The following is a 286195-nucleotide window of genomic DNA, read 5'->3' as shown; positions in this document are numbered from 1 at the left end:
GCCCATGCCATCTGCTGCAGGGCTCCCTGTTCTTCTATTCTATTCACAAAAGAAATGTTTGGGAATCTAATATCTATATTTTTATTAACACACTAAAGCAGAAGATAAAAATAACCAAATAAAGACAAATGTTTTTGTGAAACATCTTATGTGCCTTAGACTTTTACACAGTACTGTATATGCTTTTACTTTATACTGTAATGCTGCCCCATTACATTTGGTCGTACATTTGGACGGTCGTACATTTGGCCAGTTCATGAATAATATATTTGAAAGAATTAAAAGAACAGTTTCATGCCTATCCTATCCCATGTCTATGTTTCAACTTGTCGAGGTTGATAAGGGTTTTAGAAAGTGATCAGTAATAAGTAATGCAATTACTTCTCAGACAGAGTAATTATTACAGTAATCTAATTACACAGTATAAGATGTAATTAGTAGTTAGTAATTAATTACTTTTTTAGAGTGACTTACCCAACACTGCAAATCACACATGCATATATACACAAACAAATACAGTCGAGCTTGACATTAATGGTTTTATTCTGTATACTCACTGTCATCCCCACCTTTGTCTAACTTTTTCATTTCTCCACGTCTGTTTTTAAGTAAACTCACACCAGGTGACCCAACACGATGTGGTCTCATGTACCGACAAGAACAACATTTACAATCAATCTGTGTTCTATCTGTTTTCCTTTATAAAAGGTATATGAGTTAAAAATGAAATTAAGTTGTCAGTTACTTTTTTCACTGAATGTTTTATTAGGTTCTTCTAACTCAATTCACTGCTGTAGCTATGTCACCCTGCAGCTCTAGACTGGTTGCCCACTGAAGCTAATCAGGGTTAAACCTGGTCAGTGCCTGGATGGGAGACCTCCTGGGGAACACTAACATGCTTCTGGAAGTGCTAGGGAGGCCAGCATGGGGTGCTCACCTGTGGTCTGTGTGGGTCCCTAATGCATCAGTATAGTGATAGGGACACTAAACTGTAATAAGCCAGGTGAACAAGTCCAAGGATAGTGAAACTGTTGGGAGTGAAAAAAAATAAAAAGCTATATATATATTTTTGCAAAAAAACACTTAATAGACACGTTTTATTGTTTTATTTTATCATTATAAAGTTAAAAGGCATATCACATAGTCGCAGCAATCCATTATACTGTATATCTTAATGTCTAAGGTAGACTTAGGAGCCACTCAGCACCTGATATTGCATTCAATCTATGCTATTTGTTTAAATAGTTTGTCTCTATAATCATGAAGACTGATGTCTTTGGCCACTGCACCTCAACACTTTTTTCAGTGTCTTGCGCAATGAGCACTGCATTTTTTTAGACAATGCATTTATACAGCTGGAAAAATGTTTACTATTATATATGTGATGGAAGCATCAAACCTTTTTTTTTTCTTTTTTGTAATCACAATAAATGACATTGTTCAATTGACAGCCCTAGTTATTATATTACAGACTATTAAGCCTATGGACATTTTTTATCAGTCAAATATTATTAGAAACTGGACAAAAGATTCTGTTCATCAGACTGATGTTTTATTACATATCATAAAGATACCACATTATTTCACATTAGCTAATAGTTCTGGGATTATATTTGTCATCTTTAATGTCTAGTCTGTAGCACTTTAAAGGCAAGAAAAATCTTTGATGTTACATGATTTCTGGTGCACATCTGCCGTAATGGCACACCGTAGCACAAAAGCTAATATGAGTGCTCTCAGGCATATTAAATCAGATTAGGCAGGATATCACCTGAAACAATGTGTCTAGTCAAGGGCCACACTGGCCCATCTGAGCCATTCAACTGCTGCCATTTATTTAATGGAATGGAATACAATTCGGATTCAGGAATTTAGAATTATTAATTGTATTATACTGTAGGACCATCAGTGATACCAATGGGAAAATCAGAAGGGTTCTGTTAGTAATATTTGCCTGACTGTGTGCTTCATATTTACAGATGAGGCTCACATCTGGATGAATCACAAAATTTCTAAGGACATGCCTGGAATTCCAGACAGGAACCTTTTTTTTCTCATTTAACCACATGTGGTTTTCATGTCATCATCGGTCCGTGACCTTCAGTCCTCACTGGATCGCTTGGCAGTCGAGTGTGAAGCGGCTGGGATGAGGAATAGCACCTCTAAATCTGAGGCCATGGTTCTCAGCAGGAAACCAATGGAGTGCGTACTCCGGGTAGGGAAGGAGGTATTGCCCCAAGTGAAGGAGTTCAATGTAGGGTTATTATATATATAATTTAGAGATGTGGACGCAGTCAGTTAAAATGGGTATTTTGCACACATTTTACCACCACTATATGTAGGGAAATTTGCACGCATGCTAAATTTAGGAGGAAATTTACGGTCTCGAAATATGTGAGCTATGAACTAAATTAAACTGTCCTTATTAGGTAAGGAAATGTATAACGGAATTAGTCACATTTGACAACCATTATAAATTAGATAAATAGATAAATCTTAATAGATTCTCCATCATTGAAAACGTAATACAACTTCTAATTCTATCAGCTCACAATTTCCACTGTAAGGAATTAGCTTTAATAAGTGAATTATGATTAATAGTGATATTATTCTCATGGCTTATAGAAAATAATATCACAAGTATTTAGGTACAGCTTAGAAGCTAAATCTTTCAGAAACAGGGATGAGATTATTTATCACAATATATCACAGTCAAATCGTCTTTGAATACAGACAAACTTTATTGCTATTCTACACATAAATCTAATCTAACACATATATGCATTTATACATGAGAAAGGTTGGTGAGTAGTGACAGAATGTGAAATATCTGATCAGTACAGTGAAGATGAACTCTATGGAGTCTATAGATAAAGCCATAATTTATCCTTCTTTGAGTATACATCGATTTGCAATAGGATAGCCCAAATTATTTGATTGATACACCAGCCCTTTGAGCACTTGCGTTCATTGTGGTGTTTCCTTGGTTCTTGGCTCTTGGTCGAAAGTTTGTTCTATTGATGTTTTGACCTCTGTATGGTCGAAGTTTATTGTCTGTATGAATTTGGTTGATTGTGAAGCGAGGCCTTCTCACTCCTTCTCGGGACGTCGAGTCCCGAGTTCCCTTGGATCTCTCAAGGGAGGACCTGGCCGTCAGCGGAGCGACCAGACGAAGCACGTGCAGGCCGAAGAGCCTCAAGAGGATGAAGAGAGCAATCAGCTAAAGAGCAAGAGGATGAAGAGTCAAGAGAGCAACTTCTTCCTGTTTGGAACTATTTGAACTGAGATTGGCCGCATCCCCCAAAGGTGTCCTGCGCCAATCAGAAGTGACTTTTCAGAGTCACATGGTCTTTTCCGACAGTTTGTTTCAGACTCTTAAACATTTCCTGCTTAAATATAGTGCATATTTAATCATGAAATTTATATCATGCAAATGGTACAAGAGACATGAAATTCACTGTCATCTGCTTTCTTTTTGTAACCAAACAAATGTTTGGATACCAAATATGACATTTTTTATGGATATTATACATGTAGGTAACAAAACATGAAAATCTCTGGTTACAAAATCATATTGGTTTTACATATCATTGCATTTTATCAAGTTAAAATTCTTAGTAGAATTAGATAAATCATACAGAATTAAAGATTATATTTTTCAATTATAGGTGATTGCACATCGCTACACACATTTTAAAGAGTTCCATCAGTCTGTAATCATTAATTTGTCACTTATACAAGTTAGAAGGTTGATTCAGCAAAGTACTGTGACTTTGTGTAAAATATTCCTGAATTAAGAGGAAAATGTTTTAGAGTTGTGCAAATCTGATGGTAGCCTTGAACAGAAAAAAAGTCTGCTTTAACTGGGTGGGTGTTCTTGTGAAGGCTTGTGATTTACGATGTTGACACATTTCAAACTGAAAGGCTGGGTTTTTTTCACAGATTCAAATCATGTTGGTGGAATTCTTCAGCATATATAATCCAACATATCGCCCTTTCGATTGAGGATGTTTGAAGTAGAAGCAAACCTCTGCAATCGCCGGAAAACAAGCAGAAGAAGACATACACAAACAACACCTCCATCAAAGCTAAAGCACTGGTGCAGAATAACTAGTTATTCAGTAAGTGCTCTAGCATTGAAGATACTTGGGATGTTTCGGTACTCGTGGACTCTTCTATGATTGTTCGTGTTTTAGAGTCATCCTTAATTATCTTAAGTGGTTCAGAAACCTGTAAAGGGTAAATGAGATTTTTATTGGGGTGAATCATTGTGAAAACGAGCGATCATTTGTAAAATGAAATTGATTAGAGTCAGTTCCTTTAGGTGAATTCCTTCCACCTTGTTTCTGTCGCGATTCAGAACCAAAGGTGAAAGAGTACCCATTTAAAACCAGGAGGATTGAGTGTCATTTAACACTCTTCACTCGGGAAGTACCGAAGGCTAAGTCATAACATGAAGGCTTGCGTTCTTTTGGACATGTATCTGCATGGTTCAACTGTGTAGTCTAACACATTAAGTTCCTTCAGTTTAATTGAGAAGGTTTCTTTTTACCACAATATCACAAATAAATGTCTTATCCGCACAAGGCTTTGTGAATGCTATATGAATTCATAATGGCTCGTGAACGAAATGCATAAGGAATCAATCCTGATATAATGCCCTTGACTTTCTTGCTAGCTACATGGAATTAGCTTTAGCATTTTGCCTATTTGAGTGTGTTGGTTATGTAACTTACATGTTACAATAAGAAATGTTGAGTGGTTAGGGTGACCTTATATGTACAATTAATAGGTAGGGTTTCTGAGTACCTTAAAGTAATGTTGGGTGCCTTGTCTATGAGAAAAACAGTTGGTTATTTCCCTATAGTGTTTGGATGCGTTAAGGGACTGTTGTAAACTGTGTCAGACTATGTCAACATGTGTCAGACTGTTTCAAACTCCTGAAACTTTCTGGTCTTGGAGCTTGTTTCTGTCAACTTGGTTTCGGTGGACCCATTTGGAGATTGCCACTTTGTGTCTTGGCTAATCTGGAGCCTATGTGACTGTGGGTGCTGATGAAGCCACAGCTAATTGGAAGTCTTTTGCACAGTTCTTGATGTATGTATATAACTCAGCATGAGTTTCTGTCATGTTGAATTAGGATGTGGTTGAATCTAATGGCTGAGTTTTCAGTACATAAGCCGGTGCCATGTCAGTCACTGCTGTGCCTGGCGCCTGTATTCCTGTGTTGAGTGTGACAGGAGTATGAAATGTCTTTATGGTCGGCTTTGTGTGTATTATGCTTGAAGTATGCTGTGAATAGCTTCAGCAGTTCTGGTGAGTTTTCTGCAGGTGGCTCATCTGGTTTGTGAGTAGGCTTTGTTCTGTGTTCATGTGCAGGCTCAGTTCTGTGTCTGTCTGCAGGGTGTTGCAATGGCTTTCGTTATCGGTTGCCTTTACATGTCCATCTGGGTTCCCATTTCGTCCTTTCTCTTGGACTGATTGAGGGACGTGGTCTGTTCCACGGTTTCTCCCAGTGGTTGAACGTGTATGTGGGTCTGGCACTGATGTGGGGGTCAAGCTCTTGAACGCCATGTGTTTTACTTCACTCTATGCTGAAGAAACTGGCTTTGCGATGATGCCACATATTTTCTGATGCCAGCCCTTGGTCTTGAGAGGTAAGGCTTGAGACTGACGATGCCTTTCTTGAGGCCATTCTTTGCTTAACTTTGTGTAAACTTAGCCTTGTGTGCTAAGTGTGTGCCACGATCGCTAAGGCACACAGTTGTTGAGCTGTCATCGTGCGAGGACAACCAGGAGGATTGCGAGCACTGGGGGCGATTCGGAGACAACAATGGGACCACCTCTGCCGGGTAAATCCCCATGAACCTCCCATTCCCCGGCATGCTCATTTGCTCCAGTTAGGCACTCAGATGAGTGCACCAGCTCGTCCCAGGGCGAGTTCGACCTCTTGTTCGGCGCCCGCGAAGGTGATGAGCTCTCGAGCGCAGCGTCGGAGAGCGGGCTTGTCCAAGTTTCCTGGGCTGCGCAGCCACGCCCCGCCCCGGTGCCTTTCTTCCTGGAGATGCATGAGATGACGACAAGATCATGGGATCACTAACCTCGATGGCGGAGCGGCCAGGGGTTACGCAGCGATGCCCCCAGTGGATAAGGCACTATGAACCTATGCCTGCAGAGCGCCACCACCTGGAGTTGGGGCCTGAAGCTCCCGTCCAGGGCCTGTAGGCTTATGTCATCTCTGACGACCAAGGCCTACAGTGTCACTGGGCAAGCCGCTTGCGCCCTGCATGCCATGGCTCTCCTGCAGGTACACCAAGCCAAGGCACTGAAAGAGCTGCACGAGTGTAGTTCCACCCCAGGATTGATGCTGAAGCTGCACTCGGCAACCGACCACACCCTCCGGGCGACGAATGTCACGGCGCGGTCTCTCGGAGAATGCACCCATTTTGTAGAATGAGCTTTAAATAACCTATTTCTAGGCTTAAAATAAAGGGATTTCATCCCTCCATACTAAATGACTGAATCAGATATTGCTGAGTCAAAACACCCAGTTGTCCCGTTAACACCCACTCAGCCACCAGCGTTCTCCTCAGGGGTGTTTGCTAGCCTTGTGTTTATTTGTGGATGCACGTGTATGTGCATCTGTTTGTGTGTGTGTGTGCATCTGTTTATGTGTGTGTGTCCATGTATGAACACATACGATAACAACTGGCTAAAGTTGAGTCTGAGTGCCATAACATGATTTATTTGATAAGTGACATTCATAATGGAAAAAAAAGTTTGCATAAATATTTTCTCATGGTGTTTTTACATTTTGTTAGGGTACATTTTGTTTCCTGGGTAATACTCCAGACTGTCTTGCTGATTAATAGCATCATTTGGCATTCTACAGCGATTAAGTAAATTAAAATGAGATTTTCAAGTCAGCCATTATAGGTCCCACATCTACTTAATCAAGGTTTTCCAGTCTTTGTCTTGAATAAGTTGCTGTGTTGAATTTTGTTCTGTTTACTTGCTTCATTTATAGCAACATAGACACTTAAAAATCAGATCACAAAGCTGCATGCATGACTTTAGCATGCATTGTTTTTTTACTTTCCACAGTAAGTAAAAGTACCTCACAGTCTTTTTTGTTCACTGATTAGAAATGAATTACTTCCGCCAAATTCACTAACACTGCCTCATCAGTTGCCTGTATCACAAAACTCCCTTCAAATGACTTTTTTATATTAAGTGCACTTTTAGTTTGTCACCCTCAGAAAGTTTTAGTCTATTAGAAGATCTTAGCTGCAGGTTAAAAGATCAGAGGCTCAATACCAGACAACGTTTGATGTGCCCAGCACGAATTTGGCATGAGCTACGGAATGACTGGCACTTTTCAGTGTTCTTAAAATATTTATTTAAAACAGCTCTCTTTTGCTTTTGTTCTTGACATAAAAATAAAATAAAAAATCTTTAAGTAAGAAGCTAAAACTTTTGAGCTCAGCCAGTTCAGTCTTTAGAAATAGTGCAGTTTGAAATCTCTGTTGGATTCTCAAGTCCAGAAGGAAGTGATGAATGGCTTTTGATCATTTCCACCACCATCCTGACATGGGGATTGTTTAAACAGAGCATACTGCAGTACCAGTTTCTGGCTTGCCCTACTTTTTACCCTGATCAATCTATAGAAGCAAAGCTACTTAATGGAATATTTTACCCAAAAATGAAAATTCTTAATAATTTACTTAACCTCAGCTCATATATATATATATATATATATATATACACACACACACAGACTGATGGCCAAAAGTTTCGGAAGGAAATTGGTACATTAATTCACCAAAATGACATTCAACTGATTACAGTATTACTATTAAGTATAGTCGGGACATTACTGATATAAAAAGGAGTGGTGGTGGCTTAGTGGGCTAAAGCACATAACTGTTAATCAGAAGGTCACTGGTTCAATCCCCACAGCCACCACCATTTTGTCCTTGAGCAAGGCACTTAACTTCAGGTTGCTCCGGGGGGATTGTCCCTGTAATAAATGCACTGTTAATCACTTTGGATAAAAGCGTCTGCTAAATGCATAAATGTAAATGTAAAAAACAGCAACACCACTATTTGAACAAAAAAGTCATTTTTGATCAAATCTAGTGTAGCGTCTGGAGGAATCAGTGAAGGATAATCATTAACTCAGCCGGTCCCGAACAATAAAGAACCCACTGTTAAAACTCCCCTAATTACTGCAATAGCGCCGACTAGCCTCCACAGCACAATGCGCTATTGACAAAGAGACAAGGAACTATTGACAGGAAATCCTCGTGACTGCTAAGCCCCCCCTTTCCCATATGACTCGCCTCACACCGCATGCTTTACCATGTGAGATCTTGAACGTAAAAATGTGTGTGTGTGTGTTTTTCAGTTTTAAACTTAGAAATGTATGTCTAATGAAATATGTTTTAATCCCTGTGTGTTTATTTGTCTGATGATAGATCAAAACTAGTTGAAATTAGTTTAGTAGTGTAGTAAAACCTGTTATAGTTAATAAGGTGATCTTATATTTAATAGCCTAACAGTGTATATCCACGTCTAAGTGTACCAAGTACATCTTTCTTGGTATCAAATTAAACCTTACGATTTGTCCTAGCCGAAAATAAATATAAGATCACCTTAGAGTGGTATTTCTGCTATGTTTACCATCTTTTGAGTCATTCAGCCCAAAATCTCTTACCGTCATAAACCCGGTCATAAACATGCAAATGAGCCTTGACGGAACAAAGCAATCATTCTCCTGCCCAAAGAAAGGAGAATTTTACGACCTCCAAAGGAATGTTAGAGAGGGCTGACGCTCACTCAGTCCTTACTGAGAAGGAGAAATGAATCCTTTTTAATCCCATATATCCTATATATATATCCCTGTGATAAATGTTTTAACATGTATCTAATGTTCCATCTCAGGATTTTCCTAAATGTTGTTTGATCTATGTTTTCTTGCAAACTCTAATGGGTTAATGTTTCAGACTTTGCATACTATGGTTAACCGAAATCATATGTGTGTCATATTTGGTCTCTATAACTTGGTATTTTGAAGATTGAAATGATTGTGTACGTGATATATCGATAAAAAAACATCATATTAGTATTACAAGAATATTTCCTAGTTCTAAGAGGAACACTCTTAGAACAAAGGGCAATAAACCAAATTCCCGCCTGGAACTTCCACTCTTCTTATTGGTCGAGCCAATGAGAGGGGGGACCCGTTTTCGAAGGGTATAACTTGCATCAACACTGGCCTTTCGATCTCTTCATTTTCAACTCTCTTACTTCAACCCTCTTCTGCTGAACACTTCAACTCTTATCTTCTCGTCTTCTTGGCTGCTCCCAACTTCCCCACTTCACTTCTGGACCTCCCTTGGACTTCTCCCGGATCTCTTCAAGCCATCTTACATCTCTCACTTCTTCTCCCAATCCTCTGCAACATCCGGAACCCTCGTCAACTATTCAGCAGTCACCCTCAAAGACGCTTCGAACTTCTCGGAACAACCCTTCAACTCTCTCTTCAATCTTGCTCAGCTGCACACAAAAGTCCCTTGCGCAAGTATTATTTCATCTGAAATCCAAACGCGTTAAAGTGTGTAATTCCATTTGCTGGCTCTTAAGGGTTAACTGTTGTAATAAGTTGCTATCCTTAATAATCTCTTTATTTTCCTTATTGCTTCTACTCTGTTTATTTTATGTTTATTTTATGTTACATGTTAAGTGTCTGTTTGTCAAGTGTAGTGATATATCCTAGTTCCTTGTATTAAACCCAATTATATGCTTGATTGTCTGTGCTTGTTGATCATAAAACAAAGCCTCTTTAATGTGCGATTTTAAGCTACGAGCTGATATTATCAAAGTAAGTTAACGTGCTTTGATGAGTAGGCTTATAACTAAGAATAAACCTTCAAGGGAATTGATCAGGAATATTTAGCAAAGCTGTTCGCTGGACGAACTGACTGGTTGCGGTAGCCTACGGGTCAATTCCATTGAGGTGTTATTAAAATTAATATAGCCTGTCTGCATATGATGTATATTCCTAATTAATCATAATTCGTGGTGTTTAATTATCTATATATATTTGAAGGCCGACTCTTGGACTCTTGGACTCTTCACATCGTATGATTGATCATTGATTACTATCAGTAATATCGGTCATACATTCCCCAAACCTGACCTGCATACCCTACACTAGACAGGCCCCATTTCCAGCAGCCATCACTCCAACACCTTATCCTTGAGTAATCATGCTAAATTGCTAATTTGGTACTAGAAATTCACTTGTCATTATATCAAACACATTTGAAAGCTATTTGGTTCATTAAATTCATCTTAACATTGTCTTTGTATATGCACTGTTGTTGATACAGTATGCAATAGACTGGCATTTCTTAAGGTCAATATTAGGACAATGCTTGAAATTGACAAAAAATATATATATATATTTTATACAGAGGTGTACACTACAGTCTTCAAAGACAAAGGACAAATGTGGAAGGCCAGATGTACAACTAAACAAGAGGATAATTACATCAGAGTCTCAAGTTTGAGAAATATATGCCTCACATGGTCACCCAGCTGACAAAAAACAAACAAAAAAACTAAACAAAAAATGTAATATAATAAACATACATAATTACACTAAACTACACTCTCCACATCCCCTTCCCGAGAGTCCCCCCAAAAAACTAAATAAATGGCTCATTTCATAACAAATATTTCCCTAATACCCAGCCTTCTACTTACTACTTCCTCAAAAGCAGCCACCCTTCCCATTTTCACACACCATTCTGAAAATGAGGATGCTCCATCCAACTTCCTTCCCCTTAAAATGATTTGCCTGCCGATCACGAGACTGGACAGAACACGAATTTTAATGTGATTATCCCCCAAATTTATGACCGCCCCATCACCCAAAATACAGAGTCTGGGACAATGTACAATTTGAATGCTCAAAACGTAACACATACAACTCTGAACTTTCAACAAAAATTCTTGAATCTTAGCACACCCCCAAAAAACATGGATTGTGTCTCCATCTTCTGATATTGGCATCGCCAGCAGGTGGGTGTGTCTTTAAGACCAAGCCTATTTAATCTAGAGGGTGTCCAATAAAATCTATGTAATATCTTGTATTGCATAAGGCAAACTCTTGCATCTCTAGATGAAGACTTACATTTTTTTAGAATCCTAGCCCTCACATCCTCCTCCAATACCAAGTTTAAATCTTCTCACATAATCTCTTAATAGAAGTTAAGGACTGTCCCTCAGACTCTGAATTAACAGGGAGTAATATACTGATGCCTCATGACTATTTAAAATGTAAATAAATGTCTGAAATAAACACTCTGGACACTTTTGTCCATACCACGTGCAAATGCGAGATATCATGGTGTGACTTAACTACTCTAGTTACTTTAATAGAAAGGCTTTGTAATGGCAAAATATGGGCAAGAACATCCTGCTCCATAAAAAACAGGAAGGAGCTCTCTCAGGTGGAAGCATCAAATGTCTGATACCGAATGCATAATAATAAAACGAAATCTTGGGTAGGGCTTTACCACCTTTGTCAATCAGTCTATGTAACACATTAGAATGTAATCTGGGACGTTTACCATTCCAAATGAAGGACTTCGCTATACTATCAAATTGCTGGAAATAAGAGAGAGGGACATCTACAGGGAGAGATTGTAACAAGTATTTACAAACCCCTATATTTCCAAAATCTTAAAAAGATAATCCCATTCTTCCATATCAAATGCCTTTTCGGCATCAAGTGAGATGGCAGCAACCGGAGTCTGATCATTCGCCACTGACCACGTGATATTGACGAAACATCTAATATTATCAGAAGAGCTACGATCCTGAATAAACCCCACCTGATCTATATGTAAACAAGATGTCATAACTTTACTTTATTGGTTCGCCAGAATTTTTGACAATATTTTAATGTCTAGCTGATCAGGAATATTTGACTGTAACTCTTACACTCGCTTGGACCTTTGTCTTTTTTAAGAATCAGACTGATCCGGGCTTGTGTCATGGTTGGCGGAAGCGTTCCATTCTTTAATGATTCCGTATAAACTTGTAACAAAAGTGGAGCCAGTTCTGTAGTATAAGATCTAAAAAACTTGGCGGCAAAGCCACCTGGCCCCCGGCGCCTAGCCTGTAGGCAAGGCCTTAATTACCTCACTAAGCTCCTCCAAGTTTATCTCAGAATCAAGAGAACTGTTTTGCTCCATCATCAGTTTAGGAAGTTCTAATGGTTCCACAAAGTTTATAATATCTTCATCAGTAGACGAAGATGTGGAACTATAGAGATCAAGATAGAATTCTTTAAAAGCATTATTAATATCAACGGCCGTGCTAAATAGCTTACACCAGCAGATTTCATGGAGGGAATGGTTGAAATGACTCTATAAGACTCTAAGACTTTATATATCTAGCCAAAAGCTTCCCTGCTTTGTCCCCCGCCTTGTTTGTATGACTGTTTTGCCCTGAATAGCCAAAACTCCACCTTCCGTGACAAAATAGTATTATATCTGTATTTCAAACGGGTCAATTCTCTGAGGACATCAGACATTCGGCATTTCTGCTCTGACTTGGCACTTTTAATATTCCCTTCCAACTCCTGTTCTCTTGCTTTAGATTTGTTGATGAATGAGGCATACTGTATGATCTGACCCCTAAGTACTGCCTTTAGTGCCTCCAAAGCCATGCCCACAGAGGAGACTGAGGACCAGTTGGTCTCCATATAAACATTGATTTCCACATTTAACATTTGTTGGAAATCAGGATTTTGCAAAATGGATACATTAAAGCACCAACTATATGATTTATTTTTCTCTGTATGTGGCAACACCTCTAAACTCATCAGGGTGTGATCTAAGACTAAGATGTTTCAAATTGAGCAATCCACAACAGACGAAATGAGGGACTTATATATATATAAATTTATTCAGGAATAAATCTTAAGAACGGATGAAATAAATGTATAGTCCCTACCAGTGGCTTGCAACATCCCTTCAAGATCTATAAAAAAGTCCTGATCATCTGCACAAGGCATGTAAAAATAAGCAAAAATCAAACTTTGTCCCTGAATTTCTGCTAAAAAATAATAATGGCTCTTCCTAATTTATCTTTTTGAGACATTTGAATTTTAGATGTTTAGATGTTCAGAATTACATAACAGAAAATAATCTATAAAACAAACTTCAGCCAATAGGCAAAATAAACAGTAATAACATGTAGATTCATTCACAAAACTATATCGAAGGTGTGTTCCTCCACAAAACAAACTCCAGCTGCTAGTGGAACCAGTACAAAATAAATTATATTCAGTTTCCTCGGACGGTCAAACGAATCTTCAGTCAGCCGGCTGTTCATGAGCACAGCAGTCAAGCTCACTTGGGGGCCACATATGAAACACCAAATGGCTCACTCACCCCATTGTCTCTATGAAAGGCCATGCTTGCTGTGGGCATGTAAATATTTTGCGGCCATCCTTAGTATCTATTCTCAGTTTGGCTGGAATGTTGCTTTTGCACATCAGTACAAAAGCAACATTCCTTTGATGTAAGAGTGTCTTGCATTCCTTGAATCGATACCGTTTCTCTCTTGTCAAATTCACAAAGTCTGTGAACAAGAAAATGCTGTGGTTTTTCCAAGAAAGCCTTTAATCCTCACCTCACATAACACAAGATCTTTATCAGATGATCCCAGAAATGTAGCCAGAATTGAGAGTATCTCTCCACGGATCTGCGAGCCGGAACCCTGTGAGCTTGCTCAATTTCCAACTTATGGCCCGTTATATCGAGGAAAAGAGCTCGTCTAGGAATTTCAGCATATCTCAGCCTTCCTGCTGCTCAGGAATTCCAACAATTCTGACATTATTTCGCTGATTACGATTCTCCAAATCCTCCAGTTTTTCCCAAACACGTTCCAAGACTCTCTAGCAGATTAGCAGCTAATTCCCTCTCCGATGACTCCAGATAATCAATATGTCTCTCCATCGCCATAATCGATCGACATATAACAGCAGGATCCTCCAGGTCCACTACGACTTTCGCCAGCATTACAGGTATGCTTGCCAGTTTCCGCTGAATTTCTCCCACCGCACCATCCAAACTGAGTCCCTGGTCTGTGGGCCTATCTGAGGTATCAGCTTGAGCACGTAAGTGTCTTTTAATATCTCCAGAGCCCAAGGATTTTGAATTCTTTGACTAGTTGACAGATATGTAGCAGGGTGTATCGAATCTCACCAGTTTCTTATACTAAAATAATTAAAAACGAGCAAAGTGCGCTGAGCTCGTTGTTCACACATCTGACCCCCGCATGGTGCCATGTGACACCCCAGCTGACAGCTTTATTAAATTCTACCTGCTCAACACCAGTTTCATGTACAACAGTAAAGTCAGACTCAGGGGTGCAGGCCTTATGGGAAGAATTGCAGAGAAACGGCACTTTTGAAACAGAAAAAACTAAAAGAAAAGGTTAGATTGGGCAAAGAAACAGACATTGGACAACAGATAATTCGAAAAGAGTGTTATGGATATTAACCCCATTGATCTTTTGTGGAATCAGCTAGACTGTAAGGTGCATGAAAAGTGCCCGACAAGCCAGCCACATCTAGTGCTACAGGAAGTGTGGGGAGAAATGTCACCTGAATATCTGGACAAACTGATAGCTAGAATGCCAAGAATCTGCAAAATTGTCATTGCAACACTTTGAAGTAGCTTAAGAAGTATTGAACATTTTACTTAATGTTTGCAAATTGTAATAGTAATTTTTCATGAATGTCTTGACTAAACATCGTGATCAGTTGAATGCCACTTTGGTGAAAAATGTAAAAATTTCTTTCCATAAGAGCAAAATATATACATTATTCCAAACTTTTGGCCACCAGTGTACATACAGGTATATCCAGTATACACAAATATTTGTACAGTATACATATGTACGTTTTGCAGCTTGATAATCCCAGTCCCAATTAATTTTCATTTTATGGAAAAGAGCAGCATAAATATATTTCAGTGTTTCTCATTTTGTGTCACGAAAAGCAGTTTTCGCTTTTTTTAGTAATACAGGTTTTGATTGACTTGAGTGTGGATAAATCTTAAAGAAATATTCCGAGTTCAATACAAGTTAAGGTCAAATGACAGAATTTAATGTTGATTATGACAATAAATTATTTTGACTCATCCTGCCAATTGTTTAAAAAAATAATAATTAATTAGTTATAGCAAGGCACTTACAAAGGAAGTGAATGAGGCCAATTATTTGAGGGTTTAAAGGCAGAAATTGTAACGTTTAGGCAGGCAGGACATAGGAGCAGATGAAGACGATGAAGTGAACCCAAGTGCAGTTTATTTACAATAGTGAAATCCAACAACCATAAATCCAAATGTGAAACATAAACAAAACATAAATATGGACTTGACATGGACTGTGGAGCAGAGGCGGACCTGGCCGTGGAGCAGTGGCTTGCTTATGACATAGCATGGAGCAGTCTGGGGCTTGGCTATGACATGACATGCAGCAGACTGAGGTTCGGCTGTGATATGACATGGAGAAGTCTAGGGCTTGGCTGTGGCATGGCATGGAGCAGTCTGGGGCTTAGATGTGGCATAGGGCAGACTGAGGTTTGGTTGTGACATGGCATGGAGCAGTCTGAGGCGTGGCTGTGACATGAAATGGAGCAGACTGAAATTCGGCTGTTACATAGCATTGAGAAGTATGGGGCTTGGCTGTGACATGGCATGGAGCAGACTGAGGTTCGGCTGTGACATGGCATGGATCTGTCTGGGGCTTGGCTGTGACATGGCATGGGGCAGGCTGAGGCGTGGCTGTGACATGGCATGAAGCAGGCAGTGGCGTGACATGGCCTGGAGCAGGCTGAGGCGTCACATGACATGTAGCAGGCCGAAGGCGTGGCTGTAACATGGCATGGAGCAGGCCGAGGCGTGGCTGTGACTTGGACTGGAGCAGACTCTGGCGTGGCTGTGACATGGCCTGGAGCAGCCCGAGGCATGGCTGTGACATGGCCTGGAGTGGACTCTTTCGTGGTTGTGACATGGCCTGGAGCATAGACAGAGACTCTGGAATGACCTCTGTGGTCGGGAACATTGGCAGAGACTTGGAAACGACCTCCGGGGTCGTGAACATGGGCAGAGACTTGGAAACAACCTCCGTGGTCATGTACGTGGGCAGAGACTCGGGAACTACTTCTGTGGTTGTGAATGTGAACAGAGTCTTGGGAGCGACCTCTGTGGTCGTGGGCATGGAAAGAGTCTTGGTAATGACCTCTGTGGTCATGAACACAGGCTGAGACTCAGAGACGAAATCCCTTCTCCTCCTTATCCTCCGTGAGGCCGAAGTTGGCAGTGCAGGCTCTGGGACAGACGAGGCTGGCAACGTTGGCTCATTGGCTGTGGCAGACATGGGCGTTGGCTTGTTAGCCATGGCAGGCATGGGCTTATTGGCAATGATGTGGCTCTGGCTTGGCGGCCATGACGTGAAACTCTGGCTTAGCGACCATGACGTGAATCTCTGGCTAGGCGGCCATGACATGAAACTCTAGATCGGTGGCGGCCATGATGGCCAGATCGCAGAAATCGTATTCCTCCAGGGGACGATACACCTGCTGTAGGCTGAGGAGCTGAACTTCTGGGTTCATTGTTGTCGGTTGAGTATTCTGTAACATTTAGGAGCAGACGAAGACGATGATGAAGTGAAGTGCAGTTTATTTACAATAGAGTAATCCAACAACCATAAATCCAAACATAAAACATAAACTAAACATGGACATGGACATGGACTTGACTCTGTAGATTAACCTGGACTTGACTATGACTACACATGATGCTACACCAACGATACTCGACAAAGGACAATGGCAAACATGAGGGCTTAAATACATGACATGGTGAAACATAAACCAAACAGAACTCTAAACAAGATAATTAAACATTAAACCAATGAAAACAAGACACATGAACATGGAGGGAAAACAGGACATCACATGACTATGAAACAGGAACTAAACTTTTCAAAATAAAAGACATGGAATCAAGACATGAACAAAAACACATCTAAACATGACAGAAATTTGAAGCTTATAATTTTATAAAAGCACTTACATTAAAACTTCTGTTAGACTTGTGTAATATTTGAGCTGTAAAGTTGTTTAAATCATAATTTATTGGGATTACAGAGTTTACATCATTACTTTGTCATGGCAACGAAGTTGTACAATTGGATATAACTTTAAACTTTAAGAGTAAAATCAATGTAATTTATGTCTTGTGGCTAACCTTTGAAGCAGTAAGTATTTTAACGTTTGCGAATTGGTCCCATTCAAATCCATTGTAAGTTCTTCACTGTAACCCAGAAACTGTTTTTGTTTTTTTTTTGTTTTTTTAAGAAAAGGAGTGACAAGTTGAAAATTATTTTTGTGGTAATAACCATTATACCACAAATGCTGTCAATTGAGCTTTATTTTAATTAAACCTGGTATATTCCTTTCCAGAATTGTTATTTTGGGTAAACTGGTTGTTTAATTTCAGAAGAAACAAAAGAAGTGGCCCCACCCACTTCGGTGTCTTACAAAGAATACTCTACATAAATTAACTTAGCATCGTTTCGGTGTCAGAACTTTGCCAAGATTCAGAATGACTGATGACAAAATTAGCACTCCTATGTTGAATATTATCACAAAATACACTTAAACATCTGTGAACTGATGGTATAAACTCAAGTAGCGGCCTTTCTAAAGGCAGGTGAGCATTACGACCAAGCTTGCAACCGCTGTACCCAGGACCTTGACTGAGGCAAGTCATACTTTACATGTATTGCTTTAAGGTTGCTGTACTATTGCTTGTGTCCAAACTGACAGAGTGCATCTGCATTCATTTCAGTGGCAATGCGAGAGAATTCCCTAACACCGTTGAACTCCTGTGAGCAAACAAGACCTTTTTCACATTTCACACAAACTACATTTATTTCCCAAACCCATTTACATGTTTTTCAATTACGTTTCAATAAAACCAGAATTTTCTAATAAACACCATGCACCGCTGCTCAATACATTCAGTCCAGTTGGTGTTCTCTCGGAACAACCCTCCATTATTCTTGAGCTAATCCCCAGCCCATCGACCGACCTGTTGTTGCTGCTTTTTTATTTCTTGGAAGAAACTGAGGTTTGTGACTCTCCCTTGTGGGTGACTGTAGTTTTTGCCATCACCTAATTGAATGCATCGACCTCCGCATCAAGAAAGATGAGCGGAAATTGAATTATGATTTGTTGTCCCTGAAATGGCCCTCATGATTTCTTTCCATAGGGATCAAGGGCTCCTGGAGGGTTATTGCACTGGGGGTTGTTGAGGGGGTGGGGGTTGGTTGATGTTGGGGAGATTTTGAATAATGACAATCAAACCTTCATTTGTCTTTCATCATGCTCCATTGATGGAGATATGCTCATGAAGAGAAAAAAATTGCCCTTTAGAACACATTTCTTGCAAATGTTTTGAAAATATAGAAGGGGTTTTAAAGGTTTTAAGAAAGGTTATGTTTACCCCTGCTTTTCCTGGACTAATACACTGGCTATCCATCTCGCCCATTTCCAACCATGGATCCATCTCAATGAGGGCTACTGTAATGAGTTTGCTTGTCTCGCCTTGCTGCAGTGATTTAGTTATGAAGGAGCAAGTTAACTCTATTATGGTCTGTACTGTCTGTGTTTTTTATAAAGCCAAACTTAGAGGAAATAGCTTATGAGAACACCGGGTCCTCAAAACCTGATTGTAAATTAGTTAATCTGGGTTCCGATGTTGGTTCAATCATTCTCACCCTTTGTTCACTTCATCTTTCTTTCACTCTTCACTATTCAGGGTGATCTCTTTAGTATTTCTAAGTATATGTATGAAACATTCATGTTTGGACAGATGCTGAAAGTATATCAAGTATGCAATATCAAAGCATTGACTGCATCTTAAACAGAAATGATTTTAAAACATTTACAACAATTATAAATCTTTATGAATCCTCTGACAACTGATCGGAACAGACATTTCCAGAAACTCTAACCCAAACCTAAACTTAACAGTTTAACACATTTTAGATGCTATCTGTAGGTTACTTAAGTGTCAGTGTCTGCGTAAGTGTATGAAAATGTAAGTGTGCTGGAACCACACATTACGTACTGTTTATCTACCTACAAATACTAATGAGTTCACATTTCTTTATTGTGTCCACCCTTTTTTCTCTCTCCTCCTTTCTTTTATAAAGTGAGGGATCTTGGAGGTTAAACAAGGGTGGTTGTTAGTGCATGTCTAGAAAGCTATTGTCTTGAAAATAGCTCTGTTATTTTGCGTGTACCTTTGGGGTTTAAAAAATGAATAACAGAGGATGGAGGCTTATTATTAGGCTTATTATTTGGAGGATTTGTTATTCATAAAATGCTGTTTTAAGTAGCCCATTTAAAAGCAAGAGTCTCTAGACCTGCAGTCCCTGTTGAATTATCTGCATTATTAAGCTGCAATACTTGACAAGCCCTTATGGTTTTAAATCAATCTGAAGAGCCGGTATGCTGCATACACGTCCTGACTTTACTCACAGCTCTTGTAGCTCAGAAAAGAGAGAGATCAAAAAGACATAAAATGCGAACACTTAGATAAGTGGAACAAAGTGCGATTCAGAAGCCTGAGTAATAAAAGCAGAATTATTCTCTCACCATTTATTTTGGTATTGATTCATGTCTTTGTGCCATTTCTGTCAGTCACTATGCAACGCTCCATATCAAATCAAATTTATGATTGGTCAATTCAGCTGAGAAAACAGGCCTTTGAAACAATGTGTTTCTACTCAAAAGAACAAATGTTGAAATAGTGTTACTCCAACCTGTTCACAAAAGCAAAGCTGTTTTTTTTTTGGCCCAATGACATACGTTCAAAGCTCTCTCTTTGTACTTTGCTAGGACTACTTACTTTTCTCAATGCACAACTCAGGAATGAAAAGAAATCAGATTAAAGTTTATGAAAACTGATGCAGCTATAAACACCAATCACCGGCCTCTTCTTGTCAATTCCAATTTATTGATATTGTAACAACAATTCTTGAGTATATGTTAAGAGAAATGCTTAAAAATTACAATTTGAGCAAATCATCAAAGCTAAGGTGAATTGGACCACTTTTTGCCATTCACCCCAATTTACCTGAATTCACCCAACATAAAGGTGAATAGTGTTCACTTATTAGCTATAGATCTGTCAAGATTCTCACATTCAAAAAAGGTCCAGAACTTAAAACTTGCCACTTTGCTTTTATATATAGCCCATGGGTGGGGTCAATGTGCATCTATCGTGTGTCTATTTGATATATTGAATCCACTGATACAGAAGCATACCAACAATTAAAAAAAAGGCTAAATGTATTGCCGGTGAAGGGTACAGTACTGTATTTCACACACTTTAATGCAGTGATAGTTCCAAGCAAACAACCCAAAAGCTTATATTTGGTATTTTATTTTTATATTCCAAAGACTTTTATTTATTATTATTTGCAATAATATGCATCAATGAATTGTACCTAATAATAACAATAATGTGTATTAAAGAATGTTCCTGGTTCAATACAAGTTAAGCTTTATCTATAAATTAAGAATTTGTGGCATAATGTTGAGTACCACAAAATATTATTTTGATTTGTCCCTCCGTTTCTTTAAAAAAGCAAAATTCTTGGCTAACCATGGAAGTGAATGGGGGCCAAAATTTGAACATTAAAATAGGAATAAAAACATTTTTCCGAAAGTATAGCCACAAAACATAAACAACATTTGTGTTAACATGATGTTAGTGTTATAAAATCACTTACTGATCTTTTCTGTGAAAAGTTATAGCCAATTTTACAACTTCGTTACCATGACTATGTTATGTCAACAAATCCTAAACCCTAAAATGACTGTCAAAATTACTATATAAACAACTTTACAGCTGAAATAATACATGAGTTTTAAAAGAATTAATGAAAGTGCTTTTATAAAATTATAAACTTCACATTACTGTGTTAAACCCTCCAAAAATAGGTCACATTTGTTATCATTGTCCCTATTATCTTCCATTGTATGTGCCTCACTGTAACCTTGATTATTGCTTTTTTAAAAGAAAAGGAGGGATGAGTCAAAATACATTTTTGTGTCAATCAGAGGGATGAGTCCAAATAAATGTTTGTGTCAATCAACATCATGCCACAAATGCTTAAGTAAGCAAATAGAGTCCAATTTGATCTAATTTAGACTTTAAACACATGTTCACTGCAGACCAGATCAAACATGCCTTAAAGGGATAGTTCACCAAAATGAAAATTCTCTCATCATTTACTCACCCTCATGCCATGCCAGATGTATGACTTTTTTTTCTTCTCCCGAACACAAATTATGATTTTTTTTTTAAAGAATATTTCAGCTCTGTAGGTCCATACATTGCAAGTGAATGGGTGCCAAAATCGTGATGCTCCAAAAAGGACAAAGGCATCATAAAAGTAATCCATATGAATCAAGTGTTTTAATCTATATTTTCAGAAGTGATATGATAGGTGTGGGTGAGAAACAGATAAATATTTAAGTCCTTTTTTTTTTGCTTGAAATTCTTCTCCATGCCCAGTAGGTGGCAATATGCATGACGAATGTGAATCACAGACACAAGAAGAATGTGAAAGTGATCTGTTTCTCACCTACACCTCTCATATCTCTTCAGAAGATATGGATTAATCAAAAAGTTTTACTGATTACTTTTATGCTGACTTGTGTGATTTTTGGAGCTTACTAATGTTGGCACCCATTCACTTGCATTGTATAGACCAAAAGAGCTGAAATATTCTTCTAAAACCCTTCATTTGAGTTCAACAGATGAAAGAAAGTCATACACATCTGGGATGTTATAATGGTGAATAAATGATGAGAGAATTTTCATTTTTGGGTGAACTATCCCTTTAATTTAGCAGTTCACAAATATGCCTAGTTCACATATAGCCTATGATGATGATGATGCTACCTCTCCCTTCTCTTTGATGTTACCCTTAGCAGAGGGTCTCTTTAGCAGAGAAATGGAAGAGGGAGAGAAAAATATATGGCAGAATTAAATATTCATCCATGAATCTCTGCTTTCTTTGTTCACTATGAATCTGTGCGCATACTTATTTGTACTTTTATTTAGCGTTTGGTGCAAACTATTATACATTTTTTTTTGTCATACTGATATTATCATACTGATTAAGTGCATGTGTGCCTCTGCACGTGTGTTTGTGTGTGTGTGTGTGTGTGTGTTTGTAGAGAACAGTCATCTATCTGATTCAAGGGTTTGGATCAACATCAACCATATAGTGAGGTTAATGATGAATGTTCAACAACCAGCAAAGATACGCACATCACACACTCACTGTTTTGAAAATGCAACATATTTTCGTGTAGTTCTCCAGATATTTTTATTAAATATTTAGCGGTTGCTGTTGATGTGGTTCAAATGTTTTTAGAATTAGGGTAATGATTAATGAATTCATCCTTTATATATCTTCAGCTGGAGATGCATATCACCAGACAGACCCATATCAGACAGAAACATATAACACATTTTATATTTCAGCCATAAACTGATGGAATGATGCCACAGGTGCAATGTTATATGTCAGAGATGGTAATGATGTCTCTTGTCTCCATCCCTACTGTGCATTAGAGAATATATGTGAAAGCATTTACTATTATCAGATAATGATGGTATAATTATAATGATAATTATGATTAATGTTCAAGACCATCATTTTATCCAATCTCTGCCTCTTTCTAAAATGTAGTGAGGTTTCTCTTATTAAATCTGTCATTCTTGGACAGATGTGCTTCAGGGATCGGGTCCACATTAAAGACTGCATAGTGTCAGGATTTTACACCATTGATCTATGCTTTAACATACATGCCTGCATGTATATGTCGGAGCTCTGACAGCCTTTATACAGGCTCAAATTCACTCTACTTTCAGAACTTAAATTTTCTTGAGATGCTTTCTTGTGAAATGCACAGCCAGTCAGATTGACAGATCCAAGGAGTGTCTCAGAAAAAAGGAGGGGAAAAATGGTTTGCTTTCAACCTTCTACTCAATGCTAAAGTCCACTAAGAACAGGCCTACATTCCTCAGGTGATTTATACGCCCAAGAAAATGAGCAGGAATTTTTTATTTTATCCCAGTCTGTTCGGTTAAGCTGGTCAACCACTTGAACTTGCTTGGAGCAGTTTAAATCTAGTTTTAGATAAAATCCCCAGTAGGTATGTTCTGTAGCTGTTCTTATAAGTATGATGTTTCAAACCATTATTTAACCTTGTTGAAGGAATAGTTCACCCAAAATTATAAATCTGTCTTGTGACTGCCCATGCATGCCTGTGTCATATTCCAAGTCTTCTAAAGACTTTGTTTAGTTTTTACTCACTGCACCGTTTGCAAATATGTTTTAATGTAAGAGCAACCCAAGTTCAAATTTGCCTTTTGTTTCTCCACTCTTAATATCTCCATTAATACTACTTATAATAATGAATACAAATGAATATGTTATATAAAGAGTTTGATTTCCTTGCAGTCTCGAGGGTTGGCTGGTTCAGAGAAGCATTTGACTCAGGTGGGACGGGCTCTGTCAGTGTCACACATTCCCTTCCTGGTCCAAGGTGCCGGTGGTGATGGCTTGATCTTGCAGCTTGGCATTGGTTGTTTCTAGATTGTATAGAAACTATTTTTGATTAGGGGTATAGGTTTAGGCGTTAAGCGGTTAAATTATCTGTGGTTTTACTAGTAATACTGAAGTAACCATTGAAAATTGTGTGATTACTTTGAGTATAATGAAAATTTCATGGATATACTACATTTACTGTATCGAAACCATGGTTAATTTTCATAGGTTAGGTTTCGGGGTGGGTATGTGTAGGGTTTCTGTGAGACTGTGGGCTGCAGTGATGGCCCTATACTGAATGTTATTATTTAAATTGGGGTACTGTGGTGTGAACACCATCATTTGCACCAAGATTGGTTTGCAAACATTATCCGACATTGTTTGCACCAGGGTGTAAATAACATCTAACAACAAACAAAAGAGGAGTCAGTTTGCAAACTGTTAAGGCTGCTCTTTTAAACATAACAAATTAAATTAAAGCTCTAAAAAGGGAAGAAATCTCCATATAGCAGTCAAAACTACTAGATAGATTATTTTGTGAAGCTCGAATATTCTACAACTTAGCCCATTTTGTGTTTGGTGGAGGACAGAAAACAATATGGGTTTTGAATGACATAATTTTATTTAATTTTAATATATTCAGCAGATGCTTTCCTCCAAAGCTATGTACAATTTATTCAAGGAAAATATTTTACCAGTATTGGTGTTCCCTGCGAATCTAACCCAAAACCTTGGTGTTGCCATTGTCATGCTCTACCTGATGAACCCAGATTTGGGTAAAGTCCCACAAGAACAGGTCTTTAGAAAATGATATCTATATACTGGTGATTTAGAACACATAAACTAATATGATGTTTGCCTTCAAAGCAATTGCCTTCAAAGCAATCGCCCCAAAATACCACCAACACATAAAGTTCAACACACGAGGGGACCGGGTTTTGGATCATTGTTACTCTCCCTTCCGGGAAGGCTACAAATCCCTCCCCCGGCCCCCATTTGGCAAATCGGACCATTCTTCCGTTCTGCTTCTGCCCGCTTACAGGCAGAAACTGAAACAGGAAGCACCCACCCTCAGAACGATCCAGTGCTGGTCGGACCAATCAGACTCTGCGCTACAAGACTGTTTTGATCACGCGGACTGGGAGATGTTCGGTCCGCCTCTGATGACGACATCGAGGTTTACGCTGACAGCGTAGCGTGTTTCATCAGGAAGTGCGTAGAGGACGTTGTTCGACCAAAACTATACTAATATACCCCAACCAGAAACCATGGGTTAACGGCGATGTTCGGCGGCACTCACTGCGCGGACCTCCGCTTTAATTCTCCTAACACGGAGGAGCGTAAACAAGCCAGTTATGCCCTCCGTAACACTATCAGTGCAGCTAAGCGCCAGTACAGGCACAAGCTTGAAGGCCAGTTCAACACCACTGACTCTAGAAGTATGTGGCAGGGAATTAACACAATCACGGACTACAAGCGGAATAAAGTCTCCGCCATGAACACCGCTGCATCTCTCCCGGACGAACTTAATACATTTTATGCTCGCTTTGAGGACAGTAACACCGCCCTCGCGGAGAGAGCACTCGCTGCTGACGCTACAGAGGTTGATTCACTCTCCGTCTCTGTTGTGGATGTAACCCGATCATTCCGACGGGTGAACATCCGTAAAGCCGCGGGTCCAGACGGCATTCGGGCGCGTCATCAGAGCGTCGCGCGAATCAACTGGCTGGTGTTTTTACGGACATTTTCAATCTGTCCCTCTCCCTGTCTGTAGTCCCCACATGCTTCAAAACATCAACCATTGTGCCTGTACCGAAGCAAGCTATAATCACATGCTTAAATGACTGGCGTCCTGTTGCTCTGACCCCCATCATCAGCAAATGCTTCGAGAGGTTAATCAGAGATCACATCTGCTCTGTTCTGCCCCCTCTTTGGACCCATTGCAGTTTGCCTACCGCAACAACCGCTCCACTGATGATGCCATTGCATCTACAATACACACTGCTCTCTCCCACCTGGAAAAAGGAACACATATGTGAGAATGCTGTTTGTAGACTACAGCTCAGCATTCAACACCATAGTGCCCTCCAAGCTTGATGAGAAACTCCGGGCTCTGGGCTTAAACAGCTCGCTGTGCAGCTGGATCCTGGATTTCCTGTCAGGCAGACGTCAGGTGGTTAGAATGGGCAGCAACACCTCCTCATCACTGACCCTCAACACTGGAGCCCGCAGGGCTGTGTTCTCAGCCCACTCCTGTATTCCCTGTACACACATGACTGTGTGGCAACACATAGCTCCAATGCCATCATTAAGTTTGCTGACGATACGACGGTGGTAGGTCTGATCACTGACAATGATGAAAGAGCCTACAGAGAGGAGGTGCACACTCTGACACGCTGGTGTCAGGAGCACAACCTCTCCCTCAATGTCAGTAAAACCAAGGAGCTTGTTGTGGACTTCAGGAAGAAAGACGGAGAACACAGCCCCATCACCATCAATGGAGCACCGGTGGAGAGAGTCAGCAGCTTCAAGTTCCTCGGTGTCCACATTACTGAGGAACTCACATGGTCCGTCCACACTGAGGCCGTTGTGAAGAAGGCTCACCAGCGCCTCTTCTTCCTGAGACGGCTGAGGAAGTTTGGAATGAACCACCACATCCTCACACGGTTCTACACCAGCACTGTAGAGAGCATCCTGACTGGCTGCATCACCGCCTGGTACGGCAATAGCACCGCGTACAACTGCAAAGCCCTGCAAAGGGTGGTGCTGAACTGCCAGGAACATCATCGGAGGTGAGCTTCCTCCCTCCAGGACATATACACCAGGCGGTGTGTGAAAAAAGCTCGGAGGATCATCAGAGACTCCAGTCACCCAAGTCATGGGCTGTTCTCACTGCTACCATCAGGCAGGCGGTATCGCAGCATCAGGACCCGCACCAGCCGACTACATGATAGCTTTTTCCCCAAGCAATCAGACTGTTGAACTCTTGATCTATCAGGATCAATAATTAGCACTGCACTTTATTAATCTATAATCTCACACTGGACTGTCAACATATTCTCCTCAATACAACTGCTATATATATATATATATACACATATATATTTCATATACTCCCACTTATTGTATTGTATTGTATATTCTGTTCTATATTCTGCATTGTATATAATTATTGTGTTGTGTAAGTATGTGTACATCTGATTTGTAAATTGTTTTGTGTAAGTATGTGTACATTTGATATGTAAATTGTTTTGTGTAAGTATGTTGTTTATTGTAATTGGTATATGTCTCGTCACTGTCATGACTGCTATGTTGCTCGGAACTGCACACAAGAATTTCACCTACTGTTGCACTTGTGTACATGGTAGTGTGACAATAAAGTGATTTGATTTGATTTGATTTGATTTGATGTTCTAAAGAACCAATAACATCAATAACATTTTAACAGAGTAAAACGAGACCTATATCGACATATAGCAAGGAAGAAACCACTGCTCCTAAACTGCCATTAAAAAAGCCAGATTACAGTTTGCAAGTGCACATAGTGACAAAGATCTTATTTTTTGGAGAAATGTCATCTGGTCTGATAAAATAATACTTGAACTTTTTTGGCCACAATGACCATCATTATGTTTGAAGGATAAAGGGTAAGGCTTGCAAGCCGAAGAACTACATCCCAACCATGAAGCATGGGGGTGGCAGCATCAGGTTGTGAGGGTGCTTTATTGCAGGAGGGACTGGTGCACTTCACAAAATAGATGGAATCATGAGAAAGGAAAATTATGTGGATATATTGAAGAAGCATCTCAAGACATCATCTTGTCGCAAATGGGTCTTCCAAATGGACAATGACCCCAAGCATACCTCCAAAGTTGTGGCAAAATGGCTTAAGGACAACAAAGTCAAGGTATTGGAGTGACCGTCACAAAGCCCTGACCTCAATCCGATAGAACGCCTCGGGTTACTTAACTTTAACCCCTGTGCCACTCCGGGCTCTTATGCGCTTGAGTCAACATCACAAGCTCATGTCTGAGACCTCTTGCCAAAGGAGAATCTGCCATGCCAGTCTGTTCAGCTGGCGTGAACGTAGACCTCCTTGATGGTTTATGTAAGAGACTACCGCTGTGCTGTCCACCCGCACCGAGACATGGCAGCCTCTGGAGGAAGTACTTCAGGGCCAGAAATAAAGCCATCAACTCGAGACAGTTCATGTGACAATCGAGCTGATGACTCTCCCATTCCCCTTGAGCTGGAAAACCACTTAAGACCACTACCCAGCCCGTCAGGGAGGCGTCTGTCGTTAGCAACCTGCGGGGTCTGAACCACATAGAAAGGGTACGTAGGACGCGGCGTGTCAACTTTATCAGCCTTGGGGATTGGCCCTTGTATGAAATCCCCTGGCTTTGAGCCACAACTGAAATGGTCTCATGTGCAAAAAGGCCCAAAGAGATCACCAAGGACGCAGTTGCCATGAGACCTAGTAGTCGTTGATACTGACGAACAGTGCAACCTTGGCCTAGCCTGAATTTGCTCAGGATGTTCTGAATGGACTCGATTCGAGCGGGAGACAATTGTGCCCACATTGTGATCGAATTCCATACGATCCCCAGATAGGTAGTTTTCTTAGTGGGAGAGAGGATGCTTTTCTTGGCGTTGAGCCTCAACCCCAGCGAAACCAGATGAGCTAAGATGATATCCCTGTGCTGTAATGCCAGTTCTTGTGATTGTGCTAGTATCAACCAGTCGTCTATGTAATTCAGAATGTGGATGCCCCGGAGTCGCAAAGGATCCAGTGCTGCATCCATGCATTCCGTGAATGTGCGTGGTGATAAGGCTAGACAGAATGGAAGAACCTGACATTGGAAAGCTTTGCCCCTGAAAGCGAACCTCAGGAACGAACCTCACTGTGTTGTGGCAGACTTTCTATATGGAAGTACGTGTCCATGAGATCGATCGTGACCAACCAATCGCAATGTTGGGTTTGAGATATGACCGTCTAGACGGTTAGCATCTTGAACATGAACGCCCTCGGAACGATTCAAGCCTCGAAGGTCTAACATCGAACACAACCCCCCATCCTACTTGGGAACCAGGAAGTATCTGCTGTAGTAACCTGACTCTCTCTCTGGAAGGGGAACATGTTCTATGGCCCCTTTGAACAAGAGATTTTGCAGTTCTTTCCACAGTAAACATGCTTGCTCCGGTTTCACGGTTGTGGGAATTTCATTGACATGTTGCACACATATTCACAGCTGGTCACACCTAAAGCTGTTCCCAAAGTGCTAAAATCAGCGCGGCATCAAAGTGTAGCTTTTTGATAGGGAACATTTATGGGCAGAACTGAAAAAGCATGTACGAGCAAGGAGGCCTTCAAACCTGACAGTTCTGTATGGAGGAATGGGCCAAAATCCCAGCAATTTATTGTGAGAAGCTTGTGGAAGATTACGCAAGATGTTTGAAAACTAAAACTGAAAAACTAAATAATTATCTCTACTATTATTCTGACATTTAACAATCTTAAAATAAAGTAGTGATACCAATTGACCTAAGACAGGGAATGTTTTCTATATTTAAATGTCAGGAATTGTGAAAAACTGAGTTTAAAGGTGTATGTAGATGTCTGACTTGAACTGTATACAGGATGTGCTTTTTTTGAGCATTGGAGAGGCAAGGCAAGACAAGACAAGTATATTTATATAGCACTTTTCATACACAATGGTACTTGCTTTACATATGAATGCTAAAGAAAATACAAGATAAAATTAATTTTAAAATGAATTAAGAACAAGAAATTTGATTAAAATTTAATAAAACAAATAAGTTAAAAATATTCAAATAAATAAAAAGAAAAATAGTACAGAAATAAAATGATGCAGTGCAATCAGTAAGTGCAGCCAGTAAGTGCAGCACAGTTCTCAGTCAGTAACTGCAAAGTTAAACAGATGTATTTTTAGTCTGGATAATGTGGGACTCCAGACGTCATAGATGTCCACTCAGATTCATACAGTAGTTGCCTATATTCACATAGAATCCCCTCCCTTCTAGATAAAACCTGAATCAGCTAAGGACCATTCCAGAGAGCCCTACCCAGTTTTCCAATCTATCTAAGGGAATGTTGTGGTCAACAGTGTCAAAAGCAGCACTGAGATAATACCAGCACTGATATATTGTCTGAATCAGTAGAGATGAGATTATATGGGCTGAGCATGTTTCACTGCTTCAGCTGATGTTGGATAGTAGTATTGAGGCTTGTATACACCTGTTAAACTGCAAGCCATTTGATAAACAAATAATGGAGAATTGCTTTCACAAAAGAACCATGTTGTAACCTTGTGACACTGTCATTCACAATCATAAAACCACTGCACATATTTAAATCATTATTTTCAAATGAAACATTATTTCATGTCAATGTCATTTTGAAAACCAATGACAAGATGCAATTTACAGTTATCCATTGGGAACTTGCTATAGTGGCAGGAGAATAAGATTGAGTCAATCTTAACTCCACCCCTACTTTCACCTTTAAAGCCAGGAATTGTTGAAAATCAATATGGCGAATGTAAGACTGTGAAAGACAAGTAGACCCCAACATAAACAGTTTTTTGTTGTTTTTCGGATTAAGTTCTCTGTCGTCGAAAAAAGCGAAAGATGCTTCTCTAATCTGTTGATGCAATGGTGTTACTGTAGTGTAAATTGACATTTCCGAGCATAAAGGACTGGAGTTGTAAACCTGGGGATTTATGGACAAATCCAGTTTTCACTTTGGAGTATTACTCTGTGGAGTTACCTGTATCCAACTTGAAAAGTCAAAAAGAAGCTGAGTCTGGAACTAGCATCAATGGTGTCATGAGTAAATCACCAACTAAAGCTGACTAATCTGCTCTGACTGCTTCTTGACTAAATTATTGAACTTTGTTATTCTGTGGTGGACCCTCTGTGTTAGATGTTTTTTGGATTGTAATGTTTATTGAATATTTTGAACTTTTATGCTTGTGGGACAATTCATGCTTTGTGTGTTGAACTGATGACAATATAATTGAGTAGAAAGAATGCAAATATTAGGTGTTTTGACATTTATTTCTTGTTTATTGTGGAGAGTGATACATTTTGTTAAAGGCTATGGGTTTATGTGAGAATTATTTACATAAAAATGTCATGTACTTCCTATGTGCATTATAAACTTCTCCTATGTAACTGAAATAATTGACAGAAAGAACCTGACAGTCAAACAGTCGACAGCTGGTCACGCAATTTGAGCATTGTAGCTTGTTGTTCCATCAAATTTGGAAACATTAGACTTCCTGGATCAGAATCAGCTGCAGGGTTGCTGCACACTTTGAAAAATCAAATTTAAGACTTTTTAAGTCCTGAACAAAGAAAAATTATTACCATTTTTGCACAATAGTACAAACAGCCATTAACACAGATTTAACGTAACAATTGTATTCAGGAAAACATCTCAGCATTATATTTCTCGTAGCTCAGAAGCCTTTCTCTCAATTTCCTTATCCAAGTCATCTAGCTCCTCTCTCTTCTCCTTGTAGTGTCTTCTCAGTGTGTTAGACTTTGTAATCAGTTCTGCCATCTTTGTCCCTGTCGTGCTCTCAGCTTTTTCTGCATTTTTCAAGGGTCTCACATACACTGTGGATGGTTTTTCTTTTCTTCTGTAGAACATCAAATTCATCTTCAGCCATTTTTCTTTTGGTGATCTGCTCATCCTTTGTCTTTTTCCTTTTTTCCTCAACTAGGTGCATTCTGTACCTGGTTCATGCAGTTGCACAGTAGTTTAGTAACTCTTTTGTAAGAGGTACCTTGGTCACTGCACCATACATTCTCACATGGTAACAGATAAGTCTTTGGGCAACTACTGTGTCTTCATCGATGTTACATGTTTCCACCTCTTTGTTGACTGAGGACACACGTTCAACTGTTGCTTGGCTATGGGAATATCAGCAGCTTTTTCACAAAACCCCACAGCTCAGATGTTGGTCATGTGCTGATGCAAAAACATGTCGACTCTAGAGTTTGGTTCTGTGGGACTAAAGTCCTTGAAGCTTGCTGCTGTGACCTAATTGTAGAAGAATGTCTCAAACTGCTGTGCAGTCACATCACCTGTATTTAATAAAGGAAAGTCAATATTGGCAGTAGCTTACACACTGGACCTTTTTGTAATGCAAAATACTAACTGTTTGAAAGAGCTAAATTCTTTTGGAAACAGTATGCAGACTGTATTGAAAAGTACTTCAAAAGGCATAATGAGTAGGAATTTCCAAAAATACTATGTACTTATACAAAAACAGCCTCTCTCAATCATGACCAACTAGAGGTGTGTGGTGGTGTCTGTATCTCCAGAAACCCTGCCCCCTGCCTTTATTTCCTTATTTTGCTGAGTTTTAGATGTTTTCTGAATGTTTTTTTATACAATGTGTATGTCACCCCCAGCCAATAACAGCACATAGGGTGTGAGAACGGGACCCTAAAAATGTAGCGACCAGATGCACGATTGTAAGCAGCGTAATCACTCCAGTTTTGAGTGTTGTCAAATTCTGCTAATTTTGCCTTAAACTCAAATGAGGTATAATAAATGACCTGCATTTGGCTAATACAATAGAGCTTATGAGAAATAAATATACCTGTAATTTTTTATTCCTAATTATTCTTTACCAGCTGTTAGACTTAACTGCTAATCCTGTACAATCTTCTGAATGAGGCCCTTTATTCTCTTCAAGCACTCACTGGCTTAGAGTACATTCTATTTGGGTCCAGATGCGTCATGTTTCAGACCAAGTGGTACTTCAGTGGACATTTATCTAGAATCTCCTTACAGATGTTTGCAAGAGCAATCCCTCAGTCTTTCATGAACTGCAGTTAACTAAGCTCGCCTACTCTGCTTTGATCCCTGATCTTCCCTGGCAAAAGTAGAAACAAGTATATGAACAAGCTGAATCCTACTGAATAAATTCATAAAGAACCATTTATAATTAATTAGAAAAGTGAGTGGCACACCTTCAAGTCAGCTGTGGCTCCCATTCCAATACCCACCTCCTTTGGACTGACCCATAGGCTCTGATCTGTCACATCAAGCCTGACAAGCTTTGACACAGAAACAAGAAGGATGTCCTGCTGGAAGAAGCATCAGAGAAGGCTCTGAGAAAGATTTCCATTGAGTGAGTAATATTGTAATTACAATACAGAATTTATGACCTAGTGTCAGCAGAGTCCAGTGTATGTGGATACATTCATTAAGCAATATTTAAGCAATATAGCAGATATGACAAACAATAGATGAATATATAAATATATGTTTTGAAACACACAAGATACATTGCAAGTGTACATAACATGATTATGAATGAAAAAAAGGGTGCAAGAAAATATATATATATATATATATATATATTTTGTACATGAATATTTACCCAGGACAAGGTCTTCCAAGACTTTGCTCAGGAAGGGGATCATGGGAACATCAGTTTGGTACTTAGTGAGAAATGGCTGAAAGTTTATTGAGATGGACATGAAGAAGTGCAGCTTTGGTACAGTTAGGGTGTCCTTTCGGGCCTCTGCTACAGTGTCATATGAGGATGATCCTGGTTTGGGGAGCTTTTTCAGTTTCACCTGGTTCACATAGGTAACAATGGATTTCCAAATTTCAATTGCACTTTCCACTGCTGGCAAATTTTTCAGCCAGCGATACCCACAAAAATGCAGGGGAAATTTTGTGGACTTTGTCACTAAACTGAAAAAGGAAGTGCAGGGCCTTCAGAAGCTTCTCTACTTGCCACATTCCAAAACCACCCTTGATAGAGTTGTACATGATATCAAGACCACAGCTTCCCACAATCTGAATCTGATGTAAATGTTCACTGTATTCTTGCTGTAGGAGCTGCACAAACTTACAATTAACACTTGGCCATCCATTGACACAAAAAGCATTTTGCAGGAGCAAGAGATAGAACTCTTTTGTACAGTCCTACAGAGAAGATAAAACAGGAAACACATCATCAACAACAACAAAACATGCTAGTGGCAGATCATATAGCATATGTGTGTGCCATATATTGAGTAATCATTATGTGTACTTTAAAGCAAAAAATGTATTTAGATAAGAATTGCTGGTGTAATTGTACGATCACTTAAGATTCTGTAGTTTGGTTTTAGTTAAACCACATTGATATACAATCTCCATCTCTCTAAAACAGTTTAAACAAAACTGTACAATATAACATTCATGAGAGCAGGGATTTTTGCAGGACTGGTACTATACTTTTTTATTTAGTGTAGCTCAAACAGGCAACTGCATTTTTTCACAAGAGTAGCTTGACTGTAGTTTAACTGCTTTAAAATACCAAGAAAAGTAGATTGTAACATGAAAAGCTGAAGTTTAAAAGATGCTTCCCTATCACTGGTTTTGACCTTCAGTATGATAGACACATTACACTAAATATATATATATATATATATATATATATATATATATATATATATTATCAAGGATAGGAGGAAGAGATGGTGAAAGATGACGATAAAGAGTGAGAACAAGTTGAACATACACAGTAAGCCAGTAAATGACAGACCTTGTTTGAGGAACGGACAGAGAAAATGAGTGCATTTCCATCCCGTTGAGTTCAAACATAAACGTGGCATCCTACAGTCCATTACAACACAAAGACATGCGGACACAAGCACATACACACACGAGCATAGACCGCAGGACGCCTGCAGAGCCAAAGAGCGGGATTTAGACTGATTACAGGTCTATTAAAACAAAAGGAAATGACTGAAATTACTGCCGGTCTCCTGCTGAGATTTAGACATGCTGGTAGTCTTTGCTTTGTGTTTTTCTTGTACATTCCCCTGTCAAATCCAGAGTGAATTGTTGTTTGTCCTTCATACCCAACATCCTTCCTTTTTACCTCTGCTTTCACTGTGTATAGCCATTTGGTTCAGAATGGCCTTAAACTTGCATTACCTTCAGTCTAATTTATGCTATTTGCCTCTTGTCGTGATAGCACTCTGGAAACTGCAGCTCATTACATGGTCTCATAGTGTGCTGGCACTAGAGTTTCTAAACCTTATATTCAGCATCTTCTCATTCTAAACTTTTATAGGAGTTAAGCAGACAAAAAAATGTCCAAACAGTTTCACTGGAACTTGGCAAATGAGATCTAGTTTGAAACTATGTGCTATCACATACATATTAAATACTCTAGTCATGGGTGCCATCACATGCCACAAATTAGTATTTCCAAATTTGTACACTTTTTTTATTAATTTAATTCATTTTTTTGCAAGCAACACACAATCATATATTAATATAGATAATTGAATGGTTCAAGATTTATCTTGATATACACCTTTTTTTAATGGAAATTGAATATTTAATAATAATAGGTTTCAAAACAGTGTTACTATGAACGCAAATTTTAATACAGTGAAAAAGACACTCTATTTGCATAACATAAATATATATAAAGAAATTAGGGCTGTTGAACGATTACAATTATTTACCTAATTAATTACATGGTGTCCCGATTAATTAATCAAGATTAATCGCATATACACATATTTGCTGAAAGCCCCTCATATAACAATAATTCAATATATAATGATGAAATAATTATACATAGTTATTCAGATAATCATAAGAATAATATAAAAAATATTCAGATAATCATCATTCAGATAATATAAAAAATATTCAGATAATCAAAATGCATTACATTCTTGTAGCAGAACAGTAAATCATTGATAAGACAATACAAAAAGCAGATTTAGAATATAATGTTTTGTTTACTAACATATTATTGAACATAAGCCAAACATTGGCATACAGTTCACCGCAATCCATTTCACAAGTTAATTTGTCAATCAGCTCGATATTTATTATGAGGGCTTGTTTAAGGTCGCATCAGTGTATACCTACATCAGCCATGCTTATGTAGCGTCTTGGGTGCGTTGCATCATAAACATACAATTTTTAGGTCACTGTGTCAAGTTAAATATAGTTTAATACTTAGAACACATCTTGAGATCCCTTAGTTCGAATTTGCGCTGTATCAAGTGTTTTGAACGCAAGAACGTAATGTGTTTTCTTCACTGTATAAACTGTGCGTTGCCACACAGCTGAAATTTAAATTACTGCCGTCTGGAGTAAACAGGTGGTACTGCAAGCTTGCATTTTGGAGGAACCTTCCTTATTACGGTCTGGGGGCATGCGATTAATTGCGTAATTGATTTAATTAAACAGCCCTAAAATAAATACAAATTTCCAACATTCTTTTGAATGTCCATGTATTAAAATAAAATATTTTATGCCATGAGTGTCCCTTCATTTACTATTACTTGGCCTATCATTTTGAATAGCTATGGAAAAATGAAGCAATGTGATGGCCATGGAAAATGAAGCAAAAAGTAGTCCGTTAATTACCTGATGAACTTTCAACTTTTGCTGACATTTTATGCTTCGCAGAGAGAATGTTTGCTACTAATTTACTTGCACCTTTAATTCCAACTGACACATATGTCATAAATTCTACTTCCCACGGATCTTTTTGTGCAAATCTTCTGTAAATTTGCACTTTCGTTTGGGCATTGTTTCCACTCAGCTATCATTTGCTGCTACTGTCAAGCAACTGTTTGATGCTGTTCGCAGAGAGATTGACAGGCAGGAATTTAGCTAATAGTTGCTGCAAGCCTCTTATAAATCGACCAATTGGTGTGTGAGAAGGCGGGATTTACAAAGACGAGTTAAAGCAATGCAAATATGTATGCTCACACACAATGAAGTATTAGACCAGATGCGCATCATAATACAACTGAAGCCGAATCCCGGTCATTTTCGCAAATTTAGAAATCCTATCCGGACGCTTTTTTAAAGTCAGAAAAAGAGGACATGTCCGGGAAAAAGAGGACGTATGGTCACTCTAATTTTAAGCAACTTTAAGTGTCTTAACTCTCCACACACTGTATGCTGAGAAAAGTGCACATTTAATTGAAAAATAATGCACAACCAACTAACGATGGCTACAGATGCACATTGCCTAACAAACGGCGGCACTTTGCATCACTGCAATAGCAAGGATACATGAAAATTTCTTGTGGTTGACACATTTCTGACCGTATATTGAAGAAATCGGTATATAGTCCACCTCAAGTCGATTAAAATTGTTTCTTGACATTATCTTTTAGCCTCCCACATCCCTTGACGTTTCTTTGAGCTACACATGCGTGCTTCATAGTAGCTTTGGAAATGGCTCACACAAACCTAGCTAGATAGCATCATCCACTCCTGCATATAAAAAAGCTAAAAAGTTCATCAACAGCCAACATTTGCCAAGCTAGCAAGCAAATTCAACATACAAGCAAGTTACATAATGCTAAATAGGACAATCCATGTTTAGTTTTATTACTCCTGATACATTTTTGCTGGTTATCAAGTTAAATGTGAGTATGCTGTGTCGGCTCCTACACTCAGCCATGCTATACACATGTACAGTTAAATAATAGTCTTTTAGAATAATGAAACGTTACAAAAAAATCAAATGGTAAAAGTCTAAATCTATAACACACTATTACAAATAAACAATATGTATTACAAATAGCTATTTTATCCTCTCAAATTCGTTGCTCGTGCTTCTCATCTTCTCCGGTTGGGAAAAATGGCCGCTCTGAAGCAGCACATTGAGTTAAGCAGCAGGGTGTAATTATTATTGTTATTTGTATGATACATGGGCAGCGATAATAGTACTGCTTACTGTGTATGTGTTGTCTGTAATGTGGCAGTGTTTTGTGGTGTTTTTCTCTCTCTCCCTCTCTTTCTCTTTCCTTCTCACTTGCTCTCCTCATTGCAAAAGTTAATGGACACCAGCTAACAATGGTTAACTTTGATTGCTGCTTTGCTCTGGTTGGTTGCTGGATGGAGAGCTTGAGGATAAACCTGGAGAGTTGACTCACTTTGAGGAGGCCTTTTATCTCCAGACTGTGAGATGGTTTTCTCCTGCCCCAGACAATAAGCAATTGTGCTATTTTTTTTTTTGTTGTATAATACAAAGTGTTTCTTCAACTTATTTTAGTTTTTACCAGTTGTTATCATACAACCTGTTGCTTATTGAAGTAACGTTGGTAAGTGTCAATGCTTTGTTTCTCATTTTAAGGTATTGCTACTCATAGAGAATCCTTAGTTCATTGTTTATAATTATTTTGATCTTTCTGGAAGCAGTAGGGAGAATTTTTTTTTTTTTTTTTTTTAGATTGACCATGTTTTCTCCTGTGTTTGGCTTGATGGGAGTAATTTTTGTGATCGTGCTGGAACAGGAGAGGATCACTCTTTAGCTGCCTGTTAAATGTATGTTTGTACTTTTTTTTTTTTTTTTTTCTATTCTTAATTCCTTGTTACCCCCTTCCCAACTCTAGATGACCAATCATAACAATTTCAATCACAATGTAAAAGGTAAAGTCAGGACTGGATCACATATTTGGATTCTATTTTTAACTACCAGAGCTAAAAATGCAGGTTAATGAAGCCAAAATAACAGAGAAAATTAGTATTGCCATGGCAATACTGCTGGTGGCCGCCGTGACTCTAATCCCTCAAACAGTGTTAGAAAAACTGCCAGAGTCTGTCATATTTGGAGTTGGCACAAGAAAGGGTGAAAAATTGGGAGACGTCCAATCTGAAACTCTACCCATTTCCTAACGGTTTTGGTTTGTGATTTTTATCTCATAATGAGTGATTTGTTAATCATCAGGGGGTTAGAAGGCATTACCACAGCTCATTAGGCTATGAACGATTGTGAAAGGCAAAGATGTGTGTAGTGTACACAGTAAAAATAGAGCTGACTGTGAAAAGAAAAATGTGTTTTAACGTTTAGGAGACCATTGCAGCTCTGGCCTAGCAGTTGAAGCTTGTGCTCTGACACACTGAGCTGTAGTACTCATGTGGGTGATGCAAGTTTAAATCCAACTCTTGATGTTCTATCACCATTGTATTTATAAAGTATAATAGTAGGGTTCCAGAGGTAAAAATAAAAATTAAACTCATTTATTTTCTCCATGGAAAAATACATTTTCAAACATAATGAAAAACCAATCAAGACCAAGAACATGTGAAAAATTCTGTTGAGCATTGGGTAGGTTGGAATGTTTTTTTTTTTTTTAAAAATTGTGTTTAATAGCAGAATTCCAATTGACAATTCCAAGATCGACCAATCAGAGAAGTCGCCGTTTTCACTGAAGCAGCTTTCATAAGCTCAGAAGCACATATGAAGCTTTACAAATGACTTCATCGAGTCAGTTGCCCTATATTCCCAGATAATTTTTATATCTCCATATTTTAACATTTACTTATGTATTGTTTTTATACTTCCAATCAATTAGTGAGACAATAGTTTATATTTGTAACGTAAGTAGAAAGCAGACGAGGAGTGCGGATCTAAATGCGGGTTTTATTAATCAAAGTGAAAACAAACAAAACTGGAACAAAGGAAACGTCCATGATGGGAAAATGAAACCAAAACATGAAAACCTCAAGGGAACACGAACAGGGTGAACAGGGCAAAACATCAACATCCACAAACAACGATCGACAGAGACTGAACAAACAACCGGGGTTTAAATACAGAGGGGTAATGACAACTAAACGACAATCAGGTGAGGACAATGACAAAGTGCTGGCAGTGATGAGGGCCGAATTGTGGAATTGTGGTTCAGGACAGGTGACAAGAGAAACACGGGGCAGACAACCAGGAATCGTAACAATATTGAACTGTAATTTTCTTTAATGTAATTGCACCATTACCATTGTTTGTAGTTAATGACAGTCTTTCACTTTAGTCTTTTTTTCTGATATTCAAATAATTGTATTGCTTTGAATACATTTTTTAAATGCTGTGATTCATCTTGGAGAAGGATAGTTTGGTTCATGGCTTGGAACTCTTCAGTTAGTTTATTTTTTTTAAATGTCTTTGAAGAAAATGAATGAGGAAAATACTTCTGGAACCGAGGCTGCTGAAAACGTATTAAAGATTATGATTCTGTGCCTCTAGCTTCTACTACCAGAGGACGCAGAGGACCTTAGCTTGATTTATCCTAACATTTGAGTAAAAATTGTCATAAATGGGGTGAGGACAAAGCAATATTGCATCTAATCTGAACGGTTCAGGTACTAATGCTGTTTTAACCAATCTGCAACTTATTTCAGGTTATTATAAAAGTGGCAGACCATTCCTTTGGAGTCTAGTGCATTTCCTTAAGGGTTCTGGCACACTGGAGAGGCGAATTGACCCGCGGCTTATCGAAATGTGATGATGCTCCGTACATTCACTTCATGATTCAAAACTGTGGTCAATTGGCCTCTTATCTTCTGCCACCTGTCTTCTGGAAGTGTGAAATTATCACTCTTTAGACAGATCCTCTCTGGGCGTTTCAGATTTTGCTGGCTGTCTCAGATCAGATTTCCGTCTCTTTTGCCTGTCGGCAAGTTGCATTTTGTTGATTTCTTAGGCCTGCTTACCTTTTTAGCTTTGGTTAAGAGGCTAATGCTTCTATCTTCTAGCTGACCATGAAGAATTCCTCAAAGGCCTAGAGGAAAACAGCTCAGAGCATTTTATCTTTCTATTTATGATTCTGTGAATACACCTCTTGCGAACAAGATGTATGGCTAGACGGCTACACCGTTGAACTAATGCCTGAGAATTATTTTGGTGTGGCTTTTCTGCAAGCAAAGCAATAGTTCATTCATTAACGGGCAAACATTTGGAATAAGCAGAATTCTATCTCCCATCCCCTTCGTCTCTGTGTTTGAAAGTCTTACTGAGTGTGAGATGGATTATGGTGTAGAGCTTCACCTCAAATTAACCTGTATCCTGCACCCTCTACATTCTGGATAAATGGTATTTGAAAGCACAGTTGACGCCACAATGTGCATTCAGCCCTTGAGATTAATGAATTAGCATTGGATGAGAAGTTTGGGCGGTGTAAATGTAATCAGCATCTGTTTTCATTTAACGAAAACAGAAATCACTGACCCAGTCATGTGCTTAAATGCAAATGAACATCCAAATGCACATTTAGACTTTGAAAATGGAATGTTTCTGATTAGCTAATGAGCTAATTATAGATTTAATTTGGTACTTCCAATTTGCATTCACTTGTACTGTATTTGTGTGCAAGACCCAAGGAGTTCTAATATAACTAGAGAGAGCTATCTGTTAGGATTCCCATTCAGCTTAATAACAATTTCTCGGCTAGTGCATGCATTCCAATATTCATCTGTTTCATGTCATATTGTGACCAAAACCCCATATACCTTCAATGTGCTGTGCTGTTGGATGCAGCAAAACATTTGTTTCTATTTGATAATCATGACAAAAGTGATACTTTCTTACTTGAAGTCATTTAAGTATGTCGAAGTATGTCTTACAATGACACTTAGTGGCCTAGAAACATTATCATTCAAACACCGTAGTTTTCAGTTACCAATGCCATTGTAGAAATGTACTATGCACATTTAAGCCAGGATTAATTTAATCCATAAGATTAAGTGAGTAGAATTCAGCTGGTCATGTGATCCTAACATGGCTGCCCCCATGAGAGCATCCACGGCCCATGTAGAATAAAATAGCTTTTATAAGGATGACTGAACTCTTCATCACACAAGAGACGTCATGGCTGTTTACATTCCGTATGTTTCAAAATTACTATTTGTTTCTTTTAGATGTAAAACTTTTGAAATGATGATTAAAAAAAATAAAAAATACTGAGTGCCCCTTTAACCAGATTTATTTTTTCTTTCAATAGTTACATCTTTCAAGTGAAATATTTTATTAGCAGGTTAACTACACTTCTTGGCTTTTTCTTTTTATTCAGAAAATATTTACCCTAAAGTATTGAAATATTACCTCATATCAATCTTTTCTTTTTTATCAATTAAACTTGTTACATTTATAACACCCAGGCTACAATTGGAATAGAGGTACTGACTTTAGCAATAAATGACAAAGGACAATTGTGTCAATATACAGTATGTATTGTATTTTAACAACACATCTGATGTTTATGAAGTATAGGCTTAATATAAGAAAACAGACTAAAATGAAAACATTCATATGTACACCAAGTCGATGTGGAAAATACTGTATTTTTAAATGATCATTTCATACTTTAATCCACAAAATTGTGCTTACTTGAAATTTATTTATTTGTATTGAGTGCCTTTTATTTGAGCAGTCTAGCATATTCAGTATACTGTAGATGCCCATGTCTCATATTATTGTGTAGTCAAAAATAACACGAGTAAATAAAAAAAAAACCAGTGCCAGTGTATAAAAAGCATTCATGATAAATAAACCCATCTCTTGACCTTGCTCTTTCAGTCTATGCAGGCAGAGAGTGGGGTGTGTCAAATTGCTATAGATTGTGGACAGTTGGGTAGATGGGTTTATTAGTATCCAACCCATCCATGAGAGTGAGAAAGCTGCCCATATCCAGTGCTTTTCTCTGTGCTATTACACAGATTTCTATCAGACGGCAGAAAGTCTTTAAGGAATATTCCACTCTGCTATGTAGCAAAGCATTTTTCTTCCTAAGTTCCTGACTCTCTCTGTCTCTGTAACTTTCTCTTTTCCCTGTCTCCCTGCTCAGGTGGACACAGTAGTCTTATGTCTGTTATCAGTGCTGACAGAGAGCGAGTGTGAGTAACAGCAGCCTTCCATCTTTTATATATCTCTCCTTCACACCAGTTTAGTCAAGAGACCTTGAAAAAGCTCTTACACACACACACACACACACACACACACACACGCACACACACATATACTGCAAGTAGACACATATAGACAGCACACAGCAGGTCTTTACAGTGAATCTTCGTATCTTTAGTGCTCGTTATTCTTTACAGTGCTCTTGAAGTTCACTTGAGAGCAGGGCTGGACTGGTTATCTGGCATACCAGGCATTTTCCCGGTGGGCCGATGCACTTTTGGGCTGATCAGGGGCGGAATGGCCATCGGGAGAACCGAGCGGGCCGGTGGTTTGGCCGCGTAACGTGTCGAATGGCAACAATGAGCCGCTGCGTAATGCAGAACGGACCACAAAATGGCGCCGCGATATGCAGAAAAGGACAGCAAACACCATCCAAACCGCCCACCCCTGCTCAACAGTTGGCCCAGTTGCCATGTAAAATCCCAGGCCGATTTCTCTTCCCAGTCCAGCCCTGCTTGAGAGCCTACAGTAAAAGCTTGCACCCAGAAAACAAATGTAACCACAGTCTTTTCTTTAATCTGGTGTAGTATTATATATGCAGAAGAATTTTAATGACATGATTTGAATCTAGGAAAAACTTTCACCGTCATAAATTAAACGGCCCAGTCATCAACACTGCTCAGAAAGGCCCCTCAGCATGACCTTCTGAATTTCCACACAGAGTTAAAGCAGACATCTCTTTGAAAGGTTTCCAAAAGACCATCAGATTGCACGACTCGAATACAAACACATTTCATTTTAATCCAGGAACATTCAACACAAAATCACAGTACTTTACCGATTTAACCTTCTAAAATGTACAGAATGCATTTAAATCAACCACCTAGCCTTGCAAGGTAATTCTGACAATTGCTTTGAACTGTGGTAACTTGTATAACTGACAAATTAATGATTATGAAAAAATAAGTGATTGCACTTAAATAAAATGGCACTTATATGAAAACTAATTCAACATTTACAGTAATCGCCTCATGGACACAGCAACTGAGATGAAGCAGTGGGTGGCATTATTGCACTTCTACTGTGACTGGAAAACACCTGTACAAATGAGAAGCGGCAAGATCGCAAGCAAAGCCTGCCACCCACCATGTCCCATGTAAAACCGCCTGTACAATGAAAGTAAAAAGTGACTGAGGCTAACAATCTGCTAACATATTTCACAGGAGACAAAGTAATATGGGTTTTAAACAAAAGTAAATGGGAGGGTGAGTAAATGTGGTCAGAGTTCCTTTAAATATGTAGCCAACAACACTTACTGTTAGTTGAAATTAAATTGAGTAACCAAAATAAACATACATGGAAGAGAAAAGAACATTGTGTTTAGAACCTTTGTGAAAGACAGCCATCCTGTAAAACATCAGTGTTACATATTTTGCTACAAGTAACACACATTAATTTTACAGAGTTACAAATGACAGTTATATGTTGTACTTTTCTATATATTTACTGACAAATACAATATCATTACCATAACTTCTTCACATACAGTACATACTAGTGGTGGGTTTAATCTGATTACTTGGTAATTGAATAATAATTGGCTTAAAGTAATTAGAATAAAAAATTAGTGCAACACATAACATTTGAAACTATATCAAGTCAAAATGTATTTATTGAGCACATTTAAAAACAACAGGAGTTTAGCCAAAATGCTGTAGAGTATGAAACATATTACCGTTGAGAATTAAAAAAGGAAAATGTAAACAAAATGACAATACATTATTAAATAGATTCATACAATCCAAAAATACATGATCAGTTGACTTTGAAACTCAAATCCTAACAAATAAAAATAGGCCTTTAGGCTAGTTTTAAAAACGACTATCGACGGCAAGGCCCTGATGTGCAAAGGTAGATTGTTCCATAGCTTAGGGGCAGCTACAGAAAAGGCCTGATCACCCTTAGACTTTGATTTTGCACAAGGGACAGATAAAAGTAGTTAATTACTTGATCTAAGCTTCCTGGGGGCATATATAATCAGGTGCCAGTCTGTGCAAGGCCGTGTATGCAAAAAGCAGAATCTTAAAATCAACTCTTAATTGAATGTGAAGCCAATGAAATGAGCCAAGTACTAGAGAAATATGATCCCTTTTCTAAATTCCAGTTAACAATCTGGCTGCTGCATTTTGGACAATCTGCAAACACGATGGAGTAGACTGAGACAGGCTGACATACGGAGTTTCAACAGTCCAGATGGAATGAGATGAGTGCATGGATCACAATTTCAAGAGCCTTAAGAGCAAGAAAATGTTTCAGCTTTGCTACAGATCTGAGGTGGAAAAAACTGTTCTTAACGACAATATGTATTTGCTTATCAAACTGCAGCAGGGGATTGAAAATGACAAAAAGATTTTTTGCATGATTTTTCAAGTTGTCTCCTAAGGAGATTAACTTATTTCTGAAGGTGCTGGTGGAAGCATGAGAGCCTAGAGATAAGCCAAGATAACCAAGTTTTATTTTCTTTAACTGTAGGAAGTTAGATATCCAACTCTTGATTTCAGCTAGGCATGGTAAGAGATTGTCTATTGAGCGAGTGTCATCTGACCTGATGGGGAGGTAAAGTTGAGAGACATCAGCATAACAGTTTTTCAAAATTTTATATTTTTTAAAAATGGAATTAAGACGAAGGATATAGAAAGAAAACAACAGAGGCCCTAGAATGGATCCCTGAGGAATACCACACATTTTGGGTGCAGATGAAAATGGAGATAACCCAATCTTCACCAAAGAAAAGTCCTGCAAACCACTGTAAAGCCAGGCCCTGAATGCCAACCATAAGCTCAAGGCATTTTAAAAGAATATTATGATCAATAATCTCAAACGCTGCACTTAAATCCAACAATACAAAGATAACACATGACCCAGATTAAATGGAGAATAAAATGTCATTGGTGACTTCCAGCAACTTTCAGCAATGTTGAATCTGTACTGTGCATTGTTCTAAAACCTGACTGGAATTGTATAAAAAAATTGTAGTTGAGCTAGGAAAAAAAAACAAAAACATTTTTCTCCAAAACCTTAGACATAAAAGGCAATTTGGAGATGTGTCTGAAATTATTATACAGATCAGGGTCGAGATGAGATTTTTTTTCATAAAGGCTGAACTATGGCTCCTTTAAAACTAACCAGAACTATTCAATTTGCAAGAGAGCTATTTATTACATATCATATTACAGTTATGTACTATCAATTAAGTGATTCACTTTTATGTGCTTGGGTTACACATTTCTGACATAATATATGTTGCACTCCTTTAAAACGAATTGCAAGTCTCAATGGGCCATTTTTTTTAAAAAATGTATTTGATTCATTCAATTTAAAAAAGCTATTGTTTTTGACAAAACGAAGTCTCCGCTTTCAAATGATATAAAAGGTATCATGAAATAAAATATAAAAACAAGGTTTTAGGACAGCCACACTTTAAATAATTATATATTGCGACGAGGATAGAGGATAGGGTTTGGATAGAAACATAAAATGATGGAACAGGTCACATTATTTCTGTTGAATACATTTAAAATATAAATTATGTTAATATGTGCCCCTGATTGCATTTCTGTGCAGCTGAAGGCTGTGCACCCCTAAATTAGTCATTTTCAGGCAGAAACGTGATTTTCAGGATGAGTGTTCGATGTGCGTGCGACAACAAACAGGGAGAAACATTATTTTGAATTTATTAAGTGGAAAAACTTCAACCTTGCTATGACAGATGTCTACAGACTGTGAAAAGTGTTTTGAAATTAAAGTAATTACTACTGTGATTATTTATTAATGAAGGAATCGGTACAGTAAACTGATTAGAATTTTAATTTATGGTGAATCATTTTTTAGAGTAACTTAGCCAACACTGAGCCCTACAGTACTAACACCAACCCTAACTAACACAATAATTGAATGCGTTACATTGACAGCAATTTATTTCCCATGCAGATAAACAGGTATATTACCATAAGCACTTTATGTGATGATAGCAAATTATATAAAAGTACTTATTTTGCACACACCTAAAAGGGTGCATTCTAAAAAATAAATATATGAATGTATCACTGCACACCTATATGGAAATGATTCATCAACAGTAGAATACCTAAAAGTTCATGCATATTAAATGAAATGCTTTAGAGACTTTCCTATAATTATGTCCCACTCAGAAATAAATATTAATTCCATGGACGTATCCCCTTGTAGCCTGTTCTTTGTCATATTAATTGACTTAGCGGTGGTGCACATTGCCAAGCAACACAACTTCTGATCAGGCAAGAGGAGAATAAATACAAACAGAACTGTGATGAATAATTGAAATTGCAATATAGTCTTTAATTAACATTCTTTACTTCTGTGCCAAGATGTATTGTGGCCAATTTATCTGAAAATCTGATAAACATATCCATCAAATAAAGAGAGTGGTTGCATTTTAATATGGGCATCTGTGGTTCAACGAGCCTTTCTTGGGTTTAATTAGACTTTATTCATGCGTGGGTACTAATCAACTCGCTGTTGGAGTCTTCCCTTCTATCTCCATGGAGCTAGAGAGCATTCACACCCCAGAGCCCTTAAAACACAGCCACAGCAAGGCATGTAAAAAAAAAAAAACATCCTGCAAATTTTCCGTTCACAATCCTTCCACCCTGAAGAGTTTCTTGGAACCCATTCAGTTAAAAACTCATGGTAATTGTGTGTCTTGGCTGGTTCTTTGGTGGTTGTCGGAGATATACTGTAAATATGGTTGTGCTTTACAATTAGTACGGATGCTAAATTGAAGGATGTGTGCAATTCTCTTCGTTATCTCTTCTTAGCACTTGTACTGTACTTGTACTTAGCACATGCTGCATTGCTATACATTTGAATAAAAAATGTTCACTCAGACTCTTATGCATTTTAATTAAGGGATTCTTGTTGAGTTCCTCATAGTTGGCGAGATTAATTGGTCAAGTAGGTTTAGTTAACATTAACTTATTGCTCTGTTTCAAGCTGCCTACTGAAGGGAACTTCATCGGTCCGGTTGCAAAAAGACTGTACTAAAAAGGTATTGATAAAAATAGCAGGGTTGTTAAAAAAATTTTTTGCTTAGTAAAGTGTCTCATTATTAGTGAGTTTAGTCACTTGTTGATCGCTACTTGTGTGGAGTTGCTGCCTTTGAAAAATTTTCCAAATCAGTAAGTTATGAGTTTCCATGGCATTTAGGATGTTGCCTATATAGGCAGTAAGGTAGCTCACTAGGTTTTGGAACAGAGCTTATGAAATATAGGCTGTGGCTCAGGTGGTAGAGCGGGTTGGCTGCTAATCGCAGGGTTGGTGGTTCGATTCCCGGCCCACATGACTCCACATGCCAAAGTGTCCTTGTCATTGAACCCCAAGTTGCTCCCAATGGCAGGCTAGCACCTTGCATGGCTGCTCTGCCGCCATTGGTGTATGAGTGTGTGTGACAGGCAGGCGGTATCGCAACATCCGTACCCGCACCAGCCGACTACATGACAGCTTCTTCCCCCAAGCAATCAGACTTTTGAACACTTGATCTCTCACAATCAATATACATCAGCACTGCACTTTATTAATCTTATTATCTCACACTGGACTGTCATAATTATTTTCACCACAATACAACTACTGTATATATATTTTTGATATACTTTTTATTTTTATTGTATGTGTAATCTATATTGTGTGTATTGTTTACTGTACATTGTATATTATTATTGTGTTGTGTAATTATGTGTACATTTGATATGTAAATTGTGTTGTATAAATATGTTGTTTACTGTAATTGGTATATGTCTTGACTGCTATGTTGCTCGGAACTGCACACAAGTCTTTCACCCACTGTTGAACTTGTGTATATGGTCGTGTGACAATAAAGTGATATGATTGGTGATTGGGACACAGTGTAAAGCGCTTTGTAGAAAAAGCGCTATATAAGTGCAGACCATTTACCATAAACTACAAGGGAAGTTGAATACTGAAATGCAGTCCTGTTAAACAAGAAGTGAAGTTGTTCATTTCTTTCAAGAAAGGACATCCATTACAAGCCAGAACTCTGGATAAACAACGATTAAGCACATAATTGACATTTTCACTTCTCTTCGCTCAATATCTCAGTATGCAAATCTATGCATAATCAAATTTTTGACAATATGTCTCTTCTAATCCTAAGCAATTTTTAATTTATTGTTTCTGTAAGGACTCTCGTAAATCAGCAAGCTTATTTCAGTGTTGGCCAGCAATAGAGAATGAGGTCTTGGCTCTTTTCCACACACTGTGGGCTAATGGAGCACATACCGTGTATACTACTGTCTTTCTTTCTCTCTATCTTTGTCTCTGTCTAGAGATGTACTGTAGGTGTTATCACTTAGTGCATGAGTGCATGTCTGTCTTTTTCTCCTTCACCTCGCCTCACCTAGTATGTCTGTAATGTGATTGAGTTTATTATAGTTGCATGGCTGATGGGGCTGAGGTAACCTTATGAGTGCTGCTAATTGTCAGTTGAGCTTTACCCCTCACTGGTTTCATTTGCATCACTATGAAAGTGCTTAGTCTTGTCTCCACTTCATTTGTCCTCAGGCTAGAAAGAATGATGTTATGCTAAGCAGTCACCATGATCACATGGCAAATTTGCAGGTTAGTTTAGAATGGTTTGCCACCGATATTCAGAAACAATGTGCCAAATTCAAGTGAATGTTCACTGTGCCTTTGACGTCACATCCAGATATTACATATTTGCAAAGAAGTTAAAGACCCAGTCTGGTCTCATAAAGTCATGCTTGATCAAGTTTTAAATAAAAAAAGACACCTCCCAACCCTAAACCAAACCTAACCAATAGTGTCATAAAAAGCAAAAAATAAAAACTGAAGCAAGCATGTTATTTTGTGGTGCTTCTTCTGCTAATGTGTTGACTCGTGTTTCATAATCCAAAACTTTGCATTAAATGTATAATGATTTGCAAGTATGTAAATCCAATTTGGCTGCTATTCAAGTTTTTCAGAAAATCGTTCAATCTGTGCCTTTCACGTAACATAGATTCAAGATTTAAGCTAATGTGCCAGTATAGATTTAACTTATTGCTAGTGTAGCATTGAGTGCTGAACAAGAAAGGGTAGCCAGTTGCCAGAGAATCAAACAAACAGCAAACACTTCACTATTAATTATGATTAATTATAGTTGGGGTGAGAACATCTTAGTTTGTTGTTAAGACTGCAACAACTTATCTCACATTTCTATCTATTTGCATATGACAAATGTGTTTCACACATTTTAATGACTGGGTGTCCTTTTATCAGTGAGATATTTGTACGTGTATTTCTGTATTTTTGTCTTGATTGTATAATAAAACAGTGACAACAGGTTATCCAGTTTGTATATGGTGGGATGACATTATGCGAGCTCTCTTGCTTGACATGCAAGATATAAAATCGTTAGGGATTGGTACAACGTGTAAATGATGACAGAACTTAATTTCATGCTATCGTAGGAATCTATTTTTGTTATATACCAGCTCTGACAGGTTTTTCTGCAGACAGTTCTGATTTATGGATCTGTATAGTTTAGTGTGCTTTGGATTTTTCTTTGAGTAGCTATTCTGTGGCACACACACACACAAACATCTTTCAATCTCCACAGAATCTGAGAGTGCCTGTCTCATCTCTTTAAATCACCAGGACTACCCTCATGAGTACCCCCCCACGCACACACACACACACACACACACATACATACACAGGCATATAAAGCAAGAAAAGGACATAATCCTTTTGATTATATTTGAAAACTTACACTGATCAGCCACAACATTATAACCACCTGCCTAAAGTTGTGTAGTTCCCCCTCGTGCCACCAAAACAGTGCCAACCTGGGGGTGGTTTGAGTATAACTGCTGATCTCCTGGGATTTTCACACACAACAATCTCTAGAATTGACCAGGAATTGGGCCAAAAACAAAAAACATCCAGAGAGCGGCAGTTCTGTGGATGGAAATACCTTGTTGATGAGAGAGGTCAACAGAGATTGGCCAGACTGGTTCGAACTGACAAAGTCTACTGTAACTCACTTTACCTCGCTGGACAATTGCGTTGAGAAGAATATTATCTCAGAATGCTATTCTGACATGTGGGTGTTTTGGTGGCATGAAGGGGACCTACACAATATTAGGCAGGTGGTTTTAATGTTGTGGCTGACCGGTGTACTAAACAACCTGAGCTCGCCAAATGCCTCAAGCTGATGAGACCTTCATCAAGAATTTCAAGAATTTGTTTGTTGTTTATTTTTTTCGCCTCATCACCACTTGTCTTGTCTCAAGCAGACATGGGTGTTTGAATTTCTTTTTTTTTTTCTGAAGAAAAGAGTCAAGAACCATGAGGTGAGATAATATGAATTACAAGTTTGATTAAAACGAAGAGAAGAGAAGAGAAGAGAAGAGAAGAGAAGAGAAGAGAAGAGAAGAGAAGAGAATGGTTTTCTCTCAGTTGAACCAGAAAGAGGTGCTGTATCTTCGATGCCCTCTTATGGTTGTGACCAATAGTGCATTTAGTTGTCAGATGCCCTGTTCCCTTTACACTAACACTAAATGGCCAAATGTATGTGGACATCTCTGTCTAAATAACAGATTTAGCTACTTCAGCAACACACATTACTACCATGTGTGTAAAATCGTGCATACAGCCATGCAAGCTCCTAAACAGACATTTTAAACAGAATGTGGTATCTTTTCTCTTCCAGTATGACTGTAGAGTGTCGTGTAATACACATGCAACTAGTCCTGGTGTCAACATTAGACTGACTTTATTTACTTGTACCCGGTTCTTCCAACAGAGGTCACCACAGTCACATTAACATCAACACTGGTATTAAAGTGACCACGTACAACTCTACATCCCCTTTCTTCTAGAGAATGTAAATAAAATTAACACAGCCACACAACAAATAACCGAAACAAAACACATACTAAAATAGGCCACCTACAAAACAGAAGGTGACACAAACATAGAAAGTATAGTGAAGTATGGGCCAACTAGGTAGGTTCAATTAACGAAGGACCACTAGATATAATTTCCACCTTTTGATCTCAGCTTAATTTTTTTAGCCAAGTACTGACATAGTCCTGATAACGCTGACTGGGTTGGCTGACTCTGCCTGCTCGAGTCACCACCAACTGTCTCTCAGATGAGTCAGCAGTACTGACCACTGGTGTGATATTAGGAGGTGTAGGTGGCAGGTTAGCATTTTGGGCAGTTTCTCTATCGGATACTACTGGTGAGGTGGACCTCAGTGGCACGTCCTCCTCAGAGCTTGTCGTTGGGTTTTCATCAACCCGGAGGAGATGTCGCCTGTTCCTGATATATTCCTTTCCTTGTGATGCTATCACGTAGCAGTTAGGCTGCTGAGCTGGGCCTACCACTCTTGCCACCTGATCAAAACCACATTTAGTTTGTACTCTGACTGTCTGACCTGGTCTTAGTGTGGATAGGCGGTGAGCACCACGGTCATGATACACTTTCCCCCTCATTCTGTGTTTGAAAATTGCTGGAGCCACATTGACTTGGATGGCAGGCCGGAGCATGTCTGAGGTTGCTGGCAGGAAGGTCCTGGTTTGCCTGGACATAAGGCGCTGAGCAGAGGAAGGGAACCCATCACGGGGAATATTGCGAGTGTGAAGAATGGCTGCATGGATGTCTGTGCCATCACGGTGGCACTTCTCCAGCAGGTGCTTGGCAGATCTTACTGCACGCTCAGCAAGACCGTTAGATTGTAGGTAATACGGACTGCTGCAGATATGTTTAAAGTCCCATGCCTGTGAAAAGTCTGCAAAGTCCCTTCCAGTGAACTGGGTCCCATTATCAGTCATGAGGGTGTGGGGCACACCATGTGTTGCAAAGTGTCGCTTCAGCTTTGCAATGACCGTGTTGCTGGTCATGTTAGGGAGGTAATCCAGCTCAAACCACCCTGAGTAGGAGTCCACCAAGACTAGATGCATTTTGGCACGCCACTCAAATATATCAGCTGCAGTAAATGACCACGGTAGTTTAGGGATGTCATGGAGTTGCATTGGTTCCTTTGTGTGGTGCGCTGTCAAGGCGTTGCACGCAGCACAACGAGACACCTCTCTTTCTATATCAGTGTACATTGAGGTCCAGTACATAGTCTCTCGAGCTCTGGCGCTTGGTGGCTTCAATCCCGGATGGCCCTGGTGTAGCTGACCAGCATAAAACGTTTGTAGTGCCACAGGTATTATGAACCTTTGCCCACACAGGATTAGTCCATCCTCTAACGTCAACTCTTCCTTCATGGAGAAGAACGGACGCAACTGTTGTGGCAGTTCCTTGGAGGTGCTGGGCCAGCCATGCACGATGACTTCAGATAGCTGCTGGCAGGTGGCGTCACTCTTTACTGCATTTCGTAACTCATCGGTACGACGTGAGGAGAGCACCTGAACAGTCATCACTTCTAGTAAGTCATCAGTAAGTGGGGGCTCAGACTCAGGTAAGTGTGCACGTGACAACGCATCTGCAACAAACAGTTCCTTGCCACGCTTATACATTACATCCAAATCGTAACGCTGCAACTTTAGCATCATACCCTGCAGACGTGGTGATGCAGTGTGCAGTGGTTTCCTCAGGATAGTGATAAGGGGCTGATGATCCGTTTCAGCAGTGACAGGGCGCCCATAGATGAAATCATGAAATTTTTTAGCTGCAAAGACCAGTGCTAACATTTCTTTTTCAATCTGAGCATATCTGGACTCAGTTGGTGTGAGAGCACATGATGTGAATGCCACTGGCCTCCCGTCTTGGAGGCACACCGCCCCAAGACCGTGTTGGGAAGCATCTGCTGATATAACTACTGGCTTTGATGTGTCAAAAAACTGCAGCACAGGAGGATTAGTCAGTGCCTGCTTCAGTTTGCCAAAAGCCGCATCATGGGTGTCAAGCCAGTGCCATTCTACGTCGTGGTGTATCAGCTGTCTCAGGGGGCCAGTTATGTCACTGTACTGGGAAATTAATTTGGATAGATAGTTTGTCATGCCCAGGAACTGCTGTAGGGCCTGTTTGTCCTGTGGCCTCTCCATCTCGCAAACGGCCTTGATCTTCTCCGGATCTGGCTTAACACCATCAGCGGTTAACAGGTGTCCTACATAATGTACACAGTTGACTCTGAATTTACACTTGTCAGGATTGAGCTTTAGGTCGATGGCACAGATCCTGTTCAAAACCTGTGTTAGGCGTTCATCATGTTCTAGTGATGTACGTCCCCAGATGAGGATGTCATCGACCACGATCTCGCAAGTTTGTCCTGCAAATAACTGTTCCATCACATTTTGGAAGTCCTCGCTGCCTGTGCATATACCGTATGGCATTCTCAGGAATCTATATCGGCCATAAGGTGACATGAATGTTGTGAGCTTGGAGGATGCACGGTCAAGGGGTATTTGCCAAAACCCACACTTGGCATCTAAGATGCTAAATACTTTTGCACCGGGCATGCAATTATTTGGTCAATGGATTTGAGCGGGTGACGGGGTCTGAGGAGGGCCCGGTTTAGGTGCACTGGGTCAATGCAGAGTCGCACTGTTCCATCTTTTTTTTTCGCTGCAACCATGGCAGACACCCATGCTGTTGCGTCATTTTCTGGTGTAATTACACCAAGGGCAGTCATCCGGTCCAGCTCCGCTTTGACCTTATCTTTCATGGCAATGGGGATCCTGCGGGGAGCACATATTGTGGGGACAACAGTGTCATCTAGTCTCATATGATATATCACAGGCAATTTACCTATGACATTAGTGTCAAAAAGGTCTTTGTACTCCAGTATCTCTGGAGCTTCGTGTTGCAACATGTGGATGTCAGGTCCAAGACGAATGAGACCAATAGCAATACTGTCTTGTAGTCCCAATATGGGTTTTACATCTCTATTGACCACATGAAACTTGAACTGTCCCTGTATACAATGCAGTGTTACAGTGCCATCAGTTTTAATTGACTCACCTCCATAAGCCACTAGATTGACCTTTTCATTTGGATCCACATGCGCTGTGTGGTCAACTGCATGCAGCAGTTTTCTAGGCAGTACATTACATTTGGCACCAGTGTCCACTTTTACCTTCAGTTGTCCATTTCCGTTCTTCAATGCGAGCGTAGCGAAGATTTCCCCCTTCTGTGCGGGTGTGAGTATAGTATCACAGTAGAAAGTATTAACAAATTGATTGTCTAGTTCAGTGGTCAATTTGTTTACTCTACCCCTTTCTCCTCTTCTGTATGGAGTGGGGGCTTTGGGGTGAACTGTGGCCTGCACCGGTGCGGAGCGACAACACCTGGCAAAGTGATTAAGTTTTCCACAATTATTGCATGTTTTATTGAGAGCAAAGCATTTGCTGCGGTCAGGTGAGTGCTGGCCATTACAATTGCCACAGCGAGCCTTCTGAATTGAGCACACATCAGCTTCCTTATGAAGTTCCTTAGAGCTTTTCTCTGACTGTTCATGGAGCATGCTGATGCTAACTGCCAGTTCGAGTGTAAGATTCTTTTCAAGTAATAGTTGTTTGCGGAGTGTATCGCTCTGTATTCCACAGACAATATGATCCCTAATCAGTTCGTCACAAAGCGCGCCAAAATCACATTTCTTAGCCAGTATTTTTAAAGTGGAGACATATGCCTGAATAGACTCATCATTTGCCTGACAAGTGGTGTTAAAAACATGTCTGTCCATAATGACGTTTTTCGCTGGCAGACATAATTTAGCAAACTTTACCAGTAGAGTCTCTGGTTCTTCGTGATTTTCTAACTCTCCATAAACAAAGGATTCCGACTTTACAACAGCCTCCGGGCCGGCTAGATTCAGTAGCGTGTAGGCTTGAACTTTCTTGGATTTATCCGATAGTCCTGCGTTGCAGTAGATTATCCATTCTTTCTCAAATTTCCGCCAGTTGTCGTCAAAAACTAGTGGGTCGATGCGAGTCCTTGAGCCATTATCAAACACTTCTGACACCATGTAGAGTGTCGTGTAATACACATGCAACTAGTCCTGGTGTCAACATTAGACTGACTTTATTTACTTGTACCCGGTTCTTCCAACAGAGGTCACCACAGTCACATTAACGTCAACACTGGTATTAAAGTGACCACGTACAACTCTACAATGACAATGTACCTGTTCAAAAAGAGAGGTCAAGATAGAAATGTTTACTGGAACTTGACAGGCCAGCACAACCCCACTGAACACCTTTTAGGTGAGTTGGAACACTATTTGAGAGCAAGGGATGTGCACGGTTACCGTTTTTAATATTCAGATAACCGTGAGGGTTCACGAACAGTTTGGTTCGGTTATTCGGTTAGTTTTTGGGAGTCAATGTCGTGACTCATCAAACATTACTCAAAATAGCAGGGAATAAATTCCACAGAGGGCTATGAGCCTGACTAGCAAAATGCATAGATCTTCAAATGATAAAATAATTAAACGGTCACTGATTGCAACATATTTTTTTACCAATGGAAAACGTCCTGGTTACTTCCGTAACCTCCATTCCCTGATGGAGGGAACGAGAAGTTGTGTTGATGAAATGACACTAGGGGTCACTCTTGGGAGCCCGAGACACTTCTAATCTTTGATAAATGGCCAATGGGAATTGACGAGTGGTATTTGAATGCCGCTCCCCGAACATACGGGTATAAAGGAGCTGGCGTGCATACTGCTCATTCAAGTTTTGTGCTGAGGAGCTGAGAGTAAGGTCCAGCATCGTGGGTATTTCAGCATCATGGCAGGAGGGACACAACGTCTCGTTCCCTCTGTGGCGATCAAAACGAGGACAGACAATACGCGGACTACGCCACCCTGGGAATTTCACCCAGGGAATGATTTTACTACTTAATTGCAATGGTATTGATACAATTAAGGACACACAGGTACATGTACAATTCAGCCAAAGACGACATTCAATTTTGAAGAAACACCTTTTATTTCAATCATTTAAAACCATTTAAAACACAATCATCTCTCGGGGAAGAGAGCACAAAAAGGAAATAATCAAAAAAAGAAAAATATATATATAATTTATAATTGCTGAGGCTTACCGATGGAGGAGAAAAGGAGTCAAAGGCAGTAGAAAAATCCCAAGGAAAGTTCCCCTAGTAAACACACAACCACACCACAGTGAACACAAAGGAAAACAAGAAAGGCGACACAGCACACCAGAAGGGGACGCTACCACCCAGACACCAGCACCACCATTGGCTCTCAGCCACTGTAACGAAAACACACACTCAATTAACAAAGATTCACAAAAAAAAGGAATAAGGGAAATCAATATATAATCTTCAAATGAAAAGAACTAACAAACTTATCACGAGATAAACACAATATAAACTGCCAGAACCAGCAATGGTTATAAAGAGGCAGTATAAAAAAGGAAATATAGATATATATAAATTCAATAATCAGCAACAAAAGAAATCAAACAAGGGAAAAATACAACTTTAATCTAATTTGAAATCAAAATAAAAAGAAAAAAAACAAACTTCTTAAATCAGCAAAATTATAATATAAAGCCCCAACCCCTTCAGCTATCTTCAAACATCATAAAAACACTGATCCACATGAAACAAATGGCACATATTTTTAGCCAGGCAGCATTAATTGCCCAGTGGTTATAATGGCAAGACCAGCGCACAGCAATCTGCTCCAGTTGCTGGTACAATGTTCAATGCATGCCCATGAAGCAAACAGCGGTGCAGGCGTAAAGCAAATAGCAGCACAGGCATAAAGCAAACAGCAGCAGTGCGGGCAACATAGCGATGCAGGCATACAGCAGTGCAGGCAAAACAGCAGTTAGCGAATCAATACTGTGTGGCTGGCGCCGATCTAAACCGGCCTCATTTCTGTTATTTACACAAAAAATATTTACCATTAACCCCAATTAATAAAAGAAAAATAAATGAGTCACTCGCCATTTGGCATACATACCGATCAAGCAGCATTCATTTATACCCAAGGGAAACAGCTTGACGCGGGCCAACGGCACCGAAAATGCAGCAAATCAGTTCGTTGAATGTGCTGAACAGCAAGATTGGCCCTTCAACCGGAGATCTGAGCGTTCAACACATAGTAACCATAACAGCAGATAATAACTGACATTCGCGTAGAGACAGCGAAGCCGCTACCCTACCTGTTAGCGCAGCAGAACACACGGAGAGAGCGACCCGGAAGCACAACACCTCTTCAGTCTCCAACGAGCAAGAGAGGGCGTTAGAAGGACTAATCGCTATATTTATAGGACGGAGCCTCGCACGGGCATTGGTCAAATGTACGCCAGCTCATTATACTTTAATTCATACTGCTACACCTCCATCAGGGAACGGAGGTTACGGAAGTAACCAGGATGTTCCCTATCTGTCACTCACTCGACATTGTGTCGATGAAGTAACACTAGGGGTCCCCTACAAAAACCTCTTAGGAAAACCTCTTAGGAAAAGAGGAGAGGACGCAAGGAAAGGAAATGAGGAAGCACAATTTAAAAAATGAGAAGCACCCATAGTGTGATTAGTCTGGATTTGGAAGTTAAAGTGCATATGCTTGTGATGTGTAGGTGTGCACACACTTTTCGCCCTGTATTACTGTATATCTAAGGCCCCATTTACCATCAGCCACTTATGCCATAATGCATCTCATACAACATGCTGATGTAGTTTGAACAATCCGATTGCAATCCAGAGTGCTCCAATGCATCTTGGCTGCATTTATGCTTGGCATTACCCCTATTTGCATAGATGCATATATCCCTAGATGTATAAGCTAGATGATTGTAAATGGGGTGCAAGACTTGCAGTTTCTCTCCCATATGGGTAAGATTATTAAAGCTGGCACTAGATAAACGTCAATGGGCAAAACCTATTTAGAACAGATGATGCAGAGCAGAACTGGCATACAGGAAATTAGCACAGGAAACAGTCCATTTGTTACTTCTGTCTACAATGGCATAGATTATACAGTCTCAAAAGTCAAGGCTGCCTAAGATTAGGATCACTTTATTTAGACTGCTAAAACACCTGACCGCATCTTTGCTCTGCACTGCCATTACTGGTCTTTTCAACATATACAGGGCAGTCATGCTTTTGAAACAAAAATGTGGTCATCTATTTTCCTTAACTATGCTCATCTATTTCCTTAACGAGAGTCAAAACTATTTGATGACTCTGAACTTTTGCTGTCTGATTTCTTGTTATGTAAAAGAATGAATGTAGCATAGGGATCAAGGGAAAACAATTTAAATCCCATCTGTTCTTCTTCATTAAATCATAATTTTCCATGATTCAGGGAAGATTGTTATGAATGCTTGGATTTAATTGCAGTGTTTATGTGAATAATGGCTCATGCAATGTATTGTTTTATGCCATAGTTGCTAAAGTTTAAGGCTGGTAAGGAATAGGTTGCTAATTAAAACCCTGTGAGGAGTGAGCAATAAACTTGGGCTTTTCCCTGTAATTAGTAAGCTAAATTAATAAAACTTATTGGAAGACCACCTTTGTCAACAAGCTTTTTCAACATAGTTTTGCTGGTCAACAGCATGGTCATTCTAATCCAACACAAACTCGTATATGCCAACATGTGCCAACATGGAAATCCATGTTGGTCTTTACAGAGAACAGAAATTGACAGTGTTTCATTGATCTGCATGGGTTCATTCAGTCAGCTCTCTTTCCCCCACCCCCTGCATACCTTACTAACAGTTTCAAACCTTTTATGAATCACCGATTAGCTCAAATTCCAGGGGAGGGATGGAAAGAGTGATTTAAAACCTTCTGGCATCTCTTCCACTGTCCTTGCTGACACCACATGCTTACCACATGGTGAAACGAGAGTGTGCCTGCCTCCTACCACATTGTGTGTGATTGCCTCTGGCCTCCTTCAGTTACACAGTTTAAGACTGGGCACCCTCTCTTTCAGCCCAGTTTGGCTTGGCCCCTCTAGATGGATTGTCAGTTTAAGGTTGTTCTTGTGGTGTATAATGCCACCTTCATGCCTTTTGTACTTTGGACAATTTATGGATCTCTTCCCAGGTTTATTTGATTGTTTTTACATATCCATGGTAAATTGGAGTAACTAAGGCCTCAATTCTGAGTGGAGGGGACTTTTTGCTCCTGTAACCCCACATAAATGGGGGCTGAAAGAATTGTTCAAACAGCTCAGAGATTCATGATTTGTCATTCTCTAATACTCTTTGCTGTAACGGAATTTCTTGCTGCACCAGCCTCTCCTTTTACGAACCATGCACCCATTGTAACCCTCACAGCCATTTCCATGGGCGGCTAAATAAATAAGGGCCTTTGTTCTCCCCTGGAGAGCCAATAACAATCCCAAAGCTGCCCATTCTACCCACAACATCTTAATTAGCAGAGCTGGGTTGGTGCTGATCTGACGGTCCCAGTTGACTGTATGGTGTTGGATTATACATGCAGAAGAATTGAAACAACATGATTTGAATCTAGGATTTACCCAATCTTTATCCTGGTATTCCACAACGTCATAAATGGAAAGACTTTGGTGCCAGTAAGTCTCACATCTGGCCAATAAAACTAACAAAGAGACTTGTCTAGATCACATATGACTTAAAAACTTCTCTGCAAAGAGGACCCAAGTTCAAAGGTCAAAGCAATAAAAGACAGAAAACACACTCTTGGAGTTCCAGAGAGACTCGGGACACACAAGATTCTGTCCTCTGATATAAACCAGTTTGCTACACTTAGACTCATCAGATCACATGACATTGTGACCATTGCTCAGCAAACAGAATCTTAAAAAGAACATTCCTTAATCCAGAAACATCTCACACATAGTCACAGTTCTTTGCTGAATCAATCCTATAAAAGATACAAGACTGCATGGACCCACATACAATACCTAGTATTACTAGGTAATTCTGACAATTGCTTTGAACCGTGGTAACTTGTATAACTGACAAATTAATGATTATAGCCTGATGCCTCTTTAAAATGTGTGTAAAGTTTTATCCATGTTGTATAATCAAGGAATTAACCAGTATGATTTGTAATCAGGGATTTTCATGTTTTGTTACCTACACGTATAATATCCATGAAAGAATGTCATGTTTAGTATGTAAACGTTCGCTGGCATATGCAGAGAAAGCTGATGACAACGAATATCATGTCTCTTGTACCATTTGCAAGATATAAAGTTAATGATTAAACATGCACTATTTTGAGTGGGAATTTTGAATTCTGAATCTGAAACAAAGGACCATAAAATCAACTGTTGGAAAAGACAGCCCAGTTGACCATGAGACTCTGAAAAGTCACTTCTGATTGGCGCAGGGCACCTTTAAGGATGCAGCCAATTTCAGTTCAAATGTTTCCAAACAGGAAGATCTCTCTTCTCTTGTTGTCTTCCCTCTCTGCTAGTCTCTCCTGCTCTTCTGACTGCCCAGACTTTGCTCTGACTCTTCCCTCATGGTCTTCTCTGGATCTTGTTAGAAACAGATCCATGCAATGGAAGATCCAAGGAAGCTCGGGACTCAAAGTCCCGAGGAAGCTTGTCACTCTCTACTGTTCACACACCAATGAGAAGGCCTTGCTTCAAAGCCAACCTCATCAGTCATACAGACAATAACTATCCAATCTTACAGAGGTCCAAAACATCGACGGAACGATCTTTCAACCAAGAGCCAAGAACCAAACAACACAAAGAACGCAAGGAAAAACCACGACATGCAAGTACATCTCCAATATTGTGCTCAGAGTGCTGGTGTATTTGTTAAATGCTTTGGGTAATCCGATATAGCAAATCGATATAGACTCAAATAAGGTTAAATGGTTCTTAGGGCATTGTCAACAGACTCCATAAAGTTCATTTTCACTGTATTGATAATTTATTTCACATTCTGTCACTCTTCTCATCAACCTGTCTTATGTATATATGTTTTAGATTAGATTTATGTCTAGAATAGCAATAATGTTTGTCTGTATTCATAGATGAATGACTGTGGTATATTTTGATAAATAATCTCATCCCTGTTTCTAAAAGATTTAGCTTCAAAGCTGTACCTAAATACACGTGATATTATTTTCAATAAACCATGAGAATAATATATTCAAGATAATTCCTTGCAGTAGAAATTTTGAGCGGATACAATGAGACATTGTATTACGATTTTAATGGTGGATAATTTATTCAGACACATAATCTAGATTTTTGTCATTTATCTAATTGATAATGATTGTCGAACTCGACTAATTCCATTATACATTTCAATAAATAATAATTTACAATAAGGACAGTTCAATTTAGTTTATAGCTCACATATTTCAAGACCCTAAATTCACTTACATATATTGAAGATGGGCACGTTAATGGTTCCTGTTTAAATTCATCAGTACCAAATATCTTACATATAATGGTGTGAGAATGAGGCACTTTAACGGTTCACTTCTAAATGTCGCATACCAAATATCCTACAATGGTCATACGTGGCAACCCTGTTGGGACATGCAGGCCAGAGCTTTGATGTTTGGAAACTTTCACCTACAGTAACAGCAACAAGTCTGAAGCAGACTTAACCAGGCCTAGACCACTTTTTATTAGGTTCACTTTATCAGACCATTACAGCCCTGATTGACTCTGTTATCTGTTTTAACTGTTATCCCAAATAACAGGTATTAATTTGCTTGTGCAATCAATGACATTGCGTGTACGTGTGTGGCAGGGCGGAGGGCGGGGCCGGGTCATGATCCTACACACCCGGTCCCGTATTAGGCTAATCAAGCCTCCGTAAGGGATAAAGGTCGACTGCAGGGGATTCTGCGGGACAGAGAGATAGTTTACGGACATGTCCGTCATGTGTGTGTTTGTTTAAGTTTATTATTAAAATATTATTTATGTTATCAAGCCGGTTCTTGCCTCCTCCTTTCCATTGACTACTTTACACTGGTGCCGAAATCCGGGAAGGAGGAGGGATACGCTGTAGTAGAGTTCTCGCCACTACCGTCCACCCCAACGGAGCAGCCGTGGCCATCTGCCGGGGGATGAGGAGCCCAGCCGCCTGGAAGAGGACGATGGCCGCTGATCGCGAGGGGAGAAGGGGCTCCTAACCGACCGCCTGGAGTGGTCAGGGCCACTGCCAGGGGCGCAGGAGTCGCCTACTGGCCGCTGAAACGCAGCGGGGTTTGATACCGCCAACCGCGAGCGGGAGGGGCTCGCTGCCGACCGCCTGGAGCGGGAGAACCGCTGCCAGGGGTGGGGGAGACCCCCTTCTGTTCCCCGAGAACACGGCGGGGCGTTCCGTCCACCAGGGGCTGGAGGTCTGCCTCTGATCCACCCGGAGAGGCGCGGCTGTCGTCCGATAGAGGGTGGAAGAGTGGCGAGGAACAAGCTACGGCGAATCGGAGAACTGGCAAGTAAGAGTTTTTTTTTTTTCATAACTCTCTCCTCTCTCTCTCTCACTGCCGCTCCGCGTTGGCCTTTTCCCTCTCTTTTAAATTTTACAGTGTTTTTTGGGGGGGTACTACACTTTTACAGGAAGTACCCCCCCAGTTTAATTATTTCTGTTTCCCTCCCCTTGTCCCCTCCCTCGTCCAGGTAGATGAGGATGACCTGCCGGCAGATGGGGCTTAGGGCACGCCCTCCCCCAGGGAAAGAGGGGGGGGGGGGTGTACGTCATGCTGGGGGCTCCCCAGCCTGAGAGAACAAGGGAGAAATGTGGCAGAGCGGAGGGCGGGGCCGGGTCGTGATCCTACACACCCGGTCCCGTATTAGGCTAATCAAGCCTCCGTGAAGGATAAAGGTCGACTGCAGGGGATCGTGCGGGAGAGAGAGATAGTTTACAGACATGTCTGTCGTGTGTGTTTGTTTAAGTTTATTATTAAAATATTATTTATATTATCAAGCCGGTTCTCGCCTCCTCCTTTCCATTGACTACTTTACAGCGTGTTATGTGTGTTTTGTGGGGGATTTACTAAGAAACATCGAACAAAAAACTACACGTGAAAATATGTTGGACACATCCTCCAAAAGGCTTTCGCACACACAGTATGATTTTCACTAAATACAATTTTATTTTATGGCATTTATTGAGGTAATGGAAGCTGCACAGGAGAGAACCAGCACTCACTGCTAGATTCATAGGATAAAGATGACACCTGTTCTAAACATGGGCCGCTATCACATTCTTTGGCCAGCCAATCAGAAGACTTTGATGTGCTTTCTGCCTGTCAATCACTTTGCATGTTCCCATATTGTTGTAGCTGGAGCTGATCATTCAGGTTTAACGCCATTTTCAGAATCATAACAGCTGTCAGTTAAGGGAGTTATTTTGCTGCTGATGTGTTTGACAACCTTAAGAAGATGCACTGCTGCCTTCTTCTCAGTGACATCTAAAGGGTACCTTTTGGAGGGCGGAGTTTTGGAAAGAGGGGACATGTTTAGTTCCAGAATGCAATAATGAAAATACGGGTTGAGAATGACATGAGTGTAAGTAAATAAAGACAGAGGTTTCATTTTTAGGTGAACTAATCTTTTAATAATATATCCCGATACTCTTCACGGTACATGAAATACATTGTATATATTAAATTAAATAGACTCGATTTGACTGAAAATAGAACTGATGCACTCTGAATCTACACAATAGATTATGAAGTAATTCAATTTTGGTTGTGAAGTAATTCAAGGTTGGGTGACCTAATTACATTTTCATGTCATTTTGCCACACACTTTCTGAATTGTCACATAGACAAAGCTGTTTCTATGCAATATATTTAATTGCTGGCATAAGGACAACTGGTTCATGGGGAAAGGGCACCAGTGGGCCACAACTAAAAACCAAGTTTTAAGAGTAATAGAATTAGTTATCCACTCCATACAGTAGTGATATCTGGCTTTACCATAGCTGTGTATATATCATATATATGTAATGTTTTCTATACATAATGGATTAATCTTGGTTTAAGCTGGCCAGGGTCAATGCTGATGCTCAGACTGATTACTTGGAGTTTCTTTCTTCTTTCAGCTCCATATCTTCTTGATTCATTGAATAGTAAACTGTGTGCGTGTGTGTGTGTGTGGTGTGTGTGGATGTGTGTGCGTGTGTGTTGGGGGGTTTGGGTTGAATTTGGTTGATGTGTGTGCTCCCCAGCCAGAAGACAGAATAGTACTAATCCTTTTATGAAATGCTCAGATGGAAAGAGATGACTTTTGCTCCCTCTGGGCTAATCTCCATCACCATGGCCAAATCATTAAACATCAGAGTGTGAAACAGGCAAGGATGGAGAGAGAAACAAACATCTGAAGGTCAAATGTGTTCATGCAAAGAATTGTATATGCATGCTTAAACCTAACACTTGCAGACATACAAAATGTAAAGCAGCAAAAAGGCATCAGCATTGGTCCTTTGTGTAAGAAATCATCGCTGCATCTGAATATCCACACTTCCCTATTATATACAGGACTATGCCAAAAGCAGTTTACCAATTGAGTAGTAAGTCTGAATTCTCAGTATTAATAAAACGAGATATACCCAAATGACCTACTTTATCTGTCAAGATTTTGAAGTGCAGATCAACTGGACTCTTTTTGATCCCATAATTCCTCAGGAGCTGAGGCGACGTCACATTTAAATGCTGGAGTTAAAAGAATGGCAGTGAATTGTGAGTCAGATGGGTATTTTCAACTGTAAGTGACAAATATATACCAAGAAAGTTGTTAATTGTGCTTCAAATGGTTGCTTGTTTAATAAAACCAAAGTAGATCAATTTCGCAGTTGTTGTTCTTATATCCACGGCTGGATTAGTAATCTGGCATACCAGGCATTTTCCCGGTGGGCCGACGCACTTTGGGGCCAAACAGGGGCGGACTGGCCTACGGGAGAACCGAGCGAGCCAGTGGGTCGTCTGCAAAACGGGCCGAATGGGCCGTGATAAGCTGAAATGAGCCACCGTGTTATGCATAACGGACCACAAAACGGCACCTCGATATGCAGAAAAGGACAGCGAACACCCCTCCGCTCAACTTTTGGGCCAGTTGCTATGTAAAATCCCGGGCTGATTCTCTTCCTAGTCCAGCCCTGCTTACAACATATATTTGGGTAACAGTTCAAAACCCACATCCCGTATGAAGTATGCCCGAAATCTATTCATACTACTCGCATGCATTCCTAAAGAACGTACTGTTTTATCCAACTTATAAGTGTGTCTTTCATCAAATACATTACATGCTGTGACAGTACTGAATTTTGGGATGCAGGGTATGACTATTTGAGCCACATTTCAATTAATAGATGAGGAATTACAAATGTAATATCTGTTTTCGAAATGATTCCAGAAAACTCACACAATTGGTCGAGCCAGTCTTGCTGCGTCGAGCCGGACAGGGCACTCAAATAAACAGAGAAATATTTGAATAGTGCCACAGAACCATTGTGTTACACTTCAAAGGTGAAATCAACCTACAAATGGCTTACCTACAGTTGACTGCATGTTAAGCTGGAATACAAGAGATCATTTTAATATCAAAAAGCTATAAAGAACATTGCAACTATTGTTGTTATCACATCATATATTTACACATTAAAATATGTTAATTTGCGCACGAGTAGCTCCTGTGTTTGTATTTTCATGTATTTGTTTTTTCAGTAAACATACTGATTGAGCATTTAAAATTTAAGCCTTGAAACTTCACAAATATGCAGTTAAATGGTCATTAAATATATACACTATACAAATATACTTTTCTCTTTTTTTTTCACGAATATTTAGTTGTGACATATTTCTTAATTAGCGGCAACCATTTAATGAAAATACACAGTTCTGTGATTAATGGGACGATCACAGGACACCGAATTCACAGTCTGATATCATAAATCCTCAGGAGCAAAACGAGACTTTATTCACCACATCTAGTAGGAGAGCACATTTAGATATTATCTTCACAAGAAAAGGGAGGGTGGAAAAATTCTAATCCACCGCTAATTTAATTCTGTCTAGCAGTAGCTCAATGCAGGGAAACACATTTCATTTAAGAAAATAAGCAAACATAACAGGATTCTCAGAGATGAAAAACAGATGCAATTAGTTAAAAGAATGTTTTGCTAATTTAATATTCCTCACAAATTAAAATAGCAAGAGGGGGAGGTAAAGTCTATGTACACATGATGCCTGTACAGCTGAGCTTAGTGTAGTGGAACATATGCTGTTAATCTTGCACACACTCTCTCTCTCTCTCTCTCTCTCTCTCTCTTTGTTTCACATGCAAAATTGCCCTGGTAAAAATACAATAACACCACTACAAAGGAAAATATATATTTAATAGAGCCTGACCAATCAATTTGCTTATTTATACTTACATGCAAAGGCCATGTGTGGGTTTACTGAATTACACTTTGGTAAATAGTTAAATTACTATTTAAAAACTGAAAATTGAAGGTAATACAATTAAAAGGGTTAGTATGAAATCATTATAATAAGAAGTGTGTGTTTTTGTGTTAGTGTGTGTTTAATGCACAGGCAGCTTGGAGAGTAATCAGTTAATGAATGGAATACCTTAACACTCCTGAATATCAAAAATCGAATTTAGAAACAAAGTAATCACCTGCCCACTCAGTCCTCCCAATGGCCAGTCCACCCCTGATCGGCCCTAAAGTGCGTCGGCCCACCGGGAAAATGCCCGGTATGCCAGATTACCAGTCCAGCCCTGGTCACAGTCACACTGTTTCCTCTCTGTTGGTCCTGGGCCAAGTGCAGGGCCCCAGAGACAGGCCTTCTCATCGGAGTAAGTGCTGTGGGGCAAAGCACTCTGTGTGTGTGTGTGTGTGTGTGTGTGTGTGTGTGTGTGTGTGTGTGTGTGTGTGTGCGTGCGTGAGTGTGTGTGTGCGTGTGTGTGTGCGTGCATGCACAGAATTAACCAGACAGGACACGCAGGTGTTACAGCTCTAAAGCCATTGGCTGTGTCTGAGAGAAACTGCTCACCTGAAGCACTGTGACCTAATGTGGGTTTGTCATCTGCACTTTTTAGAGCCTGCACATCTTAATGCTGGCATTTGTGTGTTTTCCCTAATTGTGTGTGTTGTGTTTCTGTGTGAAGAGTTTCCTTTCCTTATTTATTTTTGGTATGTAATCAAAGTTTGCAGTCTTCTCTGTTGTATGTCATTGTCCATGTGTGTGTGGGGGAGTTTAAAATCACTCTGTTAACCACTATATACACGTATGTGTAAGTGTGTTGCGCATGTGTTACTTCCCTTTTTGCTGGTGTTTTCCAAACCTCAGGGTAGAGTGGTAAAATAGATTAGCAAACATTGATTATAAGATCCATTGAAATGGTATTGCAAACTCCGTTTTCTTTCCTGTTGAATTACCTGTGATTTTCTGTTGTAACAGGAAGTTGGGGTAGGACATAGTGGACAAAAATGTATTGGACAAAAATGTGCATATGCCCCCCACGATCTAGATGAGTCATGTATATTTGTTGTCCATTTTCCCTGAAGAGAATATATAACACTAAAATACTGTATACAGTAGATGGCCTAAAAGCTAACAGAATTAGACTAAAAGCCAATTTTCCTAGTTTGATTTCACTTTTCTTCAACAGTCACATTTCTTAAACAGCGAGTGTGTGTGCATGTATGTCCTTTCAAATCCTTTCCAATTCTCATCTGAGTGAATCAGTGCTCTATCCTAATGCATATTTGCATCAAGTCTCTCCAGGGACAGGACTCAATCGAATCCCTGGCTCAGCTGCCCTCGTTGGGCTTCATCTCTCAAGCAGGTGTCCTGTCATGATGGAGCCGGTTCTCATCAGCCTCTCTCACACTGAAGGATTCTGAGAAACCTGCCTGACCTCAGGGGAAGACTCAAAGCTCTGTCTGGAAGAGACTTTTCTCTGTGTAGACAAAGTTTTGTAGAAACTTTGCAATTCTGTGCAATCCCACGTCAAAGGTAAGGTCCTTCTGTTTTCACTATTTGGAACTGTGAAGAACTGTCCATCATATGTATAGGAACACTATACTTCTGTTACAATGTACAGTAACATGCACTTTAGGAATTTAATAAGAGCATGCACATTTTTGTTGGACATATTGTATAAGGAGGATTAGGATTGCCAGTTTAGAAAAAGGAAGAAAAATCAATTTGCTAAATTACTGTATAATTATTATTTTTATTTTTTTCAAATAGCAAAAGTGATGAAAACAAATATAGTAGATATTTTAAATTAATTTATATCTAACTATATTCAATATTTCAATATGTAAAACAGTTATACACTATGTATTTACAAAATGAATTTATCGAAAAAAGTAATGCATTGATTCTCTCATTCACAGTCTCACTATGGCGATGTCATGTCTTACTGCTTTTCAATGTCTCACGCAATAAACACTGTTTTTCATGATGCTGTTTTTTCAGCATCAGTTAAATATAGTTTAAACTGATAATAATTTAAAAAGCACATCTCGAGACCCTGCATTCTGCTGTGCTCAAATCAGCTGTCTTCGAGAATCTGTCTGTTAATTGCCTAGACAGTTACACATTACCTGTACAGTTGGAGTTCTGCTGACTGCCACCAGCTGACTGCGAGTCGCAAAAACATGACTCCATTTGTAGAAAAAGATCTTATTAAACAATTTACACATGGTCAGGGGGCTTGAGTAATTGTGTGTGTGGGGTGGTTCACACCATATTAACATGCCCTTAATTTTCAAGTGTTTAAATGAGCATATAGACTTCACTACATTAAACTATTTTGCTGTTATGTCACAATATATTGCAATCATTTTGCTTTCTCTAGTTAATAAACACCTCAATGCAACAAATTTGTCTTTCATATAATTTTGTTTTATTTATTCACCTATCATGATTGTCATCTAAAATCTAACAGAATTAGATGTAATAATAATTGTTTTTGTTCATTCATGTAGCACTGCTGTCTTATAAGGAGGCATCCATTTGCTGCCTATTTTAACAGCGAAGTAGGGAGCAATATTATGCCTAAAAATGTTGTCTAAGCGGGCAGCTCTCTAGTTTTTGCAGCAAATCTTATGTCTCTTTCCTGTAGACCTGTACTTCATGTGTGGGTTGGAATGCTATGTTTTTTCCTGTAAAAGAAAGGACCATTTGTTTCTACTTCTCTTACAAAAAACACACCATTGAGAAGGAGACCTCAATGAATATACATTTTTAGACCAGATTATGAAATTCCCCTAGTTAGGATCTACTTCTCACATTGTGAGCTCTATTTTAAGACTACAAGCGCAGTGCTTTGCATAATGTCATATGAGCAAAGTCAGTGGGCATAGCCAAGGAGGTGAAAAGGATGCACTAAGTCTAGGCGTAAATGGGTTGGCAAAATTGCACGCACAGCGCAAGCTATTAATGTTGACAGCCCGTTCATGAGACCTTGGTAGCTAGTGTAAATGGGTAGTATGATAGGTGCTGATTTATGTTCTATCAGAAAGACTAGTAGACTTTAATAGATTGAAATGATCTTTATTTGATTAAATAATTATGTAAATAAATGTATTTCATGCAAAGAGATTAGGCCTTTAGAGCTAGTTTAGATTGGCTAAGAAGCTAAGTGGGTTAATGGCATGATGATGTACCACTACGATTTTACACGCTAGAACTACGTGTGCATTTAGATTTCTTGCTTCTGGGTGTCCTATTCAGTGAAGAGGGTCTAGGATCCAATGCCTACTGACTAGTGAAGTATAATCTGGCATAGTTTAAACATTTTACTACTGGTTGTAAAATCTCCTTTGTTGTAAGAGATAGTGTGTAGGCCTCTGAACTTCCGTATACTGCTTTCTCTTTACATGCACACCTTTAACCCCCGTTCTCATGCACACTCCTCACATGCACTGCCCTGAGTCTTACTGTAAGCCACTTGATGCTGCTGCGGCAACCGTATCTAGGGACAGCACTGTTGCTTGGACCTGTTCTGAGGCAATCATGTCAAAGCTGACAGTTTCCAGGAATACACTCACACACATATACACACACGCTTACATATGCTCTGGCTGTCCAGTAGCCCATCTGGCCTGAAGTATGACAATACCCTAGGATGAATACAGCTCGGTCTGTGACTCATGCTTAGCCTCGGGAAAACAAGTATTTTCAACCATGAAATAGACATTGCAAATCTCCATTATGATGAGGGACAGTTCAATCTCTCTCTCTTGTTTTATGAATAAGATGGAACATGCATAAGCTGTAGCACACACAAAGCTCTATATTTATTGTCAAACACATTCTTTGTGGATAGTATGACCTTTATAAAAATAAACATGATTCAAGGCTACTGAGAGCTTCTTTATCAGCCGTCAATGCCAGGAAGGCTACACTCAGTCAAAGCTTCAAATCCATATGTTATTATTCGCTTCAGTCTCTTGCTCTCACATGCAAACTTTATAATGCAGCCTTGTCACTGGTTTCATGCTTCCATATTCACCACATCTCATTTGGGCTGTGGTCAGATGGCTTTAATTTAGCTGACTGCACCTCAAACGGCCAGAACACTGATGCAATAATGTGGCAACAATAGAAAGCTGTTCATACCGTGGAGAGATGTGCTGAACACGGTTTTGGCTTCCCATTATTCTAAGTTTGATTTGTTTTGGTAGGTTTGTATCCACAGTGTTTTGAAAGTGTTGAGGGTGGAACATGTTTGGCTGTGTGCAGATAAATGCCCTGAATTTTGGATTTTCTAAAAGATAAGGTTGTTTGTTTTATATGCTGCCTTTATGAACAAGAAAATTGATATCTGTTGTATTCAGATATGGCTTGAACTGAAATATGATATATGTTCTATAGAGATCTTGCAAAACATAATATAAATACAAAATGAAAATATACAAAAAAAAAATCAGTTGAATGCTAACTGTATTCACTGAATTATGTACAAAGTAACAACAAACCTTGTGTGATATTTCCTGCTTTAGAGGTATATTAGTGTATATTTCAGTATCTGTTAAACTGTTGAACTGCTTGTCATTTGAAAACGTATAAACTGTTAGAAAGGCTAATTTTGTTTCTTTCTTCATACACTCTTAAACCAAACACACACACACACACACACACACACACACACACATATACACATGCTGAGGCAACAGCACTGTAACAATATTGCCAGTGCTAACCTGAGCTAACCCTTGAAAGGATGCACTGAAATCAAAGAAACCATACTGCCACCTGCTGGATGATTCAGGAGAAGGCAGACCCATTATTAAAGGGATAGTCTGCCACATTCTCTCATGATTTACTCACCCTCCTGGCATCCCAGATGTGTATGACTTTCTTTCTTCTGCAGAACACAAATGAAGATTTATTAAAGAATATCTCAGCTCTGTCGGTCCTTGCACTGTAAGTGAATGGTGACAACATTTTGAAGCTACAAAATCCACATAAAGGGTGCAGGGAAAATAATGGTAAGTCCATGGGGACATTCTAAAACGCTTAACGTGAAAAACGCTTAACGTGGCTTACTGCACTAATACAGTGGTATTGAAAGACCAAACTCAGTACACATCATATTAATAAACCATACTATGTATAAAAAAATAAGATGAGTCCAAAATATGAACGCAACGCGTTTAATTACACGTTAAGCATTTTCTTCCCATAGAAAACCGTTATAAGAAAACGCTTAACGTTAAAAACGCTTAACGTGGCTTACTGTAGGCTACTAATATACTATAAAATATATATTATATTATTCCACATATATATATATATATATATATATATATATATATATATATATATATATATATATATATATATATAAATATTATATTTATAAATATTATATAAACATATAATCATATTTATTAATATGATGTGTACTGAGTTTGGTCTTTTAATATCACTCTCTTAGTACAGTAAGCCACGTTAGGCCTAAGCGTTTTCTTATAACGGTTTTCTATGGGAAGAAAATGCTTAACGTGTAATTAAACGCGTTGCGTTCATATTTTGGACTCATCTTATTTTTTTTATACATAGTATGGTTTATTAATATGATGTGTACTGAGTTTGGTCTTTCAATATCACTGTAGTAGTACAGTAAGCCACGTTAAGCGTTTTTCACGTTAAGCGTTTTAGAATGTCCCAGTCCATGAGATCAGACATAATTTGATAGGTGTGGGTGAGATACAAATCTATATTTAAGTAATTTTTTATCATACATTCTCCTCCCTGCCCAGTAGGGGGCGAGATGCATGAAGAAGGTAAATGTGAAAGTGAAAATGGAGATTGACTGAGCAGGGAGGATAATTTATAGTAAAAAAGGGACTTAAATATTGATCTGTTTCTCACCCACATCTATCATATTGCTTTTGAAGACATGGATGTAACCACGAGTCCTCTACAGCAGGCAGGGTTGGGGAATAATGAAAATACTTGTAACAGGATTATGTATTTAAAAAACTAAATATAAGTAACTGTATTCAACTATAGTTACAATTTAAATAATTGTTATTTAGAATAAAGTTACATTCAAAAAGGATTACTGAAGAGATTGCTTTGCATTTTATAGTCATTTGTTTCATGTAATATTTATAAAAATGTAAACATTTAAATGATGCTTTCCAAAGTGCATTATAACAGCAGTGAAACACTTTCATATGATGTGTTTCATTCATACGAGCAGACAGAGAAGTAAGTTTGAAGTAAGTTTGGAGCACAAGAAATAGAAATAAAACTTGTTTAAATTGTCAGATTTACACTAAGCTAAAATGCTATTTCTAGCCATTTTACCTGCACATGTTACCAGGCATGATCATATTTGTTTATGAAGAAACTTCACGTTGGATCATAATTTCTTTTTTTCTAGTAAGCTCTTTGATATTAGGGCAAAAATCATATTCTTGATAATAATTTTTGTATTGTTTCCATCTAAAAATATACAAAAATCCTTAAAACAAGATCGATTTGATTTATCTTGTTTTAGAAGCAACACTGCATAAGATATTTAGGTTTTTCAGATCATTTATTTTTAACATGTGTATTTTGTCTTACTGTACTGGCAGAGTTTTTATATTCAAAACAAGTGAACAAATCTACCAGTGCTGAAGAAGTAAGCCAAAGTATTTAGATATTTTACTGACCTTGAGTAATCTAATGGAATGCGTTACAAAGGACATTTTACAGCATATATTCTGTAATCTGTAGTGGAATACATTTCAAAAGTAACCCTGCCAACCCTGAGAGCGGGGGGTTTTCAAAATGTGGGGCGCACCTCCCCAGAGGGACGCTAGAGCATGTCAGGGGAGGCACAGAGATTGGTAATCATTTCTATTCAATAATTAATATGAATGTATTTATATATGTATTGAGTTTAACAATTATATTATATTTAATAAGGATACAATGGAGGCCCACTGTCTTTAACTTTGAAAACCCCTGGTCTAGAGTACTTTTATGTTGCCCTTTATATAGATTTTGGAGCTTAACAATTTTGGCACCTATTCACTTGCATTGTATGGATGAGGGTGAGTAAATGAAAAGATAATTTTCATTTTTGCATGAACTATTCCTTTAATATCTACTAGCCACTGTAAATGACAAAATGTGAAGCATAGCATTTTGATTAAAAGGAGATTCATACATGCTGGAGGTAACAACAAGACATACTTATGTTGTTTCTGTAGTATGTTTAAAACCCTACAGTGGGTACGGAAAGTATTCAGATCCCCTTAAATTTTTCACTCTTTGTTATATTGCAGCCATTTGCTAAAATCATTTAAGTTCATTTTTTTTCCTCATTATTGTACACACAGGACCCCATATTGACAGAAAAACACAGAATTGTTGACATTTTTGCACATTTATTAAAAAAGAAAAACTGAAATATCACATGGTCCTAAGTATTCAGACCCTTTGTTCAGTATTTAGTAGAAGCACCCTTTTGATCTAATACAGCCATGAGTCTTTTTGGGAAAGATGCAACAAGTTTTTCACATCTGGATTTGGGTATCCTCTGCCATTCCTCCTTGCAGATCCTCTCCAGTTCTGTCAGGTTGGATGGTAAACGTTGGTGGACAGCCATATTCAGGTCTCTCCAGAGATGCTCAATTGGGTTTAAGTCAGGGCTCTGGCTGGGCCATTCAAGAACAGTCACGGAGTTGTTGTGAAGCCACTCCTTCAGTTATTTTAGCGGTGTGCTTAGGGTCATTGTCTTGTTGGAAGGTGAACCTTCGGCCCAGTCTGAGGTCCAGAGCACTCTGGAGAAGGTTTTCGTCCAGGATATCCCTGTACTTGGCCGCATTCATCTTTCCCTCTATTGCAACCAGTCGTCCTGTCCCTGCAGCTGAAAAACACCCCCACAGCATGATGCTGCCACCACCATGCTTCACTGTTGAGACTGTATTGGACAGGTGATGAGCAGTGCCTGGTTCTCCCCACACATACCGCTTAGAATTAAGGCCAAAAAGTTCTATCTTGGTCTCATCAGACCAGAGAATCTTATTTATCACCATCTTGGAGTCCTTCAGGTGTTTTTTAGCAAACTGCATGCAGGCTTTCATGTGTCTTGCACTGAGGAGAGGCTTCCATCGGGCCACTCTGCCATAAAGCCCCGACTGGTGGATGGCTGCAGTGATGGTTGACTTACTACAACTTTCTCCCATCTCCCGACTGCATCTCTGGAGCTCAGCCACAGTGATCTTTGGGTTCTTCTTTATCTCTCTCACCAAGGCTCTTCTCCCCCGATAGCTCAGTTTGGCCGGACGGTCAGCTCTAGGAAGGGTTCTGGTCGTCCCAAACGTCTTCCATTTAAGGATTATGGAGGCCACTGTGCTCTTATGAACCTTAAGGGCAGCAGAAATTTTTTTGTAACCTTGGCCAGATCTGTGCCTTGCCACAATTCTGTCTCTGAGCTCTTCAGGCAGTTCCTTTGACCTCATGATTCTCATTTGCTCTGACATGCACTGTGAGCTGTAAGGTCTTATATAGACAGGTGTGTGGCTTTCCTAATCAAGTCCAATCAGTATAATCAAACACAGCTGGACTCAATTGAAGGTGTAGAACCATCTCAAGGATGATCAGAAGAAATGGACGGCACCTGAGTTAAATATATGAGTGTCACAGCAAAGGGTCTGAATACTTAGGACCATGTGATATTTCAGTTTTTCTTTTTTAATAAATGTGCAAAAATGTCAACAATTCTGTGTTTTTCTATCAATATGGGGTGCTGTGTGTACAATAATGAGGAAAAAAAATTAACTTAAATGATTTTAGCAAATAGCTGCAATATAACAAAGAGTGAAAAATTTAAGGGGGTCTGAATACTTTCCGTACCCACTGTATATCCTGTATGCATCAGCAATGTGAGCACAAATCAATCAAACCATGTTTTGTGGTTTTTGCAATGCAAGGCCTGCTTACAATTGAATGTAATGAGTTCAACCAGTCTAAAAAACAAACATGTTGCATTTTAATGAGGCACACTTGGCAAACACACGTCCTACTGACCAACATAGTGTAAACAGACAGAAATAATCACTAACAACTTATTTTTGTTTTTATTATTTATTTATCACTCATTTTGTGTTGCAGCTTTTATATAGTATTTTTCTTATGGTCCTATTTTATTTTGTGGAGTCAGCTGATAGACAGCAGCAAGTCAAGTCAACTCAATTTTATTTGTATAGCGCCTTTCACAACACACGTTGTTTCAAAGCAGCTTTACAGAAGATGAGGCAAAAGGTTCAGACAATGGCATATGAAGTATCCCATGTCTTATGGTTGGAGTTGGCATCAGTTCATCCTCTGACCAACATTATGCCCCAGTTCTGCAAAACACTCCACTCCTGCTAGTCATGATTTGCAGCAATCTGATTGGATGATTCTGCTAATCAGCTGCTATCAGGGAGCTTACTGCCCAGGGGAGGAATATAAACAACCAAAAGTGCCTTGGATCTTTATGTTGGAAGGCGTGAGTGTCTGAAAATTGTGTATGAAACATATGAGATGGATACAGAGAGTGAATGATATTAACACAGAATGAATAGAGCGACAGAAAAAGAGATGAATAGCTCTTTGGACAGACAGGTTCTTGGAAGAGGATGAATGCAAACACAACAGTGTTACTCATAGAATAGACTTCAGGTTGTAGCTGGAGCTAATTGGTGTCCTTTGAGTGCAACCTCTGAACGGTGGGCATCGGACATCACAGTCGGTGATGAACACCATATTACAGGCCAGAGTGCCATCCACGAGATGCCTCTATGCACTGGAATGGCACGTGTTCACTAATTGGTGCTCTTCACGCGGTGAGGACCCAGTAAATTGCTCTATAGCTGAGATCCTCACATCTGGAAAATCTAGAAAAGGCTATGTGCCTAAGGTTTTAACAATGCCCTTCAGGGCTCAGGTGGTTCGTTTACATGCCTTATTTTCTTTACCATTTAATTCAGATGATGAACAATCCAAGCATTTATTATGTCCTGTGCGAGAATTGCACACGTATGTAGAGCGTACCCTTCAGTTTAGGGTGTCGGATCAGCTCTTTATTTGATATGGAGGTCGCACAAAAGGCATGTCCATCTCCAAACAAAGGCTTTCTCACTGAATTGTTGATACGATCGCCCTCGCTTACAAATCACAGGGTGTGAATCGCCCTATTGGCGTAAAAGCGCATTCAACTAGAGGGATTGCCTCTTCATGTGTATGGACAAATTGTGTGTCCTTACAAGATACATGTCTGGCAGTAGGCTGGTTTTAGCAAAGACGTTCTGTGGTTTTACAACCTAGATGTGGCATCTATTCATTCACGAGTCATTTTTGGTATAAAGCACTCATCCAGTGACGTTCAGAAGTAAGCCCAAACCTTTTTGGAAAGGTTACCTGATAAATATTAATATGGTCACCTCTAGGTGGACTGTAGAAGTGACCCCCCCCCTTCAGAAACGTCTGAAGAAATAGTGTTTGCGCACCCCTTTATATAGGCCAACCGCATGCCTAAAGGGGCTTAAACACCATTGCCAATCACAGGATTGGTGTTATTGTACAAGAGTTTCAACTCATCGGGGAAGGAATCCCCTAGTGATTTGTAATGTTATGTTCCCTTCATCTCAGGGAACCAAGGTAACATGTGTAGACACCGGAGACATTTTTACTTCTACAGCCTGCTGTATACTTTAGAATCAAGCCGTTCTATCTAAAAAATCTTTTGGCACTATTGGCATGTATTTTTGCCAACAACCGATAACTTTCGGTACTGAAATATTAGTAAAACCTCTAAAACATTAAATCTAAAATATTGTTTTAACTTTAATTCCATATATCATAATATAATCTAAATAATATCAAAATACACATAATATTGAAATATGCAATTATTATCAAACTGGAAATGTTTTTAAATGAGAGAACAGAATGTCAACATATCATTTAAAACATGTACAAGGATAGTCACGTTGTAACTTAAAATATTATTCTATTAAAGTTTCCTTTTGATTTATTTATTTTGAGGATGCAATAGTGGAGTGGCGTCCATGGCCAAAAGGAAATAAAAAGATTTAATGAATTAGTTTAAGTTTATTTATTTATAGATTGATAGTTCACCATGAAGCAATCTTTGACATTTCAAGCAACTTCCGGGTGGGACAATGATGTAAAAATTATTTTGTTTTGTTTTTTTACCTATGATATTAATTTGGCCTTATTTTCAAGGATAAAAATCTTTTGGGGGGGAAGTTGCATTCAAAATGCACTTGGAAAGTTGATACTTGCCCCCCTCAGTTTAAATGAGCAGCCATACAAGGAACTATAGATGAGCAAATAAAGTGAGTGAGTGAGTGAGTGAGATAGATAGAGAGAGATAGTGATCAGTCCTAACTAATCCAGACTTGTTTAAAAAACAAAGCTTTCAGAGGTGTTACAGTGGTTAATGAGCAGGAGGAGAGCTGCCTCTAATGTCTAAACACTGACATTTTTACTGACATTTTACTTCCGCTCTCTCACTCCATCGCTCACACACAATACTCTTTCTCACAAACACTCATGCAGTAATGATGATAAATGGTAGACAACATTTACCTGACATCTAGGGACTCTTCCACCAACTAAAGGTTCACACCTCAGCAAATTGTGAGTTGTGTGACTGGTTCTTGTATGTGCAAAATGGCTTGGGTTGTTGCTGGGATGTTGGTGTTCTGAATTTTATCTTATTATGTGGTTGATAGGGCATTCTAGGTGGTTGCTAGGATGTTTTTATAGTGTTCTGGACATTTGCTTATGGGCCCAAGTCATAAGAGCTCACCCACAATTCTCGATGATATTCTGGTCTCCAAATAGCTCGGTCTATCCTTAAATGAAAGTTTTTTTAGGCTTAATTTTTGTCCTAAAAAATATTTTTTATATATATATATATATATGTTTGATTGTTTAGATAAGTAACATTACTCTTCTCCTCAGAAAGCTACCCAATTTCAGGTATCATGTCCATAGCACATACAGTATGGGGCCACTATAAAATGAAATCACAAATAAATAAGTCTGTGGTTTCCCAAGAGAGCAATCGAGAGAAACAGAAACTGGCTAATGATTAATGAGGCATACACAATATGTTCCCTCTCAATAACTTTGTCAGACTCCAATAACCTCCCATTAAACAAAACAAACGTTTAATCATTTAAAATTAGATTTTATTTAATACATTCTATTTTGTAAAAGCTTTAATTGTATAAATGAATCAATGTGTATTTCAAATGGAAACAAATAGTAAAATACTCTAATGCAGATTAATAAATCAACCAAAAATCCAGTTCAGTGCACATTTTTAAAAGCAAATTGAAGTATAATCACCCAAATCGCTGGAGTTAAAAAAAGAGAAAAAAACACATTATTTATATATATATATATATATATATATATATATATATATATATATATATATATATATATATATATAATTGAGCTGAATAATGAGAAACATTCAAGGGGATGAACAAGTTTAACTCAGTTTAAATTTCCATTAAAAAATTACAACCAAAGTTGGTAATGGTTCAGAAAAATAAAAGATCACACAAGGGAGGCTGTTACGAAGGCAGACAAAGGAAGACGAGGGTTGAGGATCTAAATGTGGTTTTATTGAAATAATAGGACAAACAAGACTGGAACAAATGAAACATCCACGATGGGAAAACAAAACATACACATGAAAAAACATCCAAGGAGTACACAGGCTGGAGAAAACATCCACGGAGGGCAAATATAACATTCAAATATCTACATTCAAACATCTACTTTCAATGACCGACAATGACTGGGGAACAAACAGGGTTTAAATACACAAGCACAATGATGACTAAATGACATGCAGGTGAGAACAATGAAGTGCATGGGCAGTGATGAGGGCAGGGAATTATGGGAAGTGTAGTTTATGACAGTTGACAAGTGAAACACGGGGCAGACAACAGGGGATCGTGACATAACCCCCCTCAAAGGAGCGGCTTCCAGAGGCCTGGGAGCCGGACACAGGGTAGGGTCTGGGTCTGGAGACCTGGGAGTTGGCCACAGGACAAGTTCAGGAGGCCTGGGAGTCGGCCACAGGACAAGTTCAGGAGGCCTGGGAGTCGGCCACAGGACAAGTTCAGGAGGCCTGGGAGTCGGCCACAGGACAGGTTCAGGAGATCTGGGAATTCAAGGTGCGTCCAGCGGCGAGTCTCCGGTGGCAACCGCTCCTTGAGCAAACTGTTCAGATTTGCCCGCAAGAATAACACCAGGGAGTATTCCGGGAAGTCCGCTACCTTCGCCAGCTCCAGGAAGTCGTGAATGTGATCCTCAACTGGGCGGTCCTTTTGCATGAGGCAGAGCAGTTTATAATTTGCCTGTTGCACCGCTAGCTCCATTATTGGTCGGTCATTCTGTTACGAAGGCAGACGAAGGAAAATGAGGGGTGAGGATCTACATGCGGTTTTATTGAAATAATAGGACAAACAAGACTGGAACAAATGAAACATCCACGATGGGAAAATAAAACAAACACATGAAAAAACATCCAAGGAGTACACAGGCTGGAGAAAACATCCACGGAGGGCAAAGATAACATTCAAATATCTACATTCAAACATCTACTTTCAACGACCGACAATGACTGGGGAACAAACAGGGTTTAAATACACAAGCACAATGATGACTAAATGACATGCAGGTGAGAACAATGAAGTGCATGGGCAGTGATGAGGGCAGGGAATTATGGGAAGTGTAGTTTATGACAGTTGACAAGTGAAACACGGGGCAGACAACAGGGGATTGTGACAGAGGCAGTGTAGGCTCTCACACAAACAAAGCAGAAGAACGTAAAACTGTGGAATAAATTCAAGCATCCGAAGGTCAAGCATAGTCGCCATTACATTAGATGTCACCATACATATACCTGACAATTGTGCCATCCATTTACACAGTGATCAGTAGCATAGGCAGAGAATAAGGCAATAATGCTTAAGCAAGAGCTTTATCAAAAACCCATGTACTGTATGTGTTTATGCATACATAACCAGAGACCATGAGAACAGGAAATGGTGGTTCTATCAGGAAGACTTGCAGACTTGAGTGAGATTTAAGATGACATTGATTTGATGAATATAAAACAGAAAAGTAATGTCTCTCTTTGGTATAGGCCCCGTCTGGCGGTCCGAAGAAGTTGTACTCGGAACTGTCATATCCTGCCGGAGATAGGAGGCAGGGGCGAGGAGCCTACCCCCGTGCAGGACGGGACTCAACTGGTGGTGGTGGGGTGGTGAAGGTTGCCTTGTTAGCACACTGAAACAGCAATGTGATAGATTGTGAGCAGACTTATAAAGCAACAGCTTTATGTGATTGGCTGGGAATTACCCAGCTAATGGTGTGATGATGTACAGCTGCTATTCTTCCCGCTAGAACTACGCTGTGTTTACATTTATTGCATTTAGTTCTGGGCCTGATATCCAGTGTAAGGGGTTCACATTGCCAAAGAGTACATTAGTGAGCTCTGGGGTTGGCTTCTTTCCATTTGCACTCTGCTGTATATACTGTATAATGAAGGATTTCCATCTTAATTAAATACTAAGTTTAACATACAAAACACACACTTTAACAAATGTCTGTAGTCAGTTTAAGATCACTATACGTATACTGTATACAAGGTCTCCTGCTGGCTAACACAAAGATATACACACACAAATAATAAGATGGTGACAAAAAGGTTCTTGTGTGTGAAAACGATATACTTACACTTACGTATTCAGGACCTGCCGTTGCTTCACCCAAACCTCCTTTACAAATTAGTAAACGTCACTTTAGTAGTTACTTATAATGACAGCTTGGGCAGTTTTTAACAGGTATTGGAGTAAAAAGAATGTGCGTGTCCATGAGAAAGAAAGTGATTAAATACATATTTTATACTATATTGTGATATCGTGATGCTACACACCCGGCCCCTCATCAGGCTAATCAAGACTCAGAGAGGGATAAAGTCCGACTGGAGACTGCAGTGGGACAGAAATTGAGATTTTCAGGCAGCTATCAGACACCTTTGGGTGTTTGTCTTTTTGGTTTCAGTTCTTCATTAAAATATTATTTATAATGTCAAGCCGGTTCTCGCCTCCTCCTTTCCCTTAATCCCTTTACACTGGTGCCGAAATCTGGGAAGGAGGGATGTGCTGTAATAGAGTCCTTGCCACTACCATCCACCCCAACAGAGCTGCTGCGGCCATCCGCCGGAGGACGGAGGAGCCCGGCCACCTGAGAGCGGATGAACGCTAAAGGGACACTAAGCCGCCGAACACTAAGGGAGAAGGGGCTCCTAACCGACCACCTGGAGCGGTCAGGGCCGCTGCCAGGGGTGGAGGAGACCCCTAATAGCTCCTGAAACGTGCCGGGATATAAGACCACGACCGCGGGCAGAGAGGGCAGAGAGGCCGGCGCTCCTGGCTGAACTTCTGGAGCAGGAGAACCGCTACCAGGTGCGGGGGAGACCCCTTCTGTTTCCCGAGAACGCGGTGGGGAGTTCCATCTGCCAGGGGCAGGAAGACTGCCTCCGATCTGTCCAGGGAGGAGCTGCTGTCATTCGTTCGAGGTTGGAGGAGTGGCCAAGGACAAAGTTGTGTCATTGGGCAAGTTAGGCACACCCCTCCCCAGGGAAAGGGGGGATGTACGTCATGCCGGGGGCTCCCCGGCCTGAGAGAATGAGGGAGGAATGTGACACGTCGGAGGGCGAGGCTGGGTCGTGATGCACGACCCGATACACACCCAGCCCCTAATCAGGCTAATCAAGCCTCAGAGAGGGATAAAGGCTGACTGAAGACTGCAGTGGGACAGAGAGAAAGATTTATGGGCAGCTGTCCAACACCTTTGGGTGTTTGACTTTTTGGTTGTCATTAAAATATTATTTATATTGTCAAGCCGGTTCTCGCCTCCTCCTTTCCCTTAATCCCTTCACAAATATTTTTTATGAGTTCCAAATACAACCATCAGTGTAAACATAAAATTGGCCACAAATAAAGTTGACCAAATAGAGAGACATATCTTAAGAATTTGGAAATATTTTGATATTTAAAACATTATATAGTTGTCATTCATAAGTTTAAAGGAAATCATATACCTTTGTTTTATTATTTGATTTAAATATTTGAAGTTAAAGGGTTAGTTCACCCAAAAATGAAAATTATCCCTTAATTTACTCACTCTCAAGCCATCCTAGGTGTATTTGACTTTCTTCTTTTAGCCAAACACAATCGTGTTATATAAATATCCTGGCTCTTCCAAGCTTTATAATGGGAGTGAATGGTATCTTCAATTTCAGTAAAAAAAGGTAATCCATACGGCTCCAGGGGGCTAATAAAGGTCTTCTAAAGCAAAGCAATGCCTATGAAGAGCATATTAGAGTAACTAAATGTCTTAATGTCCTATAGAGGCTAGCCAGTGAGTTAAGTTTATAAAGTTAAAATGTATTTAGAACTTTTATAACGAAAAGCAAGCTTCTGCTTTCGTCACTTCTCACCGTAGCTTACGCTATTTCATTAAATACTTTTAATAATTTGTGCATGTGATGTGTGTTTGGTTATTTAAAAAAAGTGTGTTCTTTCTTTTTTTGTACTTTTGAAGTAGTTATACCAGTTCTGATGAACTACAGTTGATAGTTTTGCATTTATAAGCATTACGTTTTTAAATAAATATAACTGTTTATTTGCACAATTTATAGGTGTGCTTGAAGGGGGGGGGCATTTTGAAAATCTGCTTAGGGCCCCAAAATGCAAGGGCCAGCCCTGGTAGTTACCCTTTCTCACTTTCCATGCAAATGAACCGATTGCCTTCAAATTTGCATCAGATATGGAGTCAACGACTTATTAACTGTCTTTTTCAAGTGAGCTAAATTTTCCAACAGCCCAACGTGGGTGCCATCATCACACTTTCCACTTGAACTGGTCTTCCACCAAAAATAAACTATACAACAGAGGAATGTGGGTGCACTTCCTCTGGACTCTCTGAGCAATGCTTGTGGAGCACAGGGCAAACCAAATGGGACTTCTAGCTACTTCATGAAAGGATCATTCTTTATCCTGAGTCATGTAACTCATGACGATGTTATGTGATAGCGGAACTCTCATGGTCCCAAATGGTCATGTTTCCATTCTAGTGCCTGTATTTGGGTGTGTTTGAGCTTATAATGGTAAAGACGAAAAGCATCTGTGCTCCACACACACGTTTGTTATATCATGGTGAATCATTTAAATTGACTTCTATTGTTTTTATACCGAGCAAATGTAAAATTTGTAAAATAATTTAAATCATTTATCCCCTAAACCTACCCCTAAACCTAACCATCACAGAAATATTTTTATTCTTCTTATTATTTGTTTGATTATTAAGACATTGTTTAGTGGACAGTTGGGTAATGTAGGTAATCCTGACACACACACACACACACACACACACACACACACACACACACACACACACAGTTTACTTAGCTGTCTAAATGGGTGACATGCCGTAGAGTTCTATTGTTTCTATATACAGTGGAAACAAACCAGAAGACTTACTGAGATGTACTTCTGTGTGAGCACCCCCTTCTGGCCTCCATAATACCTCCGTGAAGTTGCCACCCCATATAATGAAATCATTACCAAATTTATACCATTCATTTGTGCTGCAAAGATTAAAGTTTATGCTGGTTCTGTGTTTTAGATTTTTTTGGCTGTGTGATGTCACTTTACACTCCATGTGGTCCAAATCGATTCCAAACCGGTGCCATTCATTTGTGCTCGATTTTTGCTGATTTGTGCCATTAAAATTATGTTGTATCTATTTCCCTCCATTTGAAATTACAGCTTGTATTTGGAGCAGTGACATCACAAAGTGACAAAAAGTGACAAAAGGATATTTCATCAGACTTAAAATCGCTATTCGACAAACTTTTTTTACAAACTAAAAATAAGTACATACAAAAGTACAGACAAAATCCATAGAGTTTAAAATGTTCAGTTAAAACTGTCCAATCAAACATGTCATGAGTTCATGTAATGTTTGGACTCTGGTCAGAGATGGAGGAATAGCAGAGGTTAAGAGTCATTACAAAAGGGAGAGTACAGTTTTCCCACAAAAAACTCCTCCATGCAACCTCCCACGAAGATGCACATGCATAAATGACTTTATCTGAATGTATGATGAAAATCAACTGGCTTAACTATCATGGAGTGGAGGATGGTTTTGTTATAAAGAACCATGTGACACGTAAGAGAGTGTGCTTGTACTGTATTGTGTAGGCATTTGTCAGTTTTGTCCGTTATGTCAGTTTCCAGACATTTGCATGCAGACCATATGAAGACCATATCTATAATGTCCTCATAAATCTATTCACATTTCTCTGAAACAGAGATGTGATGGACAGAGAGAAAAGAGAGAAATGGAGGGAAGTGTCCAAATAATAATTTTATTAGTATTATTACTACTGCTACCATTATTATTTATATATATATATATATATATATATATATATATATATATATATATATATATATAATAATAATTATTATTATTATTATTATTATTATTATTATTATTATTATCATCCTATAATATCTGAAGAGTTTTTTATTGGTTCCTTCCTGTTGTTTAGTCTGTATGGATTTTAGGTCCTAGGAAGTTATAATTATTGTTTTATACATAACATATGTGGAGCGGAGCATCATAAATCCCGATTGTGGATCGGGCGCGTGATATTCCGACCCGGCCCCGCCCCCCTCCGCTCCACAACATATTAATAATAATAATAATTATTATTATTGTTATTATTATTATTTGCCTATAACATCTTTAGAATGTTGCAGTGGTTCCTTTCTGTTCTTTAATCTGTAAGGAGTCTAGGTCCTAGGAAGATGGATGAAGTAAATAAAAAAATAAAAATAAATAGCTTAATAAATAATATTGATTGTTTTATTTATAAAATAAATCATTACATAAGAAGAAGAAAAATTATTGTTATTTATTTATTTATATATTTTTTGTAACATCTCCAGATTTTTTCACTTGTTTCCTTCCTGTTGTTTCATTTGTATGGTTTCTAGTTCCTAGGGAGATGGACAAAAAGTAATAATTAATTATTATTGTTGTTATGTATGTTAAAATTTTGTAATTGGTTACTTTGCATTGTTTAATCTGTAAATATTCTTGATCCTTTCCCTTTAAACAATGAAAAGCAAGAGTGTGAGAGATGGTGACTGTCAAGAAACATGTCTATTTTAGGCAATGAATGGGCTACTCACACACAAAAATACACTATACTGTACCTTGTTTTCCTTTATGCTGCCCAAGAACAAGCAAGCTACTGTCAAAGAGTTTTGACATGGCACTTTGCCAAGATGTGTAGAAATATGTCCCTCAAGTAATACTGTAATTAATTAATACTCTATTAACAAGATTTTTGAAGTTCTCTCTTGAATAATAATAATAAAAAATAATAAAATAATTGTTAAAAAGTGTTTGTCTAAGGACGCTTGAGCTGCAAAACAAATGCCTCAGAAATGTGTGCCAAAGCATTACTACAATCCAACTTGGACCTTAGACCTAAACCTTTACACCCTGTCTGCTTCTAATCAAAACCAACTGGAGAGCACTTTTCCCAGCTAACACACACTGATACACACACACAAAACACACATGCAGAGCCGTGGAAAAAGTGTGTGTGTGTGTGTGTGTGTGTGTGTGTGTGTGTGTGTGTGTGTGTGTGTGTGTGTGTGTGTGTGTGTGTGTGTGTGTGTGTGAATGTCAGCGAGAGGAAAAGGAATGTGGTATGCCGGTTTAATAGGAAGAATTAACCATTATGAATCAGTAGGAAAAGAGAAAGCAAAAAGAAAACCAGAAGGAAAAAACAAGAAAAGTATTTGACTGTCAGCTTAAAGAATTATTGCACATTAAAAATTCTATGAAGAGCCTGGTTTCTAAAGAGAGACTTAAGAGATGAAGAAAGAGAGAGCAAAAGACAAAAAATGACTCAAGACATTTTAAAAATGAATTATAATCCCTCTCGGCATGAGCACTCTGCGTCAGTGAAAGACATCAATTGCCATCAACATGACAACAGGCGGCACGCTCTCCACGTTTGAAGCTCCGCACTTCTTTCTGTTTCCTTCACCTCCTCCTTGTTTCTACTAAGAGGAAAAAGCTCCAGCAGGAACCGACCAGGATCAGTGATTGCCCCAGTCGTTTGCCGTAGAGAGATTGGTAGAACACAATGGCTTCCTCCTCTATAACCCTGGAGTTCTTGCATCAGCTTGGTCCAGCTGCTTCAGTGCAGAAAAAGAAAATTAGTTGCAGAACCAGTTATGGATGGTAAATCTGCTGAAGTACTGCCGTTCTAACAGTTGAACACTTGATCTATCAACAGAATCATGCTGAAGTGCCAATTTTGATGGTTCAAGCATGGATTCATGCTTATTTCTCACTTTTGAGAATTATATAGTACACCGCTTTCTTAGATCTTCTTGCCTATCCACATTTCCCTTCTTTTGGATGCCAAAACTTTATTTACAGGACTTTGATTGCATGTGACCAAAAGAAAAGATTTTGATCCCTGGAGACACATGACCTCAGTGTCCAGGCTGACTGGAGAACAGAGCCAGCTGTGTCAGAGGGTGAGCTCACCGCATGGCAGGGAGAGTAGGTAACTGGCTGCTCCATCCCCACAGACCGTCAGTGCAAACACAAAGTGACAATCAAAAGGCTGAGAGGAGAGGAGATGAAGAGGTAGAAGACAAGAAGAGGAGAACCATCCAGGTACTAAAGCTCAGACTTAACATCTTATGCTTTTGATTTTTTGTGCATGATATACTGTCATGTTAGCCTTGTGTTTACAAATTAAGACATTTAGTTACTCTAATATGCTCTTTATATTCATTTTAGCTCCTAAACCAACTCAAACATTACCAAACATGCACAAAGTAAATTCAGGATGTCAATGACGTGAGCAACTAATGACAATCTTTCTTTAAGGCAAGATAAGTGTCTTTATCGAAAACATATAATCAGTGAAAAGAAAAAGTAAACTGAGCTCTCTAGTCTCTCTCTCTCTCTCTCTCTGGACCCCAGGACCAGATGTCCCACAAAGGGAGTAACTTCTGGACAGATGTGTGAGGAATGTCGTGGTAAAGGACCTTCACTAAAAGCTATCCAATAACCGAAAACTTCACTTAGATGTCATGAAGATCTGTCAGACCTAAGGGACTATAAGAGCTCCTGCCATTTTACCATGCTGTGAGGTTTCCCAATGGTCTTTTATTACTGCACTTCTTTCCATTTTGGAACTTTCCTTCTCATCAATTTTAAAGGGAAGTCAGCCCTTGGTGGCTATTCACTGAAAAATGTCTTAAGGAAAAAAGTAGAGAAGTCTTACTGTACTTATGAGTGGGTGGATGGTCTGGTGAAATGCTTGGATGACTCAGTGGTTGGCGCAAGGTTAAATGTGATTTGTCTTCTTTTTTTCTTTTTTTGGCAGAATTGAGTCTTACAGCTGTGTTTGAAAGCACTGCATTTGGAATCTGCTTTTGCAATTCTGTCTTATTTTTCTTGATGTTGCAGGAATTGTAAATCTTAAAGAATTACAATTTTGTCATAATATACTCCCCTTCGTGTCATTCCAAACCTTTATGACCTTCTGTCTAGTGCAGAACACAAAATGAGACGGTCCGTCTTTTCAATTCAAATGCAGTTGATAGTCCCTCTCTTCTAGCTTTTTTTTTTTGTTAAAATCTTGACGTCTGTTGCGCATTCAAGAGTGCTATGGGAGAATCTCATTCATAGTGGTTTGCATGTTCATGCAAGAACATGTTTTTAGTAAATAGTAGTTTTGAGATTTAAACTTTAGCGAATAAATCTTCAGCGTTCAAATTGTTTTATATCCAAATGTATTTAGTATACTTGAATTTATCTTGCCAATAAAGTTTGATATTAATTTAATCTGCTCAATCTATCCACCGGAAAATGCCAGAAGAGTTTGTCCAACTTTTGATTATAGCATGTCTACTGATTTTCTGGCACGTGTACATATATTTGTGTAAACAAATGTATGTGTGCCTGTAAAAAAGTCTTATTTACTCTATCAGCAAAAACTTCAGATGTAAATATTTAAATAAATAAAATGTATGATGACTAACCAATTTCTTGGAAGTTCTTTGAGACAAAGTATAAAGTAAATATATGCATGATTCTATTTGTACCATATTTGTAATGTACAATGATTATTCATGATTAATCACAGAAAATTGTGTGATTAATTAGTTAAAAATGTTTAATCAATACACAGCTCTAGTATGTATTATCTTCAGGAGGCTAGTGGCATCATAAGTTGTCAAATGTGCATCATAGACACTGTGTATAACACTGCCCAGACTCTTTGGACTAAACAAGTCTAAGAGCACTTGAGGCTCAATGTCAGATTCATTCATAAGCCTTTTGAGGTTTATTTTCTCTGCTTGTCATTTAACAGAAGTGAGTGATATTAAATTAAGACATTCTGTCTCTCTTTCTTTGTCTTTGTCTTTCTCTTTCTCTCGCTGCAGAAGGACCTGTGTCTGGTTTTGTGCTTTTCGTGGACTGTTGTAATAAGACTGTATGGGCTAGCAGAGGGATCTGGCCATGCTTGTTTCCACAGGGAAGAAAAGCTGGGAGGACCAAGTGACCCCAAGCTCAGGACTTCAGTACAGTTATGATGACCTAGACTTGGTCTGCTGCCATGCTGTTAATGGGGACAAAGAGGCATCTTTTGGGCGGCATGGTAGGGTCAGGTGTGCCTCATTGCCCGAGTGTGGTCATCACCAGCCTTGGATGCTAACCTGCTCAAAGAATGATGTGGGAGAGGGCACAAAATGGATAAAGACAATGGTACAGGATTTTAAGGATGGAGCTCCCCGTAGCAATGAAGGCGAAAGGGATCGACTATTGACACCTGAGAGAAAGACTGTAGATGGAATAAATGAGGCAGCAAGGCACAAGATTGGCCAAGACAACAAGCTAGCTTCAGATAGTGTGGCAGATCAAGATGAATTACAACAGTCCGCTTTGGGAAATTTGCAAACTCACAATGAAGATCATAATAATAAGGAACTCAACAAGGATGAAGTGTCTGCTCCCCCAAAACTGTCACTTTGTGTGCTTCCTAACACAGTGTTGGCTAAAATAGAGGAAACGGGTGATTTATCAAATGTGTTGAAGACTAAGGACACTATATTTTTAACTAACTCTATAAAAGACTCTTCTGAACTAACTTTCAAAAGTGGAACTTTTATAGAATTACTTGAAAACAACAAAACAGAGGGAAGTCAGAACTTGTTATGTGAACACATGAGTGTCATAAGCCCGATCACAGACATAAATACTCCACCTCCCACCTCTGATTCACAACAGAAAACTGCTGACACACACAATATTGTGCAAGGGCAATGTTGTGAAACTTCTGAACAGGATACTTTAATAGTTGTCAAAGTTGAATGCTCATACACAGATGAAACAATGGTCCATAACTGTGCAACTGAGGGTTTAACATCAACTCTTCATATAACTGATGCTAATGACATCCCACAGGGTCCACAAAACAATGGAAACCAAGAGGCTGATGGCCTTTTTGAGAGTTATCATCCTGAGATGTTCAAAATTGGAAGCCTTTGTCAACCCACTGGTGAAACTTCTCTAGTGGAATCACATGGACAATTTGACACCATAGAAAAGTGGCAAAACTGCTTCTCAAAACTTCAAACCATACACGAGGGACCCTCACATGATTTGGGAGAGGATGCTTCTGCTCAGATCACAGCAGATATGCCAGAATGTCCAACATCTAGAGAGTTAAGAAACTCTTGTGATAGTGAGAATTTGACAACCCAGTCTGAAACCTCATATACTGAGGTTCACGGCTCAAGAAGAAAGGAACATAGGTCCAAACCTGTAGAACATCTGTTAATCAATGAAACACCTTTAACAGATAATGGAGTCAGGGCAGAGCCAGGCCCAACTAGAGGAGGATCTCAACCTGAGGGACTCTATGAGGAACATAAAACAAATCAAACTACAAATACATCCAAAGACCATGAAATGTTCCCAAAATCTGAAGGCTCCCTCGTCAAACTTCGTAGAAGGAAGGTAAGATATTCTTTAATTTTTATTTTTTTGGTCAGTAAACATCAATGTGTATTGTTTTGATTGTTCCATAATAGTCAACATCTTAAAAAACTGTTGGGTCCACAGTTTTACTTATACTCAAAGAAAAGAAAATTAAACAAAGAAGAAAAATGTGGTTAATATAAACTGTAAATGAAGAAATTCCCATGAGAATGTTTCTGGTATTCAGTGTGTCTTGTCTATGAAGGTCATCAGTCAGTAAGGGAAATTCTTGGGGAATTTCCAGATAAATTGTCCATAACAAAGTAATTAAGAATACACATAATTTGAAATGTATAAATATAGCTATACAATATACAATAGAATACACATGGCAAGCTACTGTACATACACACACACACACACACACAGTATGTTGATGTTAAACACTATATTATCTACAGTACGTTCATAAGTAATTTAATTTGGGGGAATGTTTTATAACTTTTTAGTATTGAGACCTTAGAGAGGAGACAGTTCTGGGGGTGAGGCAGAAGGGGAATGAAATCAAAAGAACACAGACTGGATTTAAAGTTGTCAGACCTGCATCTCCCACATGAGCATCACAGTTTAACAATGTCAGGAGAATATGCACAAACCATGAGGCCACAGCTCCAGCATGTATGATTGATTATTAGTGCTTGCTTAGGCTAGAATCACTATAAGTATTGCTCACACTGAGAATAAGGGATTTTTCAAAACACCTCACCCTAGTATAAACCTTTGGAACATAACTTGTCCCACACTGTGTTTTAGAAAGCTATGTACATGAATGACACTTAAAACTGTGATGCTTGTAAAGGTATTAAGATGCATTTTGGATGCTTTGTTTGAAATGGGATGATGCTAAATAAGGTGTTAACTGGGTCCAGAAGATTTTAGGATTTGACCCCATCAACATCTTTGACTGTTTTACTCTTTAATACAGTGAAATAGTGATTGATGTATGTCATTGTGAAATCAGAGACCCTCCCCGAAAAATTTGAATACTAGTATGACCAGGTGTAAAGGGTGTTGTGTTTCGTCTGTCTACTTGTAATCGTATTATCCAAAATGCATCTCATTTCCAGGTGTAAGCAGGGCCTAATGTTTATGTTTTTAGCCAGGAGGATGATAAAACCTGTCAAAATCTGTCAAACAATATACTGGAAGTCAGTTATTTTTAATGGCTGCATGGGGTTCCGACCATCTGTGTATGCAAAATTTTTAGATCCAATTTGAGTTTCGGAGACATTTAAATATATTTAACTTGTGTGACTAGATACTGTGTGATAATCTAACCGAATGTAATGTACGTTTTATTCATTCAAAACTGTAAGTGTGAAGTGAGAAAAATTCAAGGTTTTTTTTCCTAAAAAGTATTCTAAACACTTGAGCAGATTGGACGGTTATGAAAGTTGAAGTCTGGTACAGTTTGATAGCAGCCCTGAGATAAAAACTCACAAAACCAACAAAATTACTGACTTATTTCAAAGCTTCATTTTATTGTATTTTTATTTATTTTATTTTTTGTCCTATGTGTCACAATCGTGCCTTTTCCTATGCAAAGAATACAGTCCTTTGTAAAGAACGTTTTTGTGAAAATGGACAGTATGCGAGTGTTGGAGAGTGAAAAGGCAGCATTTGACCTACATTGAATGAGGGACCCAGGCCATATTTAGGGACTATAATATCACTGTTACATGGGGGTTCAAATGTATAAATCTACATTCTCATTATTAAGCTAATGCTTACTGCTCATCTAATATAGCACAACTTCTCATGAGACTGAATAGAAAGTGGTAAAATAACAAATTCCAGCATGTTTATTCTGCAGACACTTACCTTTCTTTCTACTCCATGTTTTTGCTTGCTTGTATATATAGTTCTTATTAAAGACATTTATAAAGTCCTAAGCTTTTCAAACACCACATCCTAAATTATTCTGCCTGCTTTCTGCCACATGCTTTTGAAAATAATGACATCACAGCGGCTTACATCTCTGGCCATGGACATCTTTGGAATGTCCAACAGTCCAAGAATCTACCATCACACAAGACCTAAAAGGGCATAAATAGAGTGTAAGAATGTGTGCCCATTTCTGTGAGCATACTGTTATGTTTCATGATGTGTGAGAGGTGTGTGCACAACCTGTTGTGGGTGTTCTTATATGTATTTGTACTGTATTTGTACTGTATATTTTCATCTTTATGTGGTTGTGTGCATGTGTTAATATAGGTGATTGACAGCGGCTCACCTTTCCAACCTCAGTCCCTCAGTCCCTTAGGTAAAGTCTCTCATATCTTTCTGGGTTTATTCATCCTTGCCCTATTCCACAACACCCTGGAGGCATCATCCAAAACACAGTCATTATTTATACAGCAGGATCCATTAGACAGAGCCCATGCACAACACTCCATGCAGTGTAATTGTCACTTATTTGTGAGGCTGAAATCCAGGGCTGGTGGCTGGAGTTCTTGTGGGGATTTGTGTTTGTTACGGAGCGCTGGAGTGAATGCAAACCATTTAAGGGCCTGAACAACTCTATTCTACTGCTAATGGAAACATGACCTATTAGTAGTTCAAGGATAGAGTGAACAATGGGAGTCCTTGAGTGTGGGAATACTGTATAAAGGCCCTTTCCCACCTACAGTTCTGATACTTTTCCTTTAGTACATTTCTAGATGAGAGCTCTTAAGAGGAACGGGACACCCGTGGAGACTTTTCCCCTCTTGCATTTGCACTCACCAAAGTAACCCCAGTAGTGACATAATCTAGTATCACCAATTTTTCTTTCGCCGTTGTTTGCACAAGCTATTCAATAGCAACATCAATAATACCGACAAGGAGGCACTGATTGGAGCTACACTTTTGTTAGGGCTGTTTTCTATGAAATTTGGCTGCATCGAAAATGTAAGCAGTAATCAGTTAATGGTTTAATCAATGGCATTTTTGAATGAATGGAACTCTTAGGAAAACTGGTCTCTGAACAATTTAAAACACACCTTTATCCTACCGCTTTATACAGCCTGCAAATGCAGAATTTTCCAGTTTTCGGTTGCAGACTGTGTCTTCAGGTTACAGTTTAAACGGGGCACGTTAGCCATGTGTGCAATGTCCCTGAATCCAGAGTGAGAGATGAGACGATGCGGTGAAGGCACTCTTTAACAACAGAGAACACCCCAAACTCAGCGGACAACATGTTGAAAATGCAATATATATCTATTTATCAACACAATCTTTTACAATAAAGGCTTTTATGACCCAACATAAATTTTAATTACTGCACTGAAATACTCACTCATATACTTAAAAAAGACGTCTTGATGCAAGTTATGCTATTTTATTTCTGTTAAAGGAATTAGTGCAATCCTCTGTGTAGCAGGCTAGCAGCTAGTTTGTTTACAAATGGCGACTGTCGACTCCTCGAGTTTCTCAATGCTTTGTGTGTCATATGTTTTTGACCAATCACAGGCTACAGCACCTCCCATTTCCTAAGTACCTACCCTGGAGTAGGAGCTAAAAATGTCCCTAAAACAGCTTCGAGGAACTATACTTCCTCAGGTGTGAAAACAATGATAAGTACTAGTCCTAGTGCCTAAAACTGGCTTTAGTACCTGCAGTGGGGAAGGGCCTTATGTTTGACATAGAGGTATAATGAGGACAAAAAGCATTCCACTTGTTCCAACAATCTCCTCTATAAATGAAAAACGTTTTAAAGTAAAGATATAAAAGGCTTGTATTCACTATTGAAAAGACCAGCATCGCTGGTTACCAGTATATGTTGTGTTTTGGCTGCTGATCTACAACATGAGATGCTGGTGTGCTGGTGTTCCCACCATACTTCTTAACTAGCCTAACCAGCAAGACTTCCTTGGTCAACCAGCTTTACCAGAAAGATCATGCTGGACAAAGAGCTTCACCGGCATGGGCGACACCAGATAATTTTGTTTGCCGGTGCTATGGTGATGCCCATGGTGATGTTTAATTCTAATTAAACTAGGCACGAACAAGCAATTTTAATATCTGTTCGCATGCAGTGACTAAAAATTGCTACGCCATTACCTGTCTGTCACTCAGTGTAAAAGTCAATGCAATTCCAGAGGAAGAGGTCTCACATAAATTAAAGAAAGTATTGTATTGTTGTTGTCTAGTGGGGTCCAGGGCATGCTTCTCCAGATAAAATTATTATTTTGTATTTTTTTGTTGCAAAAACTGAACTAAAGCATTCAATTCTGGTTACTTTGAGAGTAGCATTTTTATTTATTCTTGAGTACCACTGTGTAGCACACATGTATGGGCTAAATATTTCTAAAATACTAAAAAGACGGCATAGCTGAAGTTTCACAAAATTGTCTTTCAAAAGAGTAGCCTGCTTTGGCAGTAGAAGACTGAATTGATTGAATCAGCAGACAGAAATACGCTAGCCTACACAATGCATGATTGCTGAAAAATGGTCAGGGAAAATGTTTCTCATCATTACGAATAGGCTAACATAAATTTGTTAGGGATGTTAAGGGGGTGCTATGGACTTTCTTAGTGTGGCTGAAGCACCTGCAAGCCCCTCCTTAGTAACACACGTTCAGCAGCCAAGTTTTGCGGCTGTATAACAGTATAGAAGCTCCAGCCAGACCAGCATTAACCAGCTTGGAACAGCATGTTAGTTATTGCAGGTCTAAGCTGTTTTGTTTTTTTAATAGATAGGGAGAGCAAAAATAATCACATGTTTGCTCTCTCGAAAATGGAAAAACACAGTAATGTTGATGATATACAGTAATGAGAAAGATGGTAATTGAGGTAAATCCCTTTTCATGTATGGTATTGCACACACTTATTGCAAGTGCTGGATTGAGTGTGGTGATTTGAGATTTTTGGAACATTTGAAGTGGCACAATCCAGAGTAAATCACTCCCCCATATTGAGCAAATGTCTGAGATCACAATCACTCCCTATGTCTATCTATGTTGTCTGTGTTTATGTGTGTGTAGGGCCAAACTACATAACGGAAATTTGTGCAATCTGCAAATTATTTTCCTGCAAAAAATTGCTTCTAGAAAATAAGAAAAATGTAAATTTAGTGAGGTTTAGAACTCCCCCCTCAATAAAAATCCCTCACTTCACCTTTAACCCTCTGGGGTCTGAGGGTATTTTGGGCTCTGGAGAAGTTTTGACATGCCTTGACATTTGTGCTTTTTTCCATTGCTTAAAAACATATTAATGGCTAAAGTCTGATAACACTGTATTCAGCAAAAACTGGGCTACAATAATATGTGAGCAACATGTGTGTAGAGGTTTGTATTTTTGAGAAAATAACGTTTATGCATGGTTTTTTGGTCTTTAGTTTTTTGAAAATAGGTCATTGAAATAAGGTCATATAACAGATAATAAGCATTTGTCCACAAGACTTTTGAGAACTGGATCTTGTAGCCTAGAGTTTTTGCTACAAAATGATGTGAAAACCATCCTGATCACTCATTCATACAAAACAATATAGTAATTGAACTTTTGTAAGACAATTTTTGTGTTGAAAGGTAATATGCGATAAGGTGTGAATGATCATGAATATTCATTGTAATTCACAAATGAGAGACAAAGACCCTCCCCTGGGCCTGTCAATGAGGGACAGAGAATGAATGTGAGGAGACTTAATGATCAAAATCAAGTTTTAAGTTAAAAAAGTAATCTGACTATATATTTTCTTTACATAAAGACTTTACTTAATTTTAGACCTACACTACCGTTAAAAGAAGTCTCTTCTGCTCACAAAAACTGGATTTATTTGATCCAAAATACAGAAAAAACATTGATATTCTGAACTCTTTTTACAATTTAAAAGAACAGTTTTCTATTTGAATATATTGTAAAATGCAATTTGTGATGAAAGCTGAATTTTCAGCATCATTACTGCAGTCTTCAGTGTCACATGATCCTTCAGACATCATTATAAGATGGTGATTTTCTAATATGGGCATATTTAAAGTGCATTTTACTCATTTACACCTATTATTGCACCTATTATTGCATGTAATATGCTTGCAAGCACAAGCATATTACATATCATATTTATATTATACAGCATACAATTTAAATACCTGCTTTAGCAGAAACAGCATTTAAATGTAACTAAAACTTGCTTATTAGGACATATTTCAAATGTTAATACTCTGAATCCTGGCTGGCAAGTCTGGAAACAGTCCCACTAGTAAAATATGTACATGTTTATATAAAATAGCATGTCAACTAATTAAAACTCAATGACTTACTCCTCTGAAATTGTATCCCATTAGCGTATGAATGGTGCGCTCTGCTGGTGGGTGGGATCACATTACAGATAATTAGATCGCAAAGTAAAAACTGTACATCGCTTTGTTTCAAACAGATTGCATTGCAGGAGAATATTTGTTTTAAATTTTAATTGTTTTATTTAAAAGTAGACATTTTAAGCTTTCTTTAGACATATGTGTGGCAGGGCAGAGGGCGGGACTGGGTAGGATCATGACCCGGCCCCGCCCTCCGCCCTGCCACATTATGTTTGTGTGATAAGTATTCGTGGAGTTTCAGTTCAATTTTGTGTTTTCCATGATGTGTTTCAGAAATATGCTCGTGAACACAGAGACTGCTGAAAGCTCACCCTTTTTATTTTCTTTATTTTACAAAAGCACAAGATTTTGTTGTTATTGTGAGTGTACACAAATAAAAGTAGACCCTTTATAGTCTCTAATGATGTCTTACACTTATCTGTATACCCAAAAATGACAGAGTATTTTAAGTTGTTTCTGTTGTAATGACTAAAATATCCAGCAGGACGCGCCGGCGCGTCCATCGACCCCAGTTTTTCCATGTTTAGATTCCAAAATCCAGGTGTGCAAAGCTTGTCGGGTCATACCCAAAAAGACATGAGGCTGTATTCGCTCCCAAAGGTGCTTCAACTATGTACTGTGTTAAGGGTCTGTATACTTATGTCAATATGATATATCTGATTTATCTTTTTAATACATTTGCAAAGTTATAAAAAAATTTTTTACTTTATACTGTGTTTATAGATTGATTTTCACTCACCCTTAGAAACAGAAGGATAATTAGACTGAGTCAGGGTACAGGAATGATGATAAAGATATTAATGGTGATAATCATTCTCATAATTGACTCCCTGATGAATACAGCTGTTTTTGCATTGGGCTGTTCAAATTTTCCAGAGCAGCCCTGCTGGCAAGACCAGTATAGATATGCATGGATTTCCAGACTTGTTTATGCTGATAAGTTCTGGTCTGGAGTTGTTGTTGCTGGTGGACCAGCATAGCCATGCTGTTCACCAGCTAGTAAATCTTGTTAACCTAAGAAGTCTTGCTGGTAAAGTTAACCTGGTAGGGACGCAATTTAAGAATTCATGGAAAAACAATAGAAGAAAAAAAAGTGTTGAGTGAAGCTTGCTCGTTGAATGCTAATATTTTGGGATGTTAGCAGGACATGTCTAAGTTCCTAAGGTGTTCTGAGTGTTTTTAGTGCCTTCAGATACAGTTACTTGGGTTTTCTGGGTGGTTGCTAGGAAATAGCTTACTTACAAGTCAAAAGAGCCCTCCCCCTAACCTCATTGATATTTTCAACCATAGATTCTTGGGTTCCAAGAATTATTCATTTTAAGGTAATTTTCCAACATGTTGCTTCCAAAAGTTCATGTACCCTGCAATCGAAACACATTCTGCTAAATTACTGACAGGTGGCATCCCACATTAAAAATGTTTGCATCTATACAAATACCTATCCCTCTAGCCCAATTGATAGCATGCAGCACAAGCAACCTCCGAAACACAGATTATTGACCTGTGGGAACCAGGAAGTATTTATGTTCACATAAACAATGGTGTGTGTAATTAAGAGGTTGCATTTTCGCTGTTTTACTCCACTGATGGTTAGGTTTATGATATACTGTATATACTTTAGGTTAAAGTATATAAAACACCATATACATATGAAATCAATTAAAACTTGCCATGCTTTTGGCACCAATATTTGGACATTTCACCTCAAAACTGAAGCTCACATGTGCCAATTCAAGTATCAACTGTTCCAGCTTCAACCGCGGGGGTTGCAGCAAGTTTGTCAAACTCAAGATTTTCCGTAAGGACAAAATGCATTTCAGCATGTTCCTTTCTCTCAAGCTTAGTAATCTACAGGTATGTTAGTAATCTTAGTAACCTCATCTATGTTTTAAACACTTTGAAAGAGTTGAAACTGCCTACTAAAGGCCCTTGTGTACTTTAAGTATCTTATGTTCACTTTAGTTGCAGTGCCTTTTATTTTCAGTTGCTAGAACTCTCATTAAAGGATTGAATTGGGGATTCAAATCTGGGTCAAGAGATTAGAACTCTATTCCATTATGAAAAGCTTTATATCAGAGCCAACCACCAAAACAAGATTAGAAATGTGTACCGGCAACTATCAAAACAGGACATGAGGCTTGATTCAGAAGCAGCATGTGTAACGAAAGAACTTAAAGTGCAATTTATTCTTCAAACTGTATTTGACCTTAGTGTGTATCGGTGGGTGTGTGTGTGTGTGTGTGTGTGTGTGTGTGTGTGTGTGTGTGTGTGTGTGTGTGTGTGTGTGAGAGAGCGTGTATTTATCACTTTGTGGGGACCAAATGTCCCCATAAGGATAGTAAAACCCAAAATTTTTGACCTTGTGGGGACATTTTGTCGGTCACCATGAGGAAAACAGCTTATAAATCATACTAAATTATGTTTTTTGAAAATGTAAAAATGCAGAAAGTTTTCTGTGAGGGTTAGGTTTAGGGGAAGGGTTAGGTTTAGGTTTAGGGGATAGAATAAAAAGTTTGTACAGTATAAAAACCATTATGTCTATGGAAAGTCCCCATAAAACATGGAAACACAAGTGTGTGTGTGTGTGTGTGTGTGTGTGTGTGTAGCGTGTATTTATTACTTTATGGGGACCAAATGTCCCCATAAGGATAGTAAAACCTGAAAATTGTGACCTTGTGGGGACATTTTGTCGGTCCCCATGAGGAAAACAGCTTATAAATCATACTAAATGATGTTTTTTGAAAATGTAAAAATGCAGAACGTTTTCTGTGAGGGTTAGGTTTAGGGATAGGGTTAGGTTTAGGGGATAGAATATATAGTTTGTACAGTATAAAAACCATTATGTCTATGGAAAGTCCCCATAAAACACGGAAACCAAACATGTGTGTGTGTGTGTGTGCAGCAGTGTCTTGTGATGCTCTTCACTTACTGCTTTAGTATATGGAAGACTGAACACATGTCACCACCACATGACCACAACAGTGTGTTTCATGTTTAGACTGTAAAGACAATTTTTTTGGACGTGATACCATGTTAATATCATGGTATTCTTCAAAGTTGTAATACCATATAAATACCATATACATGCACCAATTAAGTCACTTGAGTCAGACTTTAGAATTTATGAATTATATTGCATTAGATATCAAAATTAAATCAAGTAGCATCTGCAGACAAATTTCCTCAGAGCTATACTGTAGATCTATTATCTTGAAACCTAACAAACCCCTTTTTGCTTGATAAGTATGTTTGAGCTATATTTCTTTCAAATAAATGTTCCTTGATTTGCTTATTTGTTATATGATGCAAATACACTCATTTATTTTAAAGTGTAGCTTAAGTGCCCAAATACGTTTTGGGACCAATTTATATGGTAATAATGTATTATCCTCATATATCATCATATATCACAAAAATACCATGGTATTACAATCTGGTACATTTGCTGTACCATGCTTCCGCCAGACGGGAAGGTGAACATGTTTACGTTAAAATGGTACTGTTGCAGTTTTAAACACAACCTTAAATTATAAAAGTTTTAGATGTACATGCTAGATTTTGTAGAATTTAAACTAAGACTTGCTTATCACATAACCCCCTCTGGTAGTTGCTGTGTCCACAGAGCTGAAGTAAGGCAAAGCAGAATAAAGGATTTCTCTGTGTGCCTCGCAACAGTCTAGCATTGACTGACCATATTAAAAAATATCCAACACAATAATTGGGAAGGAAATGCTGAGGCTCTTTCTCATAATGCACTCAATGCACTCAGTCTCTGACCCACTTCAACATGGACATCTGCTCCAGTCACATGATGCAGTAATGTCATGTCCATGACCTGGGTCAAATACCTAGCAAAATATGTCAGATACTGAAGTAAATTAGTTTAAAAAAGGAATGTTTTAAACCGATGCCTTTGCCTGAAAATACCTTATGAGGTTATGTTAATTTTTTCAAACACAATAATGTAGAATTTTCTTATACTGCATTCAATCTGTTTTGGTTCTGGGATATTATGATCTAAAGTTTTTTTTAATCAAATAGATAATAGAAAGATATACTGTATAGTGCATACATTAGTGGGTGTGTTTCTGTGACATTTTTCAATGGTTGATCATATGAAATTGTTACACTACAAGCTGACTGTGCCAAAGTACTTATGCATTTTTGAAAGAACACGAGTCATACTAAATTAGGCATCTTTTAAAGTGTGAACTTATATATTGTAAGCAGATAATTTGAGTATTTTCTTTCATTTGCTGTAACAAAATATTTAACTTGCTTACTTTGGTCATGAAAGATGTTCAGTATTCACACAGTGACATTACATTTATTCATTCGGCAGATGCTTTTATACAAATCAGCTTCAAATGAGGAATTTAACAATGTAAGCAATTCACCTTTAGGGGTAATACAAAGTGACAGAATTGTTCAGAAAAGTACAGGCTAGAACAGAGATGATGTTAAGAAAGTGTAGCAAAAGTAAGAGAAGAGTGCAGTTTTTTAATGTAATTTAAGAGTTAAGGGCGGTCACACTAGGCTTTGAGTATGCTAAATTATATCGGACAGCACAACGAACAAGAACATGATGTCACACGCAAGGACTTCTGGTTTTAATAAAGACAAATAACACACAACTAGCAAATAATATTATATTCAAAATGTTGAAATGTACTGACCATGCCAGCTTCTATTGCTCACACCACGTCATCTCAGCATCCAGATTCAGAGTAAACATTTGTATGCAAGTGGCAAGTGAAATTTCTTTGCATGAGCTTATGTTCTCCCGTGTTCTGGTGCGTTTTAAAAGGAGTGAATGTAGCGTGAAGTGTATTATGACAGGGAATAAGTGAATTAACATTTGACTGGCTCAAGGTTAGTTACGTTGATATCATTATCTACTAGTTAATATGCCAGCTATCATTTGCACAAATTGACCCTGAACTAATTTTTACCCCAACTATCAAATTTGATCAAATTGTTGTTGTTGTTCATCTGGATCACTCGCTTCGGTTGTTTTTACATTGCTTCTCATGGAGATCACAACCAGAATAAAGTCCAGCACAATAAGAATCATCATGGCAGCACCTAGTTGTTGGTCAGGAAAACTGTTGATATGCAAGTATCACTGCCTTGAACTTGATGAAGTGAAGTGAGAGGTGTAATTCATGTTCTACTGGGCTCGTTGAAAACTAAATGTGACACATTCTGGACCATTTGCAGAGGTTTTATTGCACATGCTAGAAGAGCATTGCAGTAGTCCATTCAAGAGATGACGAGAGTCTGGACAAAGAGTTGATGCACAGGTTTTGTGATCATTCTGCAGATGTACAATACAAATCTGCAAATTCAGAACAGTGTTAAGAAGGCTTGAAACTGTCACATAGCATCTAGACATTTCTTACCATGTGTCTGGACAAATTTCTGGCTCTCCTTCTAATCATGTCTAGCTACTGCAGGAAAATAGACTGTAGTTGGCTACTGTCAGCTTATGTTTTATTTTAGCAGATGATTGGCTAACCAGTGATGTGTCACTCTGCTGAAAACGCTTCAGATGCATGTCGAAGCCTTCAGGGAAGATCAGCAGGATCACTCAGGACGGATTTGAGTTGGTTATAAGTGCATTCCCTAGAGATATGTGGGAAAGAGGAAGAGTGGAGGATTCTAGGAGATCTCACAGTGTGGGAATTCTGTCATCTCAAAACAGGAAGAGGGCTGTAGGAATGTGACCCGTAGAAGACACAAAAAGACATTTTAAAATGAGACATTTAAAAAAAATATTTGCACAGACATCCCTTGTGTCAGAGATAGAACTATACTGAACACAAGAGAGTAAACAGAGGTCTATGTGTGTACTGTATATGGTGTGTTTATGAGTGTTTCTGATTAAGTGTGTCATGGAAAAGCTTAGGCATTTATGCAACTGGCTCTCTCTCTCTCTCTCTCTCTCTCTCTCTCTACACACACACACACACACACACACACACACACACACAATTCTGGCTCACCTCAGCAAATCCAAAAGCAAAGCATTGACTCTGACAGGCTAATTCAATGCTAATTGGAAAATAAATTGGGAGGCAGTCACAAGACATTAGGAATAATAGAGATACAACAAGCTGTGTGTTTGTGTACACACCCAAACTCTGAATCATTACTTTTTTCCTTTTTCATTTTACTCTGCTCAATGTCATTTAAGGCCTTGTTAAGCAAACATAAGCATCTTTTTTCATATCTCCACAGTGAAAACTGCTTTCTAAAGATACATACAATACAGAGGTTTTCAATGACACACAATATTATGTCACAGACTCATAAAAGGACTCTACAAACAGAATGAGCCAAGTATTCAAGCGTCTTGCCTTCCAGACTGCAATATTATATATACTTGGAGTGGTGGTGGCGTAGTGGGCTAAAGCACTTAACTGGTAATCAGAACTGGCAATCAGAAGGTTGTAGGTTCGATCCCCACAGCCACCACCATTGTGTCCTTGAGCAAGGCACTTAACTCCAGGTTGCTCCGGGGGGGGGGATTGTCCCTGTAATAAGTGCACTGTAAGTCGCTTTGGATAAAAGCGTCTGCCAAATGCATAAATGTAAATGTAATGCAGAAATGTACTGTATATATATATATATATATATATATATATATATATCGATGAGCCAAAACTTATGAGCCTGCCTAATATGCAGTTTGTCCTCCGCATGCCACCAAAACAGCGCCGACTGGCCAATGCATGGAATCTACAAGATCCCTGAAGCCAAGATATTAGCAGCATATCCTTCAAGTCCTGTAAATTGCAAGGTGGAGCAACTGTGGATTGGACTTGTTGGTCCAGCACATCCTACAGATGCTCAATCGGATTGAGATCTGGGGGATTTGGAGGCCAGGGCAACACCTTGATCTCTTCATCATGTTCCTCAAAACATTCCCGTACAATGTGTGCAGTGTGGCAGGGTGAATTATCCTGCTGAAAGAGGCCACTGCATCAGGGACTAGCATTGCCATGAAGAGGTTTACCTGGTCTGCAACAATATTTAAGCAGGTGGCACATGTCTAATTGACATCCACATGAATGGCCGGACCCAGGGTTTCCCAGCAGAAGATTGTCCAGAGAATCACACTCCCTCCACTGCCTTGTTGTCTTCCCACAATGCATCCTGGTGCCATAATTTCCCAAGATAAATGGAGCACACGTACACGGCCGTCCAAGTGATGTAAAAGAAAACTGGACTCATCGGACCAGGCGACCTTCTTCCACTGTTCAAAGGTCCAGTTCCAATGCTCACGTGCCCATTGTATGCACATTCGACGGTGTACAGGGTTCATCATGGGCACTCTGATCGGTCTGTGGTTATGCAGCCTCGTACACAGCAGGGTGTGATCCACTGTGTGTTGTGACATATTTATCCCATAACCATCATTAACATTTTCCGTGACTTGTGCCACAGTAGACTTTCTGTTGGTTCAGACCAGACGGGATAGCCTTTGTTGCCCTTGGACGCCCAACACGTTGTTGCCGGTTTGTGAATTGTCCCTCCTCGGACCTAGAGCGGAGGCACCCCACAAGCCTTGCTATTTCAGAGATGCTCTGACCCAGTTGTCTGGCTATAACAAATTGTCCCTTGTCAAAGTCACTCAGGTCTGTACTCCTGCCATTTATCCTGCATTCAACAAGTTGACTATGAAAACTGATAATTCGCTTACCATCTAATCTAATATATATATATATATATATATATATATATATATATATATATATATATATATATATTTTGAAATGAGCATATATATATATATATATATATATATATATATATATATATATATATATATATATGCTCATTTCGAACATTATGAACTTTTCAGGTCTGTCTTTGGAGATTGCAGCATGTAAAATTGCATATAATAGCATGAAATAGCATACAGCTAAATTGGTATTGAAAATCACTGTTATTCTTTGGGGAATGCGATTCAATGTAACATTCAAATAAATATGCTCTTAGTCAATTTCACACTTTGTATTGAAGCTGATTAAAACATGAACAGATGCTCAGTCGAAATGTCAAGGAAAGGTCACTGTAGTGAGTGGCATGCCATGTGAATGTGAATTGCGGTTTTGAGAACGTGCATATGGCTTGCTGTCCTTTTGGAAATTACATTTCTTAAAATGTAGCCAGGAGAATAGAAAACCCTGACAAAGCCTTCTTATTGGTGCTTCAATGGTTAAAAATGTCTAAATTCATCTAAAAATGTCACAGGATGTGCTTTAGGGCAGTGGTTTTCAACTGGTGGGTTGGAGGTCTGATTTGGTTGCGGCTAGCTAAGATAAACAATCCAAACTGCAAATAATAAAAATGCAGCTAACTATGTAATTGTGCATGGGTAGCAAAATGAATAGGCTTTTAAACATTTAAAAGAGAGAAGTGAATGCTTCCTTTACCTTTTTTTGATGTCATAAAAGGCTGTGCGTCCCTATTAATTAACTGTATGTTTTCAAGGACATTTTTGCTTAGTTTTGTACAATATATAATTTTGGTACTGTGTTGAGTCACTACATGATGTCCAAAGTGAAAGTGGGCCTTGAACTGAAGCCAATTTCAAAACACTGCTTAATTTTTATATTACGAACAAAGAATATAAATGGGAAGCCACTACAATAGTATATGTGCAAACTAACAAATGTCTAAGTGTGTTTCTTGTAAGGATGTCCATAGCCATAGTGTGTCTTACTCACATCACACCACCTGATGTCAGTGTAGCACCTGATTTTACACACAAGACAGGAAGGACGCAAGAATGATGGAGAGGACTTTTTCTGCAGCCAAAAAAGGGAAACTATTTAATCTAGAATTTATTTTTGTGACAATTTTGAAACTTTTTAAATTTATGTATTTATTTATTTAAATTTGGAATGTTTCTTTTTTAGAATTATAGATAATTATTTATTAGAGAGAGACTTTGTGTTTGTGTGTGTGTGTGTGTGTGCGTGCATGCGTGTGTGTCAAATGTCCCCACAATGTAAAAATGCAAAAAGGTTTCTGTGAGGTTTAGGGGTAGGGTTAGGGGATAGAAATTATCATTAGATCTGTATAAAATCCATATAATGCATGGAAGTCTATTGAGAGTCCCCATAATGATATAAAAACAAGTTTGTGTTTGTGTGCGTGCGTGTGTGTTTCCAAAAGTAAATAAGAAATGGCAAATACTGTCTGCTACAGTCCAAAACAAACAGTATATTCTCTGTGGCTGTAGGTCCTCTTATAGCACAGGATATTAGCACAGGATACACACACACACACACACACACACACACACACAAGACTGTGTGCAGTGTTAATGTGAGACGTTTCCCTGTTTTGTGGCCCTGTTGTCAGATGATGTGTCATGAGTGTCAGGATCATGTGAGCTTCTGTCCTAATTGTACTTTGATGATTTTAGAAAGGGGAAAAAAGGTGTTTACACACATTAAAGGAAAGCATGTCAGTTTGCCTGTCTGTTGACCTGTGTAAAGTGGTAATTAGTTTTAGCATGAAAACAACACATCACACCTAAAAATAAAATTGAATCATTGTCTCACCCTCATGTCATTTCAAACCTGTATGGCTTTATTTCCTCTATGGAAAACAAAAAGAGATTGTCAATGCTGTTCTTTTTTAATATGATGAAAGTAAATAGGGTTGGGGCCAAAAAATCACCAAGTTTGAATAAGTGAGAAGTTGCAGAGGGGAAAATTTCATATTGATTATACTTTTATGCCACTTTCTTTGGTGACTTTTGTCATTCTTGGTGCTTGGATAGTCTCCACATAGACATGTGCTTTCATCATTCTGACAGCCAATGTGATTTTCTTGTAATAGAAACGCTTTCTTGTAATAAAAATCTTGCCATCTCTTTAGTGAAACACGTCCTTTTCCCATTTTTTATTTTTTTTTCCATTTATCATGACCTGACCTGACCTTCTGCTTACCAAAGACATCTCCAGTTAACTGTCGTATCAACAGAGATGGTACTTTAAATCACTTTTCACATAGTACTGTAGTATTGTTATTATTGCTGTTATTTTAACAGTAATGCTGTGCTGAATGTTTTTAACATAATTAATAAAAACTCTTGTTCATGCATCAAGTATCATGAATCGTTGTGTCCTCTATCCAAAGATCTGTCTTACAGCAATGTATGGCTATTTTTCTTTAATGTAGGACATTGATATTTACCACAATGACCCTAGAAGTACTGTAATGATGCTCTTGAAGTCATGTATGAAAACAACAAACTGTAGCCAATGTGCTTTCCAGGTTAGACGCTCTGTCATGACAGAAGCTTGCCATCCAAATGACTGGTTCTCTTCATGACCAGTGTTCTCTCATGAAATACTGCAGTGTAATAAACCAAAAAACCTAATAACGGCCTTCAAGGTGTCTGAAAATGTGTGTTTTGGACAATGGATTGAATTCTGGTGAGCTCATTATTAGCAGAGACTTGCACGCTGTCTTTCACTCTATGTGCTGCATGCATGTGACAGGCAAGCATGTATTAGGGGTAAATACCAGAACAAGCTACGCAAGCCCTCTGCACACTGCCCTGCTTTGTGTGGGGCTGTTTGCACAGGCCTGGTTCAGACACAGGGCAAGTGCCAGCATCATTCCTCTGTGCTTGAGTAGCAGAACAACTTCTGTCTCCCACTCACTCTCTTTTTCTTTCTCCTCTATAATATGGCTATGCAGCTCTGGTTTAGTCATTTACTTATTCTGCCATTGTGCACCATGAAGTTACACACAAAGTGATTTTACAAGCCAAAGTATGAAGATAAAAAAGTTTCATTCTTTCTGTAGGACATAGAAAGGGATTGTTGACCCAAAACTGAAAATTCTAGCATCATTTACTCATCAACTTGCACCAAGTTGTTATTTGCTGAAAATCTTCCCTTTCGCATCAGTACCTTGATGTCTTTTAAAGAGAGAGTTCACCCAAAAATTTAAATTCTCTCATGATTTACTCACCCTCCTGGCATCCCAGATGTGTATGATTTTCTTTCTTCTGCAAAACTCAAATGATGATTTTTAGAATTTCAGCTCTTTAGATTCTCACAATGCAAGTGGGTGTCATGGGTGTCAACATTTTGAAGCTCCAAAATCCACATAAATGCAGCAAAAAATAATCGACTCCAGTGGTTTAATCCATGTGTCCATCATCCCTGCTCAGTCAGGCTCCACTTTAACTTTCACATTTTTCTTTGGTTTTTGGTGATTCACATTCTTCATGCATATCGCCCCCTACTGGACAGGGAGGAGAATTTATGATAAAAATAATTGTTAAATATGTATCTATATCTCATGCACACTTGTCATATTGTGTCTGAACACAAGGATTTAACTACTGGAGTTGTATTGATTACTGGAGCTGAAATATTCTTCTAAAAATCTAAATTTGTGTTCTGCAGAAGAAAGAAAGTCACACTTTGAGGGTGAGTAAATCATGAGAGAATTTTCGTTTTTGGGTGAACTATCCCTTTAAAGGAAATTGACAAAGTTGCAGTGATGCATCTTGATGTGCCAAGTGGGTAAACGTGAATGGGATTTGAGGAAAAAATCAGCAGCTGGAAATTTCTGCAAAATAACTTGATTTATATAAAAATAACCAAAAAATGTTTTCTGTGAAAGAAATAAAGACATACTGGATTGAAATCACATGAGTAAAGGATAACTTAATTTCAATTTCCATCTTTTTAATAGCTCATATTATGACTAGAAAAAAGAGACTAAATCTAATGAAGTGTTGCCTCAGCTTGTATGGAAAAGTCCTGACTTCATCCGAGTCGGTGCCTGGTCCACAGTGACATGTTTTAACAATTGTCATTGTGAAGGATCAGATTAATGTTAAGTTTCTTAAATGGAGTCTGATTAAACTGTTTTTCTCTTTCCAGAGCTCACGAGAGGAGAGAGAAATAGAGAGGTCCCGTTTGGACTCTATGGTTCTGTTAATAATGAAGCTGGATCAGTTAGACCAGGAGATTGAAAATGCTTTAAGCTCCATCCCCTCCCTCAATGGCACGCCCAACCTAAAAAGGCACATCATTTCTGTGAGTGGCTTGCCACCAATCAGCAACAGCTTTTTTATTAAATTGTTGTGATTTGCTATGAAATAATGGACACCAGCTATCACAGACCTCCAATAAAATTTTTGGACATGTAACATGCTGATATACTAATATATATATATATATATATATATATATATATATATATATATATATATATATATATTAAAAGTGTAACTTTTTTCAACAGGATGTTGATTTGGAAATGCTTGATTCAGCAGGAAGTCTCTCCCAGTCCTTAAACGCCCCTCTTTATCAATCCTCATCATCAGTGTCTTCATCAGGACCCTCTGGAACCTCTGAATCTAGACCAAAAAATGAGGTTAGTTAACCTCTGTTTCATTAACATGTATAGTTGAATCAAAGACTGGACTTACCTGTCCATGTGACCATGACAGTGTGTTCTCTGTAACCTGCTAAAATTCGAGCATTCAAGATTTGGCAATAGCAAAGCAGATATCAGATCATTACAACACTCCTTGAAATGACACTAATCACTCACGTGTGAATGTATTAATATTTGTTGCCACATATTATAATTTGTTCTTGCAAAAGAGATTGCTTTTGCAAGAGAAAACTGTTGCACTTTACAACCGTGCATATAACTTTGCCCACATATGCTGTATAAACATGAAAACATTATGTCTGTCTTTTCCTGCCTTTCTCTGCCTCACTGACACTTTAAGTTTGCCTCGTGTTTCTGAAATGTTTAGTCAAGCATGTAATGGGTAATCGGATGGAAGATTCTTATACTATCCTCAGAATGCAAACTCAATGTGCCCATACACATTGTGTCCATCTCTCACACACACATCCAGACATGTACATGCACCAGGGGATAAGCTCACGTGGAATGTTCCACAGTGTGTTTTAGCTGGTGGAATTTGGTTGAGAGTAAAGGTTGCCGTTATCATATTCCAGTAACTTTATCCACTCAGAGAGAAATAAAATGAGAGGATGAGAGAGAGAGAGAGAGAGAGAGAGAGAGAGAGAGAGACTCCTCAGTAAACTTTTGTGGTTGCTGGCACCACAACTTCCCTTTATTTTAATGTTTGCATTGTCATTCAGCATACAGACATGGATGTCTAAATGTTGGTCACTTCAGTGACCTCTTCAAAAACTGTTTCATCTGCTGTATTACCAAATAATAACATTAAAGTGAATAAGAGACCAATGACTCACAGTTTAACCAATTCCAGGGATATAGGAAAGCATTAATGGGATGCAAAAGTGCTCACACCTTATAAGGTGACTGTAACTGTTTTAGTTAATAGTTTAAATATTAAAGGTGCACTTAGTAATTTCAATGTAAAGAATCATGAGCAATCACATGAGATTAAGACTCCAGTATATCACTAACATTATAAAAGTTGTTTTATTTTCCATGGAGAGGGTCACATCATGGGGGATGGCATGCCATGATCACATGATCTCAGTAAACTCCCTGTTATTGGACACTTTCACTCATGAATTAGATAAATCCAACATGATCACACGAGAAGCCAGTGTGTTGTTTCTGCGAGTTCCTGTATACTAAGATCAGCCACAATACGCTGACTCACCAACAAGTGCCATCTCTTATCAGACATTTGCGTTGGCTTTTACCTTCCCCAGTGGTGTGACCAAAAGTGTGTTGCGTCAGCTGTGTGGGAGGCCTGGGTCCAGATCCAGCAGTATAACCAGGATGAAAATGCATTTGCATAAACAGTAACGAGCATGATTAGGAAGTTGCATTTTCTCCTATAACGTTAAATTTTAACTCCACTGATGGTTAGGTTTAAGTTTGGGTTGGGGGGTACAGTTAATAAAACATGCATTCCTCCTTACTGTATTGCAGCCTGTACAGTTAGCGATATCCAGAGCCAGATTAAACAGGCCTCAACTGCCTTTGGGAGACTTTGGCGCAGAGTTTTTGAGAACAAAAACCTACGTCCCTCCACAAAGGTCATTGTATACCAAGCGGTCTGTGTCAGCACCCTTCTCTATAGCTGTGAAGCTTGGGTAACCTACCGCCATCACATTAAGTCTTTAGAGCGCTTCCATATTAGATGCCTTCAGCACATTCTGGGAATTACATGGCGTGAGCGTATGCCTCACACTGAAATACTTGTAAAGACCAACTGCAGAAGTATTGAGGCTATGATCACCCAGTGCCAACTGCAGTGGCTGGGCCACTTGATAAGGATGCCCCCATGCCGGCTACCCCACAGAGTGCTATATGGCCAGCTACATCATGGTCAACCCTCAGCTGGAGGGCCGAAGAAGTGCTATAAGGATCAAATGAAGATTGCTTTGAGAAAGTGTATGATCAGAACCGAGGACCTGGAATATGTTGCTGCTGATTGTACCATCTGGCGACAGCTTTGTGGGGATGGGGCTCGTATGCTGCACAGACAAATGAAAATACTGTTTCATGCAGTTATTAATATTATAATATCTAATATGTTATATATAAAATCATAATATTTAAATATGAACAGATATAGACTGGTGGACAAAAGTTTGGAATAATGTCCAGATATTGCTGTTTCAGAAGGAAATTGGTACTTTAATAAACCAAAGTGGCATTCAACTGATCACAAAGTATAGTCAGAACATTACTCCTGTAAAAAACATTACTCCTTGAGTAATCATGCTAAATTGCTAATTTGGTACTAAAAATCACTTGCCATTATATCAAACACAGCTGAAAGCTATCTGGTTCATTAAATTAAGCTTAACATTGTCTTTGTGTTTGTTTTGGAGTTGCCACATTATGCAATTGACTGACTCAAGGTCAATATTAGGTCAAAAATGGCAAAAAAGAAACAGCTTTCTCTTGAAACTCATCAGGCATTCATTGTTTTGAGGAATGAAGGCTATACAATGCTTGAACTGAAGATTTCATACCAAAGGTGTACACTACAGTCTTCAAAGACAAAAGACAACTGGCTCTACAAGGACAGAAAGAGATGTGGAAGACCAGATGTGCAACTAAACAAGAGGATAAGTACATCAGAGTCTCTAGTTTGAGAAATAGACGCCTTGCATGTCCTCAGCTGACAGCTTCGTTGAATTCTACCCGCTCAACACCAGTTTCATGTACAAAAGTAAAGAGAAGACTCAGGGGTACAGACAGGATGGGAAGAATTGCAAAGAAAAAGCCACTTTTGATACAGAAAGATATCATAAATTGTGCGTCTTTACCTTAGATTATGCTAAAATTCCCATTTTGTCCAGCTTTTGTGCATGTGCAATCTCAAATTGACAGGCAATGTCTATATCTAAAAGGTGATTGGCTCTTTTACCTGAAAGGCGGGATATCCTTTTCTACATCCGTTGGTCATTGGCCCGTCTCTGCTAAACAATCTCTGTCAATATTCAACTGGGTTTCAAAAAATAAGCGGAGTGCACACCTTATTCACAAACAATAAATAAATAAATGTTTTAGTAAAAATATATGAATGTAAATAATGTTTTTTTTAAGGTAATATGTATGATTTAATATAAAATCTAAATATAATGGTGCCTATCAATGAAATTGATTGAATATCATTCTCCCTTGTGTTCATTTAGTTAAAAATTGTTGGAAACATAAATTTTTTATTAGATTTGTATTTAATGCTGTTAAAATATTTTAATACTTCCTCAGATTTAAAAATAAACAAATTTATAAAAAAAAAACACTTGAGCCATTACAGAGCAGACATAATTATCAATATCGTATATATCATCAATAACAAAAAAATAAAAAAATATTGAGATATCATTTTTTAGCCATATAGCCCAGCCCTACTCCGCATTTATGCAAAAGGAATTCATTTGTAGCTCGAGTCATGCTTGATTCATGCGCATTTCACAAAGACGAATCTGCCCGATTCCAGCCTTGCTGAAGTACCCCCAGATCACCACCGATCCTCTGCCTGGTCATCTAATGTTTAGACGGAGACCTGGAGTGGACTTCAAGCTACAGTGTCTCACACCCACTATGAAATTTGGTGGAGGATCAGTGATGATATGGGGTGCTTCAGCAAGGCTGCAATCAGGCAGATTTGTCTTTGTGAAGGACGCATGAATCAAGTCACGTATGTTTTCCTGGAAGAAAACCTGCTTCCTTCTGCTCTGACAATGTTCTGCAACACTGAGGATTGGTTTTTCCAGCAGGACAATGCTCCATGCCACACAGACAGGTCAATCAAGGTGTGGATGGAGGACCACTGGGTCAAGACCCTGTCATGGCCAGCCCAATCTCCAGACCTGAACCCCATTAAAAACCTCTGGAATGTGACAGTTGTCATTTTCTGCAAATAAATGCTCCAAATAACAATATTTTTATTTGTAAATTGGGAGAAATGTTGTCAGTATTTTATAGAATGATACAAAAATGTAAATTTTTCTCAAACACATACAGTACCTATAAATATGAAATCCAGAGAAAATGATAATTTTGCAGTGGTCTCTTAAAGTTTTCCAGAGCTGTATCTCTCTCCTATTCAGAGAAAAGGAAAGAAAGCAGACGTGATCCATATATGGAATGATATCATTGATTTGACACATCACAAAGGCCTGTGTGGCTTTTTGGTTTATGTAAGAGGATTGAAAAGAGATAGCTGTGTCTTGGGGACGGCAACAGTAATGGAAAACTTTTTAGTCACCTCATGAATATGCCTTCATTCTGGACATGATGAACACACCCTTCGAATTCTTTTCCACAGAGTCTACTGTGAGCATTTACAGCAGTCTGTGACTAAAGACATTCATTCATCTCAATGGAGCTCCCTATCACCAGTTTGAACATGAGAGAACACATACAGTACATGTCATATCTGTGGTACGTTGTCTTTACTCGCGTGTGTGCCCAAAATGATCATAATACAGTCTCTCTCTCTCCCCTCACATGAGCCAAAATAACTGAATGCTTCTGCCCACATTCATCCCGTAACTCAAACCTGTCAGGAGCACAAGATGTTTAGTGTATTTGGCCAGCAGCGTGGTGTTGATAGCTCATTGGCCCTGCATGGGTAGAGCTCAGTATATTTGTCTGAGGCCCCTGAGGTCTCCATGTAAGAACTCTATCTGTTTAAAGGGGTTTTCATATATCGGAACTGGCGTCATATGTATATATCAAACAGAGGACGGCAGCCAAAGTGAAGTACAGTCATTCATTGACTATACATTTAAAGGTGTGAAATGCTATGAGTTGATGTGCGTGACAGGGTCCCCTATGCAGGAATGCATCGATAACAATGAATCATGTTGTTAATCATGGATAAATATGTTAAGTAAGCATGCACAGGCAGAAGATTACTGGAAACGAGTGTAATACACACACACACACACACACACAACACACATTTTGATGCAGTTTAATGTAGATTTGAATTGTTATGTAATGCAAGAAACAACAGAACTGTAACAGGATTTTCTGAAAAAAAGAGTAATTTAATTAAGTAGCTTAAAAGAGTTACATAATTATAGAAAAACATACTCTGATTAATGTAACACAGACCTTTGCAGCTACTCAGCACAAGGTCTATGTGAGATTTGTGGCACTGAATGGATGTCAAAGAGAGAAAATGTGATTAAATAATCCAAGCCTTGTGAAAGTACAAGAAACTCTAACCCAATACATTATTGTTATGTATACCTTGTCTTGTCTCACTGTTGCCCTTTGTTTGTCATTTTTGTCACTTTTGTAGTTCCTTAGTTTTCACTTTTGTCACCCTTGTAGCTCCATAGTCGTCTTGTTAGCCCTCATGTTCGCTGTTCATTGTTTTCACCTGCCCTCGTTAGTTTCCCATTGGTTTCTGTTTATCACCTTGTCATCTTGTTTGAGTTCTGTTTGTTCATTGGCTCCCGTTTTCCCATGTCCATGTATTTTAACCCGGTTGTTTTCACTCCCCTCTGTCAATCGTTGAATGTTGTCATGCCTGGTATGTGTTCCCTGCCCGAGTTCTCAGTTTTATTTCATTGTGTTTAGTTTCCTGTTTTCCCATTGTGGTTGTTTCTTTTGTGTTTATTTGTTTGTTTATTTAATAAATTAAGTTGCATTTGGATCCACTCTCCTCGTCTGCCTTCGCTGCCCCATTCGTTACAATTATAATACGTAAAATAATAAGAGAGTAAATAATGTATTTTGATTTTATGATGCGTTTTTGGTTATCCATAGTATCATGTATTTGATGTTATTACAACATGATCACTCAAGATATCGACATGTTGTTTCTGAAGGTTTGTGTATCCTGAAATCAACCGCATTCGGCCAAATTACTGACAAGCATCATCTCCCATCAGACATTTTTGCATTATTTCAGCAGTGGTCAAATTTCCCTCAGCACTAGGAATGGGACATTTCGAATAGATTGTGAGGCATCAGTGTATTACTCCCTGCTTATTCAGAGTCTGGGGGACGAGCTTCAACTTCTCTCAAGAGATTATTTACATTTATTTTATGCATTTTGGCAGACGCTTTTATCCAAAGCGACTTACAGTGCAATTATTACAGGGACAATCCCCCTGGAGCAACCTGGAGTTAAGTGCCTTGCTCAAGGACACAATGGTGGAGGCCGTGGGGATCAAACCAGCGACCTTCTGATTTACAGTTATGTGCTTTAACCCACTATGCCACCACCACTCCAGATTATGTGAGAAAGATTTAAATTTGGTTTTGGAGGAGGGAGTGTGGCTAGGATTTTAAAAAAAAATTGAGATGCAAGAGTGCTCCTTATGCAATTTAAGATTTTACATTGATTCTTTTGGACCCCCTCTAGATTGTATAGGCTCGGTCTTAAAGACACACTCACCTGCTGGCGATGCCAATCACATTTACATTTATGCATTTGGCAGACACTTTTATCCAAAGCTACTTACAGTGCAGTTATTACAGGGACAATCCCCCTGGCAACCTGGGCAACCTGGAGTTAAGTGCCTTGCTCAAGGACATAATGGGGTGGCTGTGGGGATCGAACCAGCAACCTTCTGCTTAACAGTTATGTGCTTTAGCCCACTACGCCACCACCACTCCAATCAGAAGATGGGGACACAACCCATGATTTTGGTGTTGTGTTAAGTTCCAAGAATTTTGGTTGAGGGTTCAGAGTTTTATGTGTATTGGCACTCAAATTTCATTTTGCCCCAGACTCTGTATTTTAGGTGATGGGACAGTCATTAAAATAGGAGATAAATAAATAAAAAATTGAGTCATAGCCAGTGTTATTATCGGCAGACAGATCATACATAAGGGATGGAAGTCAGCTGGAGTGCACTCGTTTCAAGAGTGGCACACAAAGATGGGCAGCATAGCGGCATTTGAAGCAAATTCATATAGAAGGCTAGGCAACATAGATTTATTTAATAAAGAATGGGGCAGCTATTTAGCCTTTTTAGAGGGCTCTCGGGGAGTGGCAGTGGAGGCAGATTTGTAGATTTAAATGTATGCTTTAAAATGTCAGTTTTTTTTTTTGGTTTTTGTGTGTGTATAGTTTCATTTTCTGCTGGACCACTGGATGTTTGTAGTGTGAGATGATGGCGAGCAAGATTCTGAGTTGCATTTTTGCTCTAAAAATAAATTTTTGCTCTACTGACTGACAGTTAGGTTTATGGTTGAGGTTTGGGTAAGGGGAAGAGTTTATAAAATATGCATTCTTGTTGACTGTATAAATAAAAATACAACTTACTTTTGGCGCCACCTTGTGGAAATTTCACCTGGAAACTGAAGCTCACACTAGCTTATACATTGCAGACCACATCCTGCTTTAGTCATTGGGGGCAGTGATTCGAATTGCAGTAAGCACTGACTGAAAAGCTTTTTACCTAATGTTACAGTGTGATCAGTCTTGATATTAGTGTAGTTCAAAAAATATTATCACACAACCCACAAATCATCAGTTTTATTTAACTGTACTTTAAAATTAGAACATTGCTAATAATAAAGGTATCTGTATTGTTACCAAATTATTAGTACTTATACTTGATTTCAAAAATGGTGTATGTCCATTCATACAAATAATAAAACAAAGAGAACATCATTTTGAAGTGCTCTGCCAGTTTCATATGAAAATGCACCCATTTATTTTTATATTTTTCTTGTGCCTCTTTCTCACACACACAAATACTGTATATACACACACTAATGTGCCCAGCAGGGTAATTGACCGTCTCCTCTTGTCCCTCTGCATGGCACCCTAATCCTGCTCCATAGGTTAGCCTCATTTCTTATTTTCCCAAAGTGCTGTCTGGTTAATTCAGTGTCCCCCATTGTTATTAGAGCCTGGATTATACTGGATTACAGGGATTAGCATCCCGACTCTCTATCTCTAATCCACAGAGTCAATTAGGGCCGGATAAAGCGGAAAATACCAGCTATTGTGAAATTTGGTGACTTTTGAAGGGAATGTGCTTCACTCTTGCTCTCCAGAAATGAGAAGTGAACTTCTCACATAGATATCTTGGGTTGAAATGTCAACCTAGTTTCTGGCCTATAGGGAATGAGAATTCAAATTCACTTTAAAGTAGGAGACCAATTGACAATGACATAACCCAGAGAAGTCTGTCTTTTATTGTCTTCTTTGTGTCTTTTGTCCTTCAAATTGACTCAGCATGTAATTGTTATTAGCACTTTTGGCATCCTCATTGTTCATTCTGCATTTTTAAAACCTGTGGGTCATTAACCATCACATTGTTCAGACCACACCACTACAAAAAGTGCCTTGATATTAACAACAGTAATATTGGTAATGGACAAATTACCTTGGTAATAACATTCTATGTTTGTTTGTTTGTTTGTTTGTTTGTTTGTTTGTTTGTTTTGGCACAAAGTTAATACCATTTTTCTATAAAGGTATAGTTCACCCAAAAATTTAAATTCTCTCATGATTTACTAACCCTTCTGGCATCCCAGATGTGTATGAATTTATTTCTGCTGTAGAACACAAATTAAGATTTTAAAAAGAATATTTCAAAATATTCTATGTAGGTCATCACAATGGAAGTGAATGGGTGCCAAAATTTGTTAGCTCCAAAATCCATTTAAAGGGAGCATAAAAGTAGTCCATATGACTCAAGTATTTAAATCCATGTGTTCAGACATGATATGATATGTCTGGGTGAGAAACAGATCAATATTAAGTCATTTTTATCATAAATTGTCCTCCCTGCCCAGTAAGGGGTGATATGCATTAAGACTGTGAATCACTAAACGGTAGAAGAAGAATGGGAAAGTGAAACTTTCAAACTGAAGTTGAGATTAACTGAGCAGAGAGGACAATTTATAGAGAAAACTGAACTGTTTCTCACCCACACCTAAACTATGGCTTCTGATGACATTGATTTGACCACTGGAGTCTGATGGATTACTTTAATGTGGCTCTTATGTGGATTTTAGAGCTTTAAATCTTTGGCACACATTCACTTGGATTGTATGGATCTACAGAGCTGAAATATTCTGTAAAAATCTTTTGTGTTCACCAGATGAAAGAAAGTCACACATCTTGGATGGCATGAGGGTGAGTAAATGATGAGAAAATTTTACTTTTTGGGGGAACTATTCCTTTAACATCGTGCCACCGTAAGACCATACAGGTAGCATTTGGAAAATACCATGATGGTAATACCATGTCATTCTCTGAAGTACAGTACATTATACCATCACTGTATCGAGGTACTGTTTCTACACTTTATGTAAAGGACACTTATAAGTTAGATGACTGGACATATTGGCATTTGCAGACACCATATTGAAGTTTCAGTTCTCATTTTTAGAATTGTTATTTTTTAGAAAGATTTAAATGTTTTGTCAGATGAACGATTTAAAATAACAGCACAACCCATTGGGGAAACTGTACTGATATTGATCTGTCTTGTTTTCATTCCTGCCAAAAATTTTATATGTGCTACCGTCAGGGCTTTAATCTGGCATACCGGGCATTTTCCCGGTGGGCCGGCGCACTTTGGGGCTGATCAGAGGCGGACTGGCCATCGGGAGAACCGAGCAGGGGCCAGCGCACTTTTGGGCCGATCAGGGGCAGACTGGCCATCGGGAGAACCGAGCGGGGGCCAGCGCACTTTGGGGCTGATCGGGGCGGACTGGCCATCGGGAGAACCGAGCGGGGGCCAGCGCACTTTGGGGCTGATCGGGGCGGACTGGCCATCGGGAGAACCGAGCGGGGGCCAGCGCACTTTGGGGCTGATCAGGGGCGGACTGGCCATCGGGAGAACCGAGCGGGGGCCAGCGCACTTTGGGGCCGATCAGGAGCGGACTGGCCATCGGGAGAACCGAGTGGGCTGGTGGGTTGGCCGGAAACGGGCCGCGATAAACTAAAATGAGCTGCCACGTTATGCAGAACGGAACAGCACCCAACCCCCCAGTTGCATGTGGAATGGCCAATTTCTCTTCCCAGTCCAGCCCTGGCTACCGTGACTGAGGTTCTTTGGAATTTCATCTTTTTGTGTGCATGTTCAGAGACTCAATAATACGACTGGCCTGTTTCCTTATGCAACTGGTAACAATTAGTTTGGGATTTCTATGGAAATGTAGCTTGTAATGTCAACAGTGATCACTGAGTCAGGGTTTATGCCATGTAACATGCCTTGGGGAACCACTTACATCACTTCCTGCCAAAACGGCTCACATAAAACACATGAAAGTTACTACGAGGTGAAAAGAGGGGTTCTCTATGTGGAGGAGAATGTGTTTGAAGGAAAGAAACAAAGGGAATGGTTATTTTTTTCAAAATTTTTCTCAGCACACGTGCAGGAATGCACTTCATTAGTTATGGAAAATGTTTGAAGTTTGGGTCATATATAGCATTTGTGTGTGTCAACATGCTCTGTTTTCTGTGTGTTTATGTGTTCTGTATAAAGACATTTTATAAATAAGGTCCCTCTCTAAGACCTGAAATGGACACTTCAATTATCTGATTTGTGTGTATAAGCCCAGAATATGCATTATTATTATTAATATTTCAGAAAAACATTTGTATCTGCCAAAACTTAAGACCACGACACAGACACTCATAGAAGCACACTCACACACACCTTGCCCACTCAGATTTTGGGTGGGCCAGTTTGACCCCTGCCAGCTGCACATTCTTAACCAGACTAGGGGTTGGTAAACTCTGCACTTCAACCTGCTCCGCTTACACAAACACACACATACACACAAAAATCTCGTTCTCATACCACCAAAATTTCAATGATTTGAGTAATTGAATGCAATTATAGCTAAATTAAAGATTAGAAGTTTAAATGGCAAATAGATGTAGAATTTTAATTTTAATTTTATTTTATTACATTTTACATTTATTTGAAACTGAGTGTTGCTTGCCCATGCAAAACTTGCACAATGATTCTAGGGTGTTGTGGGTGGTTGCCAGGGGTTTGCCATGCAGTTACTAAGGTGTTCTGTGTGGTTTTATCATGCCATGCAGCTGCTAGGGTGTTATCAATCAAATGGTTATGATTTTCCTTCTATAAATGTTCAATAAGATCTACAAAATTACACAGATCATACAATGTACGAATAAAATCATACGGACAAGAAGTATGGGTGAAGGAAAAATAATATAGATAAAAAAGTACAACCAAAATGTATACATAAATAAGATAAATAATAAAAATTAAAAAAAATTATATATATATAGATGTATTTTCTTTAATAAGTCATGGGTAAGGAAAGTTCTCATTTTAGCATATAAGAAAGGATATACAATTTGAATTGAATGTCCATTATTTTACAACTTCAAAAGTGGCAACCCAAAATTTGTTACTTGCAAAAGTTTGATATTTTGAGTTAGAGTTTTTGAAATAATTAGCAATAGTAAAAGTGATGTTTACCTTAACAACCACCTCTAATGACATTTAGAATGAACAATATATTTTAAAGGGCCAGAATGCATAACAAACACCAATAAAAAAAAAAGAATCGTTTTTTTTTTTACATGATTATATATGCATTTTTCATCATATTATATTCTGCTAAATAGTTGTCACTAAGTGGGTGAGTTGACAGATTTAAGTATTAGATTTGTAATTTATAACATATAAAATGTTTCACTCAGATTTTCCCAGTATTTTTATGTGGACAATAATTATCAGTGTGTATCTGCATAATGCTGCCTTACAATAACTGATGTTTCTGCTCGCTATTTATCCAGTCTTTATTATTTACTCACTCACTGACTTACACATACACACACACACACACACACACACACACACACACACACACACACACACACACACACACACACTAAATGATTAATTGAGTGCTCTGTCCTGTTATGTTTTCCGTTGGACACCTGATACAACCTCTGATCCCTAATGCTGTGACAACCTGTGCCCAGGGACCTAACAAGCCCAACAATGTGACCCAACCCTGACCTGAAATGATTGGAGACACACACTTGCACGCATACTCACACACACACAAACACACATATAAAAATAAAAAAACTCTCACTCTCATTACTGAAATGTAACATATGACATATGTCCTTGGGTGGTCCACTGCTGCCCAGCAAGTTTGATGGATTTTCAATGGCTTAGAATTACCACATTATAAACATTTTCACTCAGTCCAAACTAAAGTCTCTATGATAATCTGGTCTTTTGATATCATTCAAGTCCCTCCTTCAGTGTGAGTCTATGGGATTTTTTTGTCTGCTAGCAAAGTCAATTTGCTTCAGAAAGTAAGAGCACACGTAACAGGCCACATGATTTGAGGCACAAGTTTCTTGCCGCAGTTTAATACTTAAGGTCAGGGGTTGTTAAAATCCCTGTTAAAAAGTTAAGTATGAACAATAATAATAGTGATACTTGTCTTAGCAACTACCATATGATCCTCTTGTTTTCTTTATATTTCATCATTTGTTTCTTAGTCCTTTTCTATATCTAGCACTTCACTGTTGTCATTTTCTTTCTTCTTCTTTTCTCGTCTTTTGTTTGAGCCCACTTTTAATGTCTTATCACTTGTATAAGGATGGTGGGCGGTGTGTTTGGGATAGCACATGATAATAGCACTGTAACTCAAATGTAGTTATTCTGAGTATGCCAGAAGTGCTCATAAGTATACATAGTATTTCACTGTCAGTGGCCTTGAAACATTTCTGTGAATTTGAGAGAAAAACAGGCCTACACACAGAGGAATGTAGAGTGCATAATAGAGGTGGACACAGTCACACCACGCTAATATGGCTAACCTGCTACCACCCATCAATTTTATTGTATTTGTGGACTGCTAGTCGAGGGGCATGCATTTACAAAAATCAAGAGTTCTTGCAAACTTGCCACAAATTCGCTACTCATTATTTTCACATGCAAACGAGATTTGCTGAAACTCTTCATTGTTGCCAAAGGTTTTCTGCAGGTTCACCACTAACTGTGAAGAGCTGCAAACTTCTGACACAAATTGCAAGCTAATTTTCACATGAAAAGTTTGCAGTTTGACAGAACTCTCGATTTCTTTTTAAGGGTGGGTCTTGATTTTGACTTTATAATACCCATTGAGGTATTTTAAGGAATAGTTTAGTCATGTTGGTGTTATATAGTATGTGCAGGGTTGGGGAGTAACATAATACATGTAATGGGATTACGTATTTAAAATACAAAATATAAGTAACTGTATTCCACTACAGTTACAATTTAAATAATTGGTAATTACAATACAGTTACATTCAAAATGTATTTTGATTACTGAAGAAACACTTTCTTATGATGCGTTACATTCAGACGAGCAGACAGAGTAGTACGTTTGAAGTAAATTTGGAGCAGAAGAAATAGAAATAAAACTTGTGTAAATGGTCAGCGTTACGTTGAGCTAAAATGCTATTTCTAGCCATTTTACATGCACATGTTAACAGGCACAATCATATTTTTATATCAAGAATTGGCGCCGACTACCACCTCTGGAGTCGCGAGTTTGAATTCAGGGTGTGCTAAGTGACTCCAGCCAGGTCTCCTAAGCAACTAAATTGCCCTGGTTGCTAGGGAGGATAGAGTCACATGGGGTAACCTCCTTGTGGTTGCAATTAGTGGTTCTCACTCTCAATGAGGCATGTGGTAATTTGTGCATGGATCACGAATAGTAGCATGAGCCTCCACATGCGATGTCTCCACGGTGTCATCACAAACTGGTAATTACAAGGGTATAAATGTGGTTAATGAGGACATGTCTAATGTCCCCATAATTTAAATCACTTAAAAATCATACTAAATTATTATTATGTATTAATTATGTTTAAAAAATAATAATACAATTAAATAAAAAAAAAGTTAGGGTTAGGGAATAGAATCTATAGTTCGTAAAGTATAAAAATAATTATGTCTATGGAGAGTCCTCATAAGGATAGCTGCACCAACGTGTGTGTGTGCGCGTGCATGCATGTGTTGTCTTGTGTGTGTTCCCTTGCATAGACTGATTGGGTACAAGACAAGGCTTTATCCAGACATCAGTGGCAGCGCCATCAACAAGGAGAGGAATGTAAAGGGTGGATTTGTCCTCAGCTATGGAGACATGGATCTGTAGTGAAGATTATGTTTTAAGAAGTCTAACCACAGTCTTTCAGATGCCAGATCTATCAAAGGAATATTCCAGGTAAATTAAGCTCAATCAAAAGCATTTGTGGCATAATGTTAAAAGATCATTTTAATATGTCCCTAATTTTCTTTATATAAAAAAAGCAAAAATCTGGGATACAGTGAGGCACTTTCAATGGAAGTAAATGGGTCCAATCTCTGAATGTTAAAATACTCACAGTTTCAAAAGTATAGCCACAAGATGTAAATAAAATGCCTGTTAACATACTAACTTTCTTTTCTGTGCAAACAAAATCCTCGTCCTTTTTTGTGCAAACATTGTTGCCATAAGGATCTGGCCCCATTCAGTTCCACTGGAAGTGCCGCACTGTAACCTGGATTTTTGCTTCTTTTAAAAAAAAAAAAGAGGGATAAGTCGACATATTTTGGGGGGGATTATCACCATTATGCCACAAATGCTGTCAATGGAGCTTAACTTGTTTTGAACCCGGAATATTCCTGCAAACATGTACTCGCCGTTCACACCGAAAGTGCTATTGAATAATGACTTCTTATCTCCGCATACTGATGCACACACCCTCTGACATGAGAATAGTAAGGATATATTAGGCCTGTTTCACACTGCAAGAGTAAGCAAAACATATTTATTGTAAGTGCAAGACTATTCGGTTATAGCTGTACAGCAAGAGTGTCGATTCGGGGCCTATTTTTGCAGCATAGCATGCTCAACTAAGCAGAGAACACATTCTAAATGCTCTATAAACATATTCATCAACCCAGCCTTTTGCAATCTAGGCTTTTATGAAGCAAGATAAAATTATGGAGCGAACTACTCACCCATTGTTTGAAAAAACATGTATATTGGGCAAGTAACACACACTCTCTAATCTGTAAATATGAATGAATTCATATAAAATCATCAATCAAATTTGGAATGATTCTTAATCACCCACTACCTATAACCATTTTATAATTAATGAATGTTATTGAGAGAAATGAAAAATGCAGCAACTTAGAATCACTTTATTTTCTGTAAATAAATAAATTAAAAGACTATAATGTGTTAATCAGAAATTGATTCCTTAAAGGGATAGTTCACCCAAAAAATGTTATCATCTTCATCATTTACTCACCCTCGTGGCATCCCAGATGTGTATGACTTTTTTCTCCTGCTTAACACAAATAAAGATTTTAGTAGAATATCTCAGCTCTGTAGGTCCTAAAAATGCAAGTAAATGGATACCAGATTTTTTAAGCACCAAATTGATAATAAAGGCTGCATAAAAGTAATCCATAAATTACTCCAGTGGTTAAACCTATAGCTTCAGAAGTGTGTGTGAGAAATGTATTAATATATGTTATTTTTTTATTATCCTCCATGCCCTGTAAGTGGCGATATGCACAAAGAATGTGAATAGCCAAAAACAAAAGATGAACAATGTGAAAGTAAAGATTGATAGTAAAAAAGGACTTAAATATTGTTCTGTTTATCACCCACACTTATCATATCGCTTCAGAAGATGTGGATTTAACCACTGGAGTCTTTTGGATTACTTTATTGCTGCCTTCATGTGCTTTTGGAGCTAAAAAATGTTGGTACCCATTCACTTGCTTTGTGAGGACATACAGAGCTGAAATATTCTTCTAAAAATATTTGTTTGTGTTCAGCAGAAGAAAGAAAGTCATACACATCTGGAATGGCATAAGGGTGAGTAATTGATGAGAGAATTTTCATTTTTGTGTGAACTGTTCCTTTAAGGAGATATGTCTGCCTGATGTAAATCTGAAAATGTGTTTGGTTGGTGGAAACTAATGTTGTCAGGCTGATTCAGACATGTTAAATAATATTTTGGACTTGAATCAAACTGGTTAATTTCGATTTTACCGCACAAATCACATTATTAGGTTAACATTTTTTTTAAGTGTACAGCTGCAGTTCTGTTTTACAGCAGAAACGCTGTCCATATGGATTTCACAATGCAAACCTGTTGTTGTAGTTATGCAGCCGCATTGCTTACTCTACCTATGCATGCTGTGTATAACGCTTTATATACTAACATAAAACTAAAGGCAGATATTTTCATGCTTTCTTTTTTTTTATCCCCTTTTCTCCCCAAATTGGAATGCCCAGTTCTCACTACTTACAAGTTCCTCGTGGTGGCCTCAATCCGGGAGTTGGAGGGCAAGTCTCAGTTGCCTCCGCTTCTGAGACCATCAATCCGTGCATCTTATAACATGGCACTGTGTGCATAACACCACAGAGACTCCCAGCATGTGGAGGCTCATGCTACTCTTCACGATCCACGCACAAATGTGGCTTCACGATCCACGTGCCTCATTGAGAGCAAGAACCACTAATCATGACCACGAGGAGGTTACCCTATATAACTCTACCCTACCTAGCCACCAGGCCAATTTGGTTGCTTAGGAGACCTGGCTGGAGTCACTCAGCACACCCTGGATCTGAACTCGCAACTCCAGGGGTGGTAGTCAGCGTCAATACTCGCTGAGCTACCCAGGCCCCTCATGCGTTCTGTTTTTAAAACATCTGATGGACGCTATGTCCATTAAGATTGCAATCGTGTAGCTATCTTGTTCTAAGTTCCTCCACTTTTCACTGATCTACCGACAATTTCGCACATATGCAAACTTAAAAAAAACTCATACCCCCTGCCATGTCACACTCCTTTGATAAGCCACTCTTACCCCTCACATACACAAATATACTTCATGCATTTGGCTTCATGAGGGGAGGATGGGTGGACACAAGGATGAGGGTATGTTAACAAAAGCAAAAGAATGTGGAAACAAAAAACAGGGGTAGATAGAATGCGATAACGGGGCAATAGAAGAATTGGGGGTGAGAGATAGAACATGAAAAAAACAAGAACAAGATAAAATGGATGGATATACTCTGATGTTTTGAAAAGGACTCTGGTAAAGAGAAAGACACATTCTTTATATAATAGGATGCTCCATTTTTAGGGGCAGACGATTGAGGTGTTTCTGTCAGACTGAGCTGTTCCAGTGACCTCTGGATTACACAAGGTCAAAGATCAGTGGACAGACCAGGAGATCTCTGGATGAAGGTCATCCGCAGACAGAGACCCCGACATTCCTTAGTCGCGCCAAACAGAGAACTACAGAAATTCCTGTTTAAAAATAAATAAATAAACGCAAGCAACATATGAACAAAAAACGAACAAGGGAAAAGTTATTAATAGTCATTTTACTGCTTCAGGAAACAGGCACCATTTAACATAAAAACATTTGCTATATATGGAAGCCTCGTAAATGCCTTTGCCAAGTAGATTAATCATTTTTCCAGAGATAAAATAATCACTAACACACACTCTTTTGGGTATTTTTAATTTGTGTGTTTTCCTAAATGAACTGCCCAGTTAAGTCTGAAACGTTTCAAGTGTCGACATGTAAAAAATATGCAGAGGTTCTTTTTGTTGCATACCCTCCTTCTCATAGAATTATTTTTTTTTTTTATCACTCTTATCAGCAATAACTCACATGATCTAACAATGCGTGCATAATCACACACTCACATTAAAATAATGTACACTGTTGGACAATTTCCAGCATATGTAAGCATATATGTATGTACTGTATTTGTATGTGTGTGGGTGTCTGTGTTGCTGGGTATGTGGGATTTCAAGGTTACAGAGTCTACACACATGCCCTTATTTCTTGGCCAGCTGCACTTGGTGGGCATGCACACACATACACAAACACACACACACAGTGTTTAATTCTCAGGGACAGGTGGTAGACTAGTTTGTACTGGCTTGGTTTGAAATGTAGACTATGTTTATAGAGTTACATTGTGAAACTCAATTATTTTACTATCCTCCCTGCATGCTGAAGAAGTGAAATATGAACTCATAAAACGTCATTGGAATTCCATTTTAGAACATATTAAAACATTTGTGGAATGTAAATTAACTTATAGACATGATACCATTTCTGAATAACAAAATATGTCAAATAATTAGCCATTTTTAGTTGTACAATTGATTGTATTATCCTTGAGGTTACATAAATATTAATACCTCTTTTCCATCTTTCTTTTGTTCTCTCTTTTAGATCTCTGCAGTACTTTCTGAGAAAGGTAAGTTTGTATGATAACACGTTTTATTGTCAAATACCTAAGTGGTATAAGTGGATTGAGGCTTACCGTACAGTATGGAAGGCAAAACTGAATATACAAAAACAAATTATGAGGAGACAAAATTATGATTTGAAATGATATGATGGTGTGATATGCTGCCCAGTATAAGGAACTGTGTGTCATTTTCAGTTAATATTTTGAATACTGGTTTCTTACCCTTTTATCAAACTGCAAAATCGAATGACCCATAAGGTGCCCTGAAATGAAAGATGTAAATGAGATTTTGCAAGTTCCATAGTCAAACCATACATACAACCTTGGTTTGAGTATGAGTATGTCAACTGCTGGCAGGTGCTGCCCAGTTGAACAATCAGGCTGCTGATATCAGAACAGAGAGCTGTAGATGTAACTGGAAATGGAAGATTATTACTAGGGCGATATGTATCTAGAACAAACCTATTCATTCCCTTACGGATATATGTCCATTTAGTGACTAAAAGAGATACTTTGTTAGGGCATAGCAAAGCCCTTCAGCACAGTCTTACCCTGCTGCCAGTCTCACCCTAAGGCTAAGTCTGCTACTTAGCATGGTAGCTATTAGCAGATAGCTGGTAGCCATTCACTGCTTTATGTTTTCGTTTAATGTTTACTTACCCCTGTCTATCAACTGTCAGATATGTATTGTCAGTCTTTTAGTCACTTGTTGTTCACCGTTGTTGTTCACTGTACCCTACAAATAAGGCCTACAAGTATGTTTTAAGTGCTAACTAGCAAACAAGTGCCTTAAACTACCACATACCAACCTAGAAATTCATGATGGTCTTAGCTGGCCTTTTCAGAAGCGATGTCACTCAAGATATTCTTTTGTCAGTAAAATATTACAAGGTTAAGCCCTCAGCTCTGAGATGTTCTCCCAAAGATGACCCAGAATACAAGATTCTAATATAAGAGCATCGTCCAAATTTCAAGCTAAAAATCATGTTTATTTAGGAGGTGTTTTTATCCAAAGCAACTTATTTAACACACGCACGCATGAAAAGAGCAGAAGTAGTTACATTCAGTTTACTGGGTACTCTTAGAACCTGCTACTATTTTGTTTGCAGACTAGTACTTAACCAGTATACTACCACCACCCTAGCATCCTAAACATTATAAGAGAACCTCACATCAATACGACTTGCAGACTTCTGTTCACATCTGGTTTGTGTTGATCGGATATCAGGCAAACCATGGGAGATCGTTCTATTCTGACCCCCAATGTCTCCCTGGAATCAGAATACAAAACCAGAAAGCAAAAGGATCTAGGAGACACAGCATGAATTTGCGCCTGTCTCCATCACCTACTTGGAGCTTCTCTTGTCTAGTCTGAGAAACTGGTTTATGTGCTAGAGAGAAAAATAGATGACATGATTAATCACTCATGTTTCAAGGATTTTTACATGCTTTTCTGTCTTTCACATTTCGGTTGTGATGATCTTTTAGATATTCGTAGCAAGCCCACAAAATTTTTAGATGTTTTGTATCCCGTTGAGTTCAGGAACAGTGTAGGCTATTTGCGTTATGTAATGACCCCCTGTGGCTATGTGGCTTGGTATTTTGGTCTGTGATGGATGATAAAACGCAGGCCTGATGGCAGCACAATGGCCCCCTGTTTCAAGCACATCAAAGCCTCTCTATATCAGGCCAGGAATGTGGGGTGCACAGTCTGGTTACATCATGCAAACCTTGCCCCAAGACTTAGATCATGCATGGTTAATTTTCGTGTTGTTATGGCAATGGACTATTGGGCTGCATCGCCAGATGCTTACGTCTCTGTTTATATTCACATCCCTTGCCCTGGTTAGGCCTTGAAAGTGTGTAATTGCTATTATCTAATCTGAAAAGATATAGCAAACCATATTAAAGTTGGAGAAGGTGATTGATGCCAATCCAGGAACCATCCCTGATGATAGCATACCTTCCCACACTGGACGCTGTAGAGTTTGTTAAGACCAAAGAGGGACCATGCTTTTGACTCAGAGGAGCATTGTTTTGTATGTTTTTTATTATTATTATTATTATTTAAATGTGTATGGGAGAGTGAGTAAAGGAGTTCCACTGGCATGAAAGCTCAAAATTGCATTCAGGGCCACTTTTAGGTAATGCATTTGAGTGCATTATATGTTTCATGCTTAGTTTTTCAGTTGTTCTGGCTCTAATATAGACAAATAGATGTGGCTGGAGGATTAACATTTTTAACCTTACAACTGCATCTTCAGAAAATCATCAGAGGTTCTCACATTCATTCACATGAACAAATTGCCGTGTGGCAATATGGACGAAGCCTAAACCAGCATTATGTTATGCACTGATTCAACATTAAAAAAATGTTTGTAACAAATGAAAGCAGAATTAAAGTGAGGTGACATTGTTCTTCTCCGTCTATCTGTTATTGACGTTAAGTGGTCTAAAATTACACATAGAAACATTTTATTTACTTTGTTCAGTCTGTGGCTAGATATGGAGAAGCCAAGAGTAAGCTATCCTGAAAAGATCCAAAGCCTATCAGTGTCTTCACAGTTGTAAGTTGCAAAAATTTTTGGGGACTGTAGATAATAATGTTTATTTTGAAGCAGATGTTAAGTCTAGTCAGTACCTGAAGGGTCTGTTCTACCAAGCTTGTGCACTTACTGCAGAGACAGAGGAGATCCAGACAGCAGGATGCTCGTGCATTGCAGGGCTTAGGAGAAGGTTAAAAAAAATATTTTGGTGGAGATGACAGTTTACATACATAATCTCCAAATCTTATTGCTAGCCTGAACCTGGATGAAATGTTTTGGAATTGACAGAATGATCTGTTGATCGATTGACTTTATTGAACCTGTGTGCGTAATGTGCACCTGATCTGTGCAGTACAGAAAGAACCACATGTAATGCAAATAAATACAGAGTATTTATTATAAAGTCCACAAAAGTTCAATATTCTCTCTAAAGCTAAATCAAAAAAATATGTATTATTAAATGCACTATATACACAAATATATGACATTTATACTAAATTAATGACCACATTATTTTCCAATATTTTGCTTTTGTACATATCAAATCATATATCATAATTATGGTCTGCCAGTGTTGAATTAATTAACTGAGCTTGAGCATCACAGCATGGAACAGTTGAAATATGGTCATTACTTATTCCACCACACCTATCTGGAAGGAACAACACAGTTCATTGTTATACTGGGTAATAATGTCACTTCAAAATATGTGAAGCATTACCAAAGGCTTTCTGGATGTCCATCGTAGCCGAGCAACAACATCGGATATAGTATTCTCAGCTGCAGAATTCTTGTCAATAAAAGGGAAAAGACCCAGCGAACTAATTATTCAGAGGCTTTTCCAAACAGATGATTCCGAAGCCAATCTTTAGTGGTCAGCCTATAATAAGCTTCGGGGACAGGAGCAATGGGCTTTTGCAAATGGTTTAAAATCATATTATACCATGGTCGGTTCGAATACTCGATTCTGACTGGTTGGAATGCATAAGTTAAAACTGTTTAATGCACAGGTTGTTCCAGTCAGTTTTACGAGAGTTTTACGCCTCTGTTCAAACGACCCTGGACGCGAATATACAGTAGTCTCAGAGCTAGAATTAACAGTCACATCATAAAACAACATCAACAAGTCATGCAGTGCCATCTTTAAATCAGCTGTGAAGTGCTACAGGAAACACGGACAGACAGCAGTGTTCATCAGCCCAGTTTTACTCACCCAAAGCTCTTATAAGGAAAGAATGGTTTGACATTTAGCTGTTTTGCACGGAGGAAGAGAGAAAGTAACCGGGACCTATTGAATGCGCCTTTCGCTATCCGGCAAATCGAGGCAAAGACAATGTATATTGTAATATAAAAACATCATCTAAAATTGCTGCCCTGCTCAACCTCTAGAGGGCGCCCTGCAATCACACATCACTTACTGAAGCTTTGAATGGAGACCGTTTCATAACACGCAGCCTTTTGCTGTCATGTAAGGTCACATCGCAATTCAATTTTTAATTCAATCAATTGTGCAGCCTAAATATTTATGCGATATGGAGGTCTCAGAGGTCAAAGTCTACAGGTTTAGAGTGTTTTGGATGATTTTCCCCTCATCTTGTAAGTGCTACTTTGATGTGGATGAATAGGAATTAAATAGTACATGTTCTATGGAATGCTAACCCTTTTAGATTATATTTACAACATTTATAATGCAAGTCACGTTACTTTTAGCCAACACATCCTCTTCTGTAAAGCCCAATTGTTACACACCGGATGTTCTTCTTCAGAAAACAAGCAGGAAGTGATATTCCATGAAAGAGCAAGATAAAAGAGGCAGAATTTTCACTAAAGTACCATTAAGGCGAGAGAAAGGCAGTGGAGGAAATGAAAGACACAGTGGCCGGTTTTCATAGCATGCCCACCCACACATTATCTTGATTGAAATCCACTTTATTATGATGTGCGACCAGGCCTCCTCCCTCAGAGACTAACATTAGCTATTATTAAGTACAACTACAAAACTGATCTCAAGGCTGCTCCTGTAAAAATAACCTCTCATACTTTCTTATCTTCATTGAGTTCGGGACCTATAATCATGCCTGCAGAACTCCTTTCTCTCCCTGCCGTTTGCCCATAGTTGTTTGATGTGCGTTTATCCTAGAGCATTTCTGCCCCTATCACACCTATTCCCGCCACGGCTCAGAATTTGGGTGCAGCACAATGGACCTATTGCTCCTACCTGACTTTTCTCACTGACCTGCATCTGGGGTTGAGACCATGCTGGGTGGGGGACATAGGCTCAGGGGAATGAGGAGAGGATAGGGATGAAGCATTATTGGAGTGCTTGAGGAACTGTCAATGCAGAGACTGGCCACACATTCCTGCTACTTCTTGCAAGTGGCTTCCTCAGACCCATGACTGCACAGACAAGTGCAAAAATCATGCACATACAGGCCTGGATTGGTGAAGTGATAGCAGTATATTGTTTCTTTTTTTATCCAAATACCTCTCTTGGCTTGATTCTGACAGTTAATCTTAATTTGACATTATATTTACTTAATTAATTTACATTAAAACAATGGCTGGTGATATAATATTGGTGGGCCATTCATAACCTTTAGAGCAGCCTTTAATTTCAAGTCTAAGCCTTCAGGAAGAAGGAATGTAATAAATTATCCTGAAGGGTGGAGCATCATCAGAGCAGGATGTCTGCTTTGTCTATCAATATTGAAAGGGGAAAACATTAACAACACTCATTCCCGGCATCCATCCAGTAGAAATGCTACTTGCAGACCTTTGACTTGAACAATTCAGTAGAGCTCTTCACAGTGAAGTCAAGATACTTTAGTCTGTCTCACTTGTTAAAACTATGAGAATAAAATGTATTTTAGGCTAAAAAGAGTTGGCTTTCTAAATGCTACTTTTACAAGATTTTCATTTGAATTTGCTGTTCCTTTAGTATGAGTGTTTGATCAAATTTGATCTTATTAGTTGTTTTCCCAGAAAAATTCCAAAGATATGCGTGCACTTACTGGACACATGATCTTGGGGTTTTACCATTGTCTGATCCCAGCATATGACCCTGGGAAGCCCCACTTTGGTCATCAAGTTCTAACACAGTTTCAATACTTGGATTTCCATGAGCCTGGGTGATTAAGATATATTACAATGGTGTCATCAGTTTTGATAGACTATAACTGGGAAAAGGAAATTGTTGAGTCACATTCTGAGAAGAATAATTTCCTTTTGTAGCTTGTTACTGGAAAAACACCTTGGATATGGTTTTCCTCCTCTGCATAGATGCATTGATTAGCTACCTGCATTTCCTCTCACCAAGCTGGAAATGGTGCTTTGTTATCTTTGTGCTAATCGTTTTCCATAGTTAAAACAAGCTTCTCTAATAGCGCTCATGAATGTGCAATAAACATTTGGATTTTCACTGGAGAAATATTGAAATTTCAGCATGTTTCTGACCAAAACCAATTGTTTGCCTTATGAAGACTTTTATGAAATACTTTTGATTCCTTTATTTACCCTCCTGTTGTCTTCGGGTCATTTTTGAACCAAGACAGGTAAAAAATACATTATGCTCTATCTATAGTCTTTTTTTTCTCTCTCTCCTTAAACATTAGATTGAACTATTACTGCACCTTCCTAAAACCCTGTAACACTAAAACAATTTATTTGACGTTAATGGGAAGGATTTGTTGCTATGGATGTGCAAATTGGGCCCATTTTTACTACTGGAAAAGGTAATAGAGATATATTTGAGTAGTTGGAATGTACTAAAATTGTTACTCAAAAATGTATACTGTTGATTTTCTACAAGCAGAATAAAAAAATGAATTGTTATTACACAGCTGAGATATTAGAAAATGGCAAAAGTAATTGAAATAAATGTAAATTGAGACATTCTTGGCCAATGTTGCCAAGTTTAAATCATTATCTAAATTTTACTTCATTAATATTCGAATATATATATATAATATATACCCCTATCATTATATATGTTGGGACCACAATAAAACTGACTTTTGCCATGGGGGGGGCGTTTAGTGCCGTTGTACACTAATCTAGATTGGATGCATTTTGAATGGTTTTCAATACAGGTCAAAAATTACCTTAAGGACAAAAGGAGGGTTAAGCTTAAAAAATGAGCCAAGACATGGATGCAAGAAAATCATGACAGTTTTCATTTTTGGGTGAACTATTTCTTAAACTGGCTTAACCAGCAAGCCTCCCTTGGTTGACCAGTTTCATCAGACAGACAACACTGGCTGACCAGCATTGGTGAACATTATGGCTATGTTGGAAATCCATGTTGGTCTAAGCATGTCTTTTCAGAAGGGATAGTTGTCTGAATTTCATAGTGTAAGAGAAATGTACACCCCAGCAGTAAACAACTCAATAAATACACATGCACATGACAAGATCTTTTAATAGTTTAATCACTGAATCACCTCAAAGACTCTAAGTGTCCTTAGATTCCATAGAGTCCCTATCTAACAAGCAGTCCTGCCACACAGACTACATTTCCACGCCAATTCTCAGAGACGGTCATGCCAAAATTGGTTAGGTTTCACATGGAATGACCTAACTGTCCCAAAGCAACCTTACTCTCTCCACAGATCCTGGCCTGACCTCATGTTTGTCTACTTTATTCCCAAAGGCAGTAGTAGCATGTCATTAAAGACTGATGTTTTCTTTAGACGTGACAAGATAAGGTTCCAGCAACAAGCAATTTGTCTGTGAACACCAGGTGCGATGGAACACCCTAAAATGAGGATATTAAGACACTAAAATGAGGATAATTCACATACAATTTAGAAAAAAGAGCAATTACAGATGGACCAGTCTGTTAATTGAATGCAGCTAATTGTCTCACACAAGCTCCGAAACGCTTTCTACGGCAAGCTCTGAGGTGTTAACTACACAATCACACGCATACACAGGACAAAGTTATGTTATGAATTGCATCCTTAATTCAGTCTGCATGATTGTTTATGTTCATGCAGTACTCCTGTTGTTATTTCGCCGATCTCCATGTGACAGGGATTAACATGGAAAAGAGACCTTTTATCACATGTCATGGCGTCGTGTTTGGTTAGGACACGGTGTAGGCATGGCACCTTAATCACTATAAATATGTCCCAGAACTCTTTCCACCGCTTACATCCCCACTTTTATTTTCCTTTTTGACGCCCTACTGTGTCCTATGACTTCCAAACTTCTCCCTTTTACTTCTTCGTTCCGCTCTTGGTATGAAGAGCTAAAACCAACTATTGTAGATTTAACTGTTCAAATATGGAGATTTGATTAGTTTTCTTATAGGGAAGCATCTATTTGAAGACTGTCTTCTTGTAGGAATGCTTTTAGATGTCTCCTTGGAAAGGCATTTTTTCCCAAGATTGTCTCTTTCTTGTATATGGTTCTATTTAATTTATTGATGTAACATTACAGGTTGTTAATATCAGTGTATTGTTTTTTAAAAACACCAGTACATGGATTTCGAAACATCTAGAGAATAAGCAGTTCTTTGGAATTAAATCTTTCTCCTATGGTAAAACCCTTTTTGGTTCCAACAGTAGTCTTTATTTTTAAGCACTGGCTAATTAGCTGATTGATAATGTTCTGTCTTATGCCATTTGTATATGATTTTGCAGGCAATGTCCACTGCAGATGCCTAAGGTCATACCCATGCTTTGCCAAAATATATTGGACAGGAATGGGATAAGAGGCTTGTTTAGATTTTTTTTAGCATGAAATCATTTTTTGAAATGTCTATTTAGAACACTTTTAGGTCCATGTGTGGGCCCTTAGGCAGTCCCATGATTGAACAACACAAGACTATGTAGAAGTCTTATGATATGACCGCAATTTTAACAGGAAACACAATAATGGTGACTTGTTTGCTTCTGTGTAGGTATCTGTTTGCTTGGGTGGAGATAATTTTTTTTTCTTTACCTCAAAAAACTCTTCCTCTGACAAGGGTCTTGGCTTGGCTGCTAGACAATTTCATCATTATCCACCAGCTTCCTTTTCCCTTTTATGAATCTGTTCTTCTCCATAGCATCTTTTCTGTAACACACTCATAGATGGGATACAAAGAGAAATAAAAAGAGACAGGCACCTTGATTATCCTCACAGAGCGCCAGCCAGATTAAGACATTTGCACCTCTCAGAAGACAGAAAAGTTCCTCATTCACCAAAAAACAAGAGTAACTTGTCATTGATACAATCACTTCAGGAATGGATGTCAGACAGCACCCAAACGCAGAGTTAGAAAACAGGGAAAGAACTCAAACTCCCACAAGGGTGAAAAACAATAAACGTAAACTAGAATTGTAAAAACAATACATGTAAGTATAATCCAAGCAAGGGCAGGGGAAACGAGAAGCAGGACTGACCAGACCGAGATAGGTATGGGAATAATATATAGGACCAACCCACTTGGCCGACTGGAAAACAAGCACACAAGACTGGAAAGAAGATGAACTGGCACTGGACTGCAAACATGAGGAGACAAAAATAGGGAGAGAATTCAAATGGGTTAACAGGGGACAGGTGAGGCAAATTAACTAATAATAAGCAAACAAGGAGGCGGGGTATGATGTAAGACAGAGAGACACGTGGCGATACAGAAACAAAACAAAGCCACGTGCTCACACAAGATAACAAAACACCCAAATGGCTTGAGTGCACATCCCTAAGACAATAAGGCAATATGCCTCCATGCCAACTGACAAACATGATGAGAGAATGTGTAGCAACAGCAAACAAAGCGATGCCATGCATTCTCACACTAAACGAAATGTACACTATGCACACAACAGGTGACAAAACAAGACAGGACACCTGTGCGAGAGTTCGGCCACACACACACCCAACACCTTAGACCGAAGTGACCAAACCTCAGCTCAACATGAAGACAACTTCAACTTGCGACTCGGGTGTGCAACGCAACACAAGCGCGATGCGAGGCGCACCTGTGTTCGAGAGAGACAGACAAAATATTGATGCGAGTGCATGCTGCCAAGATGATATTAGCTCGATGCACCCACATCAATAACACACAGATATGGGGCACGAGTGTCCGGATCCTGACACAGAACGAATCTGAACCAGACAGGAAGTCAGGATCCAGACACCTTGCTCACGACATGAAACAAGACAGTCCAAAGAGTGCACGGCAGGGAATACAACCGAAACCGTGTGCTCACACAAAGACAGACAACAAAACACAAGACAGACATGGGGCGATAATGCCATGGTCCTGTCAGACAAAAACCTAGACTGACAGAGTGACAGGACCGTGACAGTGGAATGTTCAGGAGTTTGGAATCATCTCAAAACATGTACGTGTTCTTAATTGTGTGTGCGTTTGAGTAAAAAAAAGTAGGGTGAAGTGTTTCCTGACTTACACATTACACAATACACATCAGGGCTCCAGACTGCGACTAAAATGGTCACAAATGTGACCAAAAATAATTGATTGTGATAGTAATTTTAAATCTAGACACCACTGGTGACTGTCAGGTTGTGTACGTTCATGTGTGGTTTCATCAGATCTTGTGAGTTATTGAATAAATATTTAGAGGACGCACCAGTGTTTCTCGTGCCACTTTTCACCTGTTCTGTTGTGATGATGAGCTCGCTGCACCGTACGCAACAACAAACCCAACATGAGAGATTCATGAACAAATGACTCTTTTTAACTGGATATAACCAAGAATATCCCAAAAAGAACAGTAGGTTTGAACTCAGGGGCTCAGGTTAGCAGTCTGAATCAGATTCACTTTCCAGCTAATCATCAAGACTTAAGACCTGACGGGGCGCAAAGCACGCCCCTCCCCAGGTTTGTCTGCAGAACAAAAATGGGCTTTTCCTAATCAGTGGGTATTTTCAAACCATTGAGATTCCCTACTTCCAATGATTAGTTTACAAACACCCATCCTGGCTTGGAAATGGCCACTGATTTCCACACTGAGATTTCCTACTTTCATTGGATAGTTTAGAAACGTCCATCCCGGTTTGAAAACCACCACCGATTTGCTCCGCTCAATGACGAAAGGAAAAGAAAAAGGCGGTGATACTAGGTACACCCTACTCTTGAGAGAAGAGATGAACATGGGGGGTTTCATAGTCCCTTGTGTATTTCGGGCTTCTTTATTATTAAGAGTCCCATATTGTTTACCTCTTTTTTCTTCTTCTGGTAATTATTGATTGGGATTGGGATGAGGATTGTAAAATCACAATAAAATGCATCTGGGATTTCATTCAATTTACACTCTTGCAGTCTCTATGTCTGGGCCATCCGGTAACAGCAGTAGCGATTTCTCAGGGCCAGCAAAGCCTTCTCTGCTGGTGTAACATGCCTAATAAACAAATATTTTTCATCCTTTCATTCTCATTAACCTTTTTGCCTATATATTTCCAATCGCTTTCCACTCCTAATTCATCTACAAACAAATAGTAAAAAAAACAAAAGTTTATCCAATCAGAAATTCTCCTCAATGCTTACAAGCAAAGTTGGACAACTGTTTCACAAATCGGGCCATCAGGCCTTCAGAATTTCCACAGAATCCCTCAACACTGCAGTGAATAGGCATCTAAATTCAGATTGTCAGATTCATCAGCCAATCAGATTGATTTATTTGTTCCTTGTGGATGTGGTCTTTAGATATGTCCCAGTCCAGGCCTTCTATCTGGTCTTGGGTGACTCAATCATGTGATGTATGCAATTTGAAAACGAAGAGCGTGAGATCTTGCTGACAAGTTGGCTGTCACTGCCACATCACAATTGAGAAAGAGATCCTTATGGATTTAAAAACCTGAGATGTTCTGCATGATCGTGCGATTGATTAATTAAACAGGAAAGGAGGACTGATTTTCACTTCAAGTAAATTGGTAAGTGCTTTTTTTTTTTTTTGTATCAAAGTGCCTGTGTATACCAAAAAATAAAAAATTAATTAATTAATTAATTTTTGCATCATTATTGCTGAGCTTTCATACAAAAAATGTTAAATACTAAATCATAAGTCAGGATGAGGATGGGTTTATATACATTTTATTGCACCCTTGAAGCTCTTTGATAATGTTGTCACACAGAGTTAGTACAGTTAAAATTGCAGTGCAAAATCTTAAACATATGTAAATAATATAAACAGGTGACAACATGGTTTTAACAGTCATTTATGCACTCATCTGCTCAATTTAAAAGAAAAATATATATATATATTCTAATCAGCCTCCAGACCGCTGTGTACATGTTCTTGGGCTTGTCCAGCAGGAGAATTGAAATAATTTTTGAAAGTGTCTCGAGTGTTTTGGGCCTCGGCAGTTGACCGATTTCCCTGCCAACATCTGAGCGCTTGTAGCATGCCCTTGCTAACACAGCTGTCCTCCACTGGGGGCTCATCTTGTGAGGGTTCAGATGACTGCAAGTAATTGCTGAGGATACATGCAGCTTTCACTACAGACTCCACAACAGAGGGGCTGAACTGTAAACGGCGCTGGAAAACTCTGAACCGCTGACTGAGATTGCTAAAGCAATTTTCAGAAATGAGTCGTACTCGAGACAAGCGATAGTTAAAAAGTATCTTGTCCAGTGGGGGGTGTCGTCCAGGGTATGGCCGGAGAAGGTACGCCTTCAGTGGGAAAGCTTTATCCACCACTAATACGTGGTTCACTTTTCCCAGCTCAGGAGCACCTGGAAGCTCTGTTGGTGGAGGAACATTAAAAGTTCCATCTCTGAGTGCTTTTCCAAGCTCTGAATGGGAGAAGACATCCCCATCACTGTTGCTCCCATAGCTTCCGACATCAACTGCTAGGAAGCGGCAATCTGCATCTACTAGGGCCAGCAAAACCACCGAAAACTTTCCTTTATAGGAACCAGAATTTGCAGGGGCCTGAATAAGAATTTGTTTACCATTCATAGCTCCCAAACAATTTGGGAAGTCCAATTTGTCTTGGAACCTCCTGGCAGTGCTCCTCCACATCTCTTCTGTGGGCTCTGGCATGTATTCGTTCTTGAGACACTGCCAAATTGCATCACAGGTCTTGCCAACTATCCCTGCTACAGTTGAGATGCCTAGTAGAAAGCTGGATGCAATTGTATTGTATGAGTCTCCAGTACTTAGGAAACTGTATAAAAAATTTAAAAAAGAAGAAAAATGCACATTGTTAGAACATCTGCCGTGTGAAAATATGTTCCAAATAAATAAATGTGCACAATACAAGCCAATAAAATCAAGTAAAAGAACTGACCGTAAACAAACAGCCAAACGCTGCTCGGGGTCGATTGGTTTGCGCAATTTTGTTTCAGATCGTGTCAACGAAGGTGCCACCAGCTGAAGCAAACACTCAAATTCACTCACAGACATCCTGAAGTACTGATGAAAATTCTCATGATGCAACTTCAACTCCCCAATCAGTCTATGAAACCCCCCATGTTCACCTCTTCTCTCAAGAGTGGGGTGTACCCAGTATCGCCGCCTTTTTCTTTTTCTTTTCCTTTCCTCATTGAGCAGAGCAATAATAAACTCATCCTCACTGCTGCTGCTGCTGCTGCTTGTAAATATATCCATGATCAATTATATTCTTTTTTCATTCAGCTCACTAGAGTAGAAATGAGCTCACTCATTTTCCCTTCTTACTGTGATTCTAAGACTGTTTTGCAATCTTTTAAATGTTACTTCTTCTCTGTGTTAAGCAGAGGGTAGACCAGCTGATTTGGGGATCGCTCCCCCTACTGTACTGGAGTAAAATGTATTGTTATTTAGCAGCAACTATTGTATTAAGATTAATGTGCTAACAATTAATATTTCTTTATCTTTTGGTGTTAATGTGTTTAAAAAAACAAATTAAAACCATAATACTATTTGAAGGTCTCAAAAACTAAACCTGTTTGTTTTTCGGAATGAATGTTTAAGAGGCTAGGGCTGGGAGAAAGGAAGCCTATCTCCTCTAACTTTATCTCAGAGGTCATTAAGTAAATTGGCAGCTCTGGTGGCATTTGCTTGTGTTTTTTCTGTGCTATTCTTGAGCGTCCATTGTAGTGCATCCTTTAGCTGGCCAATTAGACCTGATTGCTCGCTTCAGTGGTGCATTACTGGGAATGCAAAAGCACTAATCCCAAATTTACGTCCTTGTGACAACGTATTCTAAACAAACAGTTGCTACTATTATCTTCACCCTTCTTTAAATGCTCATAAACTCACTCGTTTCACACCCCAACACACATCTTTTCACCCACATAGAGGGCTGTAGCATTCTTTACTTCTGGGGGGGGGGCATATACCACCCTCTTCACTCATTAATTTTCAAACAATGTGTACATGTTATATTATATTATATTATGTATGTATCTATTATTTTGTGCTGATAATATATATATATATATATATATATATATATATATATATATATATATATATATATATATATATATATATTAATAGGATTTAGTGAATCAGTAATGAAAGTTACATAGTGTGAATCACATTTACTTAAAGTTTGGTTCATTTCTGTTTGTCAATAGTGCTGTTTTTTTCCCTCACTGTAAGAATGAGCACTAATATTGAATAAAATATATATATGAAGTCGATGATGTGTTTTATTCTTTTAAAGCTGTAAAAACTGAGTCATAAACCAAAAGGTTTGCATAAGAAACAAATCACAATGACAGTTTTGTTGTTCTGAGTGAGTGAACAAAATGAGAGAGAGTGTGTTTAGTCTGCTGCTAAAACTGAGATGTTATGTAATTGCTAAATTGATTTACACATTTGTGCTTGCATGTTAATTTTTCTTAATGTTTGTTTTGTTTTCACTTTTGCATTAACAGAAAAGCTTTTCTTACCAAAGGGCGGGTATGTGTATTAACAGCTCTGCCATGCAAAACAACATATATTGTTTGATGGCCAAATCAGTTTACTTTACGCATTACTCCTAACACTAAAACATTCTATTTGGTGCCTGGTAGTGCACTGCAGCCTAAAGGTAGGTGTGTGTGGGTTAGCTTTAGCGGTACAGTATAAAAATCATTATGTCTATGGAGAGTGTTCAAAAGGATAGCCGCACCATCGTGTGTGTGTCTGTGTGTGTGTGTGTGTGTGTGTGTGTGTGTGTGTGTGTGTGTGTGTGTGTGTGTGTGTGTGTGTGAGAGAGAGAGAGCATGTATATATCACTTTGTGGGGGACCAAATGTCCCCATAAGGATAGTAAAACCCAAAATGTTTGACCTTGTGGGGACATTTTGTCGGTCCCCATGAGGAAAACAGCTTATAAATCATACTAAATTATGTTTTTTGAAAATGTAAAAATGCAGAAAGTTTTCTGTGAGGGTTAGGTTTAGGGGAAGGGTTAGCATTAGGGGATATAATATATAGTTTGTACTGTATAAAAACCATTATGTCTATGGAAAGTCCCCATAAAACATGGAAACCCAACATTTCCATGTTCCCCAACATCCCCAGAATTAGCAAAATCGGGCAAACCTATCTTTTCTGGACATTTGAGGATGTCCTCGATTAGAAAATAAAAAGATTCTTAAATAAAACAATGAAAATCAAATTTTTATTCCAAAAATAAAAACATGAATGATTGGGTTAGGGTCAGTCTATGGTTATTACAATTAGCTTTATATAAAAAAATTAATCTATTCTGTCTAGGCAAAAATCACATTCTGTCAGAATTTAGTTATGACCAAAATTGGGTCTCTTAGTCTATTATCTGCCACGTCACAGATGAGTTTGATTCAACTCTGCTCAGATTCAGAGAAAATCCATTTAAGTAATTTCTATCTGTTTCAGTGTTGGAGTATTTACTGCATTTTCATTCTTTTCATATGTAATCTAAGCACCGGACAATTGTTTGTGGCAGACTTCCTCTCATGTCAGAGCACATGCTCGCTCAAGCAGAATGAATAAATGCGCTAAGATGAATTAAGATGACGTAAGTTTTAGCTCCATCATTACAGCCGTTTAGGTGTTCCAAATGTAAACTGACAACAAGTAGCAGCTAGAAGGATGTAAAAAGAGAGAGAGAGAATGCACTTAAGAACACAAATGTGGCTTTTTCAAATATTCAAATCGGTTAGGTACTGAGGCCTGATTCCGAAAGCACTCTCTCTTACACACGCATACACACACACTAGTGCAGACTGAACCTGAGAGCATTGCAGTGGGAACTCCCTAATGCACACTGCAGCAGGGCATGAAGAACTGGATGCAGAAAATGCACTGAGTAGAGAATGACAGACCCAGGAGAGACGTGACAGTAGAAAGAGAGGAAGTAGGGCGAGAATCTAGAACGTACAGAACCGTAACGGCACAGGAGTGGCTCTTGAGGAGAAGATGTCGCGGTCCATGCGTCTGCTGCTTCTGCAGAGATCTTTTAGTGATCACATTAGATACTCCACCTACCGGGCTCTGGATCTGTTTAATAAAAACACACAAGACGAGGGACTGACAGGTAAGTGTGTTGTTGAGCATGGGTGTGGATGTGTGCATGTGGTGGTGACGATTTTGGCAACTTCTTTAAAGGAAAGTTCAACTAAAAATAAATATTCTCTAATCATTCAGGCACATTTGTGATGTTCCAAACCTGTATTATTCCCGGTATGTTCTGTGGGACACAAAATTATATTTTAAGCAGAATGGTAGCCTCAGTCACTTGTAATGAGATTCCAGAGGTGGAACCCTTAACTTGTAATGTTCATAAAGTGTCAAATGAATGGTGACTGAGGTTAACATTCTGCCTAATTTCTCCATTTGTGTTCCACAGTAAAAATGAGATACAGGTTTAGAACAACATGAGGATGACTGGCAGAATATCTTTTTGGGGTGACTTATCTCTTGAATTATATAAAACATCTTAAAGTGTTTCTGTGAGGGAATATGGCATATAATATATTGATGCTGGAGGTGATACATGTCCAAAAAACACAGCACTACCATAGTACCATGTCCATATAATACTGGAAATACCATGGTACTTTTTGTAAGTATAACAAGCATTTGCTTTAACAAGCATTTACATACAGTATATCAATCTCTTGACCCCTGCCCTAAACAGTGGTCATTTAAACAGTGTTGAGATTATCTTAAAAACTGGAATTTCTAGGGTTTGTTGGGTACTTGTAACCCCTTTTGGGGCTTAGTAAACACTACAGTTGATGCCCTCACTGCTGCATCCATGAAATAGCAAAATCTTAATTACCTACTGTTGATCATAGAAGGCACAATATGAATCTCACAGCTAATGGGGTGCTAAAGTGTGCACGTTTATCTAAGTGGATATCCTACTCTAGTGAAGCAAGTTCAGTGTCATGTTTGCACTGTTTCAAAGATGCCTGAAAAACATTTCTGGGAAATCATTCACCATCATAAGCGCTTCTGATGGAGAGAGAGATTGGTGTGGTTTTATTTGTAGTCTCTAAGGTCTGCTCTATAATACTAACCCAAGACTTTGTCTACTTGAATGCGCCCACTGCCCTTTTCTCATGAATTAAATATGTGGGACAAAGAGTCATCAACTTGTAAGATGGGATTTTTTTTAAAGAAGAAACTGCAAGTCAGGAGACCCACCCTGAATGTAGCAAACAATACAATTTTTATGACCAATGCCAGTGTGGCCTAATGGTTTATTCAAAAGTGAAGGCTTACATTAGACATGCACTGGTCTACACAAGCAAACACTCTCAACAACTTTGTCAGACAAATTTGTGAAAAGACACAATCCTTGTTTTGTAAGAGCTTTTCAATTATTTATCTGAGAAAATAAATAATTTCCCTTTGGTTTTACGGATATTTCATTGAAAGGGTAAGGGATAGGGATAGGGTTGTGACCCAAGAATCTTAAGAAGAACCAGTTTTGTAAAAAATAAAAATAAAAGGAACCTAATGATATCCTTGACTTTTGGTTCCGTTAACTGCTCTTGAATGTGCTGTCTTCCTCCTATGTAGATGGGACACCATGCTAAAATACTCCTTACAGTGTTTCCTGCATGCTTTCCTACCAATCAACGGCAACGTGAATCCTGAACGAAAGACTCATATGAGCTGCTTCTTTTGAGTTTACTGCAGAAACATACAGTGGGACTGGTGTAACGTGTTTCCAGAACAAACAATCATTGAACTATTGTAATTTTCACCTTCCGGGGGTGGGGAATGCAGAAGTGTTTTCCCCCAGTGTCGTTTTCACCATTCAAGAATTGTTACTGTATGTGTACTTGAGGCTTTGTGAGATGTTAATCTGCATTATTACTTGATAGTTGTTTACGTGTACCCTCACAAAAAAATCTAGGGTTGCCACAAACTTGCTGCAAACTTGCCACAAATTCGACACATTAATTTTCACATGCAAATCAGTTTTGCAGCAAACTCTTCATGTTGCCAAAGGTTGCTTCAGGTTCACCACTTCCAGTATAAAGCTCCAAACTTCTGGCAAACATTTGCGGCAAATAACAAGCTTATTTGCATGTGAAAATAATGAGTGGCGAATTTGTGGCAAGTTTGCAGCAACTCTAGATTTTATATTAGTGTAGTTAAAAATACACATTATGAGTTTTGTTGTAACTAGGGGTATTTTACAAAAATGAATGAAGTAATAGGATATCTTAAATAAAAAGGCTCTGTAAACATATTTAGCAAGAATCTATTCTGTTAAAATTTTGAATTGATCTCTTCATTTGGTACAGGATACAGAGGGCAGTAAATCCAATAAGAATTTAATGTATTATTTCCTAATATTTCTTACTCTAATGTACTAAAAAATCATTGTAAAGTAGTTCAATGGAAAGGAGGAGGCGAGAACCGGCTTGACAATGTAAATAATATTTTAATGATAAACTTAAAAGATACAAACACACACATGAAGGACATGTCCTTAAACTCTCTCTCTCTCGCCGCACAATCCTCCGCAGTCTGCCTTTATCTCTCTCGGAGGCTTGATTAGCCTGATAAGGGACCGGGTGAGTATAATCACGACCTGGTCCCTTATATACACTTGTCTATGAGGGTAGTGTCAGTGTCATCATAAATCTAAATAACAGAGGGTAAGTGGCGCATATTATGGTTGCTTATAGCGTGTTAGCGCATTAGCATCACGAATGTAGTATGTAAACAAGAAAAATTACAAATTATCCACTGCAGACATATTTCTTTAAATCATCATCGAGTAATTAAAACAGTGTCTTTTACTGATCTAATGTGAATTCAACTTATATAATGAGGCATAAGTCATTGAGAACACACTTTAAAGTCATATTAGTTGATGTTTTACATGTAGACTTGAGCGTCTTCATATATAAATGTTTCTCTTATGGCAGGTGTCTGAAGCAAACAGTATGTCGTTGCTCTGCTGTTTCAAACTTCTTTATACGAAGAACTACTCCAAGTGTGCTGGGGCCTTTAACCAGTAAAATTGCTTTGCTCTACTAGCTTATACAAGTTTTTCTGGTGAACCACATGCTTTCAACCTAGCTACCAAAACCAAAACTCTATTGACAAGCAAACAGTCTGGAAATCCATGCTAAAATCCAGTGTTGCCATAAATCTAAGCTTTTTCAGAAGGCCACTGGCTGAAGAAAAAGCATCCTTTCTTTCAGTTCAGGTAGCACTTTCTCTCCCCACCTAATCCATTTGATGTGCTGTTGTTGTGAACCAAACTTAACCTCAGTTCACGTACAGTAGATGGACGGCAAAGGTATGCCCTGTGCTGTATGACAAAGCCTGGTGGAACAGCAACTGCACACAAAGTACCGTTACCAATACCTTTATAAAAGAATCCATATCATACGTTTACAGTATTTAAATGTTATCATCAAAATGGTGTCTAAATCAATGAATCCATTAAAACTTTAATCAAAAGAGAAAAGAACGACTACATAAAATTGTATTGTTTTTAATCAAATGAAGTACTTTTAAACATAAAGTGCCATATTGGAGTTATTTATGTAATCACAGAGCATCGCAGGTGTGATATATTGCATAAATAGCTTTTATTTAAGTGGAAGCTTTTATTTTGAAGTAAAGCCCTTTCCGTTACTGTGTGGTTTTGATGGTAGCTTCTCACAAAAGCAGGTCACTTACTGAACCAATGTGATTCTTAAACTGCGAAAGGCTGCTATTTAATGAAATAAATATGTCTGTATATGCCTCGTGCTAAAAAGTGAACCATACATTAGTGATATATTTCTGTCATACTTTTTTCCATATAAATTGCTTCTCACTTACAGAAAAGCAGGTTGCTAATTGAACCAATGCGATTATTAAACTGCAGAAGGCTACCATTTAATAAAAAAATTGCGCAAAAATGTGAATTAGCGCTTTGCTCGCTGTCATCAGAGCGTGTGATTGTGTTTTTCTGTGAATGAGCCAAGGAGCTCTTGAAGGAGCAGCTGGTGTTAGCACACAAAGGCTCTACTGATTCACAAGCGCTCAAAGTATTTGTAACGGTACCAGAGTCTGTATCGGGACATCCCTACAAATAGTCCTCAATTTCTTCCAATGTCAGATGCTGTTGTTGTACCTTTTTGTCTGTATTTGACATCAAAGTGTTTGTAGCTCATAGAACTTATATGAATCACTGGCTCCCCTTGTTTTCTGGTGCATTTGAGGGTGATAAGAGGATCTGTGTACAGAACGTTCAGAGCAGGTGCTGCCCAACTGAGGTACAAGTACACTACTCCAATAGTGTTGAGCAAAACACAAACACACCCAAACAAGCTTGCTGGCATCACATAGATTTGCTAATCGCCTTCTGTGTTTGCATTCATAAGCTGTTGTGGTGGTAAATCACTCATATAGTCAATGTATTGTTAGTCAAGTTTTTAGGTTGGCAGAATTTGATAGCTGCTGTTAGTAGCATACGTTGGTATGTTATGAGGCCTACAATCATCTGTAAATAATAAATACAAAGTGACTTAGAGTAACCAAATAAAATTACTGTCATAATTAAGTCAGCCTCATGTCGTTCCAAACCAGTATGACTGTCTTTCTTATGTGGAACAAAAAAAAAAAAAGAGATATTTTAATTAATATCACAACTTTAAAATACAACGGTAGTGGATAGTGCCTTATTTTAAAGCTTGACAAAAAGGATCTAAAGTACCATAAAAGTAGTCCATGCGACTCCTGCATCACATTCCAAGTCTTCTGAAGGCATATAATGGTTTTGGTGAGAAACAAACCAAAGTTCATGTCATCATGGCACCTGTTGTGCTTTCAAGAGCGCTATGAAAGAAGCTCATTCACATTGGCTCTCATCTTTATTCCCGTTCTCTTGTCTACTGTCTCTCATTCTATACCTCAAAGTTCTTGTTTCCATTACCTCACTGTTTGCTCATAAATCACCACAGCTGACCTTCCTCTCTCAGCAAATCTCCTCTCATTAGCCATAAACCAGCCACGGCCTTCTCTGCCTTCACTTGAAGTCCTCTTTGTCCAGCTTTGGAGGGCTAAAATGTAAGGACTCCAGGTCAGAGGCCTACCATCTTCTCTCCTTCCCCCAGGAAAAGTGGACAGGTCTGGGATGATATATGTTAGCTTTCTCGTGGCCTTTTCCCACAGAGTGTGAACGTATCTCTTGACTGTCCTCAGAATCTAGAGATGAAAGTTAGGTTGAGAGGTGGGTTGCAGCGTCCCATGAAATTTTTTTCAAATGTTCTTTTCTCTTCCTCATCCCTCCATTTCTTCATCTACACATCAAACCCATTACCCTCTTCCCTCTTTTCAAGCAACGTCAAGAATGTTGTGGCTTTAGTAAGCAGGATGTTTGTAATTAAATAAAAATTTATCGGAAATGATTGTAATACAGTGGGTGGGTGTAGACATAAATGAGCTGCTTGTATTTGTGTTAGAGTGTATATGTGTGTGTAAACAAGCTGAGTAGAAAGTCATAATATCTAAAGACGACAAAGATTCCTTCATGACATTCAGACTGAGGAAAGAAATTCTAGGTTTCTTAGACACTTAAAGGAACTGTTTTCCCAAAATGACAATTCTGAAATTAACATTATTTAACATTAACTAACAATGGAAAATGTATTTACAGCATTTATTCATCTTTTTTAATGTTAATGTCAGAATAGACTAATGCATTTTTTAAATCAAAAGTTGTATTTGGTAACAATAGTTAATTCACTATTAACTAACAATGAACTAACAATAGCCAAGATTACTAAATTCTGTAAAAATTACATATTTTTCATTGTTTATTAATGACACCAAATGCATAATGATAACGAATGGAACCTTAATATAAAGTGTTACCACTTACCCTAATGTCGCTCAGAATGTGACAACTTTCTTTCTTGTTGTGAAACAAATAGAGAATGTTTAATGAATATCTTGGTCTTTCTTTTCAAAATATTGGCAGTTTATTGTGTCTCACTTTTAAGCTTAAAAACTAACTCAAAAGTATCTTTATAGCATTCCATGCATCTTGTGCATTATAGTAAAGATATGTGCAAACCGAAATGTAAGTAATTTTTAGTGAAACATCCATTGTGTGTTCATCGGTGCATTCATTAAAACATCTTTCATTGTGTTCCGCATTACAAAAAAAGGCAAATTGGTTTGGAACGACACAAGGGTGAGTCAATTATGATATATTTTTCATATTTGGGTGAACTATTCATTTAATGATATCCTCAAAATAAAAATACAAATGTCGTATTATATATATATATATATATATATATATATATATATATATATATATGATTACATTAATCGCGATACATTTTTTTTAATCTACTGACAGCACAAAAATATACAGTGTATATTTTTGTGCTGTCAGTAGATAAAAAATTTTTTTATCGCGAATAATGTAATAATTTTTTTGTAATTACTCTCAATTAATCACAGATTTTGAAAATGCTGAAATTAACACAAAAACTTTTCATTCTACGTTTTGGTGATAGTTAAGACTTAATCAAATAAATAAAATGTGCCTTACATACGTCCCATCTGGACTTGTTTTGTACATTTAAATGCCGTTAAAAATGTTCCTTTCTTCATCATTTTATCACTGACAGGGAAGCGCTGTTGTGTGTATTTGCATGATGGGAGAAAGGTGCCATCCGTTGTTCCTGACAGTCTCCTCTGCATTACAGGCAGTATAAGATTAGGATTAGGGTGTGGATAGGATGGGATAGTGGCATATTCTACCTGCCAGGGACAAACCATGACCTCTTTGTATAATAGGCTTGTTGTGTTTGTAGTGTGCTGACTCCAGGCGGCGCATTATAAAGGTACATACACTACCGGTCAACAGTTTTGAAACTCTTACTCATTCTTTATTATATATATATATATATATATATATATATATATATATATATATATATATATATATATATATATATATATATATATATATATATATATATATATATATATTTTTTTTTTTTTTTTCACATTTTAGAATAATAGTAAAGTCATCAAAACTATGGAATAACATAAATGGAACTGTAAGAATTATGTTGTGACTAAAAACTTTGTTTTCAGAACATGTTTACTGAATATACCTCTAGTCTGGTGTTGGTCATACAAAGAGATAATCCCACCTCCAACAATTGGTTGACTAGGGGCAGGTCTAATTAACCTATGAATTGTTTACTCATAGTTGTCTCTGCATATTAAGCTGGGATAGTGAAAAGTATTTTAACACAGAAAAAGTTACATAACTCAGCTTTAAGCTGTTTTTAGACAGCGAAATCTCCTAAATTGAAGGCATTGCGTCCCGTATTGGAGCGGTAAAATGTTTTTAGTTTTTTGCTGGTGAAGTCCATGGCTATGTTGTTCCACTAGCACTAACCAGCATAAACTAGCTTGGATCAGCATGAAAATCCATGCTAGTCAAAGCAGATCCCAGCTGCTTGGGCACATCGGCACAGACTAATTGTGACTTCTGGTTTTTTTTCCATCTTTTTTCTTCTCTGATAGAGTTTTAACTGGATTAGCTGAAGCATTTAGCGTCATAACCCAGCAGGGTAACGGCTGATGAAAGCTCAGATTGCCTTCAGGCCAAAGGTCGCCAGCACAGCTGCAGAGTTCCGTTTATGTGATGTCTGCCTCACTTGCTTCCAGGCGACCAGAGGACAAACTCTACAATCAAGGGTCTTGACGCTTACCCGCTAATGGAATTACATAACCTACATTATAAACGGCTTTGTCTGACATTAATCATTAAAGTAAAGAACTCTTACGAATGGGAGTTAGGACACATGCGTTCCATTATAAGACTGAACAAAACCACTAGAAAAAAAGACCCTTCATTCTTGCATTTGGATCTTAATTTTAGATATTGATTAGATCAAATCAAACTATGAAACTGAATATCATCTGAATAGAAGTACAAGTTTGAACAATACAGGAATTAAATAATTAAAATAGTCAAAATAATCAATAAAATAGATAATAATTGATAACGTAAATTATTGACAACTGATTTTACTATCGATTAATTGGATATTTGTGTCATGCACAGAGACGCTGTCAGTAACGTCACTTTACAGTAGTAATAAATGTGTTTGCATCATAAAACTCATTTGAAAAATAACTAAAACGAGCTAAAGTGGGGAAAAATACATGACCCAATTTGTCCAGGACACAGGAGCAGTGTTGCCCTTAAAAGCCTTTGCACACCAAATGTGTTGTGATTACGAGAGGTGAATTTTGGACAAATGTCCCTTTAACATAAAAATCGACATTAATTATCACCGTTAGCACATTCATGCCTTCACAATAGGTGGTGCTAATTGATAAGCTAATCGAATTTTACCCCAGTACAGTAGGTGGTGCAAAGCACCTTTCAGCTAGTTTGTCCTTTGCCCATGACGAATGAGAAGAAGAACAACTTGATAAGCAGATGTAAGCTGTGTCTCGTTTCGAATGCTGCATGCTAGGTAGGACGTGTCCTTTGAAGACTGCAGTATACTGAGCGTCCTCCTTTAAACAAGCCTTGTTTAAATGAGATGGCCTTTGTAGGACAAATGGAAACATAACGTAACATGGTGGCTATGACAGCACGTCACTCTTTAACAAGCACAAGCGCTTTGAGTGAGAAGGTAACAAATTCCCTTTAGAAGGGAATGTATGAGATACATTTTAGGAGAGTTATAATTATGTAAAGAGAAAGAAAATAGATTTTACTGGTGCATATGTTCCTGCTCAGCTTCTGTTCGGATGCTCTTGCTTACTGCTCCGCGCTTTTGCTCTATCGCTTTTATATTTTCATATTTTATCTCCTTTTATCAACTAATTTTAACTAATTTTAACTTAAACAAATCAGCACAGTGCTCAAAAGCTTGGATTACTACAAAAAAAAAAAAAAAAAAGCAGAATTCTTTTATCCGACCAGCCTCCCACTGAAAGTTTTCATTCCAGGGAAGGGACAACACAACTGCCTACATTCAAAAGGATAAGAGAAAATGCCTCTTCTGGAATCTACTTGCTGCACTAACTGCCACAGACTTTTACAAAGGATTGCAGTTCTTGAAACAAAGTTATTTACAGGACCACCAAACCAGACGGAACACACAACAGAGCTTAGTCATGGACGCCCTCAGCATACAGCCGGTGAGTCCCATGAATCTAGTGCTCCTCGACAGGCCATACTGAGTGTAGAGAAACAAACCGATCGACTTACAAATCGATGGCAAAAACAGGGAGCGAGACCAAAAGGCACTCGAGACATCAGATTGTCATGAGCATCTCATATTGCCGCAGTAGCATCCTCTACCCCAGATACGGCTCTGACAAGGAATGCAAACACTGGTTTCCTACCACCGCCTATACATCTTGAGAACAGATTTGAAGTATTAATGAATGAGGAATCCCCAAATGTGATGAATGTGATTGAACACAGACTGAATCAGCCAGTAGCTAACACTGATGTGAACTGGCGTCAAGGTCGAAGCAGACAGCGGCATTCAGCTCAGAGCGCAGCCGGGCCCAGGACTCTGATAGTGGGTGACTCCATAATCAGAAACATTAGCAGCAGGGATACAACTACATGCTGCCTTCCACAAGCAACAACCTCGGATGTAAACAGGGAACTTCAGAACATTCTGATGAAACATAAGACTGCAAATCGACTCATCATTCATGTGGGGAAGAATGATATTCATAAAGAGCAGTCAGAACTCCTTAAAAAGGATTTCAATGAACTTTTGAAACACTTAAAAGACTGAAAGTTCAAACATTCATCAGTGGACCACTTCCAGCAAGAGGAACAAACAGGTTTTCACGGTTGCTTGGGCTTAATACATGGCTGCAAAAACCTGCAATATAAAAGGAGTGAACTTCATTGACAACTTCAATCTTTTCTGGAGTCAGAGGCAACTGTTTCGACAGGATGGCCACCACCCAAACAAACTTGGTTCAAGAGTGCTAAAGGACAATATCTACTTCTCCTTCAATCATCCTTCTGCAGTGTGTGCCAATCCACTCAATCTGAATGGCACACACACACCTGGACACAGTATGAATGACCACAGGACTTCACTTCAGCACCTGAATGGACATGCAGTTGACAAATCACACAAGGACAACGATAACACCACTCAGCCACAACAATTTCTGCTCATGGACACAATCTCATCTGAGCCCTGCCCACAAAGTTCACCACAGACAGACTGTGACATATTAGAACTGCTCCAAGATTCAGCACCCAAGGACGACTTTCTGGAAAACATCCAGGGAAACCAGGACAGCATATTACAGCCCCTCTCACCAGACACGTTATCCCTCTCTCCAGCATCTCCACATCTGTGTTTCTCAGAGAAAATGGAAGAACTGGTGTATGCTGGAATCAAACTATCCCACTCTTTTGCTGCAAGCCCCCAGATATCAAGCAAAAAACGTCAGGCCCCTCAAGCACCTGCGGGCCCAGCTCGCCCTCCCCCTCCTCCTGTGAGAGCTCTTCGACCTCTGCCACAACGCCAGGGCTCACACCCTCCTCCATCTGCTCGAGGTGAACCAAAAACAACTGATACCAGCTCTCAGTGATATGTGTTGGGTCCCTGCTATGATAACAGTAACTTTCTCAAATGTTTACAAAACAAGTGGCAACCCAGTGTGCCTGTATCAATCTCTATTGCTGTTCGATTACATCATAGAAAGTCTAAGGCCTTCAAAAGCCATACAGCAAACCCATCTAATCTGGTGCCTATTACACGCCAAACTAAGATTGCTGTGGGGACAAAAACTGTTAAGTTAGCACTTTTAAACATCCGCTCACTTAAAAATAAATCACTTCTAGTCAATGACTTAATTATCACATACAACCTGGATTTTATGTTTCTAAATGAAACTTGGCTAGAAGACAGCTGTAGTGCAACAGTCCTTAATGAAACATCCCCTCCTAACTTTACTTATTTGAGTGTCTGCAGAGAAGGTAGACGAGGTGGGGGTTTAGCTGCTCTTTTTAAAGACGTCTATCAATGTAAGCAAATATCATTTGGGAATTACCCGTCTTTCGAATATCTGGGTAGTGTGTTAAAAGGTGCTCCACACATTTTACTTATCATTATTTACAGGCCTCCAAAATACTCTCCAGCCTTCGCTGAGGACTTTACAGAACTGTTATCAACAATTTTCAATCTGGTTTCCGATCGCATCACAGCACAGAGACAGCGCTCATAAAGATAATAAACGATATTTGCTTAAATACTGATACAGGCAAATTATCAGTACTGGTACTACTCGACCTCAGTGCTGCATTTGACACTGTTGATCACAACATACTTCTTGACAGGCTGGAAAACTGGGTGGGGCTTTCTGGGATGGTCCTAAAATGGTTCAGGTCATACTTAGAAGGGAGAGGTTATTATGTGAGTATAGGAGACCATAAGTCTGGGTGGACGTCCATGACATGCGGAGTCCCTCAAGGCTCAATTCTTGCGCCACCCCTGTTCAACCTGTATATGCTCCCAATGAGCCAAATAATGAGAACGAATCAAATTGCTTACCACAGCTATGCAGACGACACACAGATCTACTTAGCCCTATCACCTAACGATTACAGCCCCATTGACTCCCTGTGCCAATGCATTGATGAAGTTAACAGTTGGATGTGCCAAAACTTTCTTCAGTTAAACAAAGATAAAACTGAAGTCATTGTGTTTGGAAACAAAGATGACGTTCTCAAGGTGAATGCATACCTTGACGCTAGGGGTCAAACAACTAAAAATCAAGTCAGGAATCTTGGTGTGTCTCTACAGTCAGACCTTAGTTTCAGTAGTCATGTCAAAGCAATAACTAAATCAGCATGCTATCATCTGAAAAATATTGCAAGAATTAGATGCTTTGTTTCCAGTCAAGACCTAGAGAAACTTGTGCATGCTTTCATCACCAGCAGGGTGGATTATTGTAATGGACTCCTCACTGGCCTTCCCAAAAGACCATAAGACAGTTGCAGCTCATACAGAACGCTGCTGCCAGGATTCTGAGCAGAACCAGAAAATATGAACATATCACACCAGTCCTCAGGTCTTTACACTGGCTCCCAGTTACATTTAGGATTGATTTTAAAGTATTATTACTGGTATATAAATCACTCAATGGGCTAGGACCTCAATATATTGCAGATATGCTCACTGAATATAAACCCAACAGATCACTCAGATCAATAGGATCACATCAGCTAGAAATACCAAGGGTTCACTCTAAGCAAGGAGAGTCTGCTTTTAGCTATTATGCCAGCCGCAGCTGGAACCAGCTTCCAGAAGAGATCAGATGTGCTCCTACAGTAGTCACATTCAAATCCAGACTCAAAACACATCTGTTTAGCTGTGCATTTACTGAATGAGCACTGTGCCACTGTGTGTCCGACTGTTTGTCCTGTATTTTATTTTATTCGAAACTGTTTCAATTATTCTTATTTTTTTATTCTTATTTTAATCTCTTCTATGTAAAGCACTTTGAATTACCATTGTGTATGAAATGTGCTATATAAATAAACTTGCCTTGCCTTGCCTTGCCTTGGTGTACTTTTAGTCTAACACTTTATTTTAATTATATATTAATATAATTATACATATTATATACTCTGCACCCATCTACTGAGGTACTTCAACTTGGGAATTAACATTCGTTGCATTTGAACATCATACTTATGGGCAAGGTGGTGTCATTTTTTTAGACTTTTCCATTTAAGCAAAGAATTTTGGGTTATGAGTGCCAATGATGGTTACACCTCATAGATCCTCCGAATTACCGTGAAAGAAGGTCACATTCGAAGGCTGCATTCAAAGTGTCCTACTCACTTTTATGAAAAGAGACGTATGCGGATGACAAATGCGACCTCCGGAGGACGCAGCCTTCCAAACAAGACACAGCCAGAAAAAAGCATGTCACTGGTTTTGGTAACTGCAATGGTTCCTGACACGTGATCCAATGCTCGTATTTTATTTGTCAGGACAGTTAATTACCAGGAGCACATGTTTTATACATCAAATTATGTTTAAATGTAACCATAATTTATTGAAACTCTACATATACTGCAAGTAATTATATTTTATAAGATGTCCCATTTGCAGTATTTATAGAATAAAGATATTAGGCTACAGAAACGTGTTACTGTATTCAGGTATTTACAACCCCAATTCTGAAAAAGTTGGGACACTATGAACAATGTTAATAAAAACAAAAAGGTGTGATTTGTAAATTATATTTAGTCTTTGCTATATTGAAAGCTCTAAAACTACACATGATGTTTTTCCTTGTGAATTTCCATGTTTTTTGAAAATGTACAGTAATTTCATGTCAGATTATTGCAACATGCTGCAAAAAAGTTGGGACCATCACCATTTCTTCTAATAACACTTATTAAGCATCTGGAAACTGAAGACACAAGTTTGTTAAGTTTAGAAAGTGGAATTTTCCCCAATCGTCCATTATGTAGGTCTTTAGACAATTGTACAGGTTCTTCATTGCCGTATGGTGTACTTCATAATGTGCCACACATTCTCAATTGGAGATGGTCAGGACTGGAGGTAGGCCAATCTAGCACCCACACTCTGCTTACACAGCCATGCACTTGAAATCCGGGCAGTATGTGGTTTGAAGTTGTCCTGCTGGAAAATGCTGGGATGTCCCTGGAAAAGACGATGCTGGATGGCAGAATATGTTGCTCCAAAATTTTATGCCTTATTGCCTCACCTGTGTAACATCTCCTGTTTCACATCCTCATTATTTCAACTCGTCAAATTGATATTAGTCTTAAATTGCCCCCGTCTCAACTTTTTTGGAGCGTGTTGCAATCGTCTGATTTGAAATTACTGTACATTTTCTAAAAACAATGAAATTAACAAAGAAAAACCTCATATAATGTATACATATAATGTAGTGCTTTCAATACAGGAATGGGTTAATATAATTTACAAATCACTACTTTTTGTTTTCATTAGCATTTTTCATACTGTCCCAACTTTTTCAGAATTGGGGTTGTATATTGTACCATGTAAATTATTGTCTTATGTATTGTTATAAATAAGTTAATGAAAGTAAAATGTGGCTTTTTTTATCAAAGCAACAACAACAACAGATTAATCAATTATCAAAATAAATGCTTCTTGCAGCACTTCGCTAAAGAAATTTTAGCCCAAAAAAAATCAACAAGCATCTCTATTAATATAAAAGAAGAATACAGGACTGTTTGCTTCACAAAGTCTCAAGTGGCCTCAATCAGGTCCACCAGCTTCATTTGTACATCCGCTGTCATGCTGTGTGACTTTGCTGCTTTTGCTTGTTGGTGTCAGTCTTTTGTGTCCCGAGTGAAAAGATCACTATAGTGGGGAGTCTTGTTGGTTTGTCCAGCTTAAAGGTTCCTCGCCATGCTTTTGCCCTTGGACCAAAGCCCCCTCAGCTGGGTACATGCTCATTGATGCCCAGAATGTGTGTGTTCATGCCTGCTAGTTACTGGAGGATGAAGACTTGGGGTGTGGTATTGTACCGTCAAGTTATTAAGTGCTAACAATAACAAAGCCACACGGAAGTGTCAAATTAGTCCTTTTCAGTTGATCTCTGCATTTTTCTCCTCTCTCTTGCTCTATTGTCTCACACTCATTCACACACACACACATGTGGACACTCACACACTTAGTGCTGTTCCAAAACCTAGCTAGATGCCATGCTGTCTACTGCCTAAAGGCCTTGCAAGGCAGTATCCTAACTGAAATAAATGACTTGGAAGTGATTTGGAATACTCTAGACTGACAGAAACTCTGCAAGACACATTCATAATACTCACATGAAGCACTTTCAAGGCTTGACTCAATTTATTCCAATAGATTTTAATATTAGCATGTTGCTAAGCTAACAATTTGACATTCTAATAAGCATAAACCTACAAAGCACATGCACATATTGAGTAAAATATGCCATTTGTAATGTAATTTCCCCGTTTTCATAAAAAGAGTACTTCTCTGATTTAAATTTGTTTTATAATATTTCGAAAAAGCCATCTTAGCTTTATCGATGAGCTTGTCGTAGAACATTTTGGCATTGCCTTATCCATGAAAGACAAAGGCAATGCCGCTCAATCCTTTTTGGAACAGAGCTACTGTCTGCGAAATTCCATGATGCTGACTCCCACAGCTGGCAATGGCTGTATAGAAGTCCAATTTAAAGGCCTGTTTCTCAAGGACTTCTTCTTACCCTTCCACCTGCTCTCCATCTGGCTTGGCGCCCATACCGACACTGAGAATTCAGTCATTTACAGCAGCTAAATGCTATTCCAGCCATGAGTGATGATGGTTATGGAACTGACCACCATGGGATTGTTTGGGTGAAAATATGTTGAGAAACCTCGGATTAATGCTGGGTAAAACTACATAATAGGACCAGATGGGTGTACCATTTCAAAACACTGTGGTTTGCCTGTTCACAGACAATAACAACCACATATATAGTCTTTCTCATCTGAAAAGAGTTTGTGCCGTAATCAACTTCAATTGAACTTGTTTTTGAGTGTATGGTATGGTCAAGATATGTTTCACACATCATTTTGCAATTAAATACCAGCATTCACACACACAAACATTACAATTGTCCTAAGGGACCAAGTTTCCATATTTTTTAATTATTTTAGTATTATTATTATGCTAAGGCAAGCACCATGATTACTTTTGCTCAAACTTGGGATAGTTCACCCAAAAAGGAAAATTCTGTCATAATTTACTTACACACATTTACTCCATGTCTTTCTTTCTTTCTTTCTTTCTTTCTTTCTTTCTTTCTTTTCGTGAAACACAACATGTATTATGCAGACTATTAACCTTCAACATTCAACATGAAGGAGAGTAAATTATGATACAACTTTCATTTTGGGTGGCACTATGACTTTAAAACTCATCTGACCAGGTCTACATTCATCATGGAGTTCTTAATGATACATAGGCTACATGTTTGTTAAGACAATGTGGCAATTATTTCATATACTGTATGTTTACACCCTTCAACAGAACCCTATACAGTATGTGTGTGTTTATGGCACACTGTGTTTCAGAATGTACGTCCTCATCCTTGAGCAATATAGCAGCTTCAAACACATTCTGCACACCCGTCTCATAAAACTGTGGATTGAGAGAGAAGATAAAGTTTAATTAGACCACAATCTCAAGGGAGTTTTAGAGTGTGTGTATGTATGTCCAGGAATGCAATGTGCGCCTGTGTGTTTGCGTGTGTTTTATGTGTATATCTATCTTTACACCTCCTCACATCAGTGCTGATGTTCACAGTTCTCTTATCTCCCCCTTGGTTTGAAACATTCCTTCCTGTTTTCTGTGTTCTCTGTCAACGGTTGTAAGAACCTTGCAGCTGCAAAACACAGACTCCCCAAAATGCTCTTGCCAGTGTGTTAAAAGTGTTTTATCATGTCTGATATAGATACAATATTATTCATTTCCTTCCCACTTTTGACACCAAAGGAGAGGTCTCAATTTTTTATCAATTATTATCATTATTATTTATTTATTTTATTTTTAGCAAATGTGTCAATGTGCCCTGTTAGAACAGGTTTAGAAGCTGTAAAGTTTGACAGCCTGCTAATATTTCCAATAAAGTTGCTAAGTTAGGTAGCACGTTTTTAAACAACATTGTAGTGTTTTATGTGTGAGCAAACAGGAGTAAGGTATGTAAGGGAGTACTGTGAGTGTGTTACTCTAATTCTACACTAATGCATTTAGTCTCTCTCTCTCGCTCTCTCTCTCTCTCTCTCTCTCTCTCTCTCACACACACACACACACACGCACACACTCACTTTGGAGGAGTGCGAGAGGAATGTTTCCTAAACCCAGTGACTCTGAAAGAAACGTACACCAAAAGTTAGTTGCATTTCTTTCATTCCTTCTATTTGAACTTTTCCATCTCTTTTATTCTCTTTTTCACTTTCTCTGAGTTTAGAAACATTTTGACACCTGGTCACAACTCATGTTTCCATTGAGAGTTGTATCAACTAAATCACTAAAGAATACACTTCCACATTTGGAGTGAGTTTTTAAATGTTAGTAGATTCAACGACATTATACCGACTCAATATTAAGCGGCATCTCCTATTAGAAATTGTTGCGTAAGCTCCAGAGTGTTTACCTTCCCCTGGTGCAACCAGAAGTGCATTGTGACAGCAGCGGGAGAGACCTGGGGTTGGATAGAGTGCTGAAACCAGGAAGTAAACTTGTTCACATAATCAGTGACAAGCGCGATTCAGACGTTGTATTTTTCTCTGTAACGTTCAGAGGTGGGTAGTAATGCACTACATTTACTCTGCTACATTTACTTGAGTACATTTTCGGAGAAATATACTTTTAAGAGTAGGTTTAAAAGTGGGTACTTCAAGTACATTGCTGATGTTAAAAAAAAGTAATTTTCCTGTCATTACATTACTGGATTTAATTCGATACTTTTAATAAATGTGATTTTTAAATGGGACTTTTATGACAGCAACGCTCTGTCATTCGACAGTCCATCACCACAGTAGCAAGCACTCAAAGCAAAAATTTTCTTTTGTCACGCTTTGCCTTCATTTTACACCAAGACAAGTGGATATTTCAAGATTAGAATTGCAGTTCCAACTTTGTAGCTATGGGCTCTTATGCCCTCTAGTTTATAAATTTTAATTTTCATATCAGTGCTGAAATACATCAGTACCTACTGTATTAATCCATGTAAACATCCACAATAAGTGTAAATGCCTTTTGCTTTGCCGATCAGCGAGTGACTACTCACTTGTGTGACTTCATTTTCCTCATGAACATGAAAGAACAAGCTCTGAACTTAAATAAGCCTAACACGCTTCCAAATACAGAGATACGGTGCAGTTTACCCTTACTGTACAGAACGTCTAGGTTACGTATGTAACCTCCGTTCCCTGATGGAGGGAACGAGACGTTGTGTCAGAGAAGCGACACTAGGGGTCTCTCTTGAGTGCCGATATTCACCTCTGAACTATGAAAAAAGGCCAATGAGAGTTGGCAACCAGTATTTGCATGTCCCACCCCCGGACATACGGGTATTTAAGCGGCGCAAATACGGGAGTTCATTCAGGATTTTTCTGAGGAGCCGGAAATGGTCCGGCCACAACAGTGGCTCGGCTCAGCGACGTGGCAGGGAAGACACAACGTCTCGTTCCCTCCATCAGGGAACGGAGGTTACATACGTAACCTAGACGTTCCCCTTCTGTCGCTCTCTCCACGTTGTGTCAGAGAAGCGACACTAGGGGTCCACTTATAAAAGCGCCACGCGCTGAGCCGTGTACGTGAACTGCTGATACAGGAGCGAGCAGGTATTCTTACGTGCAGGATGACCAACTGTATCAGGCTGCACGTACCCTTCCCCAACGCCCCATTTAAGCCATCAGGATTCCTTATCGTTACCCTGGAGGGGGGAACAAGGTGATGGCCGCCAACCTGGGAACGGGCCAAGCCTGGCCAGGCCTCTTTTCTCTCTATGTTTCTCGCATAGAGAAACTTAGGCCGGGGCCCTTACACGCATTGAGGGAAGGGGGTCTTAGCCCTTATTCAGGGCAGAGAAGACCCTGCGGAGGCCACGCCTACCCGAGAGGGGAGGCAAGTTTAAGTGGCAAAACCATCAGAGGCCTGACTTAGGGCCTATGTGGAAAAGTCGGTGCGGTGGTGGATCCAGCCTATAGAGGGGGGAACATACAGCACGGCAACCGAGGCAGCCGTGACTGCCTAAGGGAAGTACGGGAGTCCACTCGCTAGAGGGGACAGAACCATGGCGTTACACACAGGGGGAGTCCGAAGGAGGCCTTAAATGTGGAGCACCTATACCAGTGCAGGGTAGCTTGCGGTACCCGCAGTGGCTTGGGTCGGCGAGTTCCTACGCTGAACTGCGACCCACGAGGGCTAGGGAGGAATCAACCAGTGTCCCAAACCTGAGATCTCCTGGAGTCAAGCGGCTCGAAGGGGGGTCTCTGGAGTCCCGTAAGGACGACCGAGAGATCCCAGGAGGGGAACAGGTTAGGCCGGGAGGGAGCTATCCTCCGGGCACCTTTTAGGAGCCTGACGATTAAGTCGTGCTTACCAAGAGACTTTCCCGGCGACATACACCTTGAGGGTGGAGGGGACAGCCTCCTCTCCAGCCTCTCCTGAAGAAACACGAGCACTGACCTAACTGCGCACTTCTGCGGGTCTGCGGCTCGGGAAGAACACCAGTCCGCGAACAGACGCCACTTTAGGGCGTAAAGATGCCTGGTAGAGGGGGCTCTGGCTTGATTGATTATATCTATGACGGCAGATGGTAGACCGGCTAGATCTTCCGCATCCCGTCCAGGGGCCAGACGTGGAGGTTCCAGAGGTCTGGGTGCGGGTGCAAGAGCGTGCCCCGTCCCTGAGAAAGAAGGTCCTTCCTCAGGGGAATTCGCCAGGGAATGGCTGTCGTGAGGAGTGTGAGGTCCGAAAACCAAGTCCGGGTAGGCCAGTAGGGGGCTACCAGAGTGACTTGCTCCTCGTCCTCCCTGACCTTGCATAGCACCTGTGCAAGAAGGCTCACTGGGGGAAATGCGTACTTGCGCAGCCCCGTGGGCCAGCTGTGTGCCAGCGCATCTGCCCCGAGGGGAGCCTCTGTCCAGGCATACCAGAGCGGGCAGTGGGAGGTTTCTTGGGAGGCAAACAGGTCTACCTGGGCCTTGCCGAACCGGTCCCAAATCAGCTGGACCGACTGGGGATGGAGTCTCCACTCTCCGCCAGGCAAGCTTTGTCTTGACAGCGCGTCCGCCATCACATTGAGGCTGCTGGGGATGTGAGTGGCGCGCAGTGACTCCAGTCGCTGCTGACTCCATAGGAGGAGACGACGGGCGAGCTGTGACATGTGGAGGGAGCGTACTCCGCCTTGGTGGTTTATGTAGGCTACGACCGTGGTGCTGTCTGTCCTGACTAAGATGTGTTTGTGCCGAATTAACGGAAGAAACTTCTGCAGGGCCAGAAAACCAGCCAGCAGCTCTAGGCAGTTGATGTGCCAGCGCAGCAGGCCTCGGTTCCACCGGCCTGCGGCTGCGTGCCCGTTGCACACGGCGCCCCAACCCAATTTGGAGGCGTCGGTCATGACCAGAACGCGTCGGGATACCTGCTACAAGGGTACTCCAGCCCTTAGAAAGCAAAGGTCTGTCCAGGGTTTGAAGGTCTGGTGGCAGGCAGAGGTAACTTTTACGTTGTGCGTGCCACGGCGCCATGCTCGTCTCGGGACTCGAGTCCGGAGCCAGTGCTGAAGTGGTCTCATATGCATCAACCCCAGCGGCGCGGCCGCGGAGGATGCCATATGCCCCAGGAGCTGTTGGAAACGTTTTAGCGGGACCACGGCGCCTGGCTTGAAGGAAGCGAGGCATTTCAGCACTGACTGAGCACGCTCGTTGGAGAGACATGCTGTCATTGAGACTGAGTCTAACTCCAGACCGAGAAAAGAGATGCTCTGGACTGGGGAGAGCTTGCTCTTTTCCCAGTTGACCTGAAGCCCCAAACAGCTGAGGTGCCTGAGCACCTGGTCTCTGTGTGCACATAGTAACTCTCGAGAGTGAGCCAGTATGAGCCAGTCATCGAGGTAATTGAGTATGCGTATGGCGGCTACTCGGAGCGGGGCAAGAGCTGCCTCTGCGACTTTCGTGAAGACGCGAGGGGACAGAGACAGGCCGAAGGGGAGGACTTTGTACTGATACGCCTGACCGTCGAACGCGAACCGTAGGAAGGGTCGATGTCGAGGGCAAATTGAGACGTGGAAGTACGCGTCCTTCAGGTCTACCGCTGTGAACCAATCTAGATGCCGGACACCAGATAGAATTTTTTTCTGGGTGAGCATTTTGAACGGGAGTTTGGACAAGGTCCGATTGAAAACTCGCAGGTCCAAGATCGGTCGTAAGCCGCCGCCTTTCTTGGGTACAACAAAGTAAGGGCTGTAGAAACCCTTCTTCATTTCGGTTGGAAGGACAGGCTCTAACGCATCCTTTAATAGAAGGGAGCCGATTTCTTCGCGCAGGGAATGGGCATGTTGGCCGTGTACTGCGGAAAAATGTATGCCCACGAAGGAGGGCGGAGACCTGGCAAACTGAATTGCGTAACCGAGTCGAATGGTCCGGTGCAGCCAGCGTGACGGGTTGGGCAGTGAAAGCCATGCCTCTAAACTCCGTGCTAGGGGCACCAAAGGGACGGGTTTGCGGTGCGGAACAGGTAACGTGGCGTCGGGAGGCAATGTGGTGTCCCGAGGCTCTGGTGCTGAGAATAAACTCAAAGCACTTACCTTGCTCCATGCACCCGGCAGGAGGCGGGTTTGTGACTGAGGAGGAGGTCTGATGCTGGTGTCCTCTGGACTCGTCTGAACCGGCCGGCCAGGGAACAGTCGTGGGGCTGAAGGCGGGGACACCGCGTCCATGGAGCCGGGACTGTTGAGGCCTGAAAGCAGAGTGCCGTGAGAATGGCATTTGCGGGCCATATGCCCCAGAGCCAAAGGAAATAGCTCTTTTATTGAGAATTTGGGTACCGCAGCCCCCGTTAAGGGGTGCGGCAAATGAAAAAACAAAGGATTCTCCTCCCGGCCCTCCACCGGGGGACGGAGCGGTCTTACCACCTCCGGAGCTAACTTCTTGGACTCTGGGTGCATTGTCTCAGGAGCGCCTGGGAGCCTTCCGGGTCCTCGAGGGGGTCCGTGAGACAGGGGGCGTGCGCGTCCCGCGGTTTGCTCGACGCTGGGGCTCAGAGCTGGGCTCGGGTTGAGGCGGAGCAGGAGCTTGTCTTCTGGCCGCGGGAGGACGCCCTCGGCGAACTGCTGGGCAAAGTCCTCGACGGTGTCACCGAAGAGGCCGAACTGGGAGACAGGGGCGTTGAGGAAGCGAGTCTTGTCGGCTTCACGCATCTCGACCATGTTCAGCCACAGTTGACGTTCCTGGACCACTAGCGTGGCCATCGCCTGCCCGAGCGCTTGCGCTGTGACCTTCGTCGCTGTCAGGGTGAGGTCGGTCGCTGAGCGCAGTTCCTGCAGTGTGTCGGGATCAGGGCCACCCCCGTGCATGTTGCGAAGTGCCTTGGCTTGGTGGACCTGCAGGAGAGCCATGGCATGCAGGGCGGAAGCGGCGCGTCCGGTGGCGCTGTAGGCCTTCGCTGTCAGCGAGGAGGTTGCTCTACAGGTCCGGGAAGGGAGTTCGGGGTGACCTCGCCAGGTGGCAGGGGTACCGGGGCATAGATGGATTGCAACCGCCCTATCCACCTGGGGAGTCGCCGCGTACCCGTGGCGCGCTCCGCCGTCGAGGGTGGCGAGGGCGGACGAGCCTGTGGCGGTGTGACGAGTGGAGAGGGGTGCTCTCCACGAAGACGTCAGCTCGTCATGCACTTCCGGGAAAAACGGAAAAGGGGGGAGAGGCTGTGAGCGGCGCGCAGACCCCAGGAACCAGTCATCCAGCTGTGATGGCTGTGGGGAGGATGGAGATTTCCAATCCAAGCCCACGCTGTTGGCTGCCCGGGAAAGCATGTCGGACATCTGTGCGTCAGCCTCAGCCTGGGCGTGCAAGCCCGAAGGCGGCAGTCCAGGGGAGTCCTCTGCATCAGATGCCGCACCCTCCGATGTCGCGGCGAGCTCATCGGCTTCCATCGCAAGAGGGTCAGCTGACTGGCTGTGAGGCGAGTCGCCGCCGCCTCGAGCACGGACGGGAATCAACGAGCGTGCTGGGGCGCGGGTGGTCAGAGGGGGCGTACCCGGCGGAGCTGCACCCGCAGCCATCCCCAAATCGCCTCCATCGCCAGCCGCATCATCCTCAATCCCGTGGGAAGAAGGAGCAATACGGGGGGTGGCTGGAGTGGCTTGCTCACGGTTGTAAGCAAGCTGCGACCGCAACGTTGTCATGGTCATGTTCTCGCAGTGAGAACATGAACCATCCACAAACGCAGCCTCGGTGTGATCGCTACCCAGACACACGAGACAGCGCCTGTGGCCGTCGGAAGCGGAGAGCACTCTACCGCATCCAGAAACAACACAGGGGCGGAAGGGCATCTTTATAAAGACGCGTCCTTAAAAGGACGTTCAACGCCGCTGTGTTTTGCTCTTTTAGAGGAAATTACTCTTAAATAAAATCACTCTTTTAGGAAAAAAACTTGTGAGAGTTTTTAAATCTGCACTGTCGATGTGCCCAGGGGCAGGAATGTACAGCCAAGCAAACAGGAGAAAGCCGCTGCTGTGCGCCGTGGAATCCAACAGTTATGCAGCAGAGGGATGACAGGAACTCGGTGTGTAATATGCAGCAGTTGCAGACACGACCATCGGCTCCGAAGAAATTTTCTGAATGAACTCCCTTATTTGCGCCGCTTAAATACCCGTATGTCCGGGGGCCGGACATGCAAATACTGGTTGCCAACTCTCATTGGCCTTTTTTCATAGTTCAGAGGTGAATATCGGCGCTCAAGAGAGACCCCTAGTGTCGCTTCTCTGACACAACGTGGAGAGAGCGACAGAAGGGGAACTAAGGATTCCACACTGAAATAAGAATCCTGTGAAATATAGTTCAAATTTGTCGCCGTAATAATTACTACAAACTGGTTTCCAAAATTCTCCTCTAATTGAGAGATTCATCAAAATCTGGCAAGCATCCTTAAAGTGATTTTTATTAATATGTGATCATTAAGTGATACATTTATATTTTGTCATCATTTCCTGACCTCATGGTTCCAAACCTGTGTGACTTTCTGTGTTTTGTGGAACCCAAAAGATGTTAGACAGAATGTTAGAGACTGACAGTCACCATTCCCTTTCAAAATATGGAGGGAAAAACATGCAGTGAAACTAAAAGGTGACTATAAGGCTCACATTATGTGTGACATCTCCTTAATTGTGTTGCATTGAAAGAAAGTCATACAGGTTTGAAACAACATGAAGGTGAATGATGGAAGAATTTCCAATAATATTAATAATAATTATAATTATTATTATTCTTATACAAACAAAAATAATAATTATTATTAAATTATAATAATTATTATTATTATGTAATACATGTTAAATGTGTTTTGTGTATTGGAATATTAGGGTGTAAATGTCCATTATGTTACAAATGAAAGTAACTAGTTACTCGCTACTTGAGTGTTCTTTTCATTGAGTACATTTTTACTCTTATTCAAGTAATTATTAACATCATTAGTTTTACTTCTCTTGAGTAATTGTTTATATCAAGTAATTGTACTTTTACTTAAGTACAATTTTTGGCTACTCTACCCACCTCTGGTAATGTTACATTTTCACTCCACTGATGGTTCGAATTTGGTTTGGGGTTTGGAATGAGGGGGGTTAGAATTTGTAAAATGTACATTCCTCTTCACTCTATTACAGCCTGTACAGCCACAACTCACATCAAAACTTACATTTGGAACCCCTCTGTGGAAATTTCACCTGGAAAAGGGAAGAGAACAATGTGGACAGTGTGGACATTTTGGTTTGCACAGACCAATTTTAGCTAAAGAAAAGTCAACCTACTTTTTCCGATTTCGCAAAGCCAAGCACCATTCTCAATTGATTTAGGTAATGTTCTAATTTAGTTTTCTTAGTACTATCCAACAGATGTTTGACAAAGAACATTTTTGAACATTTTTTCAATTGTTGCATTTTGTCTTGCTCTTGTTATTATTTCTCAAGAGTACCTACTCACTGATTTCTTTATGATAGATTAAGAGATGTAGTTTATGAGTGATCTAATTAACATTATTTCTGACTTCTACTTTCTGACTATTATTGACCTTAAATTTGAACTTGAATGTGTACAAGGGACTGAAATCTGTAAAAAAAACAATAAGTTAAGGTCTATATATAGCCCCAATACAGCAGGTGTTAAGGTGATGCCATTGGTCATCGATGAGCTCTGTCAACAGACAAAGGCAGACATATTCAGTCCATTTAGACAGCGGTGAGCCATCAAGCATCATCCAATCAGAGCCTCTCAGAACCAGCCCTGTCTGAAATGAACCAATATTCGTGTTTCATGCAGAAAAAGTGTCAGTGGTATGCACAAATATTTGGAAACTGTGCTGGGTGCTTTTGGTGAAGAATGTCTGATTTTACATCCTGTCTGAAAAGTCCAACCCAGCCTTATTAGAGCAGGATTGACCAAACAAATCCTAGGGGAAATTTCCAGGGGCATAAAGCATCTTTTAGTGCAAACTGCCACAGTAAATATTGACCTGTTTTCTAAGCTGTGATGGAATTGTAAGTTTTAGGTTTAAAGAATATGTATGCTATGTATTATTGTATTATTACCTGAACTATGGTCAAAGATTTTGAAATGCATAGATATAAAAAAAGACTAAAATAGGTAGTGCGGTAGCCATTTTGTTGTCATGTGACAAGAAAACCATAAAACAGAGAGGACCCTTTTAGACACTCGCTGTGTGTGAAGTGTATAAAAATATCAGATGTTTTGAAATTTTTTTATGAAAAGACACATTTGTCCAAGTCTAATGTTGTAACCTTAAGAAAATTTCTTGTCATTAACAAATAACAATTATGATATTTGTATATTATATATACATACATTTTATAATTATTAAGTTAATAATGTACACTTGGGTATTCAAGGAGCAAGGAAACTATTTAAATATCTGCACTTGATGGTTACTCCGTTAGAATTTGTTTTTTGTGTGTAGAAAATGCTATAAAAGTTTATTTACGTATGAAATTAACATGGATACAAATATAAACATTTTACAAATTAATAAAATTTCTATATGTTTTTTTAACTAGATTTCTTTTAGGATTTCATCAGAATTACAAAATAAATTAAGGCCTCCTTTGTGTATATTTTAACAAGTAGTAGTTATTAGTTAACATATCGGTAGTCACAGTATACCACACATGTGCCAGCTATTTCAAAATACACAAAGAGCATCTCTGTGCTTCCTTACATCTGTGAAATACTGAGTGTGTTTGTGTAGATTTGAGCCACGCTACATACCCCACTCTTATCTTTAGTCCTTCATCTGTTCTGCTGTGTTTGTTTACCTGTGGTGATAGTTGGGGCTGTGGGAGCTCTACAGTCAGTTATCAGGGGCCCTGTCTTGCTGATTCAGCAGCCCCTGCCTGGTTAGGGGTCTCTGGCTATGTAAGGGAGCCACATTCCCGTCATCCTTTATTACAATCACTTGTAAACAGAACTAAACACTCTTTATTAATTTAGTGGCAGTTGAGCATGCATTCCTGAAGTCTCCCTTAACCCAAATTCATTCTCTTCGGAATGTGCTCATGCATTTTACCAAAAGAGCCATAATGTCTTCTCTGGAATGCATATAATGTGATGTGGTATTGTGGGGTAGATATTTGGCTCAATAACTGAAAGGAAAAAAACTGAGTTTTTTTAAGGGCTTATTAGAAATAATAAGAGAGTTTAATAACCACATTGCTTTTTAGTGTTATTGTTCGGTCTCAAAGACATCATAATCTTGTGCTTTGTTGTTTTGGTTATAGAGGTTTATGCTTCATTTCCTCTTAGGGTGGTTGTTGTGGCTGTGCATTTACAAGACATGGCCTTAAACCTGTTGTCTGTCCTTATAATCAGCATTCTCTCTCTCTCTCTCTCTCTCTCTCTCTCTCTCTCTCTCTCGATCTCTGTCTCTCTCGATCTCTGTCTCTCTCTCTCTCTTTCACTGCACACTATGTTAATGATAACAAGTGAAAGTTATTTGGAGAGATATGCAGTGTCTCCAGTAGTGAAGTCTTGTGGGGGCATTTGAACTGGATGCCCTTAACTAACAAACAAATAAAAAAAAAAAGTATAATGTAGTTCCATATTTTTATTTATTTATTTATTTGTTTACTTGATTATTTAATTATTTTTGATATGGTAAGATGTGATATAGGGCCATGGTAATGCTGTTTTTACTTTTTGGATCTGTATACCATTGTAATACCATGGTATTATTTAAAGTAACGTACCTTGTAAATGCCATTGTAGCCTATATGAAAATATCATTCAGTATCATGGCATATATCAAAGTAATATGCGTATACCATCTGACCCTATCATGAATACCATGGCACCACCACAGTATTCTGTAGAAAATGCTTATTTGTTTCTAAAGGGGTCATCACATGGCAATTTAAAATATTTTTTATATTAAGGTTTACTTATAATATTAGCATTAGTTTTAATATTAGTTTTTGCACAAAAAACGTCTAAAACGCGATCATAATTCCACCCTCATTCTGACCCTCTGTCAGAAACACTGCTATGGAAGTGGTGAGTAAAGTAGGCATTGTTGTGTTGATGTGGAGATGGTCAGATGCACATATATTCCACAGTGTGACATCACAAAACATTGCACGCCAGAATCAAACCTGTGATAGGCGCTAACCACTGCATCACATCTCTGACCTGAATGCCCTTTATTAGAATGGTTCCCATATTGCAAATCACTCTAATGGTTCTGCAATATGTCTTACCCAATCTCCAGATGGATCTAACATAGGCCATTCATGCATTCACCAGAGAGCAGAATGACATCATATATAGACTAATAGAGGAAATTATGTTTTGTTAAATATGTGCCTCCTTTTAAACATCTGTTTTTGCCATGCCTGATCCTGTATCTGGTTATGGGTCATGAAGAACCCTACATACACAATTGCTAATCTGATGACCTGGCCTACTTCAACATTAGATTCAATGTTTTTACTCTATACGTGACAGTCAATGGAAGGTAACTGCAATTACTTTTCTGGGCAAATGCTATTCTTTACCAATTTTAACATACACATTGGCCTTTGCATCAGACACCAGACTACTAGCATCTTTGCTTAATGTTACAGCTGTCATAGGTCAAATATGTTATCAATGATACCTGTCAAAATTACACCAGTGCCAGTAGCATTGTAGGAATAACTTGTGTTGCTGACATTTGGCCAAAAAAGCTTTTTGGCAAGAGATAGTTCTCAATTTTATGTCCCTTCGCAGCTCTAAGATGTGTTTTCTAGATGTTTGTTTATGTTTTTTGCATAAAAGTTGAAAAGATGTTAATGATTATTTGGCTTTCACCACCACCTAATAATCATTGCAAACTAGATATTGGCTTGACATCTCAAGGCAAATTTGTTTGTGCATAAATGTGACTGATGGTCAGTTTACACTGGCTGGTGATAGGGCTGACTGTTGTTGAGATTCTGTTCAATTTATTGGTGAAACATGCACAACTGATGAAACACAGACATTAGCCTTAAATTTCTTTCATTTGTTTAGATTATTAAAATCTTACCAGATAAATGCACAACCACATGCATGCACAATGTTGGTTAATGAGATTATGTTAAATACAACCCACCCTTGAGCTCCTGATGAGAAGATAAAATAATTAGAATTTGTTACAATATCTACACAAATGGAATCCCATAGAGCTGTTAAGTGTTCAAGATTTTGGAGAATTTTTAGTCATATTTCATATATTTGACATATGGCAATAGTTGGTATTATCTGTAAACTAGATAGATTATATCTTCTGCTATAGCTAAACAGACACCCATTCACCCAAGATTCTCCCTTGGGACTCCCAGTCCAAAGGTATAATGTGTAAATGATCATTCTATGTCAGTTTGAGATATTTCACTCAAACTCATGCCACACCCAACTCAAAATATGTACAGTATATATGTGGCAAAACCAGGCAGTAAAAAAGTGACTGGATTATCTTGTGACGCTGTATGCGGCAGGAATGCCGTCAAAAGTTTCTTAAACGTGTTAAAAATGCTGAGAGTTTGATGTAAGATGAAATGTAAAGAACTGTAGAATTGTAAGTAGAAAACAAATCTGTATTTGCCATGCTATGGGAGTTCCAGCATTTTTGTCAGAGCAAAGACATAAGAAATACATTAAATTCCAATTCTGGAAAGCACTCCACATACTGTATATGCACACAGTTTCTCATATAACCTTTTAGTAAATAATTCTGAATTGACTCAGACAGGTCTAACCAACTCCATCTTGAGCTGCAGAGAGAAAATAGATACAGTCAGAGGCCAGCTATTCTAACAGAGAGACTGAGAGAGAATAAAGATAGCTAGGTATATATACACATCCTAGTAAGACAGAGAGAGAAATGGACATAAAAGCAGAGTTTAGAAGTTTATAAAGGAATACATCACCTAAAAATGAAAATTGTACTTAAAAATTTGAAATAATTACCCAATAAGAATAAATAAAAATACTATGTCTGTGCTATGTCATATAAGGCTTTGTTTGAGAAACAGACCAACATTTTAATCACTATTCACTGAAAATCTTCCTTTCTGCCAAAGCTGTCAAATCTCTTTTATGCAATTATGCTGCATCATAATTGGCTACAAGACACATAGTGCCATATTTGAATATACTGAAGCTGAAGCATGAGCTGAAGCAGAGGAAAAGGTTATCAGTGAATAACGACTTACATTTTGGTCTTTTCTCATACTAAGCTAACAGATAGCTTGATATGGACTAAATATGGATCACTTGTATGGTGCTTTTTTTTTTTACAAATTTGAGCTTGACAGGCCCTGGTCAGCATTCACTTTCATTGTATGTTAAAGTGTTTGGAAAGACAATGATTGCAGAATTTTTATTTTGGGGTGAACTATCCTTTAAGTGGCACAAGGAAGAGGGAGAACAAGAAGTCCAGGTTGGTGAGCAGAAAGAGTCTAAAAAGAGACAAATTAGCCTTGCTTTGATTTGTTGTTTCCAAAGAAAGAGGGAATAGGATGAAAGGATGGAAGAAAAAGAGAGATAAAATGTTGAGATTTGTGTGTCCAAAAAATTCTCTTTGTAGCCTAAGGCCTCCATTTACCTGATCTCTTGTGTATAGCTCACTCTCTCTCTCTAAACACACACATTGCTGTCCGAGTGCAGCTCTTCTGCTCCTCAGGGCGGACTCTTAGTATTTGAAGCTTTCTGATAAGGGCGGTGTCAACATCACCTTTAACCTCTGACTTTGAGGTCACAGACTAAGTGTTGTCCTGACAAGCAGCCCATAGGGCCACTGCGCCGCAATGTCACCCCAAGACGTGAACCTTATTGGGTGAACTTTGGCACGTGACCTCAACGGTGCTGTAATGATGGGTTAATAATAGGGGCAATGGAGCGCCCGAATGTAGTGATGACACTTAACGTGTGTCTGTGTAGGTATGCGTGTGAGTGTTGCCTTGTGTAAATTGGGGAATGGCGGGGGTTTCTACACTATTACTGAAGAACATACACAGCCAATGTGGCACAATCTTATCTCAGCCATTGATAGAATGTGTCTGGCTCATGAACCAAACACTTAATATGCACATAGCTCTTTTTACGATGTCCTTTTTTTGGGAGAAACATTTCAGATGATTTAAGAATGTGGTTTGAGTCTTTTAAAGAAATTATAGAGCTGTTCAGCCATGACATCAATTTGTAAATGAACCTGGAAGTCTAATACGCGTTCCCTCAGGATTATCCTATTGGCTTTAGAATGGGGTTTTTCAACTTAAACAAATTACTTGATGACAAGTGGATGTTTTGTTCTGCAACATATATTACACACTTTTATACCTCAAATGCTATTTTATTAATAAATCCAAAACTCCCACTATAAGAACACGCCCCCACTGCCACATATCCCCACCGCCCGACTCAGGTTGGGGAGCCATCCAGGCTGCCAACTACTCCACCCACCCACCCATTTCTGGAAAGGAAGTCGGCGACAACCATCTGCGCCCCCGGTTTGTGGACCACCTTGAATGTAAAGGGCTGTAGAACCAGATACCACCGGGTGATCTGTGCATTGGTATCCTTCATGCAGTGGAGCCATTGGAGTGGGCCGTGGTCCAAGCAGAGGGTGAAGGTCCACCCCAGCAGGTATTACCGGAGGGTGAGGACTGCCCACTTGATGGCCAGACACTCCTTTTCCACAATGCTGTGAGAGCTAACGGCTGATGTACAGCACCGAGCGCTCCTCCCTCTCCACCACCTGCGAGAGTATAGCCCCCAGTCCTCTGTCTGAAGCGTCCGTCTGTAATAAGAAAGGGAGAGAGAAATTCGGTGCATGCAAAAGCAGCCCCCGACAGAGTGCAGCTTTAATTTGCGTGAACTCCTGTTGGCACTGCTCTTCCACTGGACCGGGTCTGGAGCCCCCTTTTTAGTGATGTCAGTCAGTGAGATGGTGATGTCCGAATAACTAGGCACAAACCTCCTGTAATAGCCAGCCAGCCCCAGGAACTGCCTCACCCCCTTTTTGGTCTTGGGTCATGGGCAGGTCGCAATAGACACCACGTTGACTTTTCTATAATCCACACAGAACAGCACAGACCTGTCGCTCTTGGGAACTAGAACAATAGGGCTGGACCAATCACTGTGGGATTCCTCTATTACCCCCATATCAAGCATCGCATCTAATTCGAATTCTTCTAAGAACTACCATAGCCAACGTCACAGGGACCGCCTCCCTCTACAATTTCAGGAGGTTGAGGTGATATATTTGATGCGCGCCACCTCAATCGGTTTGCTTACCTCATAATCGAGATCTCCCACTTGTCGTGTGACCTCAAAGGGCCCTTGCCCCAAGGTGTGGAGTTTTGCTCTAAGATCAAGAACATACTGAATTTCATTCTTAAAAGGGCTGTAGAACCATGAGGGTGTTCCAAAAAACTGGAATGACATGAGGGTGAGTACATGTTAACAGAATGTTTATTTATGGATGAACTATCCCTTTAAAAAATCTCCTAGTTTCTGGCATTTTCTCTATACAATTCTCTTGATTTTTTTTTTCTTCAGGATTTATATTCTTTAGCTTGAAATCGACTTTTAGCATGAGAAGATTTGATAGTCCGTAGATATGATTCAAATGCTTGAGGCATACAATTCAAAAGTCAATAATAATATTTTTGAATGTTGTTATTTGTTCATTTTATTATACGTAACTTACGTTCTTACAGCATAATCATTAGAATATTAGTCTTGAAATTCCTTCACAGCATTTTTCTGGGTCTGTTCTGACCGCTCATAGTACAACCCTTGTCATTGTGCTGGGAATACAATGCCCTTGTTTTATGTCACTTGAAGATGGCTCTTCCGGCATCATGCTTGTTACAACCCAACTTACAACAAGTCCTCTGTTGTGATTTGAAAGAAAGAAAAAAAAACAGTCAGCCTATACTGCAGAAACGTAATTCCATGACAGCATTGTGAAATTCACATGATGTCCTTTTTGAATCAAACATAGTTTTATGCTGTTGAAATTAGATTATTTATGCATTTGTATTGCAAAAGGCAAATTAGTGTGGGCTTTGGTTGGTTGTGAGTCAGCTAATGTCCTGTTCACTGTGATATTTCAATACAGTATTTTTAGTAATTAGTTATTCTAAATTACATTTATTTTCTATATTTTACACCAAACATTGTTACCAAAACAACACCTTTTGAGTTTCGTATAAGAAAGATAATCATACGGTTTTGGAACAATTTGAGGTTCGGTAAATTTGACAGAATTACATTTTTGGGTCAGCTATTCCTTTAAAATTATGTACACTCATGTGAGATGAATAAAGCCATATCAGTAGCCTAGAAAAGGTGTTTTAGTCTACTTAAGGGAGATCCCACCTGAAGGTGGCCCCCATCTTGAGATCACATGACCAGCCAAATACTTCACACTTTATCTTGGTAACCCTCCTACTTAAATTTTTTCTGAATAAATTAATCATTGGTGACATACATATGGGATAGGAGTCAGTATAAAAAAAAACAAATGCACCTTTAATTTAAAATGATATGACCTTTTTATTTATTCTTATATATATATATATATATATATATATATATATATATATATATATATATATATATATATATATATATATATATATATATATGTATATATATAATCCTTCTGCACAGCTATAATGTCTTATCTTATGGGATCAGTCACTCCAGATGTTCCTGGAATTCAATCTGTTGGGGGCTGGGAAGTGAAGTGGGGGTCTAGATCTCTTGAAGCTGTTGTCATAACTTCAAGACTGCAGATGGATGGTATTAGCACTAAGCCTAACTCAGGGGTCTAGAATGCAACTAAATGGAAGCACTTTCTGATCTCCATCCATTCAATTAGCCATCTATGGCTCCATAAAACTGCAGCTCTTGAACTTCAAGCCCACATTGCTCAACTAACTGAGAATTTCAGAAGTCTTCTGATGGTTTTGCTTCTCTTCTCCCAGTTCACGTCAAACAACCATTACTCACCAATTCCCTTATTAATGCAGGAGGTCAGGTGGGCCAGGACCCTCAAATGTTTATCTAGAGCCTGTCTTTGAGATGGCCTATGGGGTTGATATAGATTTGACTGCTTCAGAACTGCTCTGGTAGATTGTCTGACATCTGGAATTATGAAAAGGAAATTTCTCTCTCTGATATTGAATTGTTTTGCTCTGGAGAATGTTCAGAGATAATAACATATCATGATGCATCTTTATTAACTCTCAGTGTGATACAGAGCAATTGGGCAGACAATTTTCTATATAAGATGTAGCTATTTGTTTTAAACAATCTCAACGTCTGTCAGAATATGATTTCAAGAGTGTCATTACTCTGTAAGATCTTTAAAGCTAGAGTGGAGAGGTTGGAAAATACTCCAATAACAACATATGCCCTAGGATTAGACATGAATCCACTGATGTGTTAGTCTAAGAATTCATAATATTAGTCATAATCCAGCCATTTTTAGAATATCAGTGCTGTTTAAAGTGTTGTGAGAAGATACCATACCATGAGTTCTGAGCAGGAGGTACTGATAGCAGTTTATCTCTTAGGAATTGAGCCCATATTTTCATTTTAAGTCAAAAGTGGCTGCTTGCCAGCACGTTGGGATGTTTTGCAGTAACAGAAGGCCTTAAGACCCCAGCACACTTATGGAAAAGTGCTTTGTTCTTCATTCAGAGCCAAAAAAGAAGTTTGAAGTTGAGCAATGACATACTGTTTGTGAACATTCAGACACAGGCCACACCACTGTGAGGACGAATATGAGGATGCTCAAGACTACATATAAAACATCAACTAATATGACATTTAAATGTCCTATCAATGACTTAATGACTCATTCTATGAATTCACGCAAGATCAGTGTTTTAACTAGTAAATCATTATTTAAAGTAATATATACAGTATGCAGTATTTATGTGTAAAAGGCCATAGCATGCACCAATTAGCTATACTCTGTTATTCAGATTTATGATAACACCGATACTACTGCAAAGAAGGGTGTATGAAAGAGTGTAAATGGGCAGATATAGGCAAAAGAATGATGATAGGCATACCTTAATTTGGGCAGATAAGGCACATGAGTGAAGCAGCATTTTCAAACAAAAGAGTGAATGGGCACTTAAGAGTATTTGAGTAGATCTGATTCCTTTTTTCAACTAATTGTTCTCAACAATCGCATGACATGAACTTGGAAAATGTTTATGCGAACGATCGTACAGATGTTAGTTACTCTCCTGAAAGTTCGCCCCGGCCAGCTGTTACACACCACCGAAAATAGCAGGTTACCAGTATATGTTGTGTTTAGGGTACTGGTCCCTGCATGGGATGCTGGTGTGCTTGTTTTACCACCAGGTTTCTTAATTATCTTCACTAGTTAGATCAGCACCAAACCAGCATTAACATGCATGAGCCAGTCTGGATGCGCATGGAAATCCATGTTGGTCTAAGCTGGTCTTTTCAATATTTTTCCCATTAATTTCTTCTAAAGGCATTTCACACAATCCTCCATGAAAGTGTTCTAAGCCATGACCCAAACAGCTCCGATCACTACATCACTACAAACATTGATTTGAAGCAACAAGTTATTTGAAAATCAGACAAGAATGTTGAATGTACAAGACCGTGTACTGAAAGTCTTTCATGATGAATGAACTACAATCCAATGAAGCATTGCATATGAAAAAAAAACATGGAACAATATTAAGCTATTGATTAAACGTTATTGATAATAAGTATAAAAACAATATACTTTATATTTTTGTTTTATTGCTAAATATTCAGGAATATGCAAATGAGTAGTTTGAGAGTGTAAGAGAGCGACAAATGCATCATGGGAAAGGGCGGTCGCTTCAAAACTCATTTGCTGTTTTTTGTTGGATGAGATTCTTGGTGGATCTTTTCTCCTCAGGATCATGGGTAGTGTTCCTCACCAGGAATTCTGCTTTTTAATAATTAAGTTTAAAAAACTACAGCTAAACAGCTAAAAAAACAAAATGTTTCAAAACTTGCCTTTGGCACCCATCTGTCAACATTACACCCGGAAAATGGAGCTCGCCTGTGGCAAAAAAATATGCCCATCGGCAGTTACTGGTTTGGCCACTGCAAGCAGTGTTTTGCATTTTGGTGAGCACAGACCAATTTTAGATAAAGAAAAGTCAACCTACTGTTTCTGATTTCACTGTGAGATCAGTCTGTTGGGTTAGGGCTAGTTCTCTGCCCTACAGGGACCTTTACTGTAACGTTGGTTGCTAGTAAAACATTGAACTAAGTAGAGATTTCATGGAACCCCTGGCCAGTCAATCTGTTTGGCAACCACTGATATAGACTACTTTTATGGTGATACTGTGATTAATTTATGTCCTTATTGAAGTTTGACAGTGGCTTGTAACCATATCCTTTCATTGTATGGAAAAGAGCATAGTGAACGTTCTTCAACATTTCTCCTTTTGTGTTACATATAAGATAGAATGCAATCTATGTTTAGTACAGTATAGTGATAGTGAGTGAATTATAACAGCATTTTAATTTTTCACGTGATCTATTCCTTTAAATAACAGAGCATCACAGTTGTTTGTTTAGCTCTATTTTGTATGAGCTGCTCATGTGGCTAAGCGAACATTCAAGGTTAACATACCTCAATACCCAAAAACTCATACAAAAGATGAAGTTACTGGGAATAATTTGTGTCCTCATTCAGGCATATTCAGAACCCTTGTAACTGACAATGTGTGAGAGAGAGAGAATGTATCAAAGTAGTGGTTTTAAGATAAGTTTTTCAGGGTTGCCTGAAACTCCTGCATTGACTTGCATCATTCTTCTTTAAGCAAATCCTCTTGCACATAATATGTTTGTTTATTCTTCTTAGTCAGCAGGATTCCATAGATTCCTTCTCAAGAGCCCTCAGCTCGGCGTGGGCCGCTAAAGATTAAGATCCACATACACCTCCTGCAGAGAGAGAGATTGGGACAGCAGCGCTTAAGATGAACCAAAGGGGAATTGTCTTTAAGAGGAGCCAGGTCAAATATGTGTGCCAGGGTGCTAAAAGTCAATCTTCAATGGCTCCCTCTGTGCCCCTTAGCAGACCCAAAATTCAGGGTCCCACCCAAATCTCACTTCTAGTTAAAGAGGAGCATTCACTTATATGCCCTCAAGGAAGCTAAAACCCCCACCACATATAAACACATTCATAGACTTTAAGAAAAATCACTCGCTTTGTCAATGTCCTATTGATGAACCTTAAGGAACTCCTGTACCCTCACTCTCTCTTTCAGAACACGTTAGAGTGAATTAGGTCATGGGTGTTGTGAAATAAATTAGTTGATTCTGTTGGCAGCACAAGACATGCTTTATCACCCAGCCTCATGCAATTTGTCAACTCCTGTCTGAAGCCACACATTATTATTTATTAACTACCACAGGAAAGATACAGGAAACCAGTGAAGTCTGACAAACCAGACTAACATCCAAGGCATTATCAGGTGTTGTTCATGTTTTTAAAACAATCAATCAATGCTCAATTCACTTCAGAGTCAAACTGAGTTTGCAAAATTCATATGGTATCACTACTAGCTTTTCTTTTTGTAGTCTTGGTTGCTTTATGTACAAAGGCCTTATTTTGTCACTCTCAGCTTGGGCTCTTTGTCCTGAAAGAAAATGTATTTCTCAGAGATTGCTCTTAGTTTGGGGGACTCAGTGGAGTTCTCATTTATGCCTTATTTAAAGTAATGTTCTCGGTTCAATACAAGTTAAGCTCAGTTGACAGCATTTGTGGCAAAATGTTGATTACCCCAGAAATTACAACTTCTTTTTTTTCTTTAATATGAGCAAAAATCTAGGTTACATTGAGGCACTTACAGTGGAAGTGAATGGGGACAATGAAAGTGAATGGAAAGTGAAATTTTTAGAGGGTTTAAACAGAAATGTGAAACTTATAATTTTATAAAAGAATTTGCATTAATTCTTCGTTAAAATGTGTGTAATATTTGAGATGCAGAATTGTTAATATTGTCATTTTTATAGTAATTTGAGGGTTTGTTGACGTTATATTGTCATGGTATCGAAGTTGTAAAATTGGTTATAACTTTACACAGAAAAGGTTTGTAAGTGATTTTATCACTCTAAACTCATGTTTATACACATATAATTTATGTCTTGTGTCTATACTTTTGAAAAAGTGAGTATTTTAACTTTCAAAAATTAGTCCCCATTCACTTCCATGGTAAGCCCTTATAAAAATTGACAGTTCACTGCAAATTTGCCGCAAATCCGCCACAGAACATTTTCACATGCAAATGACGTTTGCAGCAAACTTGCAGCAAATTGTCCATTGTTGCCAAAGGTTTGGCAGGTGTTCACCACTACTGATGAAGAGCTTCAAACTTCTGGCAAACTTCTGCATCAAATCACAAGCTCATTTGCATGTAAAAATAAAGAGTGGCAATTTGTTTAGGGAGTTCCTCACTGTAACCTTGATTTTTGCTTAATTTTTTTTTTTTTTTTTTTTAAAGAAAATGAGGAACAAGCCAATATACATTTTTGTGGTAATCAACATTTTGCCACAAATGCTGTCAATTTAGCTTAACTTGTATTAAACCCTGAAAATTCCTTTAAGTGTCAGCTTTTTCTGAGATATTGAGGAGAAGGTCTCTAGGAGAAAGAATTCAGATATTAAAGAGATCTCATTTTTTATTTGTATTTATTAGGGGCCTGTTGAAAACACAAGCATACTGTAGCTGAACACCAGAATATGTTATGTTTCAGGTATTGGTCTCAAGCATGGCATACTGGAATGCAGGTGTTTCAATCAGGCTTCTTGACTAGCTAAACCATCAAGCCTCTATTGGTCATCCAGCTTCGTCACCAAGACCATGCTGGCTGACCAGTATTTATTTAGCTTACTAGCAGTAACCAACATAAACCATCTTAGACCAGCATGGACATTCAAATTGGGCTAAACTGGTTAGGAAATGCTCTCTTACTTGTGTCCACCTGGTATGGTTTGGGCATTGCTGCTGGTGGTGCAACACGTTTCATCTGAGGTGAGAGTAGTGTGCATGGTCAAAGGTCAGGGAAGGTAAGGTTAGGTGCTTGTGCTGTGTAATCTATTGACTGTCAGTGCAGAGACTCGGACCATATGCTGCCTCAACTGTAAGAGCTTTACCCATGTGCTGCACCTAAAGTTCGAAGAATTCACAGAAAGTGGAATTCAACTTGTATTTCACAAATCTCTGACCACTTATTTTGTTTTTTTAAGCAACACCGATTGTCCAGTTAAATAATAATATTAATAAACACAACTAAACTGTTGTATAAGTACAAATATGACATCACTTTATCATTTCCCACCATTAGAATCTGTACCACAGGGAATATGGGGCGCATGAACAACAATCTCATCCTAATGATGCGGCTAACAAGCAAAGATCTGGACATCCAGTTGTTTACAGAGTCGTTTACACAAGACTGCAATGATCTGTCAGATAAAAGTCAGCAATAGACTGCCTTGGTACATTTTGTTAATGTCAGTGAGCCAACAGACCATAGATTCACAATAACAACATGAAGAATTTGCCGTTTGTTTGGTCTGTATAAGCCAAAATGGAGTAAGTTGTGAGCTGTAAAAAGGAATGCATCATCTGGTTTACCTTCGTCTTGATTTTGTGTGACTAATGCACTTTTATGAGATAGCATTTCAAAGCAGATGTCCATGCTTTAGAAGTGTTATATGGCAGACTAACACCAAGACACAGTGTACACCGATAAAGGATGGCTGTGATTTGATTGGATTTTGGAATTATTGTGCAGATTCCTATAATGTATATAAGATGTAATAATGTATTAATAATGCACAATAATGTATTGCTCGTGTTCTGTGTAAACTTGGAATAGGTATGAATGATTTTGCCAAGAATTTACCAGTCGGCTAACTACAATGGAAACATCCACAAGTCTTCGGAATATGAGTCACTTTCACTAACATTATACATTTATGAATTTATTTACCTTTAGAGGCAAAAAAGAAAAAGAATAAAGAAAAACCCAGAAATGTCACTGCTTGAAAAAATTACAAAATGAAAGACCAGGCACAAGACCGCAGGCCTTTGGAATTTTCCAAGGATTACACTAGAGCCCTAAATATTCCCTTTTTTGTTAACACCAAATTCATTTGTTTGTTTGTTTTATTAGTGATGCAGAATGCTAGTGGTTTCCTGACTAGACTTCTATGTAGTATTTTTAACCATGGCTTTGAAACTGAGCAGCTCTCTTTTAAAAGAGTCCTCTTCTAAAAATCCATGCTGAGTTTGTTTTTCAACACCGACTTTAAATTGACCATAGCTTACAATCTATGGGTCAGAGGATCTGTTCAGAGTTGTTAGGAAATACAAAATCATTTATCATGATTTGGCTCAGGGATGCGAACAGGGGTTGAAAAATTATACCAGGCTGTCCCGTTTCATCTCTCCAAAGCCAAATCTCTTCATCAAAAATCAATTATCTGAAATGAGCCATGCCTGCTGAAGACTAGAAGGTAACTCAAGCAGCTGAATGTGTTGAAATGAACCTATATGAGGGCAGAATCACACATGTACAGTGAGTAAGATTTATAACAAGGGTTGGAATTCTAACCAAAGCCCCAGCAAGATAAAAAGTAAATGTACTGTATGAGTTAAATAAAAGGAGACTGAGCTGAGGATAAGTAAGCATTACTGTGGCTATTTCATCATTTGTTCCCAAGTTGAGCTCTACTCTTGATCTCTTTCTCATTTCACCCCATTCCATGCGCTCTTGTCCACACACACACATGCACGCACGCGCGCGCACACACACACACACACACACACACACACCTTGGTGCAGCTATCCTTATGAGGACTCTCCATAGACATAATTATTTTTATACTGTAAGAACTATAGATTCTATCTCCTAACCCTAAACCTAACCCTCACAAGAAAATTTCTCAATTTGTACATTTTCAAAAAAACATAGTAAAAAAATGTTTTTAAGCGATTTGAATTATGGGGAGACTAGAAATGTCCCCATAAACCACATTTATAGCATAATACCCCTGTAATTACCAGTTTCTAACCTAAAAAAGCCTTGTAAACCACCCAAACCTGTACACACACACATACATACACGATTGTCTCTGTCTGCTATCTAAAGCAAACCATATCTCCTCTCTTCACGCATGACTAATTGGAAAAATATGAGCCCCAATTTAAACCCACCATGTGCACATGTTTCTGTGAGTGCGTGTTAGCTCAAGTGTGTGCATGCGTTTGAAAGTTTTTGCTTCTACACATGTGTTCGTTCATCTTTAAGTCCATGAATTCCTTTACTACAGCATTATAGTTAACATTAAATGACCAGGAAGTTATCATGTCCTGCAGTGTGATGTGCTAGCTGTAATCCATCTAAAACATCAAAGCATTTTGCATTATTTATTTTGGTTTCCATTATTTTGGATGCAGTTTTTTTAACCTCATGGACATGGGCAACATGGGAAGTCGACATGCTGTTTCTGAGAGCTATGATACCCTAGAATCGGTCACATTACGCTGACTCACTGACAAGCACCATCTCATTTCAGACATTTTTGCATCGGCGCCACAGTTAACTTTTCCCTGTTGTGACCAGAAGTGTGTTGCTTCAGCAGCGTGGTAGACCAGGGTTCACATCCTGTGTTGAAACCATTTGCATTTGCATAATCAGTGACTTGTTCGATTCGGAGGTTGCATTTTCCCTGTAACATTACTTTTTACTCTAATAATTGGAAGGTTTATGTTTCGGATTTGGGTTGTGAGGTACAGTTTATAAAATAAGCATTCCTCTTCACTCTGTTACAGTCTGTACAGCTGAAAACAACATGCATTTGCCACCCCTCCATGAAGAATACAATCAGAAAGTGGAGCTCACACATGCCTATATGCCAAACAACACTTACTGCTTTGGCCACTGGAGGCAATGTTTTGATTACAGAATCACCTTGAAAATTACCAACTCATTACACAGCAAAGCCCGCGTTACCTCAGCGTGCTGCCTGAAGTTGGAGCAGTGAGTTTAATCTAGAAATATCAGCTTGTCTTGGTGTTAAAAGAAGGCATTGCATGACAGAACTATTCTTTTTTTAACTGTGTGGAGCAAAGAAAGTGTTTCACTTTCAAAAGTTTCATGCTGCAGCATCGATGACTTATGTGACAGTCTCTGAGATCGTCTCATTGCGTGCAGTTGTGAACTTCCACTCTCGTAAAAGTCCCATTCAATAATCTCTCAATAAATTACACATTAATTCAAATTAAACCCAGTAATGTAACGACAGCAACACCACACATTGTAAAGAAGTAAAAGATAAAAAACATTATTAGAAATTTACTTGAGTGAGAGTAAAAGTACCCACTTTTAAACTTACTCTATAAGTACATTTTATTTTAATATATTTTAAAAGACAATACAGTAGTATTTACAATAAAATTTAAAAATTATGATTTTCCTGTATAATAAATAACATGTTATCCATGAGCTACCATAATACACCATGCATTTCAAAACTTAAATCACCATGCACTTCTACACATGGGTCTTTAAAAAACTTCACTCGTATGAGCAACAAAACGCACTCAGGTGGTTTGATCCAACATTAGGTACCCTTTCTTAGAGTGAAGGCCCTCTGGCTGACCTACATATGGCTGTCTTTAGGGGATTTTGTGACATTTGTTAACTTCAGTACCTCGCATCCATTCCATCCATAAAGCAGCACAGTTATTGAAGTTTCAAAGTGCCCTGTCAGTTTCATTGTGGGAAAACTATGCCATTGGGCCAGCTGACACTACTCAAGGCCCAGCCGTCTTCTAATGTCTAATCCTCATATTGCCAGGAATGTGAGAACAAGAGATAAAAAAAAGAGAACCTAAGTGTGTCAGAGATGGTATGTGCATGTTCAAGGATGTTGGAGCTTCATTTTTACTCTGCCAGTCAAAGAAGAAAACAACATAAGGGATCTACTGATCTGTCAGTGAGGTATTGAGGAGCTCCAATCAAGTTAGCCGAGGGGAGAATATGTCAGACCTTTCCTGGGATTTTTTTGCTAATTGAGGGCTTTCTTATGGATGTCTTCAGGGTTCAAGAGGTTTTCTGTGTATGTAAGTCTGTCTTCATGTTGAGGGATTATTCTACAAAGCACTGGTTTGACACACAATGTGGTTCACTCAAGCAGGACATGGATCAAGATGGTTCTTGGATCAACATTCTTTTTTGACTGATCGGACTGTTGGCAGAAGTAGGTTGAAAGTTCTCCTGCTGAAATCGGTCTATGCTTACTGAAATTTGAACCACTGCCCTCAGTGGCCGAAGCTAGGAATGTTGTTGAACGTATTGGCACATTTGAGCCCCAGTTCCTGAGTGAAATATCCACAGAGTGGCACTAAATTGAGATGTGTTTTCAGTTCAAACAATGTAATAGAGCCAACAGGAATGCATATTTTATTAATCCTAACCCCATCCCAAACCCTAAACCTAAACGTCAGTGGAGTAAAAATGTAATTTCAGAGCAAAATGCAACCTCTGAATCATGCTCATCCTTGTTTATGTGAACACGATTACTTTCTGGTTTTCATAGAAACAAAGCCCACGTTTCTGTTGCGCCACAGGAAAAGGTGAACACAGTTAAATTGATACAATAATGTCTGATGGGGTTTGCATGGCGCTTGTTAGAAATTCTTTAGAATGGAGTTGATTTCAGGGTACATGAACATTTTGAATCAATGTCAATTTTCAGTGTAATCATGTTGAACCTAACCCTAACCCAGACTATAACCATAACCATAACCTACCCCTAAAATTAGAGGTTTCTCAGGTTCCTATTACTAGCCCTAATCCTACCCTGTAAAGCTCCATGCTGGTCTAGGCTGGATAGTGCTGGTTTGGTGCTGGTTTAGCTTTTGGACCAGCATAGCCTTGATTTTTAACACATGTTGTCTTGGTGGTAAAGCTACGATAACCTTAACCCAAACCCTAACATGTCCTACATCTGTAAATTATATTAATCCAGTTTTAACACAATGCATTTTGAGCCTTGCAGTAAAACATGCCATTTGTTGTATGCCAGCATATTATTGAATGAGTAGCTTCAATGTATCTCTCTCATTTCTCTCTGACCTACTCTCCTTATAGTCTGTCACGTATCCTCAAAACTGATCTGCAATCAGATCAACTAAAACTATCAGCAGAATGGTTTACATTAGAAATGAGTAAAAGCATTGTGTATGCAGTGCATGTACATTGTGTTTGTGTGTGTGTGTGTGTGTGTGTGTGTGTGTGTGTGTGTGTGTGTGTGTGTGTGTGTGTGTGTGTGTGTGTGTGTGTGTGTGTACCTGGTCCTGTGTGCAATGATATACTGTTAAAACAGGGATTCAACCATATTATTGTTAAGACTGAATAGTGTGTTTCTTAATCTTATGAACTGACTAATGAAAACACATGTAATTTCTTCATCTTTCATGTAATTACTTCATCAAAATAGTAAGTTACATGCGAAAGTAACCTTTTTACAAAAATGCACAAATACAAGAATGTTTCTTGAATGAGTACCATTCTTGACTCATCTGTTGATGGCCAATGACCTGTAAATATCACTGCAAGATTCAGCACTGTTACCTCTAAGCAAAAGTTGTCAATTTTTTGGACATGGATGTGGCATTGCAACACATACACATAAATCATGTTTCACGTGCATGCTAGCACGTACAGTCATGGTTTCACCTCCATTATGGCAAATATTCAAAATCTCAGACATGTCAAAATCCACTGAATCTAGTCTCAACCATCTCCCTCAGGGCCTCTTGGATTCCAGACAGCTTCTGAGGAGAGCCAGAAGTCCTCCATTTTCATCTCCATAACAGCTGTGTACACTAATGCCTCTGATACATGTAAGACCTTAGCAAATGAGAAAATCCTTCTGAAAATGTGTAGAACTTCTGCAAGTCAGCAATTATGCCATCAAGCAGCTTTACATATAATGATGAGTCAGAAATCTATACTGATGATTTGGGCCTTATTGATTGGATTACATTTTCAAATATCAGTTCATATCTCTACTTACAATTATTCTCATCCAACAATATGGCTTGGGTGGCTCCTTATTTGTAAGTCTATGGGATGATTTCACCTGTTTTCAATCATCTACCAGACAATAAATTGATACTTTTGATAGTATAAATTGATATACTCAATTATGCAAATGATTTAAGGTGACATTCACGTTCAAAGTACAAAAGTTGCAGAGTGCGTTAACAGGCACCACAAATACAGTGTCCCTAGTTTAACCACTAATTTAAACTTAATTAGTTTCCTTATTGAGTTCCTTCTTAGAAGTAATTAATAAATTGTAAACACTGAATTGGATCATGGGTACATTAATGTGCTCTTGTCCCTTAGTTTAGAATCTGTGCATGTGCATATGTGTGTGTTTTCTTGTTTATATCCTCTGGATATCAAAGCTGGCACAATGTCCAGCTTATGTGGTCTAATGATGATGGTTTGCATGCGCAATCACAAACAAGAGTACATCAGCTTACTTACACAGCTTAAAAATGTGGCATAAAGAAATACACCCACCCACACATGATTAGTTCTATTTCTGATTGTTTGGAGCCTGTGCTGTGTTATAAAAAGCTGATAATAGCAGTTATATTCTTCTGTAGCTCCCCCTTTGTCTTACTTTTGGATTTTGTGGATTTTGTGGATCACAGCCACACATACACATTCACAAACTTATTCACTGAAAATGAATATTCAGACAGAATTAATATAGCAATAAAGATTTACTAGTTGTTCACTAAACACAGACCCCTTTGGCACTTTCTTTTGCTCTAAGTAAAATGCAAGGCATTTTAAGTGTAGATGTTTCTGGATCAAGTGAAATTTGAATAGTACTAAAGTGGCGTCACTTTAATATATATGCTCCTTTAAATTGAAATTGCAACCTGATATATATAATGCCCATAAAATATAATTTCAGTTTAGGCCATTCTGTCCTTTTTTCATGTGCCATATTTTTTAACAATATACATTTTTGCTCAAACCATGAGTGAAATTGTTAGCTTAGTTGAGCAAAAGCTCATTCAAAACAAATATTACAACCAAGACATCATAGAAAATATTAGCTCCAGCCTCTCTGACCACAGGATGTGGCCCATAACACCTCATGACAATACAGTAGCATTTAATCAAGGAGTTTTGCTATGAAAACTAGAGAAATCATCTGTCTAGTTTAGACTTTCTAGTATCTGATGCCAAAAATGTTCACATTTTCACACTTTAGAAGGAGTACATTTCAGATTTCAAAATGTTATGAATTCCTAAATATGATGTTTTCTTAATTTGCAATTGGCTTAGACCATAAATGGAGTCAAAGTACTCATCAAACATATCTAGACAACTTAATGACTATCTGTGCAAACCAATCCTATATGCACAGTGCATGCACTTTAAAACTTTGATTCAAACAAACATTCAAAGCCGATGAGCTGTGACAGGGCTGGTGTGGTTTAGGGGTGTGTGATTTATCCTCTTTAGTACTCAAAACCACATACATAAACACAAATACACACATTCAATAGCTTCAATAGGAAAGAAAAAAATTTGAAAGTGTGAAGAATGGATGTGGAAAAAGTCCAGATTCAATTGCAATTTCTCAAGTCTAGTTAATAATAAAACTAACAGCATAATTATTAAAATATAAGAACGTTTTGTTGTAAACAATAGTAGACTATGGGCCCTATTTTAAGAGTGCTAAGCGCATCACTATGCAATAAGTCATACAAGCAAAGTCAGTGGTCATGAAGTATTTTTGTGCAAGCACTCTCTAAGTCTAGGCGCAAGTGAGTTTGGCAAAATTGTGTGCATAAAGCGCCAATGGGCTGGGTCAAGTGCAATTTTATTTTGAGGTTCTTCTCCAGGTATTGCATCGTCTGAATCCCATATATTCCATTACCAGTTAAGCACCAGCAATATAAACAAAGTCAGCACATTCATAAGACGTTGGTAGTTGGCTGTATGCAATAAATTTGAAGAAATTAAATATGGGCTTACTTTATATTGTGTATTAACTGTGTCCTTTTTGAATGTCAGGCATATTTATATAACAGTGACATGCTTATTTTATACATACGAAAATTTGCTTCTCATTAGGATTTGGATGTAAGCGCTGTTATATTATAAAGAATGTAAGTATTAGTAATAATATTGATCAAGTGACACACAAATCATTACTTGTATTAACAATGATTGTAATGGCCTTCCAGGTTAGGCTGTGGATATTTGCACGCGCTTCAGTTCTACCAATCAATGTTTCTTTAAAAAATACATTCATTTATTTATAGAAAAAAAATAAAATAAAAAAATTCAAACAAAATGAACTATTTGGTTAAAAATCCTATATAACCACCTCCGGTAAAATCTAAACATTTTTCCCTCTCCAACTTCTTCCACTGGCCCCTTTTGTAGTGAATTAAAAATCACTCTAGGACAACAGGTGGAAAAATATAAATTTGATCATACATTCAACTGTAAATATAATCCTAATAATAATAATAATAATTGAAGTATCGAGAATTGAGTATTTAAAATTTCAGAGACTGCAATATTCAAAAAATCCAAAATGGCTGACTTCCTGTTGGGCGGACCTAATGACTGTAATTATGAAAGTTGTCTGGCTTGATGAGAACTACAGTATATATGTACCAATTGTGGTGACTGTAAGTGAAAATGGAGGTGCTACAGAGGCCGTCTTATCACCCATTTTAAATGGGGCGCTACAAACACACACACACCCCCTCGAAACTTTGGCCCTTATGGCTGACGAATCTGATGTGTGTGCACATGAAATTTGAAGCATGCCAAGTGCCTCATAAACACCCAAATATAGGAAGAAAGGAATTCATGCATTGCTATGGCAACAGTATTTAAGACACCAAATATTCCTTCACAATTTTACATCAGCAGTGTCTTGACATTATTCTAAAAAATTTTGAAGCAATTTATGTAAACAAAAGAAGGCTATTTCAAAGTCTGTTAAAAGTACTATTCTTCCTGCTGCCAGTTGGTGGTGCTATGACCATGACCCATAATAGCCACATAAGAGTGATCAGCCCCCATTACCAAACATACAGCTGAATTTTCATAAAAATCATACAATGCATACAGAAGATATAAGGACAACCATGGAAACACCGTTCAATATATCAAAAATCCATAATCCATAAATTTGGCTTAAGGTTGCCTAAATTTGGTGACAGTCATATAAATCCTTGAGGAGGAGAATTAAAAAATTCAGGGCAAAAAAAAAAAATAGGGCCCAGGATAAAAATTATTTATCAGGAAATCAGCAAATTGCGCTTTGTCCCATTCATTAACATACAACAACCACAGTTTGTGTGCATACACCCACAGATAGCTCAAACACTCTCACAGACGAAAATTCCCCATAGGAAATAGAGTCCAATATGTTGGGTCATAAGAATTGTGTTCAGGAGGAGAGAAAGAATAGGTCGGGATGACATAAAAATGACAGAGTGAGTGGAAAAATTAGATGAAAAATCTCTGAGTAAGTTTCAAAACCACATATGCATATCTCACTCATTCTCCATGGCATGAATTAATTTGTTAGTGGTGGAGACAAAAGTTTCTAAATCAGGAGCTCACCCTCATTACATTTATTTATTCCATGTAGAATTCTCACACATACATCACCCTAATGTTACCATAGCAATGCTTCACCAAATATAAGCCATGCTGAGTTTATAGAGAGTGAGGAATAAGGGCAGAGAAAGTAAAGGTAGTTTTCCCCAGTAATGAAAAAAAAAAAAAAATTCCTGAAATTTTTTTTCTCCTAGTGAGTCAGACACAATTCAATATTTTACAGACCCAGACAAGACAAATTACAGACTTTGGCTGTGTTCAGAATAGCATACTTTAATACTACTCTTACTATTTTACAGCAAGCACACTGTAGATAATGTCACCATAAAGTAGCATACCAAAGTTTTAAGCTTGTATGAATATTTCACCATGCCTTTTGTTTAAAAAAAATGTATATGGGTAGTATAAATTATACCACTTTGCATTATTCAGTAAGCAGTCCGCTATTCCATTCCAAGCACATGCTTTGACATACAGTAATTTTAATTGAACTGGCTAAAGGAAGTGAATGTGACTTGCTATTCACTTCTAAAGCAGGGAGATTCCAAGAGGATCATAAGCTTGTTTGATCTCAATAAGAACTCCTGACACAATAGAAAGTACTGCCCTGTGTAAGAGGCTACTGTGGCTCTGTGTGTGTGGGTGCGTGTGTGCGCGTGCGTGCGTGTGGAAAAAGGCGACGATCAGGGACGCCTGTTGATGGGGCTTGTTGGAATTACCGTAGCAGAACGGTCTCATTGTCTTCCCTTTTCACAACATCTTGTACAACAATAGCTGCTTTCAAACAGCCCGTTTACTTAATGAAGACCTCTAATGATATGTTAACAGCGCGCCGTTTAATTACAGTTTAAAGTGCTCCCACACATTGCACCCAAATGAGCAGTAAGTAAAAAAATTCACTCTCACTTTTGCTTCACGATTTTTTGGATTTCGCGCCAAAAACAGAAAGGAGAGATTTAAGATTAAACCAACTCAAAAACACAGAAAACGAAAGGGAAGATATGCTTGGGGTTGTGGAGTAAGGGACCTACGTTTCACTAACAAAAACATTTGGATGACGCTATAAGAAGTCCAAATTTGACCCTTAATTTAGTCTATTCCACCGGTGATGCGTGTGTATTGCGCGCGCTGTGACAATTGTGTTTTTATTTAGGCTACATTTTAAAAGTGAATTAGAATGTGAGTATTTTTATTTTACCCCCGCGACCCTGTACACAGGATAAGCGGTTGACGATGGATGGATGGATGGATGGTATTTTTATTTTATTCTAATTTGAAGATAAACACACACACACACGCACTATATACCTACGTATATTTTGTAGGTTATTGAAGCATGTTGCATAAACTCATTCAGGACCACCTGGACTTATTATGAATTACTTTTACCTGACATTCTGTAGCTCCAGGTTGTGTTTTTAGTAGTTGCTCCACCTCTTCGTATGGAATGATATTCCGGACATTATTCAAAAGGAATTGCAAATTGTATTTGCAATTGCGTTTTCAATTTGTGGACGCATAAAATGTGACATAATCCAAACGCAATTGCAAATCGCGCATTACGGTTTGCATTTTCGTTTAAGCGAACGCACAGTGACTGCCAGATTTCAAATGGAAAAGCAAAGTCCGTTTGCAACTGTGTTTCCCATATCTTACGAGTTTTGGCCCTGTCATATTTAAATAGCAATTTCAATTACCACATCTGCTTTTTCACTTTCTCAGCGTCGCGTATGTAGCCAGCCAAAACTCAAATGGAATACTAATTCCCTTAGTATTTCCATTTCCGATGCCGTACACAGAAACCAGTCAATCAGGGTCAAGGGTGGGATTATGCTATGGGGCGTGTTTGTCTTGGGAAGTCACATCACTCACAGTCTATCAGGATCAATAATTAGCACTGCACTTTATTCATCTATAATCTCACACTGGACTGTCAACATATTCTCCTCAATATACTACTTCATATATATATATATATATATATATATATATTTCATATACTCCTACTTATTGTATTGTATATTGTGTGTATTGTTTACTGTACATTGTATATAATTATTGTGTTGTGTAAGTATGTGTACATTTGATATGTAAATTGTTTTGTGTAAGTATGTTGTTTACTGTAATTGGTATATGTCTCGTCACTGTCATGACTGCTATGTTGCTCAGAACTGCACACAAGAATTTCACCTACTGTTGCACTTGTGTACATGGTAGTGTGACAATAAAGTGATTTGATTTGATTTGATTTGATAAACCGGCGTCTGTTCAGGGCATCACCTCTTGACCGTCGACTGTGAGTGACATCACTTCCCAAGACAAACACGCCCCATAGCATAATCCCACCCTTGACCCTGATTGACAGGTTTCTGTGTAAGGCATCGGAAATGGAAATACTAAGGGAATTAGTATTCCATTTGAGTATTAGAAAATCAGTTATTTTGAATTCTTATAATAAAGGTGGCTTAAATTTCATTGATTTTGATTCTCTTAACAATACCTTAAAAATTAATTGGCTTAAACGTTTCCTTCACAATCAATCTTCTATTTGGAGTATAATCCCAAGATATATTTTTTCTCAATTAGGAGGTATACATTTTCTTTTAATGTGCAATTATTCAATTAGTAAACTTCCTGTCAAACTTTCCAATTATCATCAGCAGATGCTTATGGCTTGGAAACTTATTTACAAGCATAATTTCTCGCCACACAATTTTTTAATTTGCAACAACTGTAATATTCTTCATAAGAGGAAATCTTTATTTCTTGAAAACTGGTTCAATAATGGGGTGATATTAGTAAACCAGCTATTTGATAGTGAAGGTAATTTATTTAATTATTCCGATTTTGTTTCAGGATACCAATTCCCAGTATCTAGTAAAGAATTTAATATAGTTTTCAAGGCCATCTCTTTGGAAATCTGTATGCTGTTTAGAAACAATACTAGTGCTACAGTGACTTCTGTTTCTCCCCTAGCCCTGAATCTACTGTGGTTGGTTCTATTTGTTTTTCAATACATAAATCCAATTATAAAATTAGGTCATTATTTTTGGACCCTGTTACTTCAATTCCTTCCTCCATTTCTTATTGGAATAACCTTTTTGATGATATTAAATGGTCATATGTTTGGTCACTTCCTCAGAAATTCTTTCGTAACTAATAAAGTTAAAGAAATATCCTATAAAATTATTCATAGATTTTATCCAGTTAAATACTTTTTAAAGAAATTTAGAAATGATATTGATACTTCCTGCTCTTTTGTGAAGCCTCCTCTGAAACTGTTGATCATTTGTTTTGGGAATGTCTTTTTCTCGGTCTTTCTGGAACAATATTGATGCTCTGATTGTCCAAAAGGTTTTATGTAACTTTTCTTTATCATATAGACACATTCTTTTTGGATTTTATGTTAAAGACAAGAATCTAATTAATGCATGTTTTTGTATAAACCTTCTTTTATATATTGGAAAGTTTCATATCCATAAATGTAAATATATGAAAAGTAAACCCCACTTTAGCTTTTTCAAAGAAGAATTGAAGATGTATTTAAATACAATTTTAACTTCTGTTAACAAGAAAGCAATGAAAACATCCAGAATTAGTGCCATGTTTAATATTCTCTCTTAATGTTTTTTCTTTTGTGCCCTCTTCTTCTTTTTTTTTCTTTCTTCTCTTACTCTCTTTTCTTTTTAGACTATTGTTGAATATATTTAAATTTCTTTCACATTTCCTCTCTTAATGTATTCTGAACCATAATTTCTCTTTTGTTTTGAAAGATTGTTTATATTTCTTGTATGTATCGTCTTGTTCTGTTTGTTAATATTGCAATAAAAAAAAAATTAAAAAAATAGTATTCCATTTGAGTTTTGGCTGGCTACATACGCGACGCTGAGAAAGTGAAAAAGCAGATGTGGTAATTGAAATTGCTATTTAAATATGACAGGGCCAAAACTAGTAAGATATGGGAAACACAGTTGCAAACGGACTTTGCTTTTCCATTTGAAATCTGGCAGTCACTGTGCGTTCGCTTAAACGAAAATGCAAACCGTAATGCGCGATTTGCAATCGCGTTTGGATTATGTCACATTTTATGCGTCCACAAATTGAAAACGCAATTGCAAATACGTTACAATTTGCAATTCCTTTTGAATAATGTCCGGAATATCATTCCATATATCTTCGTCTAGAGCAGCTAGCAAGCGAAAGCCCACCTGAAGCTGCCCTAGGGTAGGCGAGGAGGTGGAGTCTTCCCTCTGCTTGCAATTCCTACACAGTGAACTAGTCTGGTCATTCACATTCAACACGGGCCAGGGCGTTCACGGGAGTTTCAGATCTCTCTGGAGGAGTTAGGAATTTATTTTCCCCCAGCAGACAGGAAAATACATCATTAATGGATTTATTTCATGCGTTTTGGTCTTTGGACCTGCTGTAAACTTAAATTTAGTACGGTGGTACTTTAATATAATTTGCGAATCCAACTTTATTCGTGTTGGGATACTATGCGAACTTCGCTGTAATGTTGGAATAAAACGAAGAGGACTCGTGAAGAATTACTTAGCGGGACTATTGTGACTGCGTTACTGAAAACGCAAACATGATCCTTACTCGTAAGTATGTTTTTATTTATTTTTCATCAAAATTACTCACTCCTGTTGTAAGGAAACTTATGTTGACTTTTTTGTAATGTTGTAAAGCGGATATGGAATGCTATGACATGCCATGATTAGCTATAATGCTTCTTTACAAATTCCGCTATTTTATTTATACATTGGAAACATATTACAATTGATTTTTAATATTTAAAAGCGCTATTATTTTGGTTGTCACTAGGTGTTCCAGGCTGTCAAATAAGTAATCTGCCCTCGCGCTATCTTAATCTCTGCTGGTCTCCTTCAGTTTTATTTGTAACGATTTCACATAATTCAGTGGTGGTCTGAGTTCTCTCATATTTAAATGCAGAGAGTTGAGGGAGGTTTTTGAGAGGTATCTGCATTTTCAAAGAGAAAGCAGAGACTCGCGCGTTTGACTCTGAGGGCGCATTCGTGCATCTTTTCACGTCTCGCGCCCTGTAGTTATACATTTCGGCGCTATAAGAGAATTTCACTCAGTCAGTTGCTAAATTGTTCTGGTCATTTGTCTTTCTTTTTTATATCTTCTCTTTTCGCTTGTCTTTCTGGTGCCTTCGTGAAACCAGTCGTGCAAAGTGCGAGTTTGGTCTCTGCATGAATGAATGAACGTTAAATTTGTGTATCCCTTTTCTGATACTACAATCAAAGCGCTTTACACAGTGAACAAGGGGATTCTCCTCAACCACCACCAGTGTGCAGCATCCACCTGGATGATCTGCAGCCTTTTGCTTCAAACACGTATCTTTTGCCATGCTCAGAATAGAGACCTCTTGATTGTCTTGCATCCGAAAAAGACTAGTGTTTCAAAGAAAGTGTGCTGTTGTTGCAGGAAGTTGCCTGTCTGATCAGACTTTCCCCCCTCTTTTTCTAAGTAGAGGTCAATAAACTTGGGGTCATGTTAACTCCAGGTGATAAGCAGGCAGTAAGCAGATCGGTTGGGAGTCAATGGAGAGAATGCCATGCTTAAAACCCATCACTTTGATGTTGATTTACATGCACCACCTGATAAATCAAAGGTCACGGTTTGAGCTTGATGGACTAGAAGCCTTGAGATAGATTCATACTCAAACATCCCACACTGTTTCAAAACATTGAAGCTTTCAATGGAGGATGCAGATATAGGTTTTCATGAGTGAATCTCCCTCATTGTCATCTGAAAACAGGCTTTTAGTTTATTTAATAGGTAAATATTTGACCACAATAATTATGTTGCAGATGCTTTAGGATCTGTCAGTAACTCTGCACTGTAATAAGAAGCTTGCTGTGATATTAGAGAAGAGTCTGTCTTTCTTCACTTCTTTCCCCCTCTTAGTATTCTTTAGATAATAGATGGATTGGATAGAATGGTATATCAGGGAGCGAATCTAATCATCTGACCTGAGATCAGTCTTGTGTTACACAAAGTGGCCAGTCACCAGACCTGGCCAGGCTGGCTCCAGGTCAGCGATACCTAATGTTTAAATTTGTCAGAAATTCAGAAGAGCACATTTTAATGGAGCCATATGGCCAAAGAGTTTATGTTTGTGTGCATTGCATTGCAGTGTTGGGTGACTGTAGTGAACCGTGGGATAACTCCATCTCATGTGCATGTGTAGATGGCCAGATGGAGGGGATCATCTCGATTTCAGAGTTGTCTGACTCTCACATTCTCCCTCCATATGTCTTTAAAAAAACATGCCAAATGTGATATGCATGATCCCCGGCAAATGATGTATGACTTCTAGCGATTTGCACATTTAAAGTGTAAGTGTGGAAAGGCTCTGCATAGAGAAAGAGCTTAGTGTCTTTTTAGTTGGTTTGGCAAATAAGACATCAGGTCACATGAATTTCAAATAAAATCTAGACCATCTAGTTCCACTCAAAGACAGATATTGGTGTTAGTGCTATGTTCATTTGCAGCTTAAAAAGCTGTATTATTAAAATGAACCCAAATGCACATGCACACTCCTAGATTCCAATTAAGTATGCACACTGACAAAAACAAGGCTTTGAAATTCAGGTTGTGAGTTGGATTTTGCTCCCATAGCAGAGAGGTCTGCCTACACAAACTTGCTTAAACACTCATACACAGTGGGTTCCACCACCTCCCTCTGATGCTGTGGGACAATCGGCCAGCGATTGTGAGAACTTCCTGCAACAGGAAAAAGAGGACGAGGAGGAGAGAGGAGAAGAGGAAGAAGAAAGGGTAATTTTAGATGTGGCAAATAAAAGGTCCCAACAGAAATTCAACTTTGGCCAAGTTTATAGGAAGTTATCCCAAGAGATTATGTCTGTCTGTCTTTCTGTGGGTCTGGAAGCTTTTGTCTTGTCTGTCTCTCAATGTTTTTTTGTGAGCATATATCTTAGATTTCATTCATTTGATAGAAATGTAAACATAAGGTGGAGTGAAAAGTGAGTGCTTTGATTAATGACGGAGACAATGAGACATACATGTCTCTGTGACGGATGCCACCCAGACATCCTGTGCGCTCGACTCAGGTCACTGTGCCAGAGGTCAAATGTCATGCATCCACTAGGAGACTGGACCAAGATATGAAGCAGATGGATTGTAGATTACATCTGATGTAGAGACAGAGAGATGGGAGGGTGCGGTGGTGGCTGTTGGTTCCTTTTTTTTAATTGTGTGCTTTATTTGTGAGAGCTGTTCCCACTTAGGATTAGCTAAATGAATATTTCCCTCATCATGTTACTGCCCAAATCTACCAACAGCGTTGTAAATGGATAATACATAATACAATTTTTTTAGAATTTTGTTCAGTAAATATTGTGTAAAATAAGTGAAAACACTTAATTTCATCTGCAGTTTTACTGTACATCTCATTTGCTATCTTTAAATTGTAGTATACGTTTCCGCCATTGGCCACCCTGCTTTGAGTTATCAGTATTGGCGTCAGACATTTAGAAATTAATATCAGTGAACCTCTAGTTTAAAGAGTAGGACTCTTGTTAATGTCATCAAAGCTCTTTATGTCTATCGTCACTTTTTAAGTCAACTGTTTGTTTGTTTTTCGCAAACCCTTGCCTTGCATAATAGGTCACATTTGGGAAACATTGCATCTATGAAATTATGTCATATGATATATATATATATATATATATATATATATATATATATATATATATATATATATATATATATATATATATAGGCCCTTTGGGATATGTTTGGACGTGGAGAATATACTGAACGTATTATTCAAGATGGAAAAGTGTTAGTGTGTCCAACTCAATAAAGTAATAGTGACTTTGGCTTTCAACACAATGTTAGCTCAGCTGCTCAATCTAGATGTGTCTGTAACTTAAATTTATAGTCTCCTTTAAATGTAAACACATGTACTGTACAATTGCAGAGAATCAATGGTTGTTTACTTTACAGGGGCGGTTCAGCCTATTTCTCTTTCTCTGTGAGGTAGAATTTTCGACATTCCGCGTGTGTGTTACAGGATGTAAGGTGTTCTCTGTGTTTGTGTTGGTGCTGAAGGCCTCCATTATCTGGCCTTGAACAAAAGGAGGTGTGTCTGACAAAGTGACCATGGTAACCATGGAATGAGGTCTCTTAACGGCTTCCTGTTGGCCTCGGAAAAGCACGGGAAGTGAGGTCGCCGCCTGGCGCGGGGATCCGCACAGACTTGCGGGGAGAACACAGGATGCGACGTGCACACACAAACTCTACACTGACGGCCCATATCCGAACAATAAGCATAGATGTGTGCTGCTTTAAGTGCTGAAGTGGCGTGCTGCTGAAAAGAGTATCAACAGCCTGCACACATCTTTGTGATATTTAGCAGTATGTGTATGTGTGTAAGACAGAGAGTACAAAACAACTTCTCAAGTGTGTTTATACTTATATATCTTCATAAAGACAGTGTTTAAGTGTGTTGTGGGTTTATTGCTGTGATAGATGAAACCACTAATGTGCACTTAGTGAGCAATTTGCCAGTAGGACAGAAAAATCACAAATGTGATCTCTTTCATATCTCACTTGATTCTCCTGGACAGCAATGAGATTAAATGGAGATCAAATGGAGACTTGTTTAAGTCTGCTGTTTCTATTGAAAAGATCCTAGTAATTTCACATTATAGAGTTTCAGAGATCTCATCATGGTCACTGTGCTCAGATACCAAAATCTGTAATCAAATGTCAGAATTCAAAATAGACATTTTTTTTTAAAACTCTTTCAAGTCAAAATTAGCTGTGCTATGCTATCCCCATTAATTTTCAGCTCTATACTTTTACTCTACAGTATGTCAACGATTGTCTAACATGTGTCTATTTTTAGGAGTACATTTTACAATAAACCTTTTAGACATAAATTAAAGTTAATATTTAAATGAAACATGACTGAGAACTCCTTAAAGGTGAAAAAGCAAGATCTAAGCAATAACTTTTGTATCTTAGTATCTGCATATTATCTTGGGTTTGTTACCTGTTTTTTGTGTGCCAACATTCTTTGGCTGGTTTTTACTGAATGACGGTGAGATTTGGATTGTTTGTGATGCCGTCTCTGGTTAGAAAGCCTTGAGCTTATTTACTGTTGGTGTCAGACGGGCACCTGTGTGATTGTGGTCCATTGTGACCAGTCGGGGGAACACCTTGGCGATGAAAGAAAAGGCCAGTCTGCAAGACACTGCTGTGGAGCCTGAGTGTGTGTCCATCATTAACATTTAAATGCATTCTATCTTGCAGCTGCATGGTCTTCAGTGGTGACTAGTCACTGTAAACACACATAAACATACTGTATATAGACACATCTTTACATACTTTAGAACTCTACTGTTTTTATTGAAAGCTGATTATAATTACTACATACTAAACCTACTCTCAAAATAAACTTTTTATGTAACAAATGTTTAAGGATTTCCCTGGATATCCCCAAATGGAGATTTTTCAGATTTTGCCAACTTCTGGGGACAATTTTGTCCCGTAAAGCATAGTTGAGCAAACCAACACATACACAGGAAGCCACAGCGCTTGTTAAAGACCATTCCAGACTAATGTGTTATTATCGTAAGTGTAGCACATTCTTCAAAGTTCATGAACTCCTAAAAAGTGCTTTCGGGCAAAATTCTGCAAAATCACTTGTGGAATGTGCACGTGCATATTTGAGATGGACTCAAGATACAGTTGGATGATTGAGTCCGATCATTTCTGTTATTTTCACATTGGCGTTCTTGCTGTCAAAGCATGTTTTGAAATACTCCCTCTCCCTCATACACTCTTCACCTCCCGCTTTCTTCTCTCTCTCTGCCGGCAGAGGACCTCCCTTATCGTGTGCCTTTGTTGTTGTCACGCGTGCCGTCCCTCTCACGCTCGTTCGAGAGGGGAGTCACGTATCCCTGCTAGTAGAGACAGAGTCTGTGTCCTTTCCCCTGGGCAAAGTCAGCAGTGTCTTTTTACACACATCTTTCTCTCACGTCTCTTTCCCGTAGCCCCTCCTAATCACCATCCTAGTGGAAGAGAGGGCTTCTGAAATGACGGGGAACCTATTCCAGGTGGTCTGTCAATTTTGTACTGCATAATTGCAATCATCACAATTAGAATAATTAGAATTTTAAGTGTTGGGAATGCGCTCAATTAGCAGAGAGGTCCCTCTGCTGATTACAACACATTATGAGATGTAATTGTGAAGATTTTGGAGATACAATTGCAGAAATGCCAGCAGAGCAATCGTATTACCTGTTTTCAACCCATAGAGTGTACTAGAAGGGATTCAGTAGCACTTTAATGCCAGTCCTAAGGAGCTAAAGCTTTTATCCAAGGCAACTTAGCAGACATTAACCATACTGGACAATCTGCCTGGAGCAACCTGATGTTAAATTCCTTGCTCAAGGGCACAATGGTTATCAGAAAAGATTTCTATCTCAGTAACTCGCCAATTCCTGTGTCATGCCTGCTTGTGTTCAGTTCTTCAGTCTTGGAGTTTGCATAAAGATAAAGATAATTCCATTATACCATTTTCAGTGCAATAAAGCAACACTCTCTCTCTTTTTTTGTTCTCTTGCAGAGATTGAGGCAAAGGAGGCGTGTTCATGGCTGAGGGCTGCAGGATTTCCACAGTACGCCCAGCTCTATGAAGGTAGGTCACTTCTCCCTCCACCCTAATCAGTGCCTGTCCAAAATAGATTTTGTGCATGCCACATAGACCATTTGTCAGTTCACAGAATCTTTGCCTGCAGAATTTGATATTCCATCATTTCATTTGCATTTTCATTTCTTTCAATTTGTGATAAGGCTGTAATACCCTCAGGTCTGTTTGACATATTTGATCATATTTGTATTTTTCTGTGGGCATCTGGGCATAGTTTCTATTGGTTTAGGTGTTTTCTAGGGGTGTAAAAATGCATCAATCACCATGCATTGATCAGACAAAGACATTTTTATGCATCTATTACAGAATGTATTAATCGATTATCATTACTATAGTTATAAAACACAAACCTTCTTGAAACAGATGAAGAGCATGCAAGATTGAAGGAAAAAAAAGTGCACAAGCACACATTAAATTAAGAAAGTTCATGGCACCGAGTTCATGAATGCATGAATGAATGAATATTTCACTTACAGTATATAGCGCTTTTCTAACACTATATTCAAAGTGCTTCACACAGTGAACAGGGGACTCTTCTCACCCACCACCAGTGTGCAGCATCCACCTGTATGATGCAACGGCAGCCATAGTGCGCCAGTGCCACCACACACCAACTGTTGGTGGAGAGGAGAGAGTAGAGTGATGCAGCCAATTAATGGATGGAGATTATTAGGAGGCCATGATTGATAAGGGCCAATGGGGGCAATTTGGCCAGAACACCCCTACTCTTTATGAGAAGTGTCCTGGGATTTTTAATGACCACAAAGAGTCAGGACCACGGTTAAACATCTCATCCGAAAAACTGGGATTTTATAATCATGGGATTATTGGATTGGATGGATGGATGGTTGCTGCTGAGTTTGTCTTTCTGTGTCATTATTCATAACTGTTTACTTCCATTTGACCAAAGGACATTTATTGTTTTCTTCTCTGATTATGATATGTTTGTATCTTTTGTATATCTCCATAAAATGTGTTGTATCCACAAAATAGTTTAATCACAAATATAACACGGCCTAAATACATGTTTTTTATCTTGTTCAGTTTGTGCAGTGAGTATAATGCAATAGAACTGACAAGGTGCTTGACAAGAGCTGCAGCTTTCCACTGTCTCTATGCATTTAAACCTGAAATAGGTTTTAATTCTATGACCCTTCTTAATTTAAATGTGCTAAACATCTGTCTGCATATGACATATTTTATTTGGAATTATTTGTGCAGTGTATGTTAACACTACATGAAATGCACATCTGTTACGCTTATTCCATAACGTTTCCATAACGTTTGTTTGTTTGTTTGCATCTAGTCGTTAGTATTTCATGTTGCATTATATATTCTTATCATTTATTCACATAGGATCTATAATGCATTTACCATAAGTATTGTTTTTCTGTTTAAGCAGCCACATATAAGCCAAACCTCCTCGGTCCTAAATGCATATGTGGCTCTTGTGCTCATGTCTGGTGCATGCATGTGCTGTCTAAACATTTTACATTCAGAAAAAACTTTGAATATTTTTTCTGCAGATTTAAACAAAATTATAAATAGTTTCAAAATAATCTAAACAAAATGTGACCAAATTACAGATTTCATGTTGCATCGTAATCGTCGTAAGTAATCAAATCCAATCATTGTCATTGCTAATATTTACAACCCTACACTCAAGATTGTGTTAAATCCATCTTATAAAGTTTGTACTACAGCAGTCAGAATCTGATAACATCACACATCAGGTGTCTTGCACTGAACACCTTTGACCTACTGACTCCTGCCTTTCTGACATTACATGCCCATTTGAGATGTGTTATTGGTTATAGGAATCTGAATTATGTGATCAAGCTGTCATTATTGCTTCACTATAGATAACAGAGAGCAAGTACTCTACGGGAAAGGTCTTGCATACTCAGGAAAAAAATAAAATAATCTGAGGTGTGCCTTTCCCAAACACTCGAATTAATGTGTGTGAGTTATTAAAGTCTCAGTTAATAAAGACAGTCTGGGCTCTCTGTGTGATGCCTAGCACCTATTATGATTCCAACACCCCCTTCCCACACACGCCTCCCACTGATGACCTCTGCAGTATTGTAGTTGTGTTCATTTGGCTGGCTAAGACATACTTCCTTTACCTTTTCAGCAATGGAGGAGGGTGTGTGTGTGTGTGTGTGTGTGTGTGTGTGTATGTGTATGAAAGAGGGCACACACACATTCCACTTGCTGCCAACAACCCCTTTCCACACCCTGGGACACTCCAGCATGTTTATTGGGTCACCATTTTTGTATTGCTTTTTTTTCCCCATTATTTATTTATTCCTCTATGTTTCACAGATGGTCAGTTCCCAATTGAGATTTCCTCAGTTACCAGAGATCATGACTTCCTGGATCAGGATGCCATTGAGGCATTGTGCAGGTGAGACGCAAACACAATAGAAATATAAAAATGTAGAATATGCTTGTTGTGAATTTAAGTCACTGAGTTCATTGACATGTGTAATATCAATCAGTAAAAACAGTACTGATTTTGTCTAAAAATTATTTTATTAGAACAAGGTCAAAGCAGTTAAAGCAAAACATGATTACGCTTTTGTTACAAATGCCTTTATCGAAATTTTGTTGACTTATTCAATGTTTTAATGTCAAAACGTGGGGGAATCATAATAATTTCTAAATCTCACATTAATCAGGTTTTTTAAAATGTCTGTAAAGAAAGAAAAATTGTCTTTAATCAGAGAAAGGTCCATCTGAATCCAGTTGGAGCTCACAGACATCTGGAGGCCATTTTAGGCCTCAGCAGCTCATTATAGGCCTTGTCTCCCCCCTCTCATCCTATTCTCGTCTTTCTGTCTATCTCCATCTGTCTTAGTCTTCATCTCTTGATTACCCCCTCTTTGCCCCCTTCTCTCATTCTGTCTTAATCCAGAGTTTTGACTCTGCAGAAATCTGTTTGTTGGCTAATGACTAGATTTATCCTTTGTTTGGAGCCCCATGGTTCTTTTCAAGGTGTCTGCTTGAGAACAACTGTAACTGTTTCACTCATGTATTTGTGTGTGTATATATTGCAGGAGACTGAATACCCTTAACAAGTGTGCTCTTATGAGATTAGAGATCACTCCTCAAAGAAAAAGAGTAAGTGTCTGGTCTAAAATCCCTTTCACTTGTATCTCTGTCATTTCATTTGCTAAGTTTCACTCATGTTTTCTTTCACCCTCTCTTTTGTTCTTTCTTCCATGTTCTCTCCACATGCTCTGTTTTTAGTGTGTGTAACTTGTGTTTGCTTTTTGTGTAGGTTAATTAGTAGGAAGGTCTTGTTTTCTTATCTTTTTTAAGGGCCTGAGGGTAGAGTTGCTTTTATGTCTTAATGAAGGGCTTTCATTAGCTTCTCTCCTCCTTCTTCTCTCCTTCTGTCCTGTTTATCATCTTTTTCTCACCATACACTTCCTAAAACCCCCTTTCATACCATAAAAGGAAGAGAATGCACACTACGCTAGTCAGTTGTTGGTCACTCTGTCAAAGTTATTTCAGAGTGAGCGTGTATAGAAGTATGCCCCAAAGCTATGACTCAAATACATGTTGGTCGAGAATGCAACAACAAAAAATCCAACTATGTAATCACAACAGGGAACTTAAGAAGATAACCGTCATGTCTGACCGCAGCTTCTTTTTCTGCTCTTAAAACTTGTAGCTCTGAACAATGGATACCTTGTCAAGTGTGCGTCCTGCTAAGAAAGCTAATGACCCTTTAGTGTCATCTTGTGCTGATGGAGTCAAAGGTAGAGGTCACGAGATGACTTAAGGAAGTCATCTGCCCCTTTCAGTCATAAAAGCCCTAACCATCCAGGGAATTTTCAGGTGGCCTCTGTAGGGTCCTTCTCTGTTTCTCATTTTCCTATCCCTGCAGCTTATTAAGAAGTGAAAAAAGTACACTTGAATTAAAAGTTGCGCTTGCACTCTATATTTTCTTTTAAGGGGGGCATTGCACCCTAGGTCTACTTTCTTTCTGATCAAAGGCTTGACCTCAGGGGCTATAAAATAACTACCCCAGTTTTATGGACATTCGTCGCCACCATTATTATGAACCGTGAAGGAGACACCTCTGGATCCCACGACCCCCTGTTAACAGGCCAGCTAATTCTGCTTTCGATGATTAGTCAAGCCCTTGAGACCAAAGTCTACTCTACAGCTAAACTGTAAACTCTTCCAATTCTCCACCTAATCTCTTCAGGAAATTACGCAATTATTTAAGACCGTTTTAACTGAGCTAGAAATCTATAGTTGCATTTCATGATAGAGATCTGCCATTAAAGCACAAACATGCAGCTCCTGAATATTTTCACCTCCCTTCCAACCCCCCTTTGTCCAGGAGTGCCATCACGGAAGACATGGTTATTCAGGCCTTCTTGAGGTGATTACATTGTTGGGGGATGGAATCAGATCTGCCGTCTCAAGCTGGGGTGGGAACCTTGAGAGCTAGCCTGGAATTTTCTCTCCACCACCCCTTTCTACCATCCCTACCACCCTCAGGGAGGAGATAGATTAACCTGGGAAATGCAGAATGAGGGGAAATGGTGAACATGGGACAGTGTTTTGACATGGCTAATCTAACCGCAATAACTTTTTTTTTTTTAGTGGACCCTAGTCTTGAATACATCTTATCGAGCCCAAAGGCTTGCAAGATTGAACAAACTGGGTATTATATAGCTAACTTATAGCTCACTATGCTGAATTATTGGAATAAGAGAAAACCTTATTTTGACAATAAATCACTTTGAGCCTTTGATCATAATCCAACAGCAAGGAAAACACAGGTTGCTTAATAGGGTTCACCTTTCTTATTTGTCTTCACTTTCTAAGATGGGATGATAACATCTGTTATTAGTGTGCCTGGCTGCACAGTTTTATCTGTGCAACTATAACTCTCTTCCCTCTTATTTCAGAGTGAGGACTCTGATGAGGATGAGCCATGTGCTATAAGTGGTCGCTGGACTTTCCAGCGGGACAGCAAGCGTTGGTCTCGCCTGGACCAACTGGACCTGGATGTGTTCTCTACCCCAGCTGGAGAGACTTGCTCCTTACCTCCCTTCCTTCCCCAAGATGAGCGTTTTACCAGAGGATCCCTTCTAAAAGAGGGAGTTAATGCTAGTGCTGAGAGTATCTTAACAGATCTAAGTGAGCAACCAGAGCTAGGCTCTCTTCACAGTGCTGGTAGTGGAGGTCGAGGCATATCTCTGAGTAATACTGTACCATCCAGCCCTGTTACAACCATCTCCAATGCTAACACAGCCACCACAACCAGGGCAAGCTCAGTTGCTAGCATTTGTTCCTCTGGAACATCAGGCGCCAATGAAGACTCCATGTCTGATGGACTTCCATCGCCACTGGAACGTGTTACCTTTGCGTTCGATGTAAAACCCAGCTTGGTAAGTAGTGGTGCTGAAAAAAGCACACGTTCAAGAGCAAAGAGCTTCTTGAAGCGCATGGAAAGCTTGCGGCTACGCACCAGCAGCAATGCAGCTTCCAATCGCAAGAAGAAATGTCCAGCCGGACAAGGCAGATTGGAGATCAGTGGGCCAGTGCTGAAGGAGGGTCTTGACGAAGACAAACTGCGGAGCCTCAACTGTGTGGACATTGAAACTCTGGATCACAATGCGAACCGAAACCGAAGCATCTCTTATTCAACACAGATAAGCAGTGGGAGTGCAGGGAGTAGCCAATCAGAGGCCAGCAGTGGGAGTGCTGTAAGTACTCCCAGTCCAGTCTCAAGAGCACGTAGTCACAGCACGGCAGCTGGGTCCACCAAAAGAGGTGGGATGTACCTGGAAGGCTTTGACCCATTTAATTTTGTTGTTCTGAAACCTTCGGAAGACCAGGAAGAGAAACAGCACCACCAGAACCAGAGTAAGAGAATGGATCCCAGCACAACAGCTAAGAATAACCGACACAACCATCCGAGGTCAGAGACCAGGCAAGAGGAGGAAGATGAGAGTAGGGAAGAGGAAAGAGGTGCGATCTTCTTCTATTTGCCTGAAGGCCACAAGCCTGGCACTTTTCCTAAAGCACTTGCAGATGGGGGATCCTACCGTAGTGGTGATAACATAAGTCACCGCCCACCCCGGAGGGGTTCTGCTTCCTCACTAGACAGTCGATTGAGTATCTATGACAACGTACCTTTCTCGGAAATGGGAGATGAAGAGGATGAGGCAGAAGGAGTGGAGGAGCCAAAACTGGAGGATGTGATAGGGCGAGTCAGTGGCCTGCAGCGACTGGTCAATGCATGGTCAGAGACAGGAACTGGGGAAGAGGAAGAAGATGAAGAGGAAGGAGATTCAGATTCAGCCCTTGATTCTGCATCTCCCTGTCCATTATCCCCACTGCAGAATCGCTTAGAAGAGACAGAGAACGGCAGCGATCAGGACAGTACCGGAAACCCGCTAACAGAAAGGGATGAGACACTCAGTGGACGCGAGAGATGCGACTCTGGTGTGGGAGCATCCCTTACACGAGCTAACAGGTAAAATTCAAACACACACACACAGACTCAGATAAAACATTGTCTGATAGAGATAGATAGAGAGATGTCCAAAGTTTTCTTATTAACTGTCCTGCCAAACTGTTCCAGTTGTGATTAAAAGCTTTGGCAATGTTGAATGGAAAACATTTATGCCAATAAGGAACTATAAATAGAGAGCGACAGAGGGAGGAAGGGAAGGAGAGAACATGTCAGAACAGCTACCCTTACATAATCAGGGATACGTGTATTTTACGAAATCCCAGTGGAATGTAGCACAGGAATTCAGAGAGCCCCCACCTGGTGATAGAGGCCTTTTGATTAATCCAGATAATCTGCAGCTGATTGTGTGCTTGTATGTTTTGTGTGTATGCATAATATTTGTTAGTCAAGGTACTTCTTTAAATTTTTACTGTGTATTTGTGAGTGTGTTACATTACCATTACATTCATTGGACTTTACATTGGATGTTTATTTTGTGTGTGCATTTTCAGCCCTAAAGATAAATGCTACTATAAATGAATCTGTTAATTTTTGTGTTACCAAGAAAATGTTGTGAGTTGTTCATATATTCAACAAAAAAGGCTCATATTGTGTATAACAATTGTATAAATGTAAACATTATAGACCTCAGAAGCTGCGCTGGCCAAGTTTCCAGAGCTCTCACAGGCCAAGTCTATCGTCAACAGTGCTGCAAGTTGGATGTCAGTCAGTTCTGCAGATGAACCTCCTCCAGAAGTACAGCCTGCTTAAACTTACTGCTTTACTGGAGAGATACACACCCACCAACAAACACGGCTTCAGCTGGTGAGGTCACAGAAACATGCACAATTAAACGTAGTTTCACCACCCTCCTGAGCAATTGTTAGCATGCAAAAATTATTCTATTTCTGTCTGTCTATAATCTTTATTTCACTCTTTCTTTCATTCTTTCACTCTTTTTCTGTTTTCAGTGTTTTTTCTCACGCGGAGTCAAAAAGTAATAAAAAGTATTTTATTTATAAAAATTCTGCATTCCAATCTACGTCTTGATGTAATCTTTCCTCATGATCATGCAGCTTGTTTTCATGAGCTGAATGGGAGGCTAAAGAAAAAAATTAAATGTGATGAGACTGCAGTATACCCAACAGACTCGTGCAGCACACGCAAGCTATTCTTGCATCATGAGACATCAGCGCTTCAAATTCGGTTAATAATGCATGTAAATGCCCCCGCTTGGTTTGCTCAGGCTGCATGGATGACTGCCTACATTCCGTGTTTCATTTGTTTAGTTTTGCTTTCAGAACAACATGTGATTTAATAAGGAAAACACCACTATTAATCCTTGAGATTTCCAACCCAGCATAAAGGTACACCCTCCTTAAACCATGCTCACATTCAAAATTACATTAAACGATTAAAAGAGAAAACAATCCCACATCGTGGAGTTCAAAAATCTTTTCAAGTCTATTCAAAATATTAATTAAACCTGGAAATAACGTTTTTAGGATTTTGCAGGTGCGATTCGCCGAAAAAGGGCTAAATAGTCGATCGGCTTGTGATGCACGAATGGCAAGTCTCGTCACACTTTAATAGTGTTTAGCATCCCATTCAGTTCATGAAAACGCGCTGCGTTATCAAGAGGAAGGATTACATCAAGATGTAGATTGGAATGCAGATGCGAAAAATGTCACATAAATAAAATAGCCTGCCCCATCTCTCGCTGTTGCTTGTGTGCTAGTGATTACATGATTACAATGACATAATATAAGAAATATTTCAGATTCCACACAATTTTGTGATCAGTAATCAAAGAAGAAAATTTGTGACATTAAATGTGTTAACTCATTTTGTACAAAAGGACATGATTATGTCGTAATCATCAAGTTTTGCACAATATTTTCACCCATACTGTTATGCTGATAATATAATTTGTAATGAAAAAATTAGAAACATCTTCACAAGTGGACTCACTTTTATTCGGCACAGCCATTGACCAGGAAAATAAAAAATGGCACTCCATGTCACAAAGGTTTCTGACCCCTGATCTAGGCTATGCAAATACAGGCAGACCTCACAAGTTATGAACTCTTTTAACCAGTGCCTTCCCTGTTGTGCATTTTTGTGCTTGCCCCTTTTTCATGCTCCCCTCCTCTCCCTTGGGGGCTGGTTATATCAGACCTCTACAACACAGGGCTGTTTTGTGACTTTGCAGTGTAAACACACTTCTGCACGTCCCCACGTATTGATGAGAGATTTCAATATGTGTGTTTATGAAACCACTATACATTATTAAAGTGACAAGCCCCCTATTGGAACCATGGATATATATGCAGTGTTGGGCAGTAGCTTAACTAAATTTCTGAGTAGCGAGGAGGTAGCTTCGCTATCTTTTTAGTAGCAAAGCTATATTTTTGCTAAGGTAGCGTTGAGAAAAGCTACACCACTACATCATGCCTTCTACCAGGTGTTTACTATCGGCAGTTTTGAATCAAACTAAAGATGTCCAATCACAAATAAATCACTTATCTGAGTCGGTTCTTTAAAATTCATTGGTCACACGTTATAGGAAAGCAGTCTTAATAGGTTCGCGATTCAATCCGAATGCCTCAGGAAGCTTGCACGCGTGGTGCTGAATTATTTGCGGACACGCTCTCACTTGCCTATAAGCTCGCGGAATATTTTATAACATGGAAAATAAAGATTGCGCTGGTTGCAGTGGATCTACAATTAATGGAAACAAAACCAGCAAATGCGGCCTATCATTTACCAGTTCTTTAATAAATTTCAACACGTTTGCAGCTTGTAATTGACTTATGTAAATATATTTTCCAACAAAAAGAGTATCAAAACACGTATTAGCCTACACGAAAACACATTAAAAGTATCTTGGCATTACCATATTTTTTTGGACATGTACCCAGGGCTGGACTGGAAAGAGAAGTCGGCCCGGAATTTTACATGGTAACCGGCCCAACTGTTGAGCTTTCGTGGCCGTTCCGCATAACAGGGCAGCTCATTGTTGCTTATCGCGGCCCATTCAGCACGTTTTTCAGCCGATCCACCGGCCCGCTCAGTTCTCACGTTGGATATTCCGCCCCTGATCAGAAAATACCCGGTATGCCAGATTACCAGTCCAGCCCTGCATGTACCATTACCTGATCGTACTAGGTTAATACAATGGTAGGCTATTTGAATATGGTATCATATAGTGAAGTACCATGGTATTTTTTTTATTTACCTCGAAGCACCATGTAAATACAATAGTATACAAGTACAAACATGGTAGTAACATAGTACCATACTTCTTTGAAGTACTTTGAAGCACCATGCAAATACAGAATGGTACATAGACGTAAATATGGTAATTGTATATCAAAGTACCATGGTATTACCATCTGATACCATCAGAAATCAAATTTTCTCTCTCTCTCTCTCTCTCTCTCTCTCTTTCACACACACACACACACACGAAATTTGGCCTCTGATAATGTATTCTGTAATTCAGTGTCTAGTTGCTGTATTTCTGTATTGTATAGATGAATAGTATACTGTATGTACGCAGTTTTCATAATGAGATTATGTGTAAATGGGTATGGGTTTGTAGAGGTAGTAGTCTAAATCTGGTAAATAAAATGTAAAAATAGTGATTTTTCATATTGAACGTGTTTGTAGAGGTAGTAATATAAATATGAAAAATAAAATCTAAAAATAGTAACTTAAATGTTGGGTTTATGTAAGTAGCATGTCTAAATATGAAATTATATGTTATGTTTTGTTATTTATGTGCACATACCAGTACATATTGCACCGTACTGTATACTTGTATACTGTATTGCACTAAACTGTAAAATACTGGCTTTGATAAACATCATGTGAATAAGTCTTTTAGATGCTTTGTCTATGACAGTATGCCCTGTGCATCTGCGGTTTAAAAAAATATGAAGTAGCTTAAATGTAGCAAGCTGATTTTGGCGTGTAGCTTGTAGTGTAACTTTGCTACTTTCTCTGAAGTGTAGCTTTTAACTTAGCTAAACACATTTTTCTGTTGAGTAGTTTGTAGCTTAGCTTGCTAAATTTTTTGAGTAGCTTGCCCAACACTGCAAATATGCACACATGCACATCCAAGCTATTGTCTGCTGTCTGTGTGTTTATCCTTTCGCCTGTAAAGGTGGAAACAGCTTTTAGTGGCCCCTTAGCTTTCCCCTTAAACACACAATGGCGTATACACTTGCAGATAAGCATCCTGTCAACACATGGTGCTCATATCTACCCATTTGTGCCTCTCAACACCTATTTAATATTGAACAGCTCACGCTGCAAGACCTTGGACATAATCAGAGCTGTCGTTGCTATTTATTTATGGCTTATGTGCTCCGTATGACTTGAGTAGAATTCATTTAGAATGGAGAAACGTTAAATTAGTGCTTTGAATACACTGGATTGGTTCTCAGAGTGGAGCTCTGTGGATTTCTATGATCTTACATCATCATACATTCAGTGAAATTGTCTACATTGGATCTGACTCGAAAACCCACATCGCTGCATCATTATTGCATAAGAAAACTGCCACAGTAGCGATCCACATGTGACAGTTTATTCTGTGTATATGAGAGGGATAGATAAAGGACATAATTTATTTGTCAATTATTCAAACAAAGGTATGTATATTATATTATTTATTTATTTATGTTATTTTATTTGCATGATAGGGCCGTTCCCAAGTTCATGAAGCGGATAAAGGTTAAAGACTATAAGGACAGGAGCGTGTTTGGAGTTCCACTGCAGGTCATAGTTCAGAGGAGCGGGCAGCCTCTGCCTCAGAGTATACAACAAGCCATGCATTACCTGCAGAGCCAATGCCTCGACCAGGTGAGAGATGACAAACACAAAGAAAATGCCTGCAAGTACACACATGTCTAAACATATATTTCAAAACTGAAAGATGCACAAGCACATACAAATATACAGTACTTAAAGGGATAGTTCACCCCAAAAATGACAAAGTCATGATTTTTCCAAGATTCCACTCTTCTGTGGAATACAAAAGCAGATGTAAGGTAGAATGTTTGGGTGACTCAATCACCATTCACATTTATTGCATGTTGTTTTTCCATACCATGAATGTGCAATGAAGGCAATGAAGGCTTTCAGTACCTAACATTCTGCCTAGTATTTCCTTTTGTGTTTGATTGAAGGAAGTCATACGGGTTTGGAAACATATGAGGGTGAGTAAATGACAGAAATGTCATTTATGGGTGATCTAAACTTTAGAGTGTTATGTGATATAGTCAGATCTTGTTATTGGTTAGTGAAAAACTGTTCCATAGAAGGGGAAATATACTGCAAGGTCATAACCTAGTTAAATGATTCCTATTTGTACAGCTTTTAGTTTAACTTTCCCTGTTGTGCCATTATAAGTAATAGGACCCAAATTCAAGCACAGGACATCTGTTGATTTATCACCACATGCATACCCGATTTCAACACTCTCAGACTTGCATGCACATTGAAGTTTGCATGTAGCTAAATAACCACAAAAGGCCTGGAAGTCTTTCCTGGTTGGATATATAGTTACATACCACACTTACACACATGGTTGACATTCCATTCCAAGAGTGTTTATAAGAGAGTAAATTATATATTTCATACGCTCTCTTTCTGGTGTCAAATGGAAAGACTATTTGAGAAATTACATTATAGCTACAATTTTTAGACATTACAGTCGCAACTTCATGACTAGGTTACGAAAGGAGTGTTAAGGAGTTTTCCTAGAAATGCCTTTAAAACTTATTTTCCTGTGCTTGGAAAACTCATGGTCACATAAGAGATCCATCTACTTAACTGTCAGTTGAATAAGAGAGAGTGCAAAGGAATAAATTACCTTGCAAGATATTGTTACATTGCACAGTTGACATGCAGCTTAAATGTAATGAGTGTTTTTACGTAAAGTAGGAGTTGTTAATTTCCATTTCCATATACATGTACCTAAGTGTCTAACCACCTCTACAGGTGGGGCTCTTCAGGAAATCCGGAGTGAAATCGCGAATCCAAGCACTTCGACAAATGAATGAATCATGTGGCACTGGTGGGGGTGGAGTCAACTACGAGGGCCAGTCAGCTTATGATGTGGCTGACATGCTTAAGCAGTACTTCCGTGATCTTCCGGAGCCTCTGCTTACCAGCAAACTGTCTGATACCTTTCTGCAGATTTATCAATGTAAGAACACACATGCAATTCACTTTTAATATGCTTTGTAGAAGACCACACACTTGCACTGAAAGGTACTTGCACAAAATGTTCACACAAACAATGATATTTAGATTTTTGAAACAAGAACACACACATTCAGCTCTCACATCTAAATAGAACAAGGCTTTTTCCAGAGGGCAACTACGCAAAGAGCTGTAGATGCTTGTTCTTGGATGCATGAATCATTTTGAAAGGGCAAAGAAATCGAAACAAATTCAAGAAATAGCTGTCAAATTATATTTTGGCACCAATAAATCAGTATGTGAATCAGGGCCAGTACTGAGCTGTAACTCACAAGCAGCCTTGTGTATAGGTACCACAGCTATTTCACACCACACAAACACACAGTTCAAACACTCTTGGGTGTGCTCACCTCAATTTAAGTCATCAATAACTCGGAAATCAGTATAAAGAGGAGATTTATGGTCATGAGATTTTATCTGTATTGGAGAGCAAGTTCAAGTTGATTTATTTAATTTGATCGATGTCCCATGCAGTCATTTGGATTTGAAAATAAAACTAATTAGAATATGGTTTAATAGACCACTGTAATGTGATTGCAGAGATCTATTGGCCATGTGACACAAGTTTAAAGGGATTCTCCCATTCTTCCAATAGAACATGATGTTATATTAATACTGTAACTTTATAATACATTGCTATTACTTCAAAATAGATTTTAGAGCTAAATATTATATTTCTTGTACAGCACATGACTCCAAAATACAGAGCATCATTATAATAACTCCTGTCTCACAGGAACAGCCTGTTACTGCAACCAAAATGAAGAAGAACACAACAAGTATGTTCTCCAAATACGGGCCTGCGTGTGCCTGTTTTGTGTGTGTATTTGTGTTCAGTAAGGGTCTTTCAAGTTAACAGACTTCATATTATCCATATGCACACACATTCTTGTATACATGACATTTCAATTTAAATCAATCCATCCTTTATTGTTTAAAAGAGTCTTGGTGAGATGCAGTAATAGGAAAATGTCCATAAGTGTTTCAGTGTCAAAAGCATATATAACTTTATGGACATGTACCATCATAGCACCATATTTTACCATGGTCTCCTATATAGTAGCTTGGAATACCTTGGAAATATCATGGTAAATAAATATGGTAACCAAAGTATATTTCAAAGTGGCGTGGTATTTCCATCTAATACCATCACTGTCCCATGTATCAATACTGTTGTACAACCACAGTTCTTTTATGACTGAATCCTCATTCTGCATACACAGTATTTGGATCAAACTATTGAAACATTGCTGTCTTTCTCAGATGTTCCCAAAGAGCTGCGTCTGCAGGCGGTGAGGGCCGCTGTTTTGCTGTTACCCGACGAGAACCGCGAGGCATTGCAGACTCTGCTGTGCTTCCTGAGCAATGTGACGGCCAGTGTGGATGAGAACCAGATGACCTGTACCAACCTGGCCGTGTGTCTGGCCCCATCTCTCTTCCACCTCAACACATTGCGGAGAGAGAGCTCCTCTCCCAGGTGTGTGTGCGCGCTATTGAATAATATGTTAACACACTTAACATAGATCCTCTGGTCTACTTCACTGCAAGCTGCTTGGGGTGCTATCATAATTGGAATGCAACAACTTCAAAACTTTAAACCATGCAATTATACACCAATCAGCCACAACATTAAAACCACCTGCCTATTATTGTGTAGGCCCCCCTCGTGCTGGCAAACAGCGCCAACCTGCATCTCAAAATAGCATTCTGAGATGCTATTCTTCTCAACACAATTGTACAGAGCAGTTATCTGAGTTACTGGAGACTTTGTCAGTTCAAACCAGTCTGGCCATTCTGTGTTGTCCTGTCTTATCAACAAGGCATTTCCATCCACAGAACTGCTGCTTACTGGATGTTTTTGTTTTTGGCACCATTCAGAGTAATTTCTAGAGACTCTGTGTGGGAAAATCCCAGGAGATCAGCAGTTACAGAAATACTCAAACCAGCCCATCTGGCACCAACAATCATCCCACGGTCCAAATCACTGAAATAAAAATGTTCCCCCATTCTGATGGTTGATGTGAACATTAACTGAAGCTCCTGACCCGTATCTGCATGATTTAATGCATTGCACTGCTGCCACATGATTGGTTGATTAGATAATTGCATGGATGATCGTTGGTGCCAGACAAGTATTTCTGGTCGAAGTCTACGGTAACTAAGAAAACCGCTCTGTACAATTATGTTTAGAAGAATAGCATCTCAGAATGTTTTTCTGAGTTGCGGTTTGGCACTGATTTGGCAGCACGAGGGGGACCTACACAGTATTCGGCAGGTGGTTTTAATGTTGTGGCTGATCGGTGTACTCTAGCACGCTTGAATAACAGCCTTATCAAAACAGGAAAGCAGGCAGACGTAAGGGCGAAGAGAAGTGTAGGTAAAAGAATGGAGAAAGGGAGGGGAGAGGACTGACTTATGTAAGGCTTTGAATGCCAGCTGCAATTTAAATTGTAGCTTAGATTTGAGATGTCACATCAAGATTAGATAACATCCAAGCATCTCCTTTTGTGTTCCACGGTAGGAAAAAGTTGGTTTCTGAACAATATGATGGTAAATAATGACAACGTTTTCATTTTGGGGTGAAGTGTCCCTTTTATTACCTTATTCAGACTAGTTTTCAGAGGATATATCTTTATGTATTGTTTTTGTCTTGTTATAAGTATATATGTAATGAGGTTTATGCTAAAAACAAGAACAAAATGACAAATGGGGTAAGGAAAAGAGACTTAATTTATGATATATTTTCTCAAAGCAATTGTTATGTTTCACGATTGTAAGACTTGTGATTTATCTATGTTTAGATATTTTTTATAGGCGTAAGTAGTCTTTTTACTTTGAACTACTACTGTAGTTTTTGCTTCAAACTTAATTTTTTATGTTTTAAAGCCACTTTTCTCTCTAATGAACTTTCTTTTATGTGTTTTACCTTATCACAGGGTTATGAACAGAAAGAACACCCTAGGAAAACCAGACCAAAGGGACTTAAACGAGAACCTGGCTGCCACACATGGCTTGGCGCACATGATACAGGAGTGCCGAAAACTCTTCCTGGTGAGGAGACCACAGCATGTCTTCACTTGACCATTTTAGTGCATTTATATAACTCCCAACATAAACACAAAACATTTCATTTCTATTTAACAAAACATACCAAACCTTAATATCTTACACACATGAACATTATCAAAACCATGACACTAACAGTTTAAAGCTGCGGTCTTATCACTCCACACCAGATGCCTCTTTCTATTATGCGCACAGGAGTATGGACTGTCAGCTCAGGTACAGAGACAAATGCACACATTTGTCTCATGTAAAGGTACTTTCACTCAATCGCATCTGAACGTCTGGACAAAGGTTGAATTCTGTGTACTGTCACCACAGCTTATGTACCAACAACAAAACATAGCTCTCTGGAAACATCTTTAGTTAGACAGAGCTTGGTCACTTGGGTCAAAATTTCAAAAACTTTGTTGAGTTATTTATTTTAGTAAGTCAAAATGAATGCTGTTGTTACGCAATGGCAAATCCATCCTAATCGCCCATGCAAACACATATAAACATGCATATACAGGACTAGGATTAGCTCATGGTTGTTACAGATGCCTTGTCATGCTATTTGGTGCTATACATGCTCCAGACAACCTTTTGAGTGGCAAAGGCATGTTTGAGCTAGGAAGGAATATTTGACAAACCCCTGCGGTTAAAATTTGGCAAATATTGGCATAATGAACTGCAAACTCATATTTTCACATGCAAATTGGCATTTGTAGTAAACCTTTGGTGAATATAACAGCACTCTAATTCCATTGTGTGATTCAAACTACTATTTGCCACAAATAAAAACATTTTTTAGGGTGTGCACACACATAGAAACACAATTATTGTTCTAGTACCTCTTCTGGAATATGGGTGTATAAGTATAAAATAATAAAAGTCAGCAGAAGTTACATGAATTCTTCATCTAACGCAATGGAAAATTGACAAAGCAGCACACATGCACACAAACTCACTCTTGGGGTTACATCATATGCCCCAGCTTTACCTGAGCGAATCATGATAAACTTCATTATTAGATGTAGCTGATTATGTGGAGTCATTACCTTAATAAAAATACTAAATTTCTTGCTGTTAGCAACAAATATTTTCTTCTTAATGGACTATTTATAGAAAGTGAATAAGTCAGATAGAGGAACGGACAGATTGCATCTTTTATTAAAGGTCTTCTGGCCCAAATCTGATGATAAAGGTCTGGTCCCACTGTATCCATCAGACTAATTCTATTTGCCGAATGCAGATAACAAATTTATCTTGACTAATGCTGGAAAGAGACAAGCAGCATGACAAGATAAACATCGTCAGTCAGGCAGGAAAAGGACAGAGAGCAGAACAGGACTCGTACAAAAGCACTCAGTAGATAAGGACAGGGAAACACACACACACAAACAAACAGGATGAGCCACTTCCAGTTGGGAATGAATCACCCTTGTCACTTCTCTTCCGTTACCATTAATTTCACTTATACTTAAGCCGAGAGCACTTTTACCATTTGTTCTGATTTAGTATAATTAGTGTAAATCATCCACGATTTTTTGTCGCAGTCTTTTATTTGTATGAGCTTTACAAAACTAGTGCACCATAACTATATTACCATGATTTGTTATGGGTTATGTAGTGTAGAAATACATTACATTTGTAATGTGCACTCGTTGATGTCTGCTCCCTTAGGGCCAATTAAGCTTATTTATGCTACTTTTAATATACTTAAATTTTATGAGCTAGTATCTTTAATAACAGTGTATCTCTTAATTAATTTGTAATAGCTCTCTGCTGAAAAGACCAGAATATGTTGTGTTTTCAATGCTGATGCTCATTGGGGGATGCAGGTCTACCATCCAGATCAGCATCAAACCAGCATTAACCAGTCCAAACAAGGAATTTATACTGGTCTAAGCGGTTCTTTTTAATGTGGTTGCCACAGTGTGCTGGTGGTGGCCCCATCTGGGTTCTTAATAACCCTGTTTAACCCTGATTTCGAGGGGAGGGTCTCAGTTTCATGAACACATACATAAATAACTGTGTCATTGTGATACTGCATAATATTAAAGTGCAAAATATTCAGAGAAATGAAAGAAAATGTGAAAAAAACGATGCAGCTAAAATTCAATCTTAACACAAACGCAACATTTCGAGCAGATTTCTCAATTGTTCTAGAGGATTTCCTGTATTAAAGTAGCTTCAGATGTTTATGCTTCTCATCCGTGTTGACTGAAAAAGATCCGTGAAGTTCTCGTGCTTGTGTATGTGTCTGCTTTTTTAAATTTTCCGATCAGACGATTATTTCCTTTTAAAGCCACTCGTAACTGGTAAAGTTTAAACTCTTGTTTTAGGGCGGCGGTTGATTGACAGGTGAAGGGTGGTGCTTCACTGCTGTCTGGGATGCATACAGGACGGATTAGCATTAACACCTCAAATGTTATGTGGTTACATGCATTTTTTTACCACATACTGTATGTATGTATGTATGTGGTTTTTGTGTTTTCTGATCACAAAATGTTTTAGTCCTTGTTTAGACCTGTATTTAGTGCTGAATACATGTGATTGGATCACCCGAAAGGCATTTTAATACCAGGTGTAAATGGGGTCAATAGCATGGCTGTGTTGGTCTAACCTGCATAAATCTGTCTGGACCAGCATGGAAATTCACACTCATCTTAGCTGTGGCCTTTTCAGCAGGGCTGCCATCGTGAATTGTTCTGTATTGCTTTTGGGGATAATTTTCTAATTTATTACTGATTTTTTCAGATTCCAGAGGAGATGTCACGCTGTAGGAACTCTTACGTGGAGCAGGGACTGAGTCCCATGAGAATGGAGGTCCTGATGGAAGACTGCGGGTCTCAAAGCTACAAGAATCTGCTCAAAGACTGTCTGGATGCCCTGCTGAAAGAAGCCAAGGACAAGTTCAAGGGTTATGACAGCTGCTCGACTCCTGAAAATGCTGAACTTGCTTGTAAGAAGGTGAGGGAATTGTACATTTCATGTTCATTTTCTCTTCCTTCCTTTGCAGATTTTTTGTCTTTCTCTCTCGCTTGTACCTAATGGAAATATTGTGTCTTTTTGCCCTACATCACTTTTTTTCCTCTCGGGTTGTTTCGTGTGAAAGTGCCCTGTTGCATGTCTTTCCCAGCTCTATTTTGGCCTACAGCCCACCATGACATCAGTTTGATGGCTGTTCTAGCACTACACGCCCATGACCACACTTGTGCTCATAATGTATTACACTAAGCCCCATTCCCTTGTCCTTGGAAAGTGTTGCATGTTCTCCTGAGCTACCCATAGATAACTGCTCGGTATCTTGCTTGAAATCACAACCGTTTTAAACTGTCGTAATATCATGTTGACAGTCATGAGCATCATTACTGAGATTATTGAACTGGAACTGTTAATGACTGTAGCCTCTTCTCCTTTGATGGTAGTTTCAGGATGGATCATCTCTACGGCAGTGGAAAGTGTGCGTCGAGGTGCCTGCATCGGCAGAGGATGTCTTGCAACAGATCCTACGAGAGCAGGAACGCTGGGATGAGGACCTGTTAGAGTGCAGGGTCGTGGAGACACTGGAGCCTAACGTGGAAGTATATCAGTACATCAGGAACTCAATGGTGCCCCATCCACCCCGAGACCATGTAGTGCTCAGGTGAATACAAACAAATACACACAATGTCTTCTTATGAATTATTCGGATTCTTCATGCTACAACCTCCAGAAGCTTGCTTTTGTGTTCACGGGCCATAAACGTCATAATCCTAAAAGTGTGTTCTTGTGTTGGGCTTTAGGTCGTGGGTAACTGACTTGCCTAAAGGAGTGAATGCTTTGGTGTGCATGTCAGTGGATCATGAGCGTGCAGCGATGTTGGGTGTACGTGCTAATGTTCTGACCTCTCACTATTACGTTGAACCTTGTGGACCCAACAAGAGCCGACTCACGCACATCTCAAGAATAGACAGCAGGTGAGAGCTGGAAATATATTGATATTCAAATAAATTACATAATTCATTAAGTAAAGCTAAATCAATTAAAATAAATCTTAATTTAATTAAATGTTTTATATATCAAATAAAAATTGTATAGATGTATAATTTTGATATTTAAATATTTTAAATAAAATACATTTAAATATAAATGACTTCATCACTCACATTCTTTTGTTGTTGTTGTTGTTTTAGGGGTCGTTGCCCTGAATGGTACAATAAGCTTTATGGCCACCTGTGTGCTTCTGAGGTGGTGCGGATACGAAACTCCTTTACCTGCCTGGACAAATAAATACGCACATACACACACACACACACACACACACACACACACACACACACACACACACACACACACCTGGAGTGTGCTTTGACAGTTAATTTTTCCACTCAACAAACTCTTATGTTGAAGAGGAATATGATAAATATTTCAAACTCCCTGAACAACAAACAGTCTGAGCCCGTTACATGATATGGAAAGAATGTGACTGTACCTAAACCTACAAAGGTCAAAGGTCTTGCCATTTTGATTGCCATGGCGATACATCAAATGACAAGTCTGAAAGACTAGAAATGGGTGTGCCTGCTGCTTTGACATCATCACTGACGTCACAATGTTTGACCTCATACTGATTATGTCATAGTGTGACAACATGAGGCGGGAGGTGCTATTGCTTCTGAGAAGCTTGTATGGATGTGTATTGTGAATGATTGTTAACGTGATTGTGTGTGATATGATAAGTTACATGGAGTATATATGGCACATTCTGTACTTACAGTATGTAAATGTGTGATGTATGCATGAATTTATTGACAAATGAGAAATATTCCATGCACTGGCACCCTGCTGCAATATAGTGTTACCTATTTCTGTTTGTGTGTGTGTGTGTGTCACTGTTACACAGTTATATAAGTGTCTGCAAAGCTGTGTACAGTGCTTTTGTAATGTTTGTTTATGTCTGAGTGAGTGGACGGATGGATGGATGGATGGACGAATGGATGGATGGACGGATGGATGGATGGACGGATGGATGGATGGATGCAGAGAACAGATGGTGGTGGCTGGAACACCTAAGAAAAGAACTGCAGGAAGTGTTTGATAGAGGAAGACTAGTGCATGTAGATAATGTTAAACAGAGGGTTCCAACGGCACCAAAGCCAATACAAATACAGCGATGGACCAATTCCTCAATGTGTAGAGTAGAGCAAAGTCAGAACATAAATTCGGTTTTCTCCCAGAGATCTGTGTTTGGACGACTTGATTATAATTCTTTAGTACTCAAAGACTAATCAAAGATCTCAACCGTTTTTATATCACAGTCTAAGAAGAGTGAGTTATGAAAAACTCAAAAGGACAGGACAATAATTCAGAAGCATTTTGTTTAGGTTGAATGTTAAATGTATGACTTTAGGAAATCATAGTGAACGAAGGCTACCAAGGGCAGAAATTTTGACCGATCAGAAGATGGTAGAGAATGTATGACAAATAAGTTTATGTTTGTATGTCAGTGTTAACCAGAAATGAAGTAAAAGTCTAAATTAGTAACAAAGTTTGCATTTACACTTAAAACTACACCCAGGGCTATGGTCACACAGCAGGACAGAGTAGAAGTTCTGTGATTAACAGATTTCCATCTATGTCCTATTTTACACTGATCTCATTCACTAGTAACACACAATTTTAGTCGAACTGTCTGATCAAGAATCAATTTTGGAGATGCTGGTTCTTGACCAACATGATGGTTCCCATGAGCCCAGCACTCCTGTTATGACCTGCTGTTTGACTATCAGCCTTGGGTTTGATGTTAATACTAGATTTACTACTACTTACAGTGCCTGTACATGACAGTGTATCATAAAAGTGTGTAAATTAAGTGTATGCTGCCAAACTGAGAATAACGCATGACAATGACAGTTAATTTATACTTCTCTGTATTTATATCACTCATATCGTGTTTTTATATGTATCTTATTTTATTGTAAATGTTACACTCTAAGTTACAGAAATGAGAAAGTTCTTTATCTTTTTTATTATTAATGTTATTTCTGTACAGATTAATCATGGTCAAAATGCACTATTAAATGTATTAAAACTAAAAATATGAATAGCTCTTTGTTTATTGTTTCTTTGAATTAACTAGGGTGTTATTAATTAATCGACAATTGATTCATTGTCGTAAATAATTTGAACAATTAAGTTATTGACCGTTGATTACTCAATTTTTGCAGAAATGTGTTTAATATTATTTTCTCTAAATTCCAATCCATCAAACTGAATTGAGTAATGTTTGAAGAGTGCATATATCATGAATCCATAATACATGAATAATCATTTATGCATTTCAATTTCATAACAATATTACACACATAACATTTTTATTTTTATTTAGATAACAAAAATTTGTTATGAAATTGAAATGCAAAAATCTTAAAATATATTTTGATGGTAGAAAATTATCGTTTTTAGCAATTGTAGTTAAAAAGTGGGATTTGGAGTCCTGCACTTTGCATTATCAACTTTTATGATAAATTGATCATTACTTTAAATTACAATTTGATTAAGTTGATCCCTGAAAACTGACATCCCTAGTTACTACTGTGAGTACTGCTAACGTCATCTTAATGTAATGCATGATTATGTGCTACACCTAGCAATAGGAAAAAAAATTTACATTGAAAAAAAAGAAAGAAAGATGGTGAATGACAAATTGTGTATTTGTCTCTAGGGAGTGAAACAATTGTGTGTAGCTGGTGATCTCAGGGTCTGCTTACATAATGCATCTATAGTGCTTAAAGAGAGAGTTGTGATTACAAAGCCTGCAAGCTGAGGCCAATCACTCACACACATAACAATGCCAAAAGCCACACCAATCCATCCTAAGTACCTGTCTCTCTCTCTCTCACACACACACACACAAACTCCTTACTTTTCCTGCCATATGTTTTCCATAAAATATAAATAACCCACTTATATGGTCTCATTTATGAACCATTCCAACAGAAAACACACTGTATGTACAAATACAGTTGGGAACACTCTTCTGGGAACTGAAAAACAAGCCAGGAAAGAATAGATAAGATATGTATGTGAGAGAGAGTGAGTTTGGGTGGAAGTATGAGAGAGAGCGAGAGAGAGAGAGAGAGAGGGAACATTCCAAGTTTTCCCTCTCTTCTGAGAATGAACTGGATGAGAGTTCCCACATTGATAAATGTTAGTGCCTTAATGTGTAAGAGGGAAAACAGATCCCTCCAGATTGTGTTACACCGATGTGCGTGTACATGGTTTGGCACTAAATGCGAGTGGTTTGACAAGAAAATAACTATGCACCATATAGAGAGAGTAGGGAAAAATCAGAGTGGCATGGATGATGTTACATTGTTACAAATATATGGCTTCTGGAACATCATTAAACTATTAAATGAGTCAATCATTTCTTTCGGTAAACCTATTTTTCCATAAAACGTTCTGTAATACACTGCTAAAAACGACTAGTAAGATTTACTTACCGTTTTTCAAAGTACATTTTAAAGGAATGTTCCGGGTTCAATACAAGGTAAGTTTAATTGACAGCATTTGTGGCATAATGTTGATTAACACAAAAATGTATTTTGACTTGCCTCTCTCTTTCTGGAAGTGAATGGGGGCCATTTTTGAATTTTAAAATACTCACTTTTTCAAAAATATAGCTTACAAGACAAAGACAGTCGTGATTTCTGTTAGATAAATCTTTTATAAATTATAAGCTTAAAATTTCTGCCTTTAAACCCTCTAAAAACTGTCCCCATTCACTTTCATTGTAAGTGCCTCTCTGAAACCTTGATTTTTGCTTCTTTTTTTTTAAAGAAAAATTTTGGCATTTGTTTGTGGTAATCAGCATTATGCCAAAAATGCTGTTGATTGAGCTTTACTTGTGTTGAACCCAGAATTTTCTTTTAATGGTATAAAATTAAGTCAAATCTACTTACTTTCATGACATAATATTGTTTAAAGTCAGTCAATTTAGAAATGTTTTAACTTACAAATCTCATATACATGGTACTTAAATAATATATATAAATAATACATATAATATATGCTGTATATATAAATATATACAGCATATATTATCATGAACAGGAAACTTTGAATAGAAAAAATACTTCAGACTTCACAAAACAAGAAGTTACCAAACGTGACAACAAAATCAGCAATAAAACCAGGGTAAATAATTTTGCAAACAGTGAAACCATGCAAGCTCATTAATTATTCAAGCCTGGCGGTGCATGCTGGGAACACTAGCTTCGAAAATTTAAGTTGAATGCATTTTATTTACCTGAATTATTAATTACACAACTCAAGGCGCTTACCTCTTACTGGTATTGGTACACATATTTCCACATTGGAGAAAAAGTATTGTTCAAAATGGCGGAGGACATTTCGGTTTCTATAGTGAAAGACTCTTGCACACTGGCTACTGCAAAATAGGGCGAATTACCCCCGCTTGGAAGGCTAATTTTCCACTAAAAAAGATGATCTTCAGAAAGCTGACAGCATCTCTGCTTGGGTGTGGCAACAGGTGATCACACACGCTCCATCTCTCTCTCTCTCTCTCTCTCTCTCTCTCTCTCTCACACACACACACACACACACACACAACACATCCATCCTTGTTTGTCCAATAACTTGGTAGAAACAGCTCAAGCCGTGATACTATTTCTGAAGTTAAAGTGTACGTTTTTAATTACTAACAGAGGCTTGGACGCATCATTTGGTTTGAACCAGCAATGGCAGATTCTGATCCGCCGTGTAATAAAGTAGTTCCATGCACAAATGCGTTTTTATGACCGCACTCAGATTTGCTAATTTTTTTTATTTACTTATTCATTGAACTGTTGTATATAAGCAATATCACATTCGCAATCATGCTATATGGCCCTAAATCAGCACTGATGTGATTACCTACGGCACTCGGCCTGCTGCCTCGTGCCTTTGCGGCCGAAAGCAGTGCTGATGTAGGGCCATTTCGTACTCTTGCTCGTGTGATATTGCTTAAATATATTACAATTCAAATGTATTCATTCATGGTTATGATTTCTAATGGTGGTTACAAGAACGTTATCAAAACAAAATGCATTTTAGGCATTATAAATACAATATGATGCATCAAAAATACATTTATAAAGTTGTATACAGGCTTTATGGATAGTGTAACCAAAGATTTGTTCTAATTTCAAATTCTCATTTTTCAAAAGAAGCTTTCTTAAAGAGAAACCTGTGGAACGTTAACTGTCTCCTTGCCCTTCTAACTAAAAGGTATAGGAACAAGTTTCAGTTTGAGTTATGGAGATCTTCATTCATTTAGGTCACTGTAGAATGCCTGGTTATTCAAAAGTTAGTCAAAGTTGGTCTGCTTAGTCTAAACTTTGTTTACATTTTGATGTTTTTGTTTTTATCAGACATTTTATTTTAGTCCATTCCGTTTCATCATTATAAGTACACTATTAATGAAGTAGTCCTTATTACTGAATGTTGAATGTTTTACCAGCTGCAAGGGGTGATTAATCAATTTCCCAGACTTGTTTTGACTTGAGAAAATAGCAGTGAGAAAACTTAATTGGGATTTTGTCTCAGGCTCTAGAGAGGCAGAGCTCTTTTGTGAGTGAACAGTGACACCTAACGGTCATCATGAGAAATGTACTGTGGTAACTTGTGTGCACAACGGAGTAGGAGCATACGGTCAGTCTATTGTCTTCTACCATGTTCACCTTTGTGTAATTTTGCTATCATTACTTTTTTAATATTATAATAATGTATAGTTATATCCATACTTCTACCAAGTAGCTTACTTGGCCAAATTTACTGATAATTATTTTTGATATATTACAATGTAAAAAAAAAAACAAAACAAAAAAAAAACAACATTTCCATTGATCATAATATAAATATTCCATCCACCCTGGAATCTACACCACTGAATGCATTTGTAATGTTGTTGTTTTTTCACGAGAATCCTGCGAATCACGCCTTCTCAGGGAGATGGTTGATACCATTGGTCCGAGAATTACTTCCACTGTTAACAGTAGTCTTTACAATGGAATTGTTCCACTTTGCTTTAAACAAGCGGTTATTCAGCCACTTCTTAAGAAGCCTAGATTGGACCATCTTGACATGAAGAACTACAGACCTATTTCCAAACTACCCTGTATCTCTAATATTAGGTAGTCCTTGCTCAGTTGACATCTTTTTTTAAAGGAGAATAGTATTTTAAATACATTTCAGTCAGGTTTTAGGGTGGGACATAGCACGGAGTCTGCACTGTTGAGGGTGGTTAATGATATTCTTTTAATTAGAGACTCAGGTAAACATGCTGCCTTTATTTGATTAGATCTGAGTGCAGCATTTGACACTATAGACCATGCAATTCATATTAATCTTTTATCGCATGTAGTAAGGATTCAAGATGGTTCTCTTTTTATCTTGAGGATAGATTGTTTACAGTGGGGATTGGTGCATTTTCCTCATCCACAGCTCCAATTACCTATGGGGTCCCTCAGGGATCCATTATAGGGCCTTTGTTGTTTTAGTTGTATATGCTACCTCTAGGCTTGATTTTTTTTTATTTTTTTAAACATTGGCATTTCCTAACATTTTTATGCTGATGATGCTCAGATTGTTCTCCCATTGAAACCTGGGGATGAATGTGTTTCAAATTTTCTTTTAACATGCTTGGAGGTTAAAAACTGGATTATGCATAATCTTCTCCAGTTCAATGATCAATGGTCAGTTTATTAGCATAAAATGTGCAATCTGTGGGTAATTTTTTTACTCTAATCTAAAATGTGATAAGCAGATTAAAGTTGTGGTTAAGAGCTGTTTCTTCGAACTTAGCTCCATTGCTCCATTGTAAGCAAAGCCTTCTCTGCTGGCCTAACATGCCAAATAAATACATATTTTTCATCCTTTCATTCTCAATCACTTTTTGCCTATGTATTATTACCACTCTTAATTAATCTACAAACGAATAGAGAAAAACTAAAAGTTTATCCAGTCAGAATTTATTCCTTGTTGCTTTCAAGCAAAGTGTGACAACTGTTTCACAAATCACATGACCGAAGCAGCGCGAGAGTTTGAGCTCCACCCCCTCAGGCCTTCAGAATTTCCACGGAATCCCTCAACAGTGCAAATGAATGGGCAATTAAAGTCAGATTGTATGTTTCATCAGCCAATCAGATTGATTTATTTGTTGTTGGTGGGTGTGATCTTTAGGATATGTCCCGGTTTTTTGTAAAAAAAAAAATATATTATTATTATTATAGAACAATTACAACAAAAAATACATACAGAGGATCACAATGTACTTACTGTTACAATCAGAGTAGCATCAAAGAGTATAAACAGAAAAGATAGAGGAAAAAACAACAAATAATAATAAAACAAATAAAGCCAGGGGATAACTTAAACAAGAGAAAAGGTTTCAAGTATTCTATACATTCGTTTTGCCTTTTTATTTCTTGCATCTTTTAGAGTCTCACTCAATATAATTCATCAGTTCAGTTTTAAGGATATGTCCCGGTTGAGTTCTTCTAGCTGGCCTTGAGTGACGCAATCACGCTTTATGTTATGTAATTTGAAAGCAAAGAGCGCGAAATCTGTCATTACTGCCGCTATCGCCATTGAGAAAGATATCCTTATGGATTAAAAACACGAGATGTTCTGCATGGCCGTGTGATTGATACATTTCATAATCAGGAAAGCAGGATTGGTTTTCACGTCAAGCAAATTGGTAAGTGCTTTTTTCATTGTTATAGCAACATAGTTTTCTAAGTGGAAATTAGGCTGCTTGAGAATTCGGTGTCATATCAAGTTTTGAAAAGTAGTGCTGCTTTCCATTCAACTCGTAAAGTGTTTCCACATTACATGATATTAAAGCTTGTTTAACAAACAGCTGCAGAAACATGTGTATACAATATTATAATCACTTTTGTTATTAGAACACCTGAAGCACAAATGCTAGCGCTGCAGCATTGTTTATCAGTTGGGTTGCTAGGAGACATCTTTAATGAGAGTCAAACCCCTGCTAAGCTAACGGTAGTGTTGCAGTTCCGAATTTCGGGGAATGAAATCCATTTATGGTCATAGATATCAAGTAGGAATATCCCACATCCATCTTGAATGAAACGCAGCATAACCTTGTACCCTGACGAAACGAAATTTATTGCAAGCAACATTTAAATCACAAAGATTATTAGATAGATTTTTCCAGGTATTATAGACCTCCTCTGTAGATTCATATGAACATGTCTGATGTTTGAATGTCTGTTCGGGAGACGTTCATTTCACAAAACAGTCATGCTGCAGTTAAAATTAGGCTTGCTTGAGCATTAAGTGTCATTTCAAGTTCTGGCTTTCGTGCATGGACATAATGTATGATGCCCAAAGGCATAGGGTGTCTTATTAATTGTGAAACTGTTTTTTTAGTGGCATTAATCACACTGAAGGCCTAGACTTTTAATTCACGGCCTGCCACTGATTGTATGATTTTAAGGCTGTAAATGGTCTGACTCCAGCTTATGTTTATGATCTGATTGTTCCATATCAGTCGTCTAGATTAAGATCAGAAAACGAATCACTTCTCAATATTCCACGGTCGCACTTGAAGCTCAAATGTGATCGAGCCTTTTCTGTCACAGGTTTGAGGCTGTGGAATAGTTTGCCATTTGATTTTAAATCTTTAAAGCTGGTTTAAAGATTAATTGTCTTTTCTTTGGCTTTTCAGTTAGATGGTTGGGTGTGATATGATGTGTTTTTAAGTGAACATTGTTTTATGCTGTATGTATCTTAACTCTCACTGTTCAGCACTTTGGTCCATAAGTGTAGTCGGAAAGTGCTTTATAAATTAATAAAATGAAATGAAATGATTCTGAAGTGTCATTACTAAACAAGTCCACAGGGTGGCAGCACAATGACAGGAGCAAAATAAATCGAGACATACTTCATGCCTCGGCAATCTTTGGCATGACCCAATCAGAGCCTTTTAAAATTATTACAGAAAGCATGCAAGTCTGAATATGGCCAGTGAAATGTATTCTGATCAAACAGTAAATGTACCTACTCTTAAATCTACACTCTTAAGTCTGAAAATGTAGTAACAAACTCACAACAAAAGACTTATAAGGAATAGCTCATCATTTACTCACCCTTATGCTATCCCAGATGTGTATGACTTTATTTCTTTTGCAGAACACAAATGAAGATTTTTAGAAGAATTTCTTAGCTCTTTTGGTCCATACAATGCAAGTGAATGGGTGCCTAAATTCAGAAGCTCCAAAAATCACATATGTCAGTATAAAAGTAATCCATAATACTCCAGTGGTTAAATCAATATCTTCAGAAGCCATTTGATAGGTGTGGATGACAAGCTGAGCACTTTTACATGCTTCTTGTGTTTTTGGTGATTAACATTTTTCACGCATACCGCCCCCTACTGGGCAGGGAGATGCATGTCAAGCAAAAATGACTTAAGTATTGATCTGTCCATAATAGAGAGGTGTTTAGAGACACAGAAAAACAGATACAAGTAAGAAAATGGAAGACTTTATCTATGAAATATGTTTGGTGTAACACAGCACTTTAGCAAACAAATTTCCAGTATCCAGGATGACAGGTGTCACTATGAAGTCCAAAACCACATTTACTACTGTGGCTGATGGGATGAGTAAGAGCCAGCTAAAATCTTTCTTAATGAACATTTAAATTTGTATCTGTTTTTCAGACATATCTATCATATCTCTTCTGAAGACATGGATTTAACTACTGGAGTCGTTTGGATTACTTTTATGTGCTTTTTGGTGCTCAAACATGTTGGTACCATTCACGTGCATTGTGAGTATCTACAAAGCTGAGAAATACTTCTACAAATTCAGATTTGTGTTCTGCAGAAGAAAGAAAGTCATACACATGTGGGGTGGCATGGGGGTAAGTCAATGATTAGAGAATTTTCATTTTTGTGTGAATTATTCATTTAAGGAATGTTCTTCTACATTACAAAACATAATTTTTCATGTCCTGTGTAACATGGGCTTTGTAAAGAGGAAAAACATTTGTAAGCAGAAGTGTATAAACACTGAACACACTGACACAGGTTCATTAAATCTTTAGCAAAATTTTAATATTGCTAAAAAAAAAAAAAAAAGCATGAAATAACAGATTTTGCGAGAATGGCATATTACCACACTACTTCATTCCTGCAGTATACGTTATAAATAGAAATAGTACAGTAGTATGCTATTTCAGAACTTGTCTGTATCATTAAATGTATAGGCTCTGGCTGAAGTGTATACTAAGTATTTGTTACATTTCGAAGGCGGTCATGTGGACCAGACTTGCCAATAATAAAAAGTCTGGCTACGCAATACTACAGCGTATTGATGTTTTTTTAATGCAAAAAAGGGGTCAACCCTCATTTTCAAAAGGATCTATTTTTAACTAATCACAAAGCTTTATTTTTTTTATTCACTTTATTTTAAATATACTTTAACAACTATTCAGCTGTAATAAAAAGTCCAAGATGCATACACAGGTAAGAGAAGAAAAAAAAAACACATTTAGGAATTTATACTTTTAACAGGGGCTACAAAAGCATCCAACTTGAACTATGTTTATACTGTTACCAGCATTCATTTACATGATCAGCCAATACATTCCTCATATTAAATACCATTGTCACCAGTATTCCGTGGTGATGAAATGTCCTCAGAAGTGTAAAATGTAAACTTGCAACTTACATTCAAGCATTTTTCAAGTTTCAATTCATTATAAGCATCATTCTTCACTTAAAGTATGTGTGTGTGTGTGTGTGTATATATATATATATATACATATACATACACACTGTACTTATAAACTTATACTGTACTGTATAAAATAATTGGCAGTTGAGCAGGGCTTTCGCCAGACAAAACTTAACAAATAATTCCCTTTTGACATTCCCATTTGGTGCTGCTCGACAGCCTCAGTGAGCTAAAGAGGTGAATTCTAGGAAAAAAAGGCCTCAGATCCACCACGACTGTCTTTTTAAGTCCTTTTCTTTTGCTACATTCACCCCTGAAGTCTTTAGCAAAAAGTCCTCCATCCAATGGGTCTTGAATCCACTCTAAGGACCACTGTCCTATATCACACTCCTGTCTTCCTCCTCTCAGTGTGGCCCTATTATTACCAGGAGGTGAAGAAGGGTCTCTTGCAGTGAAAGGTCTGGGTAAAAGCGTTGCCCAGTTGGACAACGCGGCCCTGGCCTCCCCCACGGCTCCTCTCCACCACCACACGAGGCAGCTGCACTAGTTGGATGGGGCTCTTCCCGTCTTTCAAAGCCTGGGTCAGATTCAGGATCTATTGGGCAAGAACAAGAGCAAGTGCAAGAATGATTTTAGACATGCGTGACCCACTGTATCCTCGATTTTTGCTTTTTTCTTTCTTTCTTTCTTTTAAGAAAAAGAGGAATGAGTCTAAATAGTTTGTGGTAATGAAAATTATGCCACAAATGTATTTGTAAATGTAATTGTATGTTATATTAGTCTATGCAATAATTCAGAGAATTAAAATACATTGCATTATTGTGGCAGACGAGTGATTAGACCATACAAAAATTGGATTTAGAAGTCAATGTTTGTTTACTCAATTTCTATATCCTTGACTATAAAGTGGCTTTTGTTTTATTAATGAAGAGACAACATTGAGGAGATATTGAATGTCTCATTATTAACTTCATAAATGTTTACCTTGTTTCGAAGCATCCAGAGACCTTATTTCTTGAACTAATTAAAATTCACCAATAACAAATCCTCTTAAAAATGTCTGCAATCAAAGCAATTCAAAAGCCAGGAATTTTTTTCTCTTCTAAGTCCAAGTACACGTTTTCAGTGTTTACTATTTACACCTCTCGATTTCTTGCCTGGCAAACTCGTTAAATCTCCCTCGGTGATATTTTCTGCAATGCTTGCTGTGTGGAGGGCAAATCTGTGCTTGATACTGACGTTGATCGGAGAATTGACGCCCCGACGGGAGTCATGTGAAAGCTGCTTAATTGCCTAGAGTCCACCGCAATCAATTTCACAGTTGGGTTCGTCAATCTAGAGTATCTGAGGAAGACTTAAAGGGATAGTTCACCCAAAAATGAAAATTCATTTACTCACCCTCATGCGTCCCAGATGTGTATGACTTGAAGATTTTTAGAAGAATTTCTTAGCTCTTTTGGTACATACAATGCAAGTGAACTGGTGCCAACATTTTGAAGCTCCAAAAATCACACAAGTCAGCATAAAAGTAATCAATAAGTCTCCGGTAGTTAAATCAAAGTCTTCAGAAGTGATATGATAGAAACAGATCAAAATGTAAGAAATTTTTTACTATAAATTCTCCTCCCTCATTAGTCAATCTCCACTTGTGGTGATTCAATTCACTTTCGCATTCTTTTTCTTGTGTTTTTGGCCATTCATATTACTCATGCATATCACCCCCTACTGGGCAGGGAGAAAAATTTCTACCAAAAAAGACTTGCATTTTGATCAGTTTCTAACCCACTCCTATCATATCACTTCAAAAGTTTGACACTCCAAAAAGCACATACAGGCAGCATAAAAGTAATCCATATGTCTACACAGAGGTTAAATGTTAAAGACATTTAACCTCTGTGTAGACATATGGATTACTTTTATGCTGCCTGTATGTGCTTTTTGGAGTATCAAACTTTTGGCACTCATTCACTTGCATTGTATGGATCTACAAAGCTGAAATATTCTTCTAAAAATCATAATTTGTGTTCTGCAGAAGTAAAAACGCTTTCATTTTTGGGTGAACGATCTCTTTAAGGGCCTACCTCTCACAGGATGTGATCTTGGGTCTGTCTGTATTATTCTTGTACAGTGCACATAAACGCTGCATTTTTAGGATGCTGTGACAAGTTAAAAAGTGAAACTTTGCAAGCAGGGGTCTCTAGACATATTATTCATAGTTGTATCGCCCACAGCAGAAAGGTGCCAGAAATTGTTCCTGGCAGGCTACAGAGGCCCTAACCCAACCTCCACCCCTAATCCTATAACTCCCCTATTGACTGTGACTCGCAAAAACATGAATGTATTTATTCAAGCTTAAATTACATTTTGAAACAAGAAATGTTCCTATACAGTCAGGGGGCATGATTAATTGCATACATTTTTTAACACTATTTTTTAAATTGGTACGGTTTAGCCATGTGTCAGCAATTTATTTTCTTAAATATTTCACCTTTCTGAAAATGCTAAAACAATGTATTTTTGGAAATGAAAGTGCAGTTTTTAAAGTAGCCAATTATATATTTTATTTTACCCCACATGACATTTCATTTAATCTCCAACATGGTTTTTCTTGGGGTCACCATACAGTGGAGATAAAGTTCAAAGTGTATAAATATATCATATCAATTAAATACATTTTCATTGAATTAAGGAGAAATTGATCATTTAAGAAAAAAACGTGTTGGACCATTTTCCATTGTGGTACAAAGTTGCCATATGCCAACATATTCTTTTTATTCATTTTTTAAATCAGAGCTATTTTATGTCAGAAAATCAAATGGTAAAAATATTCCATTGTTAGAACATATGTGCCATGAAATATTAAACATTTTTGCCAAACATTTGCCACCAAGACAAAGTTAGCCAACATAGACAAATTGAAAGAAAAACATTACAGCTACAATGAATATGGGTTCACTTGACAGGGATAAACATGGTTTGTGCAGAGCAATGTTGGGTCGCCACTTCATGTCTGATGCAAAATATGGGTACTGAAGCAAAACCAGGTAAGAACCACTGTCCTACAACACCATAGCATTTCTTGACAAACTACAACAGATCCCATGGATTAACTTAGTGGTTCTCAATTTGTTTTGGGTCAAGCCCCCCTTTGAAACTTTTATTATTTGACTTATATATTTGAAGTTTAATATGTAAAAATGACTTCTTAAAGTGCACATGCAGAAAAAAAGCACACCTTAAAAAAATGACAATTTATAATTAATCGTGAAAGCCCTTAACGAGACAATACACCATCACAACCCAAAAACAGACAATTAATTGTTAATTGCAATTATTTGTTTGACAAATCAAAATCAACCAAATTTCATAATCGTGACAGCCCTAGTCATAATTTCATTTATTCTGACAGTTTGCTTGTAATACTATTTGCAGGTAGGTTCAGATCATTGTTAGTTGCCAAATCTTTCATGGAATTACAGCATGTTGAAGACCACTAAAGACCAATGTCCAAATGTACAAACTGAAGCCAAAATTCCCAGTTCAAGGGAGCAAAAAGCACTGTTTACTTTATGGTAAATAGTCTGCACTTAAATAGCGCCTTTTTAACCTTAGTGGTATTCAAAGCGCTTTACACTGCATCTCCTTCACAAACACCAATGACGGCAGAGCTGCATGCAAGGCACTAGCCTGACATTGGGACCAACTTGAGGTTCAGTGTCTTGCCCAATGACACTTCGGCATGTGGAGTTGTGTGGGCTGGGAATCGAACCGCCAACCCTGCGATTAGTGGCCGACCCACTCTACCACCTGGGCCACAGCCGCCCCATCTGATTTAACAATGACCACATAGCAGGAACGTTTAACGCACCAAGTATGTCTTTAGCTCAAACCAGGCCTAAAGGTCAAGTTCTATCAACACACTGTAAATACACTGAAAACTGAAAAGCCAACATAATTTTGCAAATAATTTAGTTAAAAAAAACTTTGACCAGGTGCAAACCTTTCAGTTTTGCACAAGACAGTGGTAAACCATTATAAAACTATTTTTTTTGCCACTCTATTATGACTAAATGAGCTGCCTTAGTGCCATTTGACAATGTATCCCCATGAAACTGAAACACACTGCCTGTCTTCTTGCCCTAGTATGACATAGATTGACATACATAATCGCACAACACTTACTCCCCCTCATAATGCTACAGGACAAGAGCTTTTACATGGCTTGCAAAATCTGTGGTCTAAATCCGGGTCTATGTCTCAGCAGTGATAAGCTGAAAATAGCCGTCTGGCTGGGTGTATTAATCTATGTTAGCTGTGAATTTTTCAAAGTGACTGAGCTCCAGAATTTAGAGAGAATGAAAAATGCGAGAAGAGAATGCCATTTCTGGTCCCCATAGAGAAAGTGAGGGAAAAATCATCTCAAAGCAAACCTACCTGTCCTCTCATGACGGACATCTGTTTCTCAAACATGGTTTTGTCAAATCCTTTATCTGCCTGAAAATACACACAGTAGTTAATGAGACAACTGATCTATATTTGATAATATGTCTATTTATCAATTATACTGATCAATCTAGCTTCATATATTGCATTACAAACCAATGGGTAAGGTTATACATATATTATCGGAAACAATGTTGTTGACCAATTACAATTAGGAACGAGTTAGGGTGGATTAGTAAATTGTCCAGCAACCGATTATACAGTTGCTGAGGTCAATAAGTGAGTTTTTGTATATGTTTTTGTTCTTCTTATTTTTGTTTAGTGCAAATATTTTTAGCGACACCACTTTAACAGGGCTGTATTTCTTGCAGAGTTTTAACATACTGACAGTATGCTAACAGACTGTCAGCAACACGCCAAAACCCTCTCTGAGAAGTTTCACCTCTAAATTTATCCCTTTAAAACACCACTGCTACTGCCATCAAAGCAATGCTTCTGTAACATATTCCAAGAGAATTACTTTACATCTAATCATTTGTTTTTGAGGACTATGATGGTATTGTGGAATAAAAGGTTGTTGAGTTTCTGTCGGTCAATTGTAGTTTAGCAAATCCCTAATTACAATGAATGATTTAAAATTATAACATTAAGAATGCATTCAGCACAGCCCTGATTTGAGTCAAATTATTTTTGACAGCAAGATCTCCTACCTTGAACATCTCATAAAGGTCCTCACAGAGGTCCTGTACAAAGTTCATGTCAGAGATGCGTGAGAGCACAAGGTCTCTGGTCTCCTGGGAGAAGGGCACTTTGGCCTGAGACAACCACGCCCAGTGGAACGGATCTACACAAACATACACACAAGTCACACTAGATTCATAACTATATAAATACATTTATTTAAAAAAATTGTGATTTAATACTTTACACAATGATTTGTCATAAAATGCAAGGTTATTTTACCACTAATGCAAATCAGGCACCAAAAAGTTTCAAGAAGCAAAAAACAAAAAGTTTTGCAGAATGGAACTGAAAATGGGAACAAAATCCCTTTTTAATTGTTCCGGTGTAATATATATATATATATATATCTCTTTAAATGCTGATAACTGGTTAATTTTGTGAACCTTTTTTGCAGATTTATTAAATATTAAGAATGCATTTATTGTAAATACATTACTTTATATAGGCTACTCTATGTAATACTAAGCTTGTGATTTCTGTCCTGAAAGTTCCCCCACATGGGAAAAATTTACACTGGAGAACACTGGAACGAAAACAAATACTGTTTCTGCTCGGAACAAACCGAAATGGAAAACATTACATTTTTAATCTCTGATGCAAACTATTATAAAGATGACAACTAGAAGTAAAAAATATTTTCTTTTACTAAAACAGCAAAAATGAGAGTTTCTAAATGAACAAAAACTAAACTGAGTCTATTAATGTACACTACAATGCATGCAAAAACTAAATAAAATTACAGAGAAAACGACTTTAGTAATTTCAGTCATTGCAGGATGGTCTGATTTAATGAATCCACAAAACCGATTTTAGACTGTGTATTGTGTCAAAAAATGATATCCACGGGAAGTCAACTGACACGGTCTAGGTGGAAGGCAGCGTAGTTTAGCACCACTTGTAGCGGCAGAGTTTATTTATCCTCACTGATAATCCTAATCAGCTAACTCGACAACTTTTCTCTAAGAAGCAGGAAAGAGTTTCAAGATAAAGAAAAATGGCTTGTAGGCAGAAAACTGCAATCGAGCATATAAAAGGCCCTGAGGGGTGGCGATGCAACCCATAATGTCGACGGGGATGACAGCGCAGCAGTTTCTCCAACGGACACTGACAAAACCCTGGGAGTAAGGGGAACGTAGCCGAGGACATTACGAGTATCTTTAATATACTAAAACAAATGTGCGAGGAAATGCAAAGCTTGAAAGAGATTCACAAGGCCACCACATCTATGGAAGGAAAACTGCCAGTGCTAATGGAGAGAATCAGCGACGTTGAAGCGAGAGTGGAATTTCTGGAGGCAAATGACAGGGATCTGCAATCCAACACCCCTGGACTACCAAGAAAATTATATTTAGGATTTATCTATATTACAAGCAGCACACTGTTTAATGGACTTTTGCTGAACTGGGCCTAAGCAAATACTGTAGGTATGTTCAGATGTTGGGTTTGCGGGCCTCCCTGTTTTAATATAAGGTTCTGTTGTAATTTACATATAGTACAATCCTGTACATGTTAAAGTTGTTTTTCTTCAAGAATTTAGTATTTCTGCATTAGATTTCAGTTGTCAGTTATCTGTAGCAATGTAGTGATGCGAGCAGTGACGGCTATGTACCACATGAGCAGTCATGGACAAATGTGCTTGTTTGCAGTTTTGTTATTTTAATTTTTTTGTTTGGGGGTTGCCTGAGTTCAGCATGCACCTTTTATGTTAGGGTTCCTTATATAACCATTAATACACCTTATATAACTGGCCATGTTATTCCAAAATAGTTGTAATTTACGGGTCACCACGTAGAACCTTAAAGGGAATCCTTTTAAAAGGAAAAAGGTGCTTATCAGTCTCAAGTCTAGAAAACTTTATATAGTTTTTCTATAAGAAGCCTACTTATCTGAACAGGAGTCACAGAAATGATGTAAAGACTGGGTTGGGCATGTTTTTTACAGTACCGGCTCGAGTCAGAGTAAAGGTGTAATCACACTGGTGAAGCTTTTTATGCTGCAGTTCAAATGTATAACAGAAGTGTGACAAAGAGGGAAGGATCATGGTTACACTGGCAGAGTTACAGGGAAGACCACACATGGTGATGACCCTAGATTTTGTTGTCACTTTAGAAGGCATCCTGAGTGATTTAGGAGATGTGATAGTTAATGCCATTTAGATTGCAGCCATCAGAATGGCACACGGGCCCCTATATCAGCCTTTATGCTAAAGCAAGTGTGTACTTCTTTGCGCCTCATTGATGCTTGGAGGTTGCTTAATATATCTGGGGCAGATTATACTTTCTTTTCATCTCCACATATTCACGTATTGATTATTTTATTATTTCTATGAACATTGTACCCTCTATGCTAAATTGTACAACATATTGATTTCAGACCATGCACCAGTATTTCTTTATCTTACAGATCATACAGATGGAGGTTCAATTCAGCTGTGTTACATCTCCTGGCGTTTAAAAATGTATTCAAAAGACCAAATTCAGAAAGGCCTAATTTCAGCCCCATCAGTAGCGGTGGCATGGGAGGCGATAAAAGCATATATTAGAGGGGTCATTACACATAATGCCGCATTCAGGGAAATCTTTACACTTCTTGCAGCAGCACCTCTGAGGAAGAAATAAAAAACCTCAGTGGACTTAATATCCATTCTCTCAGTGAGAATCAACGGGAACTTTTGGATTCTCCCATAACAGAGGATGACATTTCAGAAGTGAAATAATTTTACAACAGGGAAGGCTCCAGGACCGGACGGATTTACATCCGAATTTTTTAAATGTTACTCCTTAGAATGAATACCCTTATTAAAAGATATGTATGAAGAGGCTTGACAGGCAAGTGCTACCCCCTACTTTGTACCAGGCCTTGATCTCAGTAATTTTAAAGAAGAGGAAGAACCCAACTGATTGTTCCAGCTACAGACCAATTTCATTGATTCCTTTAGACATCAGAATACTTTCAAATACTTGGCTCTAATACATCCTGATCAGGTTGGCTTTATACAACTTAGGCACTTTTCTGATAATATTAGATGCTTCATCAACGTTATGTGGGCAGTCAGGAAAGATAGCTCTCCTATTGCTGTGGTGTCACTTGACGCTGAGAAGGCCTTTGTTTGTGTTGAGTGGCCTTACTTGTTCACAGCATTAGAAGCTTTTGGATTTGGCCCAATATTAACCTAATGTTTTAATTTCTCCATATTTCAGGCTGGGTCAAGGTATACGTCAGGGTTGTCCACTCTTCCCTTTAAATTTGTTTTGGCATTGGAACCCTTAGCTCTGGTAATACAAGGAAATACCAGCTTCCCTGGGGCAGTTGTGGGGGGCTCGGTTTAGAAACTTATGCTCTATGCAGACGATATCTTGCTTTTTGACACTGACCCAACTAATTCACTTCCAGCACGACTTAAAGCATGATAAATTATTTTTCTAAATTCTATAGGAGCAAGGTCCCCATCCACAAATGTATTCATCTGATTCACATGTTATCAACCAATTACAGTTCATATGTTGCATATTCTAAAAGTGTTGTGTGTCATCACAGGTAGATGGAATGGTTTGTAATGCTGTGTTAAATGATAAAACTAAAATTAAAACAAAAATAAAATGAACAATTCAAGTAAAAACTAGTCACTTAGTCTTTCCAACGATACAAACCATTTCTGGATGATAAAACAGTTGAAACTAAATAATCTAAATTGAAAATCAAATTACAAAATGAAAAGAAAAGAAAAAACTAGAGAACTTTTTTAAAGCTATAACTCTGCTTATGAGAATGTCCTGCATAAATAGTAAAACGTTCTTACATGCTCTCCACTCATCAGGGTGTTTAAAAGGGAAGGCCAATCCATTATCTATGGCTGCAATCTTTATGGCAGAGTCTTTTGGGTCAGTCCATTCAGATTCCTGAAAACAAAAAGAAAGCCAAAAAGGCAGCACTTGTCTGTAACTGGGAATGAATCATCATTATGCCAATATCAAAAACCCTGCAGCAATTTCATCAAGAAGGCTGAGGAAGGAACCATTACAATGTTCTCATTTTTAATCCTGAAGCAGTCTTATGTTGGATGTGGTGTAATGTTTAAAGAGCGTTACTGTACACTTTGGAGGAACCGTTTGCCTGCGTACATGTATGCAAATTAAGAATCCTTTACAGTAGCACATGGTTCTCAGTCATGGCAAGTCTCTTTGAGCTGGCCAGCACTGTAAACAGTGTAACTCTATAAATATCCTCCAGCTCACCTTGTCTGCCAAGTCTCTATCGCCCAATTTCTCATACTTGATCAACCAGTTATCATTCCCCCTGTCTGAAGAAGACAAAAGAGAGATTAGATTTCCTATTCAAAGGCTCAGAAAACAATTAGTATTTTCTTTTTTGCATTTTGTGGTGCAGAAAATGTGAAAGAAAGCAGGAAATGAAATACAGATAACTGAAAGAAGCCTGTCTGTGACCTAAAAGAAACAAGATTGTGGGTAACAAGGTGATTTACACAAAGCATGTAAAATAACTGTCCTTGTAATTTTTAACCCTAAATCAATGCAAAAAATATGAAATTATTCTTTGTATAAAGAAAATTAAGAACAGATCAGGATCATTAAAATTTTGTGCATTGTGACATTATTTTATGGACACTTAAACACATTCTACCTCCCGACTCTCATTACCGTAACATGTCTGGATGTTTTACTTTTACCATTCCCATGGTTTTCAATTATGATTCTCATTACCGTAACAGTATTTTATTTATGCAAATTAAATAGTCAAAAAAATTCTGTTGTTTTGATGTAATTTTTTTTTATAATAAGTACAGTGCATCCGGAAAATATTCACAGCGCTTCACTTTTTCCACATTTTGTTATGTTACAGCCTTATTCCAAAATGTATTAAATTCATTATTTTCCTCAAAATTCTTCAAACAATACTCCATAATGACAACATGAAAGAAGTTTGTTTGAAATCTTTGCAAATTTATACAAAATAAAAAACTAAACAAATCACATGTACAAGTATTCATAGCCTTTGCTCAATACTTTGTTGAAGAACCCTTTGGCACCAATTACAGCCTCAAGTTTTTTTGTGTATGATGCTACAAGCTTGGCACACCTATTTTTGGGCAGTTTCACCCATTCTTCTTTGCAGGAACTCTCAAGCTCCATCAGGTTGGATGAGGAGCGTCAGTGCACAGCCATTTTCAGATCCCTCCAGAGATGTTCAATCGGGTTCAAGTCTGGGCTCTGGCTGGGCCACTCAAGGACATTCACAGAGTTGTCCAGTAGCCACTCTTTTGTTATCTTGGCTGTGTGCTTAGGGTCGTTGTCCTGTTGGAAGATTAACCTTTGCCCCAGTCTGAGGTCCAGAGTGCTCTGGAGCAGGTTTTCATCAAGGATGTCCCTGTACATTGCTGCATTCATCTTTCCCTCGATCCTGACTAGTCTCCCAGTTCCTGCCCCTGAAAAACATCCCCACAGCATGATGCTGCCACCACCATGCTTCACCTGGTATTGGCCAGGTGATGAGGTTTCCTCCAGGCATGACGCTTGCCATTCAGGCCAAAGAGATCAATCTTTGTTTCATCAGACCAGATAATTTTGTTTCTCATGGTCTGAGAGTCCTTCAGGTGCCTTTTGGCAAACTCCAGGCAGGCTGTCATGTGCCTTTTACTGAGGATTGGCTTCCGTCTGGCCACTCTACCATACAGGTCTGATTGGTGGAATGCTGCAGAAATGGTTGTTCTTCTGGAAGTTTCTCCTCTGTCCACAGAGAAACGCTGGAGCTCTGTCAGAGTGACTATCGGGTTCTTGGTCACCTCCCTGACTAAGTCCCTTCTCCCCCGATTGCTCAGTTTGGCCGGGCGGCCAGCACTAGTAAGGGTCCCGGTGGTTCCAAACTTCTTCCATTTACAGATGATGGAGGCCACTGTGCTCATTGGGACTTTCAATGCTGCAGGAATTTTTTTGTACCCTTCCCCAGATCTGTGCCTCGATACAATCCTGTTTCGGAGGTCTACAGACAATTCCTTGGACTTTATGACACTGTTTGTGCTCTGACATGCACTGTTAACTGTGGGACCTTATATAGACAGGTGTGTGCCTTTCCAAATCATGTCCAATCAACTGAATTTACCACAGGTAAAAGAAAGCCACTCCAATCAAGTTGTAGAAACATCTCAAGGATGGTCAGTGGAAACAGGATGCACCTGAGCTTAATTTTGAGTGTCATGGCAAAGGCTTTAACTACTTATGTACATGTGATTTTTTTCGTTTATTTGTAATAAATTTGCAAAGATTTCAAACAAACTTCTTTCGAGTTGAAAAAATTCAGAACTTCTTAAACTACTAATGTTCTCATCAAAACATCCTGCACATGCAACAATGCAGCTTTGCAGATCCATTGGCATTGTCCAGATACTCAGCTGACATTTCACCCAACACTTCCTGTAGCCCTTGCCATAGATGTGGCTGTCTTGTCGGGCACTTCTCACGCACCTTACAGTCTAGTTGATCCCACAAACGCTCAATGAGGTTAAGATCCATAACACTCTTTTCCAAACGTCTGTTGTCCAATGTCGGTGTTTCTTATGGAATATTTTTATTTAATCATTCATTTAATACATTTTTGATAATTGAATATGTATTGCAATATGCAATTATCTAAAAATGGCAATGTGTAATCAATGTACTATTAATAACTGCATTATGAATGTTATTCAATATGTTAGATATTTAATTATACATTTGATTGAATTATTATTTAGTTTAATAATCAAGGTGCAAATCAATGTATAAATGCAGCTACGGCTTCTCTAGGGAGAATTACGGTCTCTTTTTGTTAAACTCTAGAGTCATACAAAGGAGATGTGTGTGGGGACACTAAAAGGATGATTTAATGTCAGAGACAGGAACTGTCTGGTGTTCAAAAAAGGCAGATGATATATGTGCATAAATTAGTGCTAGAAATTAGATGAAACATGTACGTGGGTGGACATACAACTCTTCATTTCATAAGAATGTGTGTAACCAATGACTGTAATAAGGGAAATCATTTCATATTCTAATCAAATGAATGCAGAAAGTAATGATAGTTAGTCAATATAAAATATGTAACCATATGAAGTGATTACAGTGTGTTTTATACATAAAATGAAACAGCATGCTTTTGCCATCATTGAAGCAAGTTGGGGTCAACGGTGATCAGCTAAAAGGGAGATGGTGAAGATGAAACTAGGGAGGCATGAGATAATTTCTTTGGATGAAGAGGCCATCACTCAATGAGATAACACCTCGGCTTTGTTACTCTGTAATAAAGGCTATTTTTGGAATCAGAAATTTGCGCCTCGACTGAGCTTCGATGGCTGTTTTGGGGAATCTGCTATAATGTTCTTTGCCCACTCTAACCTTTTCTTTTTGTTTTACTGTTTCAAAAGTGTCTTTCTTTGCAATTCTTCCCATAAGGCCTGCACCCCTGAGTCTTCTCTTTACTGTTGTACATGAAACTGGTGTTGAGCGGGTAGAATTCAATGAAGCTGTCAGCTGAGGACATGTGAGGCGTCTATTTATCAAATGAAAGACTCTGATGTACTTATCCTCTTGTTTAGTTGTATCTGGGCCTTCCACATCTCTTTCTGTCCTTATTAGAGCCAGTTGTCCTTTGCCAAAAAACTGAAGATTTTATACAAAGGTGTACGCTGCAGTCTTCAAAGACAATTCCTTCATTCCTCAAAACAACAATTGACTGACGGGTTTCTAAACGAAAGCCATTTCTTTTTTTTTGACATTTTTGACCTAATACTGACCTTAAGACATACCAGTCTATTGCATACTGTGGCAACTCAAACAAACACAAAGACGATGTTAAGCTTCATTTAACCAACCAAATATCTTTCAACTGTGTTTGATATAAATGGCAAGTGATTTTCTAGTACCAAATTAAAAATGTAGCATGATTACTCAAGGATAAGGTGTTGGAGTGAAGTCTGAAGGGTCCTTTAGGTGCTTTTTTGCAAATTCCAAGCAGGCATTCATGTGTCTTGCACTTAGGAGAGGCTTCCATCTGACCACGCTATCATAAAGCCCTGATCAGTGCAGTGATGGCTGTCCTTCTGCAAGTTTCTCCCATCTCCACACATGATCTCTAGAGCTCAACCAGAGTGACCATCGGGTTCTTGATCGCCTTTCTTACCAAGTCCCTTCTCCCCCGATTGCTCAGGTCGGCCAGTTCTAAGAAGAGTCCTGGTTGTTTCAACTTCTTCCATTTAAGAATAAATGGCGGTCACTGTGCTCTTGGGAACCTTCACTGCAGTATTTTAATTTTTTTCTTGTGTAGCCTTCCACAGATCTGTGCCGAAACAATCCTATCTCTGAGCTCTGTAGGCAGTTCCTTTGACCTCATGGCTTGGTTTTTGCTCTGATATGCATTTTCAGATGTATAGACAGGTGTGTGCCTTTCCAAATAGTGTCCAATCAATTCGATTTGCCAGGTAGACTCCAATCAAAGTGTAGAAACATCTCAAAGATGATCAAGAGAAATGGGATGCACAAAATTAAATTTCAAGTGTCATAGCAAAAGGTCTGAATACTTTGGTCAATGAATTCAGTTTTTCTTTTTAATACATTTGCAAAGTTATCAAAATCTAGTTTTTGCTTTGTCATTATGGGGTATGGAGTGTAGATTGATGTGAAAAATATATATATAATTTAAAGCATTTTAGCATAAGGCTGCAACATAACAAAAATGAAGGGGGTCTGAATACTTTTTATCAATGCACATATATAATATATATTGCACTGTGGTAATACAGTAATAATATCATAATGAGATTATCAGCATTATGAGCATGAGAATTGGGGAGTTATAATGTGAGTAACTGTCATGAATATAATGTCAGAATGTAATACAAACTTAATGGCTCTAAAAATAGGCTTCATTTTCTATATGCAACATATAATTTCTTATTTGTTTCTTTTGATCTTAGAGTAAAATATAATCAGGACAGGTTTCATAAATAATCAACAAACAGAAAACCAGACTAAGAAAGCCATTATAAAAAATTACAAAAAGGTAACCAGTTTCCTCCAAAATACCATAGTTACAACTAATAATATAAAGCCGAAAATAAATATCGAATCCCCTCCAGAAATCATTTTCTATAAAGGATTCCAACACAATTTGACCAAAGAATTTCTATGACATTCCCATTACCTTCCCAGTCATTTATGAATACTGGATTAGGAACTTTTTATTTATTGATTGATTGATTGAAGAAATCATTACAAAGAGATTTCTGGGCATATTTCAATTTGTATACGAGGTACCAATCTTTTGAATTAATAGATTTGAATGATTATACTTATCATGACCTCTGACCAGCACAGAACTGGGGCAGCAGGGGTGCAAACCTAATCTAAAGGTGCCCTTTTGGTCATCCAGAAAAAGGGGAGACATTTTAAAATAGTTAAAAATATCTTGTCATAATCTCACAATAACAGTACTAATGTGTGATGAGATTTCTTTGTAAATCATGAGAGTATTAAAGAAAAATAAGTGATTAAGGGACGCCTTTAAGAGCACATGCTACAGCAGATCATGGGCGGATTCCAATCAAAAGTGAACCTCCCTATGCCCTATACTCACTCCAAACTGCAGAGCCTGGTATTACAGTATGAATGTACCCTCCGAGAAAAGATTCATTCTCACTTTTGTTTTGAACAGGCTTTCACAAAAAAGTCCACTCCATGTATTGTGTTGCAAGTTCATCAAAAGAATAATACTACCGCATTTCCGACATTTCATACCACTAGCATAGACAGACTGATTAATAATAATTGGAGTGGTCGTGTCGCTTTCAGTGATATCAATTAAATTAGTCTTTGACAGAATATTGGCATAAACTGACGAAGCTGTCTGGTTTTGTTGAAACTAATAAGCCATTAGACTGATCTCTTTCATAAAAACACCATTAGGCTACCGCAGAACCACAGCTCCCTCGCAGTCTGCATATGGCAACAACTCCCTAGGGGAGCCACCAGAAACTCCACCGGCTGCCCTTACTTGCATGTTATATGTTATTCAAGGACCCTATCGCCTCGCGCTCTAACTTTCTCATCATGCATTCGTACCGTGCATCATGTTACCAGGGTAATGCCATGGTACTGAATGGTAGATCATGGTACTCTAAGGTATTTAAAAAAATACCATGGTTTTGCTATGACAAATGTCATAAACATGGGATTATCACAGACCCTGTCTGAAAATAAATAAACAAGTGTATTACCATAGTGCTTATTGTGAGAAATATAACAGATTAGGCAATTATTTGTGATAAAGGAAATATTGAATAAATGGTGTACAGTATATACCAAAAATTGTTAAATACTCAAAAAGCAAAACATTTATTAAAAGAACAGCATAATGTCTCACAGATGCAAATTATGCATTTTCTGTTGAAATTTTTCTGGATTCCATGTTAAATGTTTTAATTAAATGTTATGATCAAATGGGGTTTAATCAAAGCTTTAATCAAATAACAATATAATAATATTTAATTTTTTTACAAAAAAAAACAACAGAGGTGCACAGGATTAATGAAAACATTAATGAAAAACAATCTGATTACCTGTGGCACAAGGCTGCAATGGCTGAATCACAATATGCTGATAAAACTTGCATTTGTGATATTGGTTGCAAATAATAATAATATAATAACAATAATAATAAAACAACCATTTAATATTATATAGTTGTTATTATGAATATTACATTTTTATACAGTAATTATATAGTTCTGTCTTCAATTCCATGCATCCAGTTGAATAGGGCTTTCATTTAAGTGGGGCTTTTATTTTGACAGACCTTTAAGTTCTTCCTATTTGTGACAGGATAGTTATATCAAGTTTACCATTAATGCTGGGATAATCCCGTAACTCTCAAATTGAAATCTCTTTGCTGCACTGGAGGAGTTAATTTAAATGTTAACAGCTGTTTATACTCTAAACACATTGCATGAAAATTAAGCACCATTAGTGTGTTTTGGGTTTGTGTGTGTGCACATGTATGTGCGTGTGTGAATCATATGACAGAGTGGAGCGGCACCTCTTGTTCATTCTGTAGCATGCAGCGCTTGTGACTATAATATTTAACTAAAATACATCCTTCTGCTGTTTAATGATCACTTTTGGCCATATACAGAGTTTTTCTTTTTTTTTTTTATTGTCATTGATTTAATCTCAAAACTGTCACATCTCATATCATAATGACAGCATACTAACGAAATTTGCAACAAGATGATATCGTACCATTTTCATTTTTCTGGTATTGTGATACTTCATTAGTACCGGTAAACCACGCAACCCTAATGCACGTCACTGATCATGATTCATTGACTTTTCCAGGCCTGGAAATCACAATAAATAAAAGAAATCATATTTACTGTTTTTAACTGATATTTAATTTCTTTTTTTTTTATGAAGTGGTGTTTAAAATAAATACATAGTAATGCAAAAACAGTCAACATTCTGTTAACCATTTGACGTGCCACTAGTCAAACACTAAAATAACTATAGAGCTCTATCGCAATAGAGTTCTTCAACCCCACCTGAATTCCAGGACTTCCGACAAACCTTTGGGTTTTCCGGCCAGGTTTAGGTCAGTTTTTCCAAGTATAGGGTGAGTTAGTGGCAGTTCAAACATTAAATAGGGGCTTTGTGTCATCTGCTCTCTTTTTTATATACTGTTAACACGTGCTGGACGGACGTCTTTGACTGTTCCGCTGAATCTTACAGTTTTTTCTTTCAGCATCTAGTGCAGGATTGAAGCATTTTTTGACAACAAGTAAATAAAAAAAAATAACTTGCATTTTTAAAAACACTTATTTAAATGCATCTTGAAACAGATGTGTTGTGCTACATTCTAAAGTAGTTAAGAAATGATTCAAATTAGTTTTTCTCAGAACAAAGTATCAGCGCTTGATGATCGGTAGAACAGTGTTTTTTTCCCACCTTTGCTCTGGTGTGAATATTTACGCACAATAATTAGACAGGCTCAATGTTATTTGATATGAAACCATTTCGAAATCATAGCACCCGAAGATTTATGTTCACTATGCACTTTATTTGCAGATATCTTGAGTACTGTTCGAGGAAATTCCACTACAATAAACGTATTCCTGCATCTTGATGAAAAACGGATTAACTGCTAACGGTTAACCGTTAAAAACGGTAACACTAGTAGCTGTGGGATTTGTAAAAACGGTATGGTTACCCTGATACAAAAGGAAAGATGTTCAGGTATTTTCCTTGCTACTCAAAGGAAATGCATTTACTGAAAAGATCATCACCACCCAATACCTGTGTTTCTGATGACATAATCCAGCACCACCAGCCTCTCAAACTGAGACTGAAGCTGTTTCCTCATGTTCTCTGGAAGAGGCTCTGCCTCAAACTTCCTCAGCCAGTAGTCTGCTTCATGGTAGCCCTCCACAAATAACTGAAACGAGCCCACCTAGATAACAGAGAACAGTTATTGAAGCCTTTTGAAGACAACATATCGATTTAAGACAGAAATGTTAAATATTCAATGGCTTGTTCTAATTCTGGTACACACTCAAATTGTAGTTGATATCTGTGGTTTGGCCATTGGGATAGTTTAACAATGAGGTAAATTGTTACCTTTGGAGGAAGGCCAACTCTGTGAAACCGCCGACCGACTTGGGGTACTTTCTCCAGTGCATATTTCTTACCACGAGATTTGGCACGGTCAATCGCACTATAATGAAATGTCTCGCTGGCCAAAGATACAACCTGGAGGGGCAAAGTGTAGTTTTTTGTTTTGTTTTTAAAATGAGTTCATGAAATTCTGTTCTTATCTACTGACAGCAAAGCTTGATTCTGCGGGAACTCAAGTACTAGTTCAACCGAAGCGGTTATGAATTTGTGAGTTGCCTTGCCCACCTCACCTTCGTTTTGGGTACAATCCCCAAACCCAGTTTTTGGTCCACGAGCGAGGCAGCTGCCTCAGAAAGGTAGCCCTGGTTAGGGATGAGGCAGCCACGGCCAAAACAGCATGGGCAGCAGACTTTATGGAAATATTTGGTCCATTTAGGGTTTAAGTGACCATAAGGCTCCTCTGATTTTGGTTTAAACACACCAATGATTTTCTGCAGAAGAGAAAATACAAGAAAAAATAATTCAACAACAAAACAAATTTGAATTATAATTTTGTATACAACTACTGCAGATCATAAATATAAAATGAGAATTACTAAATAAACGTTGTTTTTCTGAGAGAATGGATCCAAACAATGCAACATTAACATTCATGCATAATGTATGCATCTAGCTCACAGGAGAGAGGTGGTCACGCATGCATAACCCAACACTAAAGACTGCAGCATGACATTGTATGCAAACTGCACAATGACGTGAAGTGCATTCATCATCATCAAAATACAAACTCACTGTAGTGTTTTAATTAACAAAGCTGGAATTTAATGTAAATTCCATCTATACATTACATCTAATCCCCTTTGACTTCATGGATTACTTTCGTTCCAATTTTTTATTAGGGGCCGAGCACCAAAGATGCGTATATGTACCTACTGTATCCGTTAGTAGTGTTCTTATTATTATTCCACACTTGAAGTCTATGGCAGCCCATAGAACTGTAAATAGGAAAGATATAAAATTTGGCACACTGACAGAGGACACTCTCAAATGTAACTGACACAAATTTGGGGTCTCTAACGCAAAACCTCTAGCGCCACCAACTGTTCAAATTTGCACTTATGTTTATGCTCAAAAAAGTTATGACTTTTAACTGTTGAACCTAGAATTAAATTCATTTTTCCTTCCGATTCCTTGGCTTTATTACCATGGTTTACATTTATGCCAGAATAGATTTTCCACCATTTTGAATTTTCCAAAAAAACATATTTTTTCGATCTTCTCCTAGACAAACGCATTGGTCAATACAATCGGCACCATTCCCCGAGGGTACCTGTATAAATGTAGGGCCAACACTGCCTTGTGTAAAAATGCTTATAACATTATAAGCATAAAATGTTTGATTATTTTGGCCTACCATCCTGTGACTGCTCTCTTTAGATTCATTGGGTCATACAAGTATGATGATACCTATTTTGCCATGGTCGGCAAACTTCCTGTCCACCATTTTGAATATAATTGAAATCCTAATTTTGCGAACACCTCTAGACATCTTATTTGCATGATATTTGAAATTAACATAAAGGACACTCTCTGCAAAAAGTTATGAATTTTTTTTGATAGACCTAACTGTTATGCCAAAATGAATCCGAGGCTGTATCTCGGCAAACACTTCGGCATATTGACATAAAACTGTTACCGTGCCCTGACAGCATTAAATAAATTTGGTGACAGTGCCACCTCTATCAAAAGTTAGAATAAATTGCATTGTAATATAAGCAACTACCTATGTTTTTTTTTAAAGCCGCTTTTCTTAAAATCATAATCATTGATGTCCAATTATACTTCCTTACATGCCTTTGGTCTGTTTCACCCCATTATTGCTGCTTACAGCTATATTTTTATATTATTACAGTTTGTACTTTCAGTGTACTTTAGTTGTAGTTTTTCCAGTGTTTTCTAGTTTCAGTTTAGTTTAAGCATATTTAGTTTGCATTTGAATTTTAGTTTTAGTATTTTAGGGCTGTGAATGTGTTAACCAATCATTTAATTTCCCATTCATTTTAACCCACATCTAGTGGCATTTTCATGTTTAATGAAGCCGGGTTGTAAAAGTCTAATTTTACAAAATAGCCTGCTGTTTATTAAAAGTATTTGTGGTCATTTTTATATTACCGTAATTTCCGGAATATAAGCCGCAACATTTTTCCCACGCTTTGAACCTCGCGGCTTAAACAATGACGCGGCTAATATATGGATTTTTCCCGCTTTCAAATTTTATAAAAAAAAAGAAAAAAAAAACATTCTGTGACGTGCTAAGTTTTTTGGCGGCGTGAAGCTTTCATTAGACCAATGAAATTGCCGAACGGGTTAAGGTCAAACAACTTTTTTTGTTTACTGTTTAGATTAAATCGAGCGCACTCAAACTTCCCATCATTCTGATTACGGTAGTCATTTTGTCACCCTCATCATGGCAAAGACTTGGAGAAACGCATATGATGCTGCTTTCAAGTTGAAGGCGATTGATCTGGCTGTTGGAAAAGGAAATAGAGCTGCTGCACGGGAGCTTGGTCTTAACTCTTTCCCCGCCAAACACGGAATTTTCCGTGTTTTATGAAAAAACGCTTCCCCGCCAAACACGGAATTTTCCGGGTTTCCGTGTTTTAGGTGTTATACGGTAAGGAAGACCCCTCTGCATGTTTTGAAAGAGTACGCAACTCTTTGATCAAAGAAACAGACTGCGATCGTCTCAAACATGAAGAAGTGCAGTATTGAGAAGCTCAAAATCCATCCATCCATCGTCAACCGCTTATCCTGTGTACAGGGTCGCGGGGAAGCTCAAAATATCAGACATAAACATGCCTTTTTATCAGCTTTTTGTCTGAAATGTTGTTTTTTGACAAAACCGACCTCTGTTCAAGTCGCAATAAAAAAAGAACAAATGAAGATAAAATAAAATGGGTTTTTTTGCCTAAAAGCAGAGGCTCAGATCTTTATTGTGATATATAGCATCTTCATATATTCATGGAAGAAAATATTCTGCGGGCCATTAAAGTTTAGCGAAAATCGTCAAAAACCCTGGCGGTGGCTGGCAACTTTTTTTTAAAAACGCTGGCGGGGAAAGAGTTAATGAGTCGATGATAAGACGTTGGAAGCAGCGTGAGGAATTGACTCAGTGCAAAAAGACAACTAAATCTGAGGCTATTCTGAGGCTATTCAACTCCGACACCGAAGGAGATGATTTCAGTGGTTTCAGTGCACAGGACGAGGAAGATAGTGACCAATGACTTTCTTGGTAGGCTATGGTTTACTGCTAATTTTTTATTTTTTGTTACAAGCCGTGTGGCAGCAGGGGTGTGGTCAAGCGCCCGTCCGGGAGAGAAAAGCTGTAAGGGCGCTTACACCTGCGCTAAATTATGTCTAACACCGGTGTCTAATTTCAAGTGCCCTGCTTCACGTGTCCTTCTTGGGAAAACTGTCACATGGGCACCAGTGTGACTGTTTTCAGCAGGGCATTTGACGTCCCAGGTAAGGCTTTTAATGGCCACAGCAATGTTTACAATCAATTTTATAAAGTTTCTCAATTCTTCTATGCGCCAACACTAGACTGACGTGTGTCACTGTCAGCTCTGTGGCTGCTGCCTTTTTATGCCGCTCTCCCCATGCTTACTGAAATTAGACACAGGTGTTAGACATAATTTAGCTCAGGTGTAAGCGCCCTTACCGCTTTTCTCTCCCGGACGTGCGCTTGACCACGCCCCCGCTGCCACACCGTGTTTCGTTAAAGCCTATTTATTTTTGTTACAAGCCGTGTTTCGTTAAAGCCTGCGTAAAGTTCATTTGTTTCAATGTACCGGTAGGCACCTGCGGCTTATAGACAGGAGCGGCTTATTTATGTCCAAAATAATATTTTTTTTTAAATTCAGTGGGTGCGGCTTATATTCATGGGCGCTCAATAGTCTGGAAATTACGGTAAGTTAGTTTTGGAAAATGAATTGTAGTTTAGTTTCAGTTTTTGGAATGCATTTATCATTTTTATTTCAGTAAAAAAAAAAGGGTTTTGTTTATACGTTACCATTAGGCACAGCTTCAATACTTAGCATTCAAACAGACTCACCCCTTTGGGATCCTTCACAAAGTAGCTTCCACTGGATCCTTGCGAGATACGTTCGGGAAAGACGCCATTTTCAATCGCCTGCTCAGCCCTTTGAATAATCTCGCCAAACACTGGGTCTTCTGGGAAATGGTTGAATTCTCCACTGCTATTACCTATACACACAAAAATGCACACAGTGATTTTTAGCATAAGACTAAAATTATTATTAGTATTAATTAATATTAGACTCTTGTATATCTGTATTCCTATTCCTCATCTCAAAATATCACACAGCGAAACGGCATATACTGGGTGACTACTTTCTTTTAACAATTTCACACACTGAATGAAATTCAAGCACAAGGCCAAATTTATGGAACACAAATTAAACAAACTCTTAGAAATTGCAGCTTCAAATTTGAATCACTAGTTACCATGCAATTTAGTAAAACAGTATCTCTGTCTGAAAGCCAGCCTTCAGAATCTGTGCTGAGCTCTCATTGGTATTTGCTTGCCTGTTCCATCTGTTCAAAAAGATACAAATTAAAAGAGCACTGGGCATTTGTGATGGCAGGGTGCAAAAAGCTACAAATAAATAAACCACAGATGAAAGGTTTGATATCAAAGCAAGTCATCTAAAGACCAGCCAAAGTAGTTTCTCATTTTTTTGTACTTTATACTGACAGTTTACAGATGGGTTCTGATCACAGTTTAGTATATTTTGTAACACTTCGCAAAAAAAATATAATAATAATAAAGAAAATGCTACCGATCTAGGATAAAGGCTTTTCAGGCTAAGAACATCAGTCTATGATGATCCTATTCTTTAAAAGGGTCATATAGTACATTAAGTATTCCACACTTTGTGACCAATGAAGAAAGGACTTTTAAGAATTATTTACACTCTGATCGATTCACTAATGTATCACTCATATTGAATTATGATGTACTCCAAAGAATAATTAGCTTACAAATAAGACATCATTATGGCTTACAAGCAAGTTTTACTCTAGGGATGCACGGAAATTTAACTAGCCGGAAATTTTTGCCGGTCATATATCTCCACCTACTGTTAGTCAAACACATGAAAGAATCCAAACCGACCCATTTGGAATCCAGTACTCATGGCCTCATGCATATAATTAGCTATTAGAATACATATAATAACATTTAGAATGTATAATTATATTTTGGTTTTCGGGCCAGAATTTTGGTATCAGTTTAAGCCAAGAATGTTCATTTCTGTGTTTCATTATGCAATATTAATATTTAGCCAATTAAATATTTCATAACAATTTTGGAGCATAACTAGAAAAATGCATATTTAAGGAATTTTTTTTTAAATTAGAAATGTTCATGACTTGTTTTCTAGGACTGGGCAACACTTAAAATGCCCTGATATTTCCAGGTTTTCTAAGACCATGGGAACCCTGCACATTTTGAATTATTTATTTTTACCGAGGTCCAGTTATAATGTTAAGTTGCCATTTTCATGACCATTTCCATCCTCTCTCTGTTTTACCTTTAAGACTTGTATGTACACCCTCTTTACAAGTATAATGAGCACTGTGCAGCGCTTGCTCATGGGTATGCTGTCAGGCCAGATTACTTAGCATTGCTACAATTCCTCAATGACATTTTTACAAAGCCAATTAATTGTGACAGGCTCACACAAACAATCTGTACTGAACTAGGCCCTGCAAACTGTTGCACAATTTGTGGACTTTTGCACATTTTATTCTTATTATTGGTACTTGTGGGGTTCAGGAATAAATCCTACTTCATTATAACATTATGACAGAGCATGCCAAGTCTCTGAAAATAGAAAATATAGTTTCAAAAGCAGCTTTACTTAAATAATAATTAATAATAATTGTATTTATGACCCCAGAGAGCAAGCCGAAGGCAACTCTGGTAAGGACCACAAAACTTTATTAGATGTTGGATAATGGGAGAAAAATAACCTTGGGAGAAACCAGACTCCCTGTGGGGGCCAGTTCCCCTCTGGCTAAATAGGAGTCTTAATATATCAATGTGGTCAGTGTTATGTTAATGTATTTATATAGCTGATGTCAAAAAGTTGTGAAAGTCAAGAATAAGCCGTTTTTGGAATAAATAGTCTTTTTGGACTCGGTCGGAAGCTTTGAGTCTTATTTAAAAAAAGTGATTGAAATGAAATTTCTCAAGATTTGACCGCTTTAAGGAATAATGTCTGATTTCGGGACCTGTATCAGCATTTCATATACAATTTATGGACAGGCCCAAGTGGAATCTGCAGCCTATTTTTGTATTTTCTGCACTGATTTTGAAGGAAATGTATTAAATGCATCTGAGAGTACTACATTCTTATTGGTAGCCGAAAGCAACACAAAATCAGCCAAAATATTTATATAATGAACAATATGCTAGGAATAGGGATAGCACTTTATTGAATGACAGATATCACAATTATGAGTGTGCAGATTTCTGGGCCAGGATATGAACACACACACACACACACACACACACTCTGTAAAGAGACGGCAGATGATCAGATGATCCGAACTAAAGTAGAGAGGGGCTGTGTGTCGCTTATTAACACAGAGCACTCAAATCAAAACTTGCTCAATAGCACACATACTTGTACACTCTCTCTGTGTTTGTCACATTATACCCATACCCAGGGATGGCTGCATTTCACCAAGGATTACAGCAATATTCACACTATATAGTCCACTATTTTGAGATTCACAATGATCTGCAATGAATGCACACACTGCAGAAAAACAAACAGAAAGTGGCCTACAAAAAGGTAAAACACACACACACATTTAGCTGATGGCCTGGGCAGCTTTCCCGGAGTGAACGTGCGAGTCTATTAGACACAGACCGAGGCTCTCTGATGTCCATTAAACATTTACAAGAGGACAAGTACACTTTCCCTCTCTATTATAGATACACACACCCATCGAAGACACCTCAAAAGCATGTCCCCACTGAGCCAATGTAATTTATCTTGAGGCATGGCATAAGTTTCACTGAAGACTGGAGTGTACAATCAAAATACAAGGCGGAATTCTGATCTAAACATGTGCAAATCCCAAATTCACCTCTGATCTGAATGTTTCTGTAGTTGATGTTAAGGCCCTGCGGGAGGTGTTTGTCTGATATAAAGAATGAGTTAATGCCAGTCTATAAAGCTCTATAAACAGTCATGGTGTGCTTTAACAATGAGATAATTTGATTAGTAGAATTAGGCCTGAAAGAGTCTGAGAAATTAATTACTTTCATAACTTGTATTTCTAATTAATTTAGTTCACACTGCCAAATTTGCACACATTTTCAAAAAGCTCTTCCAGCTATTTTAGGCTCACGGAGTGCATTTGACAACTTAAATACTAGTGTTTTCATCTCTGAATAGTAGTATTAATACATCCAATATGCTTCAAAAGCAAAATAAAATGACTACACATGTTCCACATGTAAATGTAAATATTTGTAAATAGTACATTTAGAATAGAAAAAAAATACACCTGCAACCTAAAACATGCAATTTCAAGGCATAGACTGAATTTGAAAATGTTTCAAAAGCTGAAATGTGACCGATATGATGAAAATATAATTTGTAAAATGTATATTTGCAAATTGTACCTAAAAGAGCATTAGCTGAGACACAAGAGATAATTTCTTTAATCTGTAAGCAAAATGGACACTGTAATAAACACTCACTGCGCACTTTATTAGGAACACTATGGTGCTAATAAACTGTCCAATGGTGTCTTCTGCTGTTGTAGCTCATCCACCTCAAGCAGGGCATTTTCCCGGTGGGCTGACGCACTTTGGGGCCGATCAGGGGCTGACTGGCCATCGGGAGAACCGAGTGGGCTGTGCAACGGGCCGAATGGGCCGCAATAAGCTAAAATGCCGCCGCTTTATGCAGAACCGACCACATAACTGATGTTATGCACCCTCCCTCAACAATTTGGCCTCAAGTTTCAACATGTTGTGCATTCCGAGATGCTATTCTGCGCACTACAATTGTACATTATCTGAGATACCGTAGCCTTTCTGTCAGTTCGAACCAGTCTGGCCATTCTCTGCTGACCTCACTCATCAACAAGGAATTTCCGTCCACAGAACTGCCACTCACATTTTTGGCACCATTTGGAGTAAACTCTAGAGACTGTTGTGTGTGATCAGCAGTTACAAAAATCCTAAAAACCAGCCCGTATGGCACCAACAATCATGCCACGGTCCAAATCACAGAGATTGTTTTTTTTCCCCATTCTGATGGTAGATGTGAACATTAACTAAAGCTCCTGACCTGTTTCTGCATAATTTTATGCATTGCACTTATGCTACATGACTGGATAATAAGATAATCACATGAAGAAATAGGTGTGCAGGGCTGGAATGGTAAGAGAATTCGGCCCGGCATTTTACATGGCAACTAGCCCAACTGTTGAGTGGGGGTTGGGTGTGTTCGGTGTTCTATTCTGCATATCACGGCACCGTTTTGTGGTCTGTTCTGCATAACGCAGCGTCTCATTGTTGCTTATCGAGGCCCATTCAGCACGTTTCGCGGCCAAACCACCGGCCCGCTCTGTTCTCCCGATTGCCATTCCACCCCTGATCGGCCAAAACGTGCGTCAGCCAACCGGGAAAATGCCCGGAATGCCAGATTACCAGTCCAGCCCTGTGTACAGGTGTTCCTAAAAAGTGTTTTGTGAGCGTAAAAACAGTATCCCTATATGAATCGCTATCCAGTCAAATCGAAATCTAATGGAAAGCTTGTGAATCATAATTAAATAGGCAATTTCTAATGTCTAGTACATCTAACTAGAACACACATCTGGTTTCTGTCATGTATAGGGCCAGGTAAAAAACAGACATTTTCAGATTAGTCTTAATCTTAATGATCCTGATATCGATTCTTAAAATCATCAATCTTTTAGTTGTACTTTTAAAGTTTACTTCAGTGTTGGTTGTGTTGATTATTATGTGTGCAAAATAAATAGCAATTGAACTGAAGAGTTTGGGCCCTGTTGTTCATTTTTAAAATCTATATTTTCGTAATGTACTAAGTTAGAAGGTTCCCTGTGTAATTCAAGTCACATCTAGTGTTTGCATTCTTTGTGGAGATAACGAATCAGATTAAACCAAGCAAAACAGCACATAGAGATATACCACGAAACGAATAATATCTGCATTTCAACTGGGCAATGCAAATGCAGTTCCTAAACTAAGAAACACTTGTGTTTTTTCCATTTCACTGCAGGCTCAGATGTGGATCTCAAACAAAAAAATAGAAGAAAATGTCTTTCCACTCTCTGGCTTAACAATACTCAAATGAAGCTCCCATTAGCATGTAACATAAAGAAACTGCAACTTCATTGCATCAATATGCCGCACTGCTGGGCGAGTAAAATTGTGAGTACATCTGCACCTTGAATGATGAAAACACATGCAAAACAAAGAAACAACCAAGTACACATATCAAGAGTTTCAGAGATATCTCAGCAGCTGCTCTGGTAGATATCTCTGCACACGTGTGCCCTGGGTTCAAAGAGCATGTTAACTGTAGAGTAGAGGTTGTATAACAGACAAAGTTATTTTCTTCCACTAAAGAGATAAGCAGAAGGGGTACAAGCACAGAATGCAATATGTGTGAGAGTCAATTTAGAACTTTGAGTACTTCATTTAGTGTATTTCTATTCTTTTACATAAAAACGTGTATAATATTTGTAGGGGTGGAGACACACAATCTCCCCTCTCTGAAAAATGTTTTTAATTTCACTTGTTTGCAAGTTCCCCAAGGTATATTTGCTGATCTTTTTGGAATGCAGCAACAGAATCAGAACACTCGCGGTTGCTATGGAAACTAATGGAGCCTAGTCCCTTGTGCGTTCCTTTCCACGCTGAATTCAGATTATACACCAAAATGACGAAACGTGTCAGTCATTTGGGAGGGGGCCTGGTTACCTCTAAATAAAAGCATGGTCTGTCATTGTTTATTGTTCTCTAATATTTGGACTTTGATTTCTTCCTTTGATTTTAAGGTTGACTGAATTATTGTGTTGATAATGTTGCAAAAGCAAATGGAACTTATTAGTCTAATTTCTAAATGGGAATTGAAAATTTAAATAAGTATATTTTGAATGTGTGTGTAAATATATATATTAGGGCTGTCGATTTAACGTGTTAATTCAGTGCGATTAATTTTACAAAAAATAACATGTTAAAAAAATGTACACAATTAATCGCATGCCCCCGGACCATACTAAGGAAGATTCCTGAGAAATGCAAGCTTGTAGTACCACCTGTTTACTCCAGAGGGCAGTAAGTGAAATTTCAGCTGTATGAGCAACGCAAAGTTTATAGAGTCAAGAAAACACTTCAGTAGGCAGAACAACACAAACGTGCGTTACATTCTTGCGTTCAAAACACTTACTGTACGTTCACACCAGAAGCGGCGAGAGCGTCAAAATTCGCTCTGGCTGCCCTGCCTTCGACGCTCAAGGACGCTCTGACGTAGTTGAAATAAGCGGCAAAGTTTGTTCAGAATGCTTTGTTTTGTGAACTATATTTAAAGGGGCCGCAATTTAAACATCCAGACATGTCGACCATTTACTTTTTGCCGACCGATCACAAGTAGCGTATATCCTCATGAACTCTTTAAAATGTGAAAATAAGAAATCGATCGATGGCAGAAAGTAATTAAAATTATAGTTGTTTGTTATCAAAATAAAATACATTTGTAATAATAACTGTGGTCTTGGTCATATATTACAGGGAAACCCGTCACGGCAATAATTCGTTTCTACATTTTATCTTCGGAACGAATGTTTGGTGGGAACCAAAGTTTACACGGTTGTGTTCTCGACTTCGCTAGAGCGGAGCACTTCTATATTCCAATTGGTTGCCGCCGAACTGCGTCACAGCTCATTACCATAATGTTGACTGCTCTTGAACTTCCATCTGCCGCCCAAGACTCGCCGCGCCGCTTCTCGCCGCAGAGAGACGCTGGCTGTCATTGAAAAAGAATGACTTCCGGTCGATTTGACGCTCTCGCCGCCTCTGGTGTGAACGTACGGTTAGAGCGCAAATCCGAACTAAGGGATCTTAAAATGTGTTTAAAGATTGAGTATTAAACTATATTTAACTTGACACAGTGACCTAAACATTTTTATGTTTATGACACAACACACCCGAGACACTACACAAGCATGACTGACGTAGGTGTAAATTGACTGGCTCCTTAAACAAGCCCTCATAATAAATCTCGAACTGATTGACAAATTCACTTGTGAAATGGATTGCTGTGAACTGTATGCCAATGATTGGATTATGATCAATAATATGGTAGTAAACAATACATTGTATTCTAAAGCCGCTTTTTGTATGGTCTTATCAACGATTAACTCTTATGCTACAGGAATGTAATGCATTGTAATTATCTGAATATTTGTTTATTTTATATATGTGTGTATATATAAACAGTTGAACGAAAAGCAGGTACTTATAGAAGTATATAGAATCTGTATAGAGAACATAAGTGTGAATAGACAGACCTCTGGGTTAAGAGACCTTTGTTTAATGATGATCAGACTATGAGCAATGCTAACCGGCTCACATATCTCACCTGGAGACGCTAGATTTTCAGACGAAGAGCTGTGTCTATTTCTTCGCGTCCTCTTCTCTCTGCCTACCCGGGGTGAAAGATTTCCGGCCGGTCCCAGTAACAAAAGCGCCTCTTCCCCCGACCCGTCCGCTTCCAGCTCCGTCAGCATGCTCTCCGTCGAGTCCGAGATCCGGACCGCTGCCCCGGGATTCAGCGACAGTCCCAGTGACTGTGCGGCCCGGGTCTTTTCAAATAGCACCGCGGGCAGCTCCGACTGGTGAAAGTTTGTCTCTGGTGTCAAATCTCCGCCGCCTTTCTCCGGCTCGCCGTCGGTGGGATCACACTCTGCCATCATCGTGGACAGTGGCTTGATTATGTCTCTGTCCAGAGAAACTCAAACACCTCGGATAAAGCTCTTATAAATCCCACTTCATAGCCGGGTGTCAGTCATCAGCAGAGTTTTTTTCCCGTAAAGACGCGCTGATGATCCTTTCATGTCCACATCATCCGTCACCATTACCGACTTCCTCTATTTTCACGCATGCGCTTTTCACCCACGCTGTCGGGCAGGTTTCTTAAAGGTATAGTAACGCTTGTTTGTTATTAACGACCAGTAGATGAAATTTTAATTTGGCCTTGTAACAAATGGCAGCCTAAAGCCCTTGCGGACTTCCTCTGAGTCCAGACTTTCTTAAAACGTGCATTTGGGACAAACTTCAAGACTTAAGTCAGATGATGGCATTTTCATACATTAGGTTTATCATATACATGCTGTTTCACAAATTATTATTTTAAAAGTCACATGATAGGTATGGTAGAGGAGCACACTTTAAACTTACTTTTCGATGCTTATTTTTATTAAAGGAAAAGGTCACCCAAAAAAAAAAAAAATAAATTATCTCATCATTTACTCACCCTTATTTATTTATATTTAATAAAAGGAAAAGTTCTTCTAAAATGAAAATTCTGTCATAATATAATTTTCTTATGTGGAACACTAATGGAAACATTTTATTTTAAAAAAATATATATATATTTGTAATCCCCTTTTTCTCCCCAATTTGGAATGCCCAATTCCTACTACTTAGTAGGTCCTCGTGGTGATGCGATTACTCACCTCAATCCGGGTGGCAGAGAACAAGTCTCAGTTTCTCAGACAGTCAATCTGCGCATTTTATCAGGGGTCTCGTTGGGCATGACACCACATATTCAAATTTGCGACTCCAGGGGTGGTAGTCAGTGTCAATACACGCTGATCTACCCAGACCCCTTTATTTTAACAATTTTAAAGGTGCAATTAGTAACGTTTTGCTCATGTCTTCCTGGACCAACAATGACACTTAGTGGTGTGGGTGCAGCATCATTCAAAATCAATAGTTCTCAGATACAGATGTCATTGTAGAAAATCACTATTCACAATCAGCCATGATTAATCTAATCCAAGTGTGAAAGTGTCCAATAACAAGATGGTTACTGAGCATAAGCGAGTAGTATTCAGATGGTCATGTGATTCTGAAATGGCAGCCCCCATGTAGAATAAAACAGCTTTTATAAGGTTACTGATATGACTAGTGTCCTAATTTCATGTGAATGGTCATGATTATATACATCGGTTTCAAAAACTGCATCATGCAGCATCATTCAAATCCAATAAGTTTCAGTTTCAGATGCCATTATTCACAGTCAGCCATGAATCATTTAATTCATATAGGGGAGTAACTGTAAGCGAGTGGTATTTATTTTGCTGGTCATGTGATCTGAACATGGCAGCCCCCATGAGGGGGCTCTCCCCATGTAGAATAAAACAGCTTTAGTAAGGTTACTGATATGATTGGAGTCTTCATCTCATGTGAATGCTCATAATTTAATAAAGTTTCAGAATTTATAATTTCTTAAAGAGTACAACTATTTTAATGAGGAAAGAATTAAGTATCCAAGTCTGTTTATTCAATGCAATTGCAGCTGATAGTGACTCAATTCAAAGATTAATAAAAGCACCAAATCATAGAAATAGTCCATGCAGCACATGTGTCATATTCTAGTTCTCTATTCAAGTTTTCTGGAGGCATAAATGAAGAAAAACAACCCTGTTTGTCATTTATAAGTGAACGTGTTGACGTCCATTGCATGTTCACAGTGGCACACATTTACAAGAACTGTTTTTAGCGCTAAACGACGCAAATTCACAGGTTAATATAAGAGTGAGTAAATTAAGACAGGATTTAAATTTTCAGTTTAATTAAACATGAATACAGCTTAAATACTAGGGTTTTTAAGGTTTAATCACAGAATTTCTTTGGAGTACATTATCTGGATACAACAATTATATTGTGATCAATGAAAGCTACAGATATTGTTATATGTGCCATCACAACATGTTGCAATCATGATGACTGCTTGTGTAGCTTGTGTTCAAATCTAGCGGGAGAACTGCGGTTAGCATAGCCATGACCAAATTTCCTTTGCCATAAAACTAATAATAATAATAATAATTCCCTCTTAGGTAGGGTTGGTGCTTAGTTCTGAACCTTTATGGGTGTTTCCCCACTTCATCTTAACCGGAGTAGATTTATTCCATATGGGCGGTCAGGCTGCAGCCTTAATGTTTTAACTCATGCCATGTTCCAATTAATCCAGTTATCATGATGTTTTCTGAGAGCCACACATATAGCACACAATCACAGCTACATTATACAACCAACGACACGGCAACCGGCACAATCGCTCCAGAAGATGCCATTACATCCACCATCTACCTGACATATTATTCAATACGACTATAAGGCCTGACTCGTTAATTAGAGTACTGCTCATTTGAGTTCAGCTTGGCATTTAACACAATTGTACCCCAGACAACAAATATGTTTCATTCACTCTAGTAAAGTTTAGTAGCTGTGTACCAAGTCCAAAGCTATTACATTAAGTCTGCAGACTTAATGTAAGTCATCATCAGCAACAGTAAGAAAGTCTAGAGCAAGGACAACACACTTTCTCAACCTCTCTCTTTTTTTGGCATCTGTGGACTGTTTTTAAGCCCTCACAACCTGATTTGTCAGGAAAGGTCAATTAGATAAATAAGATAAAATATCTTGTGATAAAATATGATTTCATTCTCACCATATCCCATGTTGTAAAGTATAAAACAAAGTTACACAAATGTAATAAATCTGTAATATATCAATTACAACTTACAACAATAGAACAAAGATGGAACAGATTTTGTGATGTGGCTACAATATTTTCCCTTCACTTGGAACAATAATTTTACAAGCAGCAAATGTTAGTAATAAGTGTTTTTTTTTCTTCTTGATTTCTGTGGTAGAGGTAACAAGTAAAATGTAATAAACTGTAGTAAAATGATCTTGTTTTATCAGAGAAACCATGCAATCTATGCCCTATATTTGGCACTCCAAGCTGTGCAAATCTCCTGAGTTTTTGAGAAGGTAGGACTCTATCTTTTCCATTTTCACAAACACACATCCTTTCAACAAAGATACTTAAATCCTAAAGGTACAAATTATAAAACAACAGTATACAAAACAAACCTAAATTAGCTCATAATCTGAGTTTCATCTCAGACTCTTGGAATCCTCCCATATAAGGAACAATTTAGAAATGTCTGTATTTGATCACGATGTCTCCTTATGCATAAGAATACACATTACTCAAAACCTGTAAACGGAATTATAATTCATCAAAATCTGCCTTTGGCATTTACGGTCCTCCACTGCTCATCTCATATCATCTCCAAGATCTATTCCTGTATCACGTTTGTCTTGCAAATGTGGCACTAATGTGAAGAGATTCGCCAATCTTAAAAATAAGCCCAATGATTTCATTCACAGCGTAGTGCAGGTCCTTTCAAAGTCTGCAGGAGAGAGATACACCTTTAAATCTTCCAAAAGACCTTCTTCCTGTAGAGCAAGAAGGCTATAAACACCCATATAGAAGTGGCCAGGAGGTTCTGTGCCAGGTGCTCAGCATGTGATTGGCTGTTTGCCATCTTCCAACGAAAGGGGAAGTATTCCTCAAACACCTCATGGCCCACATACACCAAGATGGAATTCATCCCTGACAAACAAAAAGTAAAATGCAATCAAGTTACATTACGGTTTTATTGATACTTTTTTGTTTTTAAACTTACTCTACACAGTAAATTAACACAAAGGCTTCTATTTACACTAGCAATGTACAACGAACACACATTATGTACAATGGGACTGTGCGCTTGCAATGTGTTGCCCAAATGATTGCGTTTGCTTTTGTATAGATTAAAAATTTTTTTTAATGCATTTCAATCATTTGTAAAAGTCCAATTTACTAATGCTAAAGTCGAAATACATTTTTGTGGTAATCAACATTATGCCACAAATCAAGTGTGTATTCTTTGGCCAAGGTACATTAATTCTGCTTGTAAAATGTGTGGTTTAAAATTCTTACCAGGGTAATAGAAGGGCGCTCCAGACCACCACCTCATAACATCCACCATGTAGTAAAAAAACACCAAAACCACAAAAGCAAAACTGCTGAGCGTCGTCACATAGGACAATGACCTGAAATCAAACAAAAGTTACAGGACAGAATCCTACAATCAGCACAGTAAACATGTCACAGCAGAAACCACATTTCTATTCTAATGGGAAAGCAAATTTGGTATGCTACTTCCTGCTGATACATGTGCTACATACTTTCATGTATGAACAAAACACCAAATGCTTCATTCTGAAAAACTAATGTTGAACAGTTTTAACCAAAAAAGGAAACCATGTCAATAGTAATATTAATAATAGCTTTTGGTAAATAGAAATAAAGAAAACTACAGTAATATCTAAGGGAGACTGGGTTTACCACAAGTTTTTGTTAACAGGAATGAAGCCGTAGTTTCTGGAGCACTTGGTCAGCACAGCTGAGATGATTCCCTAATGTAAAGATAGACAGATTCTAAACTTCAAACAAAGCTACATATACTGTATATATTGAATACAATTTTTTACTCCAATCTATTGACATAAAGGATTTTTAATTTTATCTAATATGTAACAAAAATTTATACAGACACACCAATCAGCCACGACATTAAAACCACCTGCCTAATATTGTGTAGGTCCCCCTCATGCCACCAAAACAGCACCAACCCGCATCTCAGAATAGCATTCCGAGATGATATTCTTCTCACCACAATTGTACAGAGTGGTTATCTGAGTTACCATAGACTTTGTTAGTTCGAACCAATCTGGCCATTCTCTGTTGACCTCACTCATCAACAGGGTGTTTCTGTCCACAGAACTGCCACTCACTGGATGTTTTTTTTGTTTTTGGTACCATTTGGAATAAATTCTAGAGACTGTTGTGTGTGAAAATCCCAGGAGATCTGCAGTTACAGAAACACTCAAACCAGCCCGTCTGGCACCAACAATCATCCATGCGATTTATCTAATCAGCCAATCGTGTGTCTGTGGTGCATAAAATCATGCAGATATGGGTCAGGAGCTTCAGTTAATGTTAACATCAACCATCAGAATGGAGAAAAAATGTGATCTCAGTGATTTTGAACGTGGCATGATTGTCGGTGCCACTGTAATAGGGTGATTTGTTGATTTATTGCTGCCTCATTCTCGGTGGAGCTACCGGAGAGAAAACCGTTGTCTGAGTATTAATTTCTATCTCGCCTTTCCAGGTACGAAAATGAATGGTTATGTGCTTAAACTGTAAGAAATATGTTAGTGAAATTCTTTGTGCATTTTGGTTTTGTGTTAAATGTGTTAGAAGCTGTATATTCATGTTAAGAGCTTAGTTAAATATTACCAGTCTAAAGTGACTCCTAGCGGCCCTTACAGACTGGCACGGGTGGGACATGAAAGGTACATGCATGTACATACTCTTGAAAGTTGAAATGGATGTGTGTAGTAAAAATGACAGTATATTGTGTTGCTATTTTTGGAAACTGTTTATTGTAAGTAAAAGACCTTACAGAGAGATTAATGTTTAAATAATGTTTTGTTTATTTAAATCATATTTAAGAGTGTATATGTAAGCTTTTGTTTATACTATTTTGTTAATGTTCACCTGAAAGTGAGTAATTGTTGTAATTGTGCATTTGAATATCTTTTTGTATTTATTTTAAATACAACAATTCTCGGTGGAGCTACCGGAGAGAAAACATTGTTGTCGAGTATTCATTTCTATCTCGCATTTCTAGGATGTTACACCACACAGGCTAGTTTGAGTATTTCTGTAACTGCTGATCTCTTGGGAGTTTCACACACAATATCTAGAATTTACTCATGAATGGTGCCAGAAACAAAACACAACCAGTAAGCGTCAGTTCTGTGGATGGAAACACCCTGTTGATGAGAGAGGTCAACAGAAAATGGCCAGACTGGTTCGAACTGACAGTCTACTGTAACTCAGATAACCACTCTGTACAATTGTGGCGAGAAGACAATCATCTCAGAATGCTATTTCAGGCCATGTCATTCTGAGATGCGGGTTGGTGCTGTTTTTGCGGCACGAGGGGGACCTACACAATATTAGGCAGGTGATTTTAATGTTGTGGCTGATATATATATATATATATATCAACTTATAAAAAAAATGTAATAAAAAAAAACAGCTAAAAATTAATTCCGGGTTCAATACAAGTTAAGCTCTACAGTATTTGTGGCATAATGTTGATTACCACAAAAATATATTTCGACTCATCCCTCCTCAGAAAGTGCGGCACTTAAAATGGAAGTGGGGGCCAATTTTTGGAGGGTTTAAAAAGGAAGAAATGTGAAGCTTATAATTTTATAGAAACACTTTAATTCTTCTGTGAAAATTAATGTATTATTTGAGCTGTAATATTGTTTAAATTGGCATTTTTATAGTAATTTTAGGGTTTGTTGACTACGTCGTCATGGCTGTAACTATTGGCTATAACTTTACACAGAAAAGGTTAGTAAGCGATTTTATCACACTAAAATCATGTTAATCTGTATATTGTTAATGTCTTTTTGCTATACTTTTGAAAGAGTATTTTAACATTTAACAATTGGCACCCATTCACTTCCATTGAAAGTGCCTAACTATAACCCAGATTTGTGCTTTATTTCAAGAAAAGAAGGGGCAAGACAACATTTTATTTTGTAGTAATCAACATTATCACAAATGCTGTCAAGCTTAACTTGTATTGAACCCAGAATATTCTTTTAACTTTCATTAATAACATTAACAATCATTATTCTATGGTGTTCTGGAATACTGCATTGTGACTGGTCAATCATGGCATTCTGTAGTCAATAACTGAGCTAGTCTAAGCCACTCTGTGGTCTCTAGTCACATAATGTCTACTCAAATCAATATGTAATGTGCATTTATTTATTTACTTGATAATGTACAGTAAGCCACTCCACTTTGCCTCAGGGCAATCACACTTTCTTGGTTTATTTTGTGATAAGGATTGGCTGACTGTGCATTATCCCTTTCTTCTATTACAAGCCTATAATATAAAAAAATATGTTACATAATATAACACAATTGTTAATGTGCATTCAAATAGTTAGAAATGCAATGAAACATCTTATTTACGTATATTAATAATAATTATATATACACAATTCATAGTCTCTAATAGACCCCTGAACGCACAATGGAAAGGTATGGGGAAGTCTTAACAAACCCTATTGTAGGATTTGAATATGATGTATGAGCCACATTGACTTTTGTATTTGTTTTTGACACATTTGGGTCCTTTTAAGCTTTAAAGGAATAGTTCACCCAAAAATGAAAATGCTCTAATCATTTAATCACCCTCATGCCATCCCAGATGATATGACTTACTTTCTACTGCAGAACACAAACAAGGACTTTTAGAAGAATATTTCAGCTCTGTAGGTCCTCACAATGGAAGTCAATGGCATCTAGAACTCAGAATGTCCAAAAAGGCAGCATAAAATGAATTCATACGAGTGGTTAAATCCATATCTTCAGAAGAGATATGATAGGTGTGGAAGAGAAACAAATCAAAATGTAAGTCCTTTTTTACTATAAATCTAACCATTAACTTGCATTGTAAGGACCTACAGAGCTGAGATACTCTTCTAAAAATCTTCATTTGTGTTCAGAAGAAGAAAGAAAGTTATACACATCTGGAATGGCACGAGGGTTAATAAATGATGAGAGAATTTTCATTTTTTGGTGAACTATCCCTTTAAAGTGAGTCACTATCAACTGCTATTGCAAGGAAATAAGCTACATCAACATACTTCATAACCATATTTAGTGTCCCGCAGCAGAACAGAAGTCATATGGATTTAGAACAACGTAAGGGTAAGTAAATTATCTTAGAATTTTCTAAACTATTCCTTTAAAATTATATATTCCAAAAACAATATAAAAATGGTATACATACCAGAATGAATCCCCATATGAGAAATCGTGTAATTATTTGTCTGTGTTGGTCTCTGTAATGCAGCAGAATTTTTCCTGCCTAGAACACAAACAATAACATATATAAGATGCACACAATAGTTCTGGACAATTACCGAATGCATAAGATGTGATTTCTAATAATTACATTTACATTTATGCATTTGGCAGATGCTTTTATCCAAAGCGATTACAGTGCACTTATTACAGGGAAAATCCCCCCGGAACAACCTGGAGTTAAGTGCCTTGCTCAAGGACACAATGGTGGTGGCCGTGGGGTTCGAACCAGCGACCATCTGATTAACAGCCCTGTGTTTTAGCCACTACGCCGCCACCACCACTACTCACAAGATTTCAAAGCACCAGAACAAAACAGTATGTTGCTGTGTGCATCAAATACAAGCATGCAATATAATAGAGGTATAAAAAGGGACAAGTCTTTAAACCAAACACACCTGAAGACCCAAAAATGCCATCAATATGGAGTTGATGCTTCCCAAAACACCCTCTGGGTCAAATGGCACAACAGACTGGTACACAACCTGTGATGCACGCGCACGCGCGCGCGCGCACACACACACACACACACACACACACACACACACACACAGAGAGAGAGAGAAGAAATTGCATCATCTGGTACAATACAGTGGTACAATGAATCCATGGCTTTTAATAAATAAATAAGGCCTGACTTGCCAACACTTGTCCCTCTTTGGTGACAAAGTGCTTCTCACAGTTATTGTGTTGTGTCTGTTTACCCGTGATGACGGCGTCTGGTAAATATGGTTCTCTCCGAGCAGCCAGCGGTCAATATATCCTGCAGCCCCCCCAGTGCAGTTTAGGTACTGGCCAAAGTCACCGAAGCCCCCTGGGCCCAAATAACCCCTGCATGAGAGAGACAGCAAGAGAAAAAAATTGCATTGTATGAATAATGAATTTAAAAACCAAGATACAGTCCAGCACAAAAGCAATGCACCTTATTGTACAATGTAACCATCTGGGGGGGTTCACTTATAATTACCAGTCAAATCTATTCTCACCTATAAACTTTACAAGTTGTCTCTTTGTGATTGTGAAAGAAAGCAAGCAATGTTAAGACTGACATTTGGGCAACTTTTAACTTTAACACTCTCAGATCATGAGTAAGATTTTACTAACGTTGGGCAGCCTGGCACTGGGAGAAGAAAGGTCAAACACAACCACACCGTCTCCAAGGCAATCACACACAGCCATGCAGGCCAGTAGAGGCAGATATCATGCACAGTGAACCAGCACGTTTCCTAGAAACAAGCAGATGATGGGCATTTGAAATTGTGACTAATGACTAACATATATATACACACACACACACACATTATTATATACTTGAGATAGGGGACAAAACAGGTTTTAAATCTTTTTTTTTAATAATAAAATAAAATTTTATTTTTTAATAATAAATAAATTTGAAATGGATATATTTGTAGACAAAGGTCTCCGCAAACAAACCACACAAGGGAACTGGTTTTTATTAAAACACGTTTTTTTTCCTGAAAATTGACATGTATTCACTTCATAACTTACATCTTACTGTAATGTGTCAACTTCGTCAGACACACTAAAAAGCATGCTATTTATATACAACAAGAGTGTAAAGGCTGTAATTATATAATAATAGTGTTCATTAAAGGAGTTAAGTGATGAAACACATTCTATAGTGCATTCTATTGTTGACGCATTTGAATATATTTCCATCTTAACCAACATTTCATTTTTTTCCTCAGTTGAAGCTGTCTCTTTAACCTAAACTAAAATGCAAAAATGTTTCCACAATTCTTAACAGAAATTCTCAAAATGGGATGACAGAGTTGAAATTTCGAAGCTGTGACCGAAGAGAACTTTGTTTAAAATGTCAAAAAATATAAAGCTTACCAGACTACGTATCCTACTGTTGCATCCACTATAAGCAGGAAATGGGAAAGGGGTCAGAGTTATAGCTGACCATGACACTGTCTGATTTATTCAAGATTATAAAAAAAATGTTTTTACGTAGTTGAAGCAAAGTGAGGACACATGATAGGCAGTTTTTATGTAAAATATTATTTTAAGTTTACTTTATGTATTGTTTTAAATCTAAAGTTTAAATGTACAGATTTTGCTCTTATGGAAATAAATTGGTACTTTTATTCACCACAATGTATAGTCAGCACATTAATAACATGGAAATTTAGTATTAAAATGTAAAAAAAAAAAAAATTAACTCAGAACTTCTTAAACTACTTCAAAGTGTTCTCCACATGCAGCAATGACAGCTTTGCAGATCATTGGCATTCTAGCTGTCAGTTTGTCCTGATACTCAGCTGACATTTCAACCCATGCTTCCTGTAGCACTTGCCATAGATGTGGCTGTTGTGTCGGGCACTTCTCATGCACTTTACAAGCTAGCTGATCCCACAAAAGCTCCATAACACTCTTTTCCAATTATCTGTTGTCCAATGTCTGTGTTTTTTTGCCCACTCTAAACTTTTCTTTTTGTTTTTCTTTATCAAAAGTGGCTTTTCTTTGCAATTCTTCCCAAAAGGCCTACACCCCTGAGTCTTCTCTTTACTTTTGTACATGAAACTGGTGTTGAGCGGGTAGAATTCAATGAAGCTGTCAGCTGAGGACATGTGAGGCATCTATTTCTCAAACTAGAGACTCTGATGTACTTATCCTCTTGTTTAGTTGTACATCTGGCCTTCAACATCTCTTTCTGTCCTTGTAGAGCCAGTTGTCTTTTGTCTTTGAAGACTGTAGTGTACACCTTTTGTATGAAATCTTCAGTTCAAGCATTGCATAGCCTTCATTCCTCAAAACAATGAATGCCTGATGAGTTTCAAGAGAAAGCTGTTTCTTTTTTGCCATTTTTGACCTAATATTGACCTTGAGTCATGTCATTGCATAATGTGGCAACTCAAAAACAAAACGCAAAAACAATGTTAAGCTTCATTTAACAAACCAAATAGCTTTCAGCTGTGTTTAATATAATGGGAAGTGATTTTCCAAATTAGCAATTTAGCATGATTACTCATGGGTAAGGTGTTGGAGTGATGGCTGCTGGAAATGGGGCCTGTCTAGATTTTATGAAAAATTGCTTTTTTTCAAATAGTGATGGTGCTGTTTTTTACATCAGTAATGTTCTGATTATACTTTGTGATCAGTTGAATGCCACTTTGGTGACTTTAAGTACCAAATTTCTTTCCAAAACAGCAAAATCTGTACATTATTCCAAACTTTTGGCAGCCAGTGTATTTTTTCAGTATCACAATGATTTTCTTGATTTCTAACATAAAGAGGACTTTTATATGTAGGACATATTTTGTCACTTATCTCAAGAATAAATGAATTGCACTGTACATACTGACATCAAACATTGTTAATGATAAGACTTTTGACCAAAAAATTATGATGACTTTTCCAGTCATTCAAGAATACTGGAAAAGGATGTTTTAAATTATTTGGTAACACTTTACAAAAAGGTTATATTTATTAACATTATTTAACTACATTCCTTAACATTTGGTAACAATGAACAATACATTTACAGCATTTATTAATCTTGGTTCATGTAAATTTTATGATAACTAATGTTAACAAATACAACCTTATTGTGAAGTGTAACCAATTATTTAAAAGAGATTGCAGTAAAAAAAAACTAAACAAAACAAAAAACATTTGTAGCCAATAAAATATTGAACATAACTAGCTGAGCATTTCAAGAAATATTTATAAATGTTTTCTTTTTATCATTTTGTATATTTCCATTACTTTATCCAGCACTGGAAATAAGAATTTATATGGTTTTCCATGACTGTGGAAACCATGTTAATAGGCCTATAGAGCTTGTATAAACGTGCATGTGTGTAAAAATTTTGTTTGTGAGTGTGTGCATACAGTATGTGTAGAGAAATTAACCAGATTCACGCTTGACAGGTTGGGGAGTTGGTTCTGGGCCACAGCAAGATCCAAAACAGCCACAACAAGGTATGTGAAACCCAGGCGCTGTAATACACCAGGAATACGGAGGAAATCCCAAGACACTGTAGATATATTCACACATGCATAAAACATCTCTGACTTCTGCACCTAAATATGTGGTTTATTTATAATATTTCTTTTTATAATATTATTTATTTTCATGCAATCCACAGTCATTAAATTTCATATATTATGAAAATGTAAAGGACCCCATGAAATTTCTTGACAAACACAAATTATTTTCCTGTGTTGACGCATTTCATTTTGAAAGTTTGAGTGGCAATATTGTGCTTTTATAAACAGCCAAAATCCTTTTGTTTACGTCACAGCCCACAAAACCATGTTTTGCTACCTGCTATTGCTAGTATTGCCAGTTGCAGGTGGTATTAGGGGGAGGGGAAGTTCTCATTTTTGTGGAGAAAAACAAAAAAACTTTCTTGGTGTCTTTAACTATTTAGAGTGTAAATGGGAAATCCCACTGATTACATGCATTTCATCTGTTATCATTATATTTCGTGCTTATTATGTAGCTCATTGCACTTTCTACAGTTCATAAACGAGTACATAGTATATATAGAAAAAGGGGAACAATTTTCTACTACTCACAGGGTCCTTGGCAGTAGCTGGGATTAATGATGATGACTCCGATGAGGAAGAGTTGTAAGCTCCTCCAGAAAACCTTCCACAGTAGATGAGTGCGTTTGACACCCCTTCGCAATGACCCACTCAAGGACAGACCAATAGAAGTTCCCATAATGAATACAAACCTGTGAGAAAGATATAGAAAGAAGGGAGGCAGTATTTTCTGAGATGATTTCCAAGACAGAGATTAAAGGGCTAGTTCATCCAAAAAAAATTAAAATTATGTCATCATTTACTCATGCTGCTATTTCTACACAATGAAAGTAAATGGGGACTAGGGGCAGTTCACCAGGGTGGTCACTACACCTGAACAGTTACGTAATCAAAATAAAATCGAAATCACGATATGACAAAGTGCAATTATCAAACCACAAGGCTTTGACTTAATTAAATATACAGTGTGCATGCATTGCACGCAGCACATACTGTATGTGCACAGCTCTATTCTCTGTACGCTATATACAATATTGCTATATCCGATTACATCGTCAACCCCCCTACTGAGGGACAGTGAATATTTTTGCTTAAATTATTTTGCTTTAAAAATTTTATTTATTTATTGAAAAATATACACAAAAGACATTTCTAAATTCAAATTGCACTTTAAACAAAACGCAAAAAGCTATAATATAACAAAGTGAACAACAAATCGTATTTAACCACCTCCCCAAATCCAAACATTTACCATCTCCAGCTGCTCCAATTGTCATCACGCAATCATTCATCAACACAGGTGGAAAATTACAAATAGCCTACAGATTAAGAACTAAAGACAATAATAATCGAAATAAATAACCCTAATAAATTCCCTTGTGTTCCCAAAATAATGCTGCCAAATTTGTGTTCTTATCGAATTTTTGTTTGTATTACGTTTTGGTAATATAGTCAATTGTAGGTTCAAGGTGAACGTGTCTTGCATTACTTTATGATTTAATCACCTTTGTTTTGTTTATTTAATAAATATATATATATTACTGAACCTGCAGAGTTATGTTCACAGTGCATGTTACCCGTGTGGAAATAAAGAAAATAAATTCACAGCACCTCCCGAGATGTTTAGAGATAATTTGCAGCATTCTCACAGATAACATTATTCTTGCAAACAGTTTTCAGACGAATGAAACAGAGAAAACTCTTTACAAGTGCTTGTTCCACATGACAGGCTTATGCTGCACACCTATGAACAAAAAGCGAATTTGGCTTTATCGATTTTGCGAGGAAAAAAAAACATAAACAAGACATTTCCAAATTTAAATTGCACTTTAAATTTATATTAATTAAATTTAAATTTTAAATTAATTGCACTGTTGTTGACTGGAAGCTCCTGTCACCTAGACAAATTCCCCAAAAGCATACTTGGCAATAAAGCTGATTCTGATTCTGATTCTAAACTAAACAAAAAAAGCAATAAAACAACAAAGTGACCAAAACATAAAACAACAAAGTGACCAAAACATTTTATTTAACCACCTCCCCAAATTTAAACATTTACCGTCTCCAAAGGCTACATTTGCATCAAAGAATCCGCAATGCATGTCAACCGCGAGAAAATAAAGCGAATTAAACACCCAGCACCTCCCGAGATGATCGTAAATTAATTGTAATTGTGAAACATATGAATAAAATCATGAAAACTCTCATGAGGAGTCATATCAGTAATGTAAAACTTATATAAGCTGTTTTGTTCTACATGGGTCAGAGGGCGCCCTCATGGGAGCTGCCATTTTAGAATCACATGACCATCTGAATACTACTTGCTTAATCTCAGTAACCGTCCTGTTATTGGACACTCACTCTTGGATTACAGTGAATTTCTACAACTGCAAAGCAATGCTGAATGCTTTTGTAATAATGCAAACATGCTCATTTATTTTCGTAAGTTAAAAATAACTTATTATTGGGTTCCAGAAAATAATGACGATAAGTAAGCTGAGACCCTATCACAAACTAGACAAAAACAGGTATGCAGTGAACAGATACAATGTGACTGTGATGTCAATCTGTATTTTCCCCTCTACGTTTCACTGTATTTTTTTATAATTTTGTCTGGTTCTTTTTAAGAGGACTCAAGTGTGGACACCGTTTCTTAAACAGGATTTCTATTGGCATGTTTGTCAATTACATAATTTTGGTCATAAGAAAACACTTACTAGTTTCCTTTTTTTGTTCATTGCAAGAAAGAAAGCAATACAGGTTTGGAATGAGTAAATTATGACTTTTCATTTTTGGATGAATCAACCCATGGTCATTTAATACAGGCTTTCTGAAGTCTCGAAGAGGTCTTGTGACTTTGTTTAAACTGAGCAGAACTGCTGCAGACTCTTGCTTCAGCTGCACAGTAGAAAACACCGGTTACTGGGTTTGCTGCTGATGTGAAACATTAGCTTACCAGCTTTTGCTATGCTATGCCACTTCTTTTTTAGCCACAGTGATAATCACCCATTTAAACTCAACTGGCTCAGTTACACTATCACTTATGCCAGTGCTGATGTGGCTTGCTGATCAAATCAAAACATGGAGAGTCTCATCATTTTTATTTTACAAATATACCACAATATAAAATAAAAATTCTATCATAGTGTGGGGAAGCAGTTTATATGCACTGATGGGAAGAATCAGTCATTGTGACATTGGATTGGCTTACCAAGGAAACACGAGATCAGCCACTGTGAGACCTGCAAGAGAAGTACACAATCAGATACAACTTCCTATTTTCATATCACCGTCTATTGAATTTCTCTCAACTTCCTGAGAAGTACTTGTTGAGTTGAGAAAATAGCATTTAATCCTCCCCTTCCCCCCAGAAATTACATTATATACATTAAATCCAAAGGCTTTTTAAAGGAAAACCTGTAGATCACCCAAAAATGAAAATGTTCTCATCATTTACTCACCCTGCTTGTTCTGCAGAACACAAATTAAGATTATTAGAAAAATATCTCAACACAGTAGGTCCTTACAATGCAAGTCAATGGTGGAGTTGACTTGGTTAACAAAGGAGTTAAAATTTGGTATGTTTTCATCCAAAATCAACTGGATCTTTTCAGAAGACATGGATTAAACTACTATAGTCTTATGGATTACCTTTAAGCTGCCTGTATGAGCATTTTGGAGCTTCAAAGTTTTGGTCACCATTTACTTGCATTATATGGACCTACAGAGCTGAGATATTCTTCTAAACATCTCTGTTTGTGTTCAGCAGAAGAAAGAAAGTCATACACATCCGTCATAGCATGAGGATGATTAAATGATGAACTATTCCTTTAATGGAGGAGTCACAAACATGATAGATGTCTCATCAGTCGTAACGATGAGTTGGATATGAGTTTACCATTCCAGCTCTCATGCCTGAAGAACCAGTAACGTCCGCCTCCATAGTTGACAAACACCATAATTACCAGAGCCATGCTTTAGAGAGAATAGAGGGAATTTGTGTCACTGGCTTCCAATTACATTGTGATAAATAATTTGTAAGCCATGGTAATCAGTTTAAACATTCTTTGATTTGAGGGCAAATACACTTTAACAAACAAATATTCATTATCAGAACTATCCTTAGAATCATTAGTGAAAGAGCAGCATACCCACGGAAAGTGTCTAAAGAGCGAAGCCTCCGTCCAGTGGTGGCTGGAATTATTGATTCCGTGGAGGCATCTACCAATCTGTTTTGAGTGCCAAGCTCCTAAAGACAATCAAAGAAAGAAATAGAGAGAGAGAGAAAATTAATGAGTGAAGAAAAAAAAGATAATTCATATTCTTTTCCACAGCAATATTTTCTTTCACTTAGGTATCATGGCTCTTCCTTGCAAAAACACTCAGCAAAAATCACTAAATTAAAAAACAGAGATTATGCTATATTTGAACTGCTACAGAGACGCTATATTTGGTGCTTTCTGTATCTGATTAAAATTGTGAAAATCATGCAGAGACACCTCACAATATCAAGAGAGCAAAAAGGTGTAAATGAGTTACAAGCTCTTACCGAGTTTATCAGTCTCTCTGTCTCCACTGTGCTCCCTAAGCGAAGAAGTAGATTTCTCATGACATCCAGCCTTAAAAAGTGTTAAAATTTGAATAACTTTGAAAATTAGCATAAAGAAAAACAACTGCAACAATGTTCTACCTTGGCTAAAAAAACTCAACCAAATATGATAAATCTCTCATCATTCACTCACCGTTGTGCCATCTCAAACTTGTCTCTTATCATATCACTTCAAAAGACATGGATTAAACCACTTGTGTCGAACTAATACTTTAAAACAAATAAAAATGGGAGTTTTGGTGCTTTAGTCAATGTTCTGTGGTCATCTATTTGCTAGTTGACAACTAGTCAACTAGCAAAACAACTCCTTCAAGTTGACAACATTTTATTTTGGTACATGGCACAAGCCCTTCGATAAGTCCCAGACCAACTTCCTGTTTGATTAGGGAGTATGTCAACACAAGAAAGAAAATTGTGCTCATCAAGAAAGTTCATGGGGTCTTTAATAAAAAGGTGGATAAATCAAGATGTCTGTACCTTCTAACAGTGTTCCAAATCTTAGCTAAAGCAGCCACTCCAGCAAATACCAGAAACGCAAACAAAATGGCTGAAAAAACAAAAAGAGGAAACCATTCAGTCAGGTCTATTACCAAGTTAAACATGCAAATCATTTATCTGATGTTTTTAGAAGACTTGGCAAATGGAAATGTCCACAGCAATTTTATATAGCGCTGTCAAAATGAATGATGTTTTTTCTATTAAAGACGTAACTTAAAGACCAATAGAATTTCCTTTGAGTTACGGAATGAAGAAGACATAAAGCCGACTCACGCAGGTAGCTGTTGACAGGCTCTGAATCAATCACCATAGTGCAGTTGGCCCTGGACGTCCCATTCAGATTCTTCACCCACAGAGAATAGTTGCCCTTCTCCCCAAAGTGGAAGTGAATCCTGGAAGCACAAAGCCGTCAAAGTATAAAAAGCTTCACAATTTATTTTCCATTTCTTCCTCATATACAGTACATGCATACATAGAAACAATACATCAGTACACCAGTTAACTTTAAATACACTGTATATCAGCATTGTTGTGTTAAAGGCATAATTCTTGGAACCAAAGCTATCATATCACTTCAGAAGACATGGATTATACCACTCGAGTCATACTGATTACCTTTATGATGCCTTTTTGTACTTTTTGGAGCTTAAATGTTTTGGGTCCGCAATGTTTGACTTACATTGTATGGACAAAATCACTTAATTCTTCATACATACATTGTTCAAAACATCTTTGCTTGTGTTCCACAGAACATAGGAAGTGATAAGAGTTTGGGATGTCATGAGTGCAAGTAAATGATGAGAGAAATTAATCCTGTTCCTTTAACTCTTTCCCCGCCAAACACGGAATTTTCCGTGTTTTATGAAAAAACGCTTCCCCGCCAAACACGGAATTTTCCGGGTTTCCGTGTTTTAGGTGTTATACGGTAAGGAAGACCCCTCCGCATGTTTTGAAAGAGTACGCAACTCTTTGATCAAAGAAACAGACTGCGATCGTCTCAAACATGAAGAAGTGGAGTATTGAGAAGCTCAAAATATCAGACATAAACATGCCTTTTTATCAGCTTTTTGTCTGAAATGTTGTTTTTTGACAAAACCGACCTCTGTTCAAGTCGCAATAAAAAAAGAACAAATGAAGATAAAATAAAATCTTTTTTTTTTGCCTAAAAGCAGAGGCTCAGATCTTTATTGTGATATATAGCATCTTCATATATTCATGGAAGAAAATATTCTACGGGCCATTAAATTTTAGCGAAAATCGTCAAAAACCCTGGCGGTGGCTGGCAACTTTTTTTTAAAAACGCTGGCGGGGAAAGAGTTAAAGGAATAAGTCACCCAAAAATTAAAATTCTCTCATCATTTACTCACCCTTATGCCATCCTAGATGTGTATGATTTTTTTTCATCTGCAGAACACAAATTAAGATTTTTAGAAGAATATCTTAGCTCTGTTGGTCCATGCAATGCACATGATTGGGTGCCAAATGTTCGAAGCTCCAAAAATCACATAAGTCAGTATAAAAGTAATCCATAACACTACAGAGGCTAAATCAATGATAGCTGTGGGTGAGAAACAGATCAATATTTAAGTCCTTTCTTTCTATAAATTCTCCTCCCTGCTCAATCAATCTCCACTTTAACTTTCCCATTTTTTCTTGTGTGTTTGGAGATTCACATTCTTCATGCATATCGCCCTCTACTGGGCAGGGAGTAGAATTTCTAGCATAAAAGGACATAAATAAATAATCATAAAACATAAACAATAAACATAAATAATAACTGTTTCACACCCACACCTATCATATTACTTCTGAAGATATGGATTAGAACACAGGAGTTGAATGGATTACTTTTATGATGCCTTTATGTGTTTTTTGGGGTGTCAGAATTTTAGCACCCATTAATTTGCATTATATGGACCAACAGATTGGAGATTTTCTTCTAAATATCTTCATTTGTGTTCTACAGAAAAAAGAAAGTCATACATCTGGGATGCCATGAAAGTGAGTCAACGATGAGAGAATTTTCATTTATAAGAGAACTATCTCTTTTAAATGTGTAAGTGCATAACTCACTTGCACAGCTCTAGGTTGGCAGTGGTTCTGTTTAGGTGCAATGTCAAAGGGTGCTGTGTGCCTACAACAAAACCCATTGTAGTCAGAGTCCCAGGACCCAGGCCTGCAGGTATTATCCCCAGTGGCTGGGGCAAACACTAACACACACACAGAAAAAATACAATGGCATTAGCATTGTAGTACTACTATGTAGATCATTACCGGTGCAGCAAATTACATTGTATCATTACAGCATCATTACTGTATTATGTCCCGTGGATGCTTGACATAGTAAATCATCCATCCATCCATCCATCCATCGTCAACCGCTTATCCTGTGTACAGGGTCGCGGGGGGCTGGAGCCTATCCCAGCTAACATTGGGCGAAAGGCGGGGGACACCCTGGACAGGTCGCCAGTCCATCGCAGGGCATAGTAAATCATACGAGTAAATAAAAAAACATTAAAACATACATTTAGCTATAGCACGCAAATATCTGATACCTGATAGCAGTGATCAGAAAGCACAAAGAGCATCATATCTTTCTCGATTTCATTTATGACTGAAAGGGCAGCCTCGTCCATTTTTAGCTCAGAAGTCTTGCGGTGATGGCGAGATGCTGAAACAAAACAAAACCAATAGATGTTCACCATTATGAAGCATAATGCAATGCACTCAAACCATTACATTTAACCTTGCAGCAAGATCCATAACAATTTAGATTTATAATTCCCTTCGTGACCAGAGACTGCAATTGCAAGCACTGAAAAACTGCCTACCAGCATTCCAGACAACTTATACACATTTAATGCCTAGTTGTGCAGCTCACTGGATTTTGTGAAAGATCCCAAGTGTTTCTCTATGAAAAACATTTAGCAACAATTTCCAAATGTACTCTCCACTCTGAAGACTTCATTGTCAGCCTCGAATTCAATTCCACCTAATTGTAGGTTTCCTAAATTAAACTACGGGGTCAGCTGCTTTGGTGCTCTCTACAACATTACAATTGTGACTCTGTCTCACCTGCACTGATCTGCCTCACAAGAAACTGCCTAGATCTGACTCAGGAGGGAAATTTGAAACCACGAATCCTCTTATCTTCGCTCAATGAGATGCTGTTGTTGTGGGTTCATGTGTGTAATAAACATTAGGAGCACCATCCTATCCTATACTAAACCAAGAATCTAGATACAAGACAACGAACTAATTAGACAATGTGTATACACTCCAAATAACTTAAATAGTCAAAACAAGCATTTAACGCTAAAGTGTAATATATATATATATATATATATATATATATATATATATATATATATATATATATATATACATACACACACACATATACAATGTGATTGTCGTTTTGTTTTTATCTAATTGACAGTTAGCGTATGCTAAAAACAGCTAACCGTGATGCTAGCTAGCTGGTTGGCTGGCAGGCTGGCTGACTAAGATAAGAAATCAAATGAACCACAACATTAAGAAATGTGATTTGTATTTAATATTAATTAAATGAGATGAGATGAGTATAACGTTGGTGTTGCAATGAATGCCACTCACAGGCTGGTCGGTCTGTCATGTGAGCTGCACATACGGCTAACAGCAGTACAATCACAGCCCAAACAGTCCATCTGTATTCCCCTTCAGATGCCATAACATCAGATTTCACTGCGGTCTCTTTTCGATCCTCTTTAGATCTAAAGATTTCTCCTTTTTTCATCACAACATACTTCCGATCCCTCCTTCCTTTGCTGCACAAGTAGTGGAAGAGAAGAGGGTCAAAGTACATTCTCATGGGCTTTCAAAACGAATGTTATGCCTACAGCATTTCTGCATCATGACGCGTTTGGAACGTTCCCAAAGTCCATCAAGGCGGAACAAACATTTGAACTAAGTTCCTATGGTGACAAAAAAATTATAATAATATATCCCTACGCTCAGAAATGCTGTCTAGGTTGGCAGCTAACATTGTGTTGAAACACAGCCTTAGGGGCATTCACTCCTTAGACACGTGATCTTTTATTGCAACAAGACAGTATACCTACTGCTCGAAAATGCTATTTATTATTATTAGATTCAAATCTTACAAAGCTAAGCTATGAATATTTAAGGGGTAGTTCGCCCAAAGATGAAAATCCTCTCATAATTTCCTCACTCTGACTTACTTTCTTCTGCTGAACACAAACAAAGTTTTGTACAAATATATCTCAGCTGTGATGGTCCATTCAATGCAAGTGAATGGTGGCCAGAACACTGAAGCCCCAAAAAGGACACAAAGGCAGCATAAAAGTAACTTCAGTTGTTAAATCCATATTTTCTGAAGCGGTGGGTGAGGGTTAGAAACAGAACAATATTTAAGTCATTTTTTATTTTAAATTATCCTTCCTGCCCAGCAGGTGGTGATATGCATGAATAATGTGAAAAGCCAAACATAAAAGAAGAAGAATGTGATATTGAAAGTGGAGCTTTGTAATCAGAAAGGGCTTAAATGTTGACTTAAATCTGTCACTCACCCAGACCTATCATATCACTTCTAAAAGAATGGATTTAACCACAGTTGTATGGATTGCTTTTATGCTGCCTTCGTATGCTTTTTGGACCCTCAAAGTTCTGGCAAACATTCAGTTGCATCAAATGGACCTGCAGAGCTGAGATATTCTTATAAAAATATTCATTTTTGTTCAGCAGAATATAGAAAGTAATACACATCTGGGATGGCATGAGGGGGAGTAAATTATGAGAATTTTCATTATACATACAGTATATATTTTACAATTATCCAAAATATGTATTATTAGTTAATTAGTTAAAATAGCATTTTGGAACACTAGCACTATGAAATACAGTATGAGACTAAAAGTAAACTATATTTTGAACCTGTTAATCCACTATGAATACCTTAACACTTTGAACACTTATACACTAACAATAGACTGTCTCTTATTCACTGAGATAATTACAATACTCTATTTCTTTTTCTGTCCTCTGTTCTCAGCATCTGTTCTCAGGACAAAGGTATTTTTCAAAAAATGTACACATTTTTATTGGGGCAATTTGGGCCAAAAGTATGTGTTCCATTAACCTTTGATCTTTTTTTTCCAGGGCAATAATGGTGGAAGTTTTCCTAAGTTTTGCTAAGACAGAAATATAACCACACTAAGAAATATTCACTGGAGTAAAAAATATATATATATATTTTTATAAATAAAAAAACTAATTAAAAAAAATGTTATGGACCAAAATTGTAGCTTTTAAAAAATGCCTTTCAGAAGTCATTGTTTATCTTTTGTTGCCATTTGATCAGTGTTCTTTAACCTAATATTCATGCAACCTTGTAGCACATAGGACTACTTTTGTAGTCATGTCATTATTTATTCACTCTCAAGTTGTTTCAAGTTCCAACACTATTTTACTCTCTTTATGTGGAAGACAAAAAAGGCAGATTGTATAGGGACTGACAACCTCAGTCTCTATTTATTTATTTATTTATAAGAAATACTGTATATTCATACTAATTTGGATTAATTTTGGGGGGCTAACTAAACTTCTAAGACTCTCGTGCACACTAGCCATCAGCGTCCAGCCTCCACCATCATTCCTCATGTCATAGTGGATCTGGTAAACCTTATTGTTTGAAGATCGCAACTAGTACAGATCATCTGTAGATGAGGCAACTGTT

At 38.4% G+C, this 286195-nt stretch overlaps 4 protein-coding genes across 10 annotated transcripts; 1 reads left to right on the top strand and 3 right to left on the bottom strand.

Moving 5' to 3' along the window:
- The first annotated feature begins 87528 nt into the window (after positions 1-87528).
- On the top strand, positions 87529-224639 carry LOC127651749 (rho GTPase-activating protein 7-like). 4 transcript variants are annotated; one of them, XM_052137742.1, is made up of 19 exons: positions 87529-87725; positions 88038-88093; positions 89507-91082; positions 109324-109479; positions 109688-109819; positions 128104-128128; positions 202700-202771; positions 205109-205190; positions 205843-205906; positions 207715-209288; positions 209913-210092; positions 213977-214136; positions 215277-215484; positions 216804-217017; positions 218477-218591; positions 221346-221558; positions 222017-222234; positions 222374-222547; positions 222764-224639. In XM_052137742.1, exons 3-19 carry the CDS (start codon positions 89583-89585, stop codon positions 222858-222860), a joined length of 5184 nt encoding a protein of 1727 aa, XP_051993702.1. In that variant the 5' UTR covers positions 87529-87725; positions 88038-88093; positions 89507-89582; the 3' UTR covers positions 222861-224639. The 4 variants fall into 4 exon arrangements, with proteins under 4 accessions (XP_051993702.1, XP_051993701.1, XP_051993703.1 ...); XM_052137741.1 differs by having other exon boundaries at positions 88038-88202; XM_052137743.1 differs by lacking the exon at positions 88038-88093.
- LOC127651763 (uncharacterized) lies at positions 138111-141902 on the bottom strand. Its single transcript, XM_052137771.1, has 2 exons — positions 140914-141902; positions 138111-140790 (listed from the first exon to the last, which is right to left on the bottom strand). Exons 1-2 carry the CDS (start codon positions 141231-141233, stop codon positions 139887-139889), a joined length of 1224 nt encoding a protein of 407 aa, XP_051993731.1. The 5' UTR covers positions 141234-141902; the 3' UTR covers positions 138111-139886.
- Positions 224640-232748: 8109 nt separating the features above from the next.
- LOC127651656 (phosphatidylinositol 4-kinase type 2-beta) lies at positions 232749-263378 on the bottom strand. The gene is made up of 10 exons (XM_052137601.1): positions 262893-263378; positions 255293-255444; positions 251469-251669; positions 251182-251313; positions 250861-251014; positions 242761-242825; positions 242325-242424; positions 238492-238625; positions 237773-237832; positions 232749-233933 (listed from the first exon to the last, which is right to left on the bottom strand). Exons 1-10 carry the CDS (start codon positions 263224-263226, stop codon positions 233760-233762), a joined length of 1506 nt encoding a protein of 501 aa, XP_051993561.1. The 5' UTR covers positions 263227-263378; the 3' UTR covers positions 232749-233759.
- Positions 263379-264796: 1418 nt separating this feature from the next.
- On the bottom strand, positions 264797-284497 carry LOC127651882 (heparan-alpha-glucosaminide N-acetyltransferase-like). 4 transcript variants are annotated; one of them, XM_052137922.1, is made up of 18 exons: positions 284077-284497; positions 283017-283132; positions 282535-282671; positions 280735-280853; positions 280441-280510; positions 279904-279973; positions 279506-279603; positions 279253-279329; positions 278566-278596; positions 275886-276046; positions 275196-275341; positions 272442-272563; positions 272042-272168; positions 271736-271822; positions 271264-271341; positions 267720-267790; positions 267312-267424; positions 264797-266942 (listed from the first exon to the last, which is right to left on the bottom strand). In XM_052137922.1, exons 1-18 carry the CDS (start codon positions 284309-284311, stop codon positions 266761-266763), a joined length of 2040 nt encoding a protein of 679 aa, XP_051993882.1. In that variant the 5' UTR covers positions 284312-284497; the 3' UTR covers positions 264797-266760. The 4 variants fall into 4 exon arrangements, with proteins under 4 accessions (XP_051993882.1, XP_051993883.1, XP_051993884.1 ...); XM_052137923.1 differs by having other exon boundaries at positions 275217-275341; XM_052137924.1 differs by having other exon boundaries at positions 275226-275341.
- Between the last annotated feature and the right edge of the window lie 1698 nt (positions 284498-286195).

Source organism: Xyrauchen texanus, chromosome 11 (assembly GCF_025860055.1).
Source record: "Xyrauchen texanus isolate HMW12.3.18 chromosome 11, RBS_HiC_50CHRs, whole genome shotgun sequence".
Taxonomy (NCBI): domain Eukaryota; kingdom Metazoa; phylum Chordata; class Actinopteri; order Cypriniformes; family Catostomidae; genus Xyrauchen; species Xyrauchen texanus.
Note: the sequence above shows the minus strand (reverse complement) of the source record. Positions and strands in the feature narration are given on the sequence as shown.

What these genes read in the sequence shown, in the direction of transcription:
- LOC127651882 (XM_052137922.1), bottom strand. Translation starts at nt 284,311, where the DNA reads ATGAGAATGTACTTTGACCCTCTTCTCTTCCACTACTTGTGCAGCAAA. An exon ending in GCTGATCTCGTGTTTCCTTG is followed by an intron (nt 276,047 to 278,565) that starts GTAAGCCAATCC and finishes TCTTTCTCACAG; the next exon opens with GTTTGTATTCATTATGGGAA. An exon ending in TCATATGGGGATTCATTCTG is followed by an intron (nt 267,791 to 271,263) that starts GTATGTATACCA and finishes TCTTTACATTAG; the next exon opens with GGAATCATCTCAGCTGTGCT.
- LOC127651763 (XM_052137771.1), bottom strand. Translation starts at nt 141,233, where the DNA reads ATGGATATATTTACAAGCAGCAGCAGCAGCAGCAGTGAGGATGAGTTT. An exon ending in CGTTTGGCTGTTTGTTTACG is followed by an intron (nt 140,791 to 140,913) that starts GTCAGTTCTTTT and finishes TTTTTTATACAG; the next exon opens with TTTCCTAAGTACTGGAGACT.
- LOC127651656 (XM_052137601.1), bottom strand. Translation starts at nt 263,226, where the DNA reads ATGATGGCAGAGTGTGATCCCACCGACGGCGAGCCGGAGAAAGGCGGC. An exon ending in TTGTGAAGGATCCCAAAGGG is followed by an intron (nt 251,670 to 255,292) that starts GTGAGTCTGTTT and finishes TCTCTTCTGCAG; the next exon opens with AAAATCATTGGTGTGTTTAA. An exon ending in ACCTTTATGAGATGTTCAAG is followed by an intron (nt 237,833 to 238,491) that starts GTAGGAGATCTT and finishes GTGTATTTTCAG; the next exon opens with GCAGATAAAGGATTTGACAA.
- LOC127651749 (XM_052137743.1), top strand. Translation starts at nt 89,583, where the DNA reads ATGCTTGTTTCCACAGGGAAGAAAAGCTGGGAGGACCAAGTGACCCCA. An exon ending in GCCATTGAGGCATTGTGCAG is followed by an intron (nt 205,191 to 205,842) that starts GTGAGACGCAAA and finishes TATATATTGCAG; the next exon opens with GAGACTGAATACCCTTAACA. An exon ending in AGAGAGAGCTCCTCTCCCAG is followed by an intron (nt 217,018 to 218,476) that starts GTGTGTGTGCGC and finishes ACCTTATCACAG; the next exon opens with GGTTATGAACAGAAAGAACA.